General features: G+C 46.2%; 6 protein-coding genes across 6 annotated transcripts; 1 reads left to right on the top strand and 5 right to left on the bottom strand.

Annotated features, from left to right (window-relative positions):
- The first annotated feature begins 4,400 nt into the window (after positions 1-4,400).
- GPI (glucose-6-phosphate isomerase) lies at positions 4,401-43,988 on the top strand. The gene is made up of 18 exons (XM_056862868.1): positions 4,401-4,524; positions 12,276-12,366; positions 13,227-13,295; positions 17,354-17,473; positions 20,158-20,241; positions 20,339-20,485; positions 23,334-23,405; positions 26,324-26,368; positions 27,615-27,668; positions 31,049-31,109; positions 32,505-32,548; positions 33,823-33,975; positions 35,300-35,429; positions 35,732-35,808; positions 37,359-37,487; positions 40,555-40,630; positions 40,731-40,797; positions 43,452-43,988. The coding sequence occupies exons 1-18, from the start codon at positions 4,406-4,408 to the stop codon at positions 43,573-43,575; spliced, it is 1,662 nt and encodes a 553-aa protein (XP_056718846.1). The 5' UTR covers positions 4,401-4,405; the 3' UTR covers positions 43,576-43,988.
- A 26,359-nt stretch (positions 43,989-70,347) lies between these two features.
- WTIP (WT1 interacting protein) lies at positions 70,348-141,531 on the bottom strand. The gene is made up of 8 exons (XM_056862328.1): positions 140,511-141,531; positions 111,231-111,332; positions 94,498-94,565; positions 76,042-76,104; positions 74,634-74,764; positions 73,199-73,250; positions 71,865-71,933; positions 70,348-70,503 (listed from the first exon to the last, which is right to left on the bottom strand). The coding sequence occupies exons 1-8, from the start codon at positions 141,529-141,531 to the stop codon at positions 70,348-70,350; spliced, it is 1,662 nt and encodes a 553-aa protein (XP_056718306.1).
- Positions 141,532-150,663: 9,132 nt separating this feature from the next.
- UBA2 (ubiquitin like modifier activating enzyme 2) lies at positions 150,664-169,307 on the bottom strand. Its single transcript, XM_056862867.1, has 17 exons — positions 169,161-169,307; positions 165,474-165,557; positions 165,128-165,198; positions 163,597-163,661; positions 163,147-163,247; positions 162,520-162,641; positions 160,722-160,789; positions 159,746-159,867; positions 159,179-159,278; positions 157,555-157,715; positions 157,223-157,316; positions 157,018-157,130; positions 155,177-155,332; positions 154,647-154,743; positions 153,140-153,245; positions 151,805-151,935; positions 150,664-150,845 (listed from the first exon to the last, which is right to left on the bottom strand). Exons 1-17 carry the CDS (start codon positions 169,287-169,289, stop codon positions 150,664-150,666), a joined length of 1,902 nt encoding a protein of 633 aa, XP_056718845.1. The 5' UTR covers positions 169,290-169,307.
- A 3,778-nt stretch (positions 169,308-173,085) lies between these two features.
- PDCD2L (programmed cell death 2 like) lies at positions 173,086-181,340 on the bottom strand. The gene is made up of 7 exons (XM_056862327.1): positions 180,981-181,340; positions 178,459-178,622; positions 177,809-177,878; positions 176,721-177,103; positions 176,469-176,582; positions 174,988-175,139; positions 173,086-173,223 (listed from the first exon to the last, which is right to left on the bottom strand). The coding sequence occupies exons 1-7, from the start codon at positions 181,338-181,340 to the stop codon at positions 173,093-173,095; spliced, it is 1,374 nt and encodes a 457-aa protein (XP_056718305.1). The 3' UTR covers positions 173,086-173,092.
- Positions 181,341-183,978: 2,638 nt separating this feature from the next.
- LOC130489139 (fatty acyl-CoA hydrolase precursor, medium chain-like) lies at positions 183,979-207,859 on the bottom strand. Its single transcript, XM_056862869.1, has 14 exons — positions 207,799-207,859; positions 201,622-201,826; positions 199,975-200,119; positions 198,479-198,612; positions 195,917-196,070; positions 195,003-195,107; positions 191,874-191,978; positions 189,417-189,455; positions 188,398-188,538; positions 188,217-188,297; positions 187,307-187,454; positions 186,097-186,228; positions 185,086-185,158; positions 183,979-184,156 (listed from the first exon to the last, which is right to left on the bottom strand). The coding sequence occupies exons 1-14, from the start codon at positions 207,857-207,859 to the stop codon at positions 183,979-183,981; spliced, it is 1,701 nt and encodes a 566-aa protein (XP_056718847.1).
- A 4,189-nt stretch (positions 207,860-212,048) lies between these two features.
- LOC130488609 (fatty acyl-CoA hydrolase precursor, medium chain-like) lies at positions 212,049-244,292 on the bottom strand. Its single transcript, XM_056862240.1, has 13 exons — positions 244,203-244,292; positions 235,604-235,808; positions 232,606-232,735; positions 229,620-229,753; positions 226,741-226,894; positions 225,226-225,327; positions 222,977-223,072; positions 222,224-222,364; positions 220,468-220,548; positions 218,884-219,031; positions 214,869-215,004; positions 212,333-212,425; positions 212,049-212,232 (listed from the first exon to the last, which is right to left on the bottom strand). The coding sequence occupies exons 1-13, from the start codon at positions 244,285-244,287 to the stop codon at positions 212,049-212,051; spliced, it is 1,689 nt and encodes a 562-aa protein (XP_056718218.1). The 5' UTR covers positions 244,288-244,292.
- Between the last annotated feature and the right edge of the window lie 10,976 nt (positions 244,293-255,268).

Genomic DNA, 255,268 nt, shown 5'->3' with positions numbered 1-255,268 from the left:
AGAGGTTGGCATCCCTAGGTCAGGGATCACCTGTATGCCTGTTCTCAATGTCAGGGTTCAATCCAGGAACTCTGAGCTGATGAGAATACACTGACTGACAAAAGCTCACACTGGAACAAATGTTATAGTTCTTTAAGGCGCCACTGGACTCCTGTTTTATTTAACTGCAACATACTAACATGGTGACTGCACTGGAACTATCCATTCTACTGTGGCTCAGTGGTTCAGCCTCTGTTCTGCACTTAGAAGGTTCCAGGTTCAATCCCTGGCATCTCCATTTAAAAAGATCAGGAAGGGAAGTGATGAGAAAGGCCCTGGTGAGCTGCTGTGGGAGTAACCGACAGACCTTGATCAAGTAACAATGTGATTCAGGATGGGCAGCTTCATGTATTTTGAGGAAGTGAGCCGAGACTCACAAAAGCCCACCATGCAATAAATGTTACTCTTTAAGGTGCTACTGGACTTTTGCTTTATTTTATTATAATAGGCTAAAATGGCAATTATCATGTGTTTGTAGACAGACGCTCTCTTTCTCCACATTGGTGATCTGATTGGCTGTGTGGATTTTTTAAAAATGTTGCTTTGGTGGCAGGAGCCACCAAGCACAAGGATATTCACGGTGTGACTGAAAGTAAGCTGTGTACGTGCAAGCAAATGTTTCTAAACAATATGTTCCTTTTAAAAGGGATCCAGTTAGGCCCAGCTTTTGCTTGATATGTTGAAGGGTTACTATTAGATGTTTGCATAACCTGTCATTTTGCCCTTTGCTCGGCATCTTGTGGCAGCTGTTTTGTGGTTGCACAGCATGGTGTAGGGGTTAAGAGCGGTGGTTTGGAGCAGTGGACTCTGATCTGGAGAACCAGGTTTGATTCCCCACTCCTCCACATGAGCGGTGGATGCTAATCTGGAGAGCCAGATTTGTTTCCCCACTCCTCCACATGAAGCCAGCTGGCCTTCTCCACTTAAGGGAGAATCAAACCGGCTTACTACAATCTTCTTCCCTTCCCCTCCCCACAACAGACACCCTGTGAGGTAGGTTGGGCTGAGAGAGCTCTAAGAGAGCTGTGACGAGCCCAAGGTCACCCAGCTGGCTTCACATGGAGGAGTGGGGAAACCAAACCGGTTCTCCAGATGAGAGTCCACCGCTCCAAACCACCGCTCTTAACCACTACACCACGCTGGCTCTCCAGCTTACACTGTAAGAGGAGTTTGTTTCCAGCAGCAATTTGCCTATGGTTTTAAGTCCTTCACCTGCCAGAAGGCTGGGAAATGCTGGCCTAGGGTATGCCGACCAACTCTTTGCATGTTTACTTAGAATCCATGCTTACCCCGAAGTACAGCTGCTTCAGATATTTTTGTTGCCTGCGGCAGAAAATCAAAAGTGGAGGGGATTAAGATTTAAATGAACTGACTGTTGGCTGCCATTTCATGGTACCGCCCTAATAATCTGCTGCCTGAGATTGGTGTCCCTCTGCTGCCTGCTAGAAGAAGAAGAGTTGGTTTTTATATGCTGACTTTCTCTGCCATTTAAGGGAGAATCAAACTGGCTTACAATCACCTTCCCCTCCCCACAACAGACACCCTGTGCGGTAGGTGGGGCTGAGAGAGCTCTAACAAAGCTGTAACTTGCCCAAGGTCACCCAGCTGGCTTGGTGTGTCAGAGTGGGGAAACAAATCCAGTTCGCCAGATCAGCCTCCGCTGCTCCCGTGGAGGAGTAGGGAATCAAACCCAGTTGTCCAGATCAGAGTCCACCACTCCAAACCACCGCTGTTAACCAGTACAGTACATCATGCTGGTAGCGCCAGTCCTATTCCCAAGGCATCATGCACACGATTGGTGTTTTCACAGCTGCCAAGAAGAGGCAGCTAGTGGTTGCATCTTGCAACAAAGCGAAAAGCTGCAGCTGCTGAGAAACTCTTGGCCTTGCTGGGGCTGTACACACCCCAGCCACATTACTGGGTACACATGAACATTATGATGTGATTCCAGATATGTGTGGAGGTTCCCATGTACCTGTAACTGGGGCAAATCTCCCAAAAATATTTTAGGATAAAACAGGATGGGGCATCCAGAAAGCAATGCAGAAGGATTCGGTTTGCAGAAATCTGAAACCAAGCGGAGTTCTGAAATACAGCTTAAACAAAGTATAAGCTTTAACGTGGCAGGTTAAATACAGAAATTGCATAGCAGGAGCACAGTAGGGTTGGGAAAAGGTACAGCCAAATGCTCTGCCTCCTGCATGAAAGCCCAGAGCAGGCAACACCTGGCTGCAGAGACACAACAGGCAGCCTCTTCTGGAATGGCAACTGCTGGCAGAGCAATCCAATGATCCAAGCACACTCCAGGCACAACCCTAACCCGCGCTGCCAAAACTAGAAACCAGCTACATATTTAAAAAGTACAGGATGCCAAGCAAAATATCCGCTCACCCAAAATATATTGAGATGCTACACAGACTCAACATCTACATATAATCCAAACATCCAAAATGTGCTCATCAAATCCAAAAAATAGATTAGGCTTCTTCCACATAAAATGGAGATCTAGGATCAATGCTGTTTCATAAAGCCTTCTTCAGTGTGCTGTAAAACACATAAGTGTGTTAATCTGTACAATGCAATACTGGGTAGGACAAATTTCCCATTCCAACTTTGCTATGGGAAGAAGCCTAATACCGGAAGTAACCAACACTTCACTGGACATTAATTCACACGTTGCTTGGCAGATTCTTCTATTTGAACTGTGTTTGTGTTGCATAGTGCATTATGTATACTGACATCTATCTTTGGATGTAATGAGCACATTTTTGATGTTTGGATTATATGTAGATGTTGAGTGTGTGTGTGTGTGTGTGTGTGTGTGTGTGAAGTGCCGTCAGGTCGCTTCCGACTCATGGCGACCCTATGAATCAGTGCCATCCAAATGTCCCATCTTTGACAGCCTTGCTCAGTCTTCCTCTTTTCCCGCTGCCCTCAAACGTTCCTAGCATGCCTGTCTTTCCCAGTGACTCTCGTCGTCGCCGTCCAGTCGCTTCCGACTCGTGGCGACCCTATGAACGGAAAGTCCTCCAACATGTCCTATCTTGGACAGCCTTGCTCCGATCTTGCAAACGGAAGGCCGTGGCTTCCTTTATCGCAGTGGTTCCCAACCTTTTTTTGACCAGGGACCAATAGGACCTTTGGATTCGGTGCAGGGACCCCAAGGTTCAGAATAAAAATCCCGAGAATTTGAAAATAAACTTGAATCACAACTGTTCGTTCAACATTAAGCTCAGAATAATACTTGAATATATATATTTTTTATAATAGAGAACTTTTGATGGAAAAGATTAACTCATTACGGGTTTATAACTTTGTTTCGCGGACCTTAATTTAGTTCTCGCGGACCCCTGGGGGTCTACGGACCCCTGGTTGGGAACCAGTGCTTTATGGAGTTGTGCATTAGGTCTGGAGTGGTTGTTTTGCCGCTCTGCTTTCCAAACGAGAAACCGGGGCTGATTCGAAATTGGAAGCGCTGCCCCCTGCGCGCCGGGCCAGAGCGGCGACTCCCGCAGAGAGTCGCAAGAATTTGAAAATAAACTTGAATCATAACTGTTCGTTCAACATTAAGCTCAGAATAATACTTGAATATATATATTTTTTATAATAGAGAACTTTTGATGGAAAAGATCAACTCATTACGGGTTTATAACTTTGTTTCGCGGACCTTAATTTAGTTCTCGCGGACCCCTGGGGGTCTACGGACCCCTGGTTGGGAACCAGTGCTTTATGGAGTTGTGCATTAGGTCTGGAGTGGTTGTTTTGCCGCTCTGCTTTCCAAACGAGAAACCGGGGCTGATTCGAAATTGGAAGCGCTGCCCCCTGCGCGCCGGGCCAGAGCGGCGACTCCCGCAGAGAGTCGCAAGAATTTGAAAATAAACTTGAATCATAACTGTTCGTTCAACATTAAGCTCAGAATAATACTTGAATATATATATTTTTTATAATAGAGAACTTTTGATGGAAAAGATCAACTCATTACGGGTTTATAACTTTGTTTCGCGGACCTTAATTTAGTTCTCGCGGACCCCTGGGGGTCCACGGACCCCTGGTTGGGAACCAGTGCTTTATGGAGTTGTGCATTAGTGGTTGTTTCGCCGCTCTGCTTTCCAAACGAGAAACCGGGGCTGATTCGAAATCGGAAGCGCCGCCCCCTGCGCGCCGGGCCGGAGCGGCGACTCCCGCAGAGGCGCAGCGGGCACCCTCCTCCACCACCCCCCACCTCCGGAGGCGGGCAAGGGGGCGGGGCGGGGCGGGGTCTGCCTGCCTGCCTGCCGGCTCAAAAGCGCCTGGCCCGCCGCGCCTGGGCTCTCCTTCCTTCCTCCTGCCTCCCTCCTCCGGCCGCTCCTGCTGTGGCTCTGCCGGCATGGCGCTCTCCGGCGACCCCCGCTTCCAGCAGCTGGCCGAGTGGCACAAGGGCCACGCCGCCGGGCTGGTCTTGCGGCAGCTCTTCGACAGCGACCCCGAGCGCTTCAAGAAGTTCAGGTTCGAGCCCGGGGCCGGACCGGGGGGGATGCGGGGAGGTTTGGGGGCCCTTTACGCACGGGAGGTTTCGCCTGGGAGCCGCCGCGCCCTGGCTGCGCGTTTCCATCCGCCCCCAGGCCTTTATTCATGGAAGGTTTTGCACTGGATTTGTCACTCTATAGATGCCCGTTGTCCCCATCTGAATTCTCAAAACTCTGGCCATTGGTTCGTGGAAGGTTTTGCCTTGGATCTGCCGCTCTTTAGATGCCCTTTTCCCCCCATCCATGTTCTCAGAACTATAAGGCCATTTATTCATGGAAGGTTTTGCGTTGGATTTGTCACTCTATAGATGCACATTTTCCCCATCTGAATTCTCAGAACTCTGCATGGCGGCTTATTGTTGAGTTTTGAGAATATGGATGGGGAAAAAGTGCATCTAAAGAGTGGCAAATCCTATGCAAAACCTTCCATGAATAAATGGCCTAAGTCGCCATGCAGAGTTTTGAGAATTCAGATGGGGAAAACGGGCATCTATAGAGTGACAAACCCCATGCAAAACCTTCCATGAATAAACGGCCCCTGCAGGGCGGGTTATTGTTGAGTGTTGAGAATATGGATGGGGGGGAAAGGGCATCTAAAGAGCGGCAAATCCAATGCAAAACCTTCCATGAATAAATGGGTTTTGAGGATCCGGGTGGGGGAAAGGTGCATCTGTGCGTGTGCGAAGTGCCGACTTCAGTGCGTCAAGTCGTTATGGCGACCCCTTTTGGGGGGTTTTCATGGCAAGAGGCTCCCAGAGGTGGTTCGCCAGTGCCTTCCTCTGCACAGCCACCCTGGACTTTGGTTCCTGCAGGTTATCCGGGCTGCGTGACCGGGGTCTTGGTATTTCCCCCCCCCCTTTCCTGGTGACCTTAAAGGGCTCTTCTTCACGAGCTGTTCGAAATAGACATTTACAAGAACCAATGAACTCTGACCGTGAAAGCCTTCGACAACCCTGGCCTTCCTTGGGGGTCTCCCATCCAAATGCTAACCAGGGCCGACCCTGCTTCGCTTCTGAGATCTGGCAAGATCAGGCTAGCCTGGGCCGTCCAGGTCAGGGCGGTGGATCATTGGGTGTGCAAAGTGCCTTCAAGTCGCAGCCGACTTACGGCGACCCCTTTTTGGGGTTTTCATGGCCAGAGACTCACAGAGGGGGTTTGCCAGTGTTTGCACGGCGACTTGGGGGGGGTGGGGGTGGTCTCCGCCGTCCCTCCCTTTGCAAAGAGCGGCGTCCGCGGGGCGAGGTGCCCCCCTCTGCCAGGCGTGCCCTTGACTCCTCCTTGCGAGGAGGTACGTGCGGAGAGGCACACGCGCGGCGGTGGGCAGGGGAGGGGGCGCCCGCCTCGGAGCGGCCGCCCTGGCTCGCTGAGTCATGGCAAGCCTCGCTTTGCACGCCTCCCCTGGCCAATTTGTGGCATGAATTGGGGGGAGGGGGGGTCTCCCCCCACTGATTCCCCCCCCCCACATCACGGATCGATGCTCAGCATCCTTTGTGTGTAAAGTGGAAACCTTTGTGTGTAAAGTGCCTTCAAGTCGCATTTGACTTATGGCGACCCCTTATGACTTATGGCATCTGACTTATGGCGACCCCTTTTGGGGTTTTCATGGCAAGAGGCTAACAGAGGTGTTTTGCCAGTGCCTTCCTCTGCACAGCAACCCTGGTATTCTTTGGTGGTCTCCCATCCAAATACTAACCAGGGCCGACCCTGCTTAGCTTCTGAGATCTGACGAGATCAGGCTAGCCTGGGCCATCCAGGTCAGGGTATCCAGGTCTCTCCACACCGTGTGTGTGTGTGTGTGTGTGTGTGTGTGTGTGTGTGTGTGTGTGTGTGTGTGTATATGAAGTGCCCTATGAATGAAAGTCCTCCCAAATGTCCTGTCTTTGACAGCCCTGCTCAGATCTTGCAACTGGAAGGCTGTGGCTTGAGTCCGTCCATCTCTTACATCCTTGTTATGCATTAAAAAATAATTGCATTCCTCTTCTCTGCTTCGCCTCGACCCTTTGGTGTTTTAGGGCCCTCTCGAAGGCTAGGTTCCTGGCTGCTGTCAGAATTAAGCCCAAGGGGCGAAATTATAACTGGGACGTTTTCGAGGGCCAGCAGAGGAGTTGATGTTCCCTTTTGATTTAATGCAAATCCAACTGTTACCTGGTTCTGCCCTTGCAACCGTTAAACGCAACCTGGGCTTTCAGCTTTACGGGTGAACATGTTTTGTGGGGGCATTTTTTGGATTACAAATTTAGAATAATCGATTCAGCGCAGTCTAGGGGAGTGGTTGTTGCAGGCAAGCATGGATTTGCCAGAACAGGCCCTAATCCAGCTTTAGCTGTGCTGTATTTCTCCTGGAATAGGGGGAAGTGATGTTGCAACTAATCTCCTTAAAGGGCTCTTCTTCATGAGCTGTTCGAAATAGACTTTGTCTGTCTTGCTATTCCACCCACATTAGGAGATGGGTCCACTATAGGCAACGAAAGTGATAATTTAAACGTTCGGGGCTGGTCTGACTTCTAGGGTGAAAAAGACTTTGCAATTCCCACGAGTTGACTGGAAGGTTCTTAGTGATCTAGGATTCTTTCCAGGGTGTGTGTGTAAAAAGTCACTGTGTACAAACAGGGGTTAGAACCCCACGCTGTTGCCATCTTAAATGGTTAACGCTTGCAAAATCTTCTCTGTATCGGTTATGAACGCTTCAGTGCCGTGTTCGCTCCTAAATGGGGCAAGATTTCACAAATACAATCAAAGGCAGTCCCAAGAACCAGGAGGCCCATATGTCTTTGAAAGAGGTTTCCATTTTAATCTAGATTCATGAGCTCTCTTAATTGAGCTTCTTGCCTCTAGACCATCAGCGTAAATATTTAAGAATGCTTTCCGCATGATTGCCGTCATTCAAGGATATTGCCTCTTGTTGGGAATCGAACATGCACTGTCCCTTGAGGGAGGGGGAAATGCACAGGTATAGGGTCCACTACTGTCTGGCCTGACCAGAGCTTTTCGTCTGCATGTCTAATTTAACTGCGAAATCCTGTGTAGCTGCATTTGTGTACTTGTAAGGTGCAGGAAATTTCCATTCCAAGAAATGAGATCGTATAGGAAATCCATCCTTTGTGATGTGGCTTTTCTGGCTGTTTCATCAGGCAGACCGTTAAAAGGATTTTATCAGTTCTCCCAGTCAAGGCAGCTTGCACATTCAAAACTATAACCTAACGTGCTATGCAATATCCTGGCTAGCACGAATGGGCGGGGAAGTTGCATAAGACAGGGCAGTGTGTTACTAGTGTTACCTAATGCTGCTTAAAATGATCTTTGCTATGGCGTTGGATCTTTTGCCTCTTGATGAACCTTCCAGGGAGGGGGTGTGGAGAAAAGCAACGCTGATCCTGGGAGGCTAAAAATCTCAGTTCTACTACTGTGAGACACAGAACTGACAGTGATAAATCAGGAGGGGAGAAAGATCTCCATTAGGAAGAGAAACTCATTCCTGAACTGAGTTGTACAGGCAACTTGTTCCTCCTTCACCTTAATATTTTGTGTGTGTTTGTTTGCCCCGATACACACAAGTTTGACTAGTGGGATGAAACACATTCTTTCAATGAATAGTTGCTCTCTGCTATATCGAAACACAAAGATCTCGCTCGGTTTGTCTTTGGGGGCTGCCTCTCTTTTCCTATTGTGACCTCTCCAATCACAGTCTGTACTTGTGCTCTGCTACTCTTGCTGTTGTCCTGGCTCCCAAAAGCCATATAGCGCTGGTCAAATGTAGAATGCCACTATGGGAGCTGCACTCCTGCCTCTCCCTGACCAATAGGGACTTAGCAGGAGCAGTAGTTATCTACCTGGGGAGTAGGCCGGCTTACTTCGGGAACCGTGCAGTGGCCACGCAAGGAAGTAGGGTGGGAGGAAATGGTATGTTCTCTCTGTCCATAGCTTGCTTACAGAAGGCAGTTGCTCGCTTTCCAGGCAAGGAGACGAATGGCTGCTCTGCTGAATCTTTGCTGTAGGATATAGAAAATGCACATGAAGCCAGGGGTTGAAAAACGTTCGGCGCTTGGACAGCTGTGCTCCATCACCTTGTACTTTGAATAATGGTTTAAGTTTATATGCAACCAGAAAGATAACGTAGGTGTCTTTTTTAGGACCGTAAAATAAAATGGGACCCATGCAAAACAGAGAAAGTGGGAACAACAGAACATGTTCTGCTTCAATGTCCCTTCTACAAGGACATCAGATCGCAGTACATTCTTCCCGTATTGTCATCCTTTCCTTGGAGATCAGAAGAAGCTAAAGTTTCCCTTCTCTTAGCAGATTCCTCTCGGGAGATAACCTCTCAAGTCGCCAAATTTTGCCTCCGGTCTAGTGGGATTCGTAAACGGCTGATTGAGAACTTTTCCCCATAGAAGAACTTTCCTCCTCTTCTTCAAATCATCCCTCCCAGAAACATCAACTTTTATTATTTTATTTTATTATTTTAACCTAGCTTTGATTTTTATTCAGAGCTGATATTGTATCGAAATAAAACTTGATACTGAAATAAAATGGGAGGGGGGATTTCTTAAAAGAGAGAAATATTCAAGTGACACTTCCATCACATTTAGGAATACATGAAATTCCCTGTTCTAACAATACAGCAGTACCAAAATGTTCTTGAACTGAGTTCAGGGCTTCTCACTGTTAGTTGAAATCTTAACTTAGCTTATACAGATACTGTTCTTTCTGCTAGAAAGAAAGGTAGTGCAGTTTTACCCTGAAAACCAGAACAATTTCTCTCCCCCCCCCAAGCAATATTGACTGCCTGAATGGGGGTGCAGTGGGCAGGGAACGCTTCTTTAATAATTCATTCTGTTGCTGTTCAGTTATCCTTCCTTTGATAGGTTTGTAGGCCTGAGAAGGGGAAACCAGTTCAGGGAGGATACAGGCAGAAGGAAAAGAGGAAGACCCAACAGGAGATGGGTTGACTCAATAAAGGAAGCCACGGCCTTCAGTTTGCAAGACCTGAGCAAGGCTGCCAATTATACCGCGTTTTGGAGGTTGCCATAAATCAGAAGTGACTTGGTGGTACATAACGCACACACCGATATAAATGGTTGTTGCGGCAGTTCACGCCGTTAGAGGGGTGTTCAGCACCTCCCAAGCCACATGGCAGTCCTTTCTTAAAGGGGAGTCCAAAGCTGTTGTTAGCCCAAGAGGCACCTGGCCAAAGAGTAAAAACGTCATGTGCACCTATGTGTGCTTCCTCCCTTCTTTACAAGGCTAAACAAGCCTATAGCATGAGCCTCATGCATAAATCCTAACTGTGTTTTCCTGGAAGCGTCATGCTGAATTCAATGGGGCTTACACCAATGACTTTCACACAGCCCAAATAATGCACTTTCAATGCACTTTGAAGGCGGATTTTACTGTGTGAACTGGCAAAATCCACTTGCAAACTGTCGTTAAGGTGCACTGAAAGTGGATTGAAAGTGCATTATTTGGGCTGTGTGAAAGTGCTCTTATAGTGTGCCTTGGTTTGCAGGTGAAATAGCTCTTTCACCTGCAATTGTAGTATGCGTACACGTTTTGGTGCTGGATGATCAAGGTGGCTTGACCTTCCAGAGTCCTGTGTTGGTGAAACCTTAGGGAGTTATCGTGGCCAGTGGAAGAGGTCCAGCCGCACCTGTCCATGTTGCCCTGTTAACTCTTGGCTGAGCAAACCCTCTTGGCAATCCTGTTTGTTGGGCTAAACTAGGTTGCCAAATAGCTTAGCAATACTGATCTTTACAGACATCTTCTTCTAGACACAATTGTTGAGTTGGTTTGAATTCAGGCTTCATGCTGTTAAGAACATAAGAAAAGCCCTGCTGGATCAAACCAAGGCCCATCAAGTCCAGCAGTCTGTTCACACAGTGGCCAACCAGGTGCCTCTAGGAAGCCCACAGACAAGACGACTGCAGCAGCACCATCCTGCCTGTGTTCCACAGCACCTAAGATAATAGGCATGCTCCTCTGATCCTGGAGAGAATAGGTATGCATCATGACTAGTATCCATTTTAACTAGTAGCCATGAATACCCCTTTCCTCTATGAACATGTCCACTCCTCTTAAAGCCTTCCAAGTTGGCAGCCATCACCACATTTTGGGGCAGGGAATTCCACAATTTAACTATGCGGTGTGTGAAAAAATACTTCCTTTTATCTGTTTTGAATCTCTCATCCTCCAGCTTCTGCAGATGGGAGTATTATGGGAGAGAGAGAAAAACTGCTTCCTGTCCACTCTCTCCAAACTATGCATAATTGTATAGACCTCTATCATCAGCCGCCTTCTTTCCAAGCTAAACAGCCCTAAGCGTCTTAACCGCTCCCCATAGGACAGTTGCTCTAGTCCCCTAATCATTTTGGTTGCTCTTTTCTGCACCTTCTCAAGCTCTGTAATATCCTTTTTTAGGTGTGGTGTCCAGAACTGTACACAGTATTCCAAGTGTGGTCTCACCATAGATTTGTACAAGGGCAGTATGATATCAGTTAGTGTGGGGATCCACATCTTCCAGATTCTTGTTACCTGCGAGGGTCGAGTGCCTTCATATTCACCGTGTCCCCTTGCGTTAATGCTTTGCGATTTGTTGACTTGCAAATACCACACTAGCAAAGCTTCATGAAGCACCGTGAAACACGTGGAACGTAGAGATTATGGTTCTAAGGGAAGACAGAGTGTGAGAATGTCCTGGCTAGATGGATCTCTTTTCTGGGCTGATTCTGTGTTGCTGAAATGCTGCATTTCCAGCTTGAGCAGGACATGCTCCATCAAGGAGGCACTGAGAAAATCTCCTGGAGGTTCTGCAAACCCACCTGTAGGGATTAAACCAAAATTCTGCTCCTGTGGGCATCGTAGAGAAACCTGGACTGCTGTGCAGCCTTTGTCAAAGTGTTACTTTATTGGCTTGTAGATGTCATTCTGTGCCACTTCCTAGCCGCTGGTTGGGTCAGTCCAAGGCGAATAAGTGGTAATGTAGCCTTTGCAGGGGCTGTCTGTCTTGTACAATCATCTGGCTATAGCTTGGGGTGTCTACTCGGACTGCCAGCAACAACCCCGGCTGCGTGAGAACTTTTAACTTTGGCATGGTTGAACCTGAGGGCTCCTTGCATGAAATGGTGTAGCCCTTGAATCTTCTCCAGTCTGAATGTATGTTTTAGACAAGTTGACATCTGTCTTTCCAAATCAGCTGATGCTCTCTTAAAGGGCTGGTCTCCAGCCAAGAACGCAGAAGGCAGATGTGCTTTCTGCGTGTCAAGCTAAACCCAAATAATTCTGAGAGCTTCGCTTGGGGCAGTTGAGGTTTGAAAGGAGGGGGGTTTAACCTGCACGCACGCACAATGAGATTGACATGGGAATGAGCAGAAAGCATAAATTGTTCTTGCTCCTCGAAGTGCTACAGCCTTCTGAAATTATTCAAGTTGCTTGCTCAAGACACGTTTCCACACATGCACGGATGGCAATGAAGATTTGCGAAGACTTTTGTTTTTGGTTGGGTGCATTTATTAAAACCACCTCTCTTTTTAGGAGACTACCATGTAACGGTGAGCTTTAATAGCTGCACAGGTCTCTGAACTGGTTTTGTACATGAGGACTAATGAGGAGGGCAAAATCATCCTACAAAACCTTCCAAGCGAGGCATGGTTCTTAAATTGTTGCCATATCATTGGGATATTGTTCTATTACATGCTCCTTTGGGGGCACTATGAGACTCTTTTAATCTTTTGACAGCTTGACGCTGAATACTGACCATGGAGACATCTTGGTGGACTACTCCAAGAACCTGATTACAGAAGAAGTAATGAAACTGCTGATAGAACTGGTAACGAAACACCTTCTTTTCTAATGCTTAAACAATGAGAGCACTGTAAGTATAGCTGTCAATGGTCCCCAACATGGTGCGCACGGGCACCATCATGCAAGCGCATGCGTTTCCTGGGGCCCAGTTCCTTCTTCCCCAAAGCAAAGAGCCAGTCCTGGCTTCCTTGCATTTTACTGGAGCGGGAGGTGCTTCAGAAGAGCCCAGGAGACATCACTCTTGTGTCTTCAGGGAGCACCCATTTTTAAATGGCTGCCTCCTTCGGAGAAGGGTGCTTGGCTTGCAACCTCCCAGCATCTTGTGATTGGCCAATGCCTCCTGTGGCAGCCATTTTGTGATTGCCTCCCATAGCAGCCATTTTGCGGCAGCACCCACTCCCCATTCTCAAAATTCTACAAGTAGCCGCAGTCACAACAAGATTGGGGACCCCCGTGCTACAGAATAGCAGAAGCCGAACACTTTGGTCTTGATACAGCAAAGATGAACTCTTCCTTGAAAACCTACATTGGTAGGACATAGTTTTATGACTAAATTCCCCAGAAACTTGCCCTTGTATTTAGCACAATAGCAGCTAGGTTTTTAAACCCATCTCCTGTCTACTCATCCTCCCTGGACATGGAGCCAAGTTGCTTCACAAGATGTGCAAGAGCCACTGCTCTATTTGACAGAGCACTGAAGTCCACCATAGTCTAGTTAGTTGTTGGTTTCAACAAGAACTTGGATGCGATGCCGTCGGAGTCAACCTGGAGGAAGAAAAGGCCGATGTTGGGTATGCAGTGCTTTCTCTTGTCAGCGAGGCGACTTCTTAGACTGTTTAGTAGGTTTATTGCTCTCAGTACTGAATTGTGCGGTTTCACTTTCAGGCAAAATCAAGGGGCGTTGAGAGTGCTAGAGAGAAAATGTTCACCGGAGAAAAGATCAACTTCACGGAGGTAGGTCTCCTGTCCTTGTGGATGGTTCTGCTGGATGGCCTGGGTCGAGCTCTTTAGCCACAAACAAAATGGGAACATGTAGACTTCTTTTGTGTGTTTCATGGCTCAGTGGTAGAGCATTTGCTTTGCATGCAGAAGGTCCCAGTTTCGGTCCTTGGCATCTCCACTTAAAAAGGAAAGTGATGTGAAAGACCTCTGCCTGAGACCCTGGAGACCTGCTGCCAGTCTGAGCAGACAAGGGGAGGGGCTGGGGCTCAGTAGAGCACCTGCTTGGCATGCAGAAGGTCCTAGGTTCAATCCCCGGCATCTCCAGTTAAAGGGACCAGGCAAGTAGGTGATGTGAATCGACCTCTACCTGAGACCCTGGAGAGCCGCTGCCAGTCTGAGTAGACAATACTGACTTTGGTGGACCGAGGGTCTGATTCAGTAGAAGGAAGCTTCATGTGTTCAATACTGATCCTGATGGACTGTTGGTCTGATTAAGTGTAAGACCGCTCCAAATGGGGTGTTTACTCAAATGTGATCTCCTCCGGGAACTTCCCAGTACCTGTCCACCTACCTCCTGGTCAGAGGACAGCAATGCCTTCACCTGAACACCTGGGATTGAGTTCCTGTCCCCACATAGCATATCCCATCCTTTTCTGCTACAAAATGTTCACTGGTTTAGATTGCAGGTCCTTTGGGACAGAAATGCATTCGTAGGAAAACTTCTATTAGCTGCTCTGAGCCTACTGAACAGAGCAAGTAAAACTCAGTGGCCTTAAGCAAGTCGCCTTGTGAGTCTCTGCTCCATTTGCAGTGTGATGCTGCAGGGTTTTGAAAGCAAGAGTCGAACAGAGGTGGTTTACCATTGCCTGTCTTTGCACAGCAAGCCAGGTCTTTCTTGGTGGTCTCCCATCCAAGTACTAACCGGGGCCAGCCCTGTTTAGCATCTGAGATCTGGCAAGATCAGGCTAGCCTGGGCCATCCAGGCTGGGGATTAAAAGAATTAGTGTCATAATTGATCTTGTTTTCATTCAAGCCACACATTCTGAGCCACCTGATGTGCATGTTCAGCACTTACTGATGGCTGCGGTCCAACTCTGGCCAGGGTGTGCCACTTCTATCCAAACACATGCCTGCCCTGCAAGCTTGAACTGATGTCCCATCATTCCTCACTACCTGGATTGTCACGTTAGATCAGGCACGGTTCAAGGCAGAGCTGGTGAGGTGTAAAAACAGCTAACTGCATAAAAACAGCTAACTGTGAGTCAAGAAGTTCCCCCGCTGACCTCCATCTCCATCCCAAACTCTCTGCATGGCCTTGGAAAATGGTGCCTTGGTTTTCCACCCAATGTTATGGGGATAATGCCAGGGTCCGTGATAGGGTTACTGAGGTAATATGTAAGAAGAGCTTTCAATGCTTGCATAAATGCTGTAGCGAAGCATGTTAACCAGCTCTGTCTCTTCAAGACACAGACACCCTGGGGTCTCTTTGCAGGCCTTGATGGTTAAGTAGCTTAAAACCTGCACTGAGCAACTGTTTTGAAGTTTCTCAAAACTTGAGGCCTCTTCCTGGTCCGGAAGGTTGTGGCTGTTGCAATCCTGCAATTACGTTTGTTGCTTGGCTGCTGAGTACCTTCTGAGAAGATCTGATGAATGGCTGATTCTAGGAAATACACAGCTTACAACTGCTTAAGTCTGGGTACAGTAATTCTAGGTCTTCCTTGTTTGTTAGGAGTTTGATTTGTTTCTCCAGCCTCTTTGATATGCAAGGCTGGTATCAGGGAGTAAAGGAAGGTGGACTTTGTCCACAGGATCAGAGTCCAAATAATTGTTTCCAGAATGGGAGGTTGCCAGAACCTTGAGGCTTGGTAGCAAATGTTGTCAACCTGCACGGGGCAACTGTAGAAAGGAAGCCCGGCAAAATTACTACCCAGTCCGTCTTCACACTCAGGTATATCACTGGTTGCAGCAAGAGATGGCCATTCTTCCGATTTATAACGAATTAAGACTAATAGTACAAAAAAACATACCCAAAACACCAGAAATGATGCTATTAAGTATGATACCTGATGATTTGTTAAAACACAGGACTTTTTTGATTTACGCGACTACAGCTGCAAGACTGCTTTATGCAGCAAAATGGAAAGGGGCAGACACTCCTGGGAAAAAAGACTGGACTATGAAAATGTTTGAACTGGTGGAAATGGCAAAACTTACAGCCATTTTAAATCAAAAAGACAATGTTCAATTTATGGGGGAATGGGAAGCGTGGATGAAATATTGTGAATATGAACTAGGACTGGGGAAAATGGAAGAATACCTTTTAATCTGATCTAGATGACATTGTTAACATAAAGAAACGTAATCAATTATATTGATAGTATAATGTGATTGAAATCTAATTGAGATATAAGAATAATTAAGATCAGACCATATCACGATGGGATAGAATACTTTATTAAGAGGTGGACGGAGGTGATGGGGAAGTCAATAAATTTTCCTTTTTTTTTTTATTTTTATTTAGCACTTAAACAATTATAACAACATTACCTATGATTTAGTTTTTAATACTACGTATATTGTTGTTTGTTAACATGGAAAATTTATATTATAAAAACCAATAAAAACTTTTCAAAAAAAAAAAGAGATGGCCATTCTTCCTTAACACAAGTTGCAGTTTGACAAACGTATGGGAGGGGAGGGGGCTTCTGAGCAGCAAGAATATCAGGTGGATACCAAATGATTTTGATAGGTGAGGTCCAGGATAAAACAGACCTCATGCTTCCAGCTTGGAGGGGCTGTGGCCCACTGACAAAGCATCTGCTGGACGTGCAGAAGGTCCCTGGTTCAATCCCCAGCATCTCAGGTGATGTGAAAGGCTCCTGAATGTTGAGTCTGTGGGTGGCCTCTGCCTGAGATCCTGGAGAGGCGTTGACAGTCAGAGTAGACAAATCACAAAATCACACAAGGTTGGAAGAGACCACAAGGGTCATCCAGTCCAACCCCCTGCCATGCAGGATCCCACAATCAAAGCGCTCCTGACAGATGGCCATCCAACCTCTGCTTAAAGACTTCCAAAGACAGAGACCCCACCCCCCACCCCCGAGGCAGGGCATTCCACAATTGAACCGCCCTCACTGTCAGAAAGTTCTTCCTAATGTTTAGGTGGAATCGCTTTTCTCTTAGTTTAAATCCATTACTCCGTGTCCTAGTCTCTGGAGCAACAGAGAACAAAACTCACACTGGTTGACCAAGGTCCTGATTCAGTATAAGGGCAGTTTCATGTGTGAACTATGTTTTGATTTGGAAATAATATTTAAAATGTCAAAGCATTTCATTGATGATGGCAGTTGCAATAGGAAGCTGTTTCTTTCTCCCTATCTGAATTGGCGATTTTGGGAAAGAGGAAAGTGGCATAGAAGTTACTGCAGCATTAGGTAGGAGTAAACACTCTTTTCTCCGTTCATTGGTCTGAGACTCTGGCTCTGTTCAGATGTCGCAGCAAACCACAGTTCAAGCAGCCACTCTTAATCACATCATGTTTTGTCTGAATGCAAGCCATTCCATTAACTATGGTGAATTGTGTGTTTCTAAAGTGCTGTCAAGTCTCAGCCGACGTACAGCGACCCCGTAGGGTTTTCAAGGCAAGAGATGTTTGGAGGTGGTTTGCCATCGCCTGCCTCCTCGTGGGCTGAGAGAGTTCTGAGAGAACTGCAACTGGCCCGAGGTCACCCAGCAGGCTTCACGTGGAGGAGTGGGGAATCGAACCCATTTCTCCAGATTAGAGCCCTCTGCTCTTAACCACCACACCACTCTGGCTCTCTATGATGAATTAGGGTCTATCAAACCAGAAGCTGAATTTACGAGTCCACCCCCAGGCCACTGAGGAACTCTGGTTTCATTGCTTTCTGTTGAGGCAAACCAGGATGTAAGTGACTGGGAGCTGTATCCTGGTTGTGCAAACTTACCATAATTTTGCCTGCCTTTCTGTCTTTTTGAGAAGTTCTGGGTTTTCCCAGACCGACTTGCTCACAACCTGCCCTAATTGCCCTGCAACCTCTTCCTGTTTTCAGAACAGAGCCGTGCTTCACATCGCCCTGCGGAATCGCTCCAATACTCCAATCTTGGTTGAAGGCAAAGATGTCGTCCCAGAAGTGAACAAAGTCTTGGAGAAGATGAAGGGATTCTGCCAGGTAGAAACATTTGTCAGTCACAATCGCTACCTGTACGTTTCCCCCGGTAGAATATAGTACTTTTATAGATAGCGTTTGTTCACTGGGGGAGTTAATCTGAATTCCGCAAAGTTACCTGCCCTTTCGTTCTCCTAATACGTCGGAATTGTTGCTGCAAGATTAAGAGAGCCAACTGCAGAGGGAGGCTCCACGGAGTGTCTATCCATGCCGATAATGCTTCTTGCCTCCAGCGCTTTTCGGTGCCTCGAGCTTGTTGCAGAAAAATCCTGAAAATAGTGATGCATCCAACCATGCAGTTAAGAGAACTCTTAAGGGCTCTTAAGAGTTCTCATCGAGTTTCGCTGGTTCCTCCCACTGCAACCCACTTAGACCCCTGAAGTTTTGTTCCAGGGTGTCAGTGGATCTTCAGGAACAACATAGGGGTGAGTCTGCATGGGTGGGAGGGGAATAAGCAAAAATTGCTGCCCCTTCTTAAGAAAACAGAAGGGTTGAGTCCAGGCCTCTGTCTGTGTCTTGAGCTGGGAAGGACTTCTGTGCAAACACGGTTGAAAGGAATGGAAGTTGCACAGCAGTGTCCAGGTTGATAACCGAGTAGTATTCTTCATGCTGCTAATATGTATCCAGCTGTGGGCCAGCTTCGGTGTTGCAGAAGGTCCCAGGTTCAATCCCCGGCATCTCCAGTTCAAGGGATCAGGGAGTGGGTGATGTGAGAGATCCTTCCTTGTGTCCGTGGAGACCTGCCGCCAGTCAGAGTAGACAGTGCTGACCTTTACTGACCAATGGCCTGACTGTCAAAGGCAGTTTCCTGAGACTGGGAGAGGGGAAAGCTTGGAGAAGCTCTTTTCTCCATGGTCAGATTGCAAGACCAAGCATGGTTTTGGCAAACAAAGCTTGCCATCAAACGATGTCATGTGTGAATGAGCTGTCATGGGTCGCCTGCCATCAGCAGAGGTGTTGTGTTGCTCTGTGCGCGAGGCTTTTCCTTGGAGCCTGTTCACACGTTGTTCTGTGGGGCATCAGGTCTGCATGAGGAATTGCTAAATGTGAACAGTGACCTCAAAGCATTTGACCTAAGATGGTGTGTTTGCAGTGATTTCTCAAACAAGGGAGGGATGGGAATTTCCCAAAGGAAACAAGATGATTTGGGCTGGGGGGGGGGGTGCTCCTTGGCCCTAGAGAACTAGATGCTGGTAGAGAATTCTAGTCCAGCCTGACATGCTAGTGGTCGGAGGCGGGGGGCGCATTCAGACATACAATCCTCCCTGTTCGTTGAATCTAGAGTCTGTGGGTGGTGATGAAATTCTTTCCCAGGGATTGAAGGGCATAACTACCCAGTGACCGTTCATAACATGGACCAGATTGGCATAGATCCATCTTCCTAGCTGCCCCCTGTAGGATGTCTGGTGCTAATTGGGTGCCTTTAGTGGTGGCCCTGGCAGGGAGGACAAGAATTGAACGGACAATAGACTTGTGGGTCATAGCAGGTGAGCGAGGATGTGAAGCAGCAGCGGGAAGGAGTTGAGGCTCTCCTGGAGGGGAGGTGGGGGAAATTTGACTACCACACTAAAGGTGGTTTTGCACCAAATTGCCCACTTTTGTACACAGCTGTTCTCCTTGACTTTTTTAAAAGAAGGACGGGTTTGCTTTTTATTTAATGGCACAGAAATGGTACAGTTTCCCTTCACATTATCGTAAACCCCCAGAGGGTCAGAAACCCTGCTGTTCTTGTAAAAACAACAACCACCACCCCATTTTTGGCGCTTATAGTGCTACCTTAAGTAGAGTTGCATCCTTCTAAACCCATTGACCTCAATTGACTTAAAAGGCTGTAACTCTGGATAGGATTGCATATTTTCTTTAAGAAATAACTGTTCAGGGCCTATGGGTCATAGGAGCAAAGAAGGAAAGGAAAGGTGTTCAGTGTGCCCTGCAACATTCCCGTCAGGTGGTTCAGCATTATCTGAGCATTGCAGGTTGGAGGGTGGAGCCTTGTCTAAATCTCCCTGGGGAGTTCATAGCAAAGGTTGAGATTTTGAACCAGAAATGTACTGACTCACCGCTCAGGCTCGTAACCAGCCTTGTCCCTTACTTCCTTTGCCCTGATCACATTACTGGAGAGTCGGGGTGGGGGGGTGGGGGACACACCCATCCAAGGAAGTGATTCCTGCACCCCTGCCAAAGAACTACGATTTGGTCCTTGCTTGCAAAACTTTTTTCTCTTCTATTGAGGAAGAAGACAACAGTTGTTATAGCCGTGCTGGTTCAAAAGCAAAATCCACAAACAAATCACAATCCATGTTATACCTTTTATCAGGACCAACCAAAACGGTGCAGAGCTTTTGAGAAAAGGGCCTTCTCAACAGTGGCTCCCAATCTTGGGCTCTAATTGGGTGCCCTTTGTGGTGACCCTCCGAGAGATGTTCATATTGATCCCTTCCTCCCAGTTTTACACCAGTGCTGTTCAGGAAACCTTTTGATGCCTCCATGTCTTTTCCGTCTCTGCTTTTACAATTAGTTTTTGGCTTATGGGCTGTTCAGTTACAAGAAAACATCTTGAGATTGCCGTTACTTACTAGGTTTTGCAGAGCTTTTTAGCAGGTTTCAAAAGATCAGCCGCGACATGGGTTTGCCAATTGCCAGTTTTTAGGGGGGTTTTGTAACAAGATTTTTTCTCATCTGCACAGAAAGTTCGCAGTGGCGACTGGAAAGGCTATACTGGAAAAGCCATCACCGACGTGGTCAACGTTGGGATTGGAGGATCGGATTTGGTGAGTTGTCCAGGTTTTTTTTTAACTTTACTGGAAGGGTGGAAGCGGCTTCAGGTAAGAGACCTTTCAAATAATAAGGATTTTTACTTTTCTGCAGGGCCCCCTCATGGTGACCGAAGCTCTGAAACCCTATTCCAAGGGAGGGCCCCGGGTTTGGTTCGTCTCGAACATAGATGGTACCCACATGGCCAAAACTTTGGCTGAACTGAATCCGGAGACGACTCTCTTCATCATTGCCTCCAAGGTATTTTCTGGTTTGGGGGGGGGGTAGGGGGTAGATGCTTTTTCCATCCTTTCTCAATAGCTCATGCAAAATCCAGTTCTGGGTACGAAGGGGCTAAGTGCGCACGTATGTCCTGTGAATCAGAAAGGAAGGATCCCTACTTCCAGCCATTCCCAAAGAGTGCCATGGTGCAACTAATGTGGCACGAGAGAACGGCTAATAGGCTGAAAGGGAAAGGAATACAAAGGCTTCTGTCAGCCCAAAATGAACCAGCCGAGGAAGCTTCTCTTCAGCTTTGTGTCCTCTGGAGGTGGATGGTAATTGTCTCTCTGCTGGGTGTGTGTGTGTGTGTGTGTGTGTGTGATTGGATCATTCCATTGCTCACAAGATGCCAGAACATTGTGCTCCTGGAACCTGTGGCATCTCTGCATTTGGCCACTGAGCATGCTCCTTTCAATTATGTGTGAGCAACAAGAGCGGGCTCCCAGGGGAAGGTAATTCTTACTCTTCAGCCCAAAAGAAGGCTTCCTTAGTGCTCTGAAAGTAACTCTGGAGGTGTCCTGATCTAATTTGGTGGTCAGAAGCTGTGGTGATGCCAGCCAAGTGCCTACATAGATATCCTGGTGCAAGAGCGATAGGTTTAACTGAGCTGCGTTCTCAGAAGTAGCTTATATGGAAGGCATCCTTGTGGTTGACTCCTGTCGCGTTCCTTCCTTTGCCACTTGAATAAGGCACTTCTGTTTGTTCTAATATGAAACTCGGGGGGGGGGATTGCAGGCATAATTTCTAGGAACCAAAATGAGGGCAACCCCTCGCATTGAGTAACCTGCCTGTTTGGGGGAGTCTTCTTGGAGGGGCTCTGGAGATGAACTGGTTGGATCCCACCCTTGTTCTGCTGGTGGAAAAGGAAATAGGTCCCCTTTGACCACGCCGAAAGGAAATAGGTCCCCTTTGACCACGCCAAAAGGCTGTGCTGGGAGTTGTAGGACCTGTGTGGACCTGTGAGGTTGTAGTCTGGAGGTGAATTGGATGAGACTGTAGCATATGTTATCCTGCAGAAGGATCCTTGTTAACTCCAGGCATTGCAGGATTTAACCGGTGATTCACCAAGAATTCCTCATTATCCTGTCTTGGAAGCAGCGGGTGAGGGGTTAGGATGCTGGAGTCGAAAGGGGACTTGACGTAGCCTCTGGCATCGTGTTTGTGAATAAATCAGGGAGTTCAGCCTGAAAGGCTGAAATTCCAGTTTGGAAGAGTAACGTTTCTCAGGTCTCATTTGCTAGGCTGTCATTTGGATAATTGGGTTGATTTGGAAAGGGATGAATGGCATTCCTAAGCGCTTGCTTTATAAACTGGCCTTCTGTTTTAATGTAATCAAGTTTTGGAGCTGGACGGGTGAATCAGGGTGGACGTGATGTTTGTCCATACATCTGCGTTTTTAATAGATGAATGAACTCCCAACGGCTGGGGGGGGGGGGAGGATCCTGACCAGACTGCACGACTGTTCATGCCTTTCATAAAGCAATCAACCTTTTTGTTTTTTTGCTAATGAGCCAATGGAATTGTCCAAACATCAAGAGGAACAAAGAGGCCCATGTTCCAATATGAAGCAGTCATTGGCTTGGGTTGTTTGGATATCCTGGCAAAGTTAAAATTACTGATCCCCCAAAAAGAGTACAGTCCACTGGGGAGTTGCCAGCACGCACCTCGTGGTAGTTGATGGACTTGTGTAGTTGCGATGGATTGTACAAAGAAATTTTTTATGCCAAACTGTGAGCAATTTTCTTTGGATATCAGAGCCACCCAAAAAACGGAGCAGCCAGACTCGCTTTCCGGCCATCACGGTTTTGCATTTAAAGACCACAGTTTCTAAATGATTACTACCACGAAACCTAACCCTAACTCCATTTCACTATTATGCATCATTTTATCAAAGCTATGACCTATGAATGAATATAGGGGTAAACTTGGTTATTACTCTTGAAAACTAACTAAACTCTAAGCTTAACCTAACCTCTTCTCCCCAGTTTCTCATAATTTCATTCTTTTTTCAAAACGTTCTGTTGAATTTAATTTTGGAGCCAGTGTAGAAAGCAAGTGGTTAAGAAACAAATTCATTCAGCATCATTGAGAGTTGTGGATTAAAGTTCTCATATAAATGAGCAATTGCATATTGGCGTGCATGCTTATAATTTGGCATTATACAACGCGGTGGAGTGGTTAGACCGTTGGACTAGGATCTAGGATCCTCCAGGTTCGAATCCCCACTCTGCCCACGCGCTCTCTTTCTGGGTGACCTTGGGCCAGTTACACACACTCAGACTACCTCACAGTGTTGTTAAGAGGAAAAAATGGAGGAGAGGAGAAGAATATAAACTAATTTTGAGTCCCCATTGGGGAGAAAGGCAGGAGTATAAATTAAGGAGGTAGCTAAACAAATAAATACAACAAAACATATTTTGTTAGGAAACGATAAACAAATTATGGGCTGTTGCCAAGAGACATTATAATAATTTTAAAAAATACTAGGTGACAATGAAATTTCTAGGCACCAGGGCAGCATAGCGCCTGGGATTTGTTGAGTCCTGTTCTGTGTCTTCTATTGCGTAGCTCCAGGTTTGCCTTTTGGGAAGTTCCCCGTCCCCTTCTTCTAGCACAGTGCAGAGGATGAAGGCCCGTGGAAGGGAAGACCTTCATTGTACTATGTTTCCAAAGAAAATTCCCTCTCTAGTGGCTTTGCCTTCTCCCAGAAGATGTTAGGAGTGTTCGTGTCCCTGTGCCTTGGGTCTGAAGCATTTTGGGTTCCCTTGTGCATTGCATTATGTGGCTTGACCGAGATCTTTTTTTTACCCTGTCTCCTGCCATGCAGACTTTCACTACCCAGGAAACCATCACCAATGCAGAAACTGCCAAAGAATGGTTCCTCCATGCTGCTAAAGATGTAAGTGTCCCTCTGCCCGTCTTTGAACTCATTTTCTCAGCTGCAAAGCCCACAACAGGGTCTGTCCTGCCTGCTTACAATAAAGACATGACTAACACAGCTGTAAACATTTTGGAGGGGTACCCCCCACCTTTTTGAAAAGAGTCCCTTTTAGAGGCCTGGTTATGGAGCCTCCTGCTGTCAAGAATATGGTTGTCCAGTTATGCACTGTGAACCTTTCAAAGCCCCAATTCTGTTTGTGCAAGAAGTCTGTTATCGGTGTGGCTGTAGCTGGCATCCCTATGCACAATGAACACATGAAGCTGCCTTATGCTGAATCAGACCCTTGGTCCATCAAAGACAGTATTGTCTACTCAGATCGGCAGCGGCTCTCCAGGTAGAGGTCGATTCACATCACCTACTTGCCTGGTCCCTTTAACTGGAGATGCCAGGGATTGAACCTGGGACCTTCTGCATGCCAAGCAGATGCTCTACCACTGAGCCACGGCCCCTCCCCACAATGACTGATTGCAGAGCACATCTTCAGTTGAGGCTGGTGTTTGGTGTGTGGCTGGGTTTTTTTCTTTTAGGCCATATTGTGGGGACAGTCCATCTCACACACCCAACCATGATTCGCAGGTCATTCGTTCCCTACTCCAGTGTATTTTTCCTTCTCTGGCCATTTATGCATGGGAGCTTTTGCCTGGGGTTTACTGCTCTCTAGATGCACATTTTCCCCATCCAAATTCTCAAAACTCTGCATGGGGGCTTATTGTTGAGTTTTGAGAACTTGGATGGGAAATATGTGCATCTAGAGAGCAGCAAACCCAAGGCAAAATCTCCCATGCATAAATAGCCTCTCAGGCCTGGTTGTGTGCACAAACCCTGGGGTTTCTCTGAACCATGGTTTGCAAACCCACTTCAAAAGATGGCTTCCCATTCTGCCTGAAGAGAGCTGTGGTTTTGCATTGATTCACGCATAGCATGAAACCATGCAGGTGAGGGAAGGGAGAAGGGAAATTTACTCTGGAAGTGATTTGCATTCCCCAAGAGGGGGAAGAAAAAGCTTGCAAGGAGCCCGCATTACATTTAAACCGAGCCTAAGTCTACGCAGAAGGCCATGTAGATGTGTGCCTTGGAATGTTACAGAGCCCGTTATGCTAGAAGGAAACGTGAGACGCTCGCTGGCTTTCGAGTGCCCCCAGAGTCTTGGCAAACTCTCCTTGCAGATTGAAGTCTTTGCAACAGGAATCGGTCACATCAACAGCAGATGCCTGAACTATGAATAGATGGCCTTAAATGGAGCCGTCCATTAAGTCTTCATGAAAAGGTGCTGTTTGCCTGCTGTTCCTTCAGCTCTGTAATATCACTGGAGAGACCGTGCATAACTGATGGCGTAGGGAAGCATCGTTCGTGTCAGTTGGTAGATAGAGCATCTTGCCACTCTTTGTTGCCAAATGGCTGGAGGACAAAAGTCATAAGGGGGTGATGCTACTTGCTCCCACCAGGGACACAATTGCTCTCTAAGTATTTGAAGGGCTGTCACTTAGAGGAGGGCAGGGAGCTGTTCCTGTTGGCGGCAGAGGATAGGACTCGCAAGAATGGGTTTAACTTGCATGAAGAAATGTACCGGCTGGATATGAGGAAAATATTTTTTACAGTAGGAGTTGATCGACAGTGGAATCAGCTTCCTAGGGAGGTGGTGAGCTCCCCCTCTCTGGCAGTCTTTAAACAGAGGCTGGACAAACACTTGTCAGGGATGCTTTAGGCTGATCCTGCATTGAGCAGGGGATGGGACTAGATGGCCTGTATGGCCCCTTCCAACTCTATGATTCTGTGATTCTCTTCCCCCATCCCATATGTAAATGTAAAGAGTGTCCTAAAGTTGGGACCTGGTGCAATTAAACCTACCAGTACTTGCGCCTATAATCAGAGGGCCAAGCTCGACAAGACATTTTTAAGGAGGTGGATGTTCATGTGTAGCCCCCCCACCCTGGCAAATAACATGTTTATTTATTAATTTAGACTTATATCCCACCCTCCCCAGCCAAAGCCAGGCTCAGAGCGGGTAACAACATTTAAAATCAGTCCACAGGCATAACAATAATTCATTCCGATTAAAACAATAAGACGATCATAAATTTATGCTGAAACAACAGATGGCACAATCTGCTTCAGTCTGCAGCTGTAGAAATGCCACCAATACAGGATTGGGTGGGGGCAATTAGGGCAGGGGTGTCAAACTCAATTGTTACGAGGGCCAGCTATTACATAAATGTTACTTGGCCGGGCCATGCCTCGCCAGCCCAGATCAAGAATGGGGGTGGGTGGCTACCTCCACTGGCTCACAGGCTGGATAAGGGCTCTCAAGGAGCCAGATCCAGCCAGCGGGCATTGTGTTTGACACCCCTGAGTTAGGGCTTTCAGAGTGCCCATATGCTTCCAGGCATTGTCTCTGTGCCCTCTTCTGCCGATTGGCCCTTCCAACTATCCTGAAGTTCTCCAGCCTTCCTGCCTTGCCGCACCTTCTGTTTGCAGCCCCCTCCTGGAATACCTGCTTGATTCTACTTCCTCTTGCGGCTCCTAGCTCAAAAGCTACCTCTTCCAGAAAGGAGGGGGGAGAATAAGGTCCACATCTGTGGGTGTTCACCCTTGTAATCCTTTCCCCTTCTTCTAAATGTGGATTGTAAACTCTTCTGCATAGGAATTGGCCTTTCATTATCCCGGGGTGGACGGTACAGTAGAAACAAACGGGATCCGTCATCTTTGCAAATATTCCCCATCACAACCTTTTTGTTTTCTAATCTTTTCTCTTGTCTGGGCTCGCTGCTCGAGTCCTCTTTCCACCGCGTGAAGTCAGCAAGTGACGTCTTGCAGTTCAGAATGTCTTGCAGGGTGTTTTTTTTCCTCTAACCGTTTTTTTATTTCTTTATTTAAAGCCTTCTGCTGTGGCCAAGCACTTTGTTGCCTTGTCTACCAATGGCGTAAGTATCTAGTGTTTACAAACAGGTTCGTTTCGTGTTAGTGGCTGAGCTATAAAGGAGTGGCGGAAACGAAGAGATTCTCTGCGCTTCTCAAAGATGGTGCCGGGGTAATAAGTTGATTCTTAGGCTGATCGTGAGAGGGAGGGCATCTTGGCCATCTTCTGGGCATGGAGTAGGGGTCACTGGGGGTGTGGGGGGGAGGTAGTTGTGAATTTCCTGCCGTGTGCAGGGGGTTTGGACTAGATGGCCCTGGTGGTCCCTTCCAGCTCTATGATTCTATAAGTTCAGACAGCTGCGGCAAACTTTGGGGGGCTCAGGCCAGACGTGGTCAGGTTTGGGGGGTAAGAGAAGTACTCTGCTATGGAAGTGTTGTCTTCTCTGGTCAGAGTTCTAAAGCTCTTCTGAACTGTACTGCGTTTATGTGGTACCATCTGTGTTAAGTTGGAAAATAATGCTTTTAGGCAAAAAGATGTTCCATAAGTAAGGGCATGGCGGGGGGGCTAAGTTTTCTTCTTTAGGACATGGAACCATCCACTGCTTCAAGCTAGCTGTGTTATGTTTTCTACTTCTATAGATTCTGTAGATAGAAGAGGAAAGAAATCGGTACCTCTTATTGTTCAAAGCTGTGGTTAGTTTTGCAACCGTAATCAAACAATGTTTAATTGAAAGTAAATATCCCTGAAATTAATAGGACTTACTTCTGAATAAAGGTTAGGAATATGGTTGATTCTTCTTCGACTTTGCTTTTAGGGTGTTGTCCCTGTGTCATAAGTCTGACAAAAGGACACCTCTTCTGTTTTGCTGCCCCCATTGGGTTCTCTGCTTGGGAATGTAACTTTTCGAGATCCTTGACCACGTTCATAAGTAATGATTTTGTACCCTTGGCTGCCACAGGAGTGGCTTGTGTGGTCACATGAAGCTGCCTTATACTGAATCAGACCATCAAGGTCCATCAAAGTCAGTATTGTCTACTCAGACTGGCAGCGGCTCTCCAGGGTCTCAGGCGGAGGTCTTTCACATCATCTCCTTGTCTAGTTCCTTTAACTGGAGATGCCGGGGATTGAACCTGGGACCTTCTGCATGCCAAACAAATGCTCTACCACTGAGCCACGGCAGCCAGCACATTGGGCCAGTGGTGCTCAGCAGTTGACCACAGGCCTCTTATCCAACGGGAACGAGTGGGGGCATGCTTAGCATATCTAACATATCACTGCATGTGTTAATTGCCCTCTCTCTTCTTTTGCAGCCAAAAGTTAAAGACTTTGGAATTGACACTCAGAACATGTTTGAATTTTGGGATGTAAGTAAAATATTTTGCTGTATACAAAACCACACTTGCCCTTAGGGTGATGTGTGTTTTAATTTCTCATTGCCTTCTGTCTTTCTCCTATTCCCCACCCTGGTCTTGGGACCAGATTATGCAGTCCTGGCACATAATTGACTCAAGTGGTGTGCAGGGATCTATGGATTGGAGCAAAACTCAAAACACTGGCGTGGTGTAGTGGTTAAGAGTCATGGTTTGGAGTGGTGGACTCTGATCTGGAGAACTGGGTTTGATTCCCCACTCTTCCACATGAGGGGCGGAGGCTAATCCGGTGAACTGGTTTTGTTTCCCCACTCCAACACATGAAGCCAGCTGGGTGACCTTAGGCTAGTCACACGCTCTCAGCCCCACCTACCTCACAGGGTTATTGTGGGAAGGGGAAGGGAAGGTGATTGTAAGCCCGTTTGATTCTTCCTTAAGTGGTAGAGAAAGTCGGCATATAAATACCAACTCCTCCTTCTTCTCTTCACCCAAGTAAAGCTGTGCCTGTTTCCCAAATTGGATTGGAATGGTGAAATGGGGAGGCGACACCCCCACAAATTGACCAGGGCCCAGGGAGATCATTGCATTCAAACCACCGAACTGTTTACCAGTTAGGGAAGGAAGGCCTCAGCATCCCGTCCTTCCTTGGACCTCAGTGTTCCTCAGTATCCCGCACACCTCAAAGGGCTCTCCCTGCGGTATGAGAACTGGGAAAAGCACTGCTCCTGACCGCAGTGGAAAGAGCCACGGCTGGCATCTCTGCACCATCTTGTGGTGTTTTTCACTAAAAAGTTGCAACTACGGGCAAGCCTGAGAATCTGAAATAACAAAAGTCCTGGCTGTTCTGCCTCAAGGCTTGTCAAAGGTCAAGCAACCAGACCTTTGAATGCTTCGGTAACAGGAGATAGTTCACTGCGCCCAGCCTCTGGAAGCTATTCTAAGCGGTGACATTTGCCTGGTAGATCTAATCTAGGGCAGTAAAAGTCAAGTGTCAGTCTTGCCTGAAACCGTACAGGTCAAGCACAGTGCCCGTACAGTAAAAAAAAGGAATGTCTACGCCAAATACCGAAGAGTTGGTCCAGGGCCGATACGACAGCAGTTTGAGTATCAATTTGGATCTAAGAGGCCTGAATTCAAATCCCTGCTCTGCTCACTGGGTGCCCTTGGGCCAGTCGCACACTCTCAGCCTAACCCACCTTAGAGAGTTGTTGTTAAGGTAACAGTGGAGGAGGGGAGAAAGAGAGCATAAGCGGCTTTGTGGCCCCATTGGGGAGAAGGGTGGGGCTTAAATGTGTGAATGTCATTAAATGTGCTTTAATTGTATAGTTGACTCATTTAGACAACTCGAGAAAATTTGCTGCTGCTGTCGGAAGCTGCTGGTCAAGTTGCAAAAGGTGGAAGGCCCTTGAGGTGTGGGTTCTTTTTCGTTCTGCAGGCGTGGTCTAGCGTGACCATTGTGTCTGCTACACTGAAGGATCCCCAGATTGTGCGATGTCCCCCCCTAGTGTCTCACCAGATAATTGCTGGGGAGATGATAGAAATACGGTGGATTCTCCTCTCCTTCAGATAACAGACATGACTGAAGTATGAACGAAACAAGAAGCATTCAGATTCAAGATACGGTTGTTAAAAGCCAGGAACTGCCTCTCAAGGAGCGGCATAGTGCTCACCAAAATCTCCTTCCTGTATGTGCAGAACCAGGATTATCTTGGCACAGTACTTCAGTTCCTTTTTATGCTTGTGTGAAGTTCCTTTTTATCCTTTTCCATTGGGCGCAGACTTTCTCTGAGTATGGCTCCCCCCAGACACAAAGCCCTTATCTTCATGGCAACTCTGAAGTTAACTAAGGCTGAGACGATTAGAGTGCCCATGGGGACTCATGGCTGAGTGGGGATTTCAACCCAGATCCTTCCAGTAGCCTGACGCTGTCTGTATTCACAACCCTGGTACTTTTAACACTTCTGGTTTAGATTGAAAAGTAATTACAAAGTGCACCTCCCACTTACACATGCCTTATCGAAATTAATGGGATTTACACAGGAGGTGCCCCTGATAGAATTGTACCTCGAATTTCTTCTCCAAGACTTGGGGTGGTTTCACACGAGTTGAATGTAGTATAGTTACCATCATTTGCACACCGTTACGAATGGGGGCTCCAGACAACATCCTCATCAATCCAGTATTCTTTATTTTATGTTTTAGCTTTTGTGTTTTGTTGAATTGCAGTTTTGCAGTCTCCGGGGCAGGTGGGCGGTGTGCAGCTTTCTCGCTGCATTTATCAGGATCATATGCGCATCGGAAAATAGTTCAGAGGTCGCCAGCCTCCGAACTGCCTGTTGTAATTACGTTTTAAAATTTAATTTTTACTCTTGCCGTCACACCATTCTGAAAAGCCGCTGTTTCCACTGGTCGATGATCATCCTTTGCAGTGTCTTCATTGATTGGAGAGGGGCAACTGGCAGCACAAAGAGGCTTCGGATTACTTTCACATTTGGGAAGACAACAATATTCGGCAGTGGAGTTGTGATATGCTGTCATGGTGTAACAGTGCTGATTGGCTCAGACTGGGAGAGGGGTTAACAAAGGTATAGGGTGAAGATACAATAGTAGATCTGATATGGAAAATATTAGGTCATAACGGTACTAATGTTTTAAGTCAATATAATTACAAGCAAGATAAATATTCCCGATTAAATGTAATTTAGAGGAAAAATTTGTATGTATTCACTTCAGTGAAGAATATAATATGTGTCTTGATTAGAAGAATAGCACTAATTAATCTAGAATGTATTAGGACCGCTCTATTAGTTATTTGGCCCTGACCTGGATGGCCCAGGCTAGCCTGATCTCGTCAGATCTCAGAAGCTAAGCAGGGTCAGCCCTGGTTAGTATTTGGATGGGAGACCTCCAAGGAAGTCCAGGCTTGCTATACAGAGGAAGGCACTGGCAAACCACCTCTGTTAGTCTCTTGCCTTGAAAACCCCATAAAGGGGTTGCCATAATTCGGCTGCGACTTGACGGCACTTTACACCCACGCACACATTAGTTATTTGAGGATGATCTTGTTATGGATATTGAGTTCGAGGATTGTGTGATGTGTATTAATTGTATGTGTTTTATAAAACTAATAAAATATTTTTTAAAAGCAAAGGTATAGCTCTGCCACAGTTGGTGAAGGGGGGTGGGAAGGAAGCAGATTCACAATCTACCCCCCATGAGGATAGTGAAAATATGAGAGGTGGAAGATCTCATTGGCACCATATCCACTGAAACGCGAATGATGCAACTGCAATGACTTGGTTTGCAGAGAACTGCTTCCCCCAACCCTCCATTTCCTTTGGCTGGCCAAATAACTCCTCTTTTTTCTTTTGTAGTGGGTTGGTGGTCGTTACTCATTGTGGTCTGCCATTGGCCTGTCAATTGCCCTGCACATTGGTATGTAGGCTCCCCCAGCACGAGCACACTGTTCTTGCAGCAGAATGCTCTACTACCTTTTTGTGAAAACTGCTTGTATTGCATTGAAATATGGTCCTTTTTGTACATCGACTTGAAGCAAGAAATAAAATAAGTGTTAACTCTCAGTAGCGGTTTCTCCCTCCCCCCCCCCCATTTAGGTTTGCAAATTCCTGCTGGGGAAATTCCTGGAGATTTGGGAGCAGAGCCTGGGGAGGGGGGAGTTTGGACGGGGGAGTTCAGCAAAGATTCAATACCATCCACCCTCCAAAGCTGCTGTTTCCTCCAGGGGACCTGATCTCAGTAGTCTGCAGATCAGGTGGAGAGACAGAGAAGGGCTTGAGAAGAGCATCTTAACTGCCAGGCTGGAGAAGCCAGGAGGAAGTGGTCCTTCAAGTACAAAATCTAATAGGATTCTTGTGATCTGGTGCACAAGCAGTCTATGGCAGATGTGTGCATGTATAAAAACGCTACTTCTTCCCAATGACCCAGAGAAGGAGAACTCAGAAGATCATGTGGTTACTTCATGATCTCTTAGTAGACTCCCTGATGGTGTCTGTGACTGTGCAGAGTGGTGTCAGGGCTTTTCTAGAGCCAAGGAGGTTTAGAGGGAAAACTTTTCCCAGCTTGAACAGAACATCTCAAGACCAACTAGCGCAAAGCTTCCTCCTTGCTGATAATAGTCCCATGTCTCTGGAATTCCTTGTATAGCAACCTAGTTCCTTCTTTCAGTAAACTACTGGAGTTTTTTTGGAGGCCTTCAGTTTCTGAACAAGGGTATTGATTGTCCTACTGAGCTTGTACTGAGTGGATTGTGTGTTTGGTTTGGTTTTTAATTATGGCACCTGTTCTGTACTTGAAATGTCTTAACTCTTTTGGGACTCTCTTCTAAAAGTGGGTAGCGCTCTAATCAGATAGAATTTGGGGATGCCAGATCTCAAATACCACTTTTCCCTTCCCTTCTCAGCACCCCAGAACTGAATGTTTTGTCTGTGGACTCTTATCCAATTGAATGTGTTGAATATCAGGATTAGACTCCTCAAAACATGAACCCCACCAGTCGCTAATAGGCAGAACCACAAAATAACTGAAATGTGAGGTTGAATCCAAACTAAGTTGGCTGTTTGTACTGATTTCCCCCTTATCTGCTGCAGACACCCCTCAAGCCACTGCTCAGGGCCCCTCTCCCCAAGAGCAGTATTTTGTGGAGATCGCTGGAAGGGGAGGGGTAGGAAAGTTTTGTTTCCATATGGAAAATTTGTTCTGGATCAACCCCCTAACTAGGAATGTAACTTCTAGAGTTTTGTTCTTGGATGCATTACTTGGATTTCCCACTTATCCTCGCTTATTTTTTTTTATTTTTTTTATTACGACTAGGCTTTGACAACTTTGAGAAGTTACTTGCTGGAGCTCACTGGATGGTAAGTATCTAATCTCACAGGAAAGATCGGTAGGTTATCTACACAATTTAAAGCATCAGAAAAATGATCCCCCTTGCATGGCTAACAGAGGGTGATTGACACCTGCCCTGCTCCTCATGCAACATCTGCTTGGGGAGAGGCTGTGGCTCAGGCAGATCCTCTGCTTTGCATGCATATGGTCCCAGGTTCAATCTCCAGTGAAAAGGGTCAGGTAGGAGGCGATGTGAAAGACCTCAACCTGAGACCCTGGAGAGCCGTTGTCAGTCTTAATACGCAATACTGACCTTGATGGACCGATGGTCTGATTCAGTATCAGGCAGCTTCATGTGTGTCTGTTTGCTGACTTGCAACAGCTCACAGTGCACTTCTTCCCTCCTGTGGCAATGCCTTGTGCTTTGCGGTAATGACTCAGTAATGCAGAAGTTCTGTCTGGCCTTTCCACCCGTGCGGATTGTCCCTCGTTGCTGCCCGTGTAGGGAGCGCTGAGCATTCTTGTGCCAGCTCTCTTCAAGCTCAAATCCATCTCGGAACCGTGTCTTGCGCTCTTTGGTCTCCAGAGGCCGCCTGAGCCAAGGCTGGGATCCAGCTGTCTTTGCGGCAGAGAGTATGCAGTGAGGCTCTCGTTTTCAGAGAGTTCGAGAGCCTCATGTGCCGTTCTGATCACGTGGCCTTCGAAGGGATCGGGGCCGCTTTTAACCGTGTCTGGGGTGAGAAATCCCTTGTGCTCCTGAAACACACATTAACCAGCAAGTGAGTTGACGTCAGTTGGAGAAGGACAGGGAACTTGAAACCGCAGTGATGGCAAAGTTGACAAATTTAGTAAACAAAAGATCCAGCAAAGAGGTTTTTTTTTTTTTTTTAATGGGAACTGTATTATTTACATGCTAGGTAAGGTTTGCATAAATATTATGAAAACTGGTTAGCTTTAAGATTTAGTATTAATTTAAGTATTTAGTATTAAAAGTTAGTTATTAGGTATAAATCCCAGATGCATTATATTGGTGATGAAAATGCTTAGATATAATAATACATGAGTAAGGCCTTCAACAGTAAGGCCCTCAACAGTAAGGCCTTCATGAAAACATGTAAGTTGGTAATAATTATCGATGGATGGGGCCGGGAGTAAGATAACAAGACAAAGGTGAAGTACAGACATCATGATTAAGAGTGTCATCATAAAAAAGGCAATTATTTTTGGGACAGCAGAGCTGCTGCAAGCTTCTCAGTTTGATAAGCTAAATCCCTTTATTTTGTACCCCTTTATTGCACAAAAGGACAATCACTTCCGCACCACGCCCCTGGAGAAGAACGTGCCCGTCCTGCTGGCAATGCTGGGCATCTGGTACGTCAACTGTTTTGGAGCCGAAACCCACGCACTTCTGCCCTACGACCAATACATGCACCGCTTTGCAGCTTACTTCCAGCAGGTAAGGCAGGTTCGCCTCTTTGTATTCCGTGATGATTCGCTGTGTGTAATCGCCACATTTCTGGCTCCATGCGTACAGTCTCAGATAGCAATGCCCATTCCCCCCAAATGTGTCAAGTCACAGCCGATTCACAGCAACCTTGTAGAGTTTTCAAGGCTACCCCTCATGGGTTTTTCAAGGCAAAAGATATTCAAAGAAGAGTTAGTTTTTATATGCTGACTTTCTCTACCACTTCAGGAAGAATCAAACCAGCTTACAATCACCTTCCCTTCCTCTCCCCACATCAGACACTCTGTGAGGTAGGTGAGGCTGAGAGAGTGTGACTAGCCCAAGGTCACCCAGCAGGCTTCATGTGGAGGAGTGGGGAAACAAACCCAGTTCTCCAGATCAGAGTCCACCACTCTTAACCACTACACCACGCTGGTGGTTTGCCATTGCCTGCCTCTGCGTAGCGACCCTGGACTTCCTTGGTGGTCTCCCATCCAAACACTAAATAGGGCCAACCCAGCTTAGCTTCCAAGGTCTGATGAGACCAGGCTAGCCTGGCCCACCTAGGACAGGGCCTACTCAAATACAGAATGTACAAATCTGGGAGACTCTTCTCTGCTTAGCTCTTGCCTGTAACTGGTGCTTGGCTGGAGATCTGACAACCAATAACAGCAGGTTATGTTGTGAGCCTGCAGGCTCGGAGGTTCCATGTGGCATCCTTTTAACATTATTTCATAGAATCACAGAATCGAATCATAGAATCGGAAGGGATCCCCAGGGTTATCTAGTCCAAGCCCCTGCACAATGCAGGAAATTCACAACTGCCTCCCCCACACACACACCCAGTGACCCCTACTCCGTGACCAGAAGATGGCCAATTTCTCTAGATTGGCCTGGTCTATTATGCTTGAATATCTTCTGTCAGATAAGAACCACCATACGACCCGATTAGTTGCCCGGTTTTGCACCCTGGTCTGTAATCATAAAAAAATTGGGAAGGGCCTTCAACACTGAAGAGTGGCAGTGACTGCAGTTACTGAAATGACCTAATTTTTAGTATTTGCCCAGGAGAGAGTCCAAGTGCCAATTTGTAGTCAGACATATTTAGTTTTAGCTGGTATCCATTAGGACTATCCTCTGTTTATTAATGAATTTTTTGTATATTACTTTTATCCCTTTTGTAATTAATGTTTCCTTTATTTACATTCTGGCCGTGGACTGTAATAATAAAGAACTTTGAACTTAGGTTGGCCTGGTCTTAGCAGCCATTTAAAAAGGGGAGGACCTGGGAGAGAGACAGTCTCACACTTGCTGTTGTTCGTCCATTGTCACTTAGGGCGACATGGAATCAAATGGGAAATACATAACCAAGAAAGGCACTCGGGTGGACTACAACACTGGCCCGATTGTGTGGGGCGAGCCTGGAACCAATGGGCAGCACGCTTTCTACCAGCTGATTCATCAAGGTATGGGGAGAGGCGCCAGGGTATCCCTGAGCACTTCAGGAGAGCCCAGGGCTACTTTATGTGTGTTTTTTTGGGGGGGAGGGTGTTGCAAAATTGGTCTGGACTAGTCCTGTGTAAAATGCAGGTCATCCAAGTCATTGTAGAAGGGTTAAGGAACACTGGCTTAGAGCAGCCGCAGCTCTCAAATTTTCATTAAATAAAGCTAGGGTAGTTCTGGGTTCAGGGGCTGCTCTTGTTTATGCCGGTCGCTGCAGTTCACAGTGACTTGAATCCAGGACTCTTTTCTTTGTACCTGTCTGCAGGGACTCGTATGATTCCTTGTGACTTCCTCATCCCAGCCCAGACGCAGAATCCGATTCGAAAAGGGCTGCATCACAAGGTAACCGATAGTCGCTTTTGTGTCTGCTATATTACGGCAGTTTGTGGTGCAGATACTCATGGAGAGAAAGCCTTGGTGTGTGGTGTTCTTGCCTTTAAATACAGAGCTGTGTGCTGCAGCTGCCAGTGGTTGGGGGCAATCCTGCCACAGCTGCAATGTCAACGTTTGTGCCCTTCAGGAAATGCTGTTTTGAACTGTGGTAATTTTTTTTAGCCCTGAACATAACTGAAGATGCACGGAGTCAGATTATTGGACCATCTGACCTAGCCTGGCTAATCATTACAGCTGATGGGTTTCCAAACTCTAAGGCAGGAATTTCTGTGACCAGAGATCTTTTTGACTGCCTTTAGAAAGTCCCAGGTTCCATCCTTGGCCTCTCCAAAGTGTGTTCTACCTCTGGACTGTGGCCTTTCTCCCAAAGCCCTTGATTATTCCTGGGAGTACTACCTCAGAGAATATTGACTATTCCCATCTTCACTTGTGGCTGTTCCTAATATTTTGTGGCAATGATAATACAGGCCTTGGCATGAATGCTCCTGAATTAACCAGGTCTTGAGTAAAATCCCTAAGTCTAGTTATGCCCTTCCAAAAACTCTTCTTACTAAAGGCTTTCAAAGTTTCCAGGCGCAAATTAATTTCCAGCCAAATTAGGGTTATTTGGTAGCCCCCTGGGAATTTTTTAAAAATGCATTGTGTGGAAAGAAGAAGAGTTGGTTTTTATATGCCGACTTTCTCTACCACTTAAGGAAGAATCAAACCAGCTTACAATCACCTTCCCCTCCCCACAACAGACACCCTGTGAGGTAGGTGAGGCTGAGAGAGCTCTAAGAGAGCTGTGACTTGCCCAAGGTCACTCAGCTGGCTTCATGTGCAGGAGTGGGGAAACTAGCCCCGTACACCATATTAGCACCAGATTAGCGTCTGCCGCTCATGTGGAGGAGTGGGGAATCAAACCCGGTTCTCCAGATCAAGAGTCCACCACTCCAAACCACCGCTCTTAACCGCTACACCTCGCTGGGAGCACAGAGGTGTTTTACAAACAAGTCTTACTTTCCCATAATTCCACCACATGAGGTCATTCGATGAAATTGGTGGGCAGTGGATTTAGGACAGAGAAAAGGAGGCATTCCTTCATGAGCCATAAGGGTTACTAGTTTGATGGCTTCGATGAAGGATTATACATCTTAATGGAGGAGAGGTCCCTCAGTGGCTATTGGCCAAGATGGCTAAACTTCCATATTTAGTGGAGGTTTTTTCTCACTAAAAAAACCTTTTTTTTTGTAATAAAATTTTGAGTGCACTCAAACTTTCCACAGGGGGGAAAAATGAAAAAGGAGTGGAGGATATGGGGAAAACACTTATTTCCCTAAATGTTTCCAGTTTTCCTTCTAGGCCTTCACTTCTCTAGCTTTAAACTGTGGAGAGGAATCTTATTAGCAAGAAATGGTCCTTTCCCACTTCAGACTTGAGGCTGTCTGGCAGGTAAACCAGCCACTAGGCACAGCATTTGAACATACCTTTCTCTCTCTCTCCTGCCTCTTTTTCGTTAGATCCTTCTGTCCAACTTCCTTGCTCAGACGGAGGCCTTGATGAAGGGAAAGACAACGGAGGAGGCCCGCAAGGAGCTGCAGGCTTCGGGGCTGAGTGGGGAGGCTTTGGAGAAACTTCTTCCACACAAGGTACTTCTAGGCATCCTCAGAGACAGCGGCCGCTCAATTAGGCTAGTACTTGAAGGGCTGGCCTATAGAGGATGGGGCCGAGTTGTTTTCTGTTGCCCCAGAAGGTCGGACCAGAACCAACGGGTTGAAATTAGGAAGAATTTTCTAACAGTTAGAGCGGTTCCTCACTGGAACAGGCTTCCTCGGGAGGTGGTAAGCGCTCCTTCCCTGGAGGTTTTTAAGCAGAGGTTAGATGGCCATCTGTCAGCAATGCTGTTTCTATGACCTTAAGCAGATGATAAGAGGGAGGGCCTCTTGGCCATCTTCTGGGCATGGAGTAGGGGTCACTGGGAGTGTGGGGCGGGGAGGTAGTTTTGAATTTCCTCCACTGTGCAGGGGGTTGGACTAGATGACCTTGGTGGCCCCTTCCAACTCTGTGATTCTATAATTTGTTTGCAGAATCGCAGGGCACTTGAGCTGAGTGGGACAATGGTGGTAATACTGACTCTAACCAAAAGCATTCAATCCTAGACACAAGTAATGTAGAACAATTGAAGGCAATACTAAAGTTCACCTTCTACCTTAAGGTAGCCATTTTGTAGTGGTTCCTACTTAGGTTTATCAGAGAATCGCCTGGCTCCTGCCATTGCTTTTCCCTTGATCGGAAGCAAAAATGGGGGATAGGAAGTAATCATGTGAAGCTCTAGGAATTCCCCCAATCTCTGTGGTTTCTCACAATAGACACTTGGGATTCCTAGAGTTCTTCATTGCCATTTCTGGGCATAACCAGAAGGGATGTTCCTCTTCGCATGTGCCTCCCCTCCCCCATTTTTGCTCCTGCTGTTGTGAAGAGGGTGGCTGGCAATCCTGTTGCTATGACCGTTTCTCAAAGAACCGGAAGGCTTGGCAAAGCTTGAGTGAAAAGTATCAGCCAGTATCCTTCACCAAGTGAGGTGTATCAATTTCTTAACCACTGACCAGTTGATGTTTATTTTCCAGATTTGCCATTAGTTTGAGCTAGTAGTCCAGAATCATGTGCTACTTTACCTAATGTTCTCAAATCCTCTTGGTCCTCTGGCCTTGAGCCGAGTTTCTCTCAGTCTTTAGTGTCTTCATCCTTCAGGGGTAGAATAGAAGATATTTTCCTCAAGGCTCCCATTGTCATTTACTTCTATGTCCTTTTTCTGTAATAATGGACTTCTTGGCTCGGTATTCTATTTATCTTGACAGCAGGGAAATTAGGTTTTCCCGTGGGACACTCAGGTTGATAACTCGCCTTTACAGTTAGTTTCTATAGATAAACGACACTCAAAATATTAGCTTTAATGTAAGTAAAGGAGAAGCCATGTTCTTATAGCCATTCAGAAACTGTTAGGCCTATGTTCAGGAACGTATGTTCCTTGTAATACACACTGCTGTCTGTTTCCCAGTCCTTAAACTATTGTATGAACATATTTATAGTTAAAGAATAAATATTCCAACAGGGCTGAGAGAGCCAAAATACATAATTTGAAGTACACTCCACCTGAGAGAGCAGACCCTCTCAGTTTTGGATAACCAGCCTGAATTAGTCAAATAGGTGCTGGAAGCTTGTACAAAACCAGTAGTGCCCTGGGCCCATCTGATGGGGCAAAAATTATTTCTGCTTCTCACTCAGGTTTTTGGTTCCTAATTTTTGAACTATTGTCTAAATCAGGGGTCAGCAAACCTCAGCTCATGAGCTGCATGCGGCTCTTTGGCCCGTTGAGTGCGGCTCTCCAAACTTGGTTCGGAGCCCCTGCTCTCGCGCCCGCTCGTGCCGGCAGCCAGGCTGTGGAGCCGGCGCGCCTGAGAGAGCAAGCGCGAGAGAGCAGGCGAGTGGGCGCACTGTCTCTCCCCCCTCCCGCCATGGAGAATGGCTGGGTCCCCCTTTCCCTTGCCCTCAATGGTTGGGAGGCTAAAGCCTCCCCTCCCCTCTAGCCGTGCGATTGCTGGGCGAGCAGCTTGGCGGTTCCTGGCCCAGCCCACCCGCCTATCAGCTGTTGGGCGGGGCGGGCTTCCTTTGGCGGCGCTGGCTTACTTTTCCCCCGTTGGCTTACTGATCCCATTCTTGTAGCCATTTTTACAATCCAGTCTTCCTTTATTGGCACAAACTTAATCTCTACTTAAGTGTTTTGCTCTGAGTAGATGTTACCCTTGCACACTCGATAATTACCTGTCCCAGCTGTCTATAAAGCTCAGCTAATGGTAATTAGCAGCTCGGTTATATTCAGAAAGAAGCACTGAGGTGTGGTATGCACATGTAAGAAAATGAAGGGGTTGAATGAGCTTCAGACTGCAGGTGCTTTGGAATGATCCCTTACGTTAAGCTCCCCGCATGCTAAGGGGATGAAACTCTTCCTGTGCTCTGCTGGCTTTGCGTTTGCGTGAAGCCTTACAATCACCTTCCCTTCCCCACCACAGACACCCTGCGAGGTAGGTGGGGCTGAGAGAGTGATTAGCCCAAGGTCATCCAGCAGGCTTCATGTGGAGGAGTGGGGAATCAAACCCAGTTCTCCAGAATCCACCACTCCAAACCCACCACTCTTAACCACTACACCATGCTGGCTGAGAAACATTCAAAAGCTAGAGTCCACTCCCTGCAATCTGAAAGCATGCAGTCCATCCTACCACCTGGTCCTTAATCACCTCAGTCTCCTCTGTGTGTGAACCCAATGTAAGTTGTGACAGCTGTGGAGAAGAACCAAAAGGAAGGCTGCCAATAGCAGCAGGAAAGAGCAAGAGCCCAGCAGCACCTTAAAGACTAACAAAATTTCTGGCAGGGTATGAGCTTTCATGAGCCACAGCTCACTTCTTCAAAATGAAGGCTGCGTGTGAGAGAAGGCAGTTGACATGTACCTGGTTTTGCTTTGAGTTGAAGTCTTGTGATGGGGGGATGGGGATATAAGTTAGAAGGGGGGCTTCAAAGAGGAGCCACCACTTATGTTGAAGCATGTGCGTAGTGTTTTTGTTGTTGTGAACAGTTAGAGGCATCTCACGTTACTAGTTTTGGCAGGCGCTTCTGAAGATCAGTGTGCAGTAACACATGTACCTTCTTTCCTTTTGAAAGGTCTTCGAAGGCAATCGCCCCACCAACTCCATTGTGTTTACGAAGCTGAATCCATTCATTCTTGGGGCCTTAATTGGTATAAACACTTTTTTCTTCTTTATTATTTGCATTCTTGGAATTTGTCTCACGGATTCATGTTTAATGTTAACCTGCTTCTTAAAATATCTGTCTTACAGCCATGTATGAACACAAGATCTTTGTTCAAGGAGTTGTGTGGGATATCAACAGCTATGACCAGTGGGGGTGAGTAGGTTTCTCTTTGATAGGTGGGGTTTTTCTTGTAAGTTCACTGCCTCTTTCCAGGGGCTGGAATCTCACCATCTAAACCTCCCGTCCAGATTAATTTGGGCTGAACTTAATTGAAATACAAGAATACGTAATTGAAATTAACTGAACTTAATTGAAATACAAGAATATGAGAGCCAGTGTGGTGTAGTGGTTCAGAGCGGTGGTTTGGAGCGGTGGACTCTGATCTGGTTTGATTCCCCACTCCTCCACATGAGCAGCGGAGGCTAATCTGGTGAACTGGATTTGTTTCCCCTCTCCTCCACACGAAGCCAACTGGGTGACCTTGGGCCAGTCACGCTCTCTCGGCCGCACCTACCTCACAGGGTGTCTGTTGTGGGGAGGGGAGGGAAAGGGAAGGGGTTTGTAGCCGGTTTGAGTCTCCCTTAAGTGGCAGAGAAAATCGGCATATAAAAACCAACTCTTCTTCTTCTTCTTGGGCCTGCTCAGAATAGAGGTGCTTCTCTTGTGTACTTCGCCCTTGGGCTGGGGTGATCTTGTGGGCTTCAGAGGGTTTGAACAGAACCCGGAGCTGCCATCACTTCCCTCAAGGAGCCGTGGCTCAGTGGCAGAGCAGCTGCTTTGCGTGCAGAAGGTCCCAGGTTCAATCCTTGGCCTCTCTCATTAAAGGGTGTTGGCTAGCAGATGTGAGGGGGGGTGGCATGTTACTGTTACTTACTCTGCAGAGCTACTCCCAAGTGGTTAGACAGTACTGAGCTACAGGAAATGACGCTCTGATTTGGTATAAGAGGCAAAGTGATATATGGTTAGTGTCGAACCCATGTCGCCCAAACCTTTGTCTAATATATACATGCCTTCCCTGGCTGTGAAGCTTTCTGGGTGACCTTTGCTGTCAAAATGAATCTAGTGTCTTGTTTGTGGTGTGTTCGGGCATGGAGTAGGGGTCACTGGGGGCATGGGGAGGTAGTTCTGAATTTCCTGCATTGTGTAGGGGGTTGGACTAGATGACCCTGGTGGTCCCTTCCAACTCTATGATTCTATGAAATTTGTATTTGTGTATTTGTTTCAGATTGGTTGGGGTTGTTTTAACCTTGTGCGTTAGATATTTTTGGGGGTGGTTTTGAGGATACACTGGAAAAGGGAGAACTGTCTATACTGCCCTGAGCTCCACAAAGGCAGGACAGGATAAATATGTACTCAATTAGTTTTATAAAGAAGAGTTGGTTTTTATATGCCGACTTTCTCCACCACTTAAGGCAGAATCAGACTGGCTTACAATCCCCCTCCCCACATCAGACACCCTGTAGGTACTGAGAGTGTGAGTAGTCCAAGGTCACCCAGCTGGCTTCATGTGGAGGAGTGGGGAAACTAGCCCAGTTCACCAGATTGGCTTCCGCCGCGCATGTGGAGGAGCGGGGAATCAAACCCGGTTCTCCAGATCAGAGTCCACCGCTCTCAACCACTACACCACGATGGCTCTCACTTGCTGGCTGCCGAGTTGCTGTCTTCATATGGCTCAAATTTGGCGTGGCTGGGAATTCGCCTTCAGACGACGTACTTGTACTTGGTTGCGCTTGCAGCCAGAGTGGCGGAGGCTAATCTGGTGAACTGGATTTGTTTCCCCATTCCTCCACACGTAGCCAGCTGGGTGACCTTGGGCAAGTTACAGCTCTCTTAGAGCTCTCTCAGCCCCACCTACCTCACAGGGTGTCTGTTGTGGGGATGGGGAGGGAAGGTGATTGTAAGCCGGTTTAGTCTCCCTTAAGTGGTAGAGAAAGTCGGCATATAAAAACCAACTCTTCTTCATGCCACCAGAGGGCTTTTTAAAGAATCACTAACTGCGACAGCAATTACTGATTTCTACCTTTTTCATTAAAAATTTAAAGTCTTCTGGTGCCACAGTGGGGAAAATGGCCACTGTGAGGGGCTGACAGCCAGGAATTGTGCAGGTAACTTCCATGGGGCAGCTCTGTCTCCATAAATGCTTCTGTGTTCACAGCGCCAATGACAGGAACACTGAGAATCCTCATTGTGCAGAAGCACCAAGGGTGGTTGTGAAAATAAAACAGTCCCCACGTGCTCCTCTTGTAATGCCTTGGAGGAAAGGGCAGCATGTAATGATTGACTTCTCTTTAAAAAAAAAAAAATTTATTAAAAAATTTAAAAAACCCCCACACATAACATATTTATTCACATACATACAATATAATCAATCTTCCAGGGGATTAGTTTTGAACTAATCTTTCATATCATACTGGAAGTTTGTTTAATTAATGATCTTTCTAAATCCTTTATCAATATTCCCACTGCCTTTCAAGCTATCAATGCAGTACATAATACAATTAATATCTCACATTTGTAAGAATAATTTTGTCCATTTTTACCATCTCTTTTAGTCTGATTTACTTTTATTCTCCGTCTGCTGCTCCAAACTAGACTATTTCATATATGCAATAAATCTACTGCCTTTATATTACTATTCTATTATGCACTGATATACCTCCACCCATCTTTACTGAATTATGGTTTCTGCTTTGTATAGTCAAAGTAAATAAAACACCCATTTCTTCTGAAATTCTTAACGGTTGACTTCTCCAGAGTCTGATTACCCCTCCAAGTTCTCTCCCTCTTTTTTGTTTCCTTCCTTCTAGTGTTGAGCTTGGAAAGCAGCTGGCCAAGAAAATTGAGCCTGAACTGGAGACTGATGCACCCGTGACCTCCCATGACTCCTCGACCAACGGCCTGATCAACTTCATCAAGAAACACCGGGCCTGATGCCCCGGTTGGGGGAAGATGCAGAGTGTCCAGCTGCCCACACCCAGATCAATGTTGTAGTTGCTGCTTTGTTAGCCACTTCTAACCAAACTAGCACTTTTACCAGTTCTGGCCTTGTTAACGGTTAACCACGTTGCATTGCTTAGTGTTTGGGGGGGCGGGGTTAGTGTTTGTGCAACCTGGAAATTGTTCGGGAGCTGTCCGTGTTTTGTGGCAGCTGAATTGTAACGCGTTGAGTGCCGTGCCCTTGGTTCTCTGCCCCGTCTCCTCCACTCTGTAACATCTAGATGTTTCAAAGCTGCACGACAGGCAGTTGAAAACCCTTTTGCCACAGTGTGTTTTGTGAAGTCAGCGCAAATGTGAGAATCCCAGCCTGTACCTGCACAAGATTACACCATAGCAAACTGAAATGATGCTTGCTGGTCCGTGTTGTCCTTTATAATGTGCGTGGAGGGGGTGGGGTTTAGTTGGCCTTGACTCTAGGGCTGCTGGCTGCAAGCCTGCTGTCCTGTTTCTTTTTAGCCCTATAAAAAGCAGTGTTGACTAGTTTTATTTTGTTGATTTATTTCATTTATACCTCCCTTTTCTTCTCTCCAATGGGAATATGTGTCTTGCAACATTCTTCTGTTCTCCGCAATACCACTCTGGTCTTTACGCTAATAGTGGATTGGGTCCACCATTTGGTATTTCATATCGCGGGGAACCTTAACACTAGAGAGACCTCAGGCATGAAGTGTGCTGTTCGTATGCCCTCCAGCATTCCCTGGAAGAAAACTGAGGCAATGCAAAGCAGAGATATGGGCCCCAAGCACCAAAACATAGAGGAGGCTGCAAGTATATACTTTCCAACAACAGTTTAAGTAGATGTCCACATTTTAGATGCAATACATTTTTTACTTAAAGGACAGGCTGCAGCAGTGTAGGTGTGTTACATAACTCCAGCCAAATACAGCCTGTGGGCTATAATGCAACTTCTACTAGTATGCAGTAAAAGCTGTTCTCACTGTAAGCACTGGCTGGGTTCATGTACGGAATGTGGCGTTGGCCCTATGGGGTTTGGCTCAGCCTCCTGTGGCAGCCATTTTAGGTTTGGCTCTGCTTCCTACAGCAACCATTTTGGATTTGGCTCCAACGCCCATGGCAGCTGTTTTAGGGTGGTACTTCCTCTCAAAACCCAAAGGTGCCTGCAGGTTTAAGTTTTCAAAGTCCCTTCATCCCCCAGTCTGGTACACAGTCTGGCAATGGCTGCCTTCCAACTGATGACTGTTTTAAAACAGGCACAGATAGATGAGATCTCTGCTCTTGTGCACTTAAGTGTAGTCTGGGGGGGGGGCGGAGTTGTATTTGAGTTGGGAGACTTTTACGGTGCTCCGTGATCACTCCATGAAAGCTGGACAATGAAGAAAGCTGACAGGAAGAAAGTAAACTCTTTTGAAATGTGGTATTGGAGGAGGGTGTTAGGAATACCGTGGACTGCCAAAAAAAACAACAAATCAGTTATAGTTATAGATCAAATCAAGCCTGAACTGACCCCAGAAGCTAAAATGACTAAACGGAGGCTATCGTACTTTGGTGACATGAGAAGACAAGAGTCACTGGAAAAGACGATCACTCTAGGAAAAGTTGAAGGAAGCAGGAACAGAGGAAGACCCAACAAGAGATGGATTGACTATAAAGGAAGCCACAGCCCTCAGTTTGCAAGACCTGAGCAAGGCTGTCAAAGATAGGACATTTTGGAGGACATTGATTCATGGGGTTGCCATGAGTTGGAAGTGACTGATGGCACTTAATAACCACACACACATGATCACACTTCATTGCTATAAATGAGGGTAACAGTTTCCTGGTCCCCTTGAACAAGTAAGTTTATTGTAGCATATTCTGGCAGTCGCAACCTGCTTTGTATCAAGGGTGCAAAAGGAGGGTGGCTTGGCTGGTGCAGTTAAACAGAATTTAGTGTTTTACCTCCTTCCCTGGAGGTTTTAAGCAGAGGCTAGATGGCCATCTGTCAGCAATACTGATTCTGTGACCTTAGGCAGATCATGAGAGGAAGGGCATCTGGGCATTGGGTGGGGTGGGCGGTAGCTGTGGATTTCCAGCATTGTGCAGGGAGTTCGACTTGATGACCCTGGTGGTCCCTTCCAATTCTATGATTCTAGTGAGTTCTGGTGAATATTGGAAGCTGAGTAGAGTTGCTATATTCAGCACATATGGCATGGTGGCCCTAAAAGCCCACAGGTACTAAATGTGCAGAGAGAAGGGAGGGTTTGGAGTCAATGTTAATGCAGGGCTAGCGTTACCATCACCCCTGAATTGAACATTAACCCTGGGTTGTGCTTCAGCATCCTTCCTGGCCAGCAGCATCCCAGTATATTGGACAAGTTTTAGACATTTATGCTCCCCACTGGCTTCTTTGGGAGCTGGACAGGAAGTATCATGACCGGAAAGGGGCAGAGTATTTCATCAAGGTTCAGAGCTAAGACTGGGCAGACTGAAACTGAACATTTTTTTTTTTTTTTGCTATCAAGTCACAGCTGACTTATGGCGATCCCACAGGGTTTTTAAGGCAACAGACATTCAGAAGTGGTTTGCCATTGCCTGCCTCAGCATCACGAACCTGGTACTCCTTGGATGTCTCCCATCCAATTACTTACCAGAATCGACCCTGCTTAGCTCTGTGCTGAACTGGTCTTTTGACCTCAATAAATGATTGATTGATTCAGTTCTTGTAGGTTATCCGGGCTGTGTGACCGTGGTCTTGGTATTTTCTTTCCTGATGTTTCGCCGGCAGCTGTGACAGGCATCTTCAGAGGAGTAACACTGAAGGAGTGTTACTCCTCTGAAGATGCCTGCCACAGCTGCCGGCGAAACATCAGGAAAGAAAATACCAAGACCACGGTCACACAGCCCGGATAACCCACAAGAACTAATGAACTCTGACCGTGAAAGCTGACAATAAATTGATTGGTTGACCCTGCTTAGCTTCCAAGATCTGATGAGATCAGGCTAGTACAATTATTGCCTTGTCTCTGACCCACCCTTTCTGGGCACATTGAGAGAGCACTAGCAGAACAACTCTTAAGTCTTGGATAACTCATCTGCCCTGGACCCTTTTGAGTCTGGCTTCAGGCCAGACTATGGGACAGAGAGGGCTATGCTAGCTTTAGTTGGTTACCTCTCTCTAAGTGTAGACAAAGGCCATGCCTCTCTACTGCTCTTTTTGGATTTATCTACAGCCTTTGATACAGTAGATCATGCCATGTTGTTGAGTGGCTTGGAGGCAGAAATAGGTATCACAGGATGTGTGTTGAACTGATTCAACTTATTTCTAATGAATCAGACTCAAAGGGTTCCTATTGGAAACCAGTTGCTGTCAGTGTAGGACCAAGCTTGTAGGGTTCCACACGGCACAGTTCTATCCCCCATGCTTTTCAATCTGTATATAAAGCCCTTAGGATGAAGTATTCGTGATTTTGATGTTGGTTGTCATCAATATGCTGATGATACCCAGCTCCATATATCTTTATCCAAATCTCCCGGTGATACAGTAGAGGTCCTGAATAGCTGCTTGGGTGCTATGGTTAACTGGCTAAAAGTGAACAAATGAAAATTAAACCCTGAAAAGACAGAGGTAATGCTAGATGGGAAAGTGGAAGGCTTGAAAGACCATGTTCTCCCCACTTTTGATGGCGCTCAGCTGACCCTTGTTGACTCAGTTAAAAGCCTTGGGGTTATTCTAGATCTACCTTTATTGCTGAAGAAGCATGTTAATGCAGTTGCAAAAAACAAACAAACACCCTACCTACTCAGCCTAGCCCGTAAGATGGCCCCTTACCTTGATACACTTGATCAGGCCACCTCGATCCACACCACAGTAACATTGAGACTAGACTACATTGGTGTCCCCTCAATTAGTTTTACATAAAGAAGAAGAGTTGGTTTTTATATGCCAACTTTCTCTACCACTTAAGGAAGAACCAAACTGGCTTACAATCACCTTCCCTCCCCACAACAGACACCCTGTGAGGTAGGTGGGGCTGAGAGAGCTCTAAGAGAGCGGTGACTAGCCCAAGGTCACCCAGCTGGCTTCATGTGGAGGAGTGGGGAAACAAACCCAGTTCTCCAGATCAGAGTCCACCGCTCCAAACCACTGCTCTTAACCACTACACCGCACTGTTTGTGATGTATCTCAGGCTCCGGAGCCAGTGTTTCGTGGAGCAGTGGTTAGAGAGTTGCTCTAGGACAGGGGTGGGGAACGTCAGGCCCGGGGCCATATAAAGCCCACAAAGTCATTTGGTCTGGCCCTTCACGAGTTCTGGCAGATCACTAGCTCAGAAGGATCTAAGACTGGTGATCCGCCCCCTCCCGCGGACAGGAATAGCCTCTATTCAACGCGGATGTGAGTTTGTTTTGCCGAGAAAAGGAACCTTTTTCCCCCCTTGCAGAAGAGTCATTAGCTATGGAGCTGCCAGGACCGCCCAAGAAACTGTGTTAACCCTTTTCTCTCTAAGTCCTGCAAAAGGGTGGGAAAGTGCTGGATAGGGGCATTACTGGTCCGGGCTCCTTCGCCTACAAGCCCCAAGCGGCTTGTCGCTCATTCCGCCTTGTGTTTGCTGCTCTGCCTGAATCTCTTGGGCCCAGCTGGGGACGGCAGAGCTCAAAAGCGAGTCGCTCTATGTGGCAGACACTCAGAGCCGTCTCCGGTTGTGCCTCTTGGCTAAATGTTTGACCAAATATAGCAGGGTAATTTTTAAGTTGATAATTTTGTATGGCCCGCGAATGATGTTATCAATATCCAAATGGCCCTTGGCAGAAAAAAGGTGCCCCACCCCTGCTCTAGGATCTGGGAGACCCAGGGTTGAATCCCAACTCTACTGTGGAAGCTTGCTGAGTGACCTTGGGCCAGTCACACACTCTGAACCTAACCTGCCCGACATGGTTGCTGGGAGGGCAAAATGGAAGAGGGAAGAATGATGCAAAGCCACTTTTGCCCCCAGGGGAGAAAGGCGGGGTATAAATGAAGTTAGTAAATCAATCAATCCATCCATCAATCAATCAATCAATGCTGTTGCTGTATTTGGGCAGCTTCATAACAGAAGAAGAGTTGGTTTTTATATGCCAACTTTCTCTACCACTTAAGGGAGACTCAAACCAGCTTACAATCACCTTCCCTTCCCAACAGACACCCTGTGAGTTGGGTGGGGCTGAGAGAGCTGTGATTAGCCCAAGGTCACCCAGCTGGCTTCATGTGTAGGAGTGGGGAAACAAATCCAGTTCACCAGATTAGCCTCCGCCACTCATGTGGAGGAGTGGGGAATCAAACCCGGTTCTCCAGATCAGACCCCACTGCTCCAAACCACCGCTCTTAACTGCTACACCACGCTGGCTCTGTGATTTTAGGAAAAGGTCTAGGTGGAGATCTTGGCAAGTGGAAACATAGCCTCCCCAAGTGGGGTGTTTGTTCTTGTACTAGAGATGTGAGGAATTGGGTCTGTGTGTGTGTGGGGGGGGTGAGTTCTAAATACGGTACTCAAGGGGGGAAATGTTCCTTATTCCCTGAGGCTCAAAGTAGAAAAATTGAGATAGATAGAAGGAAAAAAATAAAAGCTTGTGAAACATATTTTTCAGTATAAGTGAAATAACTTCTGAAAGCTCCAGGTTTTAAAAATAATATTGTTACAGATTATCCACCCTGTTGCACATCTCTGAGGTCATTTCCACATGGCGATGATTCCCTGATGTGTGCACATTGCCTCTACCAATGCAGAGGCATGTGCAGCAGCAACGGTGCATGAAGTTACATTGAGTTCTTCCATGATCTCATAAAGATTAACTGACAATACAACGTAATCCAAACTGAATGTGTTCTTTAGAAATACAAGTTTCTGCATGATACAACATATGGTTTCTTAGCCTGGATAATAAAATCCTCTTTTTGTTGACTGCAGCGCTCATTTCAAATTGTATTATTAAAATTGAAAACAAAGGGGGGAAATCTGATGTACAACATTAAAAAAAACAACACTACAGAATTAAAAAACAATTGCAAACATTCATACCAATGTTAGATATTGGCTTCTAATATTTAATAAACAAATGACACCGTTTCACAAAGGTTTGGATTGTTTAGCTTCTTTCTCTAACCAACTCAGTCAGCATAGGCCTTTGACCAATGTGCCCTAGCTCAGTAATCCACTGCTTTGTGGTAGGGATTTTTTTGTATTTTGCCAGTTTTTATTAAATACAATCTAAGCTGATATTAGTAAATAAGAGACTAGTGCTTTCTGTTTGTCTCTTATGGTATACTGCGCTCCTACTGCAATGATAGGCTTGCCAACCTCCACGTGGGTCTTGAATATCTCCCAGAATTTCAACTGAGCTCCAGACTTCAGAAATCGGTTCCCCTGGAGAAAGCGGCTGCTTTGGAGGGTGGACTCTACGGCATTATACCCTGCTGAGCTGCTTCCCTTCCCCAAACCCTGTCCTCCCCAGGCTCCACCCCCTAAATCTCCAGCAATTTCCCAACCTGGAGTTGGCATTTTTTAAAATTATCATCATCATCATCATCATCATCATCAATATCCTGTCCCCCCCACTATTATTATTATTATTATTGGTGGTAGTAGTAGTAGTAGTAAAATATTTTAATGCATCCTAGTAGTAGTAATAGTAGTAGTAGTAGTAATGGTAATAAAACATTTTAATGCATCCTTTCCACCTTATCAGGATCCACAAGGAGGCTAACATAAAAAGCATTAAAACATTCAGGCAATAAAAAAGTTACAATTATACAATAATTCAATTAAGACGCATAAACAAATAATACTAGGAGGGCCAGCAACCACTATTGATGGTATGCTAGATGAAGCAAAAAAAAAAAAAAAAAGGCTTAACCTGCTGGCAAAAGACACCAGTTGAGGGAGACAGGCGAATCTCCCTGGGGAAGGGAGTTCCAAAGTTTTGGTGCCACAACTGATAAGACCTTTTCTTGGGTTGCCACCCGTCTAGCTTCAGATGGCGGGGGCAACCGAAGCAGGGCCTCTGAAAGTGACTGGATGGGTAGGTTCATATGGGAGGAGGTGGTCCTTAAGGTATGTTGGTCTCAAGCTGTACAGGTTTGTTTCCCACCCACCCCCAACTTTCCCTGTTTTCCTAACTGACAAAAACTTAGCTGGGTATGAGTGAAGCAGACTGAAACTTCACCTCTAAGACCAAACAGACTCATAATTATTGGTTTAATATATCAAAGACATTTATATTTTTATTTGTTTAAAACCTACATAATCAAACAATTAGATGTGCTTAGTTAATGTCCCTCACATAATAAAGTAAGTTTTGATTTGATAAAAAAGCAGGATATATTTACACACACACACACCCATTTTTCTCTGGAACCAAACGGAGGTAAAGTTAATTCCCCTCCCTTGAGTTTTCAACATTTCTGGAAATTGCACATCGACCATCCCTTTCCCCACAAAGGAAAGAAATGGCTTGACCTGTGCAAAAATGTCACACACACACATTGCATGCGTCAAATTCTCACATTGTCAGAAGAGCTCAGGCTATCTGATATCACACAAAGGTCACAACTCGGGAGGAAAACATTCAAGTGTAAATGGGACTACAGGGGAAATGCACCAGAGCGGTCATGGCTCCCAGATTTATCCACAAGGTGTCGCTTGGACACAATTAGCAATAAGGAGCCTAAAACACAGCACAATACGAAAGAAGATAAAGTGTGGATTTTTGCTGGAGAAACAAGCTTTTACATTAAACAGGAGCCCCCATCGGACCATTTCTCTGTTCTATGGAAGGCCAAAATTTCCTGGTTTTTCTAGCATGAATTCTTTTTTTAACCACATTCCCTGATTCAAACTGGCCAGTGTTTCTGTTCACTGCAGGAGACTAAGGTCATTTACGCACGGGATCCTCGCTCGCTGGACCCACACTTTCTTCTTTAGAAATGCACCAGCACTCTCCAAGGTCAAAACAAGAAGCCCGCCCCTTGAAATGCCGCTTTGTGACTGGCGGTAGTTCTTTCTTTGAACGAGAAGTCCCATCCCCGCCAAGTGCCCAGCCAAAATGCATTTTAAAAGGCAAAAAACAAAACAGAGCACCCTAAAAGGAATTTTTTTTGGGGGGGGGACCCAGGCCTCGTTTTAAAAGTCCATTCCTCTGCCCAGAAAGAACTCTCAGGAAGCAGGGAGTATTTGAATCTCCCCCTTTTTACACACGGCTTTGTAATTGGCTGGGAGAGAAACCAAGCTTGCGTGCCCACACTTTGCCTTATGCATGGGGATTTCATCCGGGCTGAGCTCAGGGGAGAGGGAAGACCCGGGGATTGTGAAGGCTGGCAGCGAGGTCATCTCTAATGGAGGGGAAAGTCATGCATAACTCCAAGGAGCAACCAAGACAGACCGGGGGCGAACGTGAGCGAAAGTACCCATGCATAAACGACTTAACATGACTTTCCCTCTGAAATGACTTTCTGATTTACATCTCTTACTAGCCCTGTTTTACCGTAGAGTTTTGGGTGAATTCTATATATTTGTGCCAGACTCTCACCTCCCCTGTAACCTGAGGTTTGCCAGCACAACTAGGGATGCCAATCTCCAGGTGGTGGCTGGACATCTCCCACTATTACAACTGATCTCCAGGCGACAGAGATCAGTTCCCCTGGAGGAAATGGCCGCTTTGGTAATTGGGCTCTATGGCATTGAAGTCTCTTCCCTCTCCAAGCCCCGCCCTCCTAAGGCTCCATCCCCAAAATCTCCAGGTAGCCACAACCATATAATTCTGAAAAGAAAAGAAAAAACTCCTGACACTTTACAGTTAACACTGGAGGTGTGTGTGTGTGTGTGTGTGTGTGTGTGTGTGTGTGTGTGTGCACATGCAGGGATTTACTCAAATGCTGTGCATTTCATTTGTTTTCAATTTTGAATCTTTCTTCAACATTATGATACAGGTCAGGACAATATAGTAGTAATTCCAAGATGGTGAACAGTTACATCATCATTACAGTGATGTTCTGGAATGGTCATCAACATTTAAACTGTTCAGGTAGTACTCCCACACCAATAGGTTCCACCTTTTATGCCGGATTTGCAAAAGTCAGAATGGCAGGGGGGAATGTAGAAATCTAGAAGCTAGGGAGGAAGGTTCAACTTTTGAAAGCTGTGTAGGAAGGGACTTTGGAAAGCCAGGAACGGAGCAACAAGATAGTTGAAGATAGGCAGTAGCGGACTGAGAAAAACGTTGGTGGAGGTAGCAAAGAGTTGAAGAGGAAAAGGGCAGAGGAGAAATGAGAGGAAAAGGAGCATCGGTAGGGTTGCCAACTTCCAGGTACTAGCTGGAGAACTCCTGCTATTACAACTGATCCCCAGCCGATAAAGATCGGTTCACCTGGAGAAAATGGCAGCTTTGGCAATTGGACTCTATGGCATTGAAGTCCCTCCCCTCCCCAAACTCTGCCCTCCTCAGGCTCCGCCCCAAAAACCTCCCGCCGGTGGCAAAGAGGGACTTGGCAACCCTAAGCATCGGATTCTTGCAAATTTCCTAAGGACAGATACAGCCAGTATACCATTGACAGGAAAAGGGACTAGTGGGGCGGGGGGGAGAGAAAGGCACAGTACCGGAATGACTTCAGTATTTTAATTAATGTGCCGAATCTGTAAATAAATATAAAATAACCACAAATCTTATTTTGCAAAGAGGCTTCTAGTTCCCTGTGGTTTAACTGCCACTTTTTCCTCTACAGCCAAGGAGATGGCAACCCTTCTTTTAAAGAGCTGACGTTCTCAAGACATTCCCCTTGAAGAGGAAGGATTAAAGGGAAAACAAACCATTACAGTAAAAAAACAAGGTGTAATTAAGATAATTGTGAACAATAACACGATCTAAGATTAATGTGGTTATTACAGGCTACTCACAGCAGCGTCTATCGATGTAAATTACGCCCAAGAGTGGGGGGGGGGACCACAAATTTGGAACAACAGCAGGCAAGTTCAGACGGCAGCTGGTCACACAAAAGAGGGGAGAGCAGCTGCACCAGAACCAGTGCCAGAAAAAGAGAAACCCTTATAGAAGTGAATTTTTAAAAGGTTTTAAGAGCACAAGTTCGAGGCTGAAAGAGAGATTTGAATCCAGTTGCACCTTAGAGACCTACAAGATTTTGGGGGGTGTAGATCTCGTCAGATCTCAGAAGCTAAGCAGGGTCAACCCTGGTTAGTATTTGGATGGGAGACCACCAAGGAACACCAGGGTTGCTGTGAAGAGGAAGGCACTGGCAAACCACCTCTGTTAGTCTCTTGCCATGAAAACCCCAAAAAGGGGTCGCCATAAGTCGGCTGCGACTTGAAGGCACTTTACACACACAAGCTTTTGAGAGTCAAAGGGGCCGGGAGGGGCTGCGGGGAGGGGCTGTGGTTCAGTGGTAGAGCATCTGCTTGGCATACAGAAGGTCCCAGGTTCAATCCCCAGCATCTCCAGTTAAAGGGACTAGGCAGCTAGGTGATGTGAAAGACCCCTGCCTGAGACCCTGGAAAGCCGCTGCCAAAGGTCTGATTCAGTATAACGCAGCTTCATATGTTCATGTGTTCAAAGCTCCCTTTATTAGATACTGAAAGAGGGAGCTTTGACTCGCAAAAGCTTATACTCCACAAATTTTGCTGGCCTTTAAGGTGCTACTGGACTCCTAGCTATTCTACTGCAGACCAACACAGCTAACCTCTGAAGCTAAGAGAGAAAACATAAAATAGATAGTAGCTGCAACTTGTACTATGGTGAGTTGTATTTCCAGGGATTGGATCTGTCCAGTGTTTCCACTGGTGAAAAAGGAGGGGAAAGTAGGTCCTCTTTGACATCTCCAAAATGCTATGCTGGGGATCTTGGGACCTACATAGACAAACACCACATGGGACAGGGGTAGGGTTGCCAAACCATGCCTGGCAACCAGTGGGAGTTGGCTGGGCAGGGACATGGGGGGCCCTGCGTTGCATGCGCTATAACATTGGGTAGTTCTAGGAATCGCTGGAAACTCTATTGTAAAACTGCATTTGCAGTGGCAATTAATCCACTACAATGCAGACTGCAGGATCTGCAACCTTTTCCCAATTAAAGAGCAAACCATGTCAACATTCAGAGCAAGGGAGCAACACGTTGCTGGCATCAGAAAGCCCATCTGAGCCACCGAAAATACACAAGTTAACGTTAATAATAATTGACATGTCAATTAAGAATCCATAAAGTTTCCGGAGCCCAAACACCATTTGATGCAAGTCCTTTGTTAGGATGCTCGTGACGTCTCACCGTAAGTAATAAGTATACACAGGAGAACCCTGCACCATTGTTTTACTACGTGGGCATAAATCTATGCATGTTTCGCCCTTGGCTTCCTGGCAACTGTTTGCCTCTGTAATTTCTCTTTCTATAAAGCATCTCCATAAAGACCTTTAGTCCCATAAACATCTTTGCCTGCCCTTCTAGTTATTCGAACATCCCCCCGGCCCCATCCAATAGGCTTTAAACCGACAGATTCTTTTTTAAAGAGCCATCTCTGCTTCTGTCTTGAGCCACATTTCGCTCTGGAGCCACTGTTTGCTGCTCTAAAGTTAAGCCTATTAAATAAGTGGGCTTAGAGTGGAGGAACTCTGTCTAGGACTGTGCTATTAAACTCTGAACACACCTACCTGCCTTATACAGATGGATCCTTGGTCCATCGAGGTCAGTACTGTCTGCTCAATACTGGCAGCGGCTCGCCAGGATCTCAGGCTATTTCAAATTACTTACGACCTGGTCATTGTAACTGAAGATGCTGGGGGCTGAACCTGGGACCTTCTGCATGCAAAACAAATGCTCTGCCTCCCCCGCTGAAGCCACAATCACATGATTCTGCAGAAAGCAGAGGAACAAAACCGAGGTGCTATGCGCCAGTATTCGTTCAAATTGCATCAAATGCAATTCTACAGTTGTCCCTACTAATCAAAAAAAATTAGCCACAATTTCTAGGGTTTTAAGGTCCTGGTTGTTAAGAAGGGTGAGAACCTTTGAATAATTAGAAAGTCCCTCCATCTGAATCAGGATAGGATTTAGGAGTTTTAATCGTAACATTTGATAAAAAGGGCACTGGAGAACATGTTGAATAGTTTCAATCTCTTCATTTGAGCAAGGGCACAATCTGTCAGGGAGGGGAACACCAGTATAACGACCAGTTAATAAGGCTGATGGTAATACATTAAATCTGGCTAGAGAAAAGGCCCTGCGTATGTCTGGAGTATACAGTTGATGTAAATACATGGCAGTTTCACCAGATGTAGGAAATATTCCATGATAAAGAGGTGAACATGTCTTAGTAGCGGACTCGTATAATAAATGGAGCTCATATCGAAGTAATTTAGCTCTTATAATGTCGTATTCCCATTTGGAATGCTCCTGCAAAACCCCCAAAGCTTTAGAAAAGTAAATCTAAATGTTGCTTCAACTTCTGAGGACGCGATCTAGGGTCTTATGCAAGCCGCACTGTTGCGAAGGGCCCCTGCCCAGCTCCCGTTCATTTCCATGCAGCTTGTGGCTTTGAAGAAATGTACCCCGAAGTATCTCGAAATATTCCAGTAGAGTTTAATTTTACATTTAGAATGCATCCCGCCCCCATGGGCCAGAATTTATCTGAAATGCATTTGTTCCATTCGGGGACTCTTGGCTACTGCTGTTCATGTGGTCCAAAAGACGTTTAATTATTCCCAAGATTTTGCAAAAGCCTGTTGGAGCCAATTAGGGCTTTTGCTGGGGGGGGGGGGTCTTGTTTGTTTAATGCATCTGGGAGGGAAGGGGAGGGGGGGTTTCTGCTCCACATTCCTTCTGATGCTGCCCTGACTACCTTTAAGGACATCTGAGCGATTGCTCTGTTTTCAAACACAAAGAACCTCACGCGCAGCTAAAGCAAATATAGAGCAAATATTGATTAGGGACTTGAATGCCAGAAAAGCCTAGCAGGAGGCAATGGGATATTGCTGGAGAGTTGGGGGGAGTCTAACTTATCACCTGCCAACCAAGAGACTCTTGTCTCTCTCTGAAATCAGATACAGGGTTCTTGTCTAAGGCCAGGAAAAGTAGCCCTCTTTGACCCTCTCCTTCCCACCCCCAGCGACCAACCGTGATCTCATTTCCTCTCCTTCCCACCTACATTTTGCAGAGGTGGCTCACAGTCATGCCACACACGGGGATGCATCGCTTTCAGAATAAAGGTAGCCAGGAGGATTTATGGCTAAGCCGCAGCTTTGGAGTTGATTGAAACGGCGCTTACTAACCTCCCCCCCCAGGTTCTGTGCCTCGCCTGGCTTTGATGTATGCCGGGAAGAAAAGGCAAATCAGACTAGCTTAGGACATGAAGGTTTGGGTCTATTCAAGGAGTCATTCCAAAACAATTCTGATAGTTCAAACAATAAAAAAAGACGAAATGAAGGTACAGTCCTATCTTAAAGATGAACGGTAGATTTCAGGCTTTGTGGCTGTACAAATAGCCTTAAAAAGAGAAGCAGGGTATTTCTTTTTAAGCAGGGAAACTGCTCAGGAGGGGATGGTAGAGAGAAGTGGGTTCAAGAGAGCACAGGTACCAGACCATCAGTGCTGTGCAGCAAAGAAAGAACGGCTTTTCCCTGACATTGATCCTGGAAAGAAGATTGTATATTTGAACAAAGCACACATGGCTACGCTGTTTAAGTTATTTATTTTTTGCTCCAGTTTGGTTTCCAGTCACAACTGTCTTGCAGGCTCCTCTTGCCAAGAAGTTGAAGTCTTGCAAGGCGCTCAGATTCCCTTTTGAAGTTCAGGTTTTGTGCAGCCTGACAGCTTTGAAAAGAGTTAATGTTGTGCAATGTTATATGGTTCTGAATTTAAAAGCCATTAGCTTTTTGCAGCATTGATCTTAAGGCCAATACCCTGGTGAGCACAACCTCTTCTCCACAACAGGCACTTTAGAAGAAAATGTGTGTGTAAAGTGCCGTCAAGTCGCAACCAACTTATGGCACCCCAGTAGGGTTTTCAAGGCAAGAGACGAACAGAGGTGGTTTGCCATTGCCTGCCTCGGCATAGCGACTAGGGTTGCCAACCTCCAGGTACTAGCTGGAGATCTCCTGCTATTACAACTGATCTCCAGCAGATAGAGATCAGTTCACCTGGAGAAAATGGCTGCTTTCGCAATTGGACTCTATGGCATTGAAGTCCCTCCCCTTCCCAAGCCCCGCCCTCCTCAGGCTCTGCCCCAAAAACCTCCCGCCGGTGGCGAAGAGGGACCTGGCAACCCTAATAGTGACCCTGGCAATCCTTGGGGGTCTCCCATCCAAGTACTAACCAGGGCCGACCCTGCTTTGCTTCTGAGATCTGACGAGATCAGCCAAAGAGGAGGGCAATAATCGGATTTCAGCCAAATGGTCTCAAAAATGTTGTTTTAGCCGGTTTGATTTTGTCAGAATAATTAGGAACATTCCAGTACAACCCTAGGCAGAGTTACACCCTTGACTTTAATGGACATAGATGGGAGTAACTCTGCTTAAGACTATTCACAGTGGGTAGCCGTGTTAGTCTGTTTGCAGTAGTCAAAAAGGGCAAGAGTCCAGTAGCACCTTAAAGACTAACAAAAATATTTTCTGGTAGGGTATGAGCTTACCCTACCAGAAAATATTTTTGTTAGTCTTTAAGGTGCTACTGGACTCTTGCCCTTTTTGACTTCTGCTTAAGACTGTATTGTTAGTGCCAGAAAGTGAACAGAGAGGGGAAGGAAACAGATGGTGGCTTTGGAGTCCACAGTCTTCCGGCCTGGGAAAGCGCTCCCCCACCAAAGAACACCTGAATAGGGGGATATAACTGTTCCTTTGTGTGACCCCACCAGCCAAGCTATCAATTCTCTGCAGCCCCAAGAACACAGAGGGTGGGGATCAGAGTAACCCCTTCTTCAGCTCCAGTTTCCTCTCGCGGACCTACAGGTTGCGTTATTTTCCAAGCAGATCATCTTTCCCTGCAGCTCTGACTTTCCATTAAAAGCCCGTAATCATTTTCATTTGCTCCAGCCTCTCCTTGTAGGTACCTCACACGCGCACCTCTCACAGGCTGCAAAAAAGGGAGCGCACTGCCGCCAGTTTGTAAAGTTTCTTTTTGTTTTTCCTCTACAAGCCTCCTCTCCCAAAAGATCCCCCATGTAAAATCCTAGTTTTATAAGGGCTAGGGGGTTCATCTCCAGAGAGAGAGACAAACTTATGTCAACTTAAGTGAAATTAATAGTGAAGAGGGACCAAGGAATCCTGTAAGGGGTTGCTGGGAGGGATGCAATTCAGGGGGAAACCAGCACAGACTAGAAACCCAGGCCAGGAGCCATTTGAGTTGAGCTACAAAATGTTTAGTGCGTTCCACATTGTAGCTCCCTCCTTTATCGTATTACAAAGTTTGCAACAAGAAACCATCACAACTGGTGCAGACTTACAACCAGAGCATAAGTGGATCCGAACGGCAGTTCTAGGAGGAGCTGGACTGTCCACCTTTACTTACATAGCATTCAATGGATCCTAAAAAACACACATACATTCCTTTCAATATTAATTCCCTTCCACTTCCCCACACACGCTTGAAATGCAGGAATTTTAATAGTGAGGAAGTTGTACCTCTTCTCATCAGAAAAGAAACTCACAAAGATGACTTTTATTGTAAGAGGAAAGACTACCTTGAGGATGTAACCCAGAACAAGCAAGCAAATAATCCTTTAATAAAGCAAATTTTAAAAGCCTTTTAATTAACTTATTGCAAACGAGTATAACTTCTGTCCTCAGCCAAACACAGTTCACAAGGTGGCTTTCAATAAGATTAATAAAACATACAATTAAGATTGTATTTTGCTGCACCACCTTCCCCAGTGAGGCCTTTTGATATACTCTATGGGTCTCCATCAGTGCCCCAAAATGCCAAGAATTTGGTTTCATAGATAAAAGGAAAGATCAAATCCCTCAGTGCTGGAGTAGGAGGAATTCTCCAGGAAAGCCCACTTAGGCTTTTGATCACTGACCAACTCCCAAAGTATGGTCGAGTGAGGGGGCTGTTCCTCAGTGGTAGGCCATCTGCTTGGCATGCAGAAGGTCCCAGGTTCAATTCCTGGCAACGAAAAGGATCAGGTAGCAGGTGATATGAAAGACCTAAAACTGAGACCCTGGAGAGCTGCTACCAGTCTGAGTAGACAATACTAACCTTGATGGACCCAGGGTCTGATTCAGTATAAGGCAGCTCCATATGTACATATATAGGCACAAATGTCAGACCTTGATGGACCCAGGGTCTGATTCAGTTTAAGGCAGCTTCATATGTACATATATTGGCACAAATGTCAGACCTTGATGGACCAAGGGTCTGATTCAGTATAAGGCAGCTTCATATGTACATATATTGGCACAAATGTCAGACCTTGATGGACCAAGGGTCTGATTCAGTATAAGGCGGCTTCATATGTACATATATTGGCACAAATGTCAGTTCTTGATGGACCAAGAATCTGATTCACTATAAGGCAGCTTCATATGTACATATATTGGCACAAATGTAAGCTCCTGTGCTGAAACAAAGCTGATATGAGTCGGAATGGGTGACCTCTGCCACTCCGCCCCACGCACCCTGCTTTGAGCTCTACGGAAGAGAAATGGGATGTAAATTAAATATATAAAAAAAATTCTAGGATGCCCCACAGTTATTTCTAAGTCCCTCTGGATCTTTGAGAATGCATTTATCATTAACACAATTTTTCTCCTTTTTGAGTGTTGCTCTTTGGCCCTGGGCTCAATCCATTACTAAAATGGCAGATGCTGGGTTGAATTCTCCCTGAAAGAAATCCCATGATTTCAGAACTACCAAGTTATCTGTTCCACAGCTATGGCACTCTGTACCTTCGGAGACTGAGTCCTATGAACTGTTTATATAACACTGCAGAGTTCAAATTCTCACGCATATCCCTGAAGGCTCTACAAGTTTTTAGGCAGATAGTTTCCATTCTTGTTCAGGGGGGGAAACAGCTGAGAAGGCACACATTTATTTATTTAACAAGGCCTGGAATCTGTAGAGTTGAGGAATTGTAACTATTTAATTAGGAGAGGTAAGGAATAGCAGCAAACATTCAATTAACATGTTAAGTTCCTGCAATATACTGCTAGCAGCTAACAGAAGGGGATGAAAGTCAACCGAGACCGTGCTCAATCCACTTACCCTCTCCCAAATGTGTAGAGCAAGTCAAGATTTTGTTACTCAAGTAGTTCCAGTGTTTTCTCACGGTCACACAACTGCGGCTCAAACACATGAACCCATGAAGCTGCCTTATACTGAATCAGACCCTTGGTCCATCAAAGTCAGTATTGTCTACTCAGACCGGAAGAGAAGGTGATTGTAAGCCAGTTTGGTTCTTCCTTAAGTGGGAGATAAAGTCAGCATATAAAAACTAACTCTTCTTCTTCTTAGAAGGGAATTGTTCAGGCATTTCCCCCCCCCCCCTTCCTTTTGGCTGATTTTTTTTTCACTTAAAACACTGAAAAGCAGACAGATTCCCCTGTCAGTCTTTGAAGATGGAATGCTAGCACAAAAATCATACTTCTTTTTTGAGAAGTTGGACTTTGAGAAAGGGGATTGTTCCATTAGAAGTACAGGCTCGATGGCTCCCCAGGGATCCCAGTGGAAATGACCAGAAATGACCCGTGATGGGACTTTCCCCCCCTCTCACGATGGGAAACCAACCAACCATTCATTTTCAGGGCGCTGAGAAAATTCTTGGAGAAATGTGAGGTGGAGGGAATGTGTTTGGGGTGTATTTCACTAACCCAGGTCAAATTCCAATATAGCTTAACAGGAAGCAAAATGTCACCAGAAAAAAAAATCGGGGGTGCCAGGAGTCAGTTTTCTTCATAACATCCAGAGCCTATTTCCAGCATCGTTATAAATTACTACCATATCTGGTATTGTGGGTTTATTTTTATTTTATTTTTTTACACCAAGCACTTACCTGTCTGTAAATGCTCTCCAGTAAAGGTTGGTCAGTTGGATCCAGTGTGCTAAGGGAGTGGGTTGCTACTGGTTCCCCCTCCCACTGCAGACCCCCCCCCCCAGTTTCCCCTCATGCTGCTCTTGCAAGTCCTATACCCCAGAAAAAGCATTTCACAAAGCATTTGAGGCTGTAGGTGGATAGAAGTAGCAACAGCCCACCCCCACCCCCCGGAAAAATAGTCCTGTCACTGGAAATCACCATTGGCACTGGCCCATTGTTTGCATCAACCTACACACGTTCTACCTCTCTGCTTCCCAGGATGAGTTGGGAAATAAAAGCACCCCAATGACAAAAAAAACAAATACATTTTTGAGAGGTTGTTCTACATCTCAGGTAGAGATGTAGCTCCAGGTTGGGAAACTCCTGGAGATTTGGACGGGGAGAGTCTGGGGCGGGCAGAGACCTCAGTGGAGTACAATGCTAAAGCAGCCTTTTTTTCCCAGGGGAACGGATCTCCATAGTCTGGAGATGAGCTGTAATTCCGGGGGATCCCCAGGTCCCACCTGGAGGCTGGCAACCCTACTGCAGATGCCAGAAAAAACTGGGGGATGGGAAGGGTGCAGATTTTCTGAAGGCAGTATTGGTTTGAGAAAAGCAGAAAGGTTTTATAAATTATCAGCACCTAATGATCCACCGCCCTGACCTGGATGGCCCAGGCTAGCCTGATCTCGTCAGATCTCCGAAGCTAAGCAGGGTCAGCCCTGGTTGGTATTTGGATGGGAGACCACCAAGAAATGCCAGGGTTGCTGTGCAGAGGAAGGCACTGGCAAACCACCTCTGTTAGTCTCTTGCCATGAAAACCCCAAAAAGTGGTCGCCATAAGTTGGCTGCGACTTGACGGCACTTTACACACACAATGATACGCCACTATCTTTACTTTGGGGTTGTTTCTGGAATGAACACACACAACTTCCCATCTAGATTTACTAACGGATAAACACATTTCAGTCCAATGAGTTCAAGGCAGCATATATGGCTCTCCCTTCGTCCATTTTATCCCTGCAATGACCTTATGAGGTGGGTTAGAAAGGGAGCCCAGCTGGCCCAAGAATAGCCAGTGAGCATCAGGCTAGAGTCGGAATTCGAATCCAGGTCTTCTGGAGCCTAGTCTGATAGTCTAAACCACTCTCATTCTTCATTGGCTGCGCTGGATAGCAATGTATATAGCATGAAACCTGCCCGTTTGGAATAGAGGGCCAAGGATGTTCGTTGTGTGCAAAGAACATACCCGAGTACAGGCAACATTGTGAGGGGGAGGAGAAAGATTCAGTCCACTAATCAGACATTTGTGCCTGCCCAGTAGGGTTGCCAACCTCCAGGTAGTTATGCCAATAACTCACTCTACTGTAAATAGTAATAATGCAAATAAAACAGTAGTAGGCAAAATTGAATGAGACAATAAGCAATGGATAGCAGGCAGCAAAACAGCGAAGGCTGTAACTATATTACAAAGAAATAAATGTACAAATGAAGCTAAGCAACAAGGGTTACAAAGCAAGGAAATAACAATGTCAAGAAAAAAATCAGCTGGAGTTGCTGATAAGTGCAAAAAAGTTCATGTAAGACATAGAGTCATATTTTAGTCAATATCAATGTCAATGTGTCTTCAGGCAACGGAGATACAGATGGTAACGCGGCTCCGGACGTATTCCAGCGTTTTCACTACAAAAGTAGCTTCATCAGCCAAAAGGCTTAATATTACTGTTCCTAGGATTAAAGTGGAGCTCCCTGACGGGCTGCTAACTTGATAAATCTTGTAGTGGCTGGAGATCTCCCGCTATTACAACTAATCTCCCACTGATAGAAATCAGTTCCCCTGGAGAAAATGGCTGCTTTGGCAATTGGATTCTATGGCATTGAAGTCCCTCCTCTCTCCAAACCCCACCCTCCTCAGGCTCCACCCCGAAACCTCCAGGTATTTCCCAACCTGGAGCTGGCAACTCTACTGCCCAGCAAAGGACCCAAAGAGCGTGCAAATCGTAACCACACTGGTTCCATTCATGTACCAGAAATGCTGCCCTTTCCTATGAATGTGGAAATATCCTGTAGGTCACAGACTGCAGTCCGAATTCTGACATTATTCTGCTCCTGATTACACACACTGACAGAGTCATCCTAAGCCAAGTTTGGCCCTTCTTAAGTCCTTTGAAGTCAATGGGCTTAGAGGGGTGTAACTCTGCTTAGGACAGCACTGATGGCCTACCGCCATGCGCAGGGCTAGGCTTTGCACGGTTTAGTGCAGGAGTGTCGAACTCAATTGTTAACGAGGGCAGGATATGACATAAATGTCACTGGGGGTGGTGGCTGCCTTGGCTGGCTTGCAGGCTGGATAAGAGCTCTCAAGGGGTCAGATCTGGCCCCCGGGCTATATGTTTGACACCCCTGATTTAGTGGGTCAACACTCATGGGGTTACTTGTAATGTAAGTATACGACTAACATCTCCCATACAACATCTTTTAAAACGAATGGAGTTTGAGACAAATACCCACTTCGCAATAGTGTTTTGTTTTTAGCAGTCTTGTGAACACAAAGGAAGTGGAATGCTTACAGGGGAAACCCTCCGTGCATATGAAGGGAACTAACTGGGCCATGATGCAGAAGAGGGAAGAATCAGAAGAGGGGCCGTGGCTCAGTGGTAGAGCATCTGCTTGGCATACAGAAGGTCCCAGGTTCAATCCCTGGCACCTCCAGTTAAAGGGACTGGGCAAGTAGGCGACGTGAAAGACCTTTGCCTGAGACCCTGGAGAGCGCTGCCAGTCTGAGTAGACAATACTGACTTTGATGGACCAAGGGTCTGATTCAGTATAAGGCAGCTTCATGTGTTCATGTGTTCAAGAGCCAGATCTTTTCCAAATCATAGCAAAAAGTTCGGTTATCTTGCCTGAACAGTTCCACCAAGTTAACCAGAAGTTTGTACTTGGCAGCAGTACAAAACTGTAAAGAGGCTGACTACACAAAGCCTATGTGTATGCATACTCACGCTTGTATGCATGAGTTAACTTTTTCAGTCCCCAAGCTGTACCGCTACTGCTTCTAGGTAGCACACTATAAAAATCCGAAGGTAACTACAAAACGTCTTTATTGAAAAAGCAGATTATAACATCTAAGGTTAAATGACATTCTGACTTTTAATATTAAATAACTTAGGACAATAGCAAGTAGCTTCTTTAGATAAATAAATCTACATTTCCCAATTTTTCTTCTTCAACAAATCAAGGAAACCAGATGACAAAATAAAACCCCCACAAGTCAATCTAAGTACTAACAGGCTGTAGGATATATACAAACAAGTTAACCTAACATATTTGCAGCATGTAAACTAGAACATAATATACAAACTGGGCATTTATATATTTCCTACAAAATAAAAATCAATGTTGGTCCAAGTTCTTGGAAGAAAACTATATTCTTTTAAAGAAAATGAAAATATTTCGCAAGAAAAACAAACTTAATTTAAGTCAAATTATATACTCTAGTTATGGCATTAGTTGCATGGTAAAATTCCCTCGGGGCACAAGAAAGCTGCTCTTACGTGCTCTTTTTAAAGCTTTGGTTTAAGTTACCTATTCTGGAACGTGTAGCCCAAGAGTGCTTCTCCCATCTGTCCTCGGACTTTCCAAAATTCTGAATGTGAAAACTTGCACTTTCTCAGTTTAGCTATAAGGCTCGTTTTTATTCAAATTCTTTCCTACTTCGGTCTTTCTTCTGGAACTCTATTAAAAGGGACCCTGTGGCACTTCCAAAATATGGTATCTTTTGTTTCCCGCACGTGACAAATGGAAGGAGTCCCTGTTTTTTCCCCCATTAATGCCAATATGAAATCAACACATCAGAGAGAAAAGGAAAGATCTCCAATAAATAATTACATTATGGCACGAAAGTGAGAAGTGTGACCTCTGTTGAAGAATTCTGCTGCAGCAAAACGTGTTAAGCATTTCTCTCCGTACTTCCCAAAAGAGGTGGTGGGGGGGGGAAATGTTTAATAACTGCTGTTAATTCTACCTACAGCGCACCATTCTCATGTAGCGCTTTTTGTTTGCTGACTCTGTAACAAAAATCAAAGAAGTCCAAGCAAGATTGCTCCCTCTTTTTTTCCTTTAAACTAAACAAGAGAAGCAAGCAACGCAAGCAATCCAATTCTGCTGCCGGCGGAAACACAGAGGAATGACAAGAGCTCCATTCTGGTGGGGACAGACTGGTCTTGCAAGAAATAAAACGTTCAGCATTTACACAAAAGCATGGAGCCACAGAGAACGACTAGGAAAAAAAACCCTGATACGTTTTTAAAAAGCGAAATTAAACATTACTCTGGTCTAACAGATGACAGTTGAAAACAGTAGCGTATGTACATATTTTAGATATCGTGCTACCCGCTAAGAAGTAAGGCAGGAACCCAAATTGACATATTTGCCAGTAAAAATAATCAAGGTGTTGGACAAGAGGGTGCAGATGAAATCATCTTCCATTCCCATCTTTAGAGCCCCCAGCCGAGCCTGGTTCATGTGGGAAATAGATTTTAATCCCCTTTTGTTTTGGACGGGCTAGGTCCCAATCCAAAGAACTAGCCAAGAACTTGCGTGTGCCATGGTAAAGGCGCAGAGAAAAACAGCGTGTGCCGCACAAGGAATTCCTACAGGGTGAGATGCGCTGATCCCCCCCCCCACACACTCCAAAGCCGCTGTACAGCAGGCATGCTCGGAGGCGTGGAGAAACCTTGCGTCTACTGGGTTGGGGAAGCACCACGGTGCCCCAAATATTTCCCTGCACATGTGCAGAAGCTGTCCCTGAACTGCAGAGTGAGGGCAGGATATATTCTTCCTCATCCTTTTACAGTGTTTTGGGGTCGAAAAAAGGAGTCCCGATCTTTCGTTCTTTCCTGAAGGAACTTGGCACCTCTCTAGCGCTCCTTAGTTTCCCCCCCCCCCCCATGTAATTCCAAGAAAGTGAGAACACCGGCCTTTCAGTCGTTTGGTTCTTCTCCCTTGACAGCAAGAAAACAGAAGCATTCAATTCTCATTTGGTCATCTGGGTTCTTCTAAAGCAACTGGAGGACTATCCAGTTACACAGATGAGAACTCTGGCCCAACATCTCTAGCAGCAGAAAACACAAACACTATTTGTGGAAGATACTAATACATGATTAAGGCTGAAAGGATCGGTTCATCCTTACAGGATGGCAAAGAGGTGGGATAAAACAGCAATCTTTCATGTGTGCCTCCCGATGTACAGTAGATAACTTGATATGTTAAGAACAGAGAGAAACCAAGACGGACCTGACCTTCCTATACGGAAGACGCATATTGCCCCAGAGTTCTGAGGTTTTGGTAAAAGACCAGGCAAATGAGGAAAATGTGCATTCATGTACATTTTCTAGGAAACATGCCAGTGTGTTCACAAGCTACAAGATTGGATAGGCCCGGAGCAGAGACTTGGAGACTGAATTTGTCAAAAATGGGCATGGCAGGCAGTTGAACCAGTGGACAGGGGATACTTTCTTAGCAACTTTTGACCATCCACCCATCGGACTCTGCTTCCCACAGCTACCCCGCTCCTGTTACTAAATGGCACCAAATGCTCTCTTGCCAGATACAGGAGATTGTTTTTTTGATGTCTTCAATGCACATTCCCCTTGTTAAACCTGGTATGACTAATTTCTACTCTTCCTGAGCTGCTATGCCGGTGCGGGGGTGGGGGGAGGGAGGTGCAACTGTTAAAGGCCCACTGGAAAATGGCTCTGTGCTTTGTGAAGGGTCACTTGTTTTCCTAATGTTATGAAATCATCTTATCAGCGCAGCTGTGCAAAAAGTGCAATGTTCAGTGTTATTAATTCAGCCACAAGCCACATGTTTCTCGTGAGCTGGGCTCGGGGCATGTGAAGATCTACTACAGGACCAGCTCAAAAATACCTTAGGGGGGAAAGCACGCCTGCAACCGAAACCACAACTGAAATCTGCAGCCCTTCAAGGACAAAACAATATGGGTTGGATCCAGCCAGCTTTTCTTGCTGGTGAAAATAGGAAGGAATCCTCCTCCTTGGCCACTCAAAGAGGCTATGCTGAGGATCACAAAGACAACAGTCACATGGGGTCTGAAGTATGAAGGAGAACTGAGTGACAGTGAGTAAAAAAGCTGGCTGGATCCAACCCTATAAACCGAACGTGATGGCAAAGGAAGGGGAGGTTTACATATGCAGAATGGCTACTAAAGCAATTAGCAGAAAGGGGGTGAAAAGATGAATCACTTCAGTGTCAGGTGAGTATTCATGTTTGTAGTAGAAGAAAAATAAAATTCAAGGCCAGTATCTCCTTAAAGACCAACATTTTCCATGGTATAAGCTTTTGTGAGCCAACGCTCCCTTCGTCAGATACAAATAGGAATGAAGATACATCAGCCCTTCTATCCAGGTCAGAAGGCCGCAGGGGTGTTGCCAGGAAGGGCCAGTTGGATTCAAGATGCAGAGGTACAATGGAAAAGACTGCTGAAAGGGAACTCATCAACAAGTTTAAGACATTCTCCCCACCCCCACCTGGGCTAAAAAGGGACATGGGATTCATATCTCTATAAGTACATATGTACGTGCCATCAAGGTGACCCCAGCAAGGAGCTTGCAAGGCAAGTGAAAGCAGAGGTGGTTCGCCATTGCCTTCCTCTGCAGAGCCTTCCTTGGTGATCTCCCATCCAAGTATTGACCCTTCTTACCAGCGTGGTGTAGTGGTTAAGAGCAGTGGACTCTAATCTGGAGAACCAGGTTTGATTCCCCACTCCTCCACATGAGTGGCGGAGACTAATCTGGTGACCTGGGTTGGTTTCCCCATTCCTACACACGAATCCAGCTGGATGGCCTTGGCCTAGTCACAGATCTCTTAGAGCTCTCTCAGCCCCACCTATCTCACAAGATGTCTGTTGTGGGGAGGGGAAGGGAAGGTGATTGTAAGGTGGTTTGATTCTTCCTTAGGTGGTAGAGAAAGTCAGCATATAAAAACCAATTTTTCTTCTTCTTATCTCATTACAGATGCTAATTTTCTGCATTTTCTGCCTGTATGCAAACCTCTCAGCTCTAATCAAGTTGATTAAGTTTTGCATTGTACAACTGCATCAGGACTCCAACTGACCCTCATGTGCAACACCCAACTTCAGACCTGAATAGAAGGGCTGATGGAACTTCACTCTATTTCCATCTGACAAGCTGAGCTTTGACTTACAAAAGCTTATACCCTGGTGAATTTTGTTGGTCTTGAAGATGATACTGGACTAGAATTTTGCTCTACCTAAGTGCGTTGCCAAAAATATCAGACAATGACGTTCACTTGGGGAAAGAGTGGCCAATCACCTACCGCCGTGAAGGATGCAGTGGCACCCATACTGCAAGGGGCAAATGCACAACTGACACTACAAACAACACCGGGCGAAGAATGGACTGACCTGCCTTAGGAAATCCTTCCCTTACTGCCTCTCTATTAAGTGCTGGGTCTGCAATCAGAAACTGAGCGTCATTCTGCAACATCTCAGCTTCCAGGCAGGCCTTGAAAGATTCCCACACCCTTAATCTGTGTTGTTCTGAGCAACTGTACTCATCGCTACAGCCAGCTAAGGCAGCTGTGAGCCCCCAGCGATCTCCTACCACTCAGCCAGCATGGTGTAGTGGTTAAGAGCGGTGATTTGGAGCAGTGGACTCTTATCTGGAGAAGCGGGTTTGATTCCTCACTCCTCCACATGAGCGGCAGAGGCTAATCTGGTGAACTGGATTTGTTTCCCCACTCCTACACACGAAGCCAGCTGGGAGACCTTGGGCTAGTCACAGTTCTATTAAGAGCTCTCTCACCCCACCTACCTCACAGGGTCTGTTGTGGGGAGAGGAAGGTGATTGTAAGCCGGTTTGAATCTGCCTTAAGTGGTAGAGGAAGTCGGCATATAAAAACCAACTCTTCTTCTTCTTCTACATGGCCCGGCAGCCTCAGTCTTCTGCCACCCCCACCCTGACACTAGAACCCCCACTCTTTTCCTTTGTGTATATATGGGGGGGGGGAATCACAAGCATCCTAGAATTCCTCTGATGTAACTCCTGTGTGTATAATGCCTGAAAGGACACATTTCATAGCCACATCTGTACCACGCTTCCCACACAAGAAGCACTCCACATCTCTCTTGCTGGAAAGGCGTAGGAGCCCGGGGAAATTAAACTACATAGGTAGAAAGATAGTACCGGAATACCTTCCTTCTTTTAAAACCACGTTTGAATGGGAAAGCCTTGATAAACGGATCGACTCGTCTTCCAGCAAAAGCCTGTGGGCCTCCCCAACAGCCAGGGTAGGTTTTCAATTCCTCAGGCATTCATCTCGCCTTGCCTGCAGAACTGCTGAAAGGCGTCGAGATGCTTTTGGTGGGGACCCAAATCACCACCGTCCCAAGGTCAAAGGTGGCCCTTTTTTTGTACCGCAGCATTCAAAAACGTTTTACATTCACATCTGAGGGGTGCATCTTTCGTTCCTTTTCCGTTTCAAGTACCCAGAGTCTGAAGAGGAATTATGTAGGCAAATGGAACATAGACGCATCCTCAGCCTGCCCGCAGACAGTACCCTCAGAGAGGCGCTCTCCTCAGTCTTTGATGCAATAAATAACTCGTCTGCTTTGTCTTTTTTTTTCCTGTTAAAAAAAGGCAGGTTGTGTGTGTTGAGCTTTTCCCCCATGGAAGCGTCCCTCTGGGCAGGACTCAGAGTTCTGTCATGTGCATCGGGTACCCCGGAGGAGGAGGAGGAGGCGGCACTTTCAGGCCGAGGCGCCTGATGTGACAGGTGTGGCAGAGCAGGTGTCCCTCCAAAGGATAGCATCGGCGGCCTTCCTCGTCGTTGAGCTGGAGCCCACAGACCTAAGAGAAAGAGGACCACACACAAACCTTAGCTGATGGCTACAGCGCAGCATAGTGGTTATAGCGTTTGGCTGGGACTGGGTTCAAATCACCACTATGCCACGAAGCCTGCTGTACGGCAGTCACTATTTCTTAGCCTTAACCTACACTGCAAGATTGTTGTGAGGATAAATAGGGGGAAAGGAATCCCGCGTGCTAGCCCGTTCCTTTAGGAAAGGGAGGATAAAACATGAGAAGGGCAAGGGCATCTAGAATAATACTAACTCTGAATCCCCCATTGTGACAGAAAGGTGGCATATAGTTTTACAAGCAAAGAGCATGATTCCTCATAAGAGCATAAGAAAGGCCATGGCTGGATCAGACCAAGGCCCATCAAGTCCAGCAGTCTGTTCCCACAGTGGCCAACCAGGTGCCTCTAGGAAGCCCACAAACAAGACAACTGCAGCAGCATTGTCCTGCCTGAGTTCCAAAGCACCTAATATAATAGGTGTGCTCTTTAAAAACAAATAATTAAGCTTACAATAAAAGAAGGGGAGAAACCCATAGATATAACATTACTAAAAAAACCCAATACTAATGATACAATTAAAAAACAACAACGAACTAAAACAGTGCTAATATAACTAAAATACCCATAGCACTTAATCAAATAATACTCTATTTATCTAAAATCAGCATGATTATTATATCACCACCTCTCTACAATTTACACATTAGAATGCTTTCTCCATCCTTGAAATCGCTGAATTCCAGCGAGCATCCAGTTCTTCCGTATTTTTATCATTATTATAGCACGTCAACTTAGTTAAAGCATAGGTTTCTTTAACCTTGTCGAGCCAATTATTTAAGTTGGGGAATTTATTGCTTTTCCAATTTCTCACAAAATTTGTTCTAGCAGCTGTTAACATATGGAGAGACATAACTCGAATATCCTTTGGTTTGTCTGGGAAATAATTTAATAAAATTGTTTCCGGTCTTGCTGAATATGATAGTTATGCTTTTCTGATACTAGTGAGGATAGGAATGCATCATGACTAGTATTCATTTTAACTAGTAGCTATGGATAGCCCTAGCCTCCATGAACACGTCCACTCCCCTCGTAAAGCCTTCGAGTGAGTGTTCAGCATAAATATGCTCCAAGAGGCAATTCTGCGGCTTTGACTATCATGACCAAAGGTGACAAGTGGGCTGACCCTTCTCGGGCCCACAGATGCTTTTGGTCTCCTTCCCCATGGGAGGAACCCAAGGCTAAAACCACAGCTCTGGCTTTGGTTCAACCCTGGGGAAAATTCACCCTGACTCAGCAAGACAAGGCAATGACTTCCCGGCAAAGGAATTCCATAAGAAGCTCTAAAGTTTACCTCGCAGTGATAACATTCCACGTGGTAATCTCTGTCCATCGACACCACCCGGATGGTCTCCTCGGAACCCTGGTTTGAGGTAGAGAGCAAAGGAGGTTGAAAGATTTGGCAACCTTATGTCTTTTTTTCACCCATCTCAACGACGGAACTCTGTTTTGCACAACCTTTTGCGCGTTCTCTGCTTCCAACACATCTTGGAAACTGGTTCCAGGGGATGCATCATCCCCTCTTTCATTCCATTCTTTTGCCAAAAGGGTGAGTAACCTTCCTTGCAGGAAGCAGCGCATAAAGTAAAAACGATTTTTAAAAAAACCTGTTCTGCAGAATTGAGAAACCCACTCCAGCCCCGAGTGCCCGACCTTCCCACACATTTAGTGAACACACGGAGAGGGAGAGCAGGTATGAGCACGCTGGCCCCATACTGCCATTTCTCCCCCAACTACCAGCTCAACATTGTGCCTAAGCGTGGAGAAGGATGCACATGTACCCTCCCCATACGATCAGGAATACTGCTTTCCAAATGTCCCTGATCAAGCAGAGGGAGCACAGAGGTGGGCATTTCCTTCATGTGTTGGCATTGTACTGATGAACCAGAAATTGTGCAGAGGTGGGGCTGGAACACTTGTGCCTATTCTCCCGCTCTGCTCATGGACTGAACACATGGAAGGGTTGTGTGCTACATTCTCTTGGGGAGGAGGAGAGGGAGAGGAGCTGTGTGCAATTCGAATGTTTCATTGACCCATCATCGTTCAATTTATTGGGCCTTGTGCCAGAGATATTTCCAAGAGACTGGGTCCAACAGCTGAAAATATACCCTAGGACAGCACATACACACACACACACAGACACACACGTGCACTTATCCTTCCGCTGCAGTGACCACGTGCTATTTGCTGGTGAATTCCTTGGTTGTGCAACCGCAAGCAATTGGCACCTACAGCTTGTTTTCCTGCTTCATCGCGGGTCCTGTCCCGTCCTGTCCCGCTGGCTCCGTTACTAGCAGCACGACTACAGGGCCGTCAGACTACAAAGGTCAGCAGGGACCAGAGAACACTGGAGCACTGAACTCTTCTGCTGAGAAAGGCTTGGCAGCAGATCCACCAGCATCGCCCACCATAACTAACCAGTTCATTCTTCTAGTCCACTCAACCACACGAAAACAAACACAAAGTGAAAAAATGTCTTGCAACCTGGTTTGGAGCCATGGATTTGGGAGATTTCTTTTTTCTTAACTGGAACCAGTCTAGCACATCCACTAACTGCTAGAGGATGAGTGGGGCATAAATGGGGTGGCAAAGCCCCAAACATTGAACAAAGGCTCTGGAGAACCATACCTGTGCTGGTAATATTGGCTGGTTACAGGAAGCACACTTCGGCGCAAAAACCCTAGGATTAAAAAGAGAAAGAGAGAGAAGGATAAATAGGACACACTTTTGTTAAGAGACAGAGTTTTGTCAAAAGCCAGCATTTTAATAACAGCTAAATTTTTTAACTGTAATATGGGAGGTGGCTTGAAGCCCTCACTCTTAGCCAGTGTGGTTTCTCCTGACATCCTGTTTAGATGGCATTCTTATTAATAAAACCCACGTAAATTAGCCCCAGGACTAGGGAAAATAAGTAACGTTTCTCAGCCTTTAGAGGTGGGGCTGCCATTCCAAATGCCAAAGAAGTACTGAAGGCCCAGTGGAGCAAAGGCTGTCCCTGAAAGCCTCAGGTCAGCCCCAAACTCCATCACACACACCCCTTGCCTACCTTGCTTCTCCCCATGGAATGCAGACCTCCATAACCCATCAGGCTGAATGCTGCCCACCAGCCACCACACAGGGTAGCCCACCAGAAGCTTGATAACCCCTTTTACTGGGGAGGCAGTATAAGCAAGAGGCTGATTTGAGCCCTCAGTAGGATGGAGAGGGTGCAGAGGAGAGTCACAAGGATTATGAGGGGCCTGGAGATCAAGCCCTATGAAGAAAGGCTGAGGGAGTTGGGAATGTTTAGACTGGAGAAGAGGAGACTGAGGACGGACATGATTGCTCTCTTTAAGTATTTGAAAGGCTGTCACTTAGAAGAGGGCAGGGAGCTGTTCCTGTTGGCAGCAGAGGATAGGACTTGTGATGTGATGGGAAACTGGCTAGAAACTAACACCAGCGTAAGGGCGTGTAAAACCGTGATTACTTATGCTGGGAGCAAGGCCAGTGCCGCTGGCGGCCGAGCGCCACAGGAACGCGCTTCACCCCTCTGCCAGCGCATCCTTTCTGTGGCACAGGCCACGGCATAGAGAGGCCGCGCAGGCGCAGGGGGGTGTTCTGGGGGCAGGGGGAGGAGCCGTCGGTTAGGCGGCTTCCAATCCCCGTTTGGACGGTTACACTGGCGCCGGAAACGGCAGTGCTGTGCCTGCTTTTTAGCAGGCGCAGCCTCGCTGTTCCCTATGGGGCGAAAGGCCCCGGTAAATTTAAAAAAAGCTGCAAAATGGCTTTTTTGTTTTGTTATTGCGAGTCCTATCCTCTGCTGCCCACAGGAACAGCTCTCTGCCATCCTCTGCAGCGCCTTGATCTACACTGCCTTGAATTACACAATGGAAGAAAGGCAGGATACAGGCATGTTGGGTGAGCGAATACCGGTGCCCATTCTAGCCATTATTAAACCAGACTGAACAATGGATACTGCCTTGCTCTTAAGTGTGGCCTGACAAGACCAAATCAGCCCCTCCTCCACTAACACAGAAACGTCTTCCCTCTCCCAATGCGAGACAAAAACGCTTCCCACACTCACGTGTGATAGTCTTTGACACAGTAAATATTATTCTCCACATCTACAGTAAAAGGAACGCCGTCCAGACATTCGTTGCACATCACACAGCGGAAACAGCCCGGATGGTACGACTTCCCGAGAGCCTGCAGGATCTGCAAACAGAGCCAGACAGTCCAAGGATCCATAGGATGCATTTTTCCTTTCTCAAGGGTCTATTCCTTACATAGTGAGTACTTTTTAAAATGGAAATTTGTAAGGTGCTTGGGAAAGGGATTGTTAAATGGCTGGATCTCAGACTGCAGGTCGGGACCTAAAAATGCATTGCAGGCCCCTTGCTGGTGGGTTGTAAGGCCCAGAGGAACAGGGTCAGCTGGGAGACAAGAAGGATTTGTACTTCATCCTCTCGGGCTGCTGCTATGTCTGCCTTCTGAGTGTGATTAGAACACAAAATCTTCCAACAATCCTTTTCCGTTTGTCAGGAAGAATGAAGGAAGATTAGGATGCTGTAGACCCCGACTATTTATGCTGGGAGGGTGCGGGGGGGGGGAGAAGTAATTTCTCTGAAATGTCACAAATGCCTGCCCTTCCCTCCTTCCTGTGGGAAAACCAGCTTAAAATGGATTTGACAGAGGCTTACAGTGCCAACCTAAGCAGAGTTACGTCCGTGGAAGTCAACCGGCTTAGAAGGGTGTAGCCCTGCTTAGGATCAGCATTGTTACACCTGCCCACCCGGCATCCTCCTCTCTGCTGTTTGTTCGATTGTCATGAAAAAGTTTTCTGCATCACTGTTGGTACCAAAGAACCGCCACTTTCAGACAAGAAAGATATTAAATAGGCAAAAGAATATCCTCTACAGGACCATTTTGCGTGGCTGTAAAGAGACAACATTTCATCATCAAAAGAAGAAGAGTCGATTTTTATATGCCAACTTTATCACTTAAGGAAGAATCAAACCGGCTTACAATCACCTTCCCTTCCCCTCAACAGACACCCTGTGAGGTAGGTGGGCTGAGAGAGTGTTGACTAGCCCAAGGTCACCCAGCTGGCTTCATGTGGAGGAGTGGGGAAACCAACCTGGTTCACCAGATTAGCCTCCGCCGCTCATGTGGAGGAGTGGGGAATCAAACCCGACTCTCCAGATTAGAGTCCACTGCTCCAAAGCACCGCTCTTAACCACTACACCATGCTGGCTCTCAGCATCTACTAGACAAAACAGCTTCAGTGTGCCTCAGAAAGCTCTGAGCACTTTTCAGATCAACAGCAGTCCAAAAGTCCCGTTTTATATTTTGTGAAAGAGCTGGGATTTCAGGGAGGAAATGGGAAGATGGATGGGAATGCACCCCAACAGACAGCAATATTACGCAGGTCAGCATGCACGAAATAATACAGCCCCCACAAATTCTATACCTTAGGAGCCCCGTGGTCTTACCATTTCCATTATGAGGTGTCCACAAATGAAGCACTTGTCTGCTGTTTGCTGAAAACCTGAATACTGTTCAAGAAGAAAAAAAGGGGGGGAGGTTAGTCACAGCCCTTGTCTCTTGCTATCTCTTCAGAGTTGTCTGTTGACACTCAAATGTTGCTTCCCCCAAATTAATCAATTTATTTAACTATTTATACCCCTCTTTTGGGGAACGAAGGAGGAGGAGGAGGAGGAAGAGGATTTGGATTTTATATGCCGACTTTCTCTACCACTTAAGGAAGAATCGAACTGGCTAACCATCATCTTCCTTTCCCCTCCCCACAACAGACACCATGTGAGGTAGTGGGGCTGAGAGAGCTCTAAGGGAACTGTGACTAGCCCAAGGTCACCCAGCTGGCTTCATGTGTAGGAGTGGGGAAACCAACCTGGTTCACCAGATCAGAGTCCACTGCTCCAAACCACTGCTCTTAACCACTACACCATGCTGGCTCTCTACAGCCGCTTACAACTTTCTCCCCATCTCCATTTATCTTCACAACAACCCTGTCAGTTAGGCGGACACTGGCCAATTTAAGGCCACCCAGCTTTCATGGCAGAGAGGGGATTTGAACCTGGATCTCCCAGATCCTAGTCCAACACTCTAACCACAATGCCATGGTGTCTCTCAGTGGAATTTAGTTCCATTGAAAACCCACGTGTCATATCTGATGTCGCTAGCTTTAATTTTGTGCAGCCAACAACGTATTTAGAAAGAGCCCAGCAGCTAGCTAAATGCCTCTGGAAAGCCCTCAAACTGGGCATGAAGGTTCCCCCTCCCCCAGTTTATGCTCAATATCTGGTATTACAATGATGTGAGAAGAGGAATTAAGACCATTACTGTATTTTTAAACTGGGGGGGGGTATTTAAATTGCCAGTTCCTTAACTCTGAAATGCCATATACTAATGACTCGAGGGCATGCTGTACCTCAATTTTTTCACCTGACGCTTCCAGCCCTCCTCAGGATACTTCCACTACAGCCTACAGGGAAACGGTGTTGGAGGGATGACTGAAGTCCCTTCCCCACACGTGTCACAGTCACGATCGGAATGGCCCACCAGGGAATTGAAGAGACCCCCCACCAAAAAAAAACCTCGCATCTGACTGCGACAAAGGGTACAGAGCCTAGACCTGACCTGTTTAAGTAAGGTAAAGGTCCCCTGTGCAAGCACCGGGTCATTCCTGACCCATGGGGTGATGTCACATCCCGACGTTTCCAAGGCAGACTTTGCGGGGTGGTTTGCCAGTGCCTTCCCCAGTCATCCCCCCTTTACCCCCAGCAAGCTGGGTCCTCATTTCACCGACCTCGGAAGGATGGAAGGCTGAGTCAACCTTGAACCGGCTACCTGAAACCAACTTCCGTCGGGATTGAACTCAGGTCGTGAGCAGAGCTTGGACTGCAGTACTGCAGCTTAACACTCTGCGCCACAGGGCTCCTCTGACCTGTTTACTGTGTAATATATAACTGTACTTGTATCACCTGTCAAAAAATGAGAACGAAGCCAAAACTACCATCCCTTTTCCGGCAGTGACAAAAAAAGGCTTCCTTGTGATATTTTGTCACTACTTGCAAACATGTTGCTATCGCATAGCTAAATCTGAAGCTGGCTAAAGATACAGCTTGTGTTTCTTTCAGAAGGCGCTATCAGCCGTCCTCCATAGTCAGACATCCGTTGGTATGCAGCCTGTCAGGGGGACTCCTTGAGCCCCACAACAGGCCTGCCACCATCTTCGCAGTAGTCCAGCCAGCTAATGTTTAAACGCTTATTTGTTGTAAGCTGGACTTTACCTCTCCTTGTTGCAGTCCAATATCAATAGGGTGCCACACGCCTTCCCCTCTCCTGCCCCGCCGGAGGCACGCTTAGCTCCCGATATGGAATGGCCTTGATAATTTGAACGATTTGGTCTATTGCGGAGATAAGAACTTTTCAGAGAGGGCATCCGTAGGTGACGTGGGACACAGCACAGAAGAGAGCTATATGGCTGTTACTCGTTGGACAAGGCCAGAGGAAGATGGCCTTGAAAAAGCAGTGGGCAGGGTGGGGGATCCTCATAGCCAAGAATTTGTCTTTGGTTCCATTTTCTTTTAGGGCAAGGTAAAAAGGTAAAGGTCTCCTGTGCAAGCACCGGGTCATCCCTGACCCATGGGGTGACGTCACATCCCGACGTTTCCTAGGCAGACTTTGTTGACGGGGTGGTTTGCCAGTGCCTTCCCCAGTCATCTTCCCTTTACCGCCAGCAAGCTGGGTACTCGTTTTACCAGCCTCAGAAGGATGGAAGGCTGAGTCAACCATGAGCTGGCTACCTGAAACTGACTTCCGTTGGGATCGAACTGAGGTTGTGAGCAGAGCTTGGACTGCAGTACTGCAGCTTACCACTCTGCGCCATGGGGCTCCTTTTAGGGCAAGGGAATGCCCTAAATTTGTAAGCAGGCTGTGAGTCAGTAATCCTGAGTTTATTTTCACAAAGCTTGCAAGCCTTTGCATTTATATAAATTGCTAACTCACTCCAAGTAGAGTTGCCAGCCTCCAGGTACTAGCTGGAGATCTCCTGCTATTACAACTGATCTCCAGTCAATAGAGATCAGTTCACCTGGAGAAAGTGGCCATTTTGGCAACTGGACTCTATGGCATCGAAGTCCCTCCCCAAACCCCGCCCTCCTCAGGCTCCGCCCAAAAAGCCTCCCACTGGTGGCAAAGAGGGGCCTGGCAACCCTAACTCCAAGCCATATTTTTCTGTGCCACTAAGTTATGGATCCTCTCCATCTTAGGTTGCCAGTTCGGGGCTGGGAAATTTCTGGAGATTTGGTGGTTGAGCCTTTTTTTGCCATCAGGTCACCCTCCAAAGCAGCCATTTTCTCCAGGGGAACTGATCTCTCTAGTCTGGTTATTACGGGAGAACTGCAGGCCCCTCTAGGTGGGCAACCTTATCTCCATCAGAGCCCTGAGCCTGTTGTGGAAGCCCTAAGCTTCCAGAGATTGGTCTTGGTATAAAGCAGCTTTGTGTGTTCCTATGAAGCTCTTCCCTCTGCAGACCTTATCCATTAGTATCCCCTATTTGACTGTGCATATCTGTGACCTGATGGGGGAAAAAGAAGTTTCAAGTGGGTAGCTGTATTGGTCTGCAGTAAAAGAGATAGATTTGAGTCCAGCAGCACCTTAAAGACCAACAAGATTGGTAGGTTATAAACTTTTGAGAGTCAAAATTTCCTTTGTCGGATATGAAGGGAGGTATCTGACAAAAGGAGCCTTGAAAGCAAGCTTGGTGTAGTGGTTGAGAATGGTGGTTTGGAGCGGTGGACTCTGATCTGGAGAACCGGGTTTGATTCCCCCCTCCACCACATGAGCAGCAGAGGCTAATCTGGTGAACCGAGTTGGTTTCCCCCACTCCTTCACAGGACGCCAACTAGGTGACCTTGGGCTAGTCACAGCTCTCTTAGAGTTCTCTCAGCCTCACCTACCCCACAAGGTGTCTGTTGTGACGGGGGGAAGGTGACTGTAAGCCAGTTTGATTCTTCCTTAAGTGGTAGAGAAAGTCGGCATATAAAAACCAACTCTTCTTTTTCTTCTTCTACCCTGGAAATCTTGTTGGTCTTTAAGGTGCTACTGGACTCGAATCTAGCTCTTTGACTGTGCATAAAATATGCAGTGCTTTGGAATGGATGTTTCTTGGAAGACTGTCATGGACTCCTTCTTGGTATGTTCTGGCTCCTTCTCAGTTCCCAGAAGCTCTGTCCATTGCTCCACACAGCAAGCCCCATAATCCTTTGGGGCTCCTCCACAGCCAGAGCTTATGTGGAGCATCTTTCCTGAAGAGCAGGTATGAAACTTTTTGGCATAAGGTAGAGCTGTCCACATTTATGGGGAATAGCCAAGACTGGCCCTGACCTGGATAGGCCAGGCTAGCCCAATCTCGTCAGCTAAGGAGGGTCGGCACTGGTCGGTGTTTTGATGAGAGGCCACCAAGGAAGCCCAGGGCTGCTACGCATAGGCAGGCAATGGCAAACCACCTCTGAACAACTCTTGACTTGTAAGCCCTATGGGGTCAACCATAAATTGGCTGCGAGTTGATGGCAAGAAGAAGAAAGAAGAAAGAAGAAAGAAGAAAGAAGAAGAAAGAAGAAGGAAGAAGAAGAAGAAATAAAATGGGAAATAAAATGGCTCCAGTGACCAGCTAGCCAGAATTTCAGAAGGTTGTGACCTCAGGGGTTGGGGCGGCAACAGGTGGGAAGGTCCTGGCAGAGCAGATGACGAAGGATTACCAGCAGCATAAACTCAGCTAATCCTCCATCACTGTTGCCATGAATTTAATTGAACCATCTGGCTGTCGCTTGATAAGGAAAGCAAAGGGCCATTTATTGATTAACAGGGAACAGAACTCCTGAAGAGGTGAATGGCCTCGTGGGCAGGTTTGAGTAATTTATGGCTGTCCGGATGGCTGGAAAGAATGCTATTTATTAGGCAGAAGAGACAAGTTGACACAGAGTATCTTTTTTCTGCGGCCAATAAACTAAACCCATATTTTGTTCTTAAACAGGAGAATTGTATTTGGTTTAAACAAAAACAAAAAAAAGCAGACAACAGTTGGATTTTCCAGTTTAAGAAAATGCTGCAGAACCTGCAATTGTTCAACAATAGAAGTGAAATATTTCACAGGCAGCACAAAGCGACACACATACACACCCCACAGCCTGGTTGTGGCATCTGTGGTCCTTCCTGATTACTTTATTGATCTGGAGAGAGTTGAAGTCCTTTCATGTTTTTCTTCTTTCTTTTAATGCTTATTTAGGTATAGCTTTAAATTATATGAACAGAGTAAAAACCCTTAATATTCCCAGATCTTCCGTTCACCAAAGCAGAATTCACACAGTTTTTACGTAAGGTGCATTTTACTGAAAGGGGTGGGGGCAGCTTTCCAGTCAAATATAAAGAATTCGGATATAAACTCTAGGGTTTGAAGTTTTAAAAAAACATTTCATGGAGGTAGCCATGGTCAACTGCTACAACCAAAATAGAGTCTTCCAGAACCTTAAAGACCAAAAATCATTGTGGCCAAAATGTCTGATTCAAAGCCTGCTTCATCAGATGAATTTTTAAAATATATATATAGTTAATTGAAAACATCTAAAAAGAATCAGTCACGTGGCAGAAAGCCAAAACAGAAAATGATCATTAAAATGTTTTGACTAAAATGGAGAAGTCGCCATGGGATACCAAAATACCAGGCACACACACGCACACGCACACACACACACACACACACACAAAACCCTCGCACAATCTAGGAAATTTTTTTAAAACCCTGTTTTTCATCTCTTTACAACCTCTTCCTCTACATTCTCTCATCAACTGTTTGTTCTTTAAAAAAAATAATGAAATTAAAACAGAAATCCCCCATCCATAACATGAGAACACACAAAATCGCTGGTTTTAAGGATGAGGTACAGGTTAATTTGGTAAGGAGCCCCGTGGCACAGAGTGGTAAGCTGCAGTACTGCAGTCCAAGCTCTGCTCACGGAAGTTGGTTTCAGGTAGCCGGCTCAAGGTTGACTCAGCCTTCCATCCTTCCGAGGTCGGTAAAATGAGTACCCAGCTTGCTGGGGGTAAAAAAGAGATGAGTGGGGAAGGCACTGGCAAACCACCCCGTAAACAAAGTCTGCCTCGTAAACGTAGAGATGTGACGTCACCCCATGGGTCAGGAATGACCCGGTGCTTGCACAGGGGACCTTTACCTTTACCTTTTTACAGGTTAATTTATCCTTTCACTCCAGAAACTGTTCTAAACTAACTCTTATGGCATTGTCACGGACTCTTAAATGTCCCTTCAGGCTCTTTGCCCTCAGCAAGGAGATCCAGACATAAACCTGAACATCTTTTCGATTCTAGTTTATTCACCATCCCCTTTTTCAAGTGTGAAACTAGCCATTCCTCAATACATGGCAGCAGCTGCTCTGGCTTTAAATATAGAAAGGCTTGTAAAAGAATGCAAACCTATGGTTGTTTCCCAGCCAGCAAATTGTGGGCTAGAGTGCAGAGTGCAAATCAGACTCCCTTCTGAGAATAGTAATGCAGCACAATCGGTATTTATTTGAATGGCTCTAACCAGCACCCCAAAGGTAATGATGAAACATAAAAGACTTGGAATAAGCTTGAAGTTAAGAGAAGCAGAGATGCAGACAGCAAAAGGTGTATATTAAGATTTCTGTATGCATTTTAAAGTACAAAATGCTTTTGCTATATAGAGCTTCTCGAGGACGCCACGAAAAATTTCCCAAACGGTTTAGACTCAGCATACTGTGCTTAATTTTTATTTGTATCCCGCTTTTCTTCCTGAATAGGACCCAAAGTAGATTTTCACATTGTTCTCTCAATTTTATCCTCACTTCAATAACCCTGTGAGGAGGGTTAGATTGAGTGATTGTAATGGACCAGGGTCACCCGGCAAGCTTCCATGTAGGGATGCCAACCTCCAGGTAGTAGAACCCAAAGTAGATTTTCACATTGTTCTCTCAATTTTATCCTCACCAATAACCCTGTGAGGAGGGTTAGATTGAGTGATTGTAATGGACCAGGGTCACCCGGCAAGCTTCCATGTAGGGATGCCAACCTCCAGGTAGTAGCTGGAGATCTCCTGCTATTACAACTGATCTCTAGTGGATAGAGATCAGTTCACTTGGAGAAAGTGACCGCTTTGGCAATAGGACTCTATGGCATTGAAGTCCCTGCCCTACCCAAACCCCACCCTCCTCAGGCTCCGCCCCAAACCTGCTGCTGGTGGCGAAGAGGGACCTGGCAACCCTACTTCCATGGGATTTGAACCCAGTGGTCCCATGTCCTAGCATGATATTCTAACCACTACGCCACGCCAACCCTCACTCACACAGAAATCCCTGATGAGACTTTGTGCCAGTGAATATCAAGGAGGTTCTGCTCTACCTAGCTGCTTATGTTACCAGCATTCAACCTTTCATGATGATCTCGGACTTTCAAGACAGTTTAATCAAATGCACAAAATATTCAAAATAACCACTGCTTTGAGTGCTTCAAATGTATAAGACTTTCCTTCCCTCAGAGCAGTGGAATGAAACCCTTTACGATCAAAGAGCCAAACTCTACCAACATTTAGAGCAAGAGATCAAGAAATGGCCAGCATAAGAAGGCCCGACCAAAAAGCCCAATCAAAACTTCATATAACGGATATGTTGACGAATAATTCATACTTTCTGCAGCCCTATCCCATTGCTTTAAGTCCTTTATTAGGAAGAGGAGAGGTCTCACAATACATAATAAATATGCGCAGGATTGTTTTCGTGCACTGGCATAAATTTGCACAAGGTTTGCCCTTGCATTCCTGGCAACTCTTCGCCTCTACCATTTCCCTTTCTATGGAAAGTATCTCAAAGAAGCTCTGGAGTCCCATCAAAAGCTTTTTCTGCCATTGCTTTCACAAACTGGTTATTCCAGCATCACACACACACCCCAACATATCATAAAAAGATTTTATTTTCTTTTTTAAAGAGAAGCATTGGGCTCAATATGGCGCTACATTTGGCTCTGTAGCTACAGGCTGCAGATCCCCTGAACCAGAAGCAAAAGGAAACAACTGCTGAGTCCCCCCCACACACACACCAGCCCTTTCCCTCACTCTACAGCCCCATCCTGTACTCTTTTAGATAAATGTTCACCATTACAACAGGAAGAGAATATATTTGGTAAAGTATCAAAAGTTTCCTGTTTAGCAGCTTCAAGTTAAGGAAGAATAGGTTGCTACATCTCATTAGAGACAATATGGCACCTTTCACACATGCAAAATAATACACTTTCAATCCACATTCAATGCACTTTGCAGCTGGATTTTACTATCGCCATTTATGCATGGGAGGTTTTGCCTTGGATTTGCCACTCTCTAGATGCACGTTTTCCCCATCTGAATTTCCAAAACTCTGCATGGGGGCTTATTTTTGAGTTTCGAGGATTTGGATGGGGGAAATGTGCATCTAGAGAGAGGCAAATCTAAGGCAAAAACCTCCCATGCCTGAGCATGCAAAATCCACTTGCAAATGATCGTTAAAGTGCATTGAAAGTGGATGGAAAGTTCATTATTCAGCATGTGTGAAAGCAACCTCACACACAAAAAAACAAACCAAAATAAACCTCCCAAAAAATTGTATCATGAAAACATGCTTTAAAATGCTTCTCTGACATACACTTTTAAAAAATCTACGTAATCACAAAATTCCATAAGTATACAGAACTACACTGGAAGTCCAAATAACTGTTGCTAAATTAAGTTGACTGATTAAAGATTTATTTTTTATTTACAAAACTTTATTGCCTGCCTTTCTGCCCCCATGAGGGCTGCCAAGGCAGCAAACAGATTAAAAATATACGTAATAAAAACACATTGTAAACACCTTTAAAACCAAACAAAAGCACATACTAAACCAATACAGATACAAACACATAAAAACAATAATTAAAACAGAGGGCTGGAAGGGGGGAATTAACGAGGGAATGCGAGAAGAAGCAAAACAGATTCTGGATCCTACACCTCTCATTTAAGTATATTTCGGCGATATGTTCCTCATTTTAAAGAGGATTTCCCTTTCCATTCTAATTTTCAGAGAAAATATCAATTTGCTGGGCACTATAATTATCAAACACAGGAAGGAAAAACCTTCTTCCCTGTGCCATCCCTTTTCGAGGGACTACTGTGGAAACTGATCACGATGGATAGCCGGGTTAGTCTGTCAACAGCAATAGAAAAGAGCAACAGTCCAGTAGCACCTTGAAGACTAACAAAATTTCTGGCAGGGTATGAGTTTTCATGAGCCACAGCTCAGTTCTTCAGAGAGGGGCTGCGGCTCAGTGGTAAAGCATCTGCTTGGCACGTGGAAGGTCCCAGGTTCAATCCCCGGCATCTCCAGTTAAAAGGACTAGGCAAGTAGGTGATGTTGAAAGACCTCTGCCTGAGTCCCTGGAGAGCCGCTGCCGGTCTGAGTAGACAATTGATGGACCAAGGGTCTGATTCAGTATAAAGAAGCTTCATGTGTGTACTGTGGAAACTGTCATCTATGTCAAAGATCAGAAATCTGATAGATACATACATAGCCAGGGCAGATGCCTTGTGCGCCTTGGCACATGAAGGATGCCTTGGTTCTTACCGTGAAGGCTCTTTCTCTTCTGAGGCGAAGGGCATCTTATGATTGGGTGTTTTCCCGCTGCTTCCAGGAGGCAGGACCAAAGGAAACTTCCTGTCTCCTTGGCGGGAAGACCGCCCACTATCCTCAGTTACTGGCTTGCCTAGCTTCTAGAGAATTGCTAAACAAACAGTGAGAGGAGTATACAGGTAAGGAAGGAAACAGGAGTGTTTAAAAAACATTGAACAGTGAACCTAAATAACCCCGGAGGGTTACGTGGTAACTGGGCCGCCAACGGGCGGGCAAAAACTTGAGGATTACTAGTTCATTCGCACTGGTTGAGTGCTAAGAAGTCAGGTATCGGCCGTGTGAGCCTCGTGTCCTTTCGTGGTCCATTGATTAATAAAGCAAGGAGCGACCTGGTCTTCAGAAGTGTAGGAATTACATCTGGGTGGGCCAGATGCCCTTCGCCTCGGAAGAGAAAGAGCCTTCACGGTAAGAACCAAGGCATCCTTCTCCTCCGAGGCAAGGGCATCTTATGATTGGGACCTTCTAGAGCTCCCAGAGAGGGTGGGTCAGACTTCTTCCAGCACGTGTTGAAGGACCCTGCGTCCAAAGGCCGCCTGAGCAGATGACCAGGTGTTAATCCTGTAGTGCTTGATGAATGTGTTAATGGTGGACCAGGTGGCCGCACGGCAAATTTCGTCAAGCGAGGCCTGTCTGCTGAACGCCGCTGAGGTTGCTGAACTGCGAAGGGAATGAGCGGTGATTCCTGTTGGAGGAGTGACCTTGGCAGCTTTGTAGGCTTCAACAATGCACCTACGCAGGGTGTAGCTTATGGAGGCGGGCGACATTCTTAACCCCTTGTTGGGATTGGAAATATTAATAAACATCGAGTCGGACTTCCTGAATTCTTCTGTCCTATCGATGTAGATGCGGATAGCCCTGCGAAGATCCAGGGTGTGCCATGATCTTTCTGCTTGACAAGAAGGTTTTGGGCAAAATGATGGCAGAGAAATGTCTTGGGCTCTGTGGAAGGAGGAGTTTACTTTTGGAAGGAAGGCTGGATCCAGTCTTAAGACGACCTTATCTTTATGGAATGTACATAAGCCCTTGTGGATTGAAAGGGCTCTGAGCTCTGAAACTCTGCAGGCCGAGGTGATAGCCGTCAAAAATAGTACCTTCATCCGAAGGAACTGAAGGGGAACCTGCCGCAAGGGTTCGAATGGAGCTGAGGTGAGGGCCTTTAATACTAGGTTCAGCTTCCAGGTGGGGAAGCGGTGGATGGTCGGAGGGCATATGTGGGTGACGCCTTTTAGGAAGGCAGAGATGTCCCTGTGCTGAGAGGTAGGAACGCCCTCAACAGAAGGGACGACCGTGGAGATGGCCGCGATCTGACGCTTGAGAGTTGAGGCTGATAACTTCAGTCTTACGCCCTCCTGTAGAAACTCCAAGATTCCGATAACTCCTGGGTTTAAGGGGTTTATTTTCTTTCTCTGTCCCCATCTGACAAAGGCCTTCCAGGATGCAGTGTATATACGTCGCGTCGAAGGTTTGCGAGCTTCCAGGATGGTGCCCACCACCTCTTGTGAGTATCCACATGCTAGGAGTCTTGAGCGCTCAAGAGCCAAGCGGTCAAGCAAAACCACTGGGGCTTTGGATGCGTCAGAGGGCCCTGCTGAAGCATGGTTGGGGTGGTTGGGATCCTCCAGGGTTCGCAGATGGAGAGACTTCGGAGAGCCGCGAACCAGGGTCTGCGCGGCCAAAAGGGAGCCACTAGAAGAACCGTGGCCCTCTCCTGTCGAATCTTGCGCAGGACTCTGGGAAGAATTGGAATCGGTGGGAAGGCGAACAGAAGTCCCTGAGGCCAGGGAAGGAGAAGTGCATCCGTTCCTTCTGCTCTTGGGTGGAAGTATCTGGAAAAGAAACGGGGGGTCTTGTGGTTGAAGGCCGATGCGAAAAGATCTATTTCGGGCTGTCCGAACCTGTCTGTGATGGCTTGGAAGGTCATCTGGTCCAAGGACCACTCTCCCTCTTCCACAGCTTGTCGGCTTAGCCAATCCGCTCGGGTGTTCAGAGTTCCGCTGATGTGCTCCGCCTTTAACGATTGTACATTGGCCTGTGCCCACTTGAAAATCAGGGATGCCTCCTGGTGAAGGGCCGAGGACCTGGTCCCTCCCTGCTTGTCGATATACGCCTTCGTGGTCATGTTGTCCGAGCGTACGAGGACGTGATGGTGTTGAATGTCCCTTGTGAACGCCCGCAAGGCTAGCCGAACTGCCCGAAGCTCCAGGAGGTTGATATGGAGCTTCTTTTCCTCCGCCGACCAGCGACCTTGCGCTACCTTGGAGTTGAGAGTCGCTCCCCAACCTTCCAGACTGGCGTCCGTGAAGACTTGAAGCGGATCTTCGTGGAGGTACTTCAGGGCTTTGCCGAGATTGGATGGATTGGTCCACCATTGGAGGCTGTGTTTCACTGAAAAGGGCACTTGGATTAATTTGTGTGTCTTGCGGGTGATGTGACTTTGAAAAGGTCGGAGCAGCCACTGGAGGGGGCGAAGGTGGAATCTTGCCCATGGCACGATGTTTATGCATGAGACCATGTGACCCATGAGTTTTGCTAGGGCCTTCAGGCTGGATCTTCTGTTCAGAATAGCGGCTCTGGCTAGGATGATTATCTTGTGGATTCTTTTCTGTGGTAGGGAAAGGCTGTTCGTGGTTGAGTTTATCTGGACTCCGAGGTGGATGATGATCTGGGAGGGTTCCAGAGAGCTTTTCTCCAAGTTGAGGATGTATCCGTGTTCCTGCAGGATCTGTGCCACTCTTGCGGTATCCGCCAGGGACTGGTCCCGGGATTGCGCGCATATCAGGATGTCGTCCAGATAGGGGTGGACTTGGATAGACTCCTGTCTGAGGGATGCCACGATGGTGATGAGGATCTTGAAGAAGACTCGGGGCGCTGAGGAAAGACCAAAGGGAAGTGCCCGGAACTGATAGTGTTCCTGGGCATATGTAAAGCGGAGGAATCGCCTGTGAATAGGATGGATAAGGATATGAAGGTAGGCTTCTTTTAGGTCCAGTGCCGTCATGTAGGTACCTGGTAGGAGAGATTCCACAATGGAACGCATTGTTTCCATCCGAAAGCGCTTTTTCAGGATTCTGCGATTGACAAATTTTAAATCCAAAATTGCTCTCCAGTCCCCATTTGCTTTGGGGACTGTAAAAAAGATGGAATACACTCCCTGAAACTTTTCCTGGGTTGGAACCTTCTCTATAGCTGCCAGCTGTTGAAGATGGAAAATGGCTTGTAGCGTTCTTTGATGTTTCTGCCTTTTGGCTGGTAGTGGGGAAGAAATGAAGCGGTCCGGGGGTGGGGTAGAAAATTCCAGGAGGTAACCCCGGGAGATAATTGGCATAGTCCAGTTGTCGGGGTTCGATTGTTGCCACCTTGTTGCGAACTCTTGTAGCCTTCCTCCGATGGGGAGGGAACTGGAGTCATTGGGTGTTAGGTTTAGCAAACTTGTCGGATTTATCCGACCGGGTTTGCTGACCCTGTCTGAGGAATCTGCCGCCCTTACGAAAGGGCCGGGAGTTGGAGCTATTGTTCCAAGGCGCTTTCCTGGACTCTGATCTGTATCTGAAAGGAGCTCTGGGAGAACGAAAGGACTGATATCCAGATGGGCGATTGTCCTTTCTCAACTGTTTAGGCATCACATGTCTTTTATCCCTAGTTTCTACTAGGATTTTGTCTAACTTTTCTCCAAATAACCTCCCTTCTTGGATGGGATAGGCCATTAAGGTAGACTTTGCCTTGAAATCCGCAGGCCAGGCTCTGAGCCATAGAGCTCTTCTGACTGAGGTGACCGATGCCATGGACTTGGCTGAAAGGGAAATCGCGTCCAAAGAGGCATCAGCCATTAAGGAAGTTGCCTTGAGGACTCTGTCCAGACCTGCAACTACACGTTGGTTCTCCTGAGGGACCAGCTGGATTAGTTTCTTTATCCAGAGGTAAGATGCTCTGGCGAAGATGGAGGTAGTTGCATTTGCTTGGATGGCCAAGGCAGTGGCCTCATGGGCCTTCCTAGTCAATGATTCTGCTTTCCTATCTAGTTGGTCTTTGATGGAACCAGCGCCATCCTCAGGAACTAGGCCGGGGTTTTGAAGGTCGATAACTGGAGCCTCCACCAGGGGGACCTTGAGAAGGCTCATGGCATGAGGTGCCAGGCTGTAATTCTTTTTAACACCACTGGGGATTTGTTTCCCTGAGGTGGGGTTGTCCCATTCATCTGTGACGGCCTGCAGAAAAAATTCTGGGAATGGCACCGTGTTAGTCTGGGGTCTTTTCCTGGGAAAGCACTCCTGTACTCCCCGCTTGCGCTTTGGGGAGGGGTCCTCTGGGGCTTTCTGGTCCTCAATGAGGTCCAGTGCCAGTAAGGCCTTGGCTAATAGACTCTGAAAATCGTCCCCAGAAAACAGCCTTGGCTGTTGCTCATCTGGAGGAGGGATGTCTTCGTCTGAGTCATATTCGCCCTCCTCGCGTTCAACTAGGTCCAAGGACTGATCCTCATCCGAGGAAGGGTCCTCGTCCTGAAGCACCGTGGACTGTACTGTGGCCTTCTTGGCCGCCTTAGTGGGCCACTTAGCAGAGGTAGAGGGAGCAGGTTCCAGATCCTCTCTATCTGTGCTGGCAGAATAGGAGGAAGAAGGGTGTGGGGAAGCTTGTTGAACTACCCAGGGGAAGGGGGGGGGAAGCCTCATTTGAAAGGCTTGGAAGGCTTGCCATTGCCTTTGTAGAGCTAAGTTCACCAGGTCATTAGCTTCCTCGCTGGAAAAGGTCCGCCCCTCTCCCACAGTACTCAAAGGGGGGGGGTTGCCACCTCCCGCCTGGAGCCCTCCTACCGGTAATCCGATGTTCAAAGGCTGCACCATGGTTGCAGGCTGAGCTGGAGCCGGCTTTGATGGGGCGAGCTTGGAAGAGCCGAGCTTCGGCTTGTTAGAGCGCCTCCTTCTTTTCTGTGCGCCCGGGAGCGGCGCTGCCCTCGGCGCGGTTTTTCGCGCCTTTTTCTTTGCAGGCGCAGGCTCTGCTTCCTCGGCCGAAATTGCCGCCGCGGCTCCCTCCCTGGCCAACGATCCGCAACTGCGGTCATTGGAGGGGGCTTGGGCGGAATGGACCAGCCCGCCGGCTTGAAAATCCTCAACAGAGAGGAGATCGTCCTCCCTCTCCGTGGTGGCGTCGGCCATCTTGGATGCCTGGCCGACTACTTCAACCCCTCGCTAATCCGCAGTAGCGGAAAGGAGGGAAAACAAACGGGGGGGGCGGCAAAACGGGGAGACAAACAAGAGAAGAACAGGCACAAAGGGAAAGGATTTTTTTTTTTTTTTTTTTAAGGAATTAGCTAGAGCTAAGGAAGGTCGCTGCTCTCCGGAGCAAGGCAGGACTAAAAACTGAGGATAGTGGGCTGTCTTCCCGCCAAGGAGACAGGAAGTTTCCTTTGGTCCTGCCTCCTGGAAGCAGCGGGAAAACACCCAATCATAAGATGCCCTTGCCTCGGAGGAGAAACAGAGAACTGGAGGGGTGATGAAGATGTTGGAGATGTTTATAAGATCGATTCCAGAGGGTTTTATTAGTCTGCTCTCCAGGTATGCCAGCAGACACAGTGAGGGCAACAGCTGGTCAACTGTTATGGCCAGAATTTGTAAAATATGTATAACTTGCATGACAGTTCACTTCGAGTCATGTTTTGCAGATGAAAGGGCAGCTGAGATAGCAAATGTACCTCCATACCCAAAATGGATATGGACTTAGCCATACCTAAAACCACCAAAAGTGTAAGATGAATACACCTGGGAAATGGGTCTTCTAACCTCTCTTGGTAATAATTTCCCACCACTATCATGCCCTTCTTCTGTTTGTAGTACTGTATGCATAGATGTCTGTCATATAAATGCAACGCTTCATGTATCTGATGAAGGGAGCACCTTGCACGATTGTTTTAGTGCACCGGCTTAAAACTATGCATGGTTCGCACATGGATTCCTGGAAACTGTTCACCTCTATCATTGCCCATTTCTGTAAAGCATCTCTAAGAAACCCTTTTGGTTCCCACAACATTTTTTTCTTGCCATTCCATTAGCCTCTCTCCTGTCCATCTTAACTTAAGATGCTATTTGCTTTGCTTTTCTTGTTTAAGAGCCACATTTGCTTCCATACTGAGCCAAATTATGATCTGGCGCAGACCCCTGTTATAGGCACCTATCGAGGATTGCTATTCTTTACTTTATCTTAACCCCGGAATGAAAGAAAGGAGACTCAGAAGCCCATAATCGTTCCAGGAGATGCCTATGGTATATTTCAGCCTCTGATTCATGCCATAAACATGTTAACAAATCAAAAGGTGAAAATGAGTTCAGGGATTCCAGTCAGTTCAAGTTAACTGATTTATGTAAAGAGACCCTAAGGATGGGTGCACTGCAGTGAGCTAAGGCAGATTCCCAGACTGCCACATCCTTGTGGTTTCAACCCATACCACTCTGGTGAAGTAAGAAAAGAGTACTGAGATCCCATGGGACTGGTGACCACATGCCTGTGGTAATGCAGCTACATAGGAGGGGCGACTACTCTGCACCCTCTTTACTGTATTGTGCTTACAGCAGTCTGGCTTTTTGGCGGAGATGAAATGGCACCACGGAATATTCAGCGGACAAACATATTTGCAGTTTAGCTTTTGTGAGGGAAGGAAGAGTTGTCAGCATGGCTGGCCTTCACACGGGGGGGGGGGGGGGGCGAGCTGAGGCAGGAAGCGCCAGAATAGAGGGAAGCTGAAGGGCAGACAGCCAAGAGCAAAAGTCTGAAGGACAGGTGAAAGGTATGGAACAGAATGAAGAACCTGGATAAGACTGACAGCCCATTCCTGAGCAGCACCGGTGTCCAGGGCGAAAGCCCTTTAGGAGCCGGGCAGGGCTGTGCCAGAGTCCGGGCAAGTTACGCCAGGATCAGCAGCCCGTACACCGGCAGGAAGGCCTGGATGCTGGTTGCGGGCTGCTGCCAGGGCAGCACCAGGCCGGGACACCAACGTTACCATCCGCCAGCGTCTGAATGCTGGCAAAGGCCGCGGCAGTGTCCCGGGAGGCGTTCCCAGGGCATCCCAGCATCTCGGGAGGCATTCCCAGGGAATTATGGTGTCGAGCTGGGGGCGGGGCCGCCGATAGGCAGCCTCCTAAGATCAGAGGGATGGTATTTTCTCCTTTCTTCTTGCAGATCTTGAATCTTAAACCTCGGGTAGAGTTGCCAGATCTAAGTTCACAAAAGGCAATGGAGATTTCCAGCGTGCTACTGACAGAACAGCCCCCCAGTTTTAACACCAAGATTTAAGCATCCGTGTGAGACTCAGTGGTGTTGGGCAACAATTATTTTAGAAGTACCAGTAAAGCCCTGTGCCATCCAAGAGATGAGGGTTGTTGTTTCTATTTTACTATTTTTCAGAGTCACTGCTACTCTGAGAAAACCATGGTTTATACCTTATAAGTCTCGCTACTTGCAAGGTTAGAGTTGGGTCTCAGTATGTCTTCCTGCCCTACCCTGGATAGCCCCAGGCTAGCTTGCTAGATCTCAGAAGCTAAGCAGAGTTGGCCCTGGATAGTATTTGGATGGGCAAACTCCATGGAACACCAGAGTTGTGATGCGGAGGCAGGCAATGGCAAACCACCTCAGAACATCTCTTGCCTTGAAAACCCTATGGGGTCGCCATAAATCAGCTGTGACTTGAAAGCACCAAAAAACAAAAAAAGTCTTCCTGAACCAACTGTCCAAGGGCAGGGCATATTTATTTAAAATATTTCTATCCTGCCTTATAACCTTGGACTCAAGGTGGTGAACACTGTAGCAACCGGGTTGCAAAGCAGGGGTGAACCAATTTAAAACATTAACATACACAGTGTGAGACAGGATGTTGGACTAGATGGACCCCTGGTCTGATCCAGCTGGGTCGTCTTATATACTGAATGGAGAGACTGGAAGTGTATGTGTCCTTGTAACTTGACAATAAGAGTAATGTAAAAACTGTTTGGTGACCATTAAAAGGCAAAGTATCTTCCCTTAACATCATTCAGCAGTTCTTACTCATGAATTCAATTTTCTGAAAAAGCCACAATAAGTGTGAGTACCATGAAAACTATCTCAGCAAGATTGCAAACCAGTTGTGAAGGCCTTCAGCAATCATCATGCAGCTAATCAGCCACTGGAGACATTACAGAGGGAAACAGGAAGGAAAGCAAAAACCCCGTATTTACCATGGCCTGAAAGACATGGTTTTGTCCCTTCTGCCTGGTTCCTCTTTTGTGTTTTTTTTAACACCCAGTCTCATGAAGCATTCTAGAGAACTCAAAAGCTTGCACATTGTATTGTGTTACTTTGCTTGGTCTTTATAAAAGGTGATGTGGCTTTGTTTGGGGATTTTGCTATAGACAAAAATGGCTGCGTAAATACGCTATTGAACTGTTGGGTTTTAAAACATTTCAAATATTTCAGATATCTATCTACGCATCCATCCATCCATCTAGCTAGCTAGCCATCCTGATATCGTCAGATTTCAGAAGCTAAGCAGGGTTGGCCCTGGTTAGTACTTGGATAGGAGACCACCAAGGAATACCAGGGACACCATGCAGAGGCAGGCAATGGCAAACCACCTCCAAATGTTTCTTGCTTTGAAAACCCTATGGGGTCACCATAAATCAGCTACAACTGTGTGGGTGTGTGTGTGCATGCATATTAGTTTACTCAATCCAAGTCAAATATGCAAGATCAGATAACTGGAACAAAATATGGAAAAGAATGTTTTCTATTCAAAGGCTATGAGGCTATCAATGACTACGAGTCACAATGGCTGCTAGTCATGATAGTTACCTCTTCCCTCAGGCACCAGAGGCAGTATGCCTCTTTATATCAGTTGCTAGGGAGCAACAGTAGAAAAGAGCAAGAGTCTAGTAGCACCTTAAAGACTAACAAAAATATTTTCTGGCAGGGTATGAGCTTTCGTGAACCACAGCTCGCTTCTTCAGATACCATACCCTGCCAGAAAATATTTTTTGTTAGTCTTTAAGGTGCTACTAGACTCTTGCTCTTTTCTACTACTGCAGACGGCTACCCACTGTGAATAGGGAGCAACAGATGTTGTTCTTGTAATTTGCCAACAGGTCATAATCTGGCTATGACTATAAACATAAATTATTTTCACAGAACACTCAGAAATCCCCTGGAAGACACAGAAAACCCTAAAACCTTACTTACTAGGAAGTCTTCTTCACAGTAGACTTTTCCATTGACATTGTAGAAGGCTTTCCCTCGTAATCTTCTCCCTGTCAAAAATATTGTACCGTCTGTTAATATTTAATTTTATAATAGTAATGAAAAAATGGGCAACATACTCTACAGTAGTCACACAACCGATTTTTAATCTTGTATTGGATATCTCTCCCCCCCCCCGCCCCCGGTTCCAGGCTACAGCCGCATCACAGGGGAAGGGCCGTGGCTCAGTGGTAGAGCATCTGCTTGGCATGCAGAAGGTCCCAGGTTCAATCCCCAGCATCTCCACTTAAAGGGACTAGGCAAGTAGGTGATGGGAAAGACCTCAGCCTGAGACCCTGGAGAGCCGCTGCCGGTCTGAGTAGACAATAGTGACTTTGATGGATCAAGGGTCTGATTCGGTATAAGGCAGCTTCATGTGTTCATGAGAACTAGTAAACCATTTTTGTGGGCTAGAACTACTCTGGGTGTGATACAGGCATAGGGAGTTATGTGGAGGTGTGGGCCCCCCCCCCTCTATTCATCCCTGCCTAATTCCCTCCCAAGGAGCTCTCATATCCACACCGCAAAGACAACTGTGTGTGGCACACCCCTCACCCATCTCTCCCTCCCCTCTAAAATTTCCACCCATTTGTACAGTTGCCCACTTCCACCAATCAAAACTTGGAAACTAGCAGACCATGAGGGTCCCATAATGTCAAAGAGCCATTCGGGGCAAGAGAGGTGGGGGAAGAGGAGAGATTGTCTTCCCCCTTGATGACACAGAAGCCCCAATTTTTGCAACTTTGCCTGCACTCTTTACTCCTCCACCAATGGTCACAAATACCACTGGAATCCAGGCCACAAAACTGTTTTCTTGTGGGGAGAAGAGGCAGAAGGCTGGCTTCGGCACCCCTCCGGCTCACTTAAAAACGGTTTCTTTTCCCAGGCTTCGCTGAGCCCCAAAGCACACAGATGGCTTGCTCTAACTTGTTTCGAATCTACACCCAGGAGACGACCGGCATCGAGCAAGACCTAACCTGCCGTTGGTGGGAAGGAGCAGGCAGAGGAGAAAGAAGAGAGTGACTCCCCTTCTTATTACGCACACAAGATCACCCACCCGCTTGCACGCTGTATGAAGTGATTTAAAACACACACACATCACTCCTTGGTTTTGAATTCACAAGCAAGAGATCATTCAGACAGCCATCAGGAACAAGGGCTTGGACCCTAAATTCCTGTCCCGTCACCCTAAAAGCAGTTCTGCCAACTGAACAGGATTTCCACCGGCTGCAGAAGGGAGGGCAATTTCTGACAATTCCCCTCTCCCACCACAGACCCTCACTTTGACCCCACACACACTGCTCCTGGGAGGCCCGCCGTCCCACAGGAGGGTCATTTCTAGGGTTGCCAAGTGGCTGGTTCCGGCTTGCCCGCCAATCCACCAGACCACAAGGACCAGTGACTGCACACTTGCGCAGCTGTGCACAACCCAATTACGTCACTTCCAGGGCTAAACCCAAAAGCGCCGCATCGCAAGGGGCCCCTTTAGCACCGGTTTGAGTGCTAAAGGGTCCCGTTGCGATGCAGTGCTTCTGGAGGTAAACCTGGAAATGGTGTCATTGCATCCTGTGAAGGAACACTGTCCCAGCCCCGCTCCAAAAACCTCCCGCTGGTGGACAGGGGGGACCTAGTAACCCTAGTCCTTTCAGCGCGAGCAGGAGGCTTCGGGGAGAGGTGGGGAAGTTGACTTCCTCTAGCATGGCTCCATGCTAGAGGCTCAGGATCCTAACCAAAGACTTCAGCAACAAGAGCAACTCAGTCTGCTGAGAAAACACTCCACCCATGCCCTCCCCTCTGTCGTCTTCCTCTCTGCTCAAAGCCAGCCTGTAAGCTTCTTGGGAGGGCAGAGACCTGTCTTTTCACACTTCCAGTTCTTGGGCCACCCTTTTTTACATCAGTTCGTCTGCCGAGGAGACCTGTGCAGGCCTGATCAAGATTTTGGAGATTAGTTTTAAAGGGAACTAATAATTTGATTAACTCAAAAATAAAAAAAGACCCTGCCTTTTGTCTACTGGGTATTCCTAAAAAGAATTTAGATAAAGGTGATAGAGTCATATGCCAATATAGTTTTGCTGCAGCTAGAATTATAATTGCTAAGAATTGGAAGCAAATAAATAAAACTTCAATTAAAGATTGGAGAGAAAAGCTATGGATGTATATGCGGATGGCCAAACTTACAGATTTTTTACATGGTAAAGATATGGATGAATTTAAAAACATACGGCTAAAGGCCGCTGCATATTGGGATAAATTGGTAAAAATGGATTTTACAGTTATAATTAATGAATTATAGATTAATGTGTTTTTAATAAATGAATATTATAATAGATTTTTAAATACTGTCATAACACCACTCCGGAAGTCCAAGGGTGGAGGGCACAAAGGTGGGTGGTGGAGATTTGGGCACTATATATTTTACGAAGGATAATATACATTGTATTTGTACTGGATGTAATAGTGCTCTTTGTGTGATTTTGTATTTTTTATGTTTTTTTGTTTGTATTGTATTATGGTTTTATTTTTGATTATTTTTTGTTTAATTATAAAAAAGCAATAAAAAAAATTATAAAAGAAAAAGGAAAAAGAGTGAGGCCTGAAGGCACGTATCGCAGCGAGCAGGTCCGGCCACGAGGATGCCTCGGAGCCACGTTTCTTCGTTTCAGTTACAGAATTTACACCCCGCCCTTCTGCCCTCATCAGGGCCACCACTGCAACTAACAGATTGAAAAGCGACATAATAAAGACACATCTTGAAAACCAAACCAGAACAGGCCATTAAAGCAACTACAACCAAGCTAATATACACATGTTTGTGTTATGTGCCTTCAAGTTGCTTCCGATTTATGGCGATCCTATGAATTAGTTACCTCCAAAATTTCCTATCATTAATAGCCTTGCTCAGGTCTTGCAGACTAAAGGCAGTGGCTTCCTTTATTGGGTCAAAATACACCCATAAAACACAAAAACAATTAAAACATAGGGGGAGGAGGAGGGAACACCGCAGGAAACAAAAGTCTTTGCTCACTGGCACAAACTGGCAAAAGAAGGGGACAGGAGAGTCTCTCTGGGGAAGGAGTACCACAGTTTCATTGAGAAGGCACCTTCCCAGCTTGCCATCCACCTAATCTCACATGCAAGATACTCCAAACTCTTTAGAGGAAGATCAGGGTACGCAGGGGGAAACTAGGCCAGTTGCCTGTAACTCAAGAGTACACATTTTCTGATATTGTCTATGTATCAGCACACTCGTTCATGCTTGCCTTTATTTATTTATTTTATACCTTTCCTGGGAGATCTGAAGAAGCTAAAGTTTCCCTTCTCCTAGCATACTCCTCTCAGGAGATAACCACCCAAGTGTCCAAATTTTGCCTTCGGTCTTGTGGGGTTTGAAAACGGCTGACTGAAAATCTTACCCCACAGCTGATCTTCCCTCCTCCTGTTGAAACCATCTCTCCCAGAACCATTAACGCATTTTTTTCTTTTAATTGTTTTAACCTAACTTTTAATGTTTATTCAGAGCTGATCTTGTATCGAAATAAAGATGATTGACTGATATTTTATAGATGAAGTAAACAAATGAAGTAAATAAATTTGCAGGTTACATCATTCTTGTCTCCTCCATGTTTTCCTCTCAACAACCCTGCCCAGTAGATGGGGCTGAAAGAGAGCGCACCCAGCAAGCTTCCCTGGCAGAGTGGGGATCTGAACTTGGGTCTCCCAGATCCTAGTCCTAACGCTCTAACCACTACACCACACTTTGGCTCCTTTGCCAAGCAGTGGTGATCAAGAAAGGGTAGGGAGGCTCAGTGGCACTGGTGACTTGCACCAGTCCTAACACAGAGAGAAAAATGTTTGATGAAATTCTGATCATGGGCTGCATAAATCATCAGCAAGCAGGATATGTAAACAGATGCCAAAGAGAAAAGAACAACGGTTCGTTCTATTCATTAAGGACAGGGAGGGACGGAGCTTAATCGAGGTAATTCCCAACGAGCATTAGGAAAGACTTCTTTGACATAAACGACAGCCCGTCAGCAGCACCATCTCCCCAGACAGCCTACGAAATCACCCTTCAGGACAGAGATGTTGAACTCATTTGTTACAAGAGCCGGATATGACATAAATGTCACTTGGTTGGGCCAGGTACCAAAGATACACACTTTATAGAAGACACAGGCAAAAAGCAAGTTAATTATATATTTTTTACTTTATTTTTTATTTAAAATACAAACCTGCTTAAAACAACAACACTCTTATCTTCTTTTATTTTTTGATAATTGACAACTTGGGACTGGGGTGGTGGTGGCTGCCTCGGCTGGCTTGCGGGCTGGATAACAGCTCTCAAGGGGCCGGATCCAGCCCGTGGGCCATATGTTTGGCACCCCTGCTTTAGGATATCCAGGGATAAATCAGGGGCGTCTCTGCGTCCCTCCTTTCTATGACATCAAGAGTTTACTAAAAAAAACAATAACCCCAAAACCCGTGGTGCTCTCATATTCAGGAGGGAGGGGAGTAGAACCTTCTCCCTTGAAAGCTACCACCCCTTGACCCAGAAAATAATGAAGCCAAACACGGGGAAATTGAAGGACTCTGTGCGCTGGTCCCAAACAATCTTTTGGCCTGCGAATAAAGGCCACACTCCCCAGAATACAGGCAGCTCTCCAATAAACAAGACGGAACAAGCATTTCATCCAGCTCAAGTTCAGCTTTCAAAATTTCTGGACTAAAGCCAGAGACACACAGCCCCGTTCATTGTACATCAGCTTGCTGCAGCTCTGCAATTAAAAAATAAATAAATTTCATGATGATACAGGTAGGGTTGATGCTACCTCTGTGGTTGAAACCCGTGTGTGTGTGTGTGTGTGTGTGTGTGTGTGGATGGCCATGGATAAAGGATCTGGAAGCTTTCAGGGATGTATAGTGAACCTGAGAAGTACCGTATGCTGTCTCATGGATAGGGTTGCCAGGTCCCTCTTTGCAACTGTCAGGAGCTTTTGGGGGCGGAGCCTGAGAAGGGCGGGGTTTGTGGAGGGGAGGGACTTCAACGCCATAGAGTCCAATTGCCAAAGCGGCCATTTTCTCCAAGTTAGTTGATCTCTATCGGCTGGAGATCAGTTGTAATAGCAGGTCTCCAGCTAGTACCTGGAGGTGGGCAACCCCACTCGTGGGAAAGGCAGCTCAGACGTAATTCAGAGTTCTCCCTTTTCATTTTTACAGCGCAGGTTTCAAGACCACAAGGTTTCACCAAGAAATCTGAAAACGCGTCCGGTGGTTTTTAAATAAAGGGGGGAGGGAAAGCCGCAAGAGAAAACCAGGGAAGAGCCGGGGGGTGGGGTCTGTTGTGGTCGGAGGTGAAAGAATTTCTTTTAGCACAACTACACCACCTCCCCTGCTCCCATGTCCCGGCATGTGACAATCTCCCCATGTAGAACTTCTCCTCCTTGCAGTTTTCTATGACCCAACACTTTCCTTTGTCCTTTACAAGAAATTCCATAACATTCCAAATTTTGCATTAAACTGACCCCCCCCCCCAAAAATACTATAGCTACCAAAATCGCACATTAGGGGAAATTGTGTAGTTTTTCTTAACCCGCTTAACTTTTGAGTTGTAGAACTGGGAATATTTAGCGCCATAGCTCAGGACACTCGATGTGATTTTTCAAGAATTTCAAAGCAGGCCTGTCTTCAACGCGAAGCAGCCTCAGAAATACGCCCACAGAAGCCGCCATAATTGAAAAAACTCTTACTGAAAGTTATAGTGGATATTTGTGGCTTATTGAGAGTTGAATGTGTGAGGAGACCAACACTCTTCCGACAGCAAAATATGTCTGGGATGATTTTAGTCTTTCTTGCCACAATGGCCCTTAAGCCTGGATCCCATAATCTCAAAAAAGTCCCTTCCCACAGCACAAGCTGCCCACCACCAACCACCAACCTGACATTCAGGTGCCCAGGCATTCAGCATGAATTCTGTGAAAGGGGTCAGATCCCGCAGGGATTTCTGCAACTGTGGAGCTGGATATGGTCACTGAATTGTTGGTACACACACAAAACCAGCACAGCCTTTCACAGAAAGATTTCACAGAGTTTGTCTTGCCCAACTCTTCATGGCTCCTGGGCGCCACGCGCCCTCCCCTCGGGCCCGCTTCCCATATGCCGGGCTTCCTTCCTTCTAAGGCTTTGCAAACCCTGGCACCGCAATCTCGTCAGACTAGTTTTCAGAAGTGCATAGGATGTGGCTCTCTGTTTCACACCTGCCCAGGTATCTGAAGAACAATAGCTCCCTTTGCGAGGCCAGACTAGAGAATTTCCTTGCAGAGCAGCGCACAAAGAGAGGAATCCTTCCAAGGCAATTAAGGAAGGTTCAAATTCCCTTCCATTATCTAGCCAATACTTCAAATGCTTTCTGCCCACAGCTCCTTAGCAATGGGCAAAAGGTGATAAGTATTATGCTACAGGACTAAGGTTACCGCTTCCCTTGGGATGGGCTCAGCTGCTCGTCCCCACACCTGAGCTCTCTGAGGTCTGAAGTCCTGCTGTTGGGCCGCTGGCTGTGTGCGTGACACCCCAGATGAAGGTCAGCTCTGGCCAGCGGGTAGGCAGGAATGGAAGGAGGCGGGTCTGTTGTAACTGATGGAGCTCAAAGTAGAGGAGATGGAGGAATAAACAGTAAAAGTGTCGGCCTACTCCTGGGTTGTCCTCTTTCAGGTTGCTAGTGGAGTCTCACAGGGTAGAATGTGCTCTCTCTGGAAATATTCTCCGCACAGAGAAAACTAGTACATTGGAAGCACAGGGTAACCCAAAGCCAGTGTAGTGTAGTGGTTAAAAGCAGTGGTTTGGAGCAATGATCTGGAGAACTGGGTTTGATTCCCCATTCCTCCACATGAGCGGCGGAGGCTAATCTGGTGAACTGGATTTGTTTCCCTGCTCCTACACACGAAGCCAGCTGGGTGACCATGGGCTAATCACAGCTCTCTTGAAGCTCTCTCAGCCCCACCTACCTCACAAGGTGTCTGTTGTGGGGAGGGGAAGGGAAGGTTTGATTCCCCCTTAAGTGGCAGAGAAAGTTGGCATATAAAAACCAACTCTTCTTTTTCTTCCATGACATGCTAGCTTTCCATGAACAAGGACTCTTTTCCATATGAGAAGAAGATTCTCCCATGCAAACCTCCACCTGCTGCCTGAAGTAACACAACACAGAAAGCTCATACCCTGCACTAAATTTTGTTCGTTTTTAAGGTGTGATTAAGAACATAAGACCAGCCCTGCTGGATCAGACCAAGGCCCATCAAGTCCAGCAGTCTGTTCACACATTGGCCAACCAGGTGCCTCCAGGAAGCCCCCAAACAAGACGACTGCAGCAGCACCATCCTGCCTGTGTTCCACAGCACCCAAGATAATAGTCATGCTCCTCTGATCCTGGAGAGAATAGGTATGCATCATGACTAGTATCCATTTTAACTAGTAGCCATGAATACCCCTTTTGCTCTTTTCTACAACACAGAAATGTGTATTTATTTATTTAATTTATTTATTTATACCCCACTTTGCTCCACAACAGGGCACGAAAGCGGCTTACAACATTTGTTGCCTCCTCCTACATGACAACCCCGTGAGACAGGCGAGGCTGAGAGCAAGCTGCCATGGTAGAGTGGGGATTAGAACCAGCGTCTCCCAGATCCTACTCCAGTGCTTCAACCACTGTGCCACACAGGCTTGGCCTCGTCTCACCTGCAGCTTGTGAGAACTGATCTCTCTAGTCTGGTAAAGAGATCTTAACCTAAAAATCACACACACACTCCCCTCCCCACTTCCCAGAGGCTTAGGTTTGAAAACGGGAGAAGGAAGGAAGCAAACTTTGCTCCCCTTCCAATAATACATACATTTGATGTATCGTATATTTTAAGACTTCAGCCAGACAGCCTGAGTCAGTCTTTCAGAATGTCAGCAGAATTTGGGGTATTTAGGAAATGGCTCGTAAAAAGACGGCTATTCCCAGATCGCATCCCTTGGCCTCAGCAGTAGCTTTTCCCCCCCGTTTTTGGCCTGTGGGAAAAATGTAAGCAGATTCTCTTGTCTGATCCTCCAGCGTGAGCTCACACAGGAAAGAGACTTTATAAGATGAGCAAGCAGAGAGTATTAAAGCAAGATTTGCCTCCCAGGCTTGCTAAAGCTAGCCAATTTGGGGGGTGGGTGTTAATTAAAACCAATCTCACTTGGGAGTCCAGAGAGGGGGAGACAGGATGGGCGTGCGGGAAGTTGTTCTTGGTTGTTTTATATGTAAAAGGTTTGTTTTAAATTGTGCGAGACTTCAACTGAGGTCTGTACAATCAGGGTTTCTTGTGTTACAGTTTCTACGGAAGTGACGTCACTTTTTACATTTATCTGACCAATTTTACAGTTGTCCTGAGAGTCTTCCCTGCCTGCTTGTGGTTTATGTTGCTCAGGAGCTGACCGGAGCAGGCAAAAGCTATACTAGAGAATCACCACTAGCTGTCCCACTGGACAGCAATCTCTCAGTGCTACTCACAAGGAAACACAGAGGGAAAGGCTGGAAAAGGGGCATGAGGTTTCCTTAACATTATTTGCTAGTAGCCTTGACCTGGATGGTCTAGGGTAGCCTGATCTCGTCAGATCTTGGAAGCTAAGCAGGGTCGGCCCTGGTTAGTACTTGGATAAGAGACCACCCAGGAATACCGGGGCCACTATGCAGAGGAAGGCAATGTCAAATCACCTCTGAACATCTCTTGCCTTGAAAATCCTACAGGGTCGCTATAAGTCAGCTGTGACCTGATGGCACTTTCTACCGCCACCATTTGCTAGCAAGAATCAGCACTTACAAAACACTTTCCAGGAGAAGAAGAGTTGGTTTTTATACGCCGACTTTCTCTATCACTTAAGGAGGAATCAAACCAGTTTACAATCACCTTCCCTTCCCCTCCCACAACAGACACCCTGTGAGGTAGGTGGGGCTGAGAGAGCTCTAAGAGAACTGTGACTAACCCAAGGTCATCCAGCTGGCTTCATGTGGAGAAGTGGGGAAACCAACCCGGTGCACCAGATTAGCTTCCGCCACTCATGTGGAGGAGTGGGGAACCAAGCCCAGTTCTCCAGATCAGAGTCCACCGCTCCAAACCACCACTCTTAACCACTGTGCCCACTGTGCTTCGTATATTACCAACATCTCAGTTATCAGAAGAACTGTCCTTTAAAGAGAGGTCAATGTTAGCATCCTCAAGAGCTGCTTGCACACAGACGTTTTTGCTCTAGCTTTGTGTCATCTACATGTCGCCACCCCCCCCCATCATTTGCTTTCTGTTTGCGCCCCTCCCCACTTTTCTATGCTCTTTCTCAAACCTGGTTTGGTATCGTATTTTGGGAAAGACAGTCATCAAAGCATCTGTGCGTACTGTGGGGACAGGAAGGTGCAGTTGATTCAGATGCCCTCCTTCAGCCATTTCTCTGTCTCCTCGAGAACTTTAAAGTGATTGACAAAGCTTAAGGCTGTAACAGTGTGTCACCTGTGTCAGCAGTCAAGCTGCAGAGGGCAGCCTCTTGCCCAGTTCCATCCTGTGGCAGATGCAAAGCTGAACAAATGGCTTTCCAGCTCCCTCGGTTCTCACTCTTTGGGGCCGTTTATGCACAGGAGGTTTTGCCTTGGATTTGCCGCTCTCTAGATGCACATTTTCCCCATCCGAATTCTCAAAACTCTGCACGGGGGCTTGTCGTTGAGTTTTGAGAACTTGGATGAGGAAAATGTGCATCTTGAGAGCGGCAAACCCAAGGCAAAACCTCCCGTGCATAAGTGGCCTGGCCTGCATTAAGTCTGAGATTTAAAGATTTTTTGTAAAAAATTAACTGCTATGAATCATTAGATGTGGGGGGGGGGGGATTAGATGGGCCCAGAGATTTGAGTAAAGGAAAGCCACAGAGTAGCATTTGCCATTCTATTCTGGTGGTTTGCGAACAGGATACCGGCAAATCCTAGGCTTCCCAAGGAATTTATCCAGAGTCTCTCCACGAGAAGATCTGCAGTGGCAAAGAAGCTTCCCCAAAAGATGGCTTGCCTCTCACTGGTGCGTCTTTTCTTGGCATTCTTGGCTGAGGAGTATGGTTCGTTCTGGGTGCGCTCTCAATTCACACAAGTCGACAATGGGGTGTGCTTGAAGAGAAGGGGGGGGTGAAGCTTCTGGGCCCAGACAGTCTCAACTCTGTGCCAAGCAAAGTGGAATGCTGCTATCTGCATAAATTATGCAAATAGGTAGATTTGCAATGTTTTGGCACACACGCATTGTTCTGATTGTGCTAGTAGCGGGGTAAAGAGCGATACCGCGGTTCTGCCACCAGCACCTGGAAATCTTATTCAGCCAACCCTTCTTGCTTTGGAGAGTTTTGGCTGGAATCACTCAACATCCCTTCATGCCCGTCTTTGCAACCACCAAGGGGGGGGTCTAGAAACTTGTCCCTTTTCTGAAGATGACAGCTGAATTCTGCACCTCATATCCCATCCGCTGGTGTACTGCGATCCTGCAAAATGGCAGAACTTATGCAACTCCGAGGCGACACCCCAACTGAGTATCTTTTAACAGGGCCCCGATTCCTCTCCACCACACAAGGTTCCATGGTGGAACATAGAACATGTGCGTGTAGGAGGGGGGTATTGTTGGGAATTATCCTATGAGTTTTGTCTCGGCCAGGATTACAAAAAGAGTTAAATGTTCGTGTTTCGTTTACATTGACTCAGGGGGATGGCGCTAGCCACTTGGCAAGTGTCGACTGGTCAGATCAAGAGCTACTGGTCATGTGAGGTTCTGGCGCGATCCTAGACGCTTCACTTGAACTGCCGTTTTGGTTAAGAAGAGACTTACTTCTTTTCGCTTCTTCGAGTAGATAATGGGCGAAAACGCACGGTCGCTTTAGCCGTCTTTATTCCCTGTTTCAGGCAGGATTCAGCCAGGATCGAACACACGTTCGGAGAAACGCATGCGTTCGATCCTGGCTGAATCCTGGCTGAAACAGGGAATAAAGGAGGCTAAAGCGACCGTGAGTTTTCGCCCAATGTTAACTATATTCTTTACTGTGTTTTAAGCCTTAGAGCCTGTTAGCCACGTGCTGGGAAGAGTTTAGGAGACGAATTGTAGGTATGAGTTATTCATTTATATTCCAAGTTTATCTCTTTTTGATATAGTAAACTTCTATATTTACTGAAGGAAAGCAGTGTGTCTTGAACTTTGTGCGTTTGTCTAATTTTTTGATCCACAAGATCACGATTTATCGCAATCTATCTCAACAGGTATCAACTGCTTGCCACTGAAAGAAGCTAGAGTTGTGCTGCCCCACAAAACGAGGCATCTGCAGGAAACTGAGCCACCACCACCCCTAGCATTCTCCATTTGCCAACCCTTCTGCTAATCTCCTTCCACAGAGACAAAGGTTGGCGGTTTGGGCATTGAGCACAGAGGGACAGTTTCAGAAAGGGGGGGAGAAAGAGGGAAAGAGAGGGGGGGAAATTGTTGCCAAAATTCCTCTGAAAAGAAGATCCTGCATCTTGGCAGGAGACGCTATTCACAAGCCGCAGCAGTTGTCTGAAATCCAAAATCGCTGCAAATTGGCTACTGTGGATCTGCGGCGCTCTCCCTTTCAAAAAAAAGATCTATGCTCAACCCCGGAGCCCAAATGCTGCATTCCTTCCACAGCTGGACTCTCCCTCCAACTTGCAGGAATGCAGGATCGGACCCCAAACATCCCCTTTGCTTTATGCAAAGGCTCCCGCGGTTGCACTCCAGCGAGAGCGCGCAAACACGCTATTTAAAAACATAACATCCCCCCCACCCACTGCAGCCTCATCTGATAGGCCGGAGAGTCTGAAAAGATCTTTTGTTACGGAGGGCAAGAACTTCTGGCGTATAAGTTATACAAACACACTCGCATTTTCTGGGCTAAAATTGTCCGCATTCCAGTCGCTCAGCGCATCAAAAGACACAGGAGTATTTCAGAGGTTGCTGCCCAATAAAGCCAGAGCTGAAGGCAAAGTGTCTGTTTAAACCCAAAGACAAAGAAAAGCCCCCGAGCAGCTGAATCCCAGGAATAATTTTACAATTGTTAGGCACAATTCACCAAGGCTTTTCTTTTCCCTACAAGGAAAAGCATTGCAGGAACACACGCAATTCCCCTAAAGTTCCTGCAGCTGAAGAATAGATGCCAATATCTGCAACGAAACTTTTAAAAGCAGAGGCGCACAAAGTTAGCCAAGTCAAAACAAAAATCGCCCAGTGCTGCTGCTTCTTCTTTTTTTGGAGGCGGCTGCGTGTACTTTGTTACTGGAACTATTAGGATGCAAATCTCAAAATGTACAAGCCTCTACTTGGCCAACATACACAAAAAACCGGCAGACATTGTCCCTGCCGAATAAAAGGCTTGCTGCTAAAATAGCTGGAGCGCTACGTAAATAAGCAACATTCTTCCGAGCTGAGGTCACTGACTTGCTTCTATTCTGTTTCACCCCAGTCTGGGATTTGACCATTTAAGCAGGGGAGAACAGCCCTCCCCACCCCCACGGCACACACCAAAGAATGCACAGGGTTTTTATTTGAAATGTAAACCCTATTTGAAAAGGTGGGTTGTTGTTGTTTTTTTAAGTTAAGTGATATCCTAGGAAGATAGCATGCAGAATTTGGTCATAAACAGGTTGTGAAAATAATCATAGCTCATAGAACTTGTTAAAGAATACCTTTGAACAAGAGACAGAGAGCGAGAGAGGGGGTTTACAAATTACAGTTCATGGAGAATGCAGAAACGTGCATGCATCTGCACATCTTGAGTATTTCAAATACTATGTGAACCGTATTCATAGGACGCAGTCCAGCCAGCCGCAGTGGCGGCGGCGTCAGAAGAAGAGTTGGTTTTTATATGCCAACTTTCTCTACCACTTAAGGAAGAATCAAACCGGCTTACAATCACCTTCCCTTCCCCTCCCCACAACAGACACCCTGTGAGGTAGGTGGGGCTGAGAGAGCTCTAAGAGAGCTGTGACTAGCCCAAGGTCACCCAGCTGGCTTCATGTGAAGGAGTGGGGAAACAAATCCAGTTCACCAGATTAGCCTCTGCCGCTCATGTGGAGAAGCAGGGAACCAAACCCGGTTCTCCAGATCAGAGTCCATCGGTCCAAACCATCGCTCTTAACCACACCGCCACGCTGGATGAGCATCCATAGCCTTCTCTTGAAAGAAGTCCTGACTTGCTCCAAGTTCTCCACACGCACTACTAGGCAGGATTTGTGCATGCCACATTCCGTTGGGGCGCAAAGTACAGCTTGCAAGTTTCATTTCAAGGGGATTTAGGCAACCCTTCTAGTCCTCGCAGATGTGAAGATATGCTTGGGACTGGGTGAGCGATCAGTGCCTGCTGAATCCCCAAAGCCACAATGGGCGGATGATTCAGAGATCCACGGGTTGGGGGGGGGGCATTTCAATTTTTTCCCTTTCTTTTTTTTACTGCACAACCCATGGTCAATCAATCAATCAAGTTTTATTTCGATACAATATCAGATCGGAATAAAAATCAAAGTTAGGTTAAAATAATAAAAGTTAAGGATTCTGGGAAGGATGATTCGAAGAAGAGGAGGAAAGATTTTCTATGGGGAAGGGTTTTCAATTAGCCATTTACAAATCCCACTAGACCGGAGGCAAAATTTGGGTACTTGAAAAGTTATCTCTCGAGAGGAGTCTGCTAAGACAAGGGAAACAACCCATGAAATGAAACCAGCCAAGAAACAACTTGCCTCTGCCCCAATTCATGTTCTGGAAACGTGCTGAGGAACCGAGCGTGGGGAACTGGGAAGGCAAGTATAGAGCCTCACCACCATAGCCCCACCCAGGCTGGAACAGGAAGGCACTGAACCCTTGGCCCCCTAGAAGCATGCAGGGAAAGGACCCAACAGTGCAACACGCCGTGTTGTGATCCATGCAGAAGAGAGGGGGCCGTGGCTCAGTGGCAGAGCATCTGCTTGGCATGCAGAAGGTCCCAGGTTCAATCCCCGGCATCTCCAGTTAAAGGGACCAGGCAAGTAGGTGATGTGAAAGACCTCGGCCTGAGACCCTGGAGAGCAGCTGCCGATCTGAGTAGACAATACTGACTTCAACAGGAAGAACTGGTATCGCTTTGCTCTGGTTAGACCTCACCAAGAGTACTGTGTTCAGTTTTGGGCACTGCAATTTAAGAAAGATGTAGACAAGCTGGAACGTGTCCAGAGGAGGGCAACAAAGATGGTGAGGGGTCTGGAGACATAGTCCTATGAGGAAAGGTTGAAGGAGCTGGGTATGTTTAGCCTGAAGAGGACAAGACCGAGAGGTGATATGAAAACCATCTTCAAGTACTTGAAGGGCTGTCACATAGAGGAGGGTGCAGAGTTGTTTTCTGTTGCCCCAGAAGGTCGGACCAGAACCAACAGGTTGAAATTAAATCAAAAGAGTTTCTGTCTAGACATTAGGAAGAATTTTTTAACAGTTAGAGCAGTTCCTCAGTGTAACAGCTCACCAAGCAGCGTGACTGAACTGCAATGGTATCTGGCCAGGGAGCAAGGCAAAAATTTTCCCCCTGTCCCCACTAATAAAGGACTTGTGTTCACTCAGGAGGTATGGTTTACAAGTGTAAGTGTGTGTGTGTGTGTGTGTGTGTGTGTGTGTGTAGGGGGGGAACGATGACCAAGCAGTTGCAGATTCCCCTGCCAGCAAACCTGTGTAATACCCTCTCCACAAGGTCTCTAATGCATTCAACCCAACACTCAGGTGGTTGTTTCATAAATACAAGGTTTTGAGGAAGCTCTTCTGATCACTTCAGATAAAGGAACAGGTTGGTTAGCTGATCTCTCTGGCACCCAGCCAGGGCTCGGTGATAAGAGCTTCCTCAAAATGTTGTATTTTTCAAAGAAACAAGAAGAGGTTGGGTAGCATCTGTGGCAAAACTTCCTGGGTTGGGTGGGGGCAGGAGAGGCATGCCAGCAGGGCCATTCTCCACCACAGGCACCACCGCAGACTGAGATGGTGCTCCTGGCCACGGACATGCAAAGAACCCAGCTTTATGCAATTATTCTCTCTCGGCAGTCGCCTATACGCTATCAGACTCCTGGTGTTACTTCACCATCATGCAGCAATGCAACACCTGCCCACTGTTGGTACAAAGTGGATGTCAGAGAGCTGTAACTTGCCCAAGGTCACCCAGCTGGCTTCGTGTGTAGGAATGGGGAAACAAATCCAGTTCACCAGATTAGCCTCCACTGCTCATGTGGAGGAGCTGGGAATCAAACCTGGTTCTCCAGATCTGAGTCCACCGCTCCAAACCACCGCTCTTAACCACTACACCACACTGTCCTATCATTAACAGCCTTGCTCAAGTCTTGCAAACTGAGGGCCGTGGCTTCCTTGATTCAGTCAATCCATCTCATGTTGGGTTTTCCTCTTTTCCTGCTGCTTTCCACTTTTCCTAGCATTATTGTCTTTTCCAGTGACTCTCATCTTCTCATAATGTGACCGAAGTACAATAACCTTTGTTTAGTCATTTTAGCTTCTAGGGACAGGTCAGGCTTGATTTGATCTAGAACCCACTTATTTGTTGTTGCTGCTTTGGCAGTCCACGGTATCTGTAACACTCTCTTCCAACACCACATTTCAAAGGAATCTATTTTCTTCCTGTCAGCTTTCTTCATTGTCCAGCTTCACACCCATACATAGTAATAGAGAATACTATGGCATGAATTAACTTGATCTTGGTTGTCAGTGACACATCCTTACACTCAAGAATCTTTTCTAGCTCCTTCATGGCTGCCCTTCTCAGTGGAAGAAAAAAGAGGGGAATAAGACCCAACCTAAAAACAGAAGCTGGCATATCCTAAGGTAGACATCTGGTTGTGGTTACAGATGTCAACCTTAGGATATGCCATTGTGCTATTTTAATGTTTTACAAATATTTTAATTATATATATATATACACACACACACACACACACACATACACACACACACACACACAAAGCCAGCTGGGTGACCTTGGGCTAGTCACAGCTGTTAGAGCTCACTCAGCCCCACCCACCTCACAAGGTGTCTGTTGTGGGGAGGGGAAGGGAAGGTGATTGTAAGCCGCTTTGAGTCTCCCTTCAGTGGTAGAGAACATCAGCATGTAAAAACCAACTCCTCCTCCTCCTTCTGAGGCAGATAATAAGAACAATTACAAATGCATAAAGCTATCCTTACATGTCTCCCCAGTTCCGGCACCTGCAGCCCTTCAACTGGGATGCAACCTGGGACCTCTGGCATGCAAAATTAGGCAGTCGATTGTTGCACTCTCTTGTCCTTTTCCAGTCTGGCCCAAGACCGTTTGGTACTCCACCATGGCCAACATCTCAATACCACAGTGGGTTGTCGGGATGGAAGATGCAGAACTTTGGGAGGGCTGGGAGTTGAACTCTCCGAGATGTCTTAGAACAGTGGCCTTCAATGCTGGGGCCATTGTGTAGACCCCACTACCACCACCACCACCCAGCTTTAACGTTCAGCATGCATGCAAAGAGAGGCAGATAATAAACCAAATAACCCTTGCTCTCTATGGAGCAAGTCCTTCCAAAAGGCAGCTCCCCACCCCCCCCTCCCCAAAAGGCAGGTCTGTAGTGGCTTGCAACTTACCGCAAGAGCAGCATGTAAAGCAGTTGGTGTGATAAAGGTTCCCCATTGCTTGGCAAGCTTGGCTGGCCCCATAGACCCCCTTTCCACACTTGATACAAATGCCTACGGAGAAGGGAGAGAAGGAACGTTAGAGCCTGCCAAGGTTTCAACAAGCAGCTCTCAAGTCCCTAACCTGCAGCCACACATAGCAGCCAATAATTCAGTTCTTACTTTAGCGGACATTTTAAAAAAATAATCACTCTTGCCTTTGTATAGCTACTTAAAAAAACTCGCAAGTCATAGGAATGAAAGGTTAGAATATAAGAACATAAGAAAAGCCCTGCTGGATCAGACCAAGGCCCATCAAGTCCAGCAGTCTGTCCACACAGTGGCCAACCAGGTGCCTCTAGGAAGCCCCCAAACGAGACGACTGCAGCAGCACCATCCTGCCTGTGTTCCACAGCACCTGATATAATGGGCGTGCTCCTCTGATCCTGGAGAGAATAGGTATGCATCATGACTAGTATCCATTTTGACTAGTAGCCATGGATAGCCCTCTCCTCCATGAATATGTCCACTCCCCTCTTAAAGCCTTCCAAGTTGGAAGCCATCACCACATCCTGGGGCAGGGAGTTCCACAATTATGACTAGTATCCATTTTGTAGCCATGGACAGCCCTCTCCTCCAAGAACATGTCCACTCCCCTCTTAAAGCCTTCCAAGTTGGCTGTCGTCACCACATCCTGGGGCAGGGAGTTCCACAATTTACCTATTAGCATCTAAACTTAAACAGCATTTCTTAAACTGCAGCCTGCGTGAGTCCTTTGGGACCTTCTTGTGTCTATCCAACCCATGTGAAGACAGAGCCAGAACCCACTCAGTTTTCAACAAATGGGGCACAGGGACTCTCCTTCTTAGGGGAAGAGGACGGAATCTGCTTCTCCATCTTTCGAAGGCCGGGAGATCACATTAGCCACTGCCTCCACCTGCAGTCACCTTGCTTCCAGATCCCTATGGAGCAGTAGCCAGAAAACACACTGACTGAACCAGAAATAACAATGATGACTATAGTTTCAGGTGGGTAGCAGTAGAAGAGCAAGATCTTGGAAACCAAGCCCTATCAGGAAAGGCTGAGGGAGTTGGGAATGTTCAGTCTGGAGGAGGTTGAGCAGGGACAGGATTGCTCTCTTTCAGTATTTGAAGGGCTGTAACTTAGAGGAGGGCAGGGGGCTGTTCCTGTTGGCAGCAGAGGCTAGGACTCACAATAATGGGGTTAAATTGCAGGTGGAAAGGTACCACCTGGATATTAGGAAAAAGATTTTTACAGTAAGAGTTGTTTGACAGTGGAATCAGCTACCTAGAGAGTTGGAGAGCTCCCCCTCACTAGCAGTCTTTAAGCAGAGGCTGGACAAACACTTGTCAGGGATGCTCTAGGCCAGGGGTGTCAAACATAAGGCCGGCGGGTGAGATCTGGCCCCCTTGAAAGCTCTTATCTGGCCCGCAAGCCAGATGAGGCAGCCACACACGCACACACACACGCTCTTGATCTGGGTTGGCAAGGCATGGCCCAGCCCGACCAAGTGACACTGGAAGGAGATGGGGAGGGATTTGGACTGAGGATGACTAAAGGAATGTGAGGGAAAGCACCGCAAGGAGAATGTGGCAGAGGGAAGCCAGGTGAGTTCAACATATTGCCCCTACAAAAGCGGCTTTCTCAAAATTGGGTTTCATTCTCAAAGGTGAATACACAATACACAGGCTGGTGGGAGCAATCCTAAGCAGGTCTCCTCAGGTCCCATTTTATACAGTGGAACTTATTCCCAAGAGCATGGCAGCCACCATCCCATTGACCCCCTGAGGTGCCTTCCCTCCACGAAAACCACCAAGGAAGCATCGCCCCATCTCAGCTGCGGAGCCCTCCATGCTAAAGTGTCTGCTCAGCCCTGCCTCGGCTAAAGCTTTTTGCCCCATTCACCAAGTTTATTTTTGGAAATGCAAACGATCCTCTGGCACGTCACCACCACCATCTGCCTCCCTCCAGAAGCCAAGCGCATCGCTGCCCGGCTGATACTCCGAGCCAGTAGCAGCAGCCTCTTTCGCGTACCCCATTTCCATTCCGAGGATGGCAAAAGTCCATTTCCTAATGAATCGTCCTGTCTTTTGAGATCTCATTCACAAATATGGCTAGATGCAGTGGACTCTCCTGGGAAACACAGCGGCCAGAGGATATGCTCCTGTTTTCTCCGCTCCTGAGACATCAGACCAACGAAAACAGATCGCTGGTCCATCCCCAAAGCGGACAAAAGCCGTTAGCTGTCTTGCTGGTCCAGAATCAAAATGAAGCAACCAAAAAAAAAAAAGGGGGGGGGAGTTTAACTCAACCTAGAAGTTGAATCAAAACAAAAGGGTTGAGCTGAACAACGCTAAAATAACAACAAATATATAAGTTTTAATATGGTGCACAGCATCCCAGGCTAGCCTGATCTCGTCAGATCTCGGAAGCTAAGAAGGGTCAGCCCTGGTTAGTATTTGGATGGGAGACCACCAAGGAAGACCAGGGTTTGCCAGTGCCTTCCTCTGAGGTGGTTTGCCAGTGCCTTCCTCTGCACAGCAACCCTGGTATTCCTTGGTGGTCTCCCATCCAAATACTAACCAGGGCTGACCCTGCTTAGCTTCTGAGATCTGACGAGATCAGGCTAGCCTGGGCCATCCAGGTCAGGGCTAAAAGATATCTACCACACTTAAAATCTGTAGCTCTGTGGAAACATTGATTTTTCGAACTTGGGTTCCAACTGGGCAGCGTATCCTTCTTCTCATGTTTGAAGGGCTAAACATTTTTCATGCTCTGAAGTGATCAAGATCTCTGCATAGCTGAAAATTTGCACTCTCCCCTGACTGCCCAGTCAAGAGATCTGTTTAACTCAAAAGCTGGCACACTCCCCCCCACACACACACACACATACACACTCAATAAGAAGGAGGAGGAGAAGGAGGAGGAGGAGAAGAAGAGTTGGTTTTTATATGCCGACTTTCTCTACCACTTAAAGAAGAATCAAACCAGCTTACAATTGCCTCCCCCTCCCCACAACAGACACCCTGTGAGGTAGGTGGGACTGACAGAGCTCTAAGAGAACTGTGACTAGCCCAAGGTCACCCAGCTATCTTCATGTGTAGGAGTATGGAAACAAATCCAGTTCACTGGATTAGCATCCGCTGCTCATGTGGAGGAGTGGGTAATCAAACACGGTTCTCCAGATCAGAGTCCACCGCTCCAAACCACCGCCCTTAACCACTACACCATGCTGGGTGACCTTGGTCTAAAGGATCACTTTATTTATTTTGCATATCCAGCCCTTGCAAAAATCAGCTGGAATCCCCCCCATGCACTTTGCTATCTCCCCCACTGTCAACATTTTAACAGTAAGCTTATTTGCAGCCTCAACTTGCCTCTGTTATCTGTGTTATTCTGTAAGGCACTAGCAATGAATAACACTACATAAATAATCATTTTATTACTAGTGTATAAAAGTCTAGTTCTTGGCATACCTCACGGAATAAAATCCAGCACACATGCAATAAATGGAAATAACCTTATGGCACAAGTAATCAAACAGAACCTTTCATCCTAGACCAGAGGACCGATATCACACTCCTATCGCTGATATGGTAAAAGTCACCTGATAAACTAGGAAAGGACTTGGGAATGCAGAAGTTCCCTCTTAACGACACAGATGGAAAGAATGGAGAAGTTCTGTAGCAAAGATTTAAATATAAACCATAAACCAGTATTAACTATATAAACCAGTATGACAAGGATTCCGAAAAAGGCTTGGACATACATTATTAAAAATGAAAATTAACCGACAGCGTGCATGTGCGGGGGGGGGGGTACAGCCCTCCCATGGGAACTTTTCCAAAGGAAGGATTTTGATTATTGACCCCATCTAAAAGCCTACTGAACGTGTCAGATAGAAAGCTAATTTCCAACCTCATGTCCTTAATCAGTACCCCCACAAAGTGGGGGGGGGGGGACGACCCTATGTTTTCAGAAGCATCTTTTCCCATAAAAAAGTAACCTTGACATTTGGGTGGGGCAGTTCAGCGTTGAGTATATTAAAGGGAAGGCTCTGAAATTTGCTGAGAGTCTTACACACCTCCTCCAAAATGAAATATCTTTCCCCTCCACTGCAAGCATGTGATGACAATCTTGTCTCTAGCATGGTAAGCGTGGGACATTTCCCTCAGGTGAAAACTGAGGAAACTGAAGAGATACTCTTCCCCACCCATAAGGGCTGCACCACCTCACAAATACAGGTATGAATCAAGCTTTCAAGCATATTCTCGGTGTGGACGCCCCCTGGATTCTTCCCTTCAAGGCCAGCCTGCCCATGTGGCAAACAGCAGGGTGTGGGGGACAATGAAGACTGCAAATGTGCAGCCATAAGCACATTCACCTCCTGGCTTTATCAAAATTGTTGAACTAGATAGAGCCCTGTGGCACAGAGAGGTAAGCTGCAGTACTGCAGTCAAAAGCTCTGCTCACGACCTGAGTTCGATCCCGGCGGAAGTTGGTTTCAGGTAGCCAGCTCAAGGTTGACTCAGCCTTCCATCCTTCCGAGGTTGGTGAAATGAGTACCCAGCTTGCTGGGGGTAAGGGAAGACGACTGGGGAAGGCAATGGCAAACCACCCCACAAACATAAGTCTGCCTACTAAACGTCAGGATGTGACGTCACCCCATGGGTCAGGAATGACCCTGTGCTTGCACAGGGGACTACCTTTACCTTTTACCTAGCAGCAAATCACAGATTTAGAAACAGCAAAGTAAACATTTTATTCATTTATACCCCACCTTTCTCCCCAAGGTGAATCCAAACAGCTATCCATCCAACCCTACAGCACAAACCCACAACTTCATCAAGCCTACAAGAGGCCACCATGCAAATCTAGAAATGTCTCCCCCCCACACCCATGCCAAATTGCATCATTTGTGGTCACAGAAGCCAGGGAACAAAACACAACTTAAACCACACTGGCATCAGGCATCTAAAAATCACATTTTGCTATCCCCATTATAGATGCTACCAAATCTCACCGTCACACTGCTCCCACTTAGAAAATCCTTGACTCCTCTTCACTTAACTGGATTCTTTACATTTCATGCTTGTTTTTCATTTCTTCGCGCGTATTTTCCACTACCCCCATTACAATTTGGCCAGTTTTTAACGTCATTTGAGCGTCAAAGGGTATATGCAATAATGTAAGCCAAACAAAAGAATCCAGAACGTCCGCAAGGAAAGCAGGCAAAGAAAAAAAGGCAGACAACATATTCAAATAAAACCTAAAACTGCATTATCTGTACATCTTTAAGCAGAAGTCGCCGCTGAAGCCCGGATGGTTTCATCCATGCCAGAACAAGCTGCCTGGAAAAGATTAAAGCGGGAATGGCAGAGAAAAGGCAGCTGGGGGGGAAAGGTGAGAAGGCAACACTTTTGTTGATTGCAAGTTGGAAAGCAAAAGGCTTTTCTGTCAGAATCTTACAACAGAGTCAACTGATTCGGGTCAAAGCCGAAGCCTGAAGCTAGTTTGCTTCACAGGGTGCCTTAAGTTTCCACTTCGGACCAAACTACTGACAAACTCCGCAGCCGAATTGGCTCTCCCAGGCTGGATGCTGGTCTGGCCGGCTTCCACACTGCCTTTAATGCAGAACGGCAATGTGGAAACAGTCCCAACGCATTCCCTGTCATTTTGCTCTGAGCAAGCTTCACGCCCCCCCCCCCCCATGACTCAAGTCAGTAAACCCAGGGAGTAAACCCACCCTCACTAGAGTTTACATATGTTGAGACATGGGAAGATGCCAGCCCTTGCGCCAGGGATGCCAGATGCCCAGAAATGCCCATTTCCCCAGCCTGCCCCATCAGGAAGCCCACGAGGTTTTCTTTTCCGGAAACATTGCGGGAAACCTGCCAATGCTCTACGTTGACTTGGGATCCAAGTTAGCTACCTAAGAATGTAAGAAAAGCCATGTTGGGTCAGACTAAGGCCCATCAAGTCCAGCAGTCTGTTCACACAGTGGCCAACTAGATGCCTCTAGGAAGCCCACAAGCAAGACAACTGCAGCAGCTCCATCCTGCCTGTGTTCCACAGCACCTAATATATTCGGCATGCTCCTCTGATCCAGGTATGCATCATGACTACTATTCATTTTGACTAGTAGCCACGAATACCCCTTTCCTCCATGAACATGTCCACTCCCCTCTTAAAGCCTTCCAAGTTGGCAGCCATCACCACATCCTGGCGCAGGGAGTTCCACAATTTAACTATGCGTTGTGTGAAGAAATACTTCCTTTTATCTGTTTTGAATCTCTCACCCTCCAGCTTCAGCAGATGACCCCGCGTTCTACTATTACGAGAGAAGGAGAAAAGCTTCTCCCTACGTGTTGGGACATCTTAATGCAGTGGAGCATCAGAGGACACAGGCCCACGGCCTGTCCTGTCAGGAAGCCCAAAAGGCCAGACCCAGGTTTCCTTTTCCTGCCCCAAACTCTACCTTATCCAGGGGGAGGGAAGCTCTGGGGCTGGTCCATGAGCAGCACAGAAATGCAGAAAGGCAGATTTAAGCTGCTGCCTCCCAGACAGGATCACCATGCAAGTGGCTGGAGGCAGAGACACACATCCCAGCCTGCAGACAGGGAACAAAGAGAGAGCCATGGAGCCAGCTGAGCCTCCAGCCTCCGCGGCCCAGAGAAGGAGCAGTGGTCTAAGGAGGCAAGGCAGCACGCTGGAGTATCATGAGTTCCAGCCCTGGATGCTTTCTGTTTTCTCTTCCTCTCAAGGGGGGCTGCCCTAGAGACCCCCCTCCTTTTTCCGCTTCCGTACCGCACCACAAGCAGGGCTTTACCTTCTTCACCACTGGCAGGAGATTTCTGGGCGGAGCCTGAGGAGGGCGGGGTTTTGGGAGGGACTTCGATGCCATAGAGTCCCGTTGCCAAAGCGGCCATTTCCTCCAGGTGAACTGATCTCTGTCGGCTGGAGATCAGCTGTAATAGCAGGAGATCAGCTAGTGACTGGAGGTTAAACAACCACAGTGGCACTACTGGCAATTATCACTCACATACATGTTTATGCCTAAAGTGAATATAATGAGCAATTCATACAATAGCAAAATTACAACCAAACAGTTGTTACAAGCATTACAATACACAGTGCAAAAAGCTACAGTGCATCAAAGTAACTTGATAAGTTTTCCAAAGTAGGTCCAATCTTTGCAATGCACAGTCTGTCAATCAAGTACAAAGTTCACAGTTGCCAATATAATGGGTATCCGGTAAATCTTCCCATTTCGCATCAGCTTCTTCAATAAAGGCAATCCTATGAATAAATTGTTTCATGGAACCTATGTTCTGTAAAAAAACGTGGCACTAGATATTTTGTTTAGTGACTGGAGGTTGGCAACCCTAGCGTGGGGAGGGCCCTAAGTGCCTTGATCGTCCCCAGGTGAGGCCCCCTCATTGCTTCCCAAGTGGCATGGGAATAGCTTAAGCATCTCCTTGGAGGGACATCTCCCAGTTCTCAAATAAATGAAGGGGCATTGGTTACGCCTGCGCTATGTTGCCCAGAGCTCGAGCTCACCAGGAGAACCGTAATAATTGCAGTGCTGGCATGAAAAGGTCACGGCAGCCAAAGTATCAGATATAATGGGTGTTCTTGAAAGTCTTGAAAGAAGAGCCCCGTGGCACAGAGTGGTAAAGCTGCAGTACTGCAGTCAAAAGCTCTGCTCACGACCTGAGTTCGATCCCGACGGAAGTCGGTTTCAGGTAGCCAGCTCAAGGTTGACTCAGCCTTCCATCCTTCCGAGGTCGGTAAAATGAGCACCCAGCTTGCTGGGGGTAAAGGGAAGATGACTGGGGAAGGCCCTGGCAAATCACTCCGTCAACAAAAAGTCTGCCTAGTAAACGTCGGGATGTGACGTCACCCCATGGGTCAGGAATGACCCGGTGCTTGCTCAGGGGACCTTTACCTTTTACTTGAAAGTCTCAGATGCCACCATTCCCACATTATTCCAAGAAATGGGATGTGCAGAAAGAGGCTGCTTCAGTTCTTAGTGGCTCATGTTGAACTAGATTGGGAAATGCAAACTAGACACCAAGTTTGAGAAACAGCGTGGTGTAGTGGTTAAGAGCGGTGGTTTGGAGCGGTGGACTCTTATCTGGAGAACCGGGTTTTATTCCCCACTCCTCCACATGAGCAGCGGATTCTAATCTGGTGAACCGGGTTGGTTTCCCCGCTCCTACTCATGAAGCCAGCTGGGTGACCTTGGGCTAGTCACAGTTCTCTTAAAGCTCTCAGCCCCACCTACTTCACAGGGTGTCTGTTGTGGGGAGAGGAAGGAAAGGTGATTGTAAGCCGGTTTGATTCTTCCTTAAGTGGTAGAGAAAGTCGGTATATAAAAACCAACTCTTTTTCTAAAATAGACTGTGCTGCTTCAGACTACAGATGGCAGATCATAGAGGGTCACATTTTGGGATGGCTCCCCTATGTTAAAGGCTCTCTGCAAACTGAAAAGGGACAGAAGCTTTCTCCCTGCTGTTTTAGGTTTCAGTTTGCAGGGAATTATTCATGCAAAGGAATATTCAACTCTGGAATCCATAATCTGCAGACTGACGTAAGGCAAGTCTATTTTACCGCCTCTGCTTTTCACCAGTGCATTTTCCAGCATGTATAAACCAGGACTGGGTGCAACGCTCGACTTGCTCACCACTAAAAGAGTGTTTGCCATCTACTCTCACAAAAAAATGGAAAACCAGAGATTGGGTCCTTTAAGGGAAAAGGTTAAAGCTTAATTCTGCGGGTTGAAGAGAAAAGCAAGTATTTTAGCTGATGGGCAGGAGCTCCGTATCTAGTTACCAAAACAGCCAGCTGATACACAGGGTCAAACATTTTTTCCTCTCCGTTATATTACTGCCTGCTGTGAATAATTCCATGCAAGCCAGTCTGCTTGTTCCAGTTCTCATACACTTTATTTCACCAGGCAAAAGAGATGCTGAAATCAAGATTAAAAATATAGATCCGTTCATGCTAAGAGAATGACTTGTACCCGACAAAGCGTCAACAGAAGGCTGATTTCCCCATGTTCTTCTCCACTCCTGCAGGCGTTTATAGCATCTGGGAAAATCATTTCTCGGGTGGCGGGACCCACATGAAAGAATAGCTGCATGGGCTGGGGGGTGTTGAGGTTGCCCCCTCCGCTCAGTTCTGTCAGCCAACCTCACCAATGCGAGGAGGAGGAGGAGGAGGAAGGGCAATTTCACCCCTTCACGCTTTTTCCTGCAGCTCCCTCCCAGAGCAGAGCAGATGTTCCTTCCACAAATGTTCCACAACCTCAGGAATGAGATTTCTGTGGGTCAGAAGGGACTGCAGGAAAAGAGGCGAAGGCAGGAAAATTCCCCACACTTTCCACTGACGTGTCACTGGACACAAGCCCATATCAACAATCCATTTGGTAAAAGGGGCGCAAACTCTCCGAGGCGCCCTGGGAAACTATATGTTTCTTTAACTTGTTCCCCTCCGTCTGAACGATCAGAAATTTTTCCAAAGCAAAACCTCCGGCGAACAGAGTCGGGCATTCATTCGCAAGCTCCCAAATACCTTCTGCGTTAAGCACCCCCGGACAAGTGCCGCATTCTCCCTCTGCACCTTGGCTGGGCACTGCGTTGCATTCCTTCCTCCTTTCATATCCAAGTCAACATTTTCACATATGACAGAGAAAAGGTCAAATGTGGCAGCTGCCCTGCTTGAGGTATTTTAAACAGATTGTTGATTAAACAGAGAGCCTTATCCTAGAAGTCACTCAGGTTTGCCTTCCCACACACAAAGAAAATGTCCTTATGTGGAGGTACACAAAATCCAGAGACAGACAGAGGCAGACAGACAATGGTGTTTTATGCATGGTTGCTTAACCCTCCTTTATTCCCTGTTTCAGCCAGGATCGAATTTTTGGGTATGCCCGTTAGCTCATTCCTTGGAAGCTCAACACTGCTTCAACGCAAAACGAACCCGGCTTTTCCCATTCCTCTTCTTGCCCGAATTAAACCGTGGATCCTGGCTCATTCCAGAATCACTGAGCGAGCGTACAACTTTCTCGGGGTTGAGCTTCGCCCCACCCTTTTCCAAGCCCCTCTTCAAGGCAGCATGCAGATAGCCAAACAGGGGAAGCATAGAAGATTGGCTTCTCTCACAGCCAATCACGAAGCAGGGTGTAAAGAGGCAGGGATTCAAGTGCTGCCTGCTTCCTGCTACCTTGGAGCTCTTTCTGAGCAAAAGAAAGGCTTTTTAAAAATGATTTCTCCCCACCCCCTTCTTTCAGATTGCTCCGTTTTTTTGTTCTTAAAATGCTTTTTTATGCGGCAGTTGGGTTTGGGGGGAAGGAAATCTTCTCTCGCGAGGTAAGCCAATTACAGAGCAGCATTTAAAGGGGTGGGACTTGATTTGAACTTGGGGGACTGCTTTTCTGTATTCATGGCTCGATTAGTACACAGTTTCGTCCCTGATCATTCCAGCCAATGCATACAGTTTCCCCCAACCTGGGTTACTTTGATCCTGGCTGAAACGGGGAATAAAGGAGGCTAAAGCGACCATGCATAAATGACCAACTTCACATAACCCTGCTTGAGTTCACTCCCAAAGTGGAGTGAACACCTCACCTACAGCCTGGAACTAACTCCATATGCTTGTCAGTCCTCAGATGTGGATTTAGAGACAGTATGGAGTAGTGGGCTGAATGCCAGAATAGGATCTGGGAGGCCCAGGTTCGAATCCCTGCTCTGCCATGGAATCTTGCAGGATGACCCTGGGCCGGTCACACACACTCTTAGCCTATGCTATTTCACAGGGTTGTTGTGAGGAAAAAACAGAGGAGAACTGACTGATGTGGGCTGCTTTGGGTCCCCACTGGCGAGAAAGGTGGAATATAAGTGAAGTAAACAAAATTTAGTATAAAACAAATACTGTATAACATTGTTAGATGACAATCACCATTTAAGAACAACCAAGCCCATATAACTTTACAGATAAAAGGACAATGGGTCTGAGCCAGGCCAACCCGAATCTAGGCTTCTCTAGTTCAGTTCAGCAGCTGGAACCGAAGACACCTAAACAGTGGCACCCATTTTCTGGATGAGTCACAGGCAGAAGATGATCAGCCCCCTAGTATTTATCCCACACCTGACCAATCCACAGCTACCCTAGAAACTGCCTACCCTGGTGGCCGTGGAAAGTGCTGTCAAGTCTAGAGACTGCCATCCACAAAGGCTGACGTTGCACCTTCTCAGCCTCAGAATCAGAGGTTCCTGGTTCAGACTGCTGAGTCCTCAACAGACAGTCCCTCCGCTGTGGTACCAGAGGACCAAATCTGGCCCCATTGCATCCATTTCTCTTCCCACTGACATGAAGCTGGCTTATACTGAATCAGACTCTTGGTCCATCAAAGTCAGTATTGTCTACTCAGACCGGCAGCGGCTCTCCAGGGTCTCAGGCTGAGGCCTTCCACATCACGTACTACCAGATTCTATTAAACGGAGATGCTGGGGATTGAAACGGGGAGTTTCTGCATACCAACTAGATGTTCCACCACTGAGCCACAGCCCCCTCCAAGGGTGGGGTTTGGAGAGGGGAGGGACTTCAATGCCAGAGAGTTCAATTGTCAAAGTGGCCATTTTCTCCAGGGGAAATTATCGCTATCAGCTGGAGATAGCAGATCTCCAGCTAATACCTGGAAGTTGGCTACCAAGTTATGCACCATCAACTTGCTTCTGACTTATGGCAACCCTATGAACTGATGACCTCCAAAATGTCCTATCACTTACTGCCTTGCTAAGGTCTTGCAAACTGAGAGCTGTGGCTGCCTTTATTCAGTCAATCCATCTCATGTTGGGTCTTCCTCATTTCCTCCCATCTTTCACTTTTCCTAGCAAGGCCATTAACCTTTGGAAATGGAGGGGAACATAAACAGAGACATCCGAGGAGCCGCTGTCCCTCTTGGAGGGAGGAGGAGGAGAAGAAGAAGAAGTAGTGTTGGTTTTTATATGCTGACTTTCTCTACCACTTAAGGGAGAATCAAACTGGCTTACAACCACCTTCCCCTCCCCACAACAGACACCCTGTGAGGTAGGTGGGGCTGAGAAAACTGTGACTCGCCCAAGGTCACCCAGCTGGCTTCCTGTGTAGGAGTGGGGAAACAAATCCAGTTCACCAGATTAGCCTCCACCACTCATCTGGAGGAGTGGGGAATCAAACCCAGTTCTTCAGACCAGAGTCCACCATTCCAAACCACTGCTCTTAACCATGCTGGCTCTATGACAAAGGCAACCCAAAGCATCTGGTGGCCAGTGCAGCAGGGCAAGCAACTGTTTGTGCCCCCTCGCCTCCACTCCAGGGAAAGTCTCCCACCCATCTCTTGAAACTGCTGGCAGCCGCTCCAAGACTAGTACTTCTTTAACACATTTCTATCCAGCACTCTCGGTAAAAATGCTTCTGAGATGGCCAGTGGTACTAAGCACAATAAAAGGATAAAACCCAGTAAGCACAGCGGGGAGATTGTTAATAAAAAGTAAGAAAAAAAGGCAGCAGGGTGGAGTGGGGAGGAAAGACAGATACAATAAACAGAAGCAGCAACGCTCCGATTGTCATATCAGCGTCAACGAAATGGGGGCAAAACTCAAGATTAAATCCAGCCATCCCCGACGATAGGAGGAATAGCAAAGACGGAAATACCAGAAGAGAGGGAATCACTTAACAAAAGGCTTGAGAAAATTAAAAAAAAAACATTCTTTTCCCTGAATGCCAGCAAGGCAACAAAGTGGATGCCAGGAGAAATTCTGTGGGGAGAGAGTTCCAAAAGTCTTGGCTTGGCAACAAAGGAAGCCCTGTCCCTGGGCCCAGCCACCTCCCTTCTGATAGCAAAGGCACACAGGGCAGGACTTCTGAGCGTGACCTCAGGCGAGTTCATGGAAAAGAAGCTATTTCTTCAAATGCCCCCATCCAAGACCATTTAGGGGCTTGACGGGTGATAGCCGGGACTTCGAGTTCTGCCTGAAAGATAACTGGCAGCAGGGACCAGCCTTGTGAAACCGGAAAGCAACCCCCGTCACTCACACCGACAAGAAGACGACGACGAGTTGGTTTTTATATGCCGACTTTCTCTACCACTTGAAGAATCAATCCGGCTTACAATCACTTCCCCTCCCCACAACAGACACTCTGTGAGGTAGGCGGGGTGGAAAGAGCTCTAAGAGAGCTGTGACTAGCCCAAGGTCACCCAGCTGGCTTCATGTGTAGGAGATGGGAAACAAATCCAGTTCACACATGAACACATGAAGCTGCCTTATACTGTATCAGGCCCTTGGTCCATCAGAGTCAGTATTGTCTACTCAGACTGGCAGCAGCTCTCCATGCTCTCAGGCAGGGGTCTTTCACATCACCTACTTGCCTGGTCCCTTTAACTGGAGATGCCAGGGATTGAACCTGGGACCTTCTGCATGCCAAGCAGATGTTGTACCACTGAGCCACGGCCCTTACCACCAGATTAGCCTCTGCTGCTCATGTGGAGGAGTGGGGAATCAAACCTGGTTCTCCAGAGTCCACTGCTCCAAACCACCGCTCTTAACCACTACACCATGCTGGTGTTGTGGCAGCATTTTGGACCATAGAAGGTTCCTGAGAGGCTGCAAAGTTAGCCTCATACAGATGCACGTAGCAGTAGTCTAACACTGGGAAGGGCTGTGGCTCAGTGGGAGAGCATCTGCTTGGCATACAGAAGGTCCCAGGTTCAATCCCCGGCATCTCCAGTTAAAAGGACTAGGCAAGTAGATGATGGGAAAGGCCTCTCTGCTGAGAGACCCTGGAGCGTCGCTGCCGGTCTGAGTAGACAACACTAACTTTGATGGACCAAGGGTCTGGTTCAGCATAAGGCAGCTTCATGTGTGTATTCAGTCAGAGCCTGGTAGCCGTGGCCAAATCATGCACCTCATGGAAGAGGCTGCAGCTGTCATCCCAACCAAAGCCACCAACAGGCGCCACCATCCCCGACGCTTTGGAAACTCAACCAGCAAAAACCGACTTGAAGGAAGGACTAAAGGTACCTAGGATTGACCGTGTCAACCACCCAAGTTACTTCCAAGATCCCAGAGGATCATTTGGGGCTTTGGAAGGAGCACCAGACAAAATGTGGTGTTGGAGGAGAGTATTACGGATACCGTGGACAGCCAAAAAGACAAATCAGCGGATTCCAGATCAAATAAAGCCTGAATTCTCCCTAGAAGCTAAAATTACTAAACTGAGGCTATTGCAGTTTGGTCACATTATGAGAAGACAAGAGTCACTGAAAAAGACAAAAGTGCTAGGAAAAGTTGAAGGCAGCAGGAAAAGAGGGAGACCCAAATACGAGATTGACTGGTTCAATTAAGGAAGCCCTCAGTCTGCAAGACCTGAGCAAGGCTGTTAACGATAGGATGTTTTGGTGGACACTGATTCATAGGGTCGCCATGAGTTGGAAGCGACTTGACAGCACTTAACATACACACACCAGCCAAAAAGCCCAAGGGCTGCCAGAAATCCATCCACCTGCCTCTTTGGATAAGACCACCTCAATCATCCATTGTGACACCCAACTTATGCCCATATTGGGCAAAAACACATGGTCGCTTTAGCCTCCTTTATTCCCTGTTTCAGCCAGGATTTAGCCGGGATCGAATGCACATTTGGCGAAACGCATGCGCTCGATCCTGGCTGAAACAGGGAATAAAGGAGGCTAAAGTGACCATGTGTTTTCGCCCATTAAGTTCTTCGCAGTGGTTCCTTTCAGTTTCCAAATTCAGTTCAAGGTGCTGCTTGACGACCTTCCGATCCGAGCCCTTCACACTCAACACACGCCAAGGACTGCTTCTTCCTATATAAACCTGTGCGGTATCTCTGCTCTTCTGAGCAGCAGCTGCTGTTCAACCTCTTGAACAGTTGAGGCAGTTGAGGGCAGTGGCAGAACTAGAGTTGCCAGGTCCTTCTTTGCCACCAGCAGGTGGTTTTGGGGGCGGAACCTGAGGAGGGCGTGGTTTGGGAAGGGAAGGGACTTCAATGCCATAAAGTCCAATTGCCAAAGCAGCCATTTTCTCCCGGTGAACTGATCTCTATCGGCTGGAGATCAGTTGCAATAGCAGGAGATCTCCAGCTAGTACCTGGAGGTTAGGAAATAGATACAGGAGCGACACAAAACAAATGCAAGGTGCAAAAGTAGTGTATTCAAAAGCTACTAAATCTTAACAAGTCACGAAGTGATAAACAATCTGTACAAAAAAATCCTATATAAGTTCAATTTCGAAGAATCAAAAATATTTATTCTTGGATATGATGTTCAAATGATATGTTTCAGATGAAAAGGAGGATACGGGCAATTGTTTATCACTTCGTGACTTGTTAAGATTTAGTAGCTTTTGAATAGACTACTTTTGCACCTTGCATTTGTTTTGTGTCGCTCCTGTACCTATTTCCTAACCTTATTGCACTGGTACAGTGGTGTCTGCTTTGTTTGGCAGTACCTGGAGGTTGGCATCTCTAGGCAGAACACACTCATTCTTTTCCACTGCAAGAGCCTACACGTTCAAGGGACCTTCCCAAAAGCATGAAGGACTCCTTCCTCCCTTTAAACATTCAGACCAGACTGCAAAACTAAACGCTTAAAAAGGCCATTTGGGCCTCCTTGGTTGTCTGAATCTCTCAGGACAGTTTCACTGGCAAGCGTTGCCTTTTCACGGCATACTGCAGAAATAGTTCCTTAAATTTGTTACCACCCACGCTCAGCTTCGAAACGTTTTTAATAAATAAAATCCGCAGTTGAGTTCCAGCAAGCGGACACCAATTGAAGCAGACCTTTAAGTCCCGGCAAGGACCACGGAAGGGGGCCAGTCCCCAGACCCCCACCAGGCCTTGAGACTCAATCCTGGCAGTCTGGCAGAAGAAGAGGCAAAACACGCTTCCAGAACACGCTTCCACCATGGGTGTGGGTGGGAACAACCAGATTCTGGAAGAAGAATAACCATTAGAGAAAGCTGCCTTAACTTTTGAGCACTAAATCTGGAAACTTTTAGCAGGGAGCACGAAGGACTCCTCAACACGCAAAGCCACAGAGCGAGCATTTGCTGAGTCAACGGAAGAACATTCTGCTACGCTGTTTGCCCGCCTTGTAGAGAAAAGATGATGCGTACCGTTCATGCTTTCGGATAACATTTGTGCAGAGCATATAGCGAGTCATTGTCTCCCTGCACTGAACGGGTGCTGTTTCGGTTGGGAGACTGAGAGCACAGAGGCGTTTCTGAAAGCCACTTTACCCACACAGTCAGAGAAAACTAAAGATGCTGCAAGAAATGTTTTCCAACAACAACCAAAAAGACAAATAGAGCAAGCTGAAAACTGTCAGCTTCATCTTCAACTCCCGCCCAGTATCAGCTCCAATGGAAGGACATCATAGTAGCTCTTCTACATCAGACAAAAATTAATCTCATTCATAGGATTGCCAACTCCAGGTTGGAAAATCCTTGGATTTGGGGGTGAAGCCCAGGGAGGGTGGGGTCTAGGGAGGGGAGGGTGCTCGGCAGGGATGTGATTCCACCCTTTGGAGCTGCCCTTTCTCCCAGGGGACAAATTTCTGTGGTCTAGCGATCAGTTGTAATCTGGAGAGCCGGGTTTGATTCCCCACTCCTCCACATGAGCTGCGGATATTAATCTGGCGAAACGGGCTGGTTTCCCCACTCCTACACATGAAGCCAGCTGGGTGACCTTGGGCTAGTCACAGCTCTCGTAGAGCTCTCTCCGCCCCACCTACCTCACAGCATGTCTGTTGTGAGGAGGGGAAGGTGACTGTAGGCTGGGTTGGTTCTTCCCTAAATGGTAGAGAAAGTGGGCATATAAAAACCAACTCTTCTTCTTCTTATACCCCATTGGGGCCCTAAAGGGGCTTACGACATTCTCCCTTTCTCCACTGTATCCTCACAGCAGCCCTCTGAGGTAGGTTACTCAGCAAGCTTCCCTGGAAGAGTAAGGATTCGAACCTGGATATCCCAGATCTCAGTCTGACACTCGAACCCAGGGCAGGTGCCATTCATTTTCACGCCCTAGGCAAAGCTAACTACAAGTGCCCCTCCATTGCTAACCAATTTTCAAAATCAGATGTCTTGTAGAAAAATAAAAGCACAAAACTTGTTATAGGACATTATAATCAATTATATTCCAAAGCACTATTGTGGTACTTAACTTAAAATAAAAAATATAAATGGTCAGTTGCATTTTTTTTTCAAGAAACTAATCTGTGTAAAGCTGTGCCCCTCAGGCCAGTTCTGCGCCCCTCTGAGATCTGCGCCCTAGGCAACCGCCTAGTTCGCCTAATGGCCCTGCTCTAACCACTACTCCACACTGGCAGTTGGGCAGGGATATATATATATAAGGTATCAGTCAGACAGGTGAACTTAGAGCTCTTCACTCACTGATCCAAGCAAACTCTGCCTTTGAAGTGTAGAATCTGGTAAGGCCTTCAGGATGCGCCATCAGATGAGTCTCCGTTAATATTCACAAAGGTTCTCGTTTACAAACCACACAGGTCATCAGGATGTACAACCAGCCGCTACAGCTTGGCTGGCCCTTCCCGTCCCCATGCGCAAAATAACGGACTCTTCGAGGACCGTCAAACAACCATGGAGCAGAAAACCTGACACTATTTCCCGGTTCACAGATTAAGAATCCTCCCAGCTCTGCAAGTAGGCTGGGATTTGAACCCAGGGTCCTAGGTTCAACTCTGTCTGCACGATCGTGCCTCAGCTCCCACATAAATTTTGCCGTTCTAAAATCCTTTTTTTGGCAGCTCTTCTGTTTCCTGAAATAGGGTTCCAACTGGAAGATACACAGTGTATTTTCTCCATTTCCCACTGTTCCCGAGAGACAGAAATATTTCCGGGTTCCGGTCAAGAAAAGCAAACTGCTCATGCTTTAAAAAAAACCCAAAATAAACAAAGACCCAATTGAGAGATGCCCGTTTCGTTGCAGAACATCCAAATGCTTAAAACGCCCCGAGTTACGCTGCTCACAAAGAAAACATAGTCGCTTTAAGCCAACTGCTAATTTGAAACCACATGGTAACTGGGGTAAGAGGGTGTTTCTCCCCCTCATTAAATGTCCTGATGTGTTACAGTGCCTTTTCCCAGAGTTTGCCAGCTCTCCCTGCTTGTTCTCGCATCAAGAATGTCACCTGGCTTCTTATACTAGGCGTCTCTGCTCAGCTCCTCCCTCTTTCCTCCTCCCTTTCTGTTATTTCCTGCAAAACTGAGGCAAAAGGGTTTCTTTCTCCTATTGCAGGGATGGGGAACCTCAGGCCCGGGGGCCGTATGCGGCCCCCGAGGACATTTTCTGCGGGCCTCGGGAGCTCTGGGGCCAGGTGTGTGGGGGGGGAGGCGTGGAGGTTGGTGCCTGGTCGCTTGGGGCCGGCGTGCACAGGTGTGTGTGTGGGGGGGGGAGGCTTTTCTTTCTTTTCTTCTTCTTTTTCTGTCACTCTCCTTTCTCTCCCTCTTTTTCTGTCTCTTTGTCTGTCTGCCTCCATCCTTTTCTTTCTTTCTCCCCCGCCCTCCATTTCTTTCTCCCTTTCTCTCTCTTTTCCCCTCCCTCCCTTTTCCTCTTTCTCTGTTTTCTTTCCTTCCTCCCTTCCTTCCCTGTGGATCGGCTGCCTCCAGGAGCCTCATTTGCTCAGGCCTACCGCTGGCTGCCCTCCTGCCTGGGAGCAGGGGAGGACGAGGGAGCAGGGGCACCCTCCAGGCCTTCTCTGTGTGGTCTTCCCTGGGGTTGCCAACCTCAAGGTAGTGGCTGGAGACCTGGAAACCGTAGTCTCCCCCCCCCGGGAGATCTACACCTGGTTATGGCCCCCGAATAATGTTGTAAATGAGCAAATGGCCCTTAGCAGGAAAAAGGTTCCCCACCCCTGTCCTATTGTATCTGAAGAAGAAAGCTCTGTCGCACAAAAGTTCATCCTGGAATAAACATTGTTATTCCCTGAAGTGCCACTGGCCTCCTGTCTTGTCTCCTTCCTTGTCCCCTCACCAACCTTAAAACCATTCCAAAGCAGCAGGGGACGAGGTTTCAGCAGGATGAAGCATCCCTCACAAAGGATGGGAGCCATCCGGTTTGGTGCAAGCGCAGCACCTGCCCCCACAGGGCATACCAGAGCCCCATTTCCTCCCATCCTCCACAGGGGCCTGGGAGACTCTGCATACCTCCTCTGTCTAAGCCTCCATCCTGTGCTCATTCAGGAAACACATTCATACTCCTTGGTATGGGAGGTATACAATGGCCTGGTGAAGCTAATGCCTGCGTGCTCACAGCAAGGGAACACATGGGAGGGGCTGAGGCTCAGTGGTAGAGCCTCTGCTTGGCATGCAGAAAGTCCCAGGTTCAATCCCCGGCATCTCCAGTTAAGAGACTAGGCAAGCAGGTGATGTGAAAGACCCCTGCCTGAGACCCTGGAGAGCTGCCGCCGCTCTAAGTAGACAATACTGACTTTGATGGACCAAGGGTCTAGTTCAGTATAAGGCAGCTTCGTGTGTTCAAGGCTTGTGCCCCCACAGGGATTTATTTCTTTATTTATACCCTATTCGCCCTCTCAAATGGGAACCCCAAATGGCTTACAGCGTGCTCCCCTTCTCCATTTCATCCTCACAAAAACTCTGTAAGGGTAGGCTGAGGAGTGCGCGACCGGGCCCCAGGTCGCCCAGCAAGCTTTCACGGCAAAGTAGGGATTCGAACCTGGGTCTCCCAGCTCCTCGTCCAATGCTCTAATCCTGCTGCAAGCAGACGTCACGCCCACAGAAGGGCTGGATGGAGTCTGATATTTCCCATCTCCTACAAAAGCAAGCTAAGCCATGCTAAGGACTGAAAACAAAGCATAGCGTTAACTCTGGACAGCGGCAAAAACAGGGTGGGGGGAAACCCAGCTTCGATCAAACACCCTTTGATAGCACTTTCTAAAATTGCCAGGGCATGCCTGGAAACAAACAGTGCAAAATCTAATGAATACACAAGACTTTGAAGAGAAAAGGGGAGGGGATAAGAACAACATGAAAGGCTCCTCTTGGAAGGTGTGGAGCCCACATTCCACGGGAAGCTCCCAAGTAACAGACAAATCTGCTGAGAATTTTAAGTGTGCCAGAAGTCTTGGGTTTGTTGTGTGTTTTTTTGGAGGGGGTTTATCGTCTTTGTGGCTCTCCTTTGAATTCAACTTGCCAACAACCAGCTTGAAGTATGGTATGCGGGACGGAATACAGCAGACGAAATCTTAACAGTTATGGGGGGTTTAAGTGCCCAGCAGGGCAATCCTAAACAGCCACCTCCCTCTAAATCAGTGGTTCCCAACCTTTTTTTGACCAGGGACCACTAGGACTTTTTTGTTCGCTGCAGGGACCCCAAGGTTCAAAATAAAAATTCCGGGAATTTGAAAATAAACTTTAATCATAACTGTTAGTTAAACATTAAACTTAGAATTATATTTGAATATATATATATTATAATAGAGAACTTTTAATTGAAAATATTAATTTATTATGGGTTTATAACTTTGTTTTGCGGACCTTAATTTAGTTCTCGCGGACCCCTAGGGGTCCATGGACCCCTGGTTGGGAACCAGTGCTCTAAATCCACTGACTTCAACAGGCCTAGAAGGGTTTGACTCTGTTTAGGATGGCACTGCCAGTCTTTAAAATTAAGAGCGCTTTTCAGGCTGCGCTCCGCTGTGATGGAGGGCTCCCATTTTCAATTGTCTACATGTCACAATCCTCAAGCCTCTGTCAGAAGAACTGCTGTCTGGCTCCCTTTATTCCCCCAACACATGTCCAAGGCTGTGTGTGCAAAAAAAAGAAAAAAATGCATACAGAGAATCCAGATTCGGCACCTTGTATAAATTATGCAAAGAGAACAAATCTAATCTGGAGAACCGGGTTTGATTCCCCACTCTTCCACATGAAGAAGAAGAAGAGTTGGTTTTTATATGCCAACTTTCTCTACCACTTAAGGCAGAATCAAACTGGCTTACAGTCACCTTCCCTTCTCACAACAGACACCCTGTGAGGTAGGTGAGGCTGGGAGAGCATGACTTGCCCAAGGTCACCCAGCTGGCTTCGTGTGTAGGAGTGGGGAAACGAATCCAGTTCACCAGATTAGCCTCCACTGCTCATGTGGAGGAGTGGGGAATCAACCCCGGTTCTCCAGATCAGAATCCACCGCTCCAAACCACTGTTCTTAACCACTACACCACGCTGGCTCAGATGAGAGGCGGACTCTGATCTGGTGAACCAGGATGGTTTCTCCACTGCTACACATGAAGCCAGCTGGGTGACCTTGGGCTAGTCACAGCTCTCTTAGAACTCTCTCAGCCTCACCTTCCTCACAGGGTGTCGGTTGTGGGGAGGGGAAGGTGATTGTAAACTGGTTTGATTCTTCCTTAAGTGGTAGAAAAAGTTGGCATATAAAAATCAACTCTTCTTCTTCTTCTCCTGTTCTGCATAATTTATCCTGTCTTTAGTCCTGCAGAGGAGCAGCCTTTGCGAGACTCAATCAGGCGTCCGCCCATACGTTCCCAAATGATACCTTTGCTACCAGAAGGGCTGGCAACTTGCTATTTTTAAACGAAAGCAGAGATTCAAAAGGAAGCTGAGTCTGGCACCCAACACCACATCCTGTGCGCTCTCTCTCTCTCTGTGTGCGTGTGCTGCCAAATTACAGAGGGCGCACACACTCATTCCCATTAAACAAGGCATTCCAAGCCTGGTTCGAACAGTCTAAAGAGGAGAGCAAAAGCCTGAAATGCTGGCTCTTCTGCAATTGCTTCTTCTCTTGGGCATGCAAAGTGAAGCTCATGAGGATGTGTGACTTCTGGAATCCTCAGATCTTATCAGATCACTTTCAATGTTATGGTAGAAGCAGGAAAGCACACACGTTAGTTACTGTCTCTTTCTTCCTTCCCAGCTTCTGTAATGTCCAAAGCAGCCTTCTGGCCGGAGAGCCAGCGTGGTGTAGTGGTTAAGAACGGTGGTTTGGAGCGGTGGACTCTGATCTGGAGAACCGGGTTTGATTCCCCACTCCTCCACATGAGCGGCAGATGCTAATCTGGTGAACTGGGTTGGTTTCCCTACTCCTCCACATGAAGCCAGCTGGGTGATCTTGGGCTAGTCACAGTTCTCTTAGAGCTCTCTCAGCCCCACCTACCTCACAGGGTGTCTGTGGTGGGGAGGGGAAAGGAAGGTGATTGTAAGCCGGTTTGATTCTTCCTTAAATTGGAGAGAAAGTCGGCATATAAAATCCAACTCTTCTTCTTCTTCGTCTCTAGGTAATCACTTAAAGGGGTTGAAAGAAAAATTACCAAAGGAAAACCTCATCTAGGCAAGGGTGGCAGACTTGCTAAATGCACTGATTAAACCCACGATTTTTAATCCACAATTTATAAAATGCCACTGCAGCTCAGTGGCAGAGTATATACTTTGTGTGCAGAAAGGTGCCAGGTTCAGTCCTTGGTATCTCCTGTTAAAAGGATCAGGTAAAAGATAATGGGAAAGTCCTCTGCCTGAGAACCACGGTCAGTCAGAGCAGACAGTCCTGACATATCAGTAAATCAAATTTAAAAAATAAAATTGGGGTTCTTTGTGTCTGTATTCCCCACTTCTCCAAAGAGCACATGGCATCTAACATGCATGGTTCCCATTCTACTCTATCAGTAACTCTGAGTTTGGAAGAGCTGTCAACCAATCTACATGAAACCACCATCGGCAGAACACAGAGAGAGCGGTGGAAGCCCTTCAGCAGTGTTTAAGGGTTGGATGGGTGTAGATGGGGCAGGGGGACGGGAATGATGCTTAAGCCAAACAAGATAGGCGTAGTGTTGGTCGGAAGCAGAGCCTATTCAGGATTAGGTTTACAGCCTCTCTGGCTGGTACCTCTCTGGGGGTGCTTCAGAGAACACAACTCTCCTGGCTTGAGAAGCAGGCAACGAAAGTATCAGACATGTAAGGAAATGCCATTGCAGACATTAAGCAATGATGACATGCAATTTAACATATATAGACTAAGGAGAACAGGTCTCCTTCTTAGCTTTGATAACTACACATTTTATAACTACACAAAAACCAGTGGGAGAACATTTCAACCTTCCAGGACATTCTGTTGCAGATTTAAGAGTAGCAGTTCTCTTACAAAGGAATTTCAAAGGGAGATTGGAAAGAGAAACTCCTGAATTACAGTTGATATTCAAACTAAAGACAATGCATTTACCTGGGCTGAATAAAGACCTTGCATTCATGGCTCATTACCAGTGCTGATTTCTCCACACCTATCTCTCCCCTGGACATCTCAGACTCTTGTGCATACCACACCTAATCCCATCACGCCTGCTATTCACATTTACATACTGTTAACATTTACATACTAATGCTTGTCTGAATTCACTCTCCTCTACTTAAAGACAGATGGATTCACATTCTAGCTGTATCTGAAGAAGTGAGCTGTGGCTCACAAAAGCTCATACCCTGCCAGAAAACATTTTTGTTCGTCTTTCAGGTGCTATTGGACTCTTGCTCTTTTCTACTACTGCAGACAGACTAACACGGCTACCCACTGTAAATTATACACATTTTACGCATTACAGGATATTATAATGTTTATACGAAATTATGTGAATAGGTAAAAACTTTTGCTATCAGTGCTAATTAGAATGAATTGGTGTGTGTGTGAGTGTGTGTTAAGTGCCGTCAAATCGCTTCCAACTCATGGCAACCCTTTGAATCAAAGTCCTCCAAAACGTCCTATCTTTGACAGCCTTGCTCAGGTCTTGCAAATTAAGGGCTGTGGCTTCCTTTATTGAGTCAATCCATCTCTTGTTGGGTCTCCCTCTTTTCCTGCTGCCTTCAATTTTTCCTAGCATGACTGTCTTTTCTAGTGACTCTTGTCTTCTCATAATGTGACCAAAATACGATAGCCTCAGTTTAGTCATTTTAGCTTCTAGGGTCAGTTCAGGCTTGATTTAATCTATAACCCACTGATTTGTTTTTTTGGGCAGTCCACAGTATCCGTAACTCTCTCCTCCAACACCACATTTCAAAGGAATCTACTTTCTTCCTATCATCTTTCTTCACTGTCCAGCTCTCACACCCAGACATAGTAATAGGGAATACAATGGCATGAATTAACTTGATCTTGGTTGCCAGTGACCTATCCTTACACTTAAGAATCTTTTCTAGCTCCTTCATGGCTGCCCTTCCCAGTCTCAATCTCCTTCTGATTTCTTGGCTCAGTCTCCCTTTTGGTTCATAATGGAGCTAAGGAATAGAAAGTCTTCAACAATTTCAATTTCCTCATTGTCAACCTTAAAGTCGTGTAATTCTCCTGTAGCGCTATAGATATATTTACTGATTGAGAGATATAGAATATATAACAATTAATAATTGCAGGACAATAATAATGAAGTATGACAACTTATCTAGCCTGTGTGTAGGTATTGACTATATTTCTAGATACTTCTCACTTGGGTAAAGATATATTTTTCTTTAAGATTTAAAGATCTAAAGAGAAACTGCAAAAATGGAATGATTTAGATGCACTCCAAACAGTAAATGGTGACGGTCTTGATGCAGGTATGTATTTGCATAAAAGTGTGTTTGTTGTATGTTTTGTCTTGTGTGGATGTAAAAATAAATTATTATTATTATTAATAATAATAATAAGTATTAGACATAGTTCCTTTTCCAGATAGTGCCAGTCTTCCCACTGCAGCGGATCTAGCCCAGTTACACATACTTTGGTAAAATGCAGACTCCAGAGGGCTTTTAATAGAAAGTGAACTTAGTTGCTGAAAATTGTTTCAAGGTTTTGCACTACTAATTTCTACCTTCCCCCTATCCCTGTTCTATTTTATAATGGGAATAGCTAGATTTATGTTCAGAAAGGATCGGGAAACTTTTTTACAGCAGCAATTTTAAAAAAATTATTCCTGGCTGCTGACTATTTTCGCTGCTTTCTAATATTTAAAATATTTTATGGCTGTGTACTTCTTCTGTGTACTTCTGTTTCTCGTTAACATTACTTGTATGATAAACTATGACAAATTGCTTTAATTCTGTGAACTGCTTGGGCGCCTTTCTAAAAGGACAGGGCTCAAAAACTTCTGTCAATGTGTTATGTAAAGTTCCTTTTTCTCGGTTTTCAAGCCTCCTGCCGACCAGCTTCACAGGGCAACCCAGTTAAGAGAGCGGGAGAAAAGCTCCCATCCGTTCCTTTCAGTTTTGTGAACATCTGTCATGTTCCTCCCTGTAGCCAGACACAGGAGCCAGTGTAGAGAACGGGCCCAGACCATTTACAGAGTGGATGGCTACTGTAAAAACGTAAGAAGAGCTCTGCTGGATCAAACCAGTCAGCCAGCATCCTGTTTCATACAGTAGCCAACCTGGAGGGCCAACAAACAGAGCTCAGAGGCCAAGGCCCTCCTCTGATGTTGCCTCCTAGCACTGGGTTTCAGAGATTTACTGCCACTGAATGTGGAGGTTCCATTAACTCACCACAGCTAGCAGCCATGGGTGGGTCCCTCCTCCGTGGATCGCCGCCCCCCTTTTAAAGCCATCTATGCATACGGCCATCACTGTGTCCACTGACAGTGAATTCCACCATTTAATTACTTGTTGAGTAAACCAGTATTTCCTTTTTGTCTGTCCCGAACCTATTGCCCATCAATTTCACTGGGGAAGAAGAAGAAGAGTTGGTTTTTATATGCCGACTTTCTCTCCCACTTAAGGAAGAATCAAACCGGCTTAACGGTCATCTTCCCCTCCCCTCCCCACAACAGGCACCCTGCAAGGAAGGTGGGGCTGAGACTAGCCCAAGGTCACCCAGCTGGCTCCATGTGGAGGAGTGGGGGGAAACCAAATCAGTTCACCAGATTAGAGTCCGCCGCTCATGTGGAGGAGTGGGGAATCAAACCCGGTTCTCCAGAGTCCACCGCTCCCAACCACCGCTCTTAACCACTACACCACACTGGCTCTAGTATTATGGGAGAAGAAGAAAAAGCTCCCTCTGTCCATTTCCTCCACCCGAGCTTCCCTGCTTAGACTTGCCTCTTGCGGTAGGTCTTGTTGCTTAAGCGGCAGAGGCACAAGCATCCCAAAGGCAGCGATTGAGGCAGCCTTAAATTCTCCCTACTCCCCAGTGCAAAATCTATGCACTAGGAACACCACAACTGTCCTGCTGGATCAGGCCAAGAGGCCTGCCTACTCCAGCCTTCAACGACAGCTATGCGATATGCTTCCAAGCAGAGCCCGACCAAGGCAGCCCCAGGAAGTCAGGTACACTGCTGCTGAACGTGGAAGCTAGCAAGGCTGCCAACAGCCCAAACCTCCAAGGCCAGGCCATCTGGCCACAAGTGCTTCTGCTGCAATAGAAAAGCTCTCCACAGGGGCCCTGGTCTGCATTATGTCCTGCCAAAAGAGAGCAAGCATGGTATAGCGGTTTGGAGCGGTGGACTCTGATCTGGAGAACCGGGTTTGATCCCCCACTCCTCCACATGAGCAGCGGAGGCTAATCTGGTGAACCGGGTTGGTTTCCCCACTCCTACACAAGAAGCCAGCTGGGTGACCTTGGGCTAGTCACAGCTCTCTTAGAGCTCTCTCAGCCCCACCTACCTCACAGGGTGTCTGTTGTGGGGAAGGGAAGGTGATTGTAAGCCGGTTTGATTCTTCCTTAAGTGGTAGAGAAAGTCCGCATATAAAAACCAACTCTTCTTCTTCCTGTGCGAAATGGACAAAGGCACTGTCCCCCATGGAAGGGAGTTGCCCTCCCACTCTGCTTTCCATCGGGAGGCCCGAAATCTGCTTCAAGGTCTCAGCAGGGCCTTCTCTCCCTAAGCCAGTGACTAGAGGCACCGTGCCCAATGGAGAGAACAGACCGATGACTTTTTTACCCTGAAAGCCCACCTTTGCACACATCACATGTGGCTCCCAAAACCTGCAAGAGAGTGAAGCTGCCCCCCAATATTCCAAAACTGTGCAAGGAATTAATTAGATCCTCACTTGAAGCGGAAAAAATGCAAATTCTCTAAACTTTGGAAAAGCAAGCTCACACGTGCCATAAATGCCTGGTACTGGTAGGATAAGGGAAATTTGTAATAGCTGACTAAATATGTGCAAGAGTTAAGACCTCACAAATTCCCTCTAACATCGGGAGGGGCCGTGGCTCAGTGGTAGAGCATCTGCTTGGCATGCAGAAGGTCTCAGGTTCAATCCCCGGCATCTCCGGTTAAAGGGACTAGGCAGGTAGGTGATGTGAAAGACCCCTGACTGAGACCCTGGAGAGCCGCTGCCGGTCGGAGTAGACAATACTGACTTTGATGGACCAAGGGTCTGATTCAGTATAAGGCAGCTTCATGTGTTCACATGCCATGAAAGACCTAAATTCATCCACATATATGTATACATGTGTACACACAGTGGTCTTTTTAAACTTCAGCAAAGTTAGGGAAAGGCTGTAACAACACACTGCACGTTCACCAGCCCTTGCTACATTTGACGGAGCTGCCGAAATCCTTAATCTGACGCTGTAACACCCTACCTTTTGTTAGCCTATATTGTTGTGAAAAGTTTTAAACATGTTTTTTTAAAAATAATCCAGTACAAATGTGATATCCCCCCTACCCTCTCCATCTGGGTCAAAAAAGGGCCACCTGAGGAGATACGGATCTGGCAGGAGCAAAACCTTCTGCAGAAACCCCGCAGAACGGCCAGACTGGTGTCGTGGGTAAAAAGTGGAACCAGGATCTGGGAGTCCCGGGTTCAAATCCCCACCCTGTACTAAAGCTCACTGGGTGACCCTGGGCCAGCCATTCCCTCTTGGCCTGATCTACCTCACAGGGCTGTTGTGAAGGTAAAACAGAGGAGGGGAGACCGATGTAGGCTGCCTCGAGCATCTTAAGAGGAAGGACAGGATAAAAATTAATTTTTTCAAATATCAGGAGTTCATGGCGGCGGGGAGGGGGGGAAGTATAGCAGGATCTGTTTAGTTTTGCTGCTTATCGCTGCCTTGCAAATAAGACTGCTAACATTCCTTGCCTACAATTTTTTTTATTTGCAGTCAGTCACCTTGGCCAGACATACCTGAACACAGAACCATAATTTTCTCCTGTCCCCCAAGGGCTGAGGGACAGAAGCTTCTGTCTGTAGACCGCCTGGGGTTAATGCAAGGCGGAGGGAGACAATTTGGGAGTGCAGGCTGCGAGCTACCTGGGAGACAGGTCTCTGGATTTAAGAGGGAGCCTGCAATGGCTCCCCCACCCCCACCCCCAATCTCCTGTCCCCTTTCCTCCAAGCTCCTCAAGGCAGGCCTTGCCTTTCCTGCTATTGTTATAGCATTATCCGTTTCATCTTTGGTCTGTCCTGAATGGGAGGTCCAGGAACCAGAAATGAAAATCTGTTCTGATGCTGAGATCCATGAATCACAGAGTTGGAAGGGATCACCAGGGTCATCTAGTCCAACCCCCTGCACAATGCAGGAAATTCACAACCATCCCCCAGCACACCCCCAGCGACCCCTACTCCATCCCCAGAAGATTGCCAAGATGCCCTCCCTCCCAGAAGACGACCTTGGAACCTAACTCACAGTGGGTAGCCGTGTTAGTCTGTGTTAACATTGACATTGACATACTAATGCTTGTCTGAATTCACTCTCCTCTCCTTAAAGACAGATGGATTCACATTCTAGCTGTATCTGAAGAAGTGAGCTGTGGCTCACGAAAGCTCATACCCTGCCAGAAAATATCTTTGTTAGTCTTTAAGGTGTTACTGGACTCTTGCCCTTAACAGTATGTCAATGTGAATAGCAGGCGTGATGGGATTAGGTGTGGTATGCAGAAGAGTCTGTGATGTTAACATACTGTTAACATTTACATACCAATGCTTGTCTGAATTCACTCTCCTCTACTTAAAGACAGATGGATTCACTTTCTAGCTGTATCTGAAGAAGTGACCTATGGCTCACGAAAGCTCACACCCTGCCAGAAAATATCTTTGTTCGTCTTTCAGGTGCTACTGGACTCGGGCCCTTTTCCACTACTTGGAACCTAACTGTCCACCAAACCCCCCGGCCAGTTCTTCCCGGGCTCCCGCCTTCCCTAGCCCAAAACCAGCGCTTGCATACCGTCGCGAGTCCGAAGTGGGCCTCCCCCCCCGACCGATCGCCCCCCCCCGCCCCACTCACCGAAGTACTCCTTTTTGATGTGCATCTCCAGCTCCTTCTCCAGCTCCAAGGTGAGCGCCTCCAGCCGCCTCTCCGCCGGGCTGGGCCCGCTCTCCCTCGACGGCGCGACCTGGTAAGGGACCCGGAATCTGGCGGCCGCCGTCCGGGAGCCGTAGGGCGCGGCGGCGGCGGGGGCGGCGGGGGGCTCGGGGCCGAGGGCGGCCGGCGCCTGGGCGTGCAGCCGCGGGTAGCCGTCCGGGGGCGCTGGCTCGGGGGGCGGCGGCAGGAGGCGCGCCAGGCTCTCCTCGGGCAGCATGGAGGCCCTGGGGGAAGGCAGCTGGAGCTCCGGGTAGGCTCCCGTCGAGCCGCGGGAGCTGCGGGAGCTGCGGGAGCTGTGGCTGGAGATGCTGGAGCGGGGGCTGGCCAGCGAGGAGGCGCCGCCGCCCCCCGACGGCGCCAAGGCGGCGGCGGCGGCGGCCGAGGAGGAGCGCGGGCTGATGTGGCGCTGGTCGTAGCCCATGCTGATGCCGCTGGTGCGGTTGCTGCTGGGCTTGCTGCCCCCGCCGCCGCCGCCGTCGGAAGAGCCGGCGAGGCTGGCGCGGGGGCTGGAGTGCTTGCTGGTGTCGCTGGCCGTGCTGGCGTAGCTGGAGCGCGGGCTGAGCGCCGCCTCGACGGGCCCCGCCGCCGCCAGGCTGCCGCGCGGGCTGGGGAAGCCGCCGCCGCCCGTCGGGGCGCGCGGGCAGCCCTCGGCCGAGTAGCGCTTGTAGCAGGGCAGCGCCACCTCGGAGCGGGGGCCCGGGCCGTCCTCGCCGCCGTCGGGCGGGCGCAGCGGGAGCGGGAGCGCCGCCGGGGCCGCCTCCCCCGACGGCAGCGGCGGGTAGGGCGGAGGGCCCGGGGAGCCGCCGTTCAGCTGCCGCCTGCCCCGCGCCTCCGCCTCCCCCGACGCCTCCCCGCGCCGCCGCCGGCCGAGCCCTTCCCCGTCGAGCGCCAGCTGGGCCATCAGCTTGCCGGCTCGCAGCACGCCCTCCGCGGGCCTCTCCATGCCGGCCGCCGGGCGGAGCGGGCCGCCTCCCCAGCCGGCCGGGGCCGCCGCCTCCCGCTCAGCCCCGACGGGCCATCCCGCCCGGCCCGGGAGGGTTGGGAAGCCCGGAAGGCGGGGGGGCCACGGGCAGCGCTCCCCCCCGGCTCGGCCGCTGGGTCGCAATGGCGCGCCGCGCGGAGGAATTTGCACTTCGGGCTCGCCCGGCCTCCTCCCCCCCCTCTTTCCCCCACCCCCCTCTTTCCCCCACCCCCTTTCCACCCCCCACCCCGGGTTGGGCCCCGAGGTCCGCCGCGAGGGGCCGATCCCCCGGCTGCCTTGGCTCGGCTGGGCTACCTCTCCGGCCGGCCGCGAGGAGCCTTTCGTGCCGCCGGGCTGGGGGGGGGGGAGGGAGGCGCGGGCCGGGGAGGGACTTCTTTGTGTGGGGCAGGAATGCGAGGAGGAGGAGGAAGGAGACGGGGCGCTGCGTCCCTCTGGAATGTGCTTCGTGCTGGAGCCAAACAATGACTTTCACCAAGCCCCCCCCCCGGGGGGGGCAGAAGGAGCCGCCGGGGAGCTGCAGTTTGCAAACCCCCCCCCCCAACCTCCCCAACGCACGCATTCCCTTCGTGTAGATCATTCACAGTGGGTCGCCGGGTTGGTCTGCCTGCGGTAGTAGAAAAGGGCCGGAGTCCAGGAGCACCTGAAAGACCAACAAGAATATTTTCTAGTAGTGGAAAAGGGCTAAGAGTCCAGTAGCACCTGAAAGACTAACAAGAATGTTTTCTGGCAGGGTACGAGCTTTTGTGAGCCACAGGTCACTTCTTCAGATGCTGTGAACTAATATAACTACGAAATTTAGAAACTTGGGCTCCTGGTAAAAGATTTCGGTGTGAAAATGTTGGGTGGGGAAAAAATGTATAACATAGTATGGGTTTAGTAGAAAAGAGCAAGAGTCCAGTAGCACCTGAAAGACTAACAAGAATATTTTCTAGTAGTAGAAAAGGGCTAAGAGTCCAGTAGCACCCAAAAGACTAACAAGAATATTTTCTGGCAGGGTTGAGCTTTTGTGAGCCACGGCTCACTTCTTCAGATGCTGTGAACTAATATAACTAAGAAATTTAGAAACTTGTGCTCCTGGTAAAAGATTTCGGTGTGAAAATGTTGGGTGGGGAAAAAATGTATAACATAGTATGGGTTTAGTAGAAAAGAGCAAGAGTCCAGTAGCACCTGAAAGACTAACAAGAATATTTTCTAGTAGTAGAAAAGGGCTAAGAGTCCAGTAGCACCCAAAAGACTAACAAGAATATTTTCTGGCAGGGTTGAGCTTTCGTGAGCCACGGCTCACTTCTTCAGATGCTGTGAACTAATATAACTAAGAAATTTAGAAACTTGTGCTCCTGGTCAAAGGTTTCGGTGTGAAAATGTTGGGTGGGGAAAAAAATGTATCGCATAGTATGGATTTAGTAGAAAAGAGCAAGAGTCCAGTAGCACCTGAAAGACTAACAAGAATATTTTCTAGTAGTAGAAAAGGGCTAAGAGTCCAGTAGCACCCAAAAGACTAACAAGAATATTTTCTGGCAGGGTTGAGCTTTCGTGAGCCACGGCTCACTTCTTCAGATGCTGTGAACTAATATAACTAAGAAATTTAGAAACTTGTGCTCCTGGTAAAAGATTTCGGTGTGAAAATGTTGAGTGGGGAAAAAATGTATAACAGTATGGATTTAGTAGAAAAGAGCAAGAGTCCAGTAGCACCTGAAAGACTAACAAGAATATTTTCTGGTGGTAGAAAAGAGCAAGAGTCCAGTAGCACCTGAAAGACTAACAAGAACATTTTCTAGTAGTAGAAAAGGGCAAGAGTCCAGTAGCACCTTAAAGACTTAACAAAAATATTTTCTGGCAGGGTATGAGCTTTCGTGAGCCACAGCTCACTTCTTCAGATACTGTGAACTAATATAACTACAAAATTTAGAAATTTGTGCTCTGGTAAAAGATTTCGGTGTGAAAATGTTGAGTGGGGAAAAAATGTATAACATAGTATGGGTTTAGTAGAAAAGAGTCCAGTAGCACCTGAAAGACAACAAAAATATTTTCTGGCAGGGTATGAGCTTTCGTGAGCCACAGCTCACTTCTTCAGCTCTCCACAGCCCTCCACAACCAAACGCGACCCGTTTTCATCCCCCTGATGGTAGGGTTGCCAACCTCCAGGTAGCTGTGAATTCAAAGTGAAAGCACAAGCAAAAGTAAACCCACAATAAGGTTTCTTCAATACAATATTGCGGTTTAGAAAAATATATTGAGAATAAAAATCTCACAAACCGGAAATTTGCAGTTGGTCTAATATAGACCCAATATAACGAAGTGAGCTGTGGCTCACGAAAGCTCATGCCCTACCAGAAAATATTTTTGTTAGTCTTTAAGGTGCTACTGGACTCTTGCCCATTCCCTTCATGTGACTTTGCTTCTGTTCTTCTCACGAAGTGAGCTGTGGCTCACGAAAGCTCATGCCCTACCAGAAAATATTTTTGTTAGTCTTCAAGGTGCTACTGGACTCTTGCCCATTCCCTTCATGTGACTTTGCTTCTGTTCCTCTTTTCTGCACCCAGGGCTTGGAGGGAAAGGGGGGGTCACTTCGAAGCAGTGGGCTGGGAGAGGTGCGGTCCTTTGTGCTTCCCGCACACCCGGGCTCCAAGAGCTAATCCTGCCTTCGGGGAGTCTCTCCTTTCCCCCCTCTGCGGCTTCCTGGGTGCCCTCCAGAACCAAACACGACCCGTTTTCATCCCCCTGATGGTAGGGTTGCCAACCTCCAGGTAGTATAGGAGCGAAGGACATTTACAAACAAGGTGCAATTTATATGAGCTGCTGAGATGCCTATATACATACAATGTACAAACACAAGTAATCACACTATAACCAACACACAGTATGTACAAAATATACAATCAAAGGGCAAAAAGTCTTTCAAAGGTCTCAGCAGAGTACCAAGTAAGTAATGAGTTCAAGTTCAATATTCAAGATGAATGAGAAGCCACAATCGTCAATAGGATACGGCCGTTTCAAATTCACAATAATGTAGAATCCTTCTTCAGTCCTTCCTGTATTTTAAAATGGCAGTACATAGTCATATACTCTAGATTACAGCTATTCAAGATACAAAGTTACATGAATAAAACATTATTGTGAATTTGAAACATTATTGTACATACTGTGTGTTGGTTATAGTGTGGTTACTTGTGTTTACTTGGGTTACTCGATGGCATTATACCCCATTGAAGTCCCTCCTCTCCCCAAACCCTGCCTTCCTCAGGCTCCACCCCCTAAAATCTCCAGGTATTTCCAAACCTGGAGCTTGCAATCCTATACATGCAACATAAAAAGGGTACCGAGGGGAAGGCAGGCAGGTGAAATGGCAGAGTTTGAGATTCCCCCTGCCCAGTTTCTTGTGGGTACCTGTGGCTGCAGTGCTGTGGGAGGGAGGAGCAGGGACTGGCACAGCATAAACCAGACTGGAGTTGGCAGCACTGCAGGCAAGCAGGGGGCAGTTATAGCTCCCACTCCATCCACCCACCCCGTGAGCCAGGCAGGTTGGCTAGCCAGCAAGTGGGGGGCTCAGCAATCAAGCAAGAGACGAAGAAGGATGTTTGATCTCCCCCCCCTCCCCACAGCCAGTCTCATACGTCCCTGTGATTGTCACCTCTAAGTAGCAAAAGAGTAAAGAACATACAAAGTCAGAATCAACAGCAACATTTGAGTACAAATGTATTTTATTAATTGGAAAGATTAATGGCCTGCCTTTCTGCCATTAGATCTCCAAGACAAATTACAGCGAAGTGAAGAGGGGCTTGTCACTTTGAATTAGTAACTTCAGTTAAAGTGATGATCATTGTGCAGACTAGCAGCTCAAATCAAAGCATGTCTGCTTGGAACCAATTCCAGCTGGAGTTAAATTTCCTAGAAAATGCAGAAGACAAGAAGAGGAATGTTTCGAAGAGAAAGGGAATTTGGCCTAACTCCACTGCTTAATTTGCTGAAACATAGAAAGTGTCAGTCAGAAGATGAGTTGCTACACGCTAGGAGCATCTGGAAGACAGTGCTTTCTTGTCGGGGTCACGGTCAGTGAAAAATAGTTTTCTTGTTTCGCAGCTGAAGCTACCTGGGAACAGTGCTGACCGGCCAGTATGCGTGCCATCGCAAGAGCACCCCACCCGAGTAGTTGGTGTTGCGTTTAAAAAACAGATTCCTTGTTTTAGTTGAAGTTTTGTTTGCTTAACTGTTCACAGGGTATTTAAAGCAACAAAAAGGTTGACTCATCATCTGACACAAGGGAGAGACAACCGACTACAAAATTTCTAACAGAATCACTAGTCAGAATGTAAGAGGCACTACAAAAGTCAGGCAAATCTGGGCTCACTCAAGGGAAGGAAAAATAAACCATGTTTTAAATGTACATGTATGGCTACCATCTCTATGACATACAGCCCTATTGAGGGTAATGTATGCCTTTGCTCAATATCAGGGAACAACAATAGCAGGGGTTTTCCAACATACCCTAAATGTGCCTATTACATTTCCATCACTTTGCACAAGAAGAAGGAGAGTTGGTTTTTATATGCCGACTTTCTCTCCCACTTAAGGGAGAATCAAACCGGCTTACAATCACCTTCCCCTCCCCACAACAGACACCCTGTGAGGTAGGTGGGGCCGAGAGAGTGTGACTAGCCCAAGGTTACCCAGCTGGCTTCATGTGGGGAAACCAATCCAGTTCACCAGATTAGCATCCACCACTCATGTGGAGTGAGGAATCAAACCCAGTTCTCCAGATCAGAACCCACCGCTCCAAACTACTACACCACACTGGCTCTCAGCCATGGAAGACAGTAAACAGGGTTACAGACAGTGGCTAATGCCGCTCCGCTCAGAATATCAACAGGTAACTCCCCCCTGCCCAAAGGCTGAAACATCAACTTTAGGTTCTCCAGGTGGAAATGCAAGGACCTCATCCTTGGGGGACTCCAGGACAAAGTAGTTATGTGCTCAGCTCCTTGGAGCTGGGTGTTTGAGGGGAGGGTTCTTTGCTGGAGGAGCATAAGATATTGATGTGCTACAACACCTGGTGCCAACATTAATGCGACAGCAGCATCCAGGGCTTAAGAAGGATCAAGCTGTTAGAAAATGAAGTGTCAACAGAAGACCGATGGGAGATTTTCAAGAAAGATAAATATAATATAGAATACTGATAGCAATTAGATTATTTTATGACAACTTGTAAAATAATGACAAAGTGTTTCATATATCGGCAACCTTGAGAAGATGTAATTTTGGGAATGTATGTGTTGTATGTACTGTTTTATTTACTTTTAAGGTAAAGGTCCCCTGTGCAAGCACTGGGTCATTCCTGACCCATGGGGTGACATCACATCCTGACGTTTCCAAGGCAGACTTTGTTTACGGGATAGTTTGCCAGTGCCTTCCCCAGTCATCTTTCCCTTTACCCCCAGCAAGCTGGGTACTCATTTGACCGACCTCGGAAGGATGGAAGGCTGAGTCAACCTTGAGCCGGCTACCTGAAACCAACTTCCATCAGGATCGAACTCAGGTCGTGAGCAGAGCTTTTGACTGCAGTACTGCAGCTTAACACTCTGCGCCACGGGGCTCCTTTTAATAAAACATATTTTTTAAAAAGAAAATGAAGTGTCAATAGTGCTACACATTTTTATTCTGTGGCTCAAGAGAAAAAATATTTATTAAAAAGACTGGAAATCTAAATCTGTAGCGGCTGTTATTGTTAAATTTGCATCATTACTGGGTGCGTTCTAGAGAGCCCTCTCCTGGAAAACTGGGTACATGACATCTGCTAAACTACACTTGGCTGCAACTATTTGCCTGTCACATTTCTCTTCCTAGCTTGCTCTGAAAAAAATATACAATCCGAACGGTAAAAGGATTGTGTTTGGGAGATTTCCCCTACAGACTGCACAGATGAGTATTACAGTTTTCTCCACTAATGCCTATGTGGCATTGGCAGCTGTTAAAGCGATTCCACCCTCTTCTCACAATTTTTTGCATGCCTAGCAACCAACTCAGCTCAGACTGAGGAAGAGGAGGCAAAGATAGCAATGATTCCCATGCCTAGAAATTAATGATTAAGAATGAATGGGGGCATATGGAGGTGACCAAGCAACCATGAGCAGTCAGCCAGCTACAGTTCATCTTTTATTTCCCCCACATTTTCAACCACTTCCATAGGACATGATGTTTCAGAATAGCCATAAGATTAGGAAAACTTGGGTGAGCCATATACAGGCTTTTTAGCTATAAGTTTTATAAGATATTGTATAATTCTGTGACTCTACGATTTTAAATGTTTGTTTCCCATGAGTTAATTGATATTCTGGAAGTTTGAATTATTGTATTGATTCTATTTTTATTGGTCTTGGACTGTATTAAATAAATTTGATTTGACTGGCCTAAGGATAGGGACTTCTGCTCACACAGCCTCTCCCAGTTTGTCCATCAGACTGGAACCAGTGTGGAGACCTGCCCACTGTGCAGTCATGGCTGGTTTTCAGTCTCTGTACAAACGAGTTTGGCACATCTCTTTTTTTGCCAAGAGGGCCCCCCACTTCAGTGTGCCAAGCCAAGGACACGGCAATGTGCTTTACCATCACCCGAACCTTTCAATCCTCAAAACAGAGATGAAATTGCCAGTGACCCCAACATTTAAGACATGTTTTCTACTGAGTGATAAGTCACATCCCCATTTTTCTATTTGCCACGAACCATTGATACAATTTACATTCCTACGATTCTTTTGGTATTTGAACAACGATACGCCAATGCGCTCAGCCCCACAAATTGGTAAATGATACAGCCAAGATTGACGCTTCATAAATTCCTCAGATTAGATACATGGACAAAAGCTTCCCCGGGGATCGAGGGCTTTCAGCTCCGTTTATATAGGAAAACAAATACAGAAATGCAACTCCGCATTCCAGGATCCTAAAGGAAAATCCCTCCAGACTGCTTGACCAGGCATCTGGTGGCATGCAGATGGGAGCCTATTTCAAAACCATTGCATTTGAAAACAGCACCCAGCTCTGCTACCAGTTTGGAATTTATGTATATAAAAGATTCCACTCTCAGCTGACAACATTTCGACAGTAAAAAGAGTAATGACCTCCCCACCCCACCCCCAAAGGAAACCAATGAAATAAAATTAATAGCAGAAGCTAACAGTGAAGAGCCACAAGTTTCAAACTCAGGAAAAGCAATAAAATGTCACAGCAACAGCAATTAAAATCAAATGGGGGAGCAGAGCCAACATCAAACCTAAAGAGAACTGATAGCACCATCCACAATCCATGAAAACTGTGAAGACAAAAAGAAAAGTCACTTGGTTTCCAGAGCTCAACAGGCTTGATACCCAAAGACAAGAGGGATTACTAAACACTGGAGCATCTCCAGAAAAACAATACCCAGCCTGCACTGGTTGCTTGGAGAGATCCACATGCCACTTCAACCAACCGCAGTGCCAGCCTGGATCATTCCTTTGACAAATCAAACATGACGTATGCAATGACAACACAAGTACTCTAGGAAGAAGAATTGGTTTTTGTGTCGACTCTCTACCACTTAAGGGAGACTCAAACCGGCTTAGTCACCTTCCCTTCCCCTCCCAAGACACCCTGTGAGGTAGGTGGGGCTGAGAGAGCTCTAACAGAGCTGTGACTAGCCCAAGGTCACTAAGCTGGCTTCGCGTGTAGGAGTGGGGAAATTCAGTTCACCAGATTAGCCGCCACCGCTCATATGGAGGAGTGGGGAATCAAGCCCGGTTCTCCAGATCAGACTCCACAGCTCCAAACCACCGCTCTTAACCACTACACCATGCTGGAAGCAGTGACGTGTATACGTTTCCCTCTACCACTGGATTTTGGGGGAGTTCTGGAACTGTTCTAGGACTGAGCAAGGAAGTAGGGCGGAAGGCGACAGGGAGGCCCAGCTCCACACCACCAGCTGTGGCCTGAGGCCTCTTCCCTGTTGTGATGCAGGACAGCCACACCCCCTGGCTGCCTCCATAATTAAGGTAGCAATCATTCACAACAGGATCGCTTTGTCCACCCACACAAACCCAGCTGCAAACAACGGTTACAGCAAAATATCCAAGAATGGGCAAATTCAGTTCTTGGTATACTTCAGTCACCCCTGATCTACCGTATGGCTGTAAAGCAATGAAACGTTCTAAAGAGCTTGGTAAAGGAAGGTGGGCCATCAGAGCATGCGACTGATCAAGAAAAATCAAACCAAATCATCAACAAAGTTTTTATTAAAAAAAAGAAGAAAAAAGGACACTCCCTTTTCAACTCTAAAGGATGTCCTGTCTTATGCTTGCAGGGTGTTTAAAAGCAAACTAGTATTAAGTATTAAGCCTGGAGGCATTTTAACAATCCTCAGGTCTGCACAGAAATGGGCTGCGCAGACAGATGTATAGCAAGTTGCTCAGATGTTTATTTGGTCCAACAAATGACTGGTAAAGTAGCAGAATTTGAGTTTTACAAAACATCCCATATAAATAACCTGAAACTGTAACAGTACATCAAAGTCTGCTCCTGACGTCGAACATCCGGCAGTATGAGCTGAAAGAGCAAATTAACAGTTTTACAGTAATGTACATTTGTGCAGGCTGAACCTTTGAAACATGACATATGTTTCCTTTCAAGATTTTTTTTTTTTTTGCTTTGAGGGTGTGAAAAATGACTAGAGTTAGGTGTTTTTTTTTCCCCCTCCCTAGCCATAATGAAAACCTCTCAGGACTTTCCTAGTGATAACGCCATTTCACTAAACCGGAATTTGCCTTGATTTCTTGATCCTTATTGATCCTTCAAAACATTATATACACAAAACATGCTTCGTTTTCATGACTGTTCAAGGTTTTTTTTTTTCTTTTTAAACAAACTAAAAAGGTCTACTATATTTAGTATATCATATTGGAGGAGTTCTAAACGCTACTGAACGGGTACAGAATCTGCCAGCCAGAAGCGCCGCTGGTGGGGTTCCACTTTTGGAGCAACGGCGCTTGGCAGACTCGAGTTCTGGACATTTCCCACACTCCTTCATCCGTCTCCTTGGCACATCTCACCGGCCAGAACCCTTTGGCACTCAGTCTATCGCAATCACATCATCATGCTCTTCAGCTGACGTCTCTGAGCGCATCCTTTTTGTGCCGGTCTGCTCCTTATCATCCAGCTTCCTCTTCCGGCTTTTATTCTCCACGTTGTCGGCATTGCCGGAAGGACCTTCCTCAGTTTCAACGATCAGGACATCGTCATCGTCATCTTGAGCTGGAAAAGACAGACTCACTGGAGTGGGCAGCCAAACTCCCACCCCAGGGGCGTGGATACAAGCTTAATGCAAAGGCACAGCATAATGCACTGCGTGCTTATGCACCAGGACTAGTCCTTTTGAGAACTATACAACCCCTCTACAAAGTGAGTAGCACTGAATTGTTCAGGAAGTAAATGGCCATTTTGCAAAAATCAGCTGAATGGTCTAAACCTGCCGCAATCCCTCCCAAGGTACTTTGATTTTCTGATAATCCCGCGATACAGACAATTATTTATGTTGGCTAGACTGGATGCCATCCCATCAGGAGAGTTAATAGGTCTTTTAAACAGGGTACTGTACTATGAGAGAGTATGTCAATTTGGTTCTGGCCAAACAGACACTCTTCAGCATTCCTTGTTTAGCTGTGACTTGCTCAACAAGGCTAGAGAGAGATGGATGAAACCTTTTATTCAGGAATCTGTCTCTAAACTGGATAATCCGAGGGTTCTTTTTGGCAGGGGTGGATTTTAATACAACGTTGGAAGTCGCCAAATTTCTTTCCCAGTCAATTAAGATTAAAAAATACTAATTTCCTTATGGGTTATTTAGATAGTTCCTTTTTTCCCCTTTTTATTTTGGTCCCAGTGTGACATTGTTCAGGGCCGAATTGGCCATATGAAAAGTATCATTAAAGTAAGGAAAAATCAGCTGAAGTTAAAAACAAACAAAAATGTAACTGCTGGGAACATGTGCCTAAAGTTTAAACAATTACAAGTTAAAGAGAAGACTGAAAAAATCTAAACTTTGAAGGGACTCTGGAGAACGGCTGGAATCCTGCACTACCAACATTAGCACGGTATCCCTTTAACTTCTTACCTGTCCACTGCCAAGGCTGCCAGCACCTCCAGAAGGCTGGGAATGTAACTGCACACCTCCAGTCACCACCACCCCCAACACACACACAGCCATTCTTTACCTGTGGATGTTGACGGCTGTGCCCCATCGTCACTCCCATTGGTGATGTTCTTAGCAGGCTGCTCCGATGGTTTGGGACCAACCACTTCATCTCCAACCACCTCGAACTCCACATCTTTCTCAAGCTCTTCACTGATTAAAAAGAAAAGAAAAAGCACACATACTTGAGTGCGAACCCAATCTTGGCCCATCAGTAGAGAGAGGGCTGGATCCAACAGGGATGTCCAACTCAATGGTCACAAGGGCCGGATATGACCTAAATGTCACTTGGTCAGGCCGAGCCACGCCTCACCAGCACAGATTGGGAGCAGGGGGGGGGGTTGCCTCAGCTGGTGAGCCCACAGCAGGCTCACCAGCCCAGATCGAGTGAGGGGTGGTGGTTGCCTTGGCTGGCTCACAAGCCGGATAAGAGCTTTCAAGGAGCTGGTTCTGGCCCCCGGGCCATATGAACATACATGAAGCTGCCTTATACTCAATCAGACCTTTGGTCCATCAAAATCAGTTTTGTCTGCTCAGACCGGCAGTGGCTCCTCCAGGGTTTCAGGCAGAGGTCTTCCACATCACCTACTTGCCTAGTCCCTTTAACTGGAGATGCTGGGGATTGAACCTGGGACTTTCTGCATGCCAAGCAGAGGCTCTACCACTGAGCCATGGCCCCTCCCCTATGTCTGAAGTTATGGCTGACACCCCTGCCCTAAGAAGCCTGTCTCCAACAGAAAAGCCACTTAAGTTGGAGGAAGGCTCCTTAGACTGGAGGAAAAGTTCAAACCTGAGCCAAAATATAAATATTTTAATGAATAAGCAAACCAATGCCCAGTGGAGAGGTAGGAAAAGTGTAGGGATCCAGCTCAGAGATTCCAATACTGTATGCTTTATGTGACTTTTCCCCATCACGTATCTGAGCAGCACACCATGCCCCCAAACTATTCACGAACGCCACTCTAAGCAGCTGACCTGGGAAATTCTCCCTCCACAAAGAAAAAGAAATCCTAGTTCTCAGCTTCATTCTCCATTTCTCACAAAAGCAGAGCTGGTCTCCAGGTGAGAAAACACATGAAGCTGCCATATACTGAAGCAGACCCTTGGTCCATCAAAGTCAGCACTGTCTACTCTTACCGGCAGTGGCTCTCCAGGGTCTCAGGCAGGGGTCTTTCACATCACCGACTTGCCTAGTCCCTTTAACTGGAGATGCCAGGGATTGAACCTGGAACCTTCTGCATGCCAAGCAGACGCTCTACCACTGAGCCACAGCCCCTCCCAAAAAGAAAGATGCGCCCGTCCATGGGAGGCCCTTCCTCTAGCTCCTGGTACCACCAAAGCTCCACAAGGCCCTCACCTGTGAAGGACGTTGATCAGCAGGGTGTAGTCCTGAAGAAAGTCATCCGCTTGCAGCCGAGTGCCGTTTCTGATCCCAAAGTCTGACAGCTTCCGATGGTTATTTGCTAGGAATGTACACACACACAAAAAGCAAGTGAACCCTGGTTGACTTTCCAAGGCTCTGACAACCCAGTTATGCTAACAATCATACAGCAACAAGTACAGACAGCTTTAAAAGGGGACAGGTCTATCAGTGGCTACTCGCCATGGTGACTAAGGGGAACCTCCATATTCAGAGGCAGTAACAATGCAAACAGGCAACATCAGGGGAAGGTCTTGACCTCTACGCCCTGTTCTCGGGCCACCAGAGTAATTGGTCAACTGCTGTGTGAGATAGGATTCTGGACAAGATGGGACATTGGGTCTGACCCAGCTGGGCTCTTCTTATGCTCTTTTTTTTTGTGCTGTCAAGACACCAATGACTTATGGGTTTTCAAGGCAAGAGATATTTAGAGATGGTTTGCCATTGCCTGCCTCCGAGTCACGCCCCTGGTATTCCTTGGAGGTCTCCCATCCAAATACTTGCTGAGGCTGATGCTTACAGTGTGTGACTGGCCCAAGGTCACCCAGCAAGTTTCTACGGCAGAGTGGGGATTCGAACCTGGGCTTCCCAGACCCTAGTTTCCCAGAGCTTAACCACTACACCACACTGGCTCTCTCTTATATTCTCACAGCAATGCAATTAACATGACACCTAGCTATTCATTTATCTACTTGGCTGTGTCAGATGCCAGAAGGAAGAAGAAAAGTTGGTTTTTATATGCCGACTCTCTCTGCCACTTAAGGAAGAATCAAACTGGCTTATAATCACCTTCCCTTCCCCTCCCCACAACAGAAACCCTGTGAGGTAGGTGGGGCTGAGAGAGCTCTAAGAGAACTATGACCAGCCCAAGGTCACCCAGCTGGCTTCATGTGTAGGAGTGGGGAAACCAATCCAGTTCACCAGATTAGCATCCGCCGCTCATGTAGAGGAGTGGGGAATCAAATCTGGTTCTCCAGATCAGAGTCCACAGCTCCAAACCACAGCTCTTAACCACTACACCATGCTGGCTCTTTGGTGCAGGTACTTGCTGAAGGGGTACACAGGAGTAACTAAACCAAGCAAATACAGAAGGGCTGGACTGCAAGGTGCCTTGATTGCCACAAATAGTTAGTGGAATCCCAAGAATACACAATTGCATTCAGTACTCCAAATGCTTCCCCCACTATCAATAATGCATTAGCATTACCCCCACCCCCAGCAAGTACGATGGGGAGAATCCACTTGCAGCTTGGACAGCAGATGTCTACATGGCCAGGGATTCTTTGATGTACACACATGGCTTGAGGAAGTTGTCACTTGTGCGATTGCTGTTGGAGTCCCCAGGGACTAAGCAACCCATGCCCTCGAGGCCAAAGCTTTTTTAAGTGTCAGGCTGGCTTTGGATATTCAGTTCAATGTGGATCAGGGTGTTTTCATCACATACCTTCAGTTTCTCCTTCTTCTGAAGAGATGAGAATAGTTCCTTTTCCATCTTCTATCTGAACGTCTGGGGCTACCATATTAAATTTTTCTTTCACTATCTGGAAGGGCAAAAAAAAAAAAAGTTAACTGGAAAAACCATTATGAACACCACCACAAGAAAGGCTCACTAGGACTTCCCGGAACGTGGGATGGAAACTCAAATTGTTTCACTAGATAGAAAGAACACTATTTGTATATTGCTATTGCTGGAAGCAAATTATATCTTAAATCTTGATTTTAAAAATCAAACCTTCAGCTATAAAATGTGTGCGTTTCTATATAAGACCCTGGCCGCCATCAAAGCTTTGACAGCCTCCAGCTTAGATTGCTATAATGTATTTAATGTGTGGCTGCCCTTGAAGGCTTACTCAGAAACCGCAGCTTGTTGAAAAGGCTACTGCTATGGTAGCGACAGATTTTGGAGATGAGAAATTTATGAACACCAGGAAAGTTGCAAACGCAAGAGCTTGGTAATGGAAGAAGCTAACTTACCTTATCCTGCAGCGTCAACACAGTCACTTTGTGGACGTTCAGCTTAACGGTCACCTCTGGCTTGCTTGCACACACGTAGCAGTTAGGATTCGGAGGATCCAAAGCGCAAGGGACCAGCAGCTTTTTTCTTGGGTTTGGTTGCTTGTTAAGGAATATCTTGGAGGAGAGAAAAGGAATGATAAATATCCAGGATGTACAAGCACCAATATTGGCCTCCCTCCCCCACACTGATGCCAACTGATTATTCTAACTAAAGATGGGGGGCCCTGACTGCTTCCAGTCCCATGGCGGTTACTACTCCCTAATAAATATGTGCTATCTACTTATTAACTGGTGTATTGGTGGAATCTTACTGCCAAATTTTAATTGTTTTATTTATACTGGATTTTATATTGTTTTATTGGTTTTATGTATCAAGTATTGCTGTTAGAAGAGTTGGTTTTTATATGCAGACTTTCTCTACCACTTAAGGAAGAATCAAACCAGCTTACAATCACCTTCCCTTCCCCTGTGAGGTGGGTGAGGTTATATTCATATTGTTAGAGTTGGATTATTTCAAATTTGGAAAAAATATAAAAGGATTTTGGAAAATAAGACCCCAGGATGGGTTAATCCAGTAGAAGCTCATATGAGAAGTGAAATACATTTAAATTTAGAAATGGATATGTATAGAAAAATTATTGAATGGAAAGAGGAGAAATGGGTTCTAAAAAGTAGAGAAGAACGATATAAAGGATTGGTTTCTGTATTATAGGTTAAAAGATATATTTAATAAAGATAATCAGCTTGGATTTAATAAAAATAAATCTGAATTGGAGAAAATATTAATAAAAGGAAATAAAGGACTGATAGGAAGAATGTAGAAAGTATTAATTGAAACTCACTTAGAACAAGAAAGAATTAAACCAGTTATGATAAAATGGATGAAGGAGTTAGGATTTAATATCGAATTGGAAATATGGGGAAATTTATGGAAGAGAGAATTTAAATTTACAATAACCAATGAAATTAGAGAAAACCTATATAAAATGTTTTACAGATGGCATAACACCCCGTGATGATATCTAAAATAAATAGAGGAGATACAGGATTATGTTGGAAATGTGGAAAGGAAAGAGGTACATATATGCACGTATGGTGGTTATGTAAAAAAATTAAAAGTTTTTGGAAAAAAGTACTTAGGGAAACTAATAATTTGACTAATGGTAGAGTAAAAAGGAAGCCGGTATTTTGTTTATTGGGAATTCCACCAAAAAATATGAGTAATAATGACAGGGTTATATGCCAATATAGTTTTGCTGCTGCAAGAATTGTGATAGCCAAAGTTTGGAAGCAAGTGAATAAACCTTTTATTGCTGACTGGAGAGAGAAATTATGGATGTATATGAGGATGGCCAAATTAACGGAATTCCTACATGGAAAGGACATGGAAGAATTTTAAAAAACATGGCTTAAGGCCGCCTCATATTGGGATAAATTTGCAAAAATGGATTTTACAGTATTACTTAGTGAGTTATAGAAACTAGTTTTAATAACTTTATATTATTTTGTTAATAAGTATCATTATAAAAACTGTTTAGACACTTCTTCAGAAGTCGAGTGAAGGGTCACTTTTTAAGGTGGGTGGAGGGTGAAGGGGTATCTTTTTGGATTTTATAATTTAGTAATCATGAATGTAATAATTAGTATATAAAGATACTATTTTGTGTTTTTATGTTAATTTTATTGTGTTTGTTTGTTTTGTGTTATAAAAATTAATAAAAATTTATTTTAAAAATCTTAATAATAATAATAGCAACAATAACAATATAAAGAGAGCGAGAGAAAACAACCAGACTTACCGCTCTGCACTGTTCTACCTTTCCTGAGAGAATCTTTAAACCCTCCAGTACTATCAGGCCAGCTATGATAGCGTTAGTGGTAGCTATGGCGGGAATGATGTTTCCTGCCATTGCTGCAGAACAAGCAGAAAGAGAGGTTTCTCTCGCATGTGAACAAGGAGAGAGAAAATACTGGAAAAGGTCAAGGGAAACGTTTTGTCCTTACATTTGATATCAAACCGACTCTTCATGTTCATACTAAAAATATGCATCCTGAGGTTTGCGGCAGAAGTGACAAAATCCAACGCAGGAGGGTCATCCTGTCAACAAGTTTACCCATTTCACATGATTAAAAAATAAAGACACACAATTCCTCTGTTTAAATGCAAGACATTTAAAAAGCATTTCAATTGTTTCACAGACAGTTACGCTTACAATAACTCTGCAATACAAGCCGGTATTTATCATTTTCATGTATTAAAAGCTCCGGGCCAAGTGCGCAGCCCAGCCACGAGTCCTCCGTGTGCAACGAAGCCCGTAAACCTTTGCCAAACTAACCTTATCCCACGTTAGTTCCGCTCCATCGCCTTTTTCTGCCAGCTGGGTTCTCAAGGTCTGAACACTTTCAGAAAAGAGGTGTGCGTAGCTCTTGACATCCAGAACCTGCTGATCTTTAAGGCCTGAAGATGGCTCATTCTGTTGGTCAGAGGTATTGTTCTCTTCAAAGGGAAAAAAACAAAACAAATGACATATTCCAGTTTCCCTCAAAGGCCTGACTCTTATCACAGCAGCTATCACCACCCCAAAATGTTTTTCAAACTTAAAGAATCTAAATACTTCACACAGCGGTAAATATAAACGCAGAAATGGTAAGCACACACAAGGTCAAAGTAATTATATTCATAAACGGGACAGCGTCATGAATTTGGGTCCCCGTGCCACTGATTATATGCTGCTTTCCCTCCCCTGGGCTCAAGGTTGGTTTGTGGAGCGTCCCTCATGCCTCGGTAAATTCCTCCCCTGGGCTTACATTTCCCAGATACCCTCCCAGCCCAGGACTGGCCCTAGTGGAATTAGCTGGCCACTGAGGAGGGAGGGCCTTGGAAAAATGTATATAAGGAGCTCCCCAAGGAGGGTCCTTATTCTTCCCCCAGGAGCTGATGGCGTGATGGATCACCTCCTGTTGATAGTTGCCTCTCTGCCACCAGCTCCTGATGGCAGAATAAGGACCCTCCTTAGGGAGGATTGACCCTGGAAAGGCCAGGTAAGGAAGTACAGCTAGGGACCAGTGAGGCAGCCATGTTAGAATGGCTTTATTTTTTTTTTGCAGACTCCTTTGACTGTCATGCTTTGCCCGGCTTGTTGGGAACATACCCAGTGTGAAACCTGCTGCCCGTTTTACATCTGTTTTTCTTCACCAGCCTGATTATTTCCTTGTTTTACTTAATAAACCAGTTATTTTATCTTGCCTGGGACCTCACGCTTCAAGCTCAGTTTGATGCCTTGCTATGACTCACCAGTAGAGGAGTGCTGCTTGAAGGGAGTGCTCTGGGCCTACGCTAGCTGGGCTCCCTCTAGACCAGAGGTGGCAGAGAAGGCCCTTGACTGCTCCAGCGCTGCTGGGAACAGGGGGAAGCGCTCCTTGGAGACAACACCCCAACCTTGGCAAACCCTCACAGGGCCAACCCCTTTCTCAACAGACATAAGAACATAAGAAAGGCCCTGCTAGATCAAACCAAGGCCCATCAAGTCCAGCAGTCTGTTCACACAGTGGCCAACCACGTGCCTCTAGGAAGCCACAAACAAGATGACTGCAGCAGCATCGTCCTGCCTGTGTTCCCCAGCACCTAATATAATAGGCATGCTCCCCTGATTCTGAAGAGAATAGGTATGCATCATGACCAGTAGCCATTTTGGCTAGTAGCCTAGGATAGCCCAATCCTCCATGAAAATGTCCACTCCCCTCTTAAAGCCTTCCAAGTTGGCAGCCATCACCACATTTTGGGGCAGAGAGGTCCACAATTTAACTATGCGTCATGTGAAAAAATACTTCCTTTTATCTGTTTTGAATCTGTCACCCTCCAGCTTCAACAGATGACTTCGCATTACAGTATTATGGGAGAGGGAGAAAAAGACAGCCTGACTTCTTTTTAACAGTCACCAAAGGACAAGAAATGCCTACCCTGTTTTTGTATTTCATTCCAGTCCAGAGGCATCGGGGGTTTTCGTTTCCTCCAGAGTTTATCCATCATTAGCAGATACCGGATGTCGTCTTTGAAAAGCTTAAAAACAAGATTTAGAAAGCAAGTCTAATGTGACACGACGCACCTATTGTTCCTGCTATTTCTCAGAGTAGATCTTTGACAGCCCACATTCCTCTAGGCTATGAGAGCCCCAGGCTTTGCATGCTTCCACGACAAAACCTGTCACATGATGGCAACAGCATATGGAAATACAGCGCCAGCCTAGGGACAATTGAATTTCTTGCTCTGCTTCTGTTGCTAAACCTCTTCTAGAAACACCATAAATAATATTTGTCAACCAGCAAAGTATCTACACAGAGCTGCAGGTCCTTGAAATATAACCACCAATCTATCCCGAAGGGCCAACTTGGGTACAGAATCAGATTTGAAATCTAGAACCACACATCATGCCCTTGCCACATGACACTGTGCAGTTCCTCTGTTTCACTGGCAACACTTTTGTTCAACGTACATGGAAGTAGACGTTCTTCAACAGGAGCCAGTACCTTTGTGAAGAGTTTAACTGGATCGTATCCTGTTGACTTTGCCCATTCCTTGGTTGAGACACGATTGATACCACCATCTTCATTAGATGCTCTTGCCCTGGCCTCTGCTTCCGCCGGCTCCCCTATCAAATAACCGTTTATTTACTATTAAGGTAACTCACCTGATACTCATTTTATCTACAGCACACTGTACTGGCATATTGTCTCAGGAATATTTACAGGGTTTCTGGCAATTCCATAAAATTTTGCCTACTAAAGACTCAGAATGCTAATGGGAGTATTTAAAGTATTACGTTTCAGTGACTGAAGCTAGGGGATCAAAGCCATATTCATAAACAGGAAGCATAAAGGTTCAGAGGAACTTCCAGAAAGGTACAGTTCCATAAGAGCCCCGTGGCACAGAGTGGTAAGCTGAAGTACTGCGGTCAAAAGCTCTGCTCAAGACCTGAGTTCGATCCCGATGGAAGTCGGTTTCAGGTAACCGGCTCAAGGTTGACTCAGCCTTCCATCCTTTCGAGGCCGGTAAAATAATACCCAGCTTGCTGGGGGTAAAGGGAAGATGACTGGGGAAGGCAATGGCAAACCACCCCGTAAACAAAGTCTGCCTAGTAAACGTTGGGATGTGATGTCACCCCATAGGTAAGTAATGACCCGGTGCTTGCTCAGGGGACTACCTTTACCTTTTCACAGTTCCATAGTGGGGACAAAGGAAAGCATTTCTGAGCGGCAGCCAGTCTTTTAGGGAGAGGAGGCTCTCCCCAACTGGAGGAGCAAGTCTCAAGCTTGAATGGATTCCAGGAAGGATTTCCAAGAGAGACTCCAGAACAAGATAGAACAAACAAGCAGGCGTCTTGTGGCATCTTAAAGGTGAACACATTTTTTATTCAGGCATCAGCCCCTGTGGACTAGAACCCTCCTTCATCAGATGCATGAGACGGCTCCACAGTTGGCAACGAACAGAAAATTTCACACTTACAAGCGGCTTCGGGATCAGCTCTGTCAGGGGACACTTCTTGATCAGCGTCTTCTTCTCCAAATAACTGACTGCATATTAAAGACACAAGGTACATATATTCTTTCCTGGCTAGAGACTGAAGTATTTTTACCGAGATATTGTTAAAAGCAAGAGATAGATGTACTGAGTTTTCCGCCCGTAAGAAACATGTTCCTAAGGGACGGTTGGCGGGTACAAGATACAGTAACCCTGCTGTCTAATCAGTGCCTGAACAGGAGTTCTTCTGGGAATCCTATGAAGCCGTTTTAGGCTTTTGATGGGAGGGATATAAATGCAATGCATCAGTTTGCTAGCTCTGAAGTCTGTGTTCTGTCTTCTTATACTTGACAGGCCCGCCTTGCACGTGTTTGCACACTTCCTCCAAGTAAAGTAGAAAAGGGAAGTGAACTTTTCTAGAAATAGGCGAATGCGAGACATGTTAAGAAATAGAAAGTCTAATTTAAACTGCCTTATAGCCAAATTCTCCACACAAACTTAACAAACAAGTCTTAAATTCTACAGACTAGATCAGACGAAGCTGTTTTGAGTCGGAGCCTCAGTCTATTAAGGTCTGTACTGGCAGAAGTTTTCCAGGGTCTCAGGCAGAGGTCCACTTCACCAACACCTAATCATTTTAAACGGGAGATGTTGGGGATTGAACCTGGTACCTCCTGCGTGCAAAGTGGGTGCTCCACCACTGAGCCACACTTCCAGCTTGACCCCTGTCAATCTGTGGTCACAGTATCTAGCTGGAGTGCTTTTCCAGTGGAGGGAGTCACTCTAGCTGCCCTGAAAAAGGTGGTTGGGAGACCCCCCATTCCTTAAACCCCAAACTATCAGCCAGTAGAAAATATCATCTTCATGGGAAAGATGCTGCATTCTTAATGGGAAGATGCTGCATCCAAGGAATTCTTGGATGAAAAGGATTACTGGACCCATTTCAGGCTTGGTTCTGTGACACAATCCGTCAAGCTTGATAATCACTGCTAGGAGACAAGACAGGGGAGTGTGATCCTGTTGGTTTTCCAGGATGTCTCAAAGGTTTTTTTTACTAATCCTTCACCATGGTATCCTTCTGGACCAGTTAGCTGAGGCAGGTATTACAGGCACCACACTCTGGTGAGTTCTGCTCCTGTATCAAGTGCCAAGAGCTGCTGGGGAAAACCCAATCAACCCCTTTAGCATTTAAAATCTGCAGGGCTCTGTTGTGTCCCCCATGTTATTTAACATATATAGGAAACTGCTGGCAGTCATCTGGGGTATTAGATTAAGAGACAATTGACGAAAAAGTTGGTTTTTATATGCTGACTTTCTCTACCACTTAAGGAAGCAGCAAACCGGCTTACAATCACCTTCCCTTCCCCTACCCACAACAGACATCTAGTGAGGTGGTGGGGCTGAGAGAATTCGGAGAGAACTGTGACTAGCCCAAGGTCACCCAGCTGGCTTCATGTGTAGGAGTGGGGAATCAAACCCAGTTCTCCAGATTAGAATCCACCGTTCCAAACCACCACACCATGCTGGCTCTCTGGACGATATGCAATTAGATCTCTCCTTTTCAACTGAATAGGCGAGAGAACAGATGCCCTATAGTGGTGCCTGCAAGTGATAATGGACAGAAGGAAGGCCAATAAACTGAAGATCAATTCAGATAAAGGCTCAGGTACCACCAAGCACAGAAAGCAAGTCTGATGCATGGACAGGACAGCAATGCTGTTAGATGGAAAGTTGGAAAGAACATGCTTGGAGTTGGCATTTTTTTAAAGAAAGAAAGGCTTACTTGAATAAATACTTGGCCCACACAATACAATGGATGGGTTCAGAAGGAGTGTTGCGGATTGTACAGCCTGGAAAGGTTTTCTGGGTTGGTTTAGGATGGCATTCGTAACACTCTGTCACTCCCTAAAAGAAACATCCCCCCCATGAAGTTAGTAGGAAGCAGTAACCTGAGACCATAATGCCACAGCTTTCTCTCTCTCTTCCCCCCACTCCCATTCTTGGACTGAGATCCTGAACAATAAAATCATAAAACTTAAATAAGACCCATTTCTAAAAATACCTCCCTTTGGCTCTTCTCTGCAGCCTCCAAAAAACGAGCAACAAAACAAGTACGTTGAGGGTCAGAATCTTCTAAGAGGAACTGAACCTTTTGCTCCGAAGTTGCTTGAGAAAACGCGGACCATTTGTTAAAACAGAGTATAATCCAATTTAACCTAAGTTGGTACACGTAAGGACAATGCAAAAGGATATGTACCAAGGAGTCCACTGACTGAGGAGGGCAGGGACACGGCCGGTCTGAAAAAGGGATCCTTAGCATAAACCCCAGCAAAATCATTGAAGGGCAATTAAATCTTGAATGCAAAAAGATGCCACCGCAACTGACAAAAGAGAATGATGTCGGCCTCACCTTTTTGATAACGGTCACTTGTCCAAGGTAGCCAGCAGTTCCACTCTCTATAAGGGGGACGTCAGCAGCCAGACACATCCGGTTCACATGATTCCGTGCAGCTGGAGGTAGAAGAATCAAAGAACAGTCATTTGACTTTCCAAATTCAGCTTTTCACACCAGGCCTTTAGTCCATTTCAACACTGCCCTTTCTTTCTATGCAGTAAACCGAACAGCTATGTTTAATTCTGCAACTTTTCCAAGCAACTCAGATGTATGGGGAAACATCAGCTGTTCTTGACAGGCTCTCCTAGAGTACTCGATGGTTTTTGAAACGGGAAGGCTGACAAGAGATTGAAAAACTTGAATGAGGCTGCGAGTGTGCCCAGGACAGAAGAAAGCAGAACTCAACACTTCCCACTTCAAAGCTTTGGATCTCATCTGTCTCATACTAAAGGACAAAAATCTCACCTCTGTTATCCAAGGCATTCATCACCAGTGTAAACTGCCGGAAGAATTCCACATTATAGTCAGGGCTGCAGAAAAAGAACACATGCCCATGTTGAATGTTTTGTAGGTCCACTGGTTTACAGCACACCACAAAGAACAGAACAGATGACAGAATCAGTTAATTTAAAAACATTCATCTTGTATGCCCCTATATCCTTCTACAGCTGAAAAGCTCAGGCCAAAATAAAATGACTACTTTTTTTTTGGTCCAACAGCTGAGCAAACTAAAATCTTGTGTCATTACCCCAAACTGCTTGTTGTTTTCACATCTGAACCGCGTGCTACATTTCTAGGCATAAGGTCTAGCTAGAGGTTTGTTTGTTTTTTGCTTTGAGTACATATAGTTGACGGCCACACATTGCTTTCAAAAACCTTAAGCATCTACTATGCATGACGTGTAGTCTGGCATATGAAACTGTATGCATATACAGTAATTTATATGGAAGCCAGCATGGTGTAGTGGTTAAGGTGTTGGACCAGGATCTGGGAAAACCAGGTTCAAATCCCCACTCTCCCATGGAAACTTACTGGTTAATTTTGGGCCAGTCACACACGCTCTGCCTCAACCCTGGAAAGTATCTGGATGGGCAACCTCCAAGGAATACCAACGGTGTGATGGGGAGGCAGGCAATGGCAAACCACCTCAGAACAAGATCAGGGCCCCGTGGGACCTTCAGGAATTCTGCAGGGCCTGCAAGACGGAGCTATTCCACTGGCCTTATGGTTGAGGCCAGCGATGGTTCTTGTTATAATTACTGGCCTCCCTAATCCTTTCCCCCATTCCCAGCTGCTGAGCGCCACCCCTGCTATACCATCTTGGGGGTGGGGGTTAGATTCATCTGCTGCCTGCAGATGGATATTTTTTTGGTTTTTAGCACCATTGAGGGGCATTATTGTCCTATTTATTAGATTGATTTGGGCTATTTTAAATTATATTTTTAAATGTGTTATTGTTTTTATTGTTTTAGATTGTGTAAGCCACTCTGAGTCCAACCTTTGGGTTGGGAAGAGAGGGGTAGAAATGCAATAACATAATAAAATAAAATAAACATCTGTTGTCTTAAAAACCCTATGGGGTCGCCATAAGTCAGCTGTGACTTGATGGCAAAACAACAGCAGCAACTGTAATTTATACATAATGATCCCACATAAACCTTCTTACATTTCCTGCACATTCAAACTATACAATTTCATACTGAAGCAGAACATAATTCCCCAAATTAAGCAAGTGTATGCTCCTTGATCGATAGCAGCTCTTTAAAAAAATAACTCAGAATAATAACAGCCATTTGCTTAGTTGCCTGAAGAAAGAATACCTTCCAGGCAGTGAAGGTTTTGTTACTGGGAACAGTTTATTCTTGCTCCTCCCAGCCATGTCATGCCACCAATTATTAACAAAGATATAATGGGCACACACAGCTAGGGAAAATGCTTGTGGACTCGTAACTTATATGGACTTATCTGCAAGCATTTCAGAAAGAATTGGACATACTTCATAACGCTGTCATGATAAGCTGTAATATTTGCCTCTGGATGGAACCGTAAAACACTTTCCTTGGCAACCTGCAAAAGAGCAAGAACACATGCCCGACTTTTCAGCTATTTCATTCAAGTAAATTTCATGCTGTGCTTTCAAAAAAGGCTCACAGATTTTAAGAATTTGTAAGTGAATATCAGTCAAAATTTAGGACGTTATAAGATATGTTAGATGCTGAACTATTTCTAGCAATGCCATGTTCTTCCGGCCAACATCTAATAGATGCATTTTTTTCTAACACTACATAGACAACTGTCTCAAGTACTTATTGGATGAGGATGAAATTCAGGATTCCTCTCACCTGCGCTTTTGATCTTCCAACATGTTTCTTTTGAAACAAAAACTGCCTGTTGAGATTACTGACATCGATGGTATCCAGATCAATCTAGAAATACATAAATTGCAAATATGTCAGATTTGTTCAAATTCATTCACAAAGACAACCCTTCATTCTGGTTATCAGCTGCCACCACCATTCAGAAATAGCTTTCTTACCAAGTCCTCCTGGGACTGTCCCAGTTAAGAATACAAGAGGAGAATGGTACGCTTGAGTACTCCTCCAGTTAAAATATTCCTTGCAGATGCAAAGCTAAGCGCATTGCACAGAAGAAGCCTGATATGTGAGCTTTCCACCTTCAGGAAGTACCGTTCACATGATTCTTCTTTTGAATTCTGAAATGGTATAGCAGGTTTTTCCAAATGTTTTGAATCAAACCTAGGTTTGAAAAGTCTGGTCTTTTGTCTCCACAATATTCAAATAGGAAAAGGCAGCATACAGCTGTACCCCATTAGAAGAGTATCTTGCATGTCAAATTCTGAAACATTCAGGATACACTTTCATCTGTGTGCACAAGAGCCAAGCCTACAAATGCATGTCTAAGCTGACTTAGGCGGCCAACCAAACTACTATGCATTTACTCCAGACACTTCAGCATCAGGACCATACTCTGACTCAGCTGAGAACAGCTAGATTATTGCTTCTGTACCTATACAAGTCTTTGCAGGATAAAGTATATTTTAATATAGCCAAGAAAATCACATACCAACAGAAAGTTCTGGCTTTGACAGTCCCAGAACTATCTGAAAATGAGGCATTCTGCATACACAGAAAGTCAGGACGTAACAGCAGTGACAATTCAAAAACAGCAACAAGAAATCTGATATTCATGCAACAGCTGCTATCCTGCTTTTCTAATTAACTATGATTTTCTAGCTTTTATCTTACAATAAGCAGCTAGCAAACTAACTGGTTTTATTTGCATAACAAAAATAAATTAGTCATGTACTGACATGATAATCCAAGGTAGGTTGCAATGCTGAACTAGTGCATCCTAGTCTTTCGATTATAGAACCGTGTTAATTCGAATAAAAACGTGACTGCTAAAAAGAAAATGTTTCACACCTGCTGCATAAAAATGCGTAACTGAAGCAACTGCAGAAAGAATTCTTCAACCTTGGCAATATTTTTGCAAAATGTATGGGCACAGTAATCAAGAAATGAATTCCAGATTCTGTGATTTCTTTCAAGAAGAGGAGAGCAAACATGGTGTAGTGGTTAACAGTAGTGAACTCTGAACCGGGTTTGATTCCCCACTCCTCCACATGAGTGGCGGAGGCTAATCTGGTGAATTGGATTTGTTTCCCCGCTCCTACACATGAAACCACCTGGATGACCTTGGGCTAGTCACAAGCTATCAGCCCCACCTACCTCACAGGGTGTCTGTTGTGGGGAAGGGAAGGTGATTGTAAGCCGGTTTGAGTCTCCCTTAAGTGGTAGAGAAAATTGGCATATAAAAACCAACTCTTCTCTTCCTCCACATGAAGCCTGCTACCTGGACCCAACATACCTGAGAGACCACCTCCTCTTCAACGTCCCACCATGGCCTCTAAGACTGAAACAACTGAAGTTTACAGCTGAATATCCATGTCGTATTAGCAAAGACAACATACAGAGCTGCCCATCAAACTGCTAAATATTTTTCCCCTTCCTCTCCAGCTCCCTGGAAGACAGCTGTGATCATTTTCCAGAAATAACATGCATTTCCCTCTCCGTTTGTTGCCATTTTGATGGCCAAGAATGCAGCACAAGAGGATTTTGTTTCTAATAATATTCAAACCCACCCTGAGTTTTTGCAGTGGGATGGCCAATATGGTAAGCAGATGGAATACTAGTCACATCCCAACAGGGGACAGTTGACGCCAAAGGTACATAAAAACTACCTTGCTAAATCAAACCACCCAGTCCAGTGTTAAGTGTTTAAGGTACCTCTGGGAACCTCACAATTAAAAGTGATGGATATCTATTGCAGATTGCAACCAGCATCTGACCTTCAAAATTACTGTTTATTTACTTCATTTATACCCCAAATTTCTCCCCAATAGGGACACAAAGTAGCTTACATTTTCTGCATTTTATCCTCGCAACAACCCTATGAGTGTAGGTTAGATTGTGACTGGTGCAGTACAAGGTCACCCAGAAAACTTCCATGTCAGAGTGGGGATTCGAACCTGGGTCCCTCAGATCCTAGTCTGTCCCTCTAACTACTGCACCACAGTGTTACTGCTCCCCAACAATCTGGCATTCTGCCTCTGCACAAGCAGGTTCCACTCTGAGAAAATGTATCCACCATCAATATGGGGCTAAAGGGGCTGCCGCCTTTCTGGCTCAGAACAAGCTTTTGCTTATCAAGACCTCTCCTGCACACCGAGGCTCAATTGCACATAATTGGTAAAAATATTGTTTATTATTTGATTTATGCTGAAAGCATCTATTTAACACCTTTCCAACGTGGTGTAGTGGTTAAGAGTGGTGGTTTGGAGTGGTGGACTCTAATCTGGTGAACTGGATTTGTTTCCCCACTCCTACACACGAAGGCAGCTGGGTGACCTTGGGCAAGTCACAGCTCTGTTAGAGCTCTCTCAGCCTCACCTACCTCACAAGGTGTTTGTTGTGGGGAAGGGAAGGCGACTGTAAGCCAGTTTGAGACTCCCTTAAGTGGTAGAGAAAGTCGGCATATAAAAACCAACTCTTCTTCTTCTTCCTCCCAAAGGCAAACTCTCCTGCACACCGAGGCTCAATCTCACACAATTGGTACAAATATTGTTTTATTATTTGATTTACGCAGAAAGCATCTATTTAATACCTTTCCAAAGGCAAGCTCCCAAAATAAAAACAAGTATAAGCTTCATTTAAAAAGAAGACCACCGACATAAAGTTCTCAATGAGAATACTAGAAAAGGGCAAGAGTCCAGTAGCACCTTAAAGACTAACAAAAATATTTTCTGGCAGGGTATGAGCTTTCGTGAGCCACAGCTCACTTCTTCAGATACAGCTAGAATGTGAATCCATCTGTTTATTGGGTACCTTATTATGCTGATAATAATTCACAATGGGTAGCCGTTTTAGTCTATCTGCAGTAGAAAAGAGCAAGCGTCCGGTAGCACCTTAAAGACTAACAAAAATATTTTCTGGCAGTGTATGAGCTTTCGTGAGCCACAGCTCACTTCTTCAGATTCTTGAGAATACTAGAAAGAGATGGATCCGCTCTCTGAAAGACGTCCAGATGAGGGCGAGCGAGCATCCACCAGGCCCACCACCCTTCCTCCAGCCAGAAACCCCCAAGCAGGAGGGCAGGTTCAGGGAGGCCACCCCCCAACATCCTGGCCTCCAGATATACTGCTCCCTGCCCAAGGAGGCTCCATTTCACATCACAGGTCACGCTTTGCCCGCCTACGCCCAACAGTGGCCAATCAGAGACCTCTGAGAAGCCCTAACCAGGACCTGGAGGAGGAGGAGGAGGCGACCCTCAACAGACAGCCTAAGCTCCCAGGTGGACTGCCTCTGCACATGGAGGCTCCACTAGGCTGCCCCCCCCCAAGGCGCGTCTCCCCGGATTCGCGCCTTTTTTCCCCGCGATGACGTCACAAGCCCCACCCACGCCGCCTAGCCGGAGGGAGGGGGGGGGAGAGCGAGGCCCCAGCGCCTCACCACGTCGATGTTGACGAAGCCGGTGAGCACCAGGTCCTTGAGGAGCTCGCAGCCGATGCCCCCGGCGCCCACCACCAGCACCCGCGCGCCGGCCACCGCCTCGGCCAGCTCGCCTTGCAAGGTCGCCATCGCCAGCCCGGAGGCCGCCTGCGGGGAGAGCGGAGCGGGCGGGAAACGGGGGGGGGGAAGAAGGGGGGCCGTTGAGGCAGAAAGAGACTGAGGAGCGGGGAGGCGGAGCGTGGCGCCGCGCATGCGCTCCTCCATCGCGCGCGGGGGCCATAGAGGCGGCCCGGAGCGGCCTCTCGGGTCCAAGTGGCGCGCCCTCTAGCGGCACGGAAGGGAGCTGCGTGCGGGGAAGAGGCTTTTCCTCGTGGAAGGGTGGGAAGGCTGTAGCTGCACAGTCCACAATAGCCATGCAGATTAGTTTTGGATTTCACACATTAGCAGATCACTACAATGGTTCCACATTAACATACCACGCCCTCATTAGCACATTATCTTGAAACTTACAGGACGATGATTAGCACATTGCCTTTGATACTTTTTGCAGGACAACGATTCAGCTCAAACCCAACCCCTTTCTGACTATATATTACTCTTCCTACACACTTGACACTGAGAGACGCGGTCCTTCAGTGTTACTCCTCTGAAGATGCCTTCAGTGTTACTCCTCTGAAGATGCCGGCCACAGCGGCGGGTGAAACGTCAGGAAAGAAAATACCAAGACCACGGTTACACAGCCCGGATAACCTACAAGAACCGATGTATTAAGAGTTTGAAAACATTATAAAAAAATACAGTTCACAGTTTCTATGTATTCCCAGCGATGTATTAAGAGTTTGAAAACGTTATGAAAAAATACTGTTCACAGTTTCTGTGTATTCCCAGCGATGTATTAAGAGTTTGAAAACGGTATGAAAAATACCGTTCGCAGTTTCTGTGTATTCCCAGCGATGTATTAAGAGTTTGAAAACGTTATGAAAAAATACCGTTCAGTTTCTGTGTATTCCCAGCGATGTATTAAGAGTTTGAAAACGGTATGAAAAATACCGTTCGCAGTTTGTGTATTCCCAGTGATGTATTAAGAGTTTGAAAACGTTATGAAAAAATACCGTTCGCAGTTTCTGTGTATTCCCAGCAATGTATTAAGAGTTTGAAAACGTTATGAAAAAATACCGTTCGCAGTTTCTGTGTATTCCCAGCGATGTATTAAGAGTTTGAAAACGTTATGAAAAAATACCGTTCAGTTTGTGTATTCCCAGCGATGTATTAAGAGTTTGAAAACGGTATGAAAAATACCGTTCGCAGTTTCTGTGTATTCCCAGCGATGTATTAAGAGTTTGAAAACGTTATGAAAAAATACCGTTCAGTTTCTGTGTATTCCCAGCAATGTATTAAGAGTTTGAAAACGTTATGAAAAATACCGTTCGCAGTTTGTGTATTCCCAGTGATGTATTAAGAGTTTGAAAACGTTATGAAAAAATACCGTTCGCAGTTTCTGTGTATTCCCAGCGATGTATTGTGTGTGTTAAGTGCCGTCAAGTTGCTTCCGACTCATGGTGACCCTATGAATGAAAGTCCTCCAAAATCTCCTGTCTTTGACGATGTATTAAGAGTTTGAAAATGTTATAAAAAATACTGTACACACTGTGTTTGGCCCCTTTAGCTGTGAAGACGTTTTCCAACCATTTATAAGCCGTGGTATCCAAAAACCACATTTTCAAACTCTTAATACATCGCTGGGAATACAAAGTGCGGTAACCCCTGCGTGCGTGTGTTAAGTGCCGTCAAGTCGCTTCCGACTCATGGCGACCCTATGAATGAAAGTCCTCCAAAATGGCCTATCTTGGACAGCCTTGCTCAGGTCTTGCAAATTGAAGGCTGTGGCTTCCTTTATTGAGTCAATTCCATCTCTTGTTGGGTCTTCCTTTTTTCCTGCTGCCCTCAACTTTTCCTAGCATGACTGTCTTTTCTAGTGAATTGTATGGATTAAGGCTTATTAATACTTTCGGTGGGCTTTTTAAAATGTCAGTGCTTTAGGGTTGGCTGAGTCAACGTCTGTTGCCAAACAAAAGTCCAGTGGCGCTTCAAGGACTGGAAGCATCAATTTAAATATGAGCTTTCTTGAGTCACAGCTCACTTCTTAAAGATATGGGGAAAGAGGGTTGCCAAATCCCAGCTGGGAAATTCCTGGGGATTTGGGGGCAGAGTAGGGTTGCCAGCTCCAGGCTGGGACATACCTGCAGGCTTTGGGGGCGGAGCCTGAGGCAGGCGGGGTTTGGAGAGGGGAGGGATGTCAATGCCATAGAGTCCAGTTGCCAAAACAGCCATTTTCTCCAGGTGAACTAATCTCATATCGGCTGGAGATCAGTTGTAATAGCAGATCTCAAGCCACCACCTGGAGGTTGGTACCCTAGGGCATAGCCTGGGGAGGGGTAGAGTTTACAGAGGGGAGGGAGCTCAGCAGGGATATGATGCCATTTTCTCCAGGGGGAACAGGTCTCTGTGGTCTGGAGATCAGTTGTAATTCCAGGAGAACTCCTGGCCCAGCTTTGGATGGTGGACCCTATAGCATTACATCCCTGCTAAGCTCCCTCCCCTCTCCAAACTCTATCCCTCCCCAGGCTGTGCCCCCAAATCTCTATTAATTTCCTAACCTGGAGCTAGCAACCTTATGTAGCTTAGGTCTTTTATGCAGGCCTGTTTCCCTTGTGGTCATCCCTCCGATGACTTTCTTTGTGTTGATTATGCATGCCGTTTCCAACCGGCAGAGGTTGCGTCGGTCTCCCCCTGTGTTGCCCTGCGTTTTGCCCGCGTTTTCAGAGACCTGTTTTATCTCAGATTTGAAAGCCATCCTTGCCCCATCCCAGATGACTTCTGCAGACATCATTGCCCGCTGCCTTTGACCACAAGTGAGCTATAGGAACAGAATTAAAGTTTTACTTTGTGATGAATTTGATCAGGTTTAGCTGGGACAAAACACACTATGTGTATTTAGATAAGTTATATTCAGCCCCCCCCCCCACGGGGCTAGCAACAATCCTTAAGAAAAGCAATATTCAAACATAGAAGCCATCTGTAGAAAGCAACAGGACAAGTCACTTGGATCCTTCCAGAACAGAAATGTCTTGAGCTTTCTCCAGAAGGCCTGTTGCAGCTGCAGCCTCAGCTCCCAAGTTCCACAGTCTAGAGGCAGCCACTGGAAAGTCCCTCCCATGAATTACCCTCCCTCAATTTTACCTCAACCAACTCATGTTCGTGAGGGAAGGCCTCACGCACGGGGAGGGGCCGTGGCTCAGACGCAGAGCATCTGCTTGGCATGCAGAAGGGCCCAGGTTCAATCCCCGGCATCTCCAGTTAAGGGACTAGGCAAGTAGGTGATGGGAAAGACCTCTCTGCCTGAGACCCTGGAGAGCCGCTGCCGGTCTGAGCAGACAATACTGACTTTGATGGACCAAGGGTCTGATTCAGGATAAGGCAGCTTCATGTGTTCATGTGATCTCAGGGAGCAAGCAGAATGATAGGCGAGAAGAAGAGTTGGTTTTTATACCCTGCTTTTCTCTACCTTAAAGAGTCTCAAAACAGCTTAAAATCAGAATCCCTTCCTCTCCCCACAACAGACACCTTGTGAGGTTGGGGGGGGGGGCTGAGAGAGTTCAGAGAGAACAGTGACTGGCCCAAGGTCACCCAGCAGGCTTCATGTGGAGGGGTGGGGAAACCAAACTGGTTCTCCAGATAACAGCCTGCTGCTCTTAACCACTACCTCACACTGGTGAAGTGGTGCTTCAGGTATTTTGGACCCAAGCCTGGAAACAGGAATTTTTTCCCCAATAAACACAATCTTCAACCTTCTCTGTTTCTGATGAACACACAAGGCTTTGCTTTTGGATTAATAAAATACAAATTTATTTATACAAGGAATTAAATAGGATCTATTTAAATAGCTTCTGATCTGGATCTTCTTGTACAAAAATAAATTCTTCTAGGGGCGCTGAATGGTTAGTTGGCCAGCAGCTCTTCTCACACGTGTATACCAGTGCTGTTCCAAACTCCACTGACAGATCTAAGGAGGGAGGAAAAAGCAGTTTTGAAGTTGTAAAATCCTATTATATCCACAGTTCTGAAAACATGTATGAAAAGGTCATTTAAAGTAAAACAAGTTAATTCTCCCTTTGAATATTTTGTTTAGCACCAACTTTACCACATCTGCCCAATAAAAAAAACTGTTGGGGGGTATAGCCAAACACTGTCTGTTACCGCACTAGGTATTCCCAGCGATGTATCAAGAGTTTGGAAATGTTATAAAAAACATCGCTTTAAAAGGGTTTTTGGATGCCATGGCTAAAAAATGGTTGGAAGACGTCTTCACAGCTAAAGGGGCCAAACAAAGTGCGAACAGTATTTTTTATAACAGTTTCAAACTCTTAATACATCAGTGGGAATACATAAAAAGTACGAACATTTTTATAACATTTTCAAACTCTTAATACATTGCTGGGAATACCTAGTGCGGTAACAGCCACAGTCCCTCCGGATTCATATAAAACCTAGTGTCCATTGGCACCTTAAAGACTAACAAAATGTATTCCCGCACAAGTGTCCATGAGTCAGATGAAGTAAGCTGTGGCTCATAAAATCTTGTACCGGAATAAGTTTTGTTAAGACTTTAGGTTTCATTTTGCTGCTACAGACAGACGCGGCCACCCCTCTGGAACGGTCATCGCTGCATTCAGTAACTATCTCTATGCAAAGTTGTTCAGGACTTGCAGCATTAAATGCAAGATATACTAGATGATACCTGAGACAGCTAACAGTCCAATCATTTGCTAAGTCAGGCATATACTGAAATAACTGTGCTTAGGCACGCTCAACTCTGCATAGGGTCTCCTGGCTTTCAGGTTATTAAGGTCTGTGTTTAAATGGGTCGGCAGCTGCACAGATCTCCAACCACACGTAATGAAAGAAGAAGAGTTGGTTTTTATATGGCGACTTTCTCTACTTTCACTCATCCCTGGATCTTGCCTCCAATGGTGGCAATTCCCAGTGTCCGACACAATTATTTTCATGTTTGACACATTAAACCAGAACTCCCCATGTCTGTGTAGAAATTAGTATTCAGTGGCTCTCTCAAGGTCTCTATCTGAAATTGTATTAAACATTATTCAGAAAAGAATGAAAAGCCTTCCACTGTCCACTATGGCTCAAACAAGACGTAAGGTGGGCATGAAATGACTGTTTCCATTTCAACCGGGCACATTTGGGAGAAGGCCCTAGAGAACTCCACCTGTAGTCCGTGCCAGACAAGAGGCTGTGTGAACCCCAGGAAGAAGAAGAAGAGTTGGTTTTTATATGCTGACTTTCTCTACCACTTAAGGGAAAATCAAACCGGCTTACAATCACCTTCCCTTCCCCACAACAGATACTCTGTGAGGTAGGTGGGGCTGAGAGAGTGTGACTAGCCCAAGGTCGCCCAGCTGGCCTTATGTGGAGGAGTGGGGAAACAAATCCAGTTCACCAGATTAGCCTCCGCCGCTCATGTGGAGGAGAGGGGAATCAAACCCGGTTCTCCAGATCAGAGTCCACCACTCCAAGCCACCGCCCTTAACTACTACACCATGCCAAAGTTTCACTTGATCCCATTTCCCACTTGCCGTGATGCACCACACACATGCCTAGCTCTCCAGAAAAGCAACATTAGTAGCAATTGCATTTGATTCCCTGACTGCACATTTCAAGGTATTGAGAAACATTTACCTGCCTGTGGTGTGAAATGCTACAGTTGCAGCCAGCTGCTTTTACACAATAATTGTAATCGAGATGTGCATACCTTCATCTCCACACTTCAGCACGCTGACCAGAGCGGGCATAAGCTGAAATTCAAAGATTCTCTTGCTTTGGCAGTTCCCGCAGGGCGGGACAACAGCCTTGATGTCTGTCGAGGGGCGGGTTATAAGTAAAGGCTGGCCACCCCAGGAATACCTGAGGAGAAAGAAAGGCCCACACACGCATGCACGCGTCAGCATTTAGCCCCCATTCTACAAGACAGCCCCTCACATCTGCATGAGACTGGCCCCCTCCACCACCACCCTCTCTGGCTCACCCAGTCAGCATAGGGAAAGGCCACGCGAGATCCCCTCGCTGATGACACCAGCGATCGAAGCCAGAGGCTTCTGTAAGCCCAGCGCCTGCCCTGCTGCTGAGTTACTGGGTCCCTCCCCAGGAACAGATGAAGTCATCTCTTAAGAACTCCTCACAAACACCTCACATTTCTACAGTGGCTTTGGGATACTCCAGCAGAATTAGAGGCCAACAGATAATGCCACATCTTGGAGGACTGAACGTTGCTTTGTGCATCAGCTGCAAGATTAGACATCAACCAAGAGCCAGTATGGTCTAGTGATTAGACTGCTGGGCTAGGAACTGGGAGGCAAAGGTCCAATCCCCCATTCTACTGCTCACAGAACCTTGCTGGGAGACCTTGGGCCAAGCATTCTCAACCTAAGCTACCTCACAGGGCTGTCGTTCTGAGGATAAAACAGAGGAGGGGTGAACAATGTTGTATGCTGCTTGGGGTCCCTAATGGGGAAGAACAGCGGTGTATAAATATCTAACATATCTCTTGCCTTGGCCGCTGAACAAACCTTTACGGAGCGGATTTGCTGGTCTCCTATAGGTGCCTTCTTGGTATTGCATTCACCTGTCAAGAGTTCTTTCCTCCCCTTACTGGGGTAGATCCTAACTATCCTACCCCCCTACAAAGTAAAGTTTATTTATTACAGTATTAATATCACACTACTTTTGAAGCCCTCCTCCTATCCAAGGGGCCTTTTAAGTGAACTTTCCGTTAGAGCCCCGTGGCTCAGAGTGGTAAGCTGCAGTACTGCAGTCAAAAGCTCTGATCACGACCTGAGTTCGATCCCAAAGGAAGTTGGTTTCAGGTAGCCGGCTCAAGGTTGACTCAGCCTTCCATCCTTCTGAGGTCGGTAAAATGAGTACCCAGCTTGCTGGGGGTAAAGGGAAGATGACTGGGGAAGGCACTGGCAAACCACCCCGTAAACAAAGTCTGCCTAGTAAACGTCGGGATGTGACGTCACGCCATGGGTCAGGAATGACCCGGTCTTGCATAGGGGACCTTTACCTTTTTTTTTCTATTAGAGGAAGAACCACTTAAGTTGGGCTGGAGGAAGGCTGCTTGGGGGGTGGTTGGATCCACCCCACTGCTTTTAAGTAGTGTCTCAAGGCAGCCCCCTTTAATTCCTGCCCGGTGCTCCCCTCCTTAATAGACAGACCATGAATTAGTCAGCCCACCTTAAGATCTGTTCTTGACAAGGAGCGATCCTTTTCATAAACTTGTGGAACACCTCGCCTCTCTTTTCAACATCACTCTTCTCGTATTTCTCGCCACAACTCTCAGCCATGTTGCTGCGAATAACAGAGTCATCAAGTTACACAAGTTAATACAGCTTTTTATTCATTCCGTTTTTATCCCGTTCTACCCTGTAGAGGACAGGTGGGACCAAAACGGACTTGACAGATAAGGTAGCCCCAACTCAGCCTCACCTTTCTGACATCAACTGTTCCAAATCAACACCCTCCCTCTGCTGATACTCCTTCAAAAGTTTTTGGGCGTGATCCGTATCATTGTAGGCAAGGCAATCTTCTTCCTCCACAGCGCTGATGTAGTAGGGTTGCCACATGGGAACATTTTGCTCTTCCCCAGTTGGATTATCGGAGCATGAGAGATGGGAGATTCCTGAGGCTTCTTGCAGGCTAAGACCTTGCAACCGAGATGCACAGTCTCCTTCTCCGGGGAAGGGATCTGACGCTGCAAGCAAGCCAGGGCTTGGGCAGCACGTGTCCTGAGACAAGGCCACGTCACTGTCTTCTCCCCAGTCATCCGCTCCATCACACCAATCCTTGGCCACAACCAGACTTTCTTGCTTCTGTGAATACAAGAATGCAACCATAGGCATTGCAGGCATATTTAAAAAAAAGATTCCGGTCAGATGATAAGTTTTACGTGTAGCCCCAAATTTATGGCATTTAAAAAATGACCAGTATTGAAGTGAGGTACGTGAACACCTTGTTAAGGCTGCAAACCTAATAAACTTTAGGAAGGAAGTCCCACTGAAGACAGCAAGACTTTCCTCCAAGTTATGTTATGCTTAGGACTGACTGTAAAGATGCCAAAGGTGTTCCACTACCCTCCTAGTGTCTTGATTTCAAGCGTCTGTTTGCAACTTTCATTTCATGGACTTCTTAAGGGCAATTAAAAGGATTTATTATGGCTTGAGTGAAATATGTTAGCTATTTTTTTGGTTGTGTTCATACATGAACAACTTTTTCACCAGTGGTCACTGATAACCCAGTAAGCAGATTCTAAAAGGAATCCATTGCTAGGTTCATGGGGTCAGCCTTGAACAAGCAATACAGCATACCTTCTGACAATACATTTTTCCTTATACTTATTAAAAGACACACCATAGATACAGTGCCAGTCTTATATCAAAACTGAACCTCCTAGTGCAATCCTATGCAGAGTTACTCCAGTCTAAACCCACTGATTTAATTGGATTTAGACTGGGGTAACTGAATAGGATTGCATCGTTACATAGACCAAAGAAAATGCACCAACTGGCATAGGATACCTGCTTTGGTTTGCAGTCTTGCATTTCTTTTCCTTGCACTTCCAAATATTGGGACCGTAATACCTTCCAGCTGCAGGAGAAGGTCAGCATGAAAGAAAACATCAGCAATGCATGTGAAGAGAACTGAAACATACATGATGCTGCCTTACACTGAATCAGACCCTTGGATCATCAAGTCAGTATTATCTACTCAGACTGGCAGCAGCTCTACAAGGACTCATGCAGAGGTCTTTCACAGATACTGCCAGATTCTTTAAATGGAGATGCTGGAGATTGAACCTGGGACCTTTTGCATGCCAATCAGATGCTCTGCCTCTAAGCCATGACCCCTTCCCAAATTTTATAGCATTAAAAATTTTATTAGCTCAAAGACAGCGATAAATCAGCATCCTAGGTGTGATTCTCAGGTCTACCATAAAAGTAGGTAATCTTAGTTCCCTCTTTTTCTCTCCCTCAGCCTCCTATCTGCAATATGGGAATAACAACACTGAACTACCTCACAAGGTGATTGTATGGATTGCTGAGATAAGATGAACATCCCTGAACATTTAAACTGTTACATAAATGCTTGTCGCCATCATCTTTGGACTCTGGTACCAGCATCCACACAAGGCATAAAAGAGAACAAGCAGCCCCCGCCCCCAGCTCACCTTTCGGATTTCCCCCAGCAGCTTTTCATTGCACAGGCAAACACACTAAGGACACGATGGAATGGGGAGCCTTCAAGAGGGCAATACAGCTGCACAACATGCATCAAACCAGCCCTGCAAATCCCACAGAAAGGCCGAGCCAAAGTAACCAAAGGGACATGATCCTGGAATCAAAGAAAACAAAGTAGCCTCAATTCAACATGAGCTCTTGTTTTCACTAGACAGTTCTGTTTAAATGAAGAAATGCTCTTCCAGTACTGGGCAGCTCAGAGCTGGCCAAGGCTTAGAGTACTTGTTTTTTTTACTGCACCAGCATAAGAAGCAGCAAAATTTATCTCAGTGTAAGCTTTAGTAAATTAGACAGTAATTTCTCAAGTGCACTTAAATGGAAACATCCCCTCCAAAGCATCTGATGAAGTGACCTCTGGCTCTGGCATAAGTATGCCAAGGATCACAGCCTAACAGAGAGCAACCTCACTCTTAGGCATTTAACCACAGCACTCATACCTATGGCTCAAGACCTCTAGCACATCTCCAGGAATTTGCATATATACAGCTGAGTGTCAGCAGCATATTGATGGCATCCAGTTCTGAAACTATGAATTATTTCTACTACAGTTGTTTTGGTTGTTTTTTAAATAAAGATTGAATAGCATGAATGATAAGACTAAGCCCTGCGTAACCCCACAGGTCAGATACTCCGAGGTAAGAGACCTCGAGACGTGCCCTAAGGTAACAGAAGGGCTGCACGGGGGGGGGGGGGCGGTGTGTGTGAATTTTTCTTTCCGTTCAGGAAGAGCTGCCCATTGGCCAGGATCGGTGCTACCATTAGGCGAACTAGGCAGTTGCCTAGGGCGTAGACCTCAGAGGGGCACAGTTTTAAACAGATTAGTTTCTTGAAAAAATGCAACTAACAATTTATATATTTTTTGTTTTAAGATAAGTGGCGCAGAGTGGAAAACTGCAGTACTGCAGTCCAAGCTCAGCTCACAACCTGCGTTCGATCCCGACGGAAGTTGGTTTCAGATAGCCGGCTCAAGGTTGACTCCGCCTTCCATCCTTCCGAGGTCGGTCAAATGACTACCCAGCTTGCTGGGATTAAAGGGAAGATGACTGGGGAAGGCACTGGCAAACCACCCCATAAAACAAGGTCTGCCTAGTAAACTTCAGGATGTGACGTCACCCCACAGTTCAGGAATGACCCGGTGCTTGCACAGGGGACCTTTACCTTTTCCTTTATACCACAACAGTGCTATGGAATATAATTAATTATAATGTCTTATAAAAAGTTTTGTAAGAATGCATCAGGCTTTTATTTTTTTCTCCATGACATCTGTTTTTGAAAACTGGTTAGCAATGGGGGGGGGGCACAAGTAACCTTGCCTGTGCGTGGGTGTAAATTGCCGTCAAGTCGCAGCAGACTTATGGCAACCCCTTTTGGGGTTTTCAGGGCCAGAGACTAACAGAGGTGGTTTGCCAGTGCCTTCCTCTGCACAGCAACCCTGGTATTCCTTGGTGGTCTCCCATCCAAATACTAACCAGGGTTGACCCTGCTTAGCTTCTGAGATCTGACGAGATCTACACCCCCCAACTGGAGAGTTAAAAAAAACAAAACACCTGCTGATCTGCAGCTGAACCCAGACTTTTAATGGTTCAGCTCCAAAAAATTTGATTGCTGGCCTTGTTACAAAGGCCAGGGGTTTAGTGCTGCTGAGAAGGGCACCATAGTGAAATCAGGACAAGTACCAATGATCAGATAGTAACAGGGTGACCCAGGCTGCCTCTGCTTTCTCAGTCTTCAGCAGATACTGCCTGGGTGGCACTAAGGGTTTTTTCCCCCTACAAATGTGTCTATTTTAATGTGAAAGCTGGTCTTCTGCCACATTCTCCAGTTCATTTAATACAGTGGTTCCCAAACGTTTGGGGCCACCGCCCCCTTGGTTCCACAAACTCAACCCCAGCGCCCCCTGTGCGTGGGTGTAAAGTGCCGTCAAGTCGCAGCCGACTTATGGCGACCCCTTTTGGGGGGGGGGTTCATGGCAAGAGACTACCAGAGGTGGTTTGCCAGTGCCTTCCTCTGCACAGCAACCCTGGCCTTCCTTGGTGGTCCCCCATCCAAATACCAACCAGGGCTGACCTGGCTTAGCTTCTGAGATCTGACGAGATCAGGCTAGCCTGGGCCAGAAGACTCATTACCCTTTTACCTTTTATTCCCTACAGCCAAGAAGATATACGTATGAGCCAACTTATGGCGACCCCTTTTGGGGTTTTTAAGGCAAGAGGCTAACAGAGGTGGTTTGCCAGTGCCTTCCTCTGCACAGCAACCCTGGCCTTCCTTGGTGGTCCCCCATCCAAATACCAACCAGGGCTGACCCTGCTTCGCTTCTGAGATCTGACGAGATCAGGCTAGCCTGGGCCACCCAGGTCAGGGCAGCCTTGCCTAGGGGGCAAAAAAGACTGGCCCTGGCCCTGCCATTGGGATGCTACAGGAGCTGGAAAGGAATCCCCCGCCGCCTCCTCACCGGAGCTCCGCCCAGCTTGCTCGCCACTCCCTGGAACCGAAGGCGGCTCTGGCAGGAGCTGGCAGCGGCGGCGGGGACGGCGGCATCGCACAAGCCCAGAAGCACCGGAGGTGGCCGGGAGGCAGACATCGGGCATGACGCACACGTGCGCAAGGGGAATCCCCAGGAAGGAACCTTACGGCCGTCACAGCCCACGTGGGTAAGGCGGGCGAGGAGGGACAAGCGCCCGCAGGCGGAGGGAAGCGCTCGCTGGCTCTTGTAAGAAAGGGAGTTGTTTTGGCTGGAGAAGGGCGGTGAGTAGCAAAAGCGCCACGGAAACAACCGCAAGATGAAGGAATTGTCTGAAAAATAAATAATCATTATTCCCTATAATATCATACCCTATAATATCATACCCTACCAGAAAATATTTTTGTTAGTCTTTAAGGTGCTACTGGATTCTTGTCCTTTTCTACTACATTATTCCCCAAACAGACTATGTTAGTATTGCTATTATTAATAATAATGAATATTAATTATTAATATTAATAATTTCTACAGATAGGGTTTTTCCCCTGGTCAAGTCACAGCTGACTTATGGTAACCCCGTAGGGTTTTCAAGGCAAGGGACGTTCAGAGGTGGGGTGTCATTGCCTGCCTCCACATCATGACCCTGGTAGAGCTTGGGGGTCTCCCATCCAAATGCTTGCCAGGGTCGACCCTGCTTAGCTTCTGAGATCTGATGAGATGAACCTGTGTGTGTTAAGTGCCGTCAAGTCGCTTCCGACTCATGGCGACCCTATGAATGAAAGTCCTCCAAAATGTCCTGTCTTTGACAGCCTTGCTCAGATCTTAAAAATTGAAGGCTGTGGCTTCCTTGATTGAGTCATCTCTTCTTGGGTCTTCCTCTGTTCCTGCTGCCCTCACCTTTTCCTAGCATGACTGTCTTTTCCAGTGACTCTTGTCGTCTCATGACGTGACCAAAATACGATAGCCGCAGTTTAGTCCTTTTAGCTTCTAGATGAACCTAGCCAGGGGCTATCCAGATCAGGGCCACTGACAGCTACTTATGTAAAAAAGAGTGTTTCCAGTAATGATGATTTGGAAGTTCCCAAAATATTATTATATTTAATTGTGATTATGATATCATCATTAAACAACCATCATAATATTTTGGGAACTCCCTCATTATCATTATTGGAAACATTCCTCTTTACATAAGTACCTGTCAATGGCCCTAACCTGAATAGCCCACTTTAGCCTCATCTGGTCAGACCTCAGAAGCTAAGCACAGTAGATTATTATTTAGAGGTCTCACTGATTTGTTTTTTTGGCAGTCCACGGTATCTGTAACACTCTCCTCCAACACCACATTTCAAAGTAATCTATTTTCTTCCTATCAGCTTTTTTCACTGTCCAGCTTTCACACCCATACATAGTAATAGGAAATACGATGGCATGAATTAATCTAGTCTTGGTGGCCAGTGACACATCCTTACACTTCAAAATCTTTTCTAGCTCCTTCATGGCTGCCCTTCCTAGTCTCAATCTCCTTCTGATTTCTTGGCTGCAGTCTCCCTTTTGGTTGATGGTGGAGCCAAGGAATAGAAAGTCTTGAACAATTTCAATTTCCTCATTGTCAACCTTAAAGTTGTGTAATCCTCCTGTAGTCATTACTTTTGTTTTCTTAGGTTCAGCTGTAGTCCTGCTTTGGCACTTTCTCCATGCTCATACCCATCACTATTTCCTTTGACAGCAAATTCCACAAGTTAATTAATTGCTGAGTAAATAAATATTTTATTTTGTCTTGTGCTGTACCAGTAGCCCATCAGCTTCATTGGGTGGCCCTGAGTTCTGATATTATGGTGCAGGGTGAAAAGGCTCCTTCTAGGAGAGCCAGCGTGGTGTAGTGGCTAAGAGCAGTGGAGTCTGATCTGGAGAACCAGGTTTGATTCCCCACTCCTCCACATGAGCGGCGGAGGCTAATCTGGTGAACTGGATTTGTTTCCCCACTCCAACACACAAAGCCAGCTGGGTGACCTTGGGCTAGTCACGCTCTCTCAGCCCCATCTACCTCACAGGGTGTCTGTTGTGGGGAGGGGAAGGGAAGGCAATTATAAGCCGCTTTGATTCTTCCTTAAGTGGTAGAGAAAGTCAGCATATAAAACCTAACTTTCTAATCTCTTCTTCGAGTTACAAAATTAAAGCCAAGAACAACAGATCTCTCCTGAGCAGCATTTGTGTACATTCCTGTTCTCATAATACTGTCATAATACTGTCATTCTGCATGTTTGATGCATTGCCAGATAATGTTGGCTTGGTTGCTCTACCTTGCTTCCATTGGTGTCCTTCTAAATCTGTTGAAAGCATGTTCTTCCGATGCAGACTGTATTCCTACACGCTAGGTGTTTCTGTTCAAGTGAAGCCAGCATCATTCAATGAGCAGAAAGCACTTAACACCAGTGGAACATATTCTGTAGCAGAGGACCCGTTTCCCAACAGACAAAGAGGGGTACATGTGGAAGCAAGACATAAGACCTACGCTATGTTCTTAAACCAAACATAAACCATACATCATAGCTATAAAAAGAGCCATTCATTTCAGTCTTCAGAAGCTCCATTTAAGAGCAGAAAGATTTCAGATCACAGAGAGGCATGCTGGGATGGAGATTCTTTGACAATAAATCAGCAGTTACCTGGCACTTATTGAGATCCACAGGTTTCTTGGAAGACCGTGAACCGAAGAAAAGATAGTTCATTTAAAACTTTCCCATTCTTCTCTGCAGAACCATAGTTGGTAGAGCCAGCAGGAGAGAACTTGATTTATAGTAAATTTGACAATAGATGCCTCTGCCCATTAAGATAGTGGGTGAACAGATGACAATATTTGACCAGGTGACTGACCAGTATCCCAACCCAAGACAAAAGTTATTTGAAATTACAAACAAGCCACCGAAACAAAGTAATTTATTTCACTTCTCAATAGCAACATGGCTTCTTGACGCCACTGAGGCGTCACTTATAACTCTGCTCGTGTTCTTTTGCTTTGAGCTATTTTTTCAGGCAAGATCTTGGTCCAGAAGGCAACTTGCTCCTCTTTTAGCTTCTTCGCCACCTTTTGCTTTAAGCCAATTTCCAGGTATTGCTCCTTCTGGTCATACTTGGGCCAGGTCGGCAGACCATCACCGTTAGGGTTCCTAAGAGCATTAATCACAGAGAATTAGTTTGCCATTGAATCCATCTTGACAATTAACACTGCACTCTGGGGAAAAAGAGGCAAGGACTGCCATAAGCTGAAAAGAAATGACAGTAGGGTCTCCATGGGAGGCTTCAGCATCCCCCATTTTAAAAGCAGGTGTATCTGGCAATGCATCAAACATGCAGAATAGTTGTTTCGTTTAGTTCACTTCTATGACCAAGGCTGCTTCCAGACTGGCCCTGCTGCTTTACAACTGTTGTATCTGAAACTAAAGTTAAAGTTTCACTACCTTTACCATAATTGATATCTAATTTTTTTGTTTTGTATATTTTCATCATACTTGATTTGTACCCAGGAGCTAAAGTTTGCTTTAGGAAGTAGGGTTTCTTTTAATTCCAGTGTCTGGACCATTTGTGAGCTCTGTTGAGGAATACATTATACTGAATCAGACCCTTGGCCCATCAGGGTCAGTATTGTCTACTCAGACTGGCAGCGACTCTCCAGGGTCTCAGGTAGAGGTATTTCACATCACCTCCTACCTGATCCTTTTAACTGGAGACACTGGGGATTGAACTAGGCACCTTCTGCATGCCAAGCAAAGTCTCTGCCACTGAGCCATGGCTTCTCTTGTTATGCTAGTCTGCTCCTCAAATACTACTGGAGCTTCCCAAAGAGAAGGGCAGGACTCCCACTCCTCTGGTGAGGTTAAGATCAGTAACTTGGCTTGAAACCTAAAGTACTGCAAACAGAAGGATGATAAGAAAAGGGCACAAGGCCGGGCCACTCTAGAAGCATCAATCTGCCTGCTACAGATGGATGGAGGCTACAGGTGCCACTGCAGGCAAAAACATCCGTGCCCATTACTGACGGATTCCCACCCCCCACACTTTATATTGCTTAGCTTTGCCACCATAACAATGTTCTTACCCAGTACGAGCAAAATTAGCCCAGTATTTCATAACTGTTTTGCTAAGGTTTCTCTCTTCTTCATTAGAATCATCTGCAAAGCAAGGCATACAACAACAGCATCAGCAAGTTATAGATTTATGCCTTTTTTGTTTTTTAAAAAATTGCTCAAGCAAGCAACACGGTGATCGTGATAGCTAAAACTGAATGGAACAAAAAAGGAACAAGTGCAACAAAAATCAAAACCAAAGAATAAAAAGTTGCTGACAGATCATTTTTTGGGGGGTGGGGGGCATCAAGTCACTTATAGCGACCCCGTAGGATTTTCAAGGCAAGAGATGTTCAGAGGTGGTTTGTCATTGCCTGTCTCCACAACATGCCCCTGGTATTCCTTGGAGGTCTCCCATCCAAATACTTGCCAGAGTTGAGGATGAGAGTGTGTGACTGGCCTAAGTTCACCTAGCAGGTTTCCATGGCAGAGTGGGGATTCAAACCTGGGTTTCCCAGATCCTAGTCCGACACCTTAACCACTACACCATGCTGGCTCTCCCAACTAGCTTAGCTGCAAGACAAACACACCCTCCTTACAACCCCATGCCCATCTCACGCAGCCCCTGCAAATCTTATTCGTGCCATCAACATCCTGAGATTTGACTGCCATGACATGATAAACACAGCTCTGCTTACGAGGCGTACTTAGAAGTTACAGTCACAGCCACCTTCTGTTTGTGCATCATCCCAACTATGAACATGCTTGGTGCTCTTGAAGGAGATCATAAGTTAATTGCCACAGTGCTTTGGACAGCAGGATTATCTGCTGCTAGATTTTATCCCATTCATTCTCCAATGTGGTAGAAATGGCCACCCTTCCCATTTTTATCCTCACAACAACCCTGTGAGGTAGATTAGGCTGGGAGAGAAAGAGTGACTGGGCCAAGGACGCCCAATTCACTTCATGGTAGAGCAGAGATCTGATTCAAACATGGGCCTCCCAGTCTACGACGCTGTAACCACCATACCATGCCAACTCACCTCCTAAAAAGGGCCTCCCAAAGACAAAGACAATTTCATCACCATGATCTGCTTTAACGAAGTCTGGCTTAAGAACTCCATGCAAACTTGGCCGATGCTGGAATTCATACACGTAGGTTGGATATCCTGCGTCTGAACAAGAGGAGAAGATTCCGTTGCAGCCAGATTCCACTCAAACCAGGCACAGATTCATCCCTGTCCATTGCCTCCCCCACCCCTGCTTTCCTTCTGGAATTCCCCATCTCTCGCTCAGAAAGCAGACACCTTCTGTGACCTTTTCCTCTCAATCCCTCCTAGCTACTTCATTTATTTTAGATTGATTATCTTACAGTATTTTTACTTTCAAGGTGCCTCAGGAAGGTCTCTGGAGAGGCAGCAGATTTCCAAAATAAATAAATCCTTGCCCTTCCCAAAACCTGGCTCTGTCTGTCTGACATTGCCACCGTTGCTGCGTTTTCAGTTGGAGGACTCTGCATGTCCCACACACCTCGCCCTGAAGGCTACCGTTGTGACCTTTACTTTCCAAATTCTGCCAGGTCCAGGCCCCACCCTCAAACCCATGTCGTTCCTTCTCAGCCTTCAAAATTAATTCAATAGGCCTCTACTCCCCTTGGCAGCTCTGGGGTGCAGCCTTACATTGCTCCTTCCCCCAACATTTAATTCAGCATACCTGGCCGTCTTGTTCCTCTCTGGGCCACAGCCCCATATTTCTCCTCAGCGATTCCAACATTCTTGCCGATCATCCAGCTGGCCCAGCAGTTTCTAGTCTCTTAATGTTTGAGCACCACTTTGAGACCCTCACACAAATTGCCATGGGTTTACCCCTGATCTTGTCTTCATTGAATTCGATATTCAATACCCTACTTTTCTCCCCAATTGGGACCCAAAGCAGCTTACAACGTCATTCCCCCATCTCCTCCATTTTATCCTCCCAACAACGGCATGAATTAAGTTAGAATGAGAGAGTGACTGACTGCTGGTGACCCAGCAAGCTTTACTGTATCATAACACAGGCGATTCTGTGTTGGATCCCACCACTGCCACCAGCTTTTCCCCTCGACTGGCACTGGCGCTTGATGAGTGGATTGTCAGCTAAGCAGTTGGCCTTCAAGGCCTCTTCTTGGAAGAGGGGTGTGTTTGTAAGCCAGCCCCACTCTTGTGGATCTCATGAGAACCATTTCCAATCCAAGATGTTGTGACAGAAACTCACCTCTGTGGTACCTCGCTGTTTGAATGCTGGGAGCAACGAAGACCACATCTCCCAGCATATCAAGAAGTTGGTCCCGGAGTTGTATGGGGTCCTCAGTATCCTTCAGATATTCATCAGCAATGATGTGAGCATGTTTGGGGTCAACATTCTGATATAGGCAAATGAAAATCACGGAGCATCATTGATCTTCTGTTATCTCGGGAGGATTGCTTGCTCAGTGGCTCACAGTCAGAACAGGTGAACAATGGACCCCCTCAGGGCCGGTGTCAGCATACCCTGAGGTAGGTCAGCTGCCGGGGCCCAGGGCTTCTGGCAGGGCCCACTGCTGCCAGCACTCCCTGCCCACTCATTTGCTAGCATTCCACTACCCATGCTCTCTACTGCACGCACTTCCTGGTGCCACTGGGGAAAGGTGTGCAGGCTGCTGTGAGCATGGGCGATGGAAATGCTTGCGAGCAGACAAGGGAAGGCCACACAAACAGATGGAAGGCATGCAGGTGGGTGGGAGGGAACGAGGGCATGGGTGCCTGGTGGTGGGCACATGAGGAGCATGGCTCTGGGAACTCTCTGCCTGGGACCCCTCAAAACCTGGAACTGACCCTGGATCCTATGATCCCCTTCAGCTGAAAATCCCAGCATTTCTTTTCCTGTGCCCCTTCATGTGGGTCTCTAGTGACAGATAGTGCTTTAGACCCCAGAAGGGTGAGGGGTCACCTCCTTTTAAACATTGAGCAACCACCAACAGGCCACAATGGATCTCCCAGAGTCTGTCCCACTGCCATCTGTTTCTCCCACTCTCCTCTCCTCTAAATATTTAAATAATGCAAGGTTAAATTCCATTTCGAGCCAGGATGAAATCAGGGATGGCTGTAAACATAACGTTAAGAATTTATAAGAATTTCTTTCTCACCGTGAATTGTTCTAAGCCGCGGATCATTTTATTTACTGTTGCTTTGTCTAGGCCCCTTGTGAGATCTGGAAACTGCAGCATCTAGAACAGTGGATATGGGATGTGAACAGTGCAAGAAACACAGGAAGTTTCTCAGATGGCAAACAAGCTTAAGCTGTGGCATTAAACAGAAATGTCTTACATTTGGAATTATCCATCCAGACTCATGGTTATTGACTCCAATTATGTAGGGTACATTATTGGTTTTTTTGGCTGCTAAGAGATCCTTGGGTGGTTTGGGGAAAAACACACCATCGACAACTGCATTGGAAAACAAAGTGTGCTGAAATAAAAAAGAAAAAAAGTTAAGAACATCAGAATAGCATTCAAGCCCTAACATATTAATTCATTTATTTGCAAGGGTGTTTTTTTTAATGCCACCTCTCCAGAGACTTTTTCAGAACAGCTGTCCCAGATAATGTAAGCAAAGCCAGGCCAAAAGTGACACAGGTTCATAAACACCTAGCCCCCCTCCCCAATCATGTCTGGACACAACCCCAGCCCCTAAGACCAGTGGACAGCCAGGAAACAGGGAAATTGGTGGCTAGAGGAGCTGCCCCCACCATCCTCTCTGCAGCCCAGAGAAGGGGGTTAGCACACTGCGTCCCCCAAGGGAGGGATTTGTAGGCTGCCCTAAGCACCAACTGGAGAGATCCACCTTTGGCAAGAGAGCCCCTTGTCTTGGAGGCCGAGAAAGGGACCTGTGAAACCCCATCCAAAATGCCCAGAGAATGGCAACGGCATTTGCTGCGCAACAGGATTGATACCACCCTTATCCTACCACACCACTGAGCAAACTCTGAAGCCTTCCTCCAGCCTAAGGAGGCTGCAGCCAAATTAAGTGGCTCTATCAACTTAAACACATGTACACACCTTTTAAACTGTTATTTAGCTTATTTGAACATCCACTGGGATTCCCTGAACAAGCTCACTCACTTTCTAACCGCTGTTTGAAAAACAGCAAGTTCGCAGCTGCACTTGGCAGCCCCCACGGTCATCAAAAACAAATGCACCTTTTCATGCAATTGTTTTGTCACCTTTAGATGTTCATTTCCTCAAGCGTATTTTCCCTCATATTGGCTTTAGGAGAAAATTATCCAGAGAAGCAATCCCTTCCTAAATAGACTCATGGCTAGGTCAAAGGTCAGCAGACTTGCTTACTTTTTCTTCTTCTCTGTCCACATGGAATCTGGTGAAATCCTGGAATTGTAAAAGAAGTCACAACAGCAGATTCATTTGTACAGTTATGGACACAGCCCTCCCATAATTTTCCCGCACAAACCCCACAGAAATAATGAAAGTTGGGGCAAGAGTATCACTGTTCACAGGGGAATTCCTAAAGGAGAGGACCTTCCATCTCTAATGAGAAGGACCTTTTGCTTTCCATTTTCCTAAGCTTCCAAGGGACCTCAGAGTTCCTCAGAGCACAATTTGAACACCCCTGATCATCTAAGCGAAGACTTTAAATGCATAAATATGTTCCATTCTCAAGCTGTCCATAAATACTTCAGGAATGCTACTTGGAATAGTAAGTCGCCTTCATTCAAGAAAAATAACTGCAAAGGGAGACTCCAGGTGACTCCAAGGTTAATTCTATTCATTTAGGAGTCACTCTAGAAGACCATGGTTTCACTGTGGTTTATCTTGCATTTGAGTTTGGCACAGAAATGTCACAGCCTGTACTTTTGCATGTCAGAACTATATCTCCCCAGTATTTACATTCCCCCCCCCCCCGCTTTACGTCGTTATATAATATATGAGGATGTAATGCCTGGTTATATAAAGGCATGTAGTGACTATGTACTCATATGCACACACATAGATATGTTTGGGAACGTTGGCATCCACAACTATAAGTTGCCAACAGCTTACACTTGCTTACCTGGTACTGCCTCACACTAGTAGAGAAAAAGCTCTAAATTACCTTCATCCTCAGGAATGTGGTTTCTAGTTACAAGCTCACAAGATCAAGCACTCACTCAGTGACGCCTTTGGGCAACATCTATAGGCTATACTAATTAAGGTGGAGTAGACACCTATTCCACCTTTGGTGCTTTGGTGTATTGGTGCTTTTGTGTATCAATCTGCTTGTCAGCAGCTATGGGCCTGCCCCATCCGAATGCATAAATGATACTGACTTTCCTTTGGTGAGTAACCCTGCATCTTATCTGTGGTTATTTCACCCCAGGTCTGTGTTTAGCTAAACAAAGAACTGTTGCTTTTAACTTAACCTCCTCCTTGTTGTCTATCATTGGACTCTATAAGACAACCAGGCACTTCAAGGATACTCTGACAAAGTGGGCTCCAGTTCATGCAAAGCTTCTGGCAAAATAAATATGTTAGCCTTGGAAGCTTTATAAAGCTCATTAGTTTTTGCTGTAATATAACGCAGCTAATCCTGCCAAACCTGTTTTTCTATTAGTCTTTTTACTTGTTTCGGGACTGCAACCAGGGAAATAAACGATCTGTTGAAAGAAATCTCCAAACGATTACCTAGCTACCGCCTGTGTTATTTTCCAGCCATCATAACAAAATGACTTTGTATTCATAACTCTACATGTTGCAAGTGAGACAGGGTCAAAAATGGAATCCTATCTTGGTGTCCTCTTTCCCCCACACCCTCAAGTATGCAGCAACATTTACTGCAAAGTGCAGGCATATGCAGAGCTCCGCAGTGCTGCGAAGTAGAGAACTTAGTTGAAGTGCAAATTGAAGGTACATGCAGAGAACTGCATCTTCGACAGGGCAAACTGCAAGCTCCAACAGTGCAAGAAGAAGTCACCAGAAGAGCTCTGCATCTGTGCTAGCTGTGGGAAATTGCAGCGTTCTTTGACGGTGCAAACTGCAGGCACCTACAGAGCTGTGCAGCGCTGCAAAACCCAGGCATCTTCCTAAGTGCCAAAATGCGTATCAAACATGAGTTGGATGTCAGGGCAGAATTGAACTGTGCCACACAGTTCAACTCAAACTAACATGAATTAAAGCATTGGGCAGTTCAGATCCACAATTAAATGTTTAATGTTGGCATTCCTCCTGGTGACAGTAGGTAGTATACATCAAACATGCCCTTCAGATACTGGGAAAGGTGTATATGTAGGAGTAAAGTTTCAAACTCACCCATTACGAAACCAGAAATAATGTGAATGACCAATTACATAACCTTATGTGTGACAATGCCCTTACTACTGTGAAAAAATGGTGGTTTGCACCTCCATCAAAGTGATGATTAAATTGCACAATCAAATGAAATCCTGTGTGGTGTAGTGGTTAGTGTTGATCTGGGAGATGCAGGGTCAAATTCCCCACTCTGCCATGAAAGCTTTTAGGGTGACCACACGCTCTCAGCGTATCCTACCTCACAGTGTTGTTGTGAGGATAAAATGGAGAAAGGGAGAACACTGTAAACTACTTTAGGCTCCCATTGCAGAGAAACATGGGCTGTACATGAAATAAATAAATAATGACATCAAAATGTTTTTCACCTCCATCTGCCAATGTGCTGGAGCAGAGAAACAAAATATGATGGAGGGTGGGAGAATTTGACACCGAGTGCCATTCTGGTGTCGTTCATAACATGCAGTTCATACACACAAAAAAGGACCAGAGCAGCATATTTACCATCTTGAGAGTAGCCTGCAAAATTTCATCTTCGGTCTTCCCCCTGAGACAATGAACCATCTCGCTTGAGCTTGATGTCTTACAGCCGGCAGATTCTGCGATTTTCTGTAGTCGAGAGAAAGACATTTGTCACCGTTTTCGTGAGATTGAAAATATCTACCTCCAGGCTCATTGTTGAGACAGAAGGCCTGAAAAATAAAATAACTGGACTCCAAAACAGGCCCCAGAAATATATATTTAGAATTCAGAGACAAACAGAAAAGAAGCCAAAAAGAGATTATAGGGGAACCAGACAAGGAGTGTTTGGCTCAAGGCTGACCAGAATATCAGAATGTGAGACAGGCGCCGGAATTTCAAGGGAGGATATGATTAATGGTAGCCAAGATAAAATACCAGGTGCAGTAAATAGACTTTAAACAATATCTACGTAGACCAATGAAATCTTGTATGCATCTATATAAACCAATGATTTTCCTGTATGATTGAACCAATCAGAAATAGGCTGAATATTATAATCAACCAGTAAGCTATTAGCTAGGACTCTATATCCAATAACAAGTTATTATGGAATATGCATAGGTAAAAGTATTATAATGAGCTTGTCAAAGGTTATAAAAAATCAAACACATTTCTGTTCTGGGTCTCAAACTTATTTTCCAATGCTCCTGAGAGCAAAGGTTTGGGACCCAACAGCTGTTGAATAATAAACTGATTTTACCAGAATATTGGTCTTGGTCTCTGCGTCTCTGATGCTAAAAATCCGGTTTTTGGGTTTTGCTATAACATTGTAAAAGGGCATGGAGATCAAAGGTTTTGGCTCATGGAAAGAGCACAGATCACTGAGGTCAGGCGTGCTTAGGGTTGCCAACCTCCAGGTGGCACCTGAAGATCTCTCGCCATTACACCTGATCTCTAGATGATTGAGACCAGTTCCTTTGGAGAAAATGGCTGTGTGGACTCTATGGCATTACACCCTGTTGAAGTCCCTCCCCTCCCCAAACCCCACCCTCCTCAGGCTCCACCCCCAAAATATCCAGGTATTTCACAACCTGGAGCTGGCAACCTAGGTCTGTCACAGGCAGGGTTCCCAGTTCTGGGGTTGGAAAATCCTGGAGATTTGGGGCGTAAAGCCTGTGGAGGGCAGGTTTGGGGAAGGAGGGACTCAGCAGAGTATAATGACATAGAGTCCACTTTCCAAAGCAGCCATTTTTTCCAGGGAACTGATCTCTGTCATTGGGGAGGGGATGTGGCTAAGTGATAGAGCATCTGCTTGGCATTCAGAAGGCCCCAGGTTCAATCCCCAGTATCTCCAGTTGAAGGGATTAGGCAAGTAGGTGATGTGAAAGACCTCTGCCTGAGACCCCGGGGAGCCATGACAGTCTGAGTAGACAATACCGACTTTGATGGACCAAAGCTCTGATTCAATAGAAGGCAGCTTCATGTGTTCATGTGACCTCAGTGGGAATTCCAGGAACTCTTCAGGCCCCACCTGGACATTGGCAACTCTAGCTACAGGTGTCCCTTCATCCTTTAGAAACTTCTTGACCAATTTTACTGTTTTTTACCCCATTTGCAACATATACATACATACATATATATATATATGTATATATTTATATATATAAACTTGGCTTAGTTCAATACAATAAAAACATTTTCTTAGGAAGAAATACCAACTTGGGATGCTGACACAAAATGCTGGACATGACTGGTGGTGGAACATGCCGTTGAGTCACAGCCGGCTTATGGTGACCCCGTAGGGTTTTCAAGGCAGGAGACGTTAAGAAGTGGTTTGCCATTGCCTGTTTCTGCGTCACGACCCTGGAGATCTCCCATCCCATGCCAGGGTCAAGGCTGACAGTGTGTGACTGGCCCAAGGTCACCCAACAAGTTTCCATGGCAGGGTGGGGATGTGAACCTGGGCTTCCAAGTGCCGTCAAGTTGCAATCAACTTATGGTAACTCTAGCAAGGAGCTTTCAAGGCAAGCGAGAAGGCAAGGTGAGAAACCAAGAAGCTTTTGCTTTCAACCAAATTACTGTGATTTTTAAAGTGTTTGGCAATATCTAGCAATCATGCCAAGGGCTTCGCAAAACAAATGCAAATGCTCGCTCTTGCCATTGCCTTCCCTTGAGGAGTCTTCCTTGGTGGTCTCCCAAGTACCGACCCTGCATAGCTACTGAGATCTGATAGAATCAAGCTCTACCATTAAGGTTGCCAGGTCCCTCTCCACCACCAGCGGGAGGTTTTGGGGTGGAACCTAAGGAGGGCGGGGTTTGGGGAGGAGAGGGACTTCAATGCCATAGAGTCCAATTGCCAAAGTGGCTCTTTTCTCCAAGTGATCTTGTTGTGGGTTACATGTCCATGAAAATCATAAGCACACTCACCCACATTCCACTGTTTTGGAATCAGAAACAACACACACACACACACACACACACACACACAGCCCGATTAGACTGTCTCTGCCCAAGGACAGAGACCTCCCTCCCTCCTTCCTCGTTCGTGCACACAAAGAACTCTCTAATTCCTATAGATTGCTTTGTCCCCTGTAAGCGCGAAAGGATAGTTAGATTCGCTTGCGCAAAAGAAAGTGCTGACTTTGTATCCTTAATACTCAATAATGCTGCTGAAGACTGTATGGTTGAATGTATCTTTTAATGGAATGTAACCGCCTTCATGGTATAAGAGTACTGTTTGCCTCCTGCTAGGGTGTGACAGTCTCCTGACTCTGTTTGGTTTGGAGTCTGTTCACCCGGTTCTGTGCTTTGGCCAAAATAAAAGAGCTGTAGTTTATCCAACCTCCTCCTCATTGTTTTATTGGACTCTATAGACATTGGGGTCACAACAATCTGATCTCTATCGGCTGGAGATCAGTTGTAATACCAGGAGATCTCCAGCTATTACCTGAAGGTTGGCAACCAAATATATCATGCCACCTTCCCTCTCCACAGTTCATAGTATATACTTCAAAAGAGATGGTTACCTTCCAATTCTGGTGCGAATACCCCTTTCCCCTAGAGAGCCCTCCACCCTCAAGCAGCTTATGATGCCCACAGGCTCTTCTCGCCTTGTTCTGGTGCTGACAGGTACCTTCAAATTAAATTCTAGCACTCCCTCCAAAAACCTACCTTAGCTAGATTTTCGGGATGGGGGTCTATGAGACCATCCAAGAGACAGACGCCGCTTTCAGAGATGGCTTTATGGAACAAGTCCTTTGCCAGCGGAGAGACGACCTGAGAAGGGAAGGGAAGCACAAATACCAGTGATGGCCTTTCTTCAACTAACTCTATTCCCATTGATTTTAAAGCTTCCCCAGTGTTCCTCAGTGAGAACATCTGCAGTGGGGGGCACGTTCCCTTGAAAGACCTACCCAGCACTGCCTGGCTCAGGGCGGCTTCCGATAGATAATTCAATATGCATAAAACACGAATACGACAGCACTTAAAACATATAATAAAAACTTAAAACCCCAATTTAACAAAGATGGTGCCCTGTTTCAATGGCCAGCTCCAATTATATGTCCTTGCAGAGGAGGTTTGCCAAGGTGTTAATGAGAAGGCCGGTCACCTCCAAGGCCCCACCGGCCTAAGCCAGGAAGACACCGACAGCGAGGATGGAGGAGAAACAGAAGAGGGAAAAGATAGGAAGGGTAGGAAGGGGAAAGAAGATGGGAAAAGGGCAAAGGAGCAGGGAGGCCAGCCAAATGATGCACCTTCACTGCCTTCAACCATATTGACTTCCTTTGCAGCCCGCCTTTCCAGCCAAGATTCAGCAGGATGAAACTCAAGGCAGAGACATTCACAGAGAGTTTCTAAAGATGCCACATTTTAAGAAAATACTTTAATAAAACAAATCTCTGGATCCTTCTTACAACAGTTTCACAAAACAACAGCTCTGAAAGAATAATAATACCAATATCCCCTAACTAAATAATAGTAATTATGGGATGTTTCAGGGCTGCTCAGAAATTCTAATAATACATTTGAAAGCCCTGATTGTTTAGAAAATAAAAGCAAAGCTTTAATGATTGTCAATAACTTACCAGGGCACAAGTGCTGAATCCACCTGCAGATTCGCCAAATATAGTAACTGAGCCTGGATAACCTCCAAACTCTGCAATGTTCTCTTGAACCCACTGGAGAGCTGCCACTTGATCAAGATGACCCCAGTTTCCACGGGCTATTGCATCACCAGAACTGGAAAGAAGGAGAAACTCAAGAAATATGTACTCAGCTGTTGGAAAGTTGAAGGTGAAAGGTGGTAGGTAAAAAAAAGGTACAGGTAGTCCCCTGTGCAAGCACCGGGTCAATACTGATCCATGGGGTGACGTTACATCCCGACGTTTACTAGGCAGGCTTTGTTTACGGGGTACCAGGTCAAAAAAGGACATTTTTATTCTTCTCAATGAGGTTCTGACAAAGAAAACTGGCATGCTTTCATTTATTTAAAATATCTGAATGTTTAAAATGGCCTCTTGCCGAATTTATTGTTTATCTTCATCCCTCCAACGGCAGATTCCAAACGTTGATTGAGATGAGGAGTCTGCAGCCAATGGCACCAGAGCCAAATGTGGCTCAGTACAGAACCAAGTAGGGCTATTTCAAAAAGAAAATCAAAGTGGAGAAGTACATGGGATGCTAGTATAGCCAGAATGGGTCAAATGATTTTGAGAGGACCAAAGGCTTCTTAGAGATGCTTTCTAGAAAAGGAAATGGGAGTGAACAGTTACCAGTATTCCAAGTGCAATTCATGCCAGTGTGCTAAAGTAATCAGACAGGGTGCTCCTGTGTATATTGATCACTTACGGTGAAACCTAGTGTATGCCCCTTCCTAATAAAGGACTTGCAACCTCCTGTGTTTGGGCTGCAGAAATGTTATGGATTGTTCATCAACATGTCAATTCTCAGACATGTGAAGCTGTATATTTTCTAATGCTGGCTCTTTGTTCGTCTCTTGCACTTTGCCTGGCTGCTAAAAAGGCACTCCTTACCAGGCTAGCCCAATCTTGTTATATCTCAGAAGCTAAACAGGGTCAGCCCTGGTTAGTACATGGATGGGAGACCACTAAGGAATTCCAGGGTTGCTATGCAGAGGCAGGCAATGGCAAACCACATCTCTTGCCTTGAAAACCCTATGGGGTTGCCACAGGTTGGCTGTGACTTGATGGCTAGGGTTGCCAACCTCCAGGTACTAGCTGGAGATCTCCTGCTATTACAACTGATCTCCAGCCGATAGAGATCAGTTCACCGGGAGAAAATGGCCACTTTGGCAATTGGACTCTATGGCATCGAAGTCCCTCCCTTCTCCAAACCCCTGCCCTCAGGCTCCACCCCCAAAATCTCCAGGTATTTCCCAACCTGGAGCTGCCAACCCTATGTTCAGCCCCCTCCCACAAAAAAAGTGGAAGATTATTATCACCTGAATAAGAATACCATTCCAGCATTGACAGCCGGTGTGGTGTAGCAATACTGGTCTTAAACGAGAGCAGTTTTGATTCAAATTCATATCCGGCCACAAAAACTCACTGGTGGACCTTAGGCCAGCCACTTTCTTCCAGCACAGCCTACTTCACAGATCTATTACGAGAATAAACTGGGGATAATAAACTGGGGAGTCTGAGGTGAATGAACAATGTAGAGGAAGGGGGAGAAGAATATAAATATTTTAGCTCTAATGGCATCTGCCTCCACTGCCAAAAGAATGTGCCAGTGACCTGTGGGCCACAGAAACTACCACAGCAAGGGTGTGTTCACAGGACAGCTACTTGTGTGTCAAACATCAATGGTAAGAGCAAGTTAATTTCCCTCAGGGACACGCAGTGCTGACAATGGAAAGCCACTCCTATCACAAATGTACACAATTTCTGATGGTCACTACACATCCTAATGTTGTCCTTTTGGCCAGTTGGGTAGCATGAAGACTACAGCGGACCAACACATTTAGACCACAGGAATGATGTATACTGTGGACTTTTATGCATGGCTGTTTCACTCACCGTCACCCCTCCGACAACTTTCAGGTCTTTGATTATGCACGCCGTTTCTGACCGTCAGAGGTCGCCAGCATGGCGTAGTGGTTAATAGCGGTGGTTTGGAGAGGGGGAGTCTGATCTGGAGAACCAGGTTTGATTTCCCCACTCCTACACATGAGCAGCGGAGGCTAATCTGGTGAACTGGATTTGTTTCCCCACTCCTACACACGAAGCCAGCTGGGTGACCTTGGGCAAGTCACAGCTCTCTCAGCCTCACCTACCTCACAGGGTGTCTGTTGTGGGGATGGGGAGGGAAGGGGATTGTCAGCCGGTTTGAGTCTCCCTTAAGTGGTAGAGAAAGTTGGCATATAAAAAACAACTCTTCTTCTTCTTCTCATTCTCCCCCTGCCTTACTCTACGTTTTGTCCACGTTTTCAAATTTGAGATAAAACAGGTCTCTGAAAACGCGGGCAAAATGCGGGGAAAGGCGGGGGGGGGAGGCAACCTCGGACAGTTGGAAACGGCATGCATAATCAACCCAAAGGCCCGAAGTCGACGGAGTGGTGAAGGCGCGTGAAACAGCCATGCATAAAAGACCTGTATAGGGTTTGAAAAGTCTGCAGCATGTTTTACCTGAAAAAACCAAGGATGCCCAACCGATATTGAATTGTGACAACCACCACATCTTCAGAAGCCGCCAACAGTGCCCCGTCATATGTGGACGCCGCACCCAACAATAACCCTCCTCCATGGATCCAAACCATCACCTAGAAATAAAATATATGGATTTCTGCTCAATACTTTGCTCTGTAAGCAAGAGTCCTCTGAAACGTGCCAGAATGCATCCCGCACATGGGGAAATAATCCCACCAGTATCCCCTTGCATAGGTGGAGGGAAAAACTACCCATCAGGCAGGAGCCTTGTTTTGTGATTTTCTACAAGATTATATTTCTTGCCAGTTGCCTTAGTCATAAACCATAGCACCATTCACAGTAAGGAAATCTTACAATTTATGACTGAGGCAATTGACAATGAATATAATCTTTCTTGGTGGGAAGTCACCAAAGAAACCTTTCACCTAGCTAATGGACAAGTTTTCCCTGAGTAAAATTAGCAACATTAACTAGAATTTGAGTACAACGTTTGTCGTTGCTTCTGGAGCTTTTCTTCTGCGAAACTATAGATATTCTTCCCTTTTTAAGATCCGTTAATTGATAGTACAAAGATTTCTCAGTTTTCTCTTTCTGTATTCAAATATACCGTAGGTTGGTCCTGATAGAACAGTTTGTTTTTGGATTCCCCCACCCATGGAGAAAATGGCTGCTTTGGCAATTGGACTCTATGGCATTGAAGTCTCTCCCTCCCCAAACCCCACCCTCCTCAGGCTCCACCCCAAAAACCTCCCGCCGGTTGTGAAGAGGGACCTGGCAAACCTATGGATAATTATTTTATGCAGTAGAAAAGAGCCAGAATCCAGTAGCATCTTAAAAACTAATACAATTTCTGGCAGGGTATGAGCTTTCGAGAGTCACAGCTCACTGAGCCAGAAATGTTGTTAGTCTTTAAGGTGCTACTGGACTCTAGCTTTTTTTTTACTGCTGCAGACAGACTAACTCGGCTGCCTATCATGAACTATTTTATGTGGGGAACCAAAGCTGCTTACAGTACTGTTTTCCCCTCCCTTCCTCCTGATGAGCTCACCCAAGGAGCTTCCATGGCGGAGTGGGGATTCAGATTTGGGTATACAAAATCCTAATTCTGAAAACCGCCTCCAGCCTCCTGACATGGGGGTAGGGTTTCGAGCTCCAGGTTGGGATATACCTGGAGATTTTTGGGGTGGAGCATGAGAACGGTGGGGTTTGGGGAGGGAAGGGACTTCAATGCCATACAGTCCAATTGCCAAAGTAGCCATTTTCTCAAGATGAACTGATCTCTATTGGCTGGAGATCAGTTGTAATAGCAGGAGATCTCCAGCTAGTACTTGGTGGTTGGCAACTTCAGTGGGTGGACTCTGAAGGCAGGTGGCAAATACAAGGAGTCAGTGGTTAGAGTGTTTGGGGAGAAAGTTAGGGTATAAATGAAATAAAGAACTAAAAGCCCTCCCTAGAGTAGCAAGACATGTGCTTACCGGTAACTTTGGTTTCGTGTCCGAATTAGCCACTGTGTAGACATTTAAATACAAGCAGTCCTCAGAAACAGTCAAAGAGACCTTTTCCGTTCTGGTAGTAAAAGCATCCGACAGAGCTTGTCCGACCACTGGATCCTGCAGACACCTTCACAAAGCCAAGCAAAATACAGCCCAAACTAACAGGTTTATTTGGTACAATGGGACCAAAGTGTTTCTGTTAGGGATTCAATGCGAGACAATGGAATTTAAGCCTGTAGTTACCTGTTGGGGCAAACTAGCAAGTTTATTGGAAACTAGTTAGTAAAATTATTTGTTTTACTCCACGTGTACCTCACCCTGTTTAGGAAAGTAAAGGATTTTGTTTGATTAAGACAAAAGTCTCTGTCTCTGTTTTATTGTGTGCTCTGATCTGACTCTTCTGTAACCACAATCACAATTCATCGACTCTGATTTATAACAGTTTCCTCATAATCCAGCTCTAATAAAACACTAAACGGAAATTTCAGTGGCATAAGACAGCCAAGACTGGGTAGCAGGAACTGAAGCATCCCATGTGGAATGCATGGAGGGAAGCCGTTCTGGGGGCAAACCACCAAGAGAATGGAAACCACAAAGTGGCCAGCCATTTTGAGATCAGCTGAAGGAAGACTTGCCCAGTGTGATGTTTGTAGCATCAATGTATGAAGTTTTGATCATTTCTATTCATGTTCAACTTCCCCAAGTTCAACCCTAGTCCAGTATGCCTGATATGACTAGCTGAGAGTGCAAGACTGTGGAACCTCCAAGAAGAACGAGGATATTGCCCTAAGAGCAGCAATCTGGAGACAGACAAGGAATGACACTTAACAGGTGAGAAGGGGCTGACATCACTATCCTATCTAACTGCCCTCTTGCTGCCCCCTGCAGGGTCTTCTTCTCTTCTTCTTTGTACACCATTGACTGTTCCAACACCAGGCACACAAGGGAGACCTAATTTGGATAGGATGTATACATAAGGCAGGGAGAGGGGGCTTAAACCTTCCCATTCCCACTGTTTTCCCAACCTGAAACAGTCCCAGAGAGCTGCTATTTTTCCCATGGGGTGAATTTACGTATTAGGATTGTCAGCTCTGGGTTAGGAAATTCCTGAAGAGTTGGGGGTGGACCCTGGGAAGTGTGGAGCTTGGGGAATGGAGGGAACTCATCATAGAGTCCACCCGCTGAAGCTGCCATTTCCTCCAGGGGATTAATCCCTGGAGAGGGACTGTAGCTCAGTGGTAGAGCATCTGCCTGGCATGCAGAAGGTCCCAGGTTCAATCCCTGGCACCTCCAGTTAAAGGGACTAGGCAAGTAGGTGATGTGAAAGACCTCTGCCTGAGACCCCGGAGAGCCGCTGTCAGTCTGAGTAGACAATACTGACTTTGATGGACCAAGGGTCTGATTCAGTATAAGGCAGCTTCGTGTGTTCATGTGTACTCTGGTGATCAGTTGTAATTCCAGGAGAAGGCTAGGGCCCATGTGCAGGTAGGTAGCCCTGCATATAGCCTATGGTAGTTTCCCCAGCGAGGCAAATTGTGGTTCCTTGGGGCTGTTTCTAGCCTTCTAACGTTGCTGTGAGAGCACATGGCTCTTTCTTGGAGAGACCTACAGATTTTAGTTGTGACTCACATAGCTGGGTAGGATGTTGCATCTCTATGACCACTCCACGGTTCAGCCTGTATTGGTGGGGCAAACCGCAAGTCCCCAACTGGTGGCTTTGCATAAGGAATTCCAAGGAAAACATTCACGTCTCTTTCTGCAGCGCTGACTTTGACCCTCTGGCCTCGAAGCCTCCCATATTTTGTAAGCACTTCTGGAGGAGCAGGATCATGACCTGTGCAATGGACATAAAATAGTTCACGATAGGCAGCCGTATTACTCTGTCTGCAGCAGCAGAAAAGAGCTAGAGTCTAGTAGCACCTTAAAGACTAACAAAATGTCTGGCTCAGTGAGCTGTGACTCACCCTGCCAGAAATTTTGTTAGTTTTTAAGGTGCTATTGGATTCGGACTCTTTTCTACTGCATAAAATAGTTATCTGTAGGGTTGTCAGGTCCATCTTTGCAACCAGCGGGAGGTTTTTGGGGTGGAGCCTGGGGAGGGTGGTGTTTGGGGAGGGGAGGGGCTTCAATACCATAGAGTCCAATTGTCAAAGCAGCCATTTTCTCCAGGTGAACTGGTCTCTATCGGCTGGAGATCAATTGTAATAGCAGGAGACCACCAGCTAGTACCTGGAGGCTGGCAACCCTAGTTATCTAGTATCAAGCAGGGCAGGACATTGCCTCGAGCTAAATCTGGCAACCGTTCAGCACAACTATGGCATCACTTGGCCCAAGAAAGCACAAGCCCAGCATAAGTTATCTTCCAGCATATTTTCTGCTTCGTTGTTAATGATTAATACAGTGAAGGGGCTCTGCTAATGCAATTTTCTTTGTACACAACACACCTCTTCATTGTATATGAAAGAGCTAAAATCCATGCTGGAAGAAGGGAGTAGACATGAGAAATTGGGTTGCCAGCTCTGAGTTGGGAAATACCTGGCGATTTTAGGGGTGACGCCTGAAGAGGGCGTGGTTTGGAGAGCGGAGGGACTTCAATGCCATAAGTCCAATTCCCAAAGCTGCCATTTTCTCCAGGGGAACTGATTTATATTGTCTGGAGATCAGTTGTAACAGCAGAAGATCTCCAGCCACCACCTGGAGGTTGGCAACCCTAATTTGAAATAAACAAGCAGGGAACCAACAAAGACTCACAGGGGTCACTTCAGTTTCCGCTGTATCCTGCTCCCTCCAATATGTTCTCTTTCTCTCCTGACAGCCTCTACACCCTTTCCCTTAAGGTTGCCACCAGCGGGAGGTTTTGGGGGTGGAGACTGAGGAGGGCGGGGTTTAGGGAGGGGAAGGACTTCAATGCCATAGAGTCCAATTGCCAAAGCATCCATTTTCTCCAGGAGAACTGATCTCTGTCGGCTGGAGATCAGTTGTAATAGCAGGAGCTAGCAACTGGAGGTTGGCAACCCTACTTTCCCTGCTTCCTTCTCTCCTTCCCACAGACCAACCATCCTTTCTTTTATCTGCTCCCAGTCTTCAGCTTTATTTATTATTTATTTCATTTATAACCCACTTTTCTCCCCAGTGGAGATCCAAAGCAGCATACAACGTTCTGACTTCCATTTTATCCTCACAATAAACCTGCAAGGTAGGTTAGGCTGAGAGGGTGAACTGGCCCGGCAAGCTTCCATGGCAGAGAGAGGAACCTGACTGTCCCAGATCCCAGTCTGACACTTTAACTAATACACCACACTGGCTCTCAGCTTTCTCTCCTTTCATCCTTCTGGCTGCCTCTCCCAGGGGAAAGTCTGCCCCTGTTGCAAAAGTCAGTGGTGGCCACTGCCAGACCCAGCCAAGTTGCGTAAGTTGTATAGAGGCTGCTGTGAGGCCCAAGAGAGTTACATTACTGTAGGTTGTAGCCACTGCTGCACCTGGGTGAGTTACACAAATCTGCATGGTAGCAAGTTGCTCAATGGTTATTGCTGGCCCTGGCCCTGATAAGTTCTGCCTCCAAGGCAGGAGGGAGGGGAGCAGTGGCAGCCTTTCAGGACAAATCAGCCCTGAAAAGGAGCCTGCCTCTCCCCTTCTCTTTTACTGACAAACTAAGGGTTGAAGGCTAGAAAGGTTGTTGTGGTTGCCTAGCAATTCCCACAATAGCCACTGTGACTTCCTTTCTTAAATGTACAGGCACTGCTTCTGTTTTTTTTTTTTATGTATGTATGTATGTAAAGTGCTGTCAAGTCGCAGCCGACTTATGGCGACCCCTTTTTGGGGTTTTCATGGCCAGAGACTAACAGAGGTGGTTTGCCAGTGCCTTCCTCTGCACAGCAAACCTGGTCTTCCTTGGTGGTCTCCCATCCAAATACTAACCAGGGCCGACCCTGCTTAGCTTCTGAGATCGGGGGGTTAACCCACCAATGTATTTGTTTTTAAGATTTCATATTTTTCTGCAAATCTGGGACTTTTCTCAGGTGGGCATAAAGAACAGTCTTTCTATTTGTGGCTTCAGTCTCTGGATTTAAGTATCCACAGGAATTTCAGCATAAGAGGCTTTGGGCATACGCCAAGCAAGATGCCAACTTCCAGCTATCTGTTGTTTGGAAGAAATGATAGATTGTACAATGCTGAATCTGAATAGCATTTGATCTGCGTTACGATTAAACATGCCATCTGAGGACATACTTCAAGTAAGCACATAAAGTAAGCACTACAAGTTAGCCAATTACAAAGCAGCATTTAAAGGGGCGGGACTTGATTTGAGCTTGGAGGCTGCTGGTGCATAGATTCCCAACTGGAAAGTTTGGGTCCAGTGAGCAACGAACCTCGGGTAAAACTCCCTTGCATGAATTACCCGTTTGCTGTAGAGACCGATTCTTGGTCAAAGACACAATGATATTATATCCTCTGTTATACACCAGCATTCTGCTGCTATTATACTAAAATACTTTAGAAACTAATGGGAGAATACTTAGTGTTGCAAACCTCCAGGTGTGTTACTCAACAAAAATGCACAGCACGCAGCTCAATTATATTAAACTAGTGTATCAATACAAACTTACACTGAAACTGAATACAACATACACACATCCAAAAATACCCAAGTACATCAGTTGTATTCAGTTTCAGTGTAAGTTTGTATTGATGCACTAGTTTTATACAGCATAGGGTTTTTCCTTCGGATTTAACCTCCAGGTGGGGCCTGGAGTTCTCCTGGGATTGCAAGTAGGGTTGCCAGGTCCCTCTTTGCCACCAGCGGGAGATTGTGGAGGGCGGAGACTGAGGAAGGAGGGGCTTGGGAAGGGGAGGGACTTCAACACCATAGAGTCCAATTGCCAAAGCGGCCATTTTCTCCAGGTGAAGTGATCTCTATCGGCTAAAGATCAGTTATAATAGCAGGAGATCTCCAGCTACTACCTGGAGGTTGGCAACCCTAATTGCAAGTGATCTCCAGACTTCAGAAATCAGCACTCCTGGAGTAGATGGCACCTTTAGAAGGTGGACTCTATGGTATCACATCCCCACTGAGCATCTCCAGCCCTCCCCAAACTCCACCCTTTCTGGGCACTGCCCCCCAAAATCTCCAGGAATTTCTCAAGCTGAAGCTGGCAATCCTAGTGTGGCGTCAACTTTAGAAGTTTCCTATATACAGTCTTGTGATCACCGCAGCAGTTATTTCGTTCCATACATTACAGGCTACTTTCTGCAAATCAGACCTTAGACCAGTGGTTCCCAACGTGGGGCACACGCCCCACAAGGGTGCAATTTGATTTTTAAGGGGGGCAATTCGAGAATGAGTTATTAACAGTGAATTTTTTTGCATTTCTTATGGTTCTAGGGGCCTCATATACAGTATATAAATATATATTGTGACATACACATTTTTAAAATTAAAATCAGAATGTACACGGCAGTCAGCTGGTGACAATGTCACAGGGGAGGCATCAGGATTTTAGAGATGCTTAGGTGGGGCATGGCCAAAAAAAAGGTTAGGAACCACTGCCTTAGACTCAAGAAAAAGGCGGGGGCCACTTGGCAACCATCACTCAGGACCCGAGAGACTTCCTGGTGCCAAAAGAGTAGCAAGGACCCACCCAGTTCTTGTACCAGTTTTTCCTGTGCCCTGCATTGAGTCCTGGCACCAGGGGTCCACTTCCCTTCCCCAATCTTTCACCTTTTGAACTAGGGTCGCCAACTCCAGGTTGGGAAATTCCTGAATATTTGGGAGCGGAGCCTGGGGAGGGCAGGATTTCAGGAGGGGAGGGACCTCAGCAGTGTATAATGCCACAGGAGCGATTTGCTCCGGGCGAAATGATCTCAGGGATCTGGAGGCCTTGCCCAGAGGCTGGCAACCCTATTTTTGGACTTTTCCATCTACTTCACCTTCTCCTTACAGTCAGCTTTCTCTGCATCATTTGGAATGAAACATTAAACCAAGTTAATGCCTTTGGAAGTCAATGGGTTTAGAAGGGTGTAACTGGGCTTGAGGAATGCACCGCTAATCACCTTTAATTCCATACACCACAAATGCCTCCTTTCACCTTTTCTTCACCTTTTTTATTCATTATTCTGAAAGGCCTAAAGTAATTTTTAAAAGTCTCTGAATCTGAAATTTCTGCGTGCAACTCCTGTGCCAGCATGGACATGTAGAAACCAGACATGGACAGGAACATGCTGGTTTCCTTCTTCGCAAATTCACTCCAAATAAATTCCCTTGACTAATTTAGACATGAATATCTTCATTTTACACTTCTCAGTAAAAAAATGAAAGGAGGGACTTCTGAATTTTTGCTCTACACAATATTTATCCTGGTTTTCTTCTGGTTTACTACGAGATCAAGTAACAAGAATTGGACTTTGCATGGTTCTACTGCCAGGTTTTATCTCAGTTGCCTTTTTTTTTTTTTTGTTAGAGTACTGAAGGTGCCATCACAGGAGAGCATGGATCCCTGCAAACTAGGGTTGCCAACCTCCTAGAAACCTGCAGAATGCAACTCAAGGCGAACTGAGAGTATTTTAGAGGCTGAAGAAGCCTGAGGGTGAAACGCAAAGAATACCTAGGATCTGCATCTCTTCCATCCGGTTCTGAACATAAGACGATTTGTGGTCCCCACTAGATGCTTCAAGTTACCCTTTTAAGGGTTCTGGGCTTGCTGCAAGCTGTGAGCTACAGCCAAACAAGCAAGACGGAGGAGGTCTTCCCTGTGCCCGGTGCAAGCTACGTCCACGGATGGATATTACATAAGCCCTGTGTTGAAGAGGCTCTCTTATAAAAATCCCTTTTTGTTGGACTCGCACAGGTGGTTCGAGGGACCAATACATTTGTATATTTTGTATATATTTTTCATGTTTTCGGTCTTGTCATTGTTCAGCACCAACTTGTGTGTGTAAGTGTGTCTGTTCGCATGTATTTAGCCAGATAGGTTGCTTTTCTATGTTTTTTGATATTGCATTTCTGAATTTGGTATAATATATGTTTAGTTTGATAGTAGTTTGAGCCATGTGCTGTTTTTTTATTGAGAACCTCCAGGTAATAGCGGGAGATCTCCTGCTATTACAACTGATCTCCAGCCGCTAAAGATCAGTTCACCTGGAGAAAATGTCTGCTTTGGACTCCCCAAACCCCACCCTCCTCAGGCTCCGCCCCAAAAACCTCCCACTGGTGGCAAAGAGGGACCTGGCAACCCTACCAGTGCAAACAGAAGCCAGTAAGTAGAATGGGACTAGCTGGAAGTGACTTCTTTAGCCTTGATAAGCGATAGAGTAGTTAAGCCAGCCCAATAGTTGTAGTTTTCTATGCATCTGATAACATTAACTCACTCATGAAAGCTCATACTGAAATAAATGTTGCTAATCTTTACTAGAGTCACTAGAAAAGACAGTCATGCTAGGAAAAGTTGAGGGCAGCAGGAATAGAGGAAGACCCAACAAGAGATGGATTGACTCAATAAAGGAAGCCACAGCCCTCAATTTGCAAGACCTGAGCAAGGCTGACAAAGATAGGACATTTTGGAGGACATTGATTCATAGGGTCGCCATGAGTCGGAAGCGACTTGACGGCACTTAACACACACACACACACACACACACACACACACACACACAATCTTTAAGGTGCTTCTGGACTCCTGGGTCACGATCCTAAGGGTAGAACCCATCTCGCCCTTCTCCAAACACTGCTATTTTCTTAACTGTTCCATTTTGCAACAGAGACCCAAAGTAAAATAATCCAACTAGTTTCTGTTCATTTAAAAATCTTACCTTCAGCTACCCATGCAGCAAAGATCAGCAGGACCAACAAAACCCTTTTTCTGTTTGACATGGCGAGTCTGCTCAGAAGGACTTGTAACGCCTGCGCTGGATATCTTTAAATACTCTGCTGAAGTCCAAGGTTCGTTTTAGTCAGATTTCAGCCCTTGACAGCTCCACAGGCTGAGGTTCATATACCAGCCCCTTCTTGGAAATGGGCCCAAAAAAGCAGCTCCACCTTCTCCGGCAGTTGAAAAGATTTCAGACAATACTGGAGAACAGCAAGGGAGGGAGAGCTCTGGAAACCACTTGCTGGATTTAATCTTGTGTACTGATTGGGCCCCAAAAAGGGAGGACTGATTTCTTTAAGCGTAGGTCAAGCTGCTTGGGTGAAGTGTGCAGATCATAGGATTGAATTCCTTGGTCTTTCTCTTACAACCCTCAGGAACATGGATATCCACGAAGCGCTGAAGTTGATTAATACAAGATTGATCGACCTTGACCGAGCTAGTACATTGAGTCAGGCAAGGAGAGCGGGCTCTACTTTTGCGCTAGGAATTTCTCCTCCAATTAACTTCCCTTCATATTTGAAGTTCCTCATAATCCCTAGACATAGGTGTGCTTTTGTGCTCGCCAGATTAAATGTCCTGCCTACAGCAGAACTGAGAGGATGATTTGATAAGATTCCATTCTCAGATCGCTTCTGTGGTTGCGTATCGGGGCAATAGAGATGATAAATCACTTGTTTTTATTCTGTGATCAATTTTGCACCCAGGGTTATCTGGATTGCTCCTATTTTATCTAGATATCGGCTTCCTGTTGAGCCACAGGTGTTATCAATATTACTAGCAGACTCTGACCCTGAAATAACTAGATGCTTTGCAAAATATCTGGCAATAGTAGTTTCTTTAAAGTTATGTTAAAATTATGTGATTGCTTATTGTATACGAATTGGATGGGTCTATGTATTTATTTTCTTATGTGCTAACTGGCGGTATTATCTATTTTATGGCTTATATTTGTAATATTATAATGTTTTAAGATTTTATCATGTTTTAACGTCGTTTTATCTTTTACGTATTCTTCATGCTCAAGATCTCTCGTCGTATGAGCTTAATAATAAAGGATGGATAAGGGAGATGGGAAGAAACCCAGATATGGTCACACCATTGAGCATAACAGCTTCAAAGCCACAGAAGCCTGGGAGGATACATTCCATCTCATTAGCACCTGAGCTCACAGGTGGGAGAAGGTGTTGGTTAACTGAACCCAATGCAGCTGCAGGGCATCTGGCTTAATTGGCAAACTCATTTGATTGATTGGATAGTCTGAGATTCCCAATTTTGTTGACCCAATGGGCACTTCTGGTCTTTTGAGAGTGAGCAGTGGGCACCGCTACAAAGTGACTGCTGTGGGGAATGTGTAGAAAAAACTCCCCATGTATATATTTGTATATATTTTATTGTAAACCAAAAAGTATATGGATTAGAATGAATTTAAGGTCTTTATGTGTATTAAAAAGCTGAGCAATCATGCAAATTCAGGGTTTGTAAATAGGGTTGCCAGCGCTGGGTTGAGAAATACCTGGAGATTTTGGGGGCAGAGCCTGAGGAGGGCGGGGTTTGGAGAGGGAAGGGACTTCAATGCCAACCCTATGTTCATGGCCACCATGTTGGAGATCACTGGGCTAACTGATTAACTGATTGGTCACTAGACCTGTGTAAGGTCTGAGTCCACCTGTCAAATCCCAAACAACAGAACATCCAGACAGAGTCGTCTAAGAAGCAGTTTATTTGGGAAGCATAAGGTGTATAGCAGCAACTTACAGGAAAAGGTACGAGGACTCAAGTGGGGGGAAGCGGGCAGGTTGAAACATATACATCAGTTGCATTATACCGGATTATATTATAACACAACGGACCTTTTTACTCTATGCCACCACAGCTGCGAGAATGGTCTATGCAGCTAAATGGAAAAATGACTGAAATACCGGACAAAACTGATTGGATTTATAAAATATTTGAACTAGCAGAAATGGCAAAATTGACTGAGTTAGTAAATCAAAAAGATAATGATGAATTTGTTAAGGAGTGGGAGGCGTGGATTGTTTATTGCAAAAATGAACTTAATGTGCAAAATGTTAAAGGTTATAACTTAGACTAGGTTAATTTTCATGTTTCTACTTTCCTTTCTTTTTTAATAACTGTAGAAGGTTTTATAAAAAAATTTTTTTATAAAGAATTAGAAAATAATTGCTAAGAGGATTCAAAGATAAGTTAGAGATAGAAGAAGGAAGGGGGGAAGTCAAAGTAGGGGAAGATAATTGTTATATATATGTTAGTTTTAATTGAGAATTAGAAAAGATTGAAAGGCAATGTTAATTGATTGTATCGAATGTATGAAAAAACAAAAAATTTTTTTAAAAAGAAACATATACATCAGAAAGGCACCGTTGGATACCAGGCTGAGCCTGGTTCCCATGATAGATTACAGTTATCGCGCCGGGGCGTAGGCCGTCATAACAAACCTCTGAGCTGCTCGACCTTGACTCCAGCTGCGATCTCAGCCTGGAGCTCACATCTGTAGCAAATGAAGCCTTCATCGGGGCTATAACTATGTCAATCATTTTCTCTGGCACTGACAACTTTTTAAGGTGCTTGGAGTACTAGTCAAAGACAATCCCTGCCCTAAAGGGTCTTACGTATATTTCTGCTTCTATTGCAAATTTTGCTTTGGCCTAGCAGAGCACACAATCACGGTGGAGATCTTCCTGAATGCTTGCATTGCTTTTTACTGACAGTTGGAAACCTTTTGCTGTTGCTTAATTGCATACCATGTTGTTTCTGCAAATAGAACATTAACCTGGGTACTAATACTAGTGTTTGCTCTGCAAATATCCAGATCCACAAATACTGGTGTGTGTGTGTGTGTGTGTAGCGGCTGGGCATCAAGTCACATTTGTTCAATAACTTGACTAAAAAAATCTTTTGTATTGATTTTTTTTTAAAAATTTTTTTTTATTTTTTAATAGAGGGATACAAAGGGAAAGGGGGAAATGGAAATATCTAACATTCCGTTAACAAACTAAAAAATAACAGTTTCAATGCAGATCAAACAGACATTATTTTGCATTTCGATATTTGGGCAAGTTATACAAATAACATAATCAATAAATCATCATCATCTATGACTGTTTAATGGCACTACACAAAAATCTTCTATATTGATTTTAATGGGTTGATCTAATCTGCTGGCACTTACAATTGAAGACAAGTAACAGCTCTGAAAGGAAAAAAAATACTGCATTTTTAGATGAGATACACATAGTTTGTATGTTTCCCCGGCAAGGCAAGTAACTCCCCATGGCTGTTTCAGATGGGAGTGTGAAGGGGAGGTTAAAACCCCCTGTTCTCTGAATTGGTCCCCACACACCTAATTGTTGGGGTTGGGGGAAAGTTGGGAGCTGGACATCAGTCTTTTCTGTTTCAGCCCTGAGACATCTCCTGCCAGCGTGGTGTGGTGGTTAAGAGTGGTGGTTTGGAGCAGTGGACTCTAATCTGGAGAACCGGGTTTGATTCCCCACCCCTCCACATGAGCGGCAGAGGCTAATCTGGTGAACTGGATTTGTTTTCCCCACAACTCCACACGAAGCCAGCTTGGTGACCTTGGGCTAGTCACACTCTCTCAGACTCACCTACCTCACAGGGTGTCTGTTGTGGGGAGGGGAAATAAGGTGCTTGTAAGCTGGTTTAAGTCTGCCTTAAGTGGTAGAGAAAGTCGGCATATAAAAACCAACTCTTCTTCTTCTCCTGTGTGTGTGTGTAAAGTGCCGACAAGTCGCAGTCAACTCATGGCAATCCCAGCAAGGGGCTTTCAGGGCAAGTGAGAAGAAGGCATCTTCTAGCATTCCTGTGTAAAACAATTTTTAAAATGTTACCCTATGCTGCCCATTTAATCCCCGGTACCGTGCCAAGCCACCCAACCCATTAATTGACTAAAAATAGCAGCCCTGATTTCAATTCTTAAAATACCTCAGCAACCTCCACCTTGAAGCTGAAATGCTTGACAGTGTTTCCTACATGCTGATAAGAATCACCTGAAATTTCCTCGTTGATAAAGGCTAGCTGGTAGCAGTCAAAGCCTCTGATTACTTCCCTCCTTTCAGGGCAAAAGCTTGCTTTGACAAATATACAGTTTTCGGGTATCATTTTTAATTACTTGGTGGCGCAAGGCAACAGCAAACCACCAAATAACCTTGCCAGTTAAAGATCCGCATGTGTTTCCTTCTCTTGTTCAGTTTTCGTGTTACCGTGCAAGATCCCCATCCAGAAGTCAACCTGCTTCTTTTTCAGTTTCTCCGCGCTCCGTTGCCTTAGGTTCAGTTCCAGGTACCCTTCATTCTGCTCGTAGCGTGGCCACTCCACCAAACCGTTGCTGTTCGGATTTCTAGAAAATATCAAAAACAAAAGTTGCATTTGGAATGTGAGCGTTATTTGCAAGCTGCATCAATCGAGCCTCGTTGCTTCCAAACAGTGAAGAATCTCACCCTGTGCGAGCAAAGTTGGCCCAGTATTTCATGATTGTCTTGCTAAGCTGCTTCTCACCCTCTGCTTCATCACCTGAAGATGGAATAGGAGAGACAAAAAGAAAAACAGTCTCCATGACTTGGTAACAGAGCATCTGCTTTACATTTGGAAAGTCCCAGGTTCAATCCCTTTCCAATTTAAGAAGTAACAGGTGATGTGACCTCTTCCTGAGATCTCTTGAGCGAGGGGGCTAGGGACTGAGCTGGGTGAATTACTGGCGTGTGGTGAAAAATTTGGCAGCCCGTTTTTTGAGGAGGAAGAAAGAGGTACAATGTGACCTTGGGCCTGTCATTTCTCCCTGCCTAACCTACCCCACAAGGTTACTGAAGGAATAAAACGGTGAGGGGCATGTACACAGTTCTGAGCTCCTTGAAGGAGAAAGGTGGGATCTAACCTGGGAGGTACAAGGGAAGACGACGACGAAGAAGAAAAGTTGGTTTTTATATGCCAACTTTCTCTACCACTTAAGGGAGAATCAAACCAGCTTACAATCACCTTCCCTTCCCCTCCCCACAACAGACACCCTGTGAGGTAGGTGGGGCTGAGAGAGTGTGACTAGCCCAAGGTCACCCAGCTGGCTTCATGTGAAGGAGTGGGGAAACAAATCCAGTCTACCAGATTAGCTTCCGCCGCTCATGTGGGGGAGTGGGGAATCAAACCCAGGTCTCCAGATCAGACTCCACTGCTCCAAATTACTGCTCTTAACCACTACACCACACTGGCACATGTGGAAATAACCATTAACTATTTGCCTGTTAATGCTAACGAGTCACGAGATCTGATTTCACATGACAATTGGGGCTGGGCTTGAGTGACATAGGGGTATCTGGATGGGGGGGCAGGGGGGCTCTCAGCAGACTTTATGTCATATCCGGCCCTCGTAACAAATGATTTCGACACCCCTGGATTAGAAGCTGCTTCATAGGAGAGAAGCATGGGTTGTTATCCATGGAAGTGTGCGTTATTTCCACCAACAGGAACAGATGTGCTGTCCTTTGTACTGTGTGACAAGAAGAGGTTAGATTCCTGATGATTAAGGTTACGCTTCTTTCAAGAAGAAGAAGAGTTGGGTTTTTTATGCCGACTTTCTCTACCCTTTAAGGAAGAATCAAACCAGCTTACAATCTCTTTCCCTTCCCCACAACAGACACCCTGTGAGGTAGGTGAAGCTGAGAGAGTGTGACTAGCTTAAGGTCACCCAGCTGGCTTCATGTGTAGGAGTGGGGAAACCAACCCAATTCACCAGATTAGAGCATCGCTCATGTGGAGGAGTGGGGAATCAAACCCGGTTCTCCAGATCAGAATCACTATTCTTAACCACTACACCATGCTGGCTCTCAAGGTCAACTGCTAAGGCTTTGCTCAGTGTACCCTCCTTATGTTATTATTCAACTAGTTTACACCATGAGGTCTGGTAAGAGCTTTAAGTAGGTGTAAATATCCATTTGCCTCCGTGTAGACATAAATCTTGACCCAGAATAAAAGCCGCTGCCCAAATCCAAGCTTCAAGGGAGCCAAGGCCCATTTTGGCACGCAGTGATACCCCAGCAATACGGTTAGGAGCACCTCAAAGGATGTCAGGGCAGTACACATTTTTCCCACCCCTCCATTTTATCCTCACAACAGCCAACAGTGAAGTAGGCTGAGAGTGAGTGACTGGCCCGAGGCCGCACCAGCAAGGTTCACTGCAGCATGGGGATTCGAACCCATGTCTCCCAGGTCCTAGAACAACACTGGGACCACTATACCACACTGGCTTGCTTTTCTTCTTTTCTGAGGGGGCTTAACCTTTTTTTTTTTTTTGTAATTGTGTTTTCTTTACCAAACTCCTTTAGGAAAGAGACCAATTCCCCCTACTCCTTTTCTTCTAGCCACAGCTGAAAATTTGCCAGTTGGACAGAGAAAGATTGTTCTGTAGGAACAATATAGGAAGATTTCCACACAGACAGGACTGATGCTAGTTAGGACCTGTATTTTGGATCTTGCCTTTTTTAAATTCTGGATTTTATGTTTTGTTTTTTTAAATCTGGATTTTATGGTTTCTGTATATTATTGCTGTGATTCACATTGAGAATTCCTTGGAAGAGAATCACACTAATGTGAATGCTGCAAACAGCCGGTGCTATTCTGAAGCTTAAAGGTAATGGTCCCCAGTGCAAGCACCAGGTCATTCCTGACCCATGGGGTGACGTCCCATCCCGACGTTTACTAGGCAGACTTTGTTTACGGGGTGGTTTGCCAGTGCCTTCCCCAGTCATCTTCCCTTTACCCCCAGCAAGCTGGGTACTCATTTGACCGACCTCGGAAGGATGGAAGGCTGAGTCAACCTTGAGCCGGCTACCTGAAACCAACTTTAGTCGGGATTGAACTCAGGTCGTGAGCAGAGCTTTTGACTGCAGTACTGCAACTTACCACTCTGCACCACGGGGCTCTTATTCTGAAGCTTGCCCATTATTAAATTATCCCATAGCCATAGCCTTACCATGGAGGTCTGGTGTGCCTTTTAAGAATGGCAGTCCGAAGACAAAGGCGATTTCGTCACCATGGTCGGCCTTCACGAAATCTGGCCTGGTGCCTCTGTGCTGGATGGGCTGGTGCTGGAATTCATAGAAGTAGACAGGAGCGCCAAAATCTTGAGGAAAGAAAAGAGAGACAATCAGTGAACTGTAGGGTTGCCACCTGCAGGCTGGAGATTTTGGGGTGGAGATGGGAGGGCGGGGCTTGGGGGGGCGAGGGACCTCAGCAGGGTACGATGCCATAGTCCATCCTCCAAAGCAGCCATTTCCTCCATGGGGAACTGATCTTTGTAGTCTGGAGATCAGTTGTAATTCTGGATGATCTCCAGGTAGGGTTGCCAGCTCCAGGTTGGGAAATACCTGGAGATTTTGGGGGTGGAGCCTGAGGAGGGTGGGGTCTGGGGAGGGGAGGGACTTCAACGGGGTATAATGCCATAGAATCCACCTTCCAAGAGGCCATCTTCTCCAGGTGAACTTTAGCCTGGAGATCAGATGTAATTACGGTTGCCAAGTCCCTCTTTGCCACCGGCGGGAGGTTTTTGGGGCGGAGCCTAAGGAGGGCAGGGTTTGGGGAAGGGGAGGGATTTAAATGCCATAGAGTCCAATTGCCAAAGTGGCCATTTTCTCCAGGTGAACTGATCTCTATCGGCTGGAGATCAGTTGTAATAGCAGGAGGTATCCAGCTAGTACCTAGATGTAATAGCAGGAGATCTCCAGCCACCACCTGGTGGTGTTGATCAAACAAGAGCAGCACGAAGGCTTCGTGCTGTTCTTGTTTGATCACGTATAACCGGTTTGCACAGCATAGGTTTTTTCGATTTCTTACCACCAGGTGGTGGGCAACCCTATCTCCAGGCCCCACCTGATGGTGAGCAACCTTATGCAGTGGTCAACATTCTCAAACTGCTGGGTATGTTCTATAAGAAGCCACAGTCACTGTGGTGCTACTGAGGAGCACACATGGTTCAATCATATACACACCACAGGGTGGCATCTACCTTTTGACCACATGGCTCAGGGCTCTACTAGGCCTTGTCTTTCTTCTCCGCTTATTTTAAAGGACTTTTTTTTTCTTTTGCAAATGTCACTGCCAATATTTCTCCATCAAAGAGAACTTTAACCTTTTCCTCACCTGCTGCTTTCTTTCTGGAAAAAGCCAGCCCTCTGCTGATTTTATCCCAATTGGTAGCGGGTACTTGTAAATTTTCCCAGCAGGGGTACAAACAGTACAAGGGCAGTTTTTTTCTAGCAAGAAAATGGCAGAGGAGGAAAGGGTAGATGTCTGCTCCCCTCACCCATCCCTGTGCTGTTCTCCTCAATATAGCAATCCTGGAGTTGGCATTTGCAAAGTAACAACCATAACAACAGAAGTAGTAGTAGGATCCTTCAAAGTAAGCATGGAAAAACCCATAATGTGCAGTTGAACCTTTAGCAAAGGCCATTTTTGAAACTTGATAGAGTGGATCTGCCTGGAAGATGTTTGTTGCAAAGAAAAAAAAGAGAGGGAGAAAGCCTTAATTAAGGGGAAATGGCTACTCTGGGTTGCAGTCCTATGTGAGGAAAAACCCACCAAGCAAAACGATGTAAATAAATAACTACAGTATATGCCAACCAGTTGCCTGTGAAGTCCACCTTATTTATTTATTATTTATTTTATTTTGTGATTTATAACCCGCCCTCCCCGGCCGAAGCTGGCTCAGAGCAGGTAACATCATATAAAAACATCACTACACCAACAATAAGAATCTAAATTTAAAACATTAAAATCCCAATTGAAAAAAAACAAAATTACAAAGTTTCAAATGGCGCCTTCCCCTTCTGTTGCCCTTGGATCAGACAGTTTCTGTGGTGTTGGGTGTTCAGGAATATTCTATGGCAGTGCTTCCCAACCTTTTTGGTACGCTAACCCACAAGTCTAAATGTACATGGTACGGTGAACCATTCAGGGCAGGCCCAAGATTTCTGACAAACTTAGGTGAACTGTGACCATAGGGCCCATCTAGTTCAGCATGGAAGAGCCCACCAGGGTCATCTAGTCCAACCCCTGCACTGTTAAGTCCGCGTGGGGAGGACACACGAGGTCGAGACGGAGTTCCAACACGTATTTATTGAAGAACAGAACAGGGGAACTGTGTAAACCGGCCCCACTTTTATGCCCCCTGGCTGCCTGCGGTCACTCCCCCCTGATCTGTGATAGGGGGGGAACAACCCCCGGGTTGCCAATGGCACATCCCAGCTTAGGGCCAATGGGGCACGCTGGCTGGGGCCAATGGCGTGAGCAGGTTTTAGGAGTGGGACTCAAGCTCCTATGTTTCCCTCTGCTTACTTGCCAACTATGTACATACATAACATGCACAATGCAGGAAGTTCACAACTACCCCCCCCACACACACACACACAGTGACCCCTACTCCATGCCCAGAAGATGGCCAAGATGCCCTCCCTCTCATCATCTGCCTAAGGTCCTAGAATCAGCATTGCTGACAGATGGCCATCTAGCCTCTGCTTAAAAACCTCCAGGGAAGGAGAGCTCACCACCTCCCGAGGAAGCCTGTTCCACTGAGGAACCGCTCTAACTGTTAGAAAATTCTTCCTAATGTCTAGATGGAAACGCTTTTGATTTAATTTCAACATTTTGAAATATAGGTAACCAAAATAAGTTGCGTTAAAATACGTATGATATGATCACCTTTTTCTGTTTAGATTGGACCCCCTCCCTATGCCTATGTAACTGGGGTAGACCAGGATTTCCCAGCATGGTACCCATGGGCAGCAGGGTGCCTGCCAGTACTTTCCTTGACACCCACCAAGCTTTTCAGGAAATTGGTGGGGCCATTTTAAGGCACTGCTTGTTACTGCCTGTTTGCATTGAAATGAAAGGGGTTTTCCAGTGGAGGATCAAGAGAACTGGTAAGCACTTGGGCTTTTCCTGTGTCATTGGAACACAGGAAGGAAGGTGCTGCTGCAGTCGTCTTGTTTGGGGACTTCCTAGAGGCCCCTGGTTGGCCCCTGTGTGAACAGACTGCTGGACTTGATGGGCCTTGGTCTGATCCAGCAGGGCTTTTCTCATGTTCTTATCATATTAGGTGCTGTGGAACACAGGCAGGGTAATGCTGCTGCAGTCGTCCTGCTTGTGGGCTTCCTAGAGGCACCTGGTTGGCCAGTGTGTGAACAGACTGCTGGACTTGATGGGCCTTGATCTGATCCAGCAGGGCTTTCCTTTGTGTTCTTGTAAGCATGCCTATTATCTTAGGTGCTGTGGAACGCAGGCAGGATGGTGCTGCTGCAGTCGTCTTGTTTGTGGGCTTCCTAGAGGCACCTGGTTGGCCACTGTGTGAACAGACTGCTGGACTTGATGGGCCTTGGTCTGATCCAGCAGGGCTTTTCTTATGTTCTTATGTTCATTGTGGTTCCATTTCCCCTTCAGCCTTTCCTTCCTCCCAGGAGCTGCGAGGAGGGAGGTGTTTTGTTTGTCTCTGCCTCCTGCGGAAGCCATTTGGAGTTTGGCTCTACCCCTTGTGCCACCAAATGTGCCCACAAGGGTAGGGTAGACCTATAATAAAGGAACGATCTTCATTGAGAGTTTCCTCACAACGTGTCTAGTATGTCTTTATGGAAAAGATTCACATTTTGGCAGTGAAATCCAAAAGCGAAACCCGGGCGGTAACCGCACTTTGTATTCCCAGCAATGTATTATGAGTTTGAAAATGTTATAAAAAACATCGCTTTAAAAGGGTTTTTGGATACCACGGCTAATAAATGGTAGGAAGACGTCTTCACAGCTAAAGGGGCCAAACAAAGTGCGAACAGTATTTTTTATAATGTTTTCAAACTCTTAATACATCGGTGGGAATATGTAGAAAGTGCGAACAGTATTTTTTATAACATTTTCAAACTCTTAATACATCGCTGGGAATACAAGTGTGGTAACCCCCCCAGTGAGAATTTTGGCCAAAAGGTCTGCTTTGAGAGCTAGATTATTTTAGAAAGTTCACCTCTATAGATTCTAGCCATTTCAACAGCAGGAACCACAAAGATGGCATCTCCCATCATATCCTGGAAGCGATCTCGTATTTTGATACGATCTTCCGTGTCTCCCAGATACTTGTCCAATACCTTCTGCGTAGATTCAGGTGACAGCCCCTGCAATGAAAGGAAATGGCAGGCACTTTGAGGGCGTTTATAACATAGCGTATTTACAGTGTACGGCCTCATGGACTGGTCTAAAGTAGCAATGGCTTGGGGAAACGAGAGCCTTTGGTAATGTTTCTTCTTGACTGGGAGAACTGGTTTCAACGGTGCTAGTATAAACTCCATGAAAAGCTTTTTTGGGGAAATAATGTGCCACAATGCAGCCGCATCCCACAATTTAGGTATATTAAAGGTAAAGGTCCCCTGTGCAAGCCCCGGGTCATTCCTGACCCATGGGGTGATGTCACATCCCGACGTTTCCAAGGCAGACTTTGTTTGCGGGGTAGTTTGCCAGTGCCTTCCCCAGTCATCGTCCCTTTACCCCCAGCAAGCTGGGTACTCATTTGACCGACCTCGGAAGGATGGAAGGCTGAGTCAGCCTTGAGCCGGCTACCTGAAACAGACTTCCGTCGGGATCAAACTCTGGTGAGCAGAGCTTTTGACTGCAGTACTGCAGCTTAACACTCTGCGCCATGGGGCTCCTGTGAATTAAGCTGAGTTCTGTTACAGAATCAGATAGCCTTTATTGGCATAATATTGATGGTCACAAGGTCAGAGATAAACAGATAATACATATCTTGATTAAAATAGAGTTTGAATCTTAACCTTAACCACTTCTGCCAAAAACTCTGCCACCTTCACCGTAACATCAGTTGTAATGTCATTCAACAAGAATTGGCAAGTGGATGTTCTATAAGGGGCCATCCATTTGCTGATTAAGGGTAATTAATTTTTTTACAGGGTTCTTCATGTAAACGACAATCTAAGATAATGTGATGTAGGGCATCTGGCTCGCCCGTTCCACAAGGACATACCCTCTTGTTAAAGGGAGTCTTAGTAAATCTCCCATATAAAACCTTAGAGTGTTACAGGTAACTTTCCAAAGTGCTTTACTAGGCATCAGGATTTCTCCTTTCACTATCACCACTGTAAGGGTTGCCAGCTCCAGGTTGGGAAATTCCCGGTGATTTGGGGAGCAGAGGTTGTGGAAGGTGGACTTTTGGGAGAGACGGGAGCTCTGCATGGATGTGACGCCACAGAATCCACTTTCTAAAGCTGCCATTTTCTCCAGGGGAACTTATCTCTGTTGTCTAGAAATCAGTTGTAATTCTGGGAGATCTCTAGACACCACCTGGAGGCTGGCAACCGCATGACCACACCTTTGTGCACTTGTCCCCCTTATTTCCATTTTCACAGATTCGCAGCTAGACTCTGAAAGCCAAAGCAGACATAACATGATGCTGAGACACCTGTACGACTGGATCTCCCCAGAATTTTTTCAAAGGGGTTGTAATATTCCTAAAGACTTTCCAGGTATGTTGGTATTTGTATATAAACAAAACATCCTGTGATCTCAATAGTATATTGAGTATCTGCTTCTTTCTTACCAGCATGGTGGCCACAAGCTGAAACCCTGTAGTGGCGTTCTCCCGACTTATGCCATTTGATATATTTGGGAAATTCAGTATCTGTGTGTTAAAAAAAAGATTATTATTTTTTTGCATTTGACGTTGTTTAGTTTGAGATCGTGCCATTTTAACACCAGCAGAAGACGTAATGTAATACTCAAATAATGCATGGGCCTTTTAAAACCTGATAAGCATTTCTGGATCTGGTTGTTTTAACAATGCTATTTATGATTCATGTTTCATGTTCTGTTTATGTCTTTGTGACTGATTGTAGCAGCCTTTGGCCACATACAATGAATGCTACTACTACTACTCAAATAATGTGTGGGCAGAACAACTTTTATCTATGAATAGCTTTTGCAGAACTGCATACACACAAACACATGAAGCTGCCTTATATTGAACCAGACTAATACTGACCATCAAGGTCAGTATTGAAGAAGAAGAGTTGGTTTTTATATGCCAACTTTCTCTACCACTTAAGGAAGAATCAAACTGACTTAGATTGGCAGTGGCTCTTCAGGGTCTCAGGCAGAGGTCTTCTACATCACCTCCTACCTGATCCTTTTAACTAGAGATGCTAGGAATTAAACCAGGGGCCTTCTGCATGCCAAGCAGATGCTCTTCTGCTTGAGCCACAGCCCCTTAGCCTTGGATTTATCTTTTTTTGTTCAGTTGCTGCTGAAACCATATAGAATCATACAATCATACAATCATAGAGTTGGAAGGGACTGCCAGGGTCATCTAGTCCAACCCCCTGCACAATGCAGGAAATTCACAACTATCTCCCCCCCCCCACACACCCCTAGTGACCAGAAGATGTCCAAGATGCCTTCCCTCTCATCATCTGCCTAAGGTCACAGAATCAGCATTGCTGACAGATGGCTATCTAACCTTTTCTTAAAAACCTCCAGGGAAGGAGAGCTTACCACCTCCCGAGGAAGCCTGTTCCACTGAGGAACTGCTCTGTTAGAAATTTTTTCCTAATGTCTAGAGGATCTCTATACTTGAACCCATTTCCCACAGGGATGGACAAACCCGTCTGCCTTCTGGGGAGTTGGCAAAATCTATTTGACACCTTAAACTTGACTTGCTGCTGGTTTCACACCCCACCTCCTGTTCCCCTTTGCAAAGCTGCGGTTGATACATGGTTAACACAGGGTTGGACAGGAAATGGTATGGAAAGCAGTGGCAACACAGATTGTTGAGCTTCCTGCAAGACATTCCTGCAGGATATTCCCTGAGTCTGATCTATGTTAAGGCCGATTCACACATCATAAAGTCCTTGAGACTGCCAGATAATTTCCAGGCCTGTGCTGGTCCAATTCAGACTAGAACTGTGATGGGAAGAGGGGGGAGGGACTTCCCTCCCACAATGTTTTCCAAACCTGAAATGGCCCCAGGGAGCCACTATTTACCCAGTTGGGGACCTAGCCATCCACACACATTAACCTCTCCCAGTGGGACAAATAGCAGCTTCCTGGGGCCCTTTCAGGTTGAGAAAATGGCATGGGAGAGGAGAGGGAGGCTTAAGCCCTCGCCCTTTGGACCATGGTTCTGATCTGAATCAGGCCCCTTTGCTACTGGGAACTGAGCTCCCAGTAGGGGATTCTAGGCACACGTTTGATAGAAAGTCCTCATGGAGTCCACAAAGGCTTTATAACATGTGATTCATCCCCGGCACCTTTTTCAATAACATGGGACGTCACACAGAAGGAAGAAGGAAATGCCTTACTTGAAAGATGAGCCAACCATATTCATGGTTATTCACGCCAAGTAGATAGGGGACAAGGTTGAACTCCTTTGCAGCCAGAAGCTCTTTAGGTGCCTTTGGAAAGAACTTGCCGTCCACAACTGGATACGTGCTGGTAACTTCCTGTGTGTGTGTTTTTTTAAAAGGAAAATATTTTAAACCTATGCTTGCTTCCTATAGTTAGAACATTGCAAGACATTCATAGTTAGAATGAAGCAAAACTGAACTAGAACCACTTTTTATATGCAAAATCCAACAAATCCAGGTTGCTGCACAGGCCCAAACTAGCTGGCGAGCTTTATGCCAACGGCACAGCCAACTTTCAGGATCAGCGTCATGATTCCTATGCTTGCTCATGCGTAGCGTCTAGAGCAGCCTCAGCACCTTGTTAACCTACACCAGGTAGCTAGCAGCCATTGTTGACCTCTCCTCCATGCATCTTGATCCCTGTTTAAGGCTATCACTATGTCCTCTGGCTGTGAATCACACAATTCTCCATTGGCAGTGAATTCCACATGCTTGTGCCCACCACTACATTCGTTGGCAGTGAATCCCACAATTTAATAACATGTTGAATAAAGAAGTACTTCCTCTTTTTCATCCTGAATGTATTGCTCCCAAGCTTTAAATTAATGAATTAATTAATTAATTAATTAATTTAGCAAACAGGATCCAGCTTATTGTGTTCCTTTTGATTCGGTTGGCTTTTAGGACCCCTGCATGTCTTTTACCTACCTTCATCATAGGTATTAGCTCTTGTTCTGTTTTATTCCTTAAGCAACACACCAGTTCAGCACTGTTTGTTCCACAGCCGGAGACATTTGCTATTTCCTCCTTTGGTTAAGTTAAAAGGGAAAAAAAGACACGCAATTAAAGGCAATTGTGATAGGAACAATGAAGAATAGCCGTGACCCAACTGAGTGGTGATGGAAGAGGTTGGCCTGGGTTCACACATACAGTCTTAAATTGCTATTCTGAGTTTCAGTGGGTTTCCAGCCCAAACAACAGGTTATGGGGAGTATCACAAATGCTGCTAATCTGCCCTGCCTGCTATGTCTTGTGGTACTGGAAAGCGCTGTCAAGTCGCAGCCAACTTATGGCAACCCCATGGGGTTTTTGAGGCAAGAGAGGAACACAGATGGTTTGCCATTGCCTGCCTCTGCATAACAACCCTAGACTTCCTTGGTGGTCTCCCATCCGAGTACTAACCAGGGCCGACCTTGCTTAGCTTCCGAGATCTGACAAGATCAGGCTGGCTGGGCCATCCAGGGCAGGGCACCAGGTCTCCTAATAAGATGTAGTTGCGGGGAAGAAAGGAATGTGACATCCCCAACCCTACTGCAAATACCAACAGAGAAAGGGCTGGGGAAAGACAAGTGGCATAGTGGTTAGTGTCAAATGAGGATCTGGAAAGCTCAGGTTCAAATCCCCACTTTGCTATGGAAGTTCACTGGGTGGCCTTGGGCCAGACACTCGGTCTCCCCTAACTTGCCTCACAGGGTTGTTATTGTGAGGAGGAGGGGAATATTATATTGTAAGCCACTTTGGGTCCCCCCATTGGGGAGGAATGTGGGGCACATATACAAGGGGGTAATCCTTCAACCACTCTTCAGGTTGCGAAATTTTGTTTAGCAGCAATGAAAATTCGTCGCCTTAGAACAGTGCAATTGACAGATGTGTCCCAGCTGTAAGTCTTTTTAAAAATGTTTTAAAAATGTTTTAAGACTCGGACTGTAATTCTTTGATTGTAAGAATCTATTAGTCCATGCTTTCCGTTTTATCATGTTTTGACTGGCTGCCGCAAATAAATTATCTATCTCTACCTGTCTCTCTGTCTCTCTATCATATCTTTTAAGAAATTTAATTCACGTCATGCATTTTTTAAACCACACTAACTGCACTCGTACATCATCTCACAGCCTGCTGTTTGGGTCTCGGCCATTATCCCTTGCCAACTTTCATTCATAGCACACTAAAGGCCTCTAGCCCGCCTTTAAAACACCAGACATTAACTATCCTACCAAGCCTACCAACAAAGTTACATCTGCAGCACAGCAGCACAGAGGCAATAAGAAGAAGAAGAGTTGGTTTTTATATGCCGACTTTCTCTACTACTTAAGGGAGAATCAAACCAACTTACAATCACCTTCCCTTCCCCCCCCCCGCCCACAACAGACACCCTGTGGGGTAGGTGGGGTTGAGAGAGCTCTAAGAGAGCTGTGACTAGCCCAAAATCACCCAGCTGGCTTCATGAGGAAGAGTGGGGAATCAAACCCGGTTCTCCAGATTAAAGTCCACCGCTCCAAACCACTGCTCTTAGCCACTACACCACGCTGGCATTAATATATCACAAATGCAGGAGGGTGGGGAGAAGAAGGTAATATTCTCTTTGAAATTAATTTAGGATTCAAAGAGGCTTACATAAATTTAAAAACAAGTACCATCACAAAGTAGCATATATAAGGAAGCAGGCTAGTGTGATATGCATGGGCACTGTGTAAAAAGGGCAACGTGCAGATTTTCCATGCAGGTACAGCTTCCGTTCACCTGAACCAGACCGCTGTTGTTCCCTCATGGAAAGTCCACGCACTGTCCTTTTCACATTATATGGTGACTGTGTATATCAGGCGTATCACAGGAACCTGTGTGTTCCCGTGTTTCACAAACAGAAGGCCAGTGTATCCCCCGCAAAGGGCTTATGGGGTGTTACATGCACATCTTGGTAAATTACCACTTTAGTAAATGGTCCTCTGAATTTAACCATCACTTTTCCAACTCTGTTCAATCAGATTTCTCCCTAGAATCTAATAAAGAAATCCATTTTGCCTAGATCCCCCCCTCTCAAATGATAGGAAATGTTTGATTTTCCTACTGGACAATATTCCCTTGGAACTATTTTCGGTGGGTTTTCTCTACAGTAAGCCATTTCAGGAGGGTGCTATTCTGATCAGCACAATCCCAGCGTTAAACAACAGCGCACTTACTTTAGCAGGGGCTTCTGCCTGGAAAGTCATATCTGGAAACAGGACTACTCCACTTTGTGATACAGCTCTGTGAAACAAACCTTGGGATAACGGAGATAACATCTACAGGGGGAAAAGTATACAGAATAGGATGTATTAAAGATCTCAGGTGTCTGAATAATAAAGGCATCTGCGTTTCTCCAAGGAGGTGTAACTGCATCCTCTTGACCTGAGGAGGCCCAGGCAGTTGCTAAGGGCACTCCCCTTGGTAACCTTAAGGCTTTATTGGTTTTTGTAGGTTATCCGGGCTGTGTGACCGTGGTCTTGGTATTTTTCACAGCCCGGATAACCTACAAGAACCAATGAACTCTGACCGTGAAAGCTTTCGACAATATTAAGGCTTTATGTTTTGGTCTCATCTGGCACAATCATTTCCTTTGTGGCTCAGGCCCGCAAAAAACCTCATCTGAAAGTTTTGATAAAGGAGTATTACCTGACCTCTTCTAGCCTACTGGTTCAAGAAGGTGTCCTTGGTCTCCCCGCAGTTCTTCCCTTTGGATGGAGCCAGGATATCAATTTTTTTATTACGGTCAAAGACCAGCATAAAAAATAACATCTCAGAAGTAAATATAATAAATAAAACCAAGATACAGCATATTATATATAATTAAGTTACATTAAAGATGGAGCCAGGATAAATCCCGTTGTTTGGGACACTAGACCAAGTTCTTTAGTATGCTATATTCTTAATCCTGGGGACAAAGGGAGTTTTCTCAAAGTATTTTTTCATACAATGCATAGTTAAATTGTGGAACTCCTTGCCCCAGGATGTGGTGATGGCTGCCAACTTGGAGGGCTTTAAGAGGGGAGTGGACATATTCATGGAGGAAAGGGGTATTCATGGCTATTAGGTATGCTGCATACCTATACTCTCTAGTATCAGAGGAGCATGCCTATTATATTGGGTGCTGTGGAACACAGGCAGGATGGTGCTGCTGCAGTCTTGTTTGTGGCTTCCTAGAGGCACCTGGTTTGGCCACTGTGTGAACAGACTGCTGGACTTGATGGGCCTGGGTCTGATCCAGCAGAGCCTTTCTTATGTTCTTATGTTCTCTTTCAAACATTAACTTGCTATGGCTTTCCCATCCCTAGGAATCCTTGGAACCCTATTTCTGGGAATGGCTTAGCAGGGGTCCTCAACTTTGTTGAGCCTGTGGTCGTTTGGGGAATTCTGAGGACAGATCATGGGTACCATACCAAAACGGCCGTCGTGAATGCTAGGTCCAATCCCAAAAGGTTGGGAGGTTCCACAACTGTTAGGCAATCCCTAGCCTCCTCCTGTAATGGAGGCAGGAGTTTCCCAACGGCTGCTCCTTGGGGATGCCAACGTGAAGCCTGCTGGGCTCTTCGGAAGCAGCCCCAGCACCAATGAGGTTGAGGAAAGCTTTGGGGAAGAGATTTTTTTGCTTTGGGGAAAAGAAAGCACTACGATGCAGATGTAAAAGATCTCAATTCTACCATTGTAAGTATACCCACGTGAGCACCAACGCTATACCCTCCGGAAGACTCGCCGAATATGGTCACAGACTGGGGATCTCCTCCAAAGCTCCTAATGTTTTTCTGAACCCATCGGAGAGCTTCTGTTTGATCCAATAAGCCCCAGTTTCCAGGGGCATCTGCAGACCCAGTACTGAAAACAAGACAGGCACAGCCTATACAATCCAAGGAATGGAGAATCCACAGGACTGTTCACATGCATTTTTCTGCTGGTTAGAAACCAGCACCGGATGAGTATGAAAGGAAAACATTCAGCCCCCACCACATTCTTACTTCAGTTTCCGGCCAACGTGTCCCTGGGCCCTTCACAAGAATATCACCCTTTCCTGCCAACATGATACAGCTTCTCTTGTCCCTGGGCCCTTCACGAGAATATCACCCTCTACCATTTCTCATATACACCATGGTTAGCTTGTTGCCCCACTGTTCTCCTTCACTTCAGGCTTCCTGTATTTTTCCCTTGAGTCCCAATGGGGCTGCCTGGACTTTCAGGTTCTTGGCATTTTTTGTCCCCTTCCTACACAGCTTAAGAGCCCCGTGGCGCAGAGTGGTAAGCTGCAGTACTGCAGTCCAAGCTCTGCCCACGACCTGAGTGCGATCCCAACGGAAGTCGGCTTCAGGTAGCCGGCTCAAGGTCGGCTCAGCCTTCCATCCTGCTGAGGTCGGTAAAATGAGTACCCAGCTTGCTGGGGGTAAAGGAGAGATGACTGGGGAAGGCACTGGCAAACCACCCCATTGTCAAGAAGTTGAGACCTCTCAATTTCTTGGATTGCATGATTTTTTGGGTTCAGGCCTAGAAGCCTATGAATTTTGTGTTGTTGGGATTTTAGACCAGAAAAATAAGTTTCCTTTTGAAAACTGCTTCTGTGGAGGGAGTAAGCCCCAGCTGGTGCTAGTTAACCTTTCCCCTTTTTGGAATGCAAGGCGGTGCATTGCCATGGTAATTAAATGGTCAGCCATCATGACAATGTCCAGGTGCAGGTAGTTCTGCAGGCTTCCTCACCTGAACACATCTCTGAGTGAGTCAGCAATTCTGACCAAGCGATTAATTAACAGCTAAGTGCTTGCGTTTTCTCAATTGGCCTCTATGAGCTCATGCCACTGAGAAAACGAATATAAGGACAAACCAACCCTTGAGAAAACTATGCACGCTTTGGGGTACAGCAGGAGAGCTGTGCTGGCTGCATCACAACCCATTTGATTTTGGCCCTACGGGGAAACTCTGGTCAAGCTGACCTGCTTGGAGAAACCTTTGGACAACCTTTTGAAACTCTTGAATGCTGGAAGCATCTTTGGAAGTTGGTAACTATAAACCTGATGCAAGAAACCTTTGCCAATCCTTTTGAACCAAAAAGGTTTTTGAATGTATTAGCTAGTTATGCTAAATAGTTTGTTTTCTTGCTTAACACTTCATGACTTTTCTTTCCTGTAAACCAGCTTGAATCTTCTAAATAAATTGTTAGCCTTTAAATGGCTTGTGTCTGTGATTTTGGGATTCCAAGCCTAAATTCTAAGTGCCTTGTGTGAGTGTAAAACCACCTACCAAAAACCTAAGACATTTTGGGAGTGTAATCTTTCCCTGGCAGGTCTCAACCTTGCAGGGTAAGCGTTACACTCAATTTTGGAGTGAGTTGGGAGAGGATTGCCCTTATCTTCCCCCTGGAGCTCAACCTTTTGAAAGGGCTGGTGGCAGCTACTCCTTGGACTTGGGGCGAAAGCCTGGAGTTCAAGGTTTTGTCTTTTGGAAAACTTTTGACCAAACCAAAGCAGCCTCCAACTGGTGGAGACAGGTTGGGGAGCTCTTTGACACCCATAAACAAAGTCTGCCTAGGAAACGTCGGGATGTGACGTCACCCCATGGGTCAGGAATGACCCAGTGCTTGCACAGGGGACTTTTACCTACCTTTTTCCTACACAGCTTACACAATAGCCTCTGTGCTTGATCATAAAATGCCTCGCCCCCGCACTTATGTTTTCCTCTTTCACTTCCTTCACTAGAGTTGTCAATCACTGCCACATTGACCATAAACAGTTGGAACATTTCATGGCATCACAGCAGTATCACAGATAGACAAGCAAATAGTCAAGACACTTGTTATCTTACATCGACATATAGCCCCCCCATTTACCCAGTCTCATTTTCGCACCCCCAAAGAATTAAGGAGCAGAAGTAAAAATGGTCTTCACATAGTGACACTCGAGAAATCTCCCCTAGTCTTTATCATAGAGATGAGGCAAGGCAGTGTAGATTGTCACCCAAAAGTGATATCACATCCTCACTAAACTTTGCCTACTTCGCTACTGCCCCCCAAATCTCCCAGCATTTACTGAGGCAGCATTGGGAACCCTATCCACATGTCTCAGGAGGGTCTAACTAAATGTTAAACCTTTTGTGTGTCCTCCCCAGGTCCCACTAAGCAAACATGTGCTGGGAGTTTCCTGTTGAAACTTAGATTTTCAGGCTTGTGGAATGTCTATTTGGATTGGGATCACCGCATACAGGAAGAAAGTACTGAAGCCACCCCCAGTGCCAAATCATCCCATGGAGCTGTTGTTTCCCCCTCTGGGGATATTTACACATAGTTCACTGGTATATGTATAACCCATCTGTATCTATAGGTTTCCCCAAAGGGGCAAGCAGGTCCGTGTGGTTGGAAAATGCCACAGGGGGAGGCTTAAGCCCTCTACCCCTGGATGCCGCAGTCCCAATCCAAATCAGGCCGCAGGCAGCCGAATCTCAGTTTCAACAGGGAACTCCTAGAGTATATCTGCTCGACAGGACCCAGAGGGGACCCATAGCAAGAGGCCCACAATCCTGAAGAGAAGGAAAAGGTTTTCCTGGTCCCAAGCTGACTTACCTGAAGAATCCGAGGATGCCAAGCCTGTACTGAATCACTACAACTACCACACCTTCATATGCAGACAACGGTGATGCTTCATACAGAAAAGATCCCCCTATCTCCAGCCCTCCTCCGTGAATCCAAACCATCACCTGGAAAAAAACCAGACAAAAGGAACACAATTAAAAAAAACATTGCAATGTAGTGATAAAATACACGCACTGGACATATTCTGTTTTGTCCAACCACACAATTTACTTTTTAAAAGGTTCCATATGCAACCCAATGTTCAGCCTCATTAAAAAATATATTCCATTTTATTTGCTAAGGGAACTGCTTTTGTGTACTTTTTCTTATCAGGCAACACAGGTATTTGAACCCAGAACCTGGGGCCATCAGCTCCAAAGCCTTATTCTGTTTGCCAGCTGAGCTGCCTGCCTTGGGAGAGGGCTGCTGACTCTGGCCGTTTATGTATGGGAGTTTTACCTGAGGTTTGTTGCTTGCTGGACCCACACTTTCCTGTTGGGAATCTATGCACCAGCAGTCTCCAAGTTCAAATCAAGAAGCACTGGAGTCCCCGCCCCTTGAAATGCTGCTTTGTAATTGGCTGTAGTGCCTACTGTGAGTGCCCCCCCCAAAAAAAACAACTGCTGCAAAAAAATGCATTTTAAGAACAAAACCAAAGCCTCATTTTTAAAAATCTTTCTTCTGCTCAGAAGGAACGCCGAGGAAGCAGGAAGCATTTTAATCCCCGCCCCTTGACACGCTGCTTTGTAATTGGTTGTAGTTCTTTCTGTGAGAGAAACCAAGCTTGCGTGTCCTGCGCTTTGCCCATAGGCATGAGGATTTCACCCGGGCTGAGCTCAGGGGAGATGGAAAAATTGTTGGGTCTTAGATAGCGAGATTCGTTACATGTCAGACAGTCAAAGGGTTAATTAGCCAAATGGTCAGGAAGAGCAGATCGCCATTGCATTCGTGTCATATGGTCACGTAGGCAAAGTAATCTACATTTTACTGCTTTGGTATATCCTTTGTTTGAAAGAGAAACTGTATCCGTTACTTGTAAGTTACCAACCTGCAAGCATGGAGGAGCACATTCTCCCTGTGAGAATGGCTACTCCTGAGTAAGCGTAGTACCTGCTAGAGGAGTCTAGCAAGGCTAGGAAACTTAGCTATGTAGGAAGTTTATTGTTTAATCCATGTACCTTACCTCTGAGATTAGTTAGTAAAGAATTGATTTGATTAAGAAAACGACTCTGTGGTATTTTGTGTGTGACTAACCTTTATTTTCAATAAGCCAAAACCAAGATCCATCACTCTGAATGGTAGCAGATTAATTAATTAAGTTTCAGATCCTAACAAAAATAGGGTTAACAAAGAAACGGGAAGTTCTGGGATTTGTGAAGGCTGGCAGCAAGGTCATCTCTAATGGACGGAAAACTCATGCATAACTCCAAGGAACAACTGAGACGAACGTGAGCGAAAGTAGCCATGCATCAGCGTCCTTGTCTCCTCAAGATGGTCAGCGGAAGAAGTATACGTTGCCCAGGGGGATCCAATGGAAGCTTCTTGGATCAGCTGACTGAAGGATCCAATGAAACTTAGCCTGGAGGTATAAAGCTGCTGCGTCCAGGCTGGGCCCTTCCGTCTGAGCAACTTGTCCATGGTGTGAAGACTGTGCTTAGTCTGGTAATCCAGGTTCTTGCTGATTTAGCCCCCTTGACGATCTAGCCTTCTACTCAACCAAGGGACCTTGCTGTCCTCTTTGAAGCCTTGTCTTCAGGTTGCTACCCCGTTACAGAGTTTAAGCTTCTGCTTCCCCCACTTCATATCTCTCCATGCTTCTGACCCATTTTACTTTTCTCACTTTGGCCTTTTATCCGTGGGTTGTTTCTGTTGTGATCACACACACACCCCTCACTTTGCTTTCATTATGCACCTGTTTTCCAACCTTTAGAAGTCACTTTGCTCTCTCCTCCCGCATTTCCCCTGCATTTTCTGGATGCTGTTTCAGAAAGCGCGGGGAAAGAGCGAAGCGATTTCTAAAGGTCGGGAAAGATGTGCATAATGAAAACAAAGCCCCGAAGTAGTCTGGGGGGGTGATCGCCATGGAAACAACCCATGCATAAAAGGTCGGTCTTTGGCTGCTTCCAAATGGGGGTGCAAAAAGATGCTCCCACCATGGAAGTCGCACCAAGCAGGGGGCAGCAACCTACACACGCTTGTTACTATGCCCACCCCCTCTCCACCACTCTGCACCCCCTCTCCACCCCCTCTCCACCACTCTGCAGAAGTGCAGATGCCACAACAGTTGTGCTGCCCCCTTCCTGCAGCCTTACAGTCCCCGCCTTTCCCTTTTCTGAGCTGAGTCACACTTAAAGATACACCATCTGGGGTTCATCTGGGAACACTAAAAAGCTTCCCTCTTGAAGAAATGCAGAGCTTAGCACTGCCATTTTGAAGATGGGGGCTTAGTTCTGCCCCCCTCCTTGGACTGAGCATCCAAATGGCACTCTGTCTACAGCCACCCCACATTTCCTTCTTTGAATAGGATTAAAGGAAGTTTTCCTTCGGCCCAATTTAAAGGAGAAAGCCCCAGGAGACTCAACAGTCATGTTTGGAATGAATGACCACGACGTTGTGTGGAATATCTAAAAAAATGCATGGCATGCAGCATTCCCTTCCCCTTCCCACAACAGACACCCTGTGAGGTAGGTGGGGCTGAGAGAGTGTGACTAGCCCAAGGTCACCCAGCTGGCTTCATGTGTAAGAGTGGGGAAACAAATCCAGTTCACCAGATTAGCCTCCACCGCTCATGTGGAGGAGTGGGGAATCAAACCCGGTCTCCAGATCAGAGTCCACCGTTCCAAACCACCACTCTTAACCACTTCACCACGCTGGCTCTCTATTAGCAGGTGCTGTGGTACCCATCGGCACCAGTGTGTTTATATACAACATCTATTTATTTATTCCTACTATATCAGTGTAGAAGAATGTCACTTACAGGAAAATTTCCTTTTGTGTCCGGGGTGAAAACATTCAAATAAAGACAATCTTCAGACATTGTAATTTTAGGTAACATTATATTAGTTGATTTCTTAATGTTCTCATACCATTGCAAGTCTTGCAGACACCTGTACAACAAAAGTGAACAAGAGAGAGAGCAACAGTGAGAGACGCCAGTAAAATATCTGAATCTTCAGGAGATTAGACCTTGGATCATGACATTTTGGCAACCCATTTTGACATCTCAAGGTAGGGGGTGACATTTTATGTTTGTCTGCACTATAGATTTAAACCCACAAGCATTACCCTGGGAGGTAACTCCCAGAAGGGCAGCCAGGTTAGTCTCTAGCGGCAAAATACAAGAGTCCAATGACACCTTAAACAGTAAGAACATTTATTTCAACATAAGCTTTCATGAGTCAGAGCTCACTGATGTAAGTTTATGCAGGAATAAATTTTGTTAGTCTTTATGGCGTAGCTTAATTTTTCTTTTATTCCCCCAGGGAGGGGTAACCGAGAGGGCTTGGTGTCTACGAGTCAGTTCTCAGCTCCCTCACCAGACTGCAGTTCCTAGAATTATTTGGGGGAAGGGGAAAGCCATGATAGTTAAACTGGGAGCAAACCTGTACTGTTTAGCTGGCTCCAGGTGTCAGGTTATAGCTAAGGCCCCGAGTTCCAGGCAACAGAGTGGCATCAGGTAAGCGTTTACTGTACTCGGTGCAGCCACGCCCGACAGATTCCCCCAACAGCCTTTTATGCTTGACTACCACTAATTCAGTCTAGGGTTGCCAGGTCCTAACTCTCCTCCGGCAGGAGACTTTTAAGGGACATCTCGGGATCGCGTGGCAACGCATGGACACGCCGACTCACGTGTCCCGCCTTGGGAGAGGCCTTATGCCATTCAAACTCGTAGTTTGAGTGGCATGAGGCCACGGAAGTCCCGCCTCGCGAGAGGCCTGTGGTCGGCTGGCAAAGGGGCAAATTGCCGGGGGGTTGCAACCACTCATCTCCACTATTAGCCAACAGCTGCTTTCTGTTCTGGAGGCGAGCACTGCGTCTTCTCTCTCGCAACTCCATTTGCGGTCTCTTCCTACTTTGCTGCAAAGGTGTAGGTGATCTGGAAGGCCCAGGCACTGCTGCTTGCCCTTCATCGGCTGACTCAGGACTGAGGGGAGGCTGTACTTCCTTGCCCAGCTCTGTCTGAGCCCGTCTCTGGCTGGCTGCCTTCTGTTAGCTCTGGGTTGGCTACCCAGGGCCCCTCTTCCTCTGATGAGTCCTCACAGCCATCCAGTCCTGACTGACCCACGACAAAACCATTACTTGTTTTTACAGAGTACATACACCTTTGACTGCCTTTCCTTGTCCCAGTCCTCGGATGCTCTCATGTTAGGCTTTGTTTCCCCCCTCTTTTTAAAAACAAACAAACAAAGTTTTTAGGCTTTCTGGTATCAGTGGCAAACTGGAAATACCCACATGCTCAAAAGATTCACCCTTTAAAAGATGCTTAAGCATCACAAAAATGTTTTGGACAGGACAACTGGACAACAGGCCAGCGCTGTTAGATTAACATCGGAATAAATGTTATTTTATTTATTCACTTCATTTATACCCCACCTTTCTCCCCAAAGGGGACACAAAGTGGTGTACATCATTTTCCTCTCCTCTGTTGTATCCTCACAACAACCCCATGAGGTATGTTAGGCCGGGAGAGAATGACTGGCCCAAGGTCACCCAGTGAACTTCCATGGCAGATCGGGGATTCAAACCTGGGTCTCCTAGATCCCAGAAAAGTATGCCTCTTGAATATGGGAAATAAATTATTAATAGGATGATTCAGGGATCTAACGTAAGTCTCTTTAGTCTGATGGAAATCAGTGGTTCAACACTGGTAACTGGGCAGAATGTTCACACAAAAGTACTTCCCGATAAGAAAAAAAAAATAAGCGTAGGCCTTGTGCAATGCGAATTGCCCATACAGAATACTAGTCTATTCCAAAAGCTTCTTGTACTCTTGATGAATGCATTATAAGTACTTAAATGTTTGAGCACATTGCTTAAAATTCCTGGAGCTTGTGGAGGGTGGAGTTTGGGGAGGGGAGCTCTCTGCTGATCCTCGCAGCAGAGAGCCAGTGTGGTGTCGTGGTTAAGAGTAGTGGTTTGGAGCGGTGGAGTCTGATCTGGAGACCAGGTTCGATTCCCCACTCCTCCACATGAGTGACAGAGGCTAGTCTGGTGAACTGGATTTGTTTCCCCAATTTTACACACAAAGCAAGCTGGGTGACCTTGGGCAAGTCACAACTATTAGAGCTCTCTCAGCCCCACCTACCTCACAGGGTATCTGTTGTGGGGAGGGGAAGGGGATTGTAAGCCGGTTTAAGTCTCCCTTAAATGGTAGAGGAAGTCGGCATATAAAAACCAACTCTTCTTCTTCATTCCTGAATTTTCACAGAGCCCCATCAAAATTTGTATTCTTAGCTTATGCATCTGCATCATGTATCTGGCATACCTTGATTAAACTTGTTCGTTTTAGCAGGTGCACAATACATTTTTAATAACACTTCCAGTGCTAACCAAGTCATTCTCAACAGTGTGCCACACAAATTTCAACACACAATTTTTTTCAAAAGCAGGTTGGATTCCTGTTTACTCCATTCCATCTCCTTACCTGCACAAGAAATTGTCCGATGTGAAAATACAGAAACAACAGAGGCTTAATGGACACCCCATCTTAAAATACACAATTCTTTTCAAATCTACTGAGGCAATAACAACAAGCTTTTACTTTGTCACATCACAATAGCCATGGTTTTTATCTGCTAGGACTGTGTGTGCCCCATTGTTTAAATACTATGACAAAACAAAGTCCCATTTGATGAGTTCTTATAAACTGAAAGGAACTTAACCTGGGGCTTACTGTACAATGTGTGAATCGACACAGAAAAGGGACATCTAAAAATTAGGAGTTAACAACAAAGTGAAAAATTACTGGCTCTTACACTGGAGGGAAAGATGTCGAGTTTCTCACGTGACTCCAGGGCTCCGGTGGTTGCGGAGGGGCGAATCTAAGGGATCCAATGGGTGGTTTTGCAAAAGGGACCCCCAGAAAGACATTCACAGGCTGGTCAGTACCCTTCACACTGGTTATCTTGCCTTGAAGGCGCCCAAATGCAGTGATCACTTCTGGATGGGCATTCTTGCCACCTAAGAAAAATCAACATAAAGATCATGTTGGAAGGCATACAATTCTCCTTTTAGCAGCTTGCCTCTTGTGGTCTTTCTGCTATTTCTTTGCTGCTGCAACAATCCTGAACTTGTCCATATCTTCTTTGGGTTTCCCTATGCACGGAGTAGAAAAACACTACCCTGACTTCATAGATAGCATTGTATTTTATAATCATCATGTTCTTCATATATAGCCTGCCTTTATCACTGAGACTCAAGGTGGGTTACTAAATTTGAAAGGCAACTCAATCAGACAGCAAGGAATGCAGTAGGGATGGGATTACAGAAACTGGAAAACAGTGCTAACGAAGAACTGTCAAAGGCAACAAAAATTGTCTAAAGCAGTGGTTTAGACAAAAATTGTCTAAAGCTAAGCAGTTTGCGGAGAGCCATATTCACAATTACAATAATCCAGAAGAGCCACATTTACTTCTTCCTCTGGTATGAAGCCTGCAGCTAGGGGCCAGGAGATCTCCTATTACAACTGATATCCAGACAAACAGAGATCCGTTCTCCTAGAGAAAATAGCTGCTTTGGAGGGTGGACTCTATGGCATTATACCTTGCTGAGCTCCCTCCCCTCCTCAAACTCCACCCTCCCCAAGCTCCAGGAATTTCCCAACCCAGACTTGGCACGTGAAGGAGGCTTTCAGCTTCCCTGTTCCTCTGGTGGAGGCTGTTTCACGGTGGGAACCATCTGTCAACCATAAGCCCCATCAGGCAAGGGCCTTGCCCACTTGCCTGAAACATGGGGGAGGGCCCATTGGGGAACAGGGTTGCCAGGTTCCCCCTGGCCACTGGTGGGGAATGAGGGGGTAGGGTTGCCAGATCCAGGTTGGAAAACTCCTAGAGATTTGGGGGTGGAGCATGGGGACGATAGGGGCCTCAGTGGGGTACAATACCATAGAGTCCTCCCTCACAGCTGTTCCCCAACTTTTTGAGTCATGGAGCACTTTTCAGGAGAGAAATTCGTCACGGAGCACTAATTTTCGCCTAAACCAAATGACAGTAGTATTTTTCTTTCCAATCTCTTCACGGAGCACTAGATGTTTCGCGGAGCACCAAGTGCTCCGTGGAGCACAGTTTGGGGAACTGCTGCTCCAAAGCATCAATTTCCTCAAGGGGATGAGCTACGGTTCTGGGGGATCCCCAGGCCCCACCTGGAGGCTGGCATCCCTATTGGGGAAACAGTGCACAGAAGAGCCACTAGTGGCATGTCAAAGAGCCACATGTGACTCCTGAGTCACTGAGTATCACTGTTCTAAAGCATGACACCTACAGCACAATGATAGCGCAGCATACAATTATGGAAGAAGAAGGAGGAGGAGGAGGAGGAGGAGGAGGAGAAGAAGAGTTGGTTTTTATATGCCGACTTTCTCTACTACCGTACTTAAGGGAGACTCAAACTGGCTTACAATCACCTTCCCTTCCCCTCCCCACAACAGACACCCTGTGAGGTAGGTGGGGCTTAAGAGAACTGTGACTAGCCCAAGGTCACCCAGCTGGCTTCGTGTGTAGGAGTGGGGAAACAAATCCAGTTCACCAGATTAGCCTCTGCCACTCATGTGAAGGAGTGGGGAAGCAAACCCTGTTCTCCAGATCAGAGTCTACCGCTCCAAACTACAGCTCTTAACCACTACACTACGCTGTCTCTCCAGTCACTGTAAGTCTGGGAGGGCATAGGATACCACCTTCACTATGCTGACACCAGGGCAGGATGGCTCTGAAATCCTCTTGTGTTCAGACATAAATTAAGTTTAATAGGAACCAGAGAGCTTTGGTAGCTACATCTGGCCTTCCAGCCACTGATTGCCTTGGACATCTGTCTAATGATTTTGGGTCTAATTCTCCAGCATCTCCTATTTTTCCAGGTAGGGTTTGAGTTTTCTTTCTTTGGCGACAGAACAATTGCGCTGAATTTTGCAGAAGCCAGATTTGTATGAGTCACATGCAAAACTGCAGTCATTAAATCTGTGATAAAAGCGATCTGCATTAGCACATCCGCACAGAATATGATGCATTTGGGCACCTGCGTGATCTAGCCATGGAAGCGGCTCCTTTTCCCCCTGTGTGTTTCCAAGAACTGTTGTTCTTTCACAGATTTCACAAAACCTGCCAAATACCGGGAAACGAAGACAGCCCCATGGCATAACTACCAATCAGCTGTGAGCTAATTGGCAAGTCTGTTCACCTAATGATGTAGCCTCTTTGAAAATATAATGCACAATCTAATTGTAGTTGACATCCTTTCGTTAGTGGTATGCACTGAGCTTGGCTGATGTGTGTGTGTGTTAAGTGCCGTCAAGTCGCTTCCGACTTATGGCGACCGTATGAATCAATGTCCTCCAAAATGTTCTATCTTGCTCAGATCTTGCAAATTGAGGGCTGTGGCTTCCTTTATTGAGTCAATCCATCTCTTATTAGGTCTTCTTTTCCTGCTGCCTCCAACTTTTCCTAGCATGACTGTCTTTTCTAGTGACTCTTGTCTTCTCATAATGTGACCAAAATACGATAGCCTCAGCTTAGTCATTTTAGCTTCTACGGTCAGTTCAGGCCTGATTTGATCTATAACCCACTGATTTGGGTTGTTGTTGTTTTTGGCAATCCACGGTATCCGTAACACTCTCCTCCAACACCACATTTCAAAGGAATCTCCTTTCTTCCTATCAGCTTTCTTCAATGGCCAGTTTGGCTGATACATGTTCTGAAACCCATTCTGAGATTTGGGGCCCATTGTATTCACACTGGCACAGTTGGGAATACAGTAGGCTCCAAGCATTTCCTACAATCCCTCTGCAATTGCCTCTTGGCAAGCTCTAAGTGGATTCTGGCATGTGGAATGCTGAAACTACAACATCCCAAGTGCCAGAACCCTCTGAAACATAGGCGACCTGGAAGCTGCCTGCATCTTTTACCTGGGATTCACCTCCCAATTCAATGCCATTATCATAAATACTGTAAATAGCGCAAGCAGCCTTGGTTCCCATGTAGGAAGAAAACGGCAAGAGGCACTTTACAAACAAATAAATAGTAATGTTTTATAAAGTAGGTTAAGCATGATTGTCACAGGGAAAAAGTAAGCATTAAACAAACCCAAAACATTGTTGGTCCTGGCTAGTACTTGGATGGGAGACCACCAAGGAATACAAGGGTTACTACACAGAGGCAGGCAATGGCAAACCATCTCTGTTCGTCTCTTGTTTTGAAAACCCTACTGGGTTGCCATAAGTCATCTGCGACTTGACAGCATTTTGCACACACAAACATTCTCTACCCAAGGATAGCATAGGCCTACTTTCCTCATGTCATTAGGGAATATAACTGACCCTAAGAGCCAGTGTGTTGTAGTGGTTAAGAGCAACCGACTCTGAGCTGGAGAACCGGGTTCGATTCCCCACTCCTCCAAATGAAGCCTGCTGGGTGACCTTGGGCCAGTCACAGTTCCCTCAGAACTCTCTCAGCCCACGCAGAGGGAGGCAATGGCAAACCACCTCCGAACATCTCTTGCTTTGAAAACCCTACGGGGTTGCCATAAGTCAGCTGTGACTTGACAGCACTCTCACACACTAGAGGTTGGTACACAAGTGCTAAATCTAGTCTATCTCCTGAGACTCTTACTGCAAGACCCGGGAGCTGTCTGGTAGATCAGGTAAGGAGCTTGGTAAGATAAAGGTGGAGCCTTGTTTGGGCTGAAGAGGGCAATTAGCAGCTGGCTCTGCTGGATGGCTGTGGATCTGGGCCTTTGGAACTAAGAGGGAATCAGCTTCCTGCTGTTTCCAATACAACAGCAATTGGACAACTCACAGGAACTATGCTGTGTCCTCAGCTAAACGTAATAATGAGGCCACAGTTCACTTCTTTTATGTCTATGGTGGCCAATTAGTTCCTGCTGCCCTATGAGTGTTTAAGGCTAAATCCATCTCCCAACTCCTATATGGAGTTCCTATTTGGGTAAGTGCCTTTAATCAGGACATTGAGAGGATTCAGTCCACTTTCTTACGCCATATTCTTGGTGTCCCCAATTGCGTAGGGTATGCGGCTCTGTGCCTTGAGACAGGACAGGGCTTTTTGGAGACTAGAGCTTGGATCCAGACCATTAAGTTCTGGTTACGTCTGCACTTTCTAACTGAATATCCTGGTTATATTCCTGCACTGCTGGGAGATTCTTACATAAACCATTGGTCGAAATTAATTATCAGGAAAATCAAGTCTGTCGGTATTCCATTTGATTCTCTTTTGATGCTTGGGAAAGAGCAAGCATTTAGATTGATACGTCAGCGCCTACTAGATATAGAAATGCAGACCCTAACCTCCCTAGGTAATAGACACTGTTCCCCCATGTTTCATGGTATTACTCAGACTTATGGAGCTACAGTTTCCTACTTGTCTTATTTGGAGTCACTGGACATTCGCAGAGTTTTCATGCTCGCTAGACTTAACATTCTTCCTTCAGCTATTCTACAAGGAAGATACAAAGGAATCCCTTTTATTGATAGGTATTGTCCATGTAAGACTGGGGATCCTGAACACTTAACCCACGTGCTGTTGTACTGCCAGCTTTACATGAGGCTGAGGAATTCCTATATTAAACCCCTACTGCCCAGGTATCTGATAGAAACCCCTCTGTCACCCAACAAGTAGCTAGTTTTCTCCTGTCTGCACAAAGGATTCGTGAGCAGTTTGTTCGTACTTCTAAGTAGGGCTGTCAATTCGGTTTGGTCCGAACTGAAAATCAACCGAATTTCCCCTGATTCGGTGATTTTCAGTTCGGACGGATCCGAACTCAAATCTGGCGGGCAACCGGGGGGGCCGAATTCAGCGAGTTCGGGAGTTCGCGAATAAATTCGGCCAATTCGGCCCCCCCTTCAGGGCAGCCCGCTGAAAGGCGCGGGCTGCCCTTTAAACTGATCTGCGCCTCCCAGCTGGGAGGCTCAGATCAGTTTAAAGGGCAGCCCGCCTCCCTTCAGCGGGCTCCCCTGAAGGGGGGCGGGCTGTCATTGAAACTCATCTGCGCCTCCCGGGCGGGAGGCGCAGATGAGTTTCAATGACAGCCTCCCCCCTTCAGGGTAGCCCGCTGAAGGGGGGCGGGCTGTCATTGAAACTCATCTGCGCCTCCCGGGCGGGAGGCGCAGATGAGTTTCAATGACAGCCCCCCCCCTTCAGGGTAGCCCGCAGAAGGGGGGCGGGCTGTCATTGAAACTCATCTGCGCCTCCCGGGCGGGAGGCGCAGATGAGTTTCAATGACAGCCCCCCCCTTCAGGGTAGCCCGCTGAAGGGGGGCGGGCTGTCATTGAAACTCATCTGCGCCTCCCGGGCGGGAGGCGCAGATGAGTTTCAATGACAGCCCCCCCCCTTCAGGGTAGCCCGCTGAAGGGGGGCGGGCTGTCATTGAAATTCATCTGCGCCTCCCGGGCGGGAGGCGCAGATGAGTTTCAATGACAGCCCCCCCCTTCAGGGTAGCCCGCAGAAGGGGGGCGGGCTGTCATTGAAACTCATCTGCGCCTCCCGGGCGGGAGGCGCAGATGAGTTTCAATGACAGCCCCCCCCCCTTCAGGGTAGCCCGCAGAAGGGGGGCGGGCTGTCATTGAAACTCATCTGCGCCTCCCGCCCGGGAAGCGCAGATGAGTTTCAATGACAGCCCCCCCCTTCAGGGTAGCCCGCAGAAGGGAGGCGGGCTGTCATTGAAACTCATCTGCGCCTCCCGCCCGGGAGGCGCAGATGAGTTTCAATGACAGCCGCGCCTCTCCAGCGGAGCCCGCTGGAGAGGCGCGGCTGCCCTTTAAACTGATCTGCGCCTCCCAGCTGGGAGGCTCAGATGAGTTTAAAGGGCCCCCGCGCGCCTTCAGGGAATCCCTGAAGGCGCGCTTCGGCCGAATTTCCCCCCGAACTCCGGATCCCCCCGAATTACCGGGGATCCGAAGCGGGGGAGTTCGGACTTCGGCACGTACCGACCCCACAAGGGTCAAATTCGGCCGAATCCGAACTGTACCGAATTTTTTTTTTTTGACAGCCCTACTTCTAAGTAATGCCATTTTAATGTAACCTGTTTTAACCATTTTCGCAGTTCTGTTTATTGTATGCTGATGTAAATGCCTAATAAAGGTAATGATGATGAGCCTCCTGCTGTCGATTCTGGCTTCTCACCCTTGTCTTCTTTCTTCCTCTGGAGACCCTTGAGGCAAAAGCCCTGAAATCATATTCCTAGCCATCCTAAGCCTCGGATCTGGAGAGTAATGAGGACCATTCCTCCGTGAAGCAAAGGAATAAACAATTCTGAGGATGTGCTTCCTCTTCCCTCAGCCCTGCCCTCTCTCCCCTCCTGAATTTTCACATGTGTCTGTTTACTCTCTATAGGTCAAGACTAGGGTTGCCAGCTCAGGGTTGGGAAATACCTGGAGATTTTGGAGGGTGGAGACTGGACAGGGCGGGGTTTGGGGAGGGGAGAGACCTCAGCAAGGTATAATGCCATAAAGTCCACCCTTCAAAGCAGCCACTTTCTCCAGAGGAACTGATCGCTATCATCTGGAGATCAAGCATCATGTTCCCCCATCCCCACCACCCACCCCGTGGTGCATTGGCCGGGGAAAAAGAAACCCCGGGGGCCCCACATGGCAGGCAAGAATTCCACCACTGAACCACACAACAATAATACCAGGAGATCACCAGGCTCCACCTGGAGGTTGGCAACCCTGGTGAGGAAGAAGAGCTGCAAACTGGCATGCTCCTTCTTGCAGAACTGCTCTGCAAGAGTGCCCCCTAGTAGTTGATGGGCACTGATGGGCAGCTGGCGAGTCCCAGATGCCATCCAAACCTATCAGTCCCCATTCGTCTCAATGAAGCTTCTGCAGGAAAGCTTCCCAGTTCATCAGGCCCAGGACAATGAGGCAATACTCTTTTGTGCCTCACGTTTGACACGCTGAAAAGATTCTTTATGTGCAGGAATGTCAAAACTGCTTAAACGTGACATGATGTCAAATAGTTCCATTCATCATAATCATCCAAGGGCTTTTGTTCTGCTTTCCTTTGTCCAGGTCCCTTAAAATACCTGACATGCTTTGAGACACTCCCTTCTCTCAGCACATTCCATAGTCTAGGTATATGATATACAACATGTAATCTCCTCTGGATTTCCAGCAATAATCTCAGCCTTGCCCACTTCCAAGCTTTACAAAACATGTTCATAGATCTGTTGATGACAACGAGCCGTGATTGGGAAGTGGTCTGCCACCAAATAGAATACACTTGCACTGACTGTTTATGAATTTCCCAAAGGTTTCTACAGAATATCGGCCTCCGGACCCAACATGCCCCCTGTGAGTTTCTTGATGCCTCATCCCCAGAGCATCTCTTCCCCAAAGCAAACAACCAGTCCTGGCTTTCATCTACCTCATTGGAGCAGGAGAACTCGGAAACAACTGACTTCATAGTAAGAGGATACTTGAGTTGCAACTTCCCAGTATTTTGTGATTGGCCCAGGTACCCCATGGCAGACATTTTTTTTGGTGGCACCCATTCCTTGTTCTCAAAATTCTGCACGTTTTCACAGGCTGAACAAGGTTGGGATCCCCTGGCATAGATCATCACTAGCATGGTGTCGTGATTGGAGTGTTGGATCTGGGAACCCAAGTTCGTTACATCAGCATACTCTGCCATAGAAGCCTTGCTGGGACACTTTGGGCCAGTCACTCACTCACTCTCAGCCTAGCCTACCTAACAGGGTTGTTGTGAGGATAAAATGGAAGAAGGGAGAATGGTGCTGTAAGCTGTTTAAGGTTCCCACTGCAAAGAGAAGAGGACTATTAATATAAAAATAAATAATAAGACTATCCTCATGCTGGCCTGATGATTCACATACAGAGCATCTTAAATTTAGAATGCATTTTGCCTTTAAACCCTGCCCTCAAAGTAGCTTGTTCACTAATTTCCATTCACATACTTTTTTGCTTTATTAGAAACATTACTGTTAATTCTCCCATTATTGCTTTCCAAGGAGGCTACACCCTAATAGTGCAATTGGCTGCGACTTGAAGGCACTTCACACACACGCATGTTTACTCAGAAGTAAGTCCCCTTGAGTGGGATGGGACTGATTCCGAAGCAAACACACACTTTGCAACACAGATATCAAGCCTCAGACGATACGGATCTCACGCGACAAGCAGAGCAACAAGCGGCACCTTGCAAAGTCTCACAAACCTTTAGATTCTGGTCTGTCTCACAGTATAGTTAAAAGAAGCAAACAGCTGAGACTGTTCCTAACATAACAGCAAGACAAAAGTCCTTTGAGGAAGGCTATTATCTGAGCCTCTGCCCCAAGAGCAGGTGCCTTTAATTTCCCCAACAACATTTTCTCACAAAAAGCAAAAGAAGCTACCTTTGCTCTGTGCCGTAGATCCAGCGCTGGACTTGGTACACAGCAGTACTCCAAAGAGCAGCCAGGACTTGCCAGCAGGCAGCATTTTCATCTCTGCCTCTGGCGAAATATTTGCTTCTCCCTTTTAAAGAGCGCAAAGGTCTCCAACAAGGGTGGAACTCCAAAGGAAGACAAGAGTCTGGAGGAAGAGGCCCAGTTCGCCCCCACTACCGAAGACAAAAAACCAGTTTAGAAGTGGTGCAACTCAAGCCTGACTAACTCAAAAAGAACTGAGCAAGAGTTCACAACTTTCCCTTTACTTCCAAGGTTGGGCAGAGGAAAAACAGGTATGCATGTTTGACATATAACAGAGTTCTAGCACGACAGCAGGACATATGAATGAGCAAGCCACTTTTCTGGGCTTCTCCTGCCTGAGAAAGACTACAACGTTTGTTGGGGGTTATAAATTGTCTGACAACCCAGAACACCATGGGCATAACAGCCCATAATTATGTTTACTTCTGGATAGAGATGTGGCAACCCAAGTCTTGTGTACAGTCAGCTGGCTTTTTTTTTTTTTTTTTAAGAATGCCAAAACAAGAAAGGCAAAGTGCTGCAGAGTAGAGGATACGGGGAAAAACACAGCACCCAAATACAAATTGCAAGAGAAATACTGTCAGAAACGCCAAACGCTCTTATCCCGTTTTAAAGAAATGAAGAGTGAGGCCAGGGAAATCCATTTTAACGTTTTTATTACAATATAAAAACGGGAACTGGTACCTTTCGGTCAACCAATTCAAAGGGTTGAGGACCGGTTCGTCTCTTTTATTCCCTAAGCCATGTCCGCACGCAATAGTCCCCCCTCCAGCCCCCCACTTGATAGGAGGAGGAGTTTACAGTCTTTCCGGCTGTTCTGTTGGACACAATAGACAACTTACATCATTTTACATCATCCATAATTACACCCCCCTTGTTTCACTGGTTACATTTTATTACTATTGATAAGTTCTTTGCACATGTGTTGTTCAGTTTGAGGTCCACCAGGGATGCCTGGTTCCCTTTGCATCCCAAGATTCGATGGGCCCACCTGGTCTCCGTCACTTGAACTGTCAGCCTTCCCGTGAACTAAGTTGGCCAAATTCCCTTGTCTAAATTAAGAACCTCCAACTAGCCTGTCCTTGACAGTCTTGTCTGCATGTAGTCAGGATTAACTTAAGTTTGCCAATTTCTAAACTAGGACCTTCCTGCCAGGTGCTTGTCTGATCACAAATATTCTGCTAATGATCTATTTGTGCCAAGTGCATTTGAAAGGAGACAACAAAGGAGTCCAAGGCAACTATGGAGATTTGTATCGTACCAGAGTTAGCCTCTTCTTGTTCATGGCTGTCGTGCTTAAGCCTGATCATCATTCCTTTATTGGCATAAAGTGCTTAAACGAAATAGCATCTTCCACCTTGGTTTTAAACCTAGTGGTACAGCTTAGGTTTTCAGGTAGTAAGTTCCTCCTGCTCCTGCGTATCTGGAAGACCTTCTCATTGTGGAGACAATCAGAACATCCCTCCATAATTTGAGTAGCTAAGGAGCTAGAAGGTTGAAACTTGCATATATTCCTTCACAAGTTGCACTGACAGCTTGACCAGCGGTCCCCTTTAAAATCCTTTCTCACCTCTGAGAGAGTCAGGATATGGTTTGCCTCTTCCTTCATTGCCAACTCCTTGAGAAGTGTTCTCAACACTCTGTGACACTTAAACATACTGTTCGCACTTAAAATCAATGTGTCTCTTCTATTCTTGTACTAAGCTTCTCTTCAACAGACTTCAGCAAGCAAAGCTGCTGCTTCCCAATCTCCCAGCAAGCTAAACTCTCTGTTCTTTTGCCCTCTGTTTCAACTCTCCTCATTTTTAGCCAACAGTTCTTACCAGGAAATTCAGTCTCTCTTATCCATTTGTGGTTTAATTCAAGGTTGACAGACAGCTGCGAATCTGACTCGCTGGATCAGAGAAATCATAATTTTTAATTGAAAATTCAATTTCCTACAATATGATATTCTAATTGAACATATGTACACAACAATTACACAACAACAAACAAACCATCTACTATAGAACACCTACAAATTAAATAACCAGGGGAGTATGCCCCTGTGCCTCGGACCTGGCAACGGTGTACTCAAAAGAATGAAAATGTTCAAAAACAGCCATGTAAAAGTAACATTCAAACGTTGCCATGAAGAAGAAGACATCCAGGTGCGAGGACTAGTGAACAGTCAGAACGTGTTGTCTGGATCGTTTTGACACGTTTCGCGACGAAGGGCTTCATCAGCCAAATATACAGTTATATCTAACAATGAAATTCCATAGTAGGCAAATGTCTCAGGACCTCAAAAGGTTCTTGTCTGGATCTCAAGATTTTTAAAGAGCTGCTCTGCAAAGGCCCAGCACATTAGCTTAAAAAGATGGCAGACAGCTGTTGTATTGCAGAGGTTAGATGTAGCTACAAATCTGGAAGTCCTCAAATTTGAACCTCTACTGCCCAGAAGACAAATGAATGGGAATGTCATTTCCTTGGGCATGTGGTGCCACAGAAATATGAAAACCTATATGCTTACTGCTTATCTCTGCCTGGGATCATTTTTCCAGCATTGCCACCTTTATCCAACCTAAACTTTCCTGTTTATTTATTAGCAAGCAGGCGAAAGAAGCATGCAATGCCTCAACAGTTCTCCAACAATCAGTTGTTCCAGACACCTTTTATACACGTCTTTGGTTCCACATAAGGGCATGACACTTATCTTATACCTTGTTTCTCAATTTACTGTTTCCTTGCTCCCTTCCTTACATAGGCTTTAAGCATGTGTTTCCCTTAAGCTTAGCTGGGCCCCTTATTGATTCATTCTTGTCACCTGAGTGTGGTTTACTTAAACTTCCTTTATTCTTTTCCAAGCTTTGTTACAAAAGATAACCGATTGGCACATGCACATAGTTTAGGAAGCACTAATGTGCTGGCAGACAGGAAACAGTGTTGCAAACGTTGACAGTAAGAAAAACCACAAGAAAGTTTCACAGCTGTTTCTTAGCAAAACCACTAACTATCCCTTATGCTTAGCTGTACACCAGTGGTTCCCAAAGTGGGCAGTACCACCCCCTAGGGGGGTGGGATTTCCTAAGGGGGCACTAAGAGACAAGAGGGCAGCAGGGGGACGCTAGAGGTGGGCCCCTTCACCTGTGTTGTTCACTAATTTACAGTAGATCAAGCTATGGCACCATGCTGGCAAATTTGGTGGAAAATATCAGAATTTTTTTCCAGACTTTGGAGAGCTGGTACCAGTGGATCGAGTTCATCAGTTTTGTTGAATAAATTTCAACTAAACAGTTTTAATTTGATTTTGAATAGATGTGCAATTAGTTGTTACTGTTTTGAAATTTTATTGTTATCATCTTCTTTAGTGAGTCATGTAAACCCCTATTTTGAATAATGCTTTTTATAGAATAGGGTAGGGGGCGCTGGGGTTGAGTTTGTGGAACCAAGGGGCCGTTGGCCCAAAAAATTTGGGAACCACTGCTGTACACTGTGTATTCTGCCTGCTTTGGAAAGTTTATGAAAACATTCTTTTCTGAGTCCATTTCCTTCCTTCTAGTTTTATTTCTATGTCTAAACCAAGCAGTTAAAAATGGGTTAGTGGTTTATAACAGAACAAAACACAACCATCTGGCAATACGAACAGCATTCTGCTAGTAGTGGAGCAGAAGTTTTGACTGGTGTATTGAAACTGGATACAGGCATTTATTTATTTATTTATTTAAAACACTTTGGCCATTTATGCAGGGGTATTTAGCTCACATTCCCTGCTGGACGGCTTCAATGCTTCCTTTGCATTATTCATGATTTTACCAACCTTTGGAAGTCACTTCGCTCCCGCCTCGTTCTTCCCACACAGTTCTAGGATGCTGTTTTATGATGAATTTGAATACTGCTTCGAGGCAAGAGCAACGCAAATCCCTGGTATTTCCACAAATATCTCTAACTTCGGGTTTCTCTCCCCACGCCCATTTTGGCTTCTTCCCCCAAAGTGTCTGTCCCTCCCATTCAACCCAAAGCAAAGCAAAGCACAGAGGAAGTTAAACCCTCATGAAATGTGCAAGACGAGAGGGGCTGCAAAGTTTGAAAAAGAGAAAGGCTGCAAAGGTTGGAAGGAGCCTGGAGCCATTGAAGAAAGATGGGGAAGAATACCCAGCAAAAACATAGGTAGTCCCTTTAAGAGCTGACCTGCCCCATCCAAGTAAACTGCAACAAGGCTGCTAGAGACTCAGAACCTCCATGATTCACTGGGGATGCCTAATTAATCACAAGGTACTCCTGGAATTTGGGGAGTGGGAAAGAAGCCCTCATGCATATGATGTTTGAGAATTCAGAACAGAAAACTCTGCAGAAAACCAAACACAAACTTCCCCAGCATAAATGACCTTATACTTTATTGATTGTATTGTATAGCCGACTGAGGTCGGTTGAGCATATAAGAGACTGACGGATAAAATGTTTCTCTGTTGCGTCTCCATGTTAACACTCAAGACATCTCACACCAAAATATATGTGTGCAAGCAAAATATATCAAATATATTTGATATCACACACTATTAATGGAAATAGGAGGAACAATATTCTTATTCGGGGAACTGGAAAGTCGAATTCCAGGAAGGCAGCCTCTGAGGACATCTAACGTAAGAGGATGAAGTTTAACATTACTCAAATGACTGGGAAGTTCCCTCTCTTTATGAAAGAGGTTGGAGGCCTTTGTAAAGTCTGCTTCTACAGGCATCAGGTCTCGGCCGGGGAGAGCGGGGTATTAAATTGAAACAATAAATATAAATAAATATTTACCCCATTCTTTACAAACGCACTTTGAGTTAACAGAAGCAGGGCTGCTGAGGGGCAGCAGAGAGCTAGTGTTACAGAATTCCAGGGGTCACCTTGGATTAGGTTTACCAATCTCCTGGAATTACAACTGAGCTCCAGCCTACAGAGTTCCCCTGGAAGAAAGGGCTGCTTTGGAGGGCTTTATACCCCGCTGAGGTCCCTCCCTTCCCAAACTCCACCCGCCCCTGGCTCCAACCTAGGGTTGCCAGTTTCAGGTTGGGAAATACCTGGAGATTTTGGGGGCGGAGCCTGAGGAGGATGGGGTTTGGGGAGGGGAGAGGCTTCAATGCCATAGAGTCCAATTGCCAAAGCAGCCACTCTCTCCAGGTGAACTGATCTCTATCAGCTGGAGATCAGTTGTAATAGCAGGAGATCTCCAGCTAGTACCTGGAGGTTGGCAACCCTACTTCAACCCCAAATCTCCAGGAATTTCCCAACCCGGAGTTAGCAACCCTAACTTGGATGCATGGTATAGCAGACATAGAAGTATAAATTCGATAATCTCTTTACAAGGGAAAATGAAGGGTGTTTGAAGCCTCTCCCCTCCCCAAACCCCATCCTCCTCAGGGTCCACCCCCAAAATCCAGGGGTCTGCAGCCTATGTCTCTAGAGCTAGAAATGGTTCTGTATGGAACTCGATAAGGCTCTTTTAACAAGAAATTGAACATCTTAAGCTAAGGTCCTCTGGAGGAGTAGGTGGGATCTCACATAACCGGAATGTGAAAAGAAAGACAAGGAAAGAATTTTATGGGATGAAAAGATGCTTAAAGAACAGCGAATGATAGAGATCAACAGCTGCCAGGTATCCAAGTGTGAGCCATGTGCGGATGTATGCCCTTGCACTGAAACAATTGCACAGGGTGCTCCCGAGTATGTTTATTAGTCACTGTGAGCACATTTCCTGGGCATGCTGGGAGATGTGGCAAATGTTATGCCATTAATCAAAGCATTACAGGTTGGCACTGCCACCGATTAAAAAACCAATTTCCAAAATCTTCCACCGTATGTGGCCAGCTTGCCCAAATGCTCGTTTTTGGGGAAAATAGGGGCAAGAACCACTGCAGAAGTGTTTCAAATTATTTCACTTCTTTGAGCTGAAATCTTTCTGCTCAAGAACTAGTCAGCCCAAGAACTAGTAATGAACTTACTAATGGTGGGAAGGATGGTATTTACTCATTACTGGAAAGCTCAGTATTCCAAGTAAAAAATAATGATTAATAAAAGATGGTCAGGTTGACAACTCTGAAGCATGGCAAAGAAGAGAGCAATTGAAAAAACAACCACTAATGGCTTCCTCCAATGTTTTTGATATATCGGGGGAAATGAAATTTGTTTACATATGCGGTTAATATTTGTTGTTGTATTTATGAGTTTTACCTCTATGTATTTATTTATTTTTACTTTTCAAATTAAAAAAGTTAAATTAACAAACACAGGATAGGATTTTTGAGGGATTTTCACTCCCCTCAACTCTTACAGTGCAATCCTAAACAGTTACACCTTTCTTAGGTGATGTGAAAGACCTCGGCTTGAGACCCTGGAGAGCCGCTGCCAGTCAGAATAGGCAATACTGACCTTGATGGACCAAGAGTCTGATTCAGTATAAGGCAGCTTCATGTGTTTCTAATCCCACTGACTTCAATGGTCCCTGGAATTAGACTTGGATTTGTGGGTGAATCAGACCAAAGTGAGAGCTTCCACAACACATGAACACCTGAAGCCATCCTGCCTGCTGCACCCAGTGGTTCTGGGGCCCCATCCTTGGCTTTTGCCCAGGGCTCCAGAATCACTGACCATCGCTCCCACCTGTATACCTTCTCACAACTCTGCAAGTATCTTTGCACCTGAGGAGGAGGCTCTTCTTGTGGTGCTTGTGCCACATCTAGCCACTGCCAATGTGGGACAGAAAGCAGAAGAGAAATCCAATGGCAGGGGCTGTGGCTCAGTGACGGAGCATCTGCTTTGCATGCAGAAGGTCCCAGGTTCAATCCCTGGCGTTTCCAGTTAAAATGACCAGGCTGCTGCTGCTTGAAAGACCTGAAGAGCAGCTGAGACAAATAGTGACCTAGATCAGGCTGATGGTCCAATTCAGTATAAGGCAGCTTGATGTGCTACTGTGCATTCTAGCCACCAATGACTTTTCAGAGACTTCAAGGCAATGCAGAAAGAGAAGCAGCTGCTCGGGACATTCATCTACGTTTTGATTCCCCCTTTTTGTGTGACAAGCTGCTTTTGCAAGGTCTGCATTGTTTCCAAGACCAGCAAAACCTGTTTTCCCAGAACCAGGGTAAAAGAAATGTGCGTGCACAAGGAGGGAAGAGTCAAGCCTCCCTCCAGTTGCTTTAGAGTCTCTAAAACAGGGGTGGGGAACGTCAGACCCGGGGGCCGTATAAGGCCCGCGAAAGCATTTGGTCTGGCCCTTCGTGGGTCCTGGCAGATCTCTAGCTCAGAAGGATCTAAGACTGGTGATCCGCCCCCTCTTTCGGACAGGAATAGCTTCTATTCAAGGCGGATTTGAGTTTGTTTTGCCGAGAAAAGGAACCTTTTTTCTGCCTTGAAGAAGCGTCATTAGCTATGGAGCTGCTAGGACTGCCCAAGAATATAGCAGGCTAATTTTAAGTTGATAATTTTGTATGGCCCGCGAATTATATTATAAATATCCAAATGGCCCTTGGCAGAAAAAAGGTTCCCCACCCCTGCTCTAAAAACTATAGAGGGTGCATTGCATTGCAGTGTCCACCAATTCAAGCCTGGAATGTGAAAGTGCCCCAAGTTCAGCGAGGAATGGAGACAGCATGTCTAGTTGATATTTCGGCCCATTTGCAACCCTATGCTTCTGGAGAAAGACTGGTTGGGTTTGGGACGTTGCTTGGATGTATGGGTGGGGGAGGGGGCAGACTGGACTAGAAGCCTCAACAAGCTAGAAAACAAGGAGTACCATTTGAGCTTCTCTGAGCTCTTGGTCTTTCGATCCCATAATGTTTTTATCCCACCCTTCCTCCAAGGACCTCAGGGCAGTGCATGGGGTCCTCCCATTTTTTTCACAACAACCCTGTGAGGTAGGTTAGGCTGAGAGTGTATGACTGGCCCAAGGTTACCCAACAAGCTTCATAATCCAGTTTGCACTCGGGGTCTCCCAGTTCCTAGTTCAACACACTAACAACCACTCCACTGAGTTCTCTCTCAAGGTGGTGTAATTCCTGAAGAGGTGGAATGTCTGTTTTGTTGCTGATGCAATGCCAGAGCTGGGTGTTCCCTGCACCAAAATGAATGTGAAGTTCTGTGCCAAGGTAACCCCAATTCTGCATTCAGTTCTGTGCCCTGTTTAATGTATGTAAATATGCAGGTTTTCTTGCCTCCTGCATAATTCTACCATGTTTATTATTTTGAAAATGGCTCTGGTAGTCACAAGCAGCAGCTTTGCAGGAAACCAGTCATGCCCCCAACCACAGAAACACTTTCTCTAGGTCCAATTTCTTCACATGGGAAGGACTCTCCATTTCCACCTTAATCATGCTATCCCACAAGTAATAAAACAAAAATGTCTCTTATTTCTGAAATGACTTAAAAAAAAACCCTAAATAAAAAAATTCTGAAATGTCATAAATACATGTTTCTGCAGCCCAGGCTGAGTCTCACAGGACCCCTGGGGACCCTTCCCCCTACACAGGCATGTGCTCTGCTTTCAAGCGTATCTTTGCAGCCATAAGGGCCAGGAACGTGCTCTATTTCAAAAAATGATGACAAGAATCTCAGGAAGCTGAAATTGTCCACCACGGTCTGAAAATTTTCTGTGCACCTGTGGAACTGCCCTGCTCTGTACACCTAGAGAAGAAACACACACAAAGCCTCGTAAACACAACCCAGGAACGGTACTCCCCTATCCTAGAATATAGATGCCCCTCTGAAGACCTATCTACTGCTGCTTCACTCTATGATATGACATAGATATGAATCTATGTGAATCTATGTATTTATTTACATTTACCTTTCCTAAGCTCCAGGCACATCATCATTAGTATTACCCCCGCCCCAAAAAACATTAATTCAGTCTAACAAGCAAATATAGCCAGTGTGCTTAGAATGGTGAACTACAAAAAAAGACCCAGGTTCAAATTCCTACCATGAAATTCACTGGGTGACCTTTGGGCCAGTCACTCACTCTCAGTCTAGCCTACTTCACAGGGTTGTTGCTACAAGGATAAAATGGAGGAGGGGAGAACGCGGTACACAGCCCTGAGATCCTTGGAGGGAAGATGGGGTGAAAATGGGATAGACCAGGGCTTCTTAAACTTTTGCCACTCATGATCCCTTTTCGCCCAAGAAATTTTTACACGACCCTGGGTATATAGGTATATAAATCAAACATTTACTGATAATAAATCATAAATAAATTTATTTTAAAACAATTTCTTTGGTATACATATAATTTTACCATTTATTAAAGATGAAAGCAAATTTTTCGTGACCCCTACATTTAGTTATGCGACCCCATATGGGGTTGCGACCCACAGTTTAAGAAGCTTTGGGATAGACAGACAGAAATCAACAGTGCAACCATCACTAGACTAAGCTGAAATAACTCCAAGAGCCCCAGAACAAACTTAATCAGCAAGTGTGCTGCAAAAGAAAATTGCCTTATACAACTGACAAAAGCCAACAGTGAAGTTGCCCTATGTACATCCTTAGAGAGTCCATTCTAGTCTTGAGGCTATAACAGGAAAAGCAAGATATAGCCCTGCAGAAGAAAAATTGCTGTAAGGAACTAAACTGGCATACATATTCATACTGGGAAGTTCTATCTCTCTTTACCTTTGTTATCATTAAGCCTAAATCCAGCAACACTCATCACAATCCAGATAAATTTACTTCACATTGTCAAGGCCATTAGATGTGATGACAAAAATGAATTTTACTAATATAGTGAACGAGTTGTAGATTCAATATATGGTAGTCTTGATTATTGTTAAAATATTGTATTAATAAACTGCTTAGACACTTCTCCGGAAGTCGAACACGGTGGTGGATGGGATTAAGGGCACATTGGTGGAGGGTGGTGGGAAAGGGTAAAACAAATGTAATAAGACTGTAAAGAATGTATTTTTTTTTACATATATGTCATTCTTATTACATAGCTTTCTATATTGTTATACTTTTTTCTTTTTTTCTGTTTGTATTTTTTAATGTTGGAAAATATAATAAAAATATTTTTAAAAAAATCAAGGCCATTAGATGCCACCCAAGAACACCATTTCTTTTTTGGCCTTTCTAGGAGGGCAGCATATAAAGGTTTCATTGATGGCAACTGAAGATCAGATGAAATGCTCAAATCAGAGCTTGTGTCAAATTCTAAACTACAGAGAGTGTATGCAGGCATTTTTTTTTTAAAGTGGCATCATTATCACCACCAACTCACTTGTCTGTTTTTCTAAAGACTGTCTTTAAAAAAATCAAAGTCTGCAGTGACCTCTGAAATCCAGCTGCTTAGGGTTGGTGATTTCTGTGATGAAGAGGACCTTTGGGTCTAAGCCACGCTATCTACAATTTTGAAACTGGCCCAGAACCAAAATACTGTTTGATATAGGTCTATTTTTTATATGCAAGTGAATTAACATTAATTTTGTTCTGAGGATTTGATGACATGTCCTTTGAGATCATGCCAAAAGCTATAATTGTTGATCCCATAAAATGCAAAGGGTAGCTGTTTCATAGAATGGGATCAGAGTGGAGTTAAAGATCACTCCTACAGATTTAACATACCTGGCTTTCCTCTTCTGGGGTCATCAAGGCTGGCCTTTGTGCTCCTGGCTTGTGCTTTCCACTAGGGACACATTTGAATTAGTGTCCCATCTCAGTTTGCCCACTCTAGCATGGGACAATCCTGGAGATTTGGTGCTTGGGGAAGGCAAAGTTTAAGGAGAGGAAGGAGCTCTGTAGAAATGTGATACTTCTGCTTGTCATGCAGAAGGTCCCAAATTCAACCCCCAGCATCCCCAGTTAAAGGGACTAGGCAAGTAGGTGATGTGAAAGACTTCTGCCTGAGACCCTGAAGAGCCGCTGCCGGTCTGAGTAATGGGAGCACCCGTCTGGAATTTAAGTGAGATTAATTCACAGTGGGTAGCCGTGTTAGTCTGTCTGCAGTAGTAGAAAAGGGCACGAGTCCAGTAGCACCT

The sequence above is a fragment of the Euleptes europaea genome, chromosome 17, assembly GCF_029931775.1.
Source record: "Euleptes europaea isolate rEulEur1 chromosome 17, rEulEur1.hap1, whole genome shotgun sequence".
NCBI lineage: Eukaryota > Metazoa > Chordata > Lepidosauria > Squamata > Sphaerodactylidae > Euleptes > Euleptes europaea.
The sequence above is the reverse complement of the archived record's forward strand: the minus strand, read 5'-3'. Positions and strand labels throughout refer to the sequence as shown.

Coding starts and splice junctions, on each gene's coding strand:
- GPI (XM_056862868.1), top strand. CDS start 4,406: ATGGCGCTCTCCGGCGACCCCCGCTTCCAGCAGCTGGCCGAGTGGCAC. Junction 27,669..31,048: donor ACATGTTTGAATTTTGGGAT/GTAAGTAAAATA, acceptor TTTCTTTTGTAG/TGGGTTGGTGGTCGTTACTC. Junction 40,798..43,451: donor AACAGCTATGACCAGTGGGG/GTGAGTAGGTTT, acceptor CCTTCCTTCTAG/TGTTGAGCTTGGAAAGCAGC.
- WTIP (XM_056862328.1), bottom strand. CDS start 141,531: ATGGAGAGGCCCGCGGAGGGCGTGCTGCGAGCCGGCAAGCTGATGGCC. Junction 94,566..111,230: donor CTTTACATGCTGCTCTTGCG/GTAAGTTGCAAG, acceptor TATTTTTGACAG/GGAGAAGATTACGAGGGAAA. Junction 76,105..94,497: donor ACTGTGAAGAAGACTTCCTA/GTAAGTAAGGTT, acceptor CTTCTTGAACAG/TATTCAGGTTTTCAGCAAAC.
- UBA2 (XM_056862867.1), bottom strand. CDS start 169,289: ATGGCGACCTTGCAAGGCGAGCTGGCCGAGGCGGTGGCCGGCGCGCGG. Junction 160,790..162,519: donor TGGGCCAAGTATTTATTCAA/GTAAGCCTTTCT, acceptor TTTAATATGCAG/TCAGTTATTTGGAGAAGAAG. Junction 157,716..159,178: donor GAATGAAATACAAAAACAGG/GTAGGCATTTCT, acceptor TTCCCTTTGAAG/AGAACAATACCTCTGACCAA.
- PDCD2L (XM_056862327.1), bottom strand. CDS start 181,340: ATGATTATTTATTTTTCAGACAATTCCTTCATCTTGCGGTTGTTTCCG. Junction 178,623..180,980: donor GCAAGCTGGGCGGAGCTCCG/GTGAGGAGGCGG, acceptor CTTTGATTCCAG/GATCATGTCCCTTTGGTTAC. Junction 176,583..176,720: donor GAACAGTTGATGTCAGAAAG/GTGAGGCTGAGT, acceptor TGTTATTCGCAG/CAACATGGCTGAGAGTTGTG.
- LOC130489139 (XM_056862869.1), bottom strand. CDS start 207,859: ATGTCAAACAGAAAAAGGGTTTTGTTGGTCCTGCTGATCTTTGCTGCA. Junction 191,979..195,002: donor ATCCCGAAAATCTAGCTAAG/GTAGGTTTTTGG, acceptor TCTCGACTACAG/AAAATCGCAGAATCTGCCGG. Junction 188,298..188,397: donor CTGGATGGATAATTCCAAAT/GTAAGACATTTC, acceptor CCACTGTTCTAG/ATGCTGCAGTTTCCAGATCT.
- LOC130488609 (XM_056862240.1), bottom strand. CDS start 244,287: ATGCTGCCTGCTGGCAAGTCCTGGCTGCTCTTTGGAGTACTGCTGTGT. Junction 229,754..232,605: donor ACACAAAAGGAAATTTTCCT/GTAAGTGACATT, acceptor GTTTTTTTCCAG/GTGATGGTTTGGATTCACGG. Junction 219,032..220,467: donor AGCTTGTGGCCACCATGCTG/GTAAGAAAGAAG, acceptor CTTTCATTGCAG/GGGCTGTCACCTGAATCTAC.